At 54.2% G+C, this 269,653-nt stretch overlaps 70 non-coding genes and 11 pseudogenes across 70 annotated transcripts; all 81 read right to left on the bottom strand.

Moving 5' to 3' along the window:
- Nucleotides 1–2,212: 2,212 nt before the first annotated feature.
- Nucleotides 2,213–2,331, bottom strand: LOC138558862 (5S ribosomal RNA). Its single transcript, XR_011298980.1, has one exon. It is a non-coding gene; the product is annotated as a 5S ribosomal RNA (ribosomal RNA).
- A 3,450-nt stretch (nucleotides 2,332–5,781) lies between these two features.
- Nucleotides 5,782–5,900, bottom strand: LOC138558861 (5S ribosomal RNA). The gene has a single exon (XR_011298979.1). It is a non-coding gene; the product is annotated as a 5S ribosomal RNA (ribosomal RNA).
- Nucleotides 5,901–9,025: 3,125 nt separating this feature from the next.
- LOC138558859 (5S ribosomal RNA) lies at nucleotides 9,026–9,144 on the bottom strand. The gene has a single exon (XR_011298977.1). It is a non-coding gene; the product is annotated as a 5S ribosomal RNA (ribosomal RNA).
- A 2,142-nt stretch (nucleotides 9,145–11,286) lies between these two features.
- On the bottom strand, nucleotides 11,287–11,405 carry LOC138559079 (5S ribosomal RNA; annotated as a pseudogene).
- Nucleotides 11,406–14,530: 3,125 nt separating this feature from the next.
- LOC138558858 (5S ribosomal RNA) lies at nucleotides 14,531–14,649 on the bottom strand. The gene has a single exon (XR_011298976.1). It is a non-coding gene; the product is annotated as a 5S ribosomal RNA (ribosomal RNA).
- Nucleotides 14,650–17,774: 3,125 nt separating this feature from the next.
- On the bottom strand, nucleotides 17,775–17,893 carry LOC138558857 (5S ribosomal RNA). The gene has a single exon (XR_011298975.1). It is a non-coding gene; the product is annotated as a 5S ribosomal RNA (ribosomal RNA).
- Nucleotides 17,894–21,019: 3,126 nt separating this feature from the next.
- Nucleotides 21,020–21,138, bottom strand: LOC138558856 (5S ribosomal RNA). Its single transcript, XR_011298974.1, has one exon. It is a non-coding gene; the product is annotated as a 5S ribosomal RNA (ribosomal RNA).
- A 4,116-nt stretch (nucleotides 21,139–25,254) lies between these two features.
- On the bottom strand, nucleotides 25,255–25,373 carry LOC138558855 (5S ribosomal RNA). The gene has a single exon (XR_011298973.1). It is a non-coding gene; the product is annotated as a 5S ribosomal RNA (ribosomal RNA).
- A 3,126-nt stretch (nucleotides 25,374–28,499) lies between these two features.
- Nucleotides 28,500–28,618, bottom strand: LOC138558854 (5S ribosomal RNA). Its single transcript, XR_011298972.1, has one exon. It is a non-coding gene; the product is annotated as a 5S ribosomal RNA (ribosomal RNA).
- A 4,116-nt stretch (nucleotides 28,619–32,734) lies between these two features.
- Nucleotides 32,735–32,853, bottom strand: LOC138558853 (5S ribosomal RNA). Its single transcript, XR_011298971.1, has one exon. It is a non-coding gene; the product is annotated as a 5S ribosomal RNA (ribosomal RNA).
- A 3,120-nt stretch (nucleotides 32,854–35,973) lies between these two features.
- LOC138558852 (5S ribosomal RNA) lies at nucleotides 35,974–36,092 on the bottom strand. Its single transcript, XR_011298970.1, has one exon. It is a non-coding gene; the product is annotated as a 5S ribosomal RNA (ribosomal RNA).
- A 3,136-nt stretch (nucleotides 36,093–39,228) lies between these two features.
- Nucleotides 39,229–39,347, bottom strand: LOC138558851 (5S ribosomal RNA). The gene has a single exon (XR_011298969.1). It is a non-coding gene; the product is annotated as a 5S ribosomal RNA (ribosomal RNA).
- A 4,115-nt stretch (nucleotides 39,348–43,462) lies between these two features.
- On the bottom strand, nucleotides 43,463–43,581 carry LOC138558850 (5S ribosomal RNA). The gene has a single exon (XR_011298968.1). It is a non-coding gene; the product is annotated as a 5S ribosomal RNA (ribosomal RNA).
- Nucleotides 43,582–46,707: 3,126 nt separating this feature from the next.
- On the bottom strand, nucleotides 46,708–46,826 carry LOC138558848 (5S ribosomal RNA). The gene has a single exon (XR_011298966.1). It is a non-coding gene; the product is annotated as a 5S ribosomal RNA (ribosomal RNA).
- A 3,120-nt stretch (nucleotides 46,827–49,946) lies between these two features.
- LOC138558847 (5S ribosomal RNA) lies at nucleotides 49,947–50,065 on the bottom strand. Its single transcript, XR_011298965.1, has one exon. It is a non-coding gene; the product is annotated as a 5S ribosomal RNA (ribosomal RNA).
- A 3,136-nt stretch (nucleotides 50,066–53,201) lies between these two features.
- LOC138558846 (5S ribosomal RNA) lies at nucleotides 53,202–53,320 on the bottom strand. Its single transcript, XR_011298964.1, has one exon. It is a non-coding gene; the product is annotated as a 5S ribosomal RNA (ribosomal RNA).
- A 4,106-nt stretch (nucleotides 53,321–57,426) lies between these two features.
- On the bottom strand, nucleotides 57,427–57,535 carry LOC138559057 (5S ribosomal RNA; annotated as a pseudogene).
- A 3,136-nt stretch (nucleotides 57,536–60,671) lies between these two features.
- On the bottom strand, nucleotides 60,672–60,790 carry LOC138558845 (5S ribosomal RNA). Its single transcript, XR_011298963.1, has one exon. It is a non-coding gene; the product is annotated as a 5S ribosomal RNA (ribosomal RNA).
- Nucleotides 60,791–62,942: 2,152 nt separating this feature from the next.
- LOC138558908 (5S ribosomal RNA) lies at nucleotides 62,943–63,061 on the bottom strand. Its single transcript, XR_011299026.1, has one exon. It is a non-coding gene; the product is annotated as a 5S ribosomal RNA (ribosomal RNA).
- A 4,114-nt stretch (nucleotides 63,062–67,175) lies between these two features.
- On the bottom strand, nucleotides 67,176–67,294 carry LOC138558844 (5S ribosomal RNA). Its single transcript, XR_011298962.1, has one exon. It is a non-coding gene; the product is annotated as a 5S ribosomal RNA (ribosomal RNA).
- Nucleotides 67,295–70,419: 3,125 nt separating this feature from the next.
- On the bottom strand, nucleotides 70,420–70,538 carry LOC138558843 (5S ribosomal RNA). Its single transcript, XR_011298961.1, has one exon. It is a non-coding gene; the product is annotated as a 5S ribosomal RNA (ribosomal RNA).
- Nucleotides 70,539–73,988: 3,450 nt separating this feature from the next.
- LOC138558842 (5S ribosomal RNA) lies at nucleotides 73,989–74,107 on the bottom strand. Its single transcript, XR_011298960.1, has one exon. It is a non-coding gene; the product is annotated as a 5S ribosomal RNA (ribosomal RNA).
- A 3,125-nt stretch (nucleotides 74,108–77,232) lies between these two features.
- On the bottom strand, nucleotides 77,233–77,351 carry LOC138558841 (5S ribosomal RNA). The gene has a single exon (XR_011298959.1). It is a non-coding gene; the product is annotated as a 5S ribosomal RNA (ribosomal RNA).
- A 3,450-nt stretch (nucleotides 77,352–80,801) lies between these two features.
- On the bottom strand, nucleotides 80,802–80,920 carry LOC138558840 (5S ribosomal RNA). The gene has a single exon (XR_011298958.1). It is a non-coding gene; the product is annotated as a 5S ribosomal RNA (ribosomal RNA).
- A 3,125-nt stretch (nucleotides 80,921–84,045) lies between these two features.
- On the bottom strand, nucleotides 84,046–84,164 carry LOC138558838 (5S ribosomal RNA). The gene has a single exon (XR_011298957.1). It is a non-coding gene; the product is annotated as a 5S ribosomal RNA (ribosomal RNA).
- Nucleotides 84,165–87,609: 3,445 nt separating this feature from the next.
- Nucleotides 87,610–87,728, bottom strand: LOC138558836 (5S ribosomal RNA). The gene has a single exon (XR_011298955.1). It is a non-coding gene; the product is annotated as a 5S ribosomal RNA (ribosomal RNA).
- A 3,136-nt stretch (nucleotides 87,729–90,864) lies between these two features.
- LOC138558835 (5S ribosomal RNA) lies at nucleotides 90,865–90,983 on the bottom strand. Its single transcript, XR_011298954.1, has one exon. It is a non-coding gene; the product is annotated as a 5S ribosomal RNA (ribosomal RNA).
- A 4,115-nt stretch (nucleotides 90,984–95,098) lies between these two features.
- Nucleotides 95,099–95,217, bottom strand: LOC138558834 (5S ribosomal RNA). The gene has a single exon (XR_011298953.1). It is a non-coding gene; the product is annotated as a 5S ribosomal RNA (ribosomal RNA).
- A 3,126-nt stretch (nucleotides 95,218–98,343) lies between these two features.
- On the bottom strand, nucleotides 98,344–98,462 carry LOC138558833 (5S ribosomal RNA). The gene has a single exon (XR_011298952.1). It is a non-coding gene; the product is annotated as a 5S ribosomal RNA (ribosomal RNA).
- A 3,120-nt stretch (nucleotides 98,463–101,582) lies between these two features.
- LOC138558832 (5S ribosomal RNA) lies at nucleotides 101,583–101,701 on the bottom strand. Its single transcript, XR_011298951.1, has one exon. It is a non-coding gene; the product is annotated as a 5S ribosomal RNA (ribosomal RNA).
- A 3,136-nt stretch (nucleotides 101,702–104,837) lies between these two features.
- Nucleotides 104,838–104,956, bottom strand: LOC138558830 (5S ribosomal RNA). Its single transcript, XR_011298949.1, has one exon. It is a non-coding gene; the product is annotated as a 5S ribosomal RNA (ribosomal RNA).
- A 4,106-nt stretch (nucleotides 104,957–109,062) lies between these two features.
- Nucleotides 109,063–109,171, bottom strand: LOC138559056 (5S ribosomal RNA; annotated as a pseudogene).
- A 3,136-nt stretch (nucleotides 109,172–112,307) lies between these two features.
- LOC138558829 (5S ribosomal RNA) lies at nucleotides 112,308–112,426 on the bottom strand. The gene has a single exon (XR_011298948.1). It is a non-coding gene; the product is annotated as a 5S ribosomal RNA (ribosomal RNA).
- A 2,152-nt stretch (nucleotides 112,427–114,578) lies between these two features.
- LOC138558828 (5S ribosomal RNA) lies at nucleotides 114,579–114,697 on the bottom strand. Its single transcript, XR_011298947.1, has one exon. It is a non-coding gene; the product is annotated as a 5S ribosomal RNA (ribosomal RNA).
- A 4,112-nt stretch (nucleotides 114,698–118,809) lies between these two features.
- On the bottom strand, nucleotides 118,810–118,928 carry LOC138558827 (5S ribosomal RNA). Its single transcript, XR_011298946.1, has one exon. It is a non-coding gene; the product is annotated as a 5S ribosomal RNA (ribosomal RNA).
- A 3,125-nt stretch (nucleotides 118,929–122,053) lies between these two features.
- Nucleotides 122,054–122,172, bottom strand: LOC138558826 (5S ribosomal RNA). The gene has a single exon (XR_011298945.1). It is a non-coding gene; the product is annotated as a 5S ribosomal RNA (ribosomal RNA).
- Nucleotides 122,173–125,297: 3,125 nt separating this feature from the next.
- Nucleotides 125,298–125,416, bottom strand: LOC138558824 (5S ribosomal RNA). Its single transcript, XR_011298943.1, has one exon. It is a non-coding gene; the product is annotated as a 5S ribosomal RNA (ribosomal RNA).
- A 3,450-nt stretch (nucleotides 125,417–128,866) lies between these two features.
- LOC138558823 (5S ribosomal RNA) lies at nucleotides 128,867–128,985 on the bottom strand. The gene has a single exon (XR_011298942.1). It is a non-coding gene; the product is annotated as a 5S ribosomal RNA (ribosomal RNA).
- Nucleotides 128,986–132,110: 3,125 nt separating this feature from the next.
- LOC138558822 (5S ribosomal RNA) lies at nucleotides 132,111–132,229 on the bottom strand. The gene has a single exon (XR_011298941.1). It is a non-coding gene; the product is annotated as a 5S ribosomal RNA (ribosomal RNA).
- A 3,450-nt stretch (nucleotides 132,230–135,679) lies between these two features.
- LOC138558821 (5S ribosomal RNA) lies at nucleotides 135,680–135,798 on the bottom strand. Its single transcript, XR_011298940.1, has one exon. It is a non-coding gene; the product is annotated as a 5S ribosomal RNA (ribosomal RNA).
- Nucleotides 135,799–138,923: 3,125 nt separating this feature from the next.
- LOC138558820 (5S ribosomal RNA) lies at nucleotides 138,924–139,042 on the bottom strand. The gene has a single exon (XR_011298939.1). It is a non-coding gene; the product is annotated as a 5S ribosomal RNA (ribosomal RNA).
- Nucleotides 139,043–141,184: 2,142 nt separating this feature from the next.
- On the bottom strand, nucleotides 141,185–141,303 carry LOC138559078 (5S ribosomal RNA; annotated as a pseudogene).
- Nucleotides 141,304–144,428: 3,125 nt separating this feature from the next.
- Nucleotides 144,429–144,547, bottom strand: LOC138558819 (5S ribosomal RNA). Its single transcript, XR_011298938.1, has one exon. It is a non-coding gene; the product is annotated as a 5S ribosomal RNA (ribosomal RNA).
- A 3,126-nt stretch (nucleotides 144,548–147,673) lies between these two features.
- LOC138558818 (5S ribosomal RNA) lies at nucleotides 147,674–147,792 on the bottom strand. Its single transcript, XR_011298937.1, has one exon. It is a non-coding gene; the product is annotated as a 5S ribosomal RNA (ribosomal RNA).
- A 3,126-nt stretch (nucleotides 147,793–150,918) lies between these two features.
- LOC138558817 (5S ribosomal RNA) lies at nucleotides 150,919–151,037 on the bottom strand. Its single transcript, XR_011298936.1, has one exon. It is a non-coding gene; the product is annotated as a 5S ribosomal RNA (ribosomal RNA).
- A 3,125-nt stretch (nucleotides 151,038–154,162) lies between these two features.
- On the bottom strand, nucleotides 154,163–154,271 carry LOC138559054 (5S ribosomal RNA; annotated as a pseudogene).
- A 3,125-nt stretch (nucleotides 154,272–157,396) lies between these two features.
- LOC138558816 (5S ribosomal RNA) lies at nucleotides 157,397–157,515 on the bottom strand. Its single transcript, XR_011298935.1, has one exon. It is a non-coding gene; the product is annotated as a 5S ribosomal RNA (ribosomal RNA).
- Nucleotides 157,516–160,641: 3,126 nt separating this feature from the next.
- On the bottom strand, nucleotides 160,642–160,750 carry LOC138559053 (5S ribosomal RNA; annotated as a pseudogene).
- Nucleotides 160,751–163,875: 3,125 nt separating this feature from the next.
- Nucleotides 163,876–163,994, bottom strand: LOC138558815 (5S ribosomal RNA). The gene has a single exon (XR_011298934.1). It is a non-coding gene; the product is annotated as a 5S ribosomal RNA (ribosomal RNA).
- A 2,146-nt stretch (nucleotides 163,995–166,140) lies between these two features.
- Nucleotides 166,141–166,259, bottom strand: LOC138558813 (5S ribosomal RNA). Its single transcript, XR_011298932.1, has one exon. It is a non-coding gene; the product is annotated as a 5S ribosomal RNA (ribosomal RNA).
- Nucleotides 166,260–169,395: 3,136 nt separating this feature from the next.
- Nucleotides 169,396–169,514, bottom strand: LOC138558812 (5S ribosomal RNA). Its single transcript, XR_011298931.1, has one exon. It is a non-coding gene; the product is annotated as a 5S ribosomal RNA (ribosomal RNA).
- A 2,146-nt stretch (nucleotides 169,515–171,660) lies between these two features.
- LOC138558811 (5S ribosomal RNA) lies at nucleotides 171,661–171,779 on the bottom strand. Its single transcript, XR_011298930.1, has one exon. It is a non-coding gene; the product is annotated as a 5S ribosomal RNA (ribosomal RNA).
- Nucleotides 171,780–174,915: 3,136 nt separating this feature from the next.
- On the bottom strand, nucleotides 174,916–175,034 carry LOC138558810 (5S ribosomal RNA). The gene has a single exon (XR_011298929.1). It is a non-coding gene; the product is annotated as a 5S ribosomal RNA (ribosomal RNA).
- Nucleotides 175,035–179,150: 4,116 nt separating this feature from the next.
- On the bottom strand, nucleotides 179,151–179,269 carry LOC138558809 (5S ribosomal RNA). Its single transcript, XR_011298928.1, has one exon. It is a non-coding gene; the product is annotated as a 5S ribosomal RNA (ribosomal RNA).
- Nucleotides 179,270–181,415: 2,146 nt separating this feature from the next.
- Nucleotides 181,416–181,534, bottom strand: LOC138558808 (5S ribosomal RNA). Its single transcript, XR_011298927.1, has one exon. It is a non-coding gene; the product is annotated as a 5S ribosomal RNA (ribosomal RNA).
- Nucleotides 181,535–184,670: 3,136 nt separating this feature from the next.
- On the bottom strand, nucleotides 184,671–184,789 carry LOC138558807 (5S ribosomal RNA). Its single transcript, XR_011298926.1, has one exon. It is a non-coding gene; the product is annotated as a 5S ribosomal RNA (ribosomal RNA).
- A 4,116-nt stretch (nucleotides 184,790–188,905) lies between these two features.
- On the bottom strand, nucleotides 188,906–189,024 carry LOC138558806 (5S ribosomal RNA). Its single transcript, XR_011298925.1, has one exon. It is a non-coding gene; the product is annotated as a 5S ribosomal RNA (ribosomal RNA).
- Nucleotides 189,025–192,149: 3,125 nt separating this feature from the next.
- On the bottom strand, nucleotides 192,150–192,268 carry LOC138558805 (5S ribosomal RNA). The gene has a single exon (XR_011298924.1). It is a non-coding gene; the product is annotated as a 5S ribosomal RNA (ribosomal RNA).
- A 2,153-nt stretch (nucleotides 192,269–194,421) lies between these two features.
- LOC138558804 (5S ribosomal RNA) lies at nucleotides 194,422–194,540 on the bottom strand. The gene has a single exon (XR_011298923.1). It is a non-coding gene; the product is annotated as a 5S ribosomal RNA (ribosomal RNA).
- A 4,116-nt stretch (nucleotides 194,541–198,656) lies between these two features.
- On the bottom strand, nucleotides 198,657–198,775 carry LOC138558802 (5S ribosomal RNA). The gene has a single exon (XR_011298921.1). It is a non-coding gene; the product is annotated as a 5S ribosomal RNA (ribosomal RNA).
- A 3,125-nt stretch (nucleotides 198,776–201,900) lies between these two features.
- Nucleotides 201,901–202,019, bottom strand: LOC138558801 (5S ribosomal RNA). The gene has a single exon (XR_011298920.1). It is a non-coding gene; the product is annotated as a 5S ribosomal RNA (ribosomal RNA).
- A 2,142-nt stretch (nucleotides 202,020–204,161) lies between these two features.
- LOC138559077 (5S ribosomal RNA) lies at nucleotides 204,162–204,280 on the bottom strand (annotated as a pseudogene).
- Nucleotides 204,281–207,405: 3,125 nt separating this feature from the next.
- On the bottom strand, nucleotides 207,406–207,524 carry LOC138558800 (5S ribosomal RNA). The gene has a single exon (XR_011298919.1). It is a non-coding gene; the product is annotated as a 5S ribosomal RNA (ribosomal RNA).
- A 3,126-nt stretch (nucleotides 207,525–210,650) lies between these two features.
- LOC138558799 (5S ribosomal RNA) lies at nucleotides 210,651–210,769 on the bottom strand. The gene has a single exon (XR_011298918.1). It is a non-coding gene; the product is annotated as a 5S ribosomal RNA (ribosomal RNA).
- Nucleotides 210,770–213,895: 3,126 nt separating this feature from the next.
- On the bottom strand, nucleotides 213,896–214,014 carry LOC138558798 (5S ribosomal RNA). The gene has a single exon (XR_011298917.1). It is a non-coding gene; the product is annotated as a 5S ribosomal RNA (ribosomal RNA).
- Nucleotides 214,015–217,789: 3,775 nt separating this feature from the next.
- On the bottom strand, nucleotides 217,790–217,908 carry LOC138558797 (5S ribosomal RNA). The gene has a single exon (XR_011298916.1). It is a non-coding gene; the product is annotated as a 5S ribosomal RNA (ribosomal RNA).
- Nucleotides 217,909–221,032: 3,124 nt separating this feature from the next.
- Nucleotides 221,033–221,141, bottom strand: LOC138559059 (5S ribosomal RNA; annotated as a pseudogene).
- Nucleotides 221,142–223,941: 2,800 nt separating this feature from the next.
- Nucleotides 223,942–224,060, bottom strand: LOC138558796 (5S ribosomal RNA). The gene has a single exon (XR_011298915.1). It is a non-coding gene; the product is annotated as a 5S ribosomal RNA (ribosomal RNA).
- Nucleotides 224,061–227,186: 3,126 nt separating this feature from the next.
- LOC138558795 (5S ribosomal RNA) lies at nucleotides 227,187–227,305 on the bottom strand. Its single transcript, XR_011298914.1, has one exon. It is a non-coding gene; the product is annotated as a 5S ribosomal RNA (ribosomal RNA).
- A 3,126-nt stretch (nucleotides 227,306–230,431) lies between these two features.
- On the bottom strand, nucleotides 230,432–230,550 carry LOC138558794 (5S ribosomal RNA). Its single transcript, XR_011298913.1, has one exon. It is a non-coding gene; the product is annotated as a 5S ribosomal RNA (ribosomal RNA).
- A 3,125-nt stretch (nucleotides 230,551–233,675) lies between these two features.
- LOC138558793 (5S ribosomal RNA) lies at nucleotides 233,676–233,794 on the bottom strand. The gene has a single exon (XR_011298912.1). It is a non-coding gene; the product is annotated as a 5S ribosomal RNA (ribosomal RNA).
- A 3,125-nt stretch (nucleotides 233,795–236,919) lies between these two features.
- Nucleotides 236,920–237,038, bottom strand: LOC138558791 (5S ribosomal RNA). Its single transcript, XR_011298910.1, has one exon. It is a non-coding gene; the product is annotated as a 5S ribosomal RNA (ribosomal RNA).
- A 3,126-nt stretch (nucleotides 237,039–240,164) lies between these two features.
- Nucleotides 240,165–240,273, bottom strand: LOC138559052 (5S ribosomal RNA; annotated as a pseudogene).
- A 3,125-nt stretch (nucleotides 240,274–243,398) lies between these two features.
- LOC138558790 (5S ribosomal RNA) lies at nucleotides 243,399–243,517 on the bottom strand. Its single transcript, XR_011298909.1, has one exon. It is a non-coding gene; the product is annotated as a 5S ribosomal RNA (ribosomal RNA).
- Nucleotides 243,518–247,941: 4,424 nt separating this feature from the next.
- LOC138558789 (5S ribosomal RNA) lies at nucleotides 247,942–248,060 on the bottom strand. The gene has a single exon (XR_011298908.1). It is a non-coding gene; the product is annotated as a 5S ribosomal RNA (ribosomal RNA).
- A 2,151-nt stretch (nucleotides 248,061–250,211) lies between these two features.
- On the bottom strand, nucleotides 250,212–250,330 carry LOC138558788 (5S ribosomal RNA). The gene has a single exon (XR_011298907.1). It is a non-coding gene; the product is annotated as a 5S ribosomal RNA (ribosomal RNA).
- A 4,424-nt stretch (nucleotides 250,331–254,754) lies between these two features.
- Nucleotides 254,755–254,873, bottom strand: LOC138558787 (5S ribosomal RNA). Its single transcript, XR_011298906.1, has one exon. It is a non-coding gene; the product is annotated as a 5S ribosomal RNA (ribosomal RNA).
- Nucleotides 254,874–259,297: 4,424 nt separating this feature from the next.
- LOC138559018 (5S ribosomal RNA) lies at nucleotides 259,298–259,426 on the bottom strand (annotated as a pseudogene).
- Nucleotides 259,427–262,551: 3,125 nt separating this feature from the next.
- LOC138558786 (5S ribosomal RNA) lies at nucleotides 262,552–262,670 on the bottom strand. The gene has a single exon (XR_011298905.1). It is a non-coding gene; the product is annotated as a 5S ribosomal RNA (ribosomal RNA).
- Nucleotides 262,671–265,790: 3,120 nt separating this feature from the next.
- LOC138559076 (5S ribosomal RNA) lies at nucleotides 265,791–265,899 on the bottom strand (annotated as a pseudogene).
- A 2,801-nt stretch (nucleotides 265,900–268,700) lies between these two features.
- On the bottom strand, nucleotides 268,701–268,819 carry LOC138558785 (5S ribosomal RNA). The gene has a single exon (XR_011298904.1). It is a non-coding gene; the product is annotated as a 5S ribosomal RNA (ribosomal RNA).
- Nucleotides 268,820–269,653: the final 834 nt, after the last annotated feature.

Here is a 269,653-nt window from a genome sequence, read left to right as displayed (position 1 = left end):
AGGCGTCGGTTCCTTACAAAAATAGAAAGCATCTCTAAAAAAGAAGAAATAAACACACACACAATTTTCCTGCTGGGGACTCCTCGACTCTTTGGAAGGCAGAGGGCGATGTTGGTTGAGGCCCTTACTTTCTCCGGCTGGTGGCCTACAAGTCCAGGAAAGAAGCAGGCCCAGTAACAGCAGCTGAGGCCCCCAGCCCAGCCACGCCTAGGCAGGCATCAGCAGAAGGCTGACTCTCTACCCCACTGCTGCCCCAAGTTGGTTTGGCAAAAGTTTGCAAAGAAGATGCCTGTAAATTTAACTCACGCCACACTAGCACTCACCCAGGCGTCAGTTCCTTACAAAAATAGAAAGCACCTCTAAAAAAAGAAGAAATAAACACACACACAATTTTCCTGCTGCGGTCTCCTCGACTCTTTGGAAGGCAGAGGGCGATGTTGGTTGAGGCCTTACCTTCTCAGGCTGGCGGCCTACAAGTCCAGGAAAGAAGCAGGCCCAGTAACAGCAACTGAGGCCCCCAGCCCAGCCACGCCTAGGCAGGCATCAGCGGAAGGCTGACTCTCTACCCCAGTGCTGCCCCAAGTTGGTTTGGCAAAAGTTTGCAAAGAAGCTGCCCGTAAATTTACCTCAAGCCACACTAGCACTCACCCAGGCGTCGGTTCCTTACAAAAATAGAAAGCATCTCTAAAAAAAGAAGAAATACACACACACAATTTTCCTGCTGGGGACACCTCGACTCTTTGGAAGGCAGAGGGCGATGTTGGTTGAGGCCCTTACCTTCTCGGGCTGGTGGCCTACAAGTCCAGGAAAGAAGCAGGCCCAGTAACAGCAGCTGAGGCCCCCAGACCAGCCCAGCCCAGGCAGGCATCAGCAGAAGGCTGACTCTCTACCCCACTGCTGCTCCAAGTTGGTTTGGCAAAAGTTTGCAAAGAAGATGCCTGTAAATTTAGCTCACGCCACACTAGCACTCACCCAGGCGTCGTTTCCTTACAAAAATAGAAAGCATCTCTAAAAAAGAAGAAATAAACACACACACAATTTTCCTGCTGGGGACTCCTCGACTCTTTGGAAGGCAGAGGGCGATGTTGGTTGAGGCCCTTACTTTCTCCGGCTGGTGGCCTACAAGTCCAGGAAAGAAGCAGGCCCAGTAACAGCAGCTGAGGCCCCCAGCCCAGCCACGCCTAGGCAGGCATCAGCAGAAGGCTGACTCTCTACCCCACTGCTGCCCCAAGTTGGTTTGGCAAAAGTTTGCAAAGAAGCTGCCCGTGAATTTACCTCAAGCCACACTAGCACTCACCCAGGCGTCAGTTCCTTACAAAAATAGAAAGAATCTCTAAAAAAGAAGAAATAAACACACACACAATTTTCCTGCTTCTATCCCCTCGACTCCTTGGAAGGCGGAGGGCAACCTTCGCCGCTGGTGGCCTTCACATGCAGGAAAGAAGCACACCCAGGAACAGCAGCTGAGGCTCCCAGCCCAGGCAGGCTTCAGCTGAAGGCCGACTTGGGAAGCACTGAGGCCAGACCCTGGGCTCCTGGGTCCCTCGGTTGAAGGCTCGAGGCCAGACCCCTTGGCTCCTGTGTCCCTTGGCTGAAGGCTCGACCAGTGCTCGACCAGGCTCGATCAGGCGAGATATTAGGTAGCATGGGGCCCAGCTGGGACTTCTAGGAAGCTTAGGGTGACGGCCGCTTCTGCCCCATCATCCAGAGGCCTGGCTATGGAGAGGCATGATGTGGCCTCCCTCCCTTCCTGCCTCTTGTAGGCACTTCTCCCCCGTGAGCACTTCCCGCTCCAGGTGTCCCCTTGTCTCCCAGGGTGCACTCTTCCTCTAGAGCCCACATATGCAGATGAGGCCCATCCACTTGCCTCCCCTAGCTGTAGGGGGCCTTGCGCGTCCACTGGAGAGAAAACGGGGAGACGCTGGAGGTGCTTTGCCAGGGACACGAGTGGCCCTTTCTGGCTGCATCCACCCACCCGAGGCGGCAAGCTGCTGCCCTGGCTTCAGTCTCCTGCTGCTGCTGCTGCTGCTCCAAGTTAGTTTGGCGACAACGTGTCCGCCTCTGACGGGGCTCTGCATTGGAGCGAGGGCTGCTGTCTGCCCCTGTGCCTTTTTCACGCGCCGTGTTTGTTAAAATTAAAAGCGGAATGGAGGAAAAATGTAGTTCAAGACGGAGAAGACGAACTCCGCCTATCGGGCACAGAGTAGCAAAATGCCTACAGCACCTGGTATTCCCAGGCGGTCTCCCATCCAAGTACTAACCAGGCCCGACCCTGCTTAGCTTCCGAGATCGGACGAGATCGGGCGCATTCAGGGTGGTATGGCCGTAGGCGAAGAGTGCGCCGATTCCGAGCCTCTTGTGCTGTGTCGGCTCCTCCGACGTCCACTGCCCTCTTGCAAGGCTGAACGCTGTCCTCTGCAGTGTGCTTCTGCCCTTCTTTTTGCCTCAAGCTCAGGAGCCACAGCTGCCAGCTTGGAAAAGCAACGAGCAGCTCCATGCACCCACTTTTGAAATACCCACTTGCCTACTCATGTTTGCAAAGAAAGTGTCTGTAAATTCAGGCCAAGCCACACTTGCACTCACTCACCCAAGCATCCGTTCCTTACAAAACTTTAAAAAAAAACTCGGAAAGAAAGATGGAAATAAACACACACACAATTTTCCTGCTGGGGGCTCCTCGACGCTTTGGAAGGCAGAGGGTGATGTTGGTTGAGGCCCTTACCATATCGGGCTGGTGACCTACAAGTCCAGGAAAGAAGCAGGCCCAGTAACAGCAGCTGAGGCCCCCAGCCCAGCCCAGCCCAGGCAGGCATCAGCTTAAGGCTGACTCTCTACCCCACTGCTGCCCCAAGTTGGTTTGGCAAAAGTTTGCAAAGAAGCTGCCCGTGAATTTACCTCAAGCCACACTAGCACTCACCCAGGCGTCAGTTCCTTACAAAAATAGAAAGCACCTCTAAAAAAAGAAGAAATAAACACACACACAATTTTCCTGCTGCGGTCTCCTCGACTCTTTGGAAGGCAGAGGGCGATGTTGGTTGAGGCCTTACCTTCTCAGGCTGGCGGCCTACAAGTCCAGGAAAGAAGCAGGCCCAGTAACAGCAACTGAGGCCCCCAGCCCAGCCACGCCTAGGCAGGCATCAGCGGAAGGCTGACTCTCTACCCCAGTGCTGCCCCAAGTTGTTTTGGCAAAAGTTTGCAAAGAAGCTGCCCGTAAATTTACCTCAAGCCACACTAGCACTCACCCAGGCGTCGGTTCCTTACAAAAATAGAAAGCATCTCTAAAAAAGAAGAAATAAACACACACACAATTTTCCTGCTGGGGACTCCTCGACTCTTTGGAAGGCAGAGGGCGATGTTGGTTGAGGCCCTTACTTTCTCCGGCTGGTGGCCTACAAGTCCAGGAAAGAAGCAGGCCCAGTAACAGCAGCTGAGGCCCCCAGCCCAGCCACGCCTAGGCAGGCATCAGCAGAAGGCTGACTCTCTACCCCACTGCTGCCCCAAGTTGGTTTGGCAAAAGTTTGCAAAGAAGATGCCTGTAAATTTAACTCACGCCACACTAGCACTCACCCAGGCGTCAGTTCCTTACAAAAATAGAAAGCACCTCTAAAAAAAGAAGAAATAAACACACACACAATTTTCCTGCTGCGGTCTCCTCGACTCTTTGGAAGGCAGAGGGCGATGTTGGTTGAGGCCTTACCTTCTCAGGCTGGCGGCCTACAAGTCCAGGAAAGAAGCAGGCCCAGTAACAGCAACTGAGGCCCCCAGCCCAGCCACGCCTAGGCAGGCATCAGCGGAAGGCTGACTCTCTACCCCAGTGCTGCCCCAAGTTGGTTTGGCAAAAGTTTGCAAAGAAGCTGCCCGTGAATTTACCTCAAGCCACACTAGCACTCACCCAGGCGTCAGTTCCTTACAAAAATAGAAAGCACCTCTAAAAAAAGAAGAAATAAACACACACACAATTTTCCTGCTGCGGTCTCCTCGACTCTTTGGAAGGCAGAGGGCGATGTTGGTTGAGGCCTTACCTTCTCAGGCTGGCGGCCTACAAGTCCAGGAAAGAAGCAGGCCCAGTAACAGCAACTGAGGCCCCCAGCCCAGCCACGCCTAGGCAGGCATCAGCGGAAGGCTGACTCTCTACCCCAGTGCTGCCCCAAGTTGGTTTGGCAAAAGTTTGCAAAGAAGCTGCCCGTAAATTTACCTCAAGCCACACTAGCACTCACCCAGGCGTCGGTTCCTTACAAAAATAGAAAGCATCTCTAAAAAAAGAAGAAATACACACACACAATTTTCCTGCTGGGGACACCTCGACTCTTTGGAAGGCAGAGGGCGATGTTGGTTGAGGCCCTTACCTTCTCGGGCTGGTGGCCTACAAGTCCAGGAAAGAAGCAGGCCCAGTAACAGCAGCTGAGGCCCCCAGACCAGCCCAGCCCAGGCAGGCATCAGCAGAAGGCTGACTCTCTACCCCACTGCTGCTCCAAGTTGGTTTGGCAAAAGTTTGCAAAGAAGATGCCTGTAAATTTAGCTCACGCCACACTAGCACTCACCCAGGCGTCGTTTCCTTACAAAAATAGAAAGCATCTCTAAAAAAGAAGAAATAAACACACACACAATTTTCCTGCTGGGGACTCCTCGACTCTTTGGAAGGCAGAGGGCGATGTTGGTTGAGGCCCTTACTTTCTCCGGCTGGTGGCCTACAAGTCCAGGAAAGAAGCAGGCCCAGTAACAGCAGCTGAGGCCCCCAGCCCAGCCACGCCTAGGCAGGCATCAGCAGAAGGCTGACTCTCTACCCCACTGCTGCCCCAAGTTGGTTTGGCAAAAGTTTGCAAAGAAGCTGCCCGTGAATTTACCTCAAGCCACACTAGCACTCACCCAGGCGTCAGTTCCTTACAAAAATAGAAAGAATCTCTAAAAAAGAAGAAATAAACACACACACAATTTTCCTGCTTCTATCCCCTCGACTCCTTGGAAGGCGGAGGGCAACCTTCGCCGCTGGTGGCCTTCACATGCAGGAAAGAAGCACACCCAGGAACAGCAGCTGAGGCTCCCAGCCCAGGCAGGCTTCAGCTGAAGGCCGACTTGGGAAGCACTGAGGCCAGACCCTGGGCTCCTGGGTCCCTCGGTTGAAGGCTCGAGGCCAGACCCCTTGGCTCCTGTGTCCCTTGGCTGAAGGCTCGACCAGTGCTCGACCAGGCTCGATCAGGCGAGATATTAGGTAGCATGGGGCCCAGCTGGGACTTCTAGGAAGCTTAGGGTGACGGCCGCTTCTGCCCCATCATCCAGAGGCCTGGCTATGGAGAGGCATGATGTGGCCTCCCTCCCTTCCTGCCTCTTGTAGGCACTTCTCCCCCGTGAGCACTTCCCGCTCCAGGTGTCCCCTTGTCTCCCAGGGTGCACTCTTCCTCTAGAGCCCACATATGCAGATGAGGCCCATCCACTTGCCTCCCCTAGCTGTAGGGGGCCTTGCGCGTCCACTGGAGAGAAAACGGGGAGACGCTGGAGGTGCTTTGCCAGGGACACGAGTGGCCCTTTCTGGCTGCATCCACCCACCCGAGGCGGCAAGCTGCTGCCCTGGCTTCAGTCTCCTGCTGCTGCTGCTGCTGCTCCAAGTTAGTTTGGCGACAACGTGTCCGCCTCTGACGGGGCTCTGCATTGGAGCGAGGGCTGCTGTCTGCCCCTGTGCCTTTTTCACGCGCCGTGTTTGTTAAAATTAAAAGCGGAATGGAGGAAAAATGTAGTTCAAGACGGAGAAGACGAACTCCGCCTATCGGGCACAGAGTAGCAAAATGCCTACAGCACCTGGTATTCCCAGGCGGTCTCCCATCCAAGTACTAACCAGGCCCGACCCTGCTTAGCTTCCGAGATCGGACGAGATCGGGCGCATTCAGGGTGGTATGGCCGTAGGCGAAGAGTGCGCCGATTCCGAGCCTCTTGTGCTGTGTCGGCTCCTCCGACGTCCACTGCCCTCTTGCAAGGCTGAACGCTGTCCTCTGCAGTGTGCTTCTGCCCTTCTTTTTGCCTCAAGCTCAGGAGCCACAGCTGCCAGCTTGGAAAAGCAACGAGCAGCTCCATGCACCCACTTTTGAAATACCCACTTGCCTACTCATGTTTGCAAAGAAAGTGTCTGTAAATTCAGGCCAAGCCACACTTGCACTCACTCACCCAAGCATCTGTTCCTTACAAAACTTTAAAAAAAAACTCGGAAAGAAAGATGGAAATAAACACACACACAATTTTCCTGCTGGGGGCTCCTCGACGCTTTGGAAGGCAGAGGGTGATGTTGGTTGAGGCCCTTACCATATCGGGCTGGTGACCTACAAGTCCAGGAAAGAAGCAGGCCCAGTAACAGCAGCTGAGGCCCCCAGCCCAGCCCAGCCCAGGCAGGCATCAGCTTAAGGCTGACTCTCTACCCCACTGCTGCCCCAAGTTGGTTTGGCAAAAGTTTGCAAAGAAGCTGCCCGTGAATTTACCTCAAGCCACACTAGCACTCACCCAGGCGTCAGTTCCTTACAAAAATAGAAAGCACCTCTAAAAAAAGAAGAAATAAACACACACACAATTTTCCTGCTGCGGTCTCCTCGACTCTTTGGAAGGCAGAGGGCGATGTTGGTTGAGGCCTTACCTTCTCAGGCTGGCGGCCTACAAGTCCAGGAAAGAAGCAGGCCCAGTAACAGCAACTGAGGCCCCCAGCCCAGCCACGCCTAGGCAGGCATCAGCGGAAGGCTGACTCTCTACCCCAGTGCTGCCCCAAGTTGTTTTGGCAAAAGTTTGCAAAGAAGCTGCCCGTAAATTTACCTCAAGCCACACTAGCACTCACCCAGGCGTCGGTTCCTTACAAAAATAGAAAGCATCTCTAAAAAAGAAGAAATAAACACACACACAATTTTCCTGCTGGGGACTCCTCGACTCTTTGGAAGGCAGAGGGCGATGTTGGTTGAGGCCCTTACTTTCTCCGGCTGGTGGCCTACAAGTCCAGGAAAGAAGCAGGCCCAGTAACAGCAGCTGAGGCCCCCAGCCCAGCCACGCCTAGGCAGGCATCAGCAGAAGGCTGACTCTCTACCCCACTGCTGCCCCAAGTTGGTTTGGCAAAAGTTTGCAAAGAAGATGCCTGTAAATTTAACTCACGCCACACTAGCACTCACCCAGGCGTCAGTTCCTTACAAAAATAGAAAGCACCTCTAAAAAAAGAAGAAATAAACACACACACAATTTTCCTGCTGCGGTCTCCTCGACTCTTTGGAAGGCAGAGGGCGATGTTGGTTGAGGCCTTACCTTCTCAGGCTGGCGGCCTACAAGTCCAGGAAAGAAGCAGGCCCAGTAACAGCAACTGAGGCCCCCAGCCCAGCCACGCCTAGGCAGGCATCAGCGGAAGGCTGACTCTCTACCCCAGTGCTGCCCCAAGTTGGTTTGGCAAAAGTTTGCAAAGAAGCTGCCCGTAAATTTACCTCAAGCCACACTAGCACTCACCCAGGCGTCGGTTCCTTACAAAAATAGAAAGCATCTCTAAAAAAAGAAGAAATACACACACACAATTTTCCTGCTGGGGACACCTCGACTCTTTGGAAGGCAGAGGGCGATGTTGGTTGAGGCCCTTACCTTCTCGGGCTGGTGGCCTACAAGTCCAGGAAAGAAGCAGGCCCAGTAACAGCAGCTGAGGCCCCCAGACCAGCCCAGCCCAGGCAGGCATCAGCAGAAGGCTGACTCTCTACCCCACTGCTGCTCCAAGTTGGTTTGGCAAAAGTTTGCAAAGAAGATGCCTGTAAATTTAGCTCACGCCACACTAGCACTCACCCAGGCGTCGTTTCCTTACAAAAATAGAAAGCATCTCTAAAAAAGAAGAAATAAACACACACACAATTTTCCTGCTGGGGACTCCTCGACTCTTTGGAAGGCAGAGGGCGATGTTGGTTGAGGCCCTTACTTTCTCCGGCTGGTGGCCTACAAGTCCAGGAAAGAAGCAGGCCCAGTAACAGCAGCTGAGGCCCCCAGCCCAGCCACGCCTAGGCAGGCATCAGCAGAAGGCTGACTCTCTACCCCACTGCTGCCCCAAGTTGGTTTGGCAAAAGTTTGCAAAGAAGCTGCCCGTGAATTTACCTCAAGCCACACTAGCACTCACCCAGGCGTCAGTTCCTTACAAAAATAGAAAGAATCTCTAAAAAAGAAGAAATAAACACACACACAATTTTCCTGCTTCTATCCCCTCGACTCCTTGGAAGGCGGAGGGCAACCTTCGCCGCTGGTGGCCTTCACATGCAGGAAAGAAGCACACCCAGGAACAGCAGCTGAGGCTCCCAGCCCAGGCAGGCTTCAGCTGAAGGCCGACTTGGGAAGCACTGAGGCCAGACCCTGGGCTCCTGGGTCCCTCGGTTGAAGGCTCGAGGCCAGACCCCTTGGCTCCTGTGTCCCTTGGCTGAAGGCTCGACCAGTGCTCGACCAGGCTCGATCAGGCGAGATATTAGGTAGCATGGGGCCCAGCTGGGACTTCTAGGAAGCTTAGGGTGACGGCCGCTTCTGCCCCATCATCCAGAGGCCTGGCTATGGAGAGGCATGATGTGGCCTCCCTCCCTTCCTGCCTCTTGTAGGCACTTCTCCCCCGTGAGCACTTCCCGCTCCAGGTGTCCCCTTGTCTCCCAGGGTGCACTCTTCCTCTAGAGCCCACATATGCAGATGAGGCCCATCCACTTGCCTCCCCTAGCTGTAGGGGGCCTTGCGCGTCCACTGGAGAGAAAACGGGGAGACGCTGGAGGTGCTTTGCCAGGGACACGAGTGGCCCTTTCTGGCTGCATCCACCCACCCGAGGCGGCAAGCTGCTGCCCTGGCTTCAGTCTCCTGCTGCTGCTGCTGCTGCTCCAAGTTAGTTTGGCGACAACGTGTCCGCCTCTGACGGGGCTCTGCATTGGAGCGAGGGCTGCTGTCTGCCCCTGTGCCTTTTTCACGCGCCGTGTTTGTTAAAATTAAAAGCGGAATGGAGGAAAAATGTAGTTCAAGACGGAGAAGACGAACTCCGCCTATCGGGCACAGAGTAGCAAAATGCCTACAGCACCTGGTATTCCCAGGCGGTCTCCCATCCAAGTACTAACCAGGCCCGACCCTGCTTAGCTTCCGAGATCGGACGAGATCGGGCGCATTCAGGGTGGTATGGCCGTAGGCGAAGAGTGCGCCGATTCCGAGCCTCTTGTGCTGTGTCGGCTCCTCCGACGTCCACTGCCCTCTTGCAAGGCTGAACGCTGTCCTCTGCAGTGTGCTTCTGCCCTTCTTTTTGCCTCAAGCTCAGGAGCCACAGCTGCCAGCTTGGAAAAGCAACGAGCAGCTCCATGCACCCACTTTTGAAATACCCACTTGCCTACTCATGTTTGCAAAGAAAGTGTCTGTAAATTCAGGCCAAGCCACACTTGCACTCACTCACCCAAGCATCCGTTCCTTACAAAACTTTAAAAAAAAACTCGGAAAGAAAGATGGAAATAAACACACACACAATTTTCCTGCTGGGGGCTCCTCGACGCTTTGGAAGGCAGAGGGTGATGTTGGTTGAGGCCCTTACCATATCGGGCTGGTGACCTACAAGTCCAGGAAAGAAGCAGGCCCAGTAACAGCAGCTGAGGCCCCCAGCCCAGCCCAGCCCAGGCAGGCATCAGCTTAAGGCTGACTCTCTACCCCACTGCTGCCCCAAGTTGGTTTGGCAAAAGTTTGCAAAGAAGCTGCCCGTGAATTTACCTCAAGCCACACTAGCACTCACCCAGGCGTCAGTTCCTTACAAAAATAGAAAGCACCTCTAAAAAAAGAAGAAATAAACACACACACAATTTTCCTGCTGCGGTCTCCTCGACTCTTTGGAAGGCAGAGGGCGATGTTGGTTGAGGCCTTACCTTCTCAGGCTGGCGGCCTACAAGTCCAGGAAAGAAGCAGGCCCAGTAACAGCAACTGAGGCCCCCAGCCCAGCCACGCCTAGGCAGGCATCAGCGGAAGGCTGACTCTCTACCCCAGTGCTGCCCCAAGTTGTTTTGGCAAAAGTTTGCAAAGAAGCTGCCCGTAAATTTACCTCAAGCCACACTAGCACTCACCCAGGCGTCGGTTCCTTACAAAAATAGAAAGCATCTCTAAAAAAAAAAGAAATAAACACACACACAATTTTCCTGCTGGGGACTCCTCGACTCTTTGGAAGGCAGAGGGCGATGTTGGTTGAGGCCCTTACTTTCTCCGGCTGGTGGCCTACAAGTCCAGGAAAGAAGCAGGCCCAGTAACAGCAGCTGAGGCCCCCAGCCCAGCCACGCCTAGGCAGGCATCAGCAGAAGGCTGACTCTCTACCCCACTGCTGCCCCAAGTTGGTTTGGCAAAAGTTTGCAAAGAAGCTGCCCGTGAATTTACCTCAAGCCACACTAGCACTCATCCAGGCGTCAGTTCCTTGCAAAAATAGAAAGCACCTCTAAAAAAAGAAGAAATAAACACACACACAATTTTCCTGCTGCGGTCTCCTCGACTCCTTAGAAGGCGGAGGGCAACCTTCGCCGCTGGTGGCCTTCACATGCAGGAAAGAAGCACACCCAGGAACAGCAGCTGAGGCTCCCAGCCCAGGCAGGCTTCAGCTGAAGGCCGACTTGGGAAGCACTGAGGCCAGACCCTGGGCTCCTGGGTCCCTCGGCTGAAGGCTCGAGGCCAGACCCCTTGGCTCCTGTGTCCCTTGGCTGAAGGCTCGACCAGTGCTCGACCAGGCTCGATCAGGCGAGATATTAGGTAGCATGGGGCCCAGCTGGGACTTCTAGGAAGCTTAGGGTGACGGCCGCTTCTGCCCCATCATCCAGAGGCCTGGCTATGGAGAGGCATGATGTGGCCTCCCTCCCTTCCTGCCTCTTGTAGGCACTTCTCCCCCGTGAGCACTTCCCGCTCCAGGTGTCCCCTTGTCTCCCAGGGTGCACTCTTCCTCTAGAGCCCACATATGCAGATGAGGCCCATCCACTTGCCTCCCCTAGCTGTAGGGGGCCTTGCGCGTCCACTGGAGAGAAAACGGGGAGATGCTGGAGGTGCTTTGCCAGGGACACGAGTGGCCCTTTCTGGCTGCATCCACCCACCCGAGGCGGCAAGCTGCTGCCCTGGCTTCAGTCTCCTGCTGCTGCTGCTGCTGCTCCAAGTTAGTTTGGCGACAACGTGTCCGCCTCTGACGGGGCTCTGCATTGGAGCGAGGGCTGCTGTCTGCCCCTGTGCCTTTTTCACGCGCCGTGTTTGTTAAAATTAAAAGCGGAATGGAGGAAAAATGTAGTTCAAGACGGAGAAGACGAACGCCGCCTATCGGGCACAGAGTAGCAAAATTAAGTATTCCCAGGCGGTCTCCCATCCAAGTACTAACCAGGCCCGACCCTGCTTAGCTTCCGAGATCGGACGAGATCGGGCGCATTCAGGGTGGTATGGCCGTAGGTGAAGAGTGCGCCGATTCCGAGCCTCTTGTGCTGTGTCGGCTCCTCCGACGTCCACTGCCCTCTTGCAAGGCTGAACGCTGTCCTCTGCAGTGTGCTTCTGCCCTTCTTTTTGCCTCAAGCTCAGGAGCCACAGCTGCCAGCTTGGAAAAGCAACGAGCAGCTCCATGCACCCACTTTTGAAATACCCACTTGCCTACTCATGTTTGCAAAGAAAGTGTCTGTAAATTCAGGCCAAGCCACACTTGCACTCACTCACCCAAGCATCCGTTCCTTACAAAACTTTAAAAAAAACTCGGAAAGAAAGATGGAAATAAACACACACACAATTTTCCTGCTGGGGGCTCCTCGACGCTTTGGAAGGCAGAGGGTGATGTTGGTTGAGGCCCTTACCATATCGGGCTGGTGGCCTACAAGTCCAGGAAAGAAGCAGGCCCAGTAACAGCAGCTGAGGCCCCCAGCCCAGCCCAGCCCAGGCAGGCATCAGCTTAAGGCTGACTCTCTACCCTACTGCTGCCCCAAGTTGGTTTGGCAAAAGTTTGCAAAGAAGCTGCCCGTGAATTTACCTCAAGCCACACTAGCACTCACCCAGGCGTCAGTTCCTTACAAAAATAGAAAGCACCTCTAAAAAAAGAAGAAATAAACACACACACAATTTTCCTGCTGCGGTCTCCTCGACTCTTTGGAAGGCAGAGGGCGATGTTGGTTGAGGCCTTACCTTCTCAGGCTGGCGGCCTACAAGTCCAGGAAAGAAGCAGGCCCAGTAACAGCAACTGAGGCCCCCAGCCCAGCCACGCCTAGGCAGGCATCAGCGGAAGGCTGACTCTCTACCCCAGTGCTGCCCCAAGTTGTTTTGGCAAAAGTTTGCAAAGAAGCTGCCCGTAAATTTACCTCAAGCCACACTAGCACTCACCCAGGCGTCGGTTCCTTACAAAAATAGAAAGCATCTCTAAAAAAGAAGAAATAAACACACACACAATTTTCCTGCTGGGGACTCCTCGACTCTTTGGAAGGCAGAGGGCGATGTTGGTTGAGGCCCTTACTTTCTCCGGCTGGTGGCCTACAAGTCCAGGAAAGAAGCAGGCCCAGTAACAGCAGCTGAGGCCCCCAGCCCAGCCACGCCTAGGCAGGCATCAGCAGAAGGCTGACTCTCTACCCCAGTGCTGCCCCAAGTTGTTTTGGCAAAAGTTTGCAAAGAAGCTGCCCGTAAATTTACCTCAAGCCACACTAGCACTCACCCAGGCGTCGGTTCCTTACAAAAATAGAAAGCACCTCTAAAAAAAGAAGAAATAAACACACACACAATTTTCCTGCTGCGGTCTCCTCGACTCTTTGGAAGGCAGAGGGCGATGTTGGTTGAGGCTTTACCTTCTCAGGCTGGCGGCCTACAAGTCCAGGAAAGAAGCAGGCCCAGTAACAGCAACTGAGGCCCCCAGCCCAGCCACGCCTAGGCAGGCATCAGCGGAAGGCTGACTCTCTACCCCAGTGCTGCCCCAAGTTGGTTTGGCAAAAGTTTGCAAAGAAGCTGCCCGTAAATTTACCTCAAGCCACACTAGCACTCACCCAGGCGTCGGTTCCTTACAAAAATAGAAAGCATCTCTAAAAAAAGAAGAAATACACACACACAATTTTCCTGCTGGGGACACCTCGACTCTTTGGAAGGCAGAGGGCGATGTTGGTTGAGGCCCTTACCTTCTCGGGCTGGTGGCCTACAAGTCCAGGAAAGAAGCAGGCCCAGTAACAGCAGCTGAGGCCCCCAGACCAGCCCAGCCCAGGCAGGCATCAGCAGAAGGCTGACTCTCTACCCCACTGCTGCTCCAAGTTGGTTTGGCAAAAGTTTGCAAAGAAGATGCCTGTAAATTTAGCTCACGCCACACTAGCACTCACCCAGGCGTCGTTTCCTTACAAAAATAGAAAGCATCTCTAAAAAAGAAGAAATAAACACACACACAATTTTCCTGCTGGGGACTCCTCGACTCTTTGGAAGGCAGAGGGCGATGTTGGTTGAGGCCCTTACTTTCTCCGGCTGGTGGCCTACAAGTCCATGAAAGAAGCAGGCCCAGTAACAGCAGCTGAGGCCCCCAGCCCAGCCACGCCTAGGCAGGCATCAGCAGAAGGCTGACTCTCTACCCCACTGCTGCCCCAAGTTGGTTTGGCAAAAGTTTGCAAAGAAGCTGCCCGTGAATTTACCTCAAGCCACACTAGCACTCATCCAGGCGTCAGTTCCTTGCAAAAATAGAAAGCACCTCTAAAAAAAGAAGAAATAAACACACACACAATTTTCCTGCTGCGGTCTCCTCGACTCCTTAGAAGGCGGAGGGCAACCTTCGCCGCTGGTGGCCTTCACATGCAGGAAAGAAGCACACCCAGGAACAGCAGCTGAGGCTCCCAGCCCAGGCAGGCTTCAGCTGAAGGCCGACTTGGGAAGCACTGAGGCCAGACCCTGGGCTCCTGGGTCCCTCGGCTGAAGGCTCGAGGCCAGACCCCTTGGCTCCTGTGTCCCTTGGCTGAAGGCTCGACCAGTGCTCGACCAGGCTCGATCAGGCGAGATATTAGGTAGCATGGGGCCCAGCTGGGACTTCTAGGAAGCTTAGGGTGACGGCCGCTTCTGCCCCATCATCCAGAGGCCTGGCTATGGAGAGGCATGATGTGGCCTCCCTCCCTTCCTGCCTCTTGTAGGCACTTCTCCCCCGTGAGCACTTCCCGCTCCAGGTGTCCCCTTGTCTCCCAGGGTGCACTCTTCCTCTAGAGCCCACATATGCAGATGAGGCCCATCCACTTGCCTCCCCTAGCTGTAGGGGGCCTTGCGCGTCCACTGGAGAGAAAACGGGGAGACGCTGGAGGTGCTTTGCCAGGGACACGAGTGGCCCTTTCTGGCTGCATCCACCCACCCGAGGCGGCAAGCTGCTGCCCTGGCTTCAGTCTCCTGCTGCTGCTGCTGCTGCTCCAAGTTAGTTTGGCGACAACGTGTCCGCCTCTGACGGGGCTCTGCATTGGAGCGAGGGCTGCTGTCTGCCCCTGTGCCTTTTTCACGCGCCGTGTTTGTTAAAATTAAAAGCGGAATGGAGGAAAAATGTAGTTCAAGACGGAGAAGACGAACGCCGCCTATCGGGCACAGAGTAGCAAAATGCCTACAGCACCTGGTATTCCCAGGCGGTCTCCCATCCAAGTACTAACCAGGCCCGACCCTGCTTAGCTTCCGAGATCGGACGAGATCGGGCGCATTCAGGGTGGTATGGCCGTAGGCGAAGAGTGCGCCGATTCCGAGCCTCTTGTGCTGTGTCGGCTCCTCCGACGTCCACTGCCCTCTTGCAAGGCTGAACGCTGTCCTCTGCAGTGTGCTTCTGCCCTTCTTTTTGCCTCAAGCTCAGGAGCCACAGCTGCCAGCTTGGAAAAGCAACGAGCAGCTCCATGCACCCACTTTTGAAATACCCACTTGCCTACTCATGTTTGCAAAGAAAGTGTCTGTAAATTCAGGCCAAGCCACACTTGCACTCACTCACCCAAGCATCCGTTCCTTACAAAACTTTAAAAAAAAACTCGGAAAGAAAGATGGAAATAAACACACACACAATTTTCCTGCTGGGGGCTCCTCGACGCTTTGGAAGGCAGAGGGTGATGTTGGTTGAGGCCCTTACCATATCGGGCTGGTGACCTACAAGTCCAGGAAAGAAGCAGGCCCAGTAACAGCAGCTGAGGCCCCCAGCCCAGCCCAGCCCAGGCAGGCATCAGCTTAAGGCTGACTCTCTACCCCACTGCTGCCCCAAGTTGGTTTGGCAAAAGTTTGCAAAGAAGCTGCCCGTGAATTTACCTCAAGCCACACTAGCACTCACCCAGGCGTCAGTTCCTTACAAAAATAGAAAGCCCCTCTAAAAAAGAAGAAATAAACACACACACAATTTTCCTGCTGGGGACTCCTCGACTCTTTGGAAGGCAGAGGGCGATGTTGGTTGAGGCCTTACCTTCTCAGGCTGGCGGCCTACAAGTCCAGGAAAGAAGCAGGCCCAGTAACAGCAACTGAGGCCCCCAGCCCAGCCACGCCTAGGCAGGCATCAGCGGAAGGCTGACTCTCTACCCCAGTGCTGCCCCAAGTTGTTTTGGCAAAAGTTTGCAAAGAAGCTGCCCGTAAATTTACCTCAAGCCACACTAGCACTCACCCAGGCGTCGGTTCCTTACAAAAATAGAAAGCATCTCTAAAAAAGAAGAAATAAACACACACACAATTTTCCTGCTGGGGACTCCTCGACTCTTTGGAAGGCAGAGGGCGATGTTGGTTGAGGCCCTTACTTTCTCCGGCTGGTGGCCTACAAGTCCAGGAAAGAAGCAGGCCCAGTAACAGCAGCTGAGGCCCCCAGCCCAGCCACGCCTAGGCAGGCATCAGCAGAAGGCTGACTCTCTACCCCACTGCTGCCCCAAGTTGGTTTGGCAAAAGTTTGCAAAGAAGATGCCTGTAAATTTAACTCACGCCACACTAGCACTCACCCAGGCGTCAGTTCCTTACAAAAATAGAAAGCACCTCTAAAAAAAGAAGAAATAAACACACACACAATTTTCCTGCTGCGGTCTCCTCGACTCTTTGGAAGGCAGAGGGCGATGTTGGTTGAGGCCTTACCTTCTCAGGCTGGCGGCCTACAAGTCCAGGAAAGAAGCAGGCCCAGTAACAGCAACTGAGGCCCCCAGCCCAGCCACGCCTAGGCAGGCATCAGCGGAAGGCTGACTCTCTACCCCAGTGCTGCCCCAAGTTGGTTTGGCAAAAGTTTGCAAAGAAGCTGCCCGTAAATTTACCTCAAGCCACACTAGCACTCACCCAGGCGTCGGTTCCTTACAAAAATAGAAAGCATCTCTAAAAAAAGAAGAAATACACACACACAATTTTCCTGCTGGGGACACCTCGACTCTTTGGAAGGCAGAGGGCGATGTTGGTTGAGGCCCTTACCTTCTCGGGCTGGTGGCCTACAAGTCCAGGAAAGAAGCAGGCCCAGTAACAGCAGCTGAGGCCCCCAGACCAGCCCAGCCCAGGCAGGCATCAGCAGAAGGCTGACTCTCTACCCCACTGCTGCTCCAAGTTGGTTTGGCAAAAGTTTGCAAAGAAGATGCCTGTAAATTTAGCTCACGCCACACTAGCACTCACCCAGGCGTCGTTTCCTTACAAAAATAGAAAGCATCTCTAAAAAAGAAGAAATAAACACACACACAATTTTCCTGCTGGGGACTCCTCGACTCTTTGGAAGGCAGAGGGCGATGTTGGTTGAGGCCCTTACTTTCTCCGGCTGGTGGCCTACAAGTCCAGGAAAGAAGCAGGCCCAGTAACAGCAGCTGAGGCCCCCAGCCCAGCCACGCCTAGGCAGGCATCAGCAGAAGGCTGACTCTCTACCCCACTGCTGCCCCAAGTTGGTTTGGCAAAAGTTTGCAAAGAAGCTGCCCGTGAATTTACCTCAAGCCACACTAGCACTCATCCAGGCGTCAGTTCCTTGCAAAAATAGAAAGCACCTCTAAAAAAAGAAGAAATAAACACACACACAATTTTCCTGCTGCGGTCTCCTCGACTCCTTAGAAGGCGGAGGGCAACCTTCGCCGCTGGTGGCCTTCACATGCAGGAAAGAAGCACACCCAGGAACAGCAGCTGAGGCTCCCAGCCCAGGCAGGCTTCAGCTGAAGGCCGACTTGGGAAGCACTGAGGCCAGACCCTGGGCTCCTGGGTCCCTCGGCTGAAGGCTCGAGGCCAGACCCCTTGGCTCCTGTGTCCCTTGGCTGAAGGCTCGACCAGTGCTCGACCAGGCTCGATCAGGCGAGATATTAGGTAGCATGGGGCCCAGCTGGGACTTCTAGGAAGCTTAGGGTGACGGCCGCTTCTGCCCCATCATCCAGAGGCCTGGCTATGGAGAGGCATGATGTGGCCTCCCTCCCTTCCTGCCTCTTGTAGGCACTTCTCCCCCGTGAGCACTTCCCGCTCCAGGTGTCCCCTTGTCTCCCAGGGTGCACTCTTCCTCTAGAGCCCACATATGCAGATGAGGCCCATCCACTTGCCTCCCCTAGCTGTAGGGGGCCTTGCGCGTCCACTGGAGAGAAAACGGGGAGACGCTGGAGGTGCTTTGCCAGGGACACGAGTGGCCCTTTCTGGCTGCATCCACCCACCCGAGGCGGCAAGCTGCTGCCCTGGCTTCAGTCTCCTGCTGCTGCTGCTGCTGCTCCAAGTTAGTTTGGCGACAACGTGTCCGCCTCTGACGGGGCTCTGCATTGGAGCGAGGGCTGCTGTCTGCCCCTGTGCCTTTTTCACGCGCCGTGTTTGTTAAAATTAAAAGCGGAATGGAGGAAAAATGTAGTTCAAGACGGAGAAGACGAACGCCGCCTATCGGGCACAGAGTAGCAAAATGCCTACAGCACCTGGTATTCCCAGGCGGTCTCCCATCCAAGTACTAACCAGGCCCGACCCTGCTTAGCTTCCGAGATCGGACGAGATCGGGCGCATTCAGGGTGGTATGGCCGTAGGCGAAGAGTGCACCGATTCCGAGCCTCTTGTGCTGTGTCGGCTCCTCCGACGTCCACTGCCCTCTTGCAAGGCTGAACGCTGTCCTCTGCAGTGTGCTTCTGCCCTTCTTTTTGCCTCAAGCTCAGGAGCCACAGCTGCCAGCTTGGAAAAGCAACGAGCAGCTCCATGCACCCACTTTTGAAATACCCACTTGCCTACTCATGTTTGCAAAGAAAGTGTCTGTAAATTCAGGCCAAGCCACACTTGCACTCACTCACCCAAGCATCCGTTCCTTACAAAACTTTAAAAAAAAACTCGGAAAGAAAGATGGAAATAAACACACACACAATTTTCCTGCTGGGGGCTCCTCGACGCTTTGGAAGGCAGAGGGTGATGTTGGTTGAGGCCCTTACCATATCGGGCTGGTGACCTACAAGTCCAGGAAAGAAGCAGGCCCAGTAACAGCAGCTGAGGCCCCCAGCCCAGCCCAGCCCAGGCAGGCATCAGCTTAAGGCTGACTCTCTACCCCACTGCTGCCCCAAGTTGGTTTGGCAAAAGTTTGCAAAGAAGCTGCCCGTGAATTTACCTCAAGCCACACTAGCACTCACCCAGGCGTCAGTTCCTTACAAAAATAGAAAGCACCTCTAAAAAAAGAAGAAATAAACACACACACAATTTTCCTGCTGCGGTCTCCTCGACTCTTTGGAAGGCAGAGGGCGATGTTGGTTGAGGCCTTACCTTCTCAGGCTGGCGGCCTACAAGTCCAGGAAAGAAGCAGGCCCAGTAACAGCAACTGAGGCCCCCAGCCCAGCCACGCCTAGGCAGGCATCAGCGGAAGGCTGACTCTCTACCCCAGTGCTGCCCCAAGTTGTTTTGGCAAAAGTTTGCAAAGAAGCTGCCCGTAAATTTACCTCAAGCCACATTAGCACTCACCCAGGCGTCGGTTCCTTACAAAAATAGAAAGCATCTCTAAAAAAGAAGAAATAAACACACACACAATTTTCCTGCTGGGGACTCCTCGACTCTTTGGAAGGCAGAGGGCGATGTTGGTTGAGGCCCTTACTTTCTCCGGCTGGTGGCCTACAAGTCCAGGAAAGAAGCAGGCCCAGTAACAGCAGCTGAGGCCCCCAGCCCAGCCACGCCTAGGCAGGCATCAGCAGAAGGCTGACTCTCTACCCCACTGCTGCCCCAAGTTGGTTTGGCAAAAGTTTGCAAAGAAGATGCCTGTAAATTTAACTCACGCCACACTAGCACTCACCCAGGCGTCAGTTCCTTACAAAAATAGAAAGCACCTCTAAAAAAAGAAGAAATAAACACACACACAATTTTCCTGCTGCGGTCTCCTCGACTCTTTGGAAGGCAGAGGGCGATGTTGGTTGAGGCCTTACCTTCTCAGGCTGGCGGCCTACAAGTCCAGGAAAGAAGCAGGCCCAGTAACAGCAACTGAGGCCCCCAGCCCAGCCACGCCTAGGCAGGCATCAGCGGAAGGCTGACTCTCTACCCCAGTGCTGCCCCAAGTTGGTTTGGCAAAAGTTTGCAAAGAAGCTGCCCGTAAATTTACCTCAAGCCACACTAGCACTCACCCAGGCGTCGGTTCCTTACAAAAATAGAAAGCATCTCTAAAAAAAGAAGAAATACACACACACAATTTTCCTGCTGGGGACACCTCGACTCTTTGGAAGGCAGAGGGCGATGTTGGTTGAGGCCCTTACCTTCTCGGGCTGGTGGCCTACAAGTCCAGGAAAGAAGCAGGCCCAGTAACAGCAGCTGAGGCCCCCAGACCAGCCCAGCCCAGGCAGGCATCAGCAGAAGGCTGACTCTCTACCCCACTGCTGCTCCAAGTTGGTTTGGCAAAAGTTTGCAAAGAAGATGCCTGTAAATTTAGCTCACGCCACACTAGCACTCACCCAGGCGTCGTTTCCTTACAAAAATAGAAAGCATCTCTAAAAAAGAAGAAATAAACACACACACAATTTTCCTGCTGGGGACTCCTCGACTCTTTGGAAGGCAGAGGGCGATGTTGGTTGAGGCCCTTACTTTCTCCGGCTGGTGGCCTACAAGTCCAGGAAAGAAGCAGGCCCAGTAACAGCAGCTGAGGCCCCCAGCCCAGCCACGCCTAGGCAGGCATCAGCAGAAGGCTGACTCTCTACCCCACTGCTGCCCCAAGTTGGTTTGGCAAAAGTTTGCAAAGAAGCTGCCCGTGAATTTACCTCAAGCCACACTAGCACTCATCCAGGCGTCAGTTCCTTGCAAAAATAGAAAGCACCTCTAAAAAAAGAAGAAATAAACACACACACAATTTTCCTGCTGCGGTCTCCTCGACTCCTTAGAAGGCGGAGGGCAACCTTCGCCGCTGGTGGCCTTCACATGCAGGAAAGAAGCACACCCAGGAACAGCAGCTGAGGCTCCCAGCCCAGGCAGGCTTCAGCTGAAGGCCGACTTGGGAAGCACTGAGGCCAGACCCTGGGCTCCTGGGTCCCTCGGCTGAAGGCTCGAGGCCAGACCCCTTGGCTCCTGTGTCCCTTGGCTGAAGGCTCGACCAGTGCTCGACCAGGCTCGATCAGGCGAGATATTAGGTAGCATGGGGCCCAGCTGGGACTTCTAGGAAGCTTAGGGTGACGGCCGCTTCTGCCCCATCATCCAGAGGCCTGGCTATGGAGAGGCATGATGTGGCCTCCCTCCCTTCCTGCCTCTTGTAGGCACTTCTCCCCCGTGAGCACTTCCCGCTCCAGGTGTCCCCTTGTCTCCCAGGGTGCACTCTTCCTCTAGAGCCCACATATGCAGATGAGGCCCATCCACTTGCCTCCCCTAGCTGTAGGGGGCCTTGCGCGTCCACTGGAGAGAAAACGGGGAGACGCTGGAGGTGCTTTGCCAGGGACACGAGTGGCCCTTTCTGGCTGCATCCACCCACCCGAGGCGGCAAGCTGCTGCCCTGGCTTCAGTCTCCTGCTGCTGCTGCTGCTGCTCCAAGTTAGTTTGGCGACAACGTGTCCGCCTCTGACGGGGCTCTGCATTGGAGCGAGGGCTGCTGTCTGCCCCTGTGCCTTTTTCACGCGCCGTGTTTGTTAAAATTAAAAGCGGAATGGAGGAAAAATGTAGTTCAAGACGGAGAAGACGAACTCCGCCTATCGGGCACAGAGTAGCAAAATGCCTACAGCACCTGGTATTCCCAGGCGGTCTCCCATCCAAGTACTAACCAGGCCCGACCCTGCTTAGCTTCCGAGATCGGACGAGATCGGGCGCATTCAGGGTGGTATGGCCGTAGGCGAAGAGTGCGCCGATTCCGAGCCTCTTGTGCTGTGTCGGCTCCTCCGACGTCCACTGCCCTCTTGCAAGGCTGAACGCTGTCCTCTGCAGTGTGCTTCTGCCCTTCTTTTTGCCTCAAGCTCAGGAGCCACAGCTGCCAGCTTGGAAAAGCAACGAGCAGCTCCATGCACCCACTTTTGAAATACCCACTTGCCTACTCATGTTTGCAAAGAAAGTGTCTGTAAATTCAGGCCAAGCCACACTTGCACTCACTCACCCAAGCATCCGTTCCTTACAAAACTTTAAAAAAAAACTCGGAAAGAAAGATGGAAATAAACACACACACAATTTTCCTGCTGGGGGCTCCTCGACGCTTTGGAAGGCAGAGGGTGATGTTGGTTGAGGCCCTTACCATATCGGGCTGGTGACCTACAAGTCCAGGAAAGAAGCAGGCCCAGTAACAGCAGCTGAGGCCCCCAGCCCAGCCCAGCCCAGGCAGGCATCTGCTTAAGGCTGACTCTCTACCCCACTGCTGCCCCAAGTTGGTTTGGCAAAAGTTTGCAAAGAAGCTGCCCGTGAATTTACCTCAAGCCACACTAGCACTCACCCAGGCGTCAGTTCCTTACAAAAATAGAAAGCACCTCTAAAAAAAGAAGAAATAAACACACACACAATTTTCCTGCTGCGGTCTCCTCGACTCTTTGGAAGGCAGAGGGCGATGTTGGTTGAGGCCTTACCTTCTCAGGCTGGCGGCCTACAAGTCCAGGAAAGAAGCAGGCCCAGTAACAGCAACTGAGGCCCCCAGCCCAGCCACGCCTAGGCAGGCATCAGCGGAAGGCTGACTCTCTACCCCAGTGCTGCCCCAAGTTGTTTTGGCAAAAGTTTGCAAAGAAGCTGCCCGTAAATTTACCTCAAGCCACACTAGCACTCACCCAGGCGTCGGTTCCTTACAAAAATAGAAAGCATCTCTAAAAAAGAAGAAATAAACACACACACAATTTTCCTGCTGGGGACTCCTCGACTCTTTGGAAGGCAGAGGGCGATGTTGGTTGAGGCCCTTACTTTCTCCGGCTGGTGGCCTACAAGTCCAGGAAAGAAGCAGGCCCAGTAACAGCAGCTGAGGCCCCCAGCCCAGCCACGCCTAGGCAGGCATCAGCAGAAGGCTGACTCTCTACCCCACTGCTGCCCCAAGTTGGTTTGGCAAAAGTTTGCAAAGAAGATGCCTGTAAATTTAACTCACGCCACACTAGCACTCACCCAGGCGTCAGTTCCTTACAAAAATAGAAAGCACCTCTAAAAAAAGAAGAAATAAACACACACACAATTTTCCTGCTGCGGTCTCCTCGACTCTTTGGAAGGCAGAGGGCGATGTTGGTTGAGGCCTTACCTTCTCAGGCTGGCGGCCTACAAGTCCAGGAAAGAAGCAGGCCCAGTAACAGCAACTGAGGCCCCCAGCCCAGCCACGCCTAGGCAGGCATCAGCGGAAGGCTGACTCTCTACCCCAGTGCTGCCCCAAGTTGGTTTGGCAAAAGTTTGCAAAGAAGCTGCCCGTGAATTTACCTCAAGCCACACTAGCACTCACCCAGGCGTCAGTTCCTTACAAAAATAGAAAGCACCTCTAAAAAAAGAAGAAATAAACACACACACAATTTTCCTGCTGCGGTCTCCTCGACTCTTTGGAAGGCAGAGGGCGATGTTGGTTGAGGCCTTACCTTCTCAGGCTGGCGGCCTACAAGTCCAGGAAAGAAGCAGGCCCAGTAACAGCAACTGAGGCCCCCAGCCCAGCCACGCCTAGGCAGGCATCAGCGGAAGGCTGACTCTCTACCCCAGTGCTGCCCCAAGTTGTTTTGGCAAAAGTTTGCAAAGAAGCTGCCCGTAAATTTACCTCAAGCCACATTTACCTCAAGCCACACTAGCACTCACCCAGGCGTCGGTTCCTTACAAAAATAGAAAGCATCTCTAAAAAAGAAGAAATAAACACACACACAATTTTCCTGCTGGGGACTCCTCGACTCTTTGGAAGGCAGAGGGCGATGTTGGTTGAGGCCCTTACTTTCTCCGGCTGGTGGCCTACAAGTCCAGGAAAGAAGCAGGCCCAGTAACAGCAGCTGAGGCCCCCAGCCCAGCCACGCCTAGGCAGGCATCAGCAGAAGGCTGACTCTCTACCCCACTGCTGCCCCAAGTTGGTTTGGCAAAAGTTTGCAAAGAAGATGCCTGTAAATTTAACTCACGCCACACTAGCACTCACCCAGGCGTCAGTTCCTTACAAAAATAGAAAGCACCTCTAAAAAAAGAAGAAATAAACACACACACAATTTTCCTGCTGCGGTCTCCTCGACTCTTTGGAAGGCAGAGGGCGATGTTGGTTGAGGCCTTACCTTCTCAGGCTGGCGGCCTACAAGTCCAGGAAAGAAGCAGGCCCAGTAACAGCAACTGAGGCCCCCAGCCCAGCCACGCCTAGGCAGGCATCAGCGGAAGGCTGACTCTCTACCCCAGTGCTGCCCCAAGTTGGTTTGGCAAAAGTTTGCAAAGAAGCTGCCCGTAAATTTACCTCAAGCCACACTAGCACTCACCCAGGCGTCGGTTCCTTACAAAAATAGAAAGCATCTCTAAAAAAAGAAGAAATACACACACACAATTTTCCTGCTGGGGACACCTCGACTCTTTGGAAGGCAGAGGGCGATGTTGGTTGAGGCCCTTACCTTCTCGGGCTGGTGGCCTACAAGTCCAGGAAAGAAGCAGGCCCAGTAACAGCAGCTGAGGCCCCCAGACCAGCCCAGCCCAGGCAGGCATCAGCAGAAGGCTGACTCTCTACCCCACTGCTGCTCCAAGTTGGTTTGGCAAAAGTTTGCAAAGAAGATGCCTGTAAATTTAGCTCACGCCACACTAGCACTCACCCAGGCGTCGTTTCCTTACAAAAATAGAAAGCATCTCTAAAAAAGAAGAAATAAACACACACACAATTTTCCTGCTGGGGACTCCTCGACTCTTTGGAAGGCAGAGGGCGATGTTGGTTGAGGCCCTTACTTTCTCCGGCTGGTGGCCTACAAGTCCAGGAAAGAAGCAGGCCCAGTAACAGCAGCTGAGGCCCCCAGCCCAGCCACGCCTAGGCAGGCATCAGCAGAAGGCTGACTCTCTACCCCACTGCTGCCCCAAGTTGGTTTGGCAAAAGTTTGCAAAGAAGCTGCCCGTGAATTTACCTCAAGCCACACTAGCACTCACCCAAGCGTCAGTTCCTTACAAAAATAGAAAGAATCTCTAAAAAAGAAGAAATAAACACACACACAATTTTCCTGCTTCTATCCCCTCGACTCCTTGGAAGGCGGAGGGCAACCTTCGCCGCTGGTGGCCTTCACATGCAGGAAAGAAGCACACCCAGGAACAGCAGCTGAGGCTCCCAGCCCAGGCAGGCTTCAGCTGAAGGCCGACTTGGGAAGCACTGAGGCCAGACCCTGGGCTCCTGGGTCCCTCGGTTGAAGGCTCGAGGCCAGACCCCTTGGCTCCTGTGTCCCTTGGCTGAAGGCTCGACCAGTGCTCGACCAGGCTCGATCAGGCGAGATATTAGGTAGCATGGGGCCCAGCTGGGACTTCTAGGAAGCTTAGGGTGACGGCCGCTTCTGCCCCATCATCCAGAGGCCTGGCTATGGAGAGGCATGATGTGGCCTCCCTCCCTTCCTGCCTCTTGTAGGCACTTCTCCCCCGTGAGCACTTCCCGCTCCAGGTGTCCCCTTGTCTCCCAGGGTGCACTCTTCCTCTAGAGCCCACATATGCAGATGAGGCCCATCCACTTGCCTCCCCTAGCTGTAGGGGGCCTTGCGCGTCCACTGGAGAGAAAACGGGGAGACGCTGGAGGTGCTTTGCCAGGGACACGAGTGGCCCTTTCTGGCTGCATCCACCCACCCGAGGCGGCAAGCTGCTGCCCTGGCTTCAGTCTCCTGCTGCTGCTGCTGCTGCTCCAAGTTAGTTTGGCGACAACGTGTCCGCCTCTGACGGGGCTCTGCATTGGAGCGAGGGCTGCTGTCTGCCCCTGTGCCTTTTTCACGCGCCGTGTTTGTTAAAATTAAAAGCGGAATGGAGGAAAAATGTAGTTCAAGACGGAGAAGACGAACTCCGCCTATCGGGCACAGAGTAGCAAAATGCCTACAGCACCTGGTATTCCCAGGCGGTCTCCCATCCAAGTACTAACCAGGCCCGACCCTGCTTAGCTTCCGAGATCGGACGAGATCGGGCGCATTCAGGGTGGTATGGCCGTAGGCGAAGAGTGCGCCGATTCCGAGCCTCTTGTGCTGTGTCGGCTCCTCCGACGTCCACTGCCCTCTTGCAAGGCTGAACGCTGTCCTCTGCAGTGTGCTTCTGCCCTTCTTTTTGCCTCAAGCTCAGGAGCCACAGCTGCCAGCTTGGAAAAGCAACGAGCAGCTCCATGCACCCACTTTTGAAATACCCACTTGCCTACTCATGTTTGCAAAGAAAGTGTCTGTAAATTCAGGCCAAGCCACACTTGCACTCACTCACCCAAGCATCCGTTCCTTACAAAACTTTAAAAAAAAACTCGGAAAGAAAGATGGAAATAAACACACACACAATTTTCCTGCTGGGGGCTCCTCGACGCTTTGGAAGGCAGAGGGTGATGTTGGTTGAGGCCCTTACCATATCGGGCTGGTGACCTACAAGTCCAGGAAAGAAGCAGGCCCAGTAACAGCAGCTGAGGCCCCCAGCCCAGCCCAGCCCAGGCAGGCATCAGCTTAAGGCTGACTCTCTACCCCACTGCTGCCCCAAGTTGGTTTGGCAAAAGTTTGCAAAGAAGCTGCCCGTGAATTTACCTCAAGCCACACTAGCACTCACCCAGGCGTCAGTTCCTTACAAAAATAGAAAGCACCTCTAAAAAAAGAAGAAATAAACACACACACAATTTTCCTGCTGCGGTCTCCTCGACTCTTTGGAAGGCAGAGGGCGATGTTGGTTGAGGCCTTACCTTCTCAGGCTGGCGGCCTACAAGTCCAGGAAAGAAGCAGGCCCAGTAACAGCAACTGAGGCCCCCAGCCCAGCCACGCCTAGGCAGGCATCAGCGGAAGGCTGACTCTCTACCCCAGTGCTGCCCCAAGTTGTTTTGGCAAAAGTTTGCAAAGAAGCTGCCCGTAAATTTACCTCAAGCCACACTAGCACTCACCCAGGCGTCGGTTCCTTACAAAAATAGAAAGCATCTCTAAAAAAGAAGAAATAAACACACACACAATTTTCCTGCTGGGGACTCCTCGACTCTTTGGAAGGCAGAGGGCGATGTTGGTTGAGGCCCTTACTTTCTCCGGCTGGTGGCCTACAAGTCCAGGAAAGAAGCAGGCCCAGTAACAGCAGCTGAGGCCCCCAGCCCAGCCACGCCTAGGCAGGCATCAGCAGAAGGCTGACTCTCTACCCCACTGCTGCCCCAAGTTGGTTTGGCAAAAGTTTGCAAAGAAGATGCCTGTAAATTTAACTCACGCCACACTAGCACTCACCCAGGCGTCAGTTCCTTACAAAAATAGAAAGCACCTCTAAAAAAAGAAGAAATAAACACACACACAATTTTCCTGCTGCGGTCTCCTCGACTCTTTGGAAGGCAGAGGGCGATGTTGGTTGAGGCCTTACCTTCTCAGGCTGGCGGCCTACAAGTCCAGGAAAGAAGCAGGCCCAGTAACAGCAACTGAGGCCCCCAGCCCAGCCACGCCTAGGCAGGCATCAGCGGAAGGCTGACTCTCTACCCCAGTGCTGCCCCAAGTTGGTTTGGCAAAAGTTTGCAAAGAAGCTGCCCGTAAATTTACCTCAAGCCACACTAGCACTCACCCAGGCGTCGGTTCCTTACAAAAATAGAAAGCATCTCTAAAAAAAGAAGAAATACACACACACAATTTTCCTGCTGGGGACACCTCGACTCTTTGGAAGGCAGAGGGCGATGTTGGTTGAGGCCCTTACCTTCTCGGGCTGGTGGCCTACAAGTCCAGGAAAGAAGCAGGCCCAGTAACAGCAGCTGAGGCCCCCAGACCAGCCCAGCCCAGGCAGGCATCAGCAGAAGGCTGACTCTCTACCCCACTGCTGCTCCAAGTTGGTTTGGCAAAAGTTTGCAAAGAAGATGCCTGTAAATTTAGCTCACGCCACACTAGCACTCACCCAGGCGTCGTTTCCTTACAAAAATAGAAAGCATCTCTAAAAAAGAAGAAATAAACACACACACAATTTTCCTGCTGGGGACTCCTCGACTCTTTGGAAGGCAGAGGGCGATGTTGGTTGAGGCCCTTACTTTCTCCGGCTGGTGGCCTACAAGTCCAGGAAAGAAGCAGGCCCAGTAACAGCAGCTGAGGCCCCCAGCCCAGCCACGCCTAGGCAGGCATCAGCAGAAGGCTGACTCTCTACCCCACTGCTGCCCCAAGTTGGTTTGGCAAAAGTTTGCAAAGAAGCTGCCCGTGAATTTACCTCAAGCCACACTAGCACTCATCCAGGCGTCAGTTCCTTGCAAAAATAGAAAGCACCTCTAAAAAAAGAAGAAATAAACACACACACAATTTTCCTGCTGCGGTCTCCTCGACTCCTTAGAAGGCGGAGGGCAACCTTCGCCGCTGGTGGCCTTCACATGCAGGAAAGAAGCACACCCAGGAACAGCAGCTGAGGCTCCCAGCCCAGGCAGGCTTCAGCTGAAGGCCGACTTGGGAAGCACTGAGGCCAGACCCTGGGCTCCTGGGTCCCTCGGCTGAAGGCTCGAGGCCAGACCCCTTGGCTCCTGTGTCCCTTGGCTGAAGGCTCGACCAGTGCTCGACCAGGCTCGATCAGGCGAGATATTAGGTAGCATGGGGCCCAGCTGGGACTTCTAGGAAGCTTAGGGTGACGGCCGCTTCTGCCCCATCATCCAGAGGCCTGGCTATGGAGAGGCATGATGTGGCCTCCCTCCCTTCCTGCCTCTTGTAGGCACTTCTCCCCCGTGAGCACTTCCCGCTCCAGGTGTCCCCTTGTCTCCCAGGGTGCACTCTTCCTCTAGAGCCCACATATGCAGATGAGGCCCATCCACTTGCCTCCCCTAGCTGTAGGGGGCCTTGCGCGTCCACTGGAGAGAAAACGGGGAGACGCTGGAGGTGCTTTGCCAGGGACACGAGTGGCCCTTTCTGGCTGCATCCACCCACCCGAGGCGGCAAGCTGCTGCCCTGGCTTCAGTCTCCTGCTGCTGCTGCTGCTGCTCCAAGTTAGTTTGGCGACAACGTGTCCGCCTCTGACGGGGCTCTGCATTGGAGCGAGGGCTGCTGTCTGCCCCTGTGCCTTTTTCACGCGCCGTGTTTGTTAAAATTAAAAGCGGAATGGAGGAAAAATGTAGTTCAAGACGGAGAAGACGAACTCCGCCTATCGGGCACAGAGTAGCAAAATGCCTACAGCACCTGGTATTCCCAGGCGGTCTCCCATCCAAGTACTAACCAGGCCCGACCCTGCTTAGCTTCCGAGATCGGACGAGATCGGGCGCATTCAGGGTGGTATGGCCGTAGGCGAAGAGTGCGCCGATTCCGAGCCTCTTGTGCTGTGTCGGCTCCTCCGACGTCCACTGCCCTCTTGCAAGGCTGAACGCTGTCCTCTGCAGTGTGCTTCTGCCCTTCTTTTTGCCTCAAGCTCAGGAGCCACAGCTGCCAGCTTGGAAAAGCAACGAGCAGCTCCATGCACCCACTTTTGAAATACCCACTTGCCTACTCATGTTTGCAAAGAAAGTGTCTGTAAATTCAGGCCAAGCCACACTTGCACTCACTCACCCAAGCATCCGTTCCTTACAAAACTTTAAAAAAAAACTCGGAAAGAAAGATGGAAATAAACACACACACAATTTTCCTGCTGGGGGCTCCTCGACGCTTTGGAAGGCAGAGGGTGATGTTGGTTGAGGCCCTTACCATATCGGGCTGGTGACCTACAAGTCCAGGAAAGAAGCAGGCCCAGTAACAGCAGCTGAGGCCCCCAGCCCAGCCCAGCCCAGGCAGGCATCTGCTTAAGGCTGACTCTCTACCCCACTGCTGCCCCAAGTTGGTTTGGCAAAAGTTTGCAAAGAAGCTGCCCGTGAATTTACCTCAAGCCACACTAGCACTCACCCAGGCGTCAGTTCCTTACAAAAATAGAAAGCACCTCTAAAAAAAGAAGAAATAAACACACACACAATTTTCCTGCTGCGGTCTCCTCGACTCTTTGGAAGGCAGAGGGCGATGTTGGTTGAGGCCTTACCTTCTCAGGCTGGCGGCCTACAAGTCCAGGAAAGAAGCAGGCCCAGTAACAGCAACTGAGGCCCCCAGCCCAGCCACGCCTAGGCAGGCATCAGCGGAAGGCTGACTCTCTACCCCAGTGCTGCCCCAAGTTGTTTTGGCAAAAGTTTGCAAAGAAGCTGCCCGTAAATTTACCTCAAGCCACACTAGCACTCACCCAGGCGTCGGTTCCTTACAAAAATAGAAAGCATCTCTAAAAAAGAAGAAATAAACACACACACAATTTTCCTGCTGGGGACTCCTCGACTCTTTGGAAGGCAGAGGGCGATGTTGGTTGAGGCCCTTACTTTCTCCGGCTGGTGGCCTACAAGTCCAGGAAAGAAGCAGGCCCAGTAACAGCAGCTGAGGCCCCCAGCCCAGCCACGCCTAGGCAGGCATCAGCAGAAGGCTGACTCTCTACCCCACTGCTGCCCCAAGTTGGTTTGGCAAAAGTTTGCAAAGAAGATGCCTGTAAATTTAACTCACGCCACACTAGCACTCACCCAGGCGTCAGTTCCTTACAAAAATAGAAAGCACCTCTAAAAAAAGAAGAAATAAACACACACACAATTTTCCTGCTGCGGTCTCCTCGACTCTTTGGAAGGCAGAGGGCGATGTTGGTTGAGGCCTTACCTTCTCAGGCTGGCGGCCTACAAGTCCAGGAAAGAAGCAGGCCCAGTAACAGCAACTGAGGCCCCCAGCCCAGCCACGCCTAGGCAGGCATCAGCGGAAGGCTGACTCTCTACCCCAGTGCTGCCCCAAGTTGGTTTGGCAAAAGTTTGCAAAGAAGCTGCCCGTGAATTTACCTCAAGCCACACTAGCACTCACCCAGGCGTCAGTTCCTTACAAAAATAGAAAGCACCTCTAAAAAAAGAAGAAATAAACACACACACAATTTTCCTGCTGCGGTCTCCTCGACTCTTTGGAAGGCAGAGGGCGATGTTGGTTGAGGCCTTACCTTCTCAGGCTGGCGGCCTACAAGTCCAGGAAAGAAGCAGGCCCAGTAACAGCAACTGAGGCCCCCAGCCCAGCCACGCCTAGGCAGGCATCAGCGGAAGGCTGACTCTCTACCCCAGTGCTGCCCCAAGTTGTTTTGGCAAAAGTTTGCAAAGAAGCTGCCCGTAAATTTACCTCAAGCCACATTTACCTCAAGCCACACTAGCACTCACCCAGGCGTCGGTTCCTTACAAAAATAGAAAGCATCTCTAAAAAAGAAGAAATAAACACACACACAATTTTCCTGCTGGGGACTCCTCGACTCTTTGGAAGGCAGAGGGCGATGTTGGTTGAGGCCCTTACTTTCTCCGGCTGGTGGCCTACAAGTCCAGGAAAGAAGCAGGCCCAGTAACAGCAGCTGAGGCCCCCAGCCCAGCCACGCCTAGGCAGGCATCAGCAGAAGGCTGACTCTCTACCCCACTGCTGCCCCAAGTTGGTTTGGCAAAAGTTTGCAAAGAAGATGCCTGTAAATTTAACTCACGCCACACTAGCACTCACCCAGGCGTCAGTTCCTTACAAAAATAGAAAGCACCTCTAAAAAAAGAAGAAATAAACACACACACAATTTTCCTGCTGCGGTCTCCTCGACTCTTTGGAAGGCAGAGGGCGATGTTGGTTGAGGCCTTACCTTCTCAGGCTGGCGGCCTACAAGTCCAGGAAAGAAGCAGGCCCAGTAACAGCAACTGAGGCCCCCAGCCCAGCCACGCCTAGGCAGGCATCAGCGGAAGGCTGACTCTCTACCCCAGTGCTGCCCCAAGTTGGTTTGGCAAAAGTTTGCAAAGAAGCTGCCCGTAAATTTACCTCAAGCCACACTAGCACTCACCCAGGCGTCGGTTCCTTACAAAAATAGAAAGCATCTCTAAAAAAAGAAGAAATACACACACACAATTTTCCTGCTGGGGACACCTCGACTCTTTGGAAGGCAGAGGGCGATGTTGGTTGAGGCCCTTACCTTCTCGGGCTGGTGGCCTACAAGTCCAGGAAAGAAGCAGGCCCAGTAACAGCAGCTGAGGCCCCCAGACCAGCCCAGCCCAGGCAGGCATCAGCAGAAGGCTGACTCTCTACCCCACTGCTGCTCCAAGTTGGTTTGGCAAAAGTTTGCAAAGAAGATGCCTGTAAATTTAGCTCACGCCACACTAGCACTCACCCAGGCGTCGTTTCCTTACAAAAATAGAAAGCATCTCTAAAAAAGAAGAAATAAACACACACACAATTTTCCTGCTGGGGACTCCTCGACTCTTTGGAAGGCAGAGGGCGATGTTGGTTGAGGCCCTTACTTTCTCCGGCTGGTGGCCTACAAGTCCAGGAAAGAAGCAGGCCCAGTAACAGCAGCTGAGGCCCCCAGCCCAGCCACGCCTAGGCAGGCATCAGCAGAAGGCTGACTCTCTACCCCACTGCTGCCCCAAGTTGGTTTGGCAAAAGTTTGCAAAGAAGCTGCCCGTGAATTTACCTCAAGCCACACTAGCACTCACCCAAGCGTCAGTTCCTTACAAAAATAGAAAGAATCTCTAAAAAAGAAGAAATAAACACACACACAATTTTCCTGCTTCTATCCCCTCGACTCCTTGGAAGGCGGAGGGCAACCTTCGCCGCTGGTGGCCTTCACATGCAGGAAAGAAGCACACCCAGGAACAGCAGCTGAGGCTCCCAGCCCAGGCAGGCTTCAGCTGAAGGCCGACTTGGGAAGCACTGAGGCCAGACCCTGGGCTCCTGGGTCCCTCGGTTGAAGGCTCGAGGCCAGACCCCTTGGCTCCTGTGTCCCTTGGCTGAAGGCTCGACCAGTGCTCGACCAGGCTCGATCAGGCGAGATATTAGGTAGCATGGGGCCCAGCTGGGACTTCTAGGAAGCTTAGGGTGACGGCCGCTTCTGCCCCATCATCCAGAGGCCTGGCTATGGAGAGGCATGATGTGGCCTCCCTCCCTTCCTGCCTCTTGTAGGCACTTCTCCCCCGTGAGCACTTCCCGCTCCAGGTGTCCCCTTGTCTCCCAGGGTGCACTCTTCCTCTAGAGCCCACATATGCAGATGAGGCCCATCCACTTGCCTCCCCTAGCTGTAGGGGGCCTTGCGCGTCCACTGGAGAGAAAACGGGGAGACGCTGGAGGTGCTTTGCCAGGGACACGAGTGGCCCTTTCTGGCTGCATCCACCCACCCGAGGCGGCAAGCTGCTGCCCTGGCTTCAGTCTCCTGCTGCTGCTGCTGCTGCTCCAAGTTAGTTTGGCGACAACGTGTCCGCCTCTGACGGGGCTCTGCATTGGAGCGAGGGCTGCTGTCTGCCCCTGTGCCTTTTTCACGCGCCGTGTTTGTTAAAATTAAAAGCGGAATGGAGGAAAAATGTAGTTCAAGACGGAGAAGACGAACTCCGCCTATCGGGCACAGAGTAGCAAAATGCCTACAGCACCTGGTATTCCCAGGCGGTCTCCCATCCAAGTACTAACCAGGCCCGACCCTGCTTAGCTTCCGAGATCGGACGAGATCGGGCGCATTCAGGGTGGTATGGCCGTAGGCGAAGAGTGCGCCGATTCCGAGCCTCTTGTGCTGTGTCGGCTCCTCCGACGTCCACTGCCCTCTTGCAAGGCTGAACGCTGTCCTCTGCAGTGTGCTTCTGCCCTTCTTTTTGCCTCAAGCTCAGGAGCCACAGCTGCCAGCTTGGAAAAGCAACGAGCAGCTCCATGCACCCGCTTTTGAAATACCCACTTGCCTACTCATGTTTGCAAAGAAAGTGTCTGTAAATTCAGGCCAAGCCACACTTGCACTCACTCACCCAAGCATCCGTTCCTTACAAAACTTTAAAAAAAAACTCGGAAAGAAAGATGGAAATAAACACACACACAATTTTCCTGCTGGGGGCTCCTCGACGCTTTGGAAGGCAGAGGGTGATGTTGGTTGAGGCCCTTACCATATCGGGCTGGTGACCTACAAGTCCAGGAAAGAAGCAGGCCCAGTAACAGCAGCTGAGGCCCCCAGCCCAGCCCAGCCCAGGCAGGCATCAGCTTAAGGCTGACTCTCTACCCCACTGCTGCCCCAAGTTGGTTTGGCAAAAGTTTGCAAAGAAGCTGCCCGTGAATTTACCTCAAGCCACACTAGCACTCACCCAGGCGTCAGTTCCTTACAAAAATAGAAAGCACCTCTAAAAAAAGAAGAAATAAACACACACACAATTTTCCTGCTGCGGTCTCCTCGACTCTTTGGAAGGCAGAGGGCGATGTTGGTTGAGGCCTTACCTTCTCAGGCTGGCGGCCTACAAGTCCAGGAAAGAAGCAGGCCCAGTAACAGCAACTGAGGCCCCCAGCCCAGCCACGCCTAGGCAGGCATCAGCGGAAGGCTGACTCTCTACCCCAGTGCTGCCCCAAGTTGTTTTGGCAAAAGTTTGCAAAGAAGCTGCCCGTAAATTTACCTCAAGCCACACTAGCACTCACCCAGGCGTCGGTTCCTTACAAAAATAGAAAGCATCTCTAAAAAAGAAGAAATAAACACACACACAATTTTCCTGCTGGGGACTCCTCGACTCTTTGGAAGGCAGAGGGCGATGTTGGTTGAGGCCCTTACTTTCTCCGGCTGGTGGCCTACAAGTCCAGGAAAGAAGCAGGCCCAGTAACAGCAGCTGAGGCCCCCAGCCCAGCCACGCCTAGGCAGGCATCAGCAGAAGGCTGACTCTCTACCCCACTGCTGCCCCAAGTTGGTTTGGCAAAAGTTTGCAAAGAAGATGCCTGTAAATTTAACTCACGCCACACTAGCACTCACCCAGGCGTCAGTTCCTTACAAAAATAGAAAGCACCTCTAAAAAAAGAAGAAATAAACACACACACAATTTTCCTGCTGCGGTCTCCTCGACTCTTTGGAAGGCAGAGGGCGATGTTGGTTGAGGCCTTACCTTCTCAGGCTGGCGGCCTACAAGTCCAGGAAAGAAGCAGGCCCAGTAACAGCAACTGAGGCCCCCAGCCCAGCCACGCCTAGGCAGGCATCAGCGGAAGGCTGACTCTCTACCCCAGTGCTGCCCCAAGTTGGTTTGGCAAAAGTTTGCAAAGAAGCTGCCCGTAAATTTACCTCAAGCCACACTAGCACTCACCCAGGCGTCGGTTCCTTACAAAAATAGAAAGCATCTCTAAAAAAAGAAGAAATACACACACACAATTTTCCTGCTGGGGACACCTCGACTCTTTGGAAGGCAGAGGGCGATGTTGGTTGAGGCCCTTACCTTCTCGGGCTGGTGGCCTACAAGTCCAGGAAAGAAGCAGGCCCAGTAACAGCAGCTGAGGCCCCCAGACCAGCCCAGCCCAGGCAGGCATCAGCAGAAGGCTGACTCTCTACCCCACTGCTGCTCCAAGTTGGTTTGGCAAAAGTTTGCAAAGAAGATGCCTGTAAATTTAGCTCACGCCACACTAGCACTCACCCAGGCGTCGTTTCCTTACAAAAATAGAAAGCATCTCTAAAAAAGAAGAAATAAACACACACACAATTTTCCTGCTGGGGACTCCTCGACTCTTTGGAAGGCAGAGGGCGATGTTGGTTGAGGCCCTTACTTTCTCCGGCTGGTGGCCTACAAGTCCAGGAAAGAAGCAGGCCCAGTAACAGCAGCTGAGGCCCCCAGCCCAGCCACGCCTAGGCAGGCATCAGCAGAAGGCTGACTCTCTACCCCACTGCTGCCCCAAGTTGGTTTGGCAAAAGTTTGCAAAGAAGCTGCCCGTGAATTTACCTCAAGCCACACTAGCACTCATCCAGGCGTCAGTTCCTTGCAAAAATAGAAAGCACCTCTAAAAAAAGAAGAAATAAACACACACACAATTTTCCTGCTGCGGTCTCCTCGACTCCTTAGAAGGCGGAGGGCAACCTTCGCCGCTGGTGGCCTTCACATGCAGGAAAGAAGCACACCCAGGAACAGCAGCTGAGGCTCCCAGCCCAGGCAGGCTTCAGCTGAAGGCCGACTTGGGAAGCACTGAGGCCAGACCCTGGGCTCCTGGGTCCCTCGGCTGAAGGCTCGAGGCCAGACCCCTTGGCTCCTGTGTCCCTTGGCTGAAGGCTCGACCAGTGCTCGACCAGGCTCGATCAGGCGAGATATTAGGTAGCATGGGGCCCAGCTGGGACTTCTAGGAAGCTTAGGGTGACGGCCGCTTCTGCCCCATCATCCAGAGGCCTGGCTATGGAGAGGCATGATGTGGCCTCCCTCCCTTCCTGCCTCTTGTAGGCACTTCTCCCCCGTGAGCACTTCCCGCTCCAGGTGTCCCCTTGTCTCCCAGGGTGCACTCTTCCTCTAGAGCCCACATATGCAGATGAGGCCCATCCACTTGCCTCCCCTAGCTGTAGGGGGCCTTGCGCGTCCACTGGAGAGAAAACGGGGAGACGCTGGAGGTGCTTTGCCAGGGACACGAGTGGCCCTTTCTGGCTGCATCCACCCACCCGAGGCGGCAAGCTGCTGCCCTGGCTTCAGTCTCCTGCTGCTGCTGCTCCAAGTTAGTTTGGCGACAACGTGTCCGCCTCTGACGGGGCTCTGCATTGGAGCGAGGGCTGCTGTCTGCCCCTGTGCCTTTTTCACGCGCCGTGTTTGTTAAAATTAAAAGCGGAATGGAGGAAAAATGTAGTTCAAGACGGAGAAGACGAACGCCGCCTATCGGGCACAGAGTAGCAAAATGCCTACAGCACCTGGTATTCCCAGGCGGTCTCCCATCCAAGTACTAACCAGGCCCGACCCTGCTTAGCTTCCGAGATCGGACGAGATCGGGCGCATTCAGGGTGGTATGGCCGTAGGCGAAGAGTGCGCAGATTCCGAGCCTCTTGTGCTGTGTCGGCTCCTCCGACGTCCACTGCCCTCTTGCAAGGCTGAACGCTGTCCTCTGCAGTGTGCTTCTGCCCTTCTTTTTGCCTCAAGCTCAGGAGCCACAGCTGCCAGCTTGGAAAAGCAACGAGCAGCTCCATGCACCCACTTTTGAAATACCCACTTGCCTACTCATGTTTGCAAAGAAAGTGTCTGTAAATTCAGGCCAAGCCACACTTGCACTCACTCACCCAAGCATCCGTTCCTTACAAAACTTTAAAAAAAAACTCGGAAAGAAAGATGGAAATAAACACACACACAATTTTCCTGCTGGGGGCTCCTCGACGCTTTGGAAGGCAGAGGGTGATGTTGGTTGAGGCCCTTACCATATCGGGCTGGTGGCCTACAAGTCCAGGAAAGAAGCAGGCCCAGTAACAGCAGCTGAGGCCCCCAGCCCAGCCCAGGCAGGCATCAGCTTAAGGCTGACTCTCTACCCCACTGCTGCCCCAAGTTGGTTTGGCAAAAGTTTGCAAAGAAGCTGCCCGTGAATTTACCTCAAGCCACACTAGCACTCACCCAGGCGTCAGTTCCTTACAAAAATAGAAAGCACCTCTAAAAAAAGAAGAAATAAACACACACACAATTTTCCTGCTGCGGTCTCCTCGACTCTTTGGAAGGCAGAGGGCGATGTTGGTTGAGGCCTTACCTTCTCAGGCTGGCGGCCTACAAGTCCAGGAAAGAAGCAGGCCCAGTAACAGCAACTGAGGCCCCCAGCCCAGCCACGCCTAGGCAGGCATCAGCGGAAGGCTGACTCTCTACCCCAGTGCTGCCCCAAGTTGTTTTGGCAAAAGTTTGCAAAGAAGCTGCCCGTAAATTTACCTCAAGCCACATTTACCTCAAGCCACACTAGCACTCACCCAGGCGTCGGTTCCTTACAAAAATAGAAAGCATCTCTAAAAAAGAAGAAATAAACACACACACAATTTTCCTGCTGGGGACTCCTCGACTCTTTGGAAGGCAGAGGGCGATGTTGGTTGAGGCCCTTACTTTCTCCGGCTGGTGGCCTACAAGTCCAGGAAAGAAGCAGGCCCAGTAACAGCAGCTGAGGCCCCCAGCCCAGCCACGCCTAGGCAGGCATCAGCAGAAGGCTGACTCTCTACCCCACTGCTGCCCCAAGTTGGTTTGGCAAAAGTTTGCAAAGAAGATGCCTGTAAATTTAACTCACGCCACACTAGCACTCACCCAGGCGTCAGTTCCTTACAAAAATAGAAAGCACCTCTAAAAAAAGAAGAAATAAACACACACACAATTTTCCTGCTGCGGTCTCCTCGACTCTTTGGAAGGCAGAGGGCGATGTTGGTTGAGGCCTTACCTTCTCAGGCTGGCGGCCTACAAGTCCAGGAAAGAAGCAGGCCCAGTAACAGCAACTGAGGCCCCCAGCCCAGCCACGCCTAGGCAGGCATCAGCGGAAGGCTGACTCTCTACCCCAGTGCTGCCCCAAGTTGGTTTGGCAAAAGTTTGCAAAGAAGCTGCCCGTAAATTTACCTCAAGCCACACTAGCACTCACCCAGGCGTCGGTTCCTTACAAAAATAGAAAGCATCTCTAAAAAAAGAAGAAATACACACACACAATTTTCCTGCTGGGGACACCTCGACTCTTTGGAAGGCAGAGGGCGATGTTGGTTGAGGCCCTTACCTTCTCGGGCTGGTGGCCTACAAGTCCAGGAAAGAAGCAGGCCCAGTAACAGCAGCTGAGGCCCCCAGACCAGCCCAGCCCAGGCAGGCATCAGCAGAAGGCTGACTCTCTACCCCACTGCTGCTCCAAGTTGGTTTGGCAAAAGTTTGCAAAGAAGATGCCTGTAAATTTAGCTCACGCCACACTAGCACTCACCCAGGCGTCGTTTCCTTACAAAAATAGAAAGCATCTCTAAAAAAGAAGAAATAAACACACACACAATTTTCCTGCTGGGGACTCCTCGACTCTTTGGAAGGCAGAGGGCGATGTTGGTTGAGGCCCTTACTTTCTCCGGCTGGTGGCCTACAAGTCCAGGAAAGAAGCAGGCCCAGTAACAGCAGCTGAGGCCCCCAGCCCAGCCACGCCTAGGCAGGCATCAGCAGAAGGCTGACTCTCTACCCCACTGCTGCCCCAAGTTGGTTTGGCAAAAGTTTGCAAAGAAGCTGCCGGTGAATTTACCTCAAGCCACACTAGCACTCACCCAGGCGTCAGTTCCTTACAAAAATAGAAAGAATCTCTAAAAAAGAAGAAATAAACACACACACAATTTTCCTGCTTCTATCCCCTCGACTCCTTGGAAGGCGGAGGGCAACCTTCGCCGCTGGTGGCCTTCACATGCAGGAAAGAAGCACACCCAGGAACAGCAGCTGAGGCTCCCAGCCCAGGCAGGCTTCAGCTGAAGGCCGACTTGGGAAGCACTGAGGCCAGACCCTGGGCTCCTGGGTCCCTCGGTTGAAGGCTCGAGGCCAGACCCCTTGGCTCCTGTGTCCCTTGGCTGAAGGCTCGACCAGTGCTCGACCAGGCTCGATCAGGCGAGATATTAGGTAGCATGGGGCCCAGCTGGGACTTCTAGGAAGCTTAGGGTGACGGCCGCTTCTGCCCCATCATCCAGAGGCCTGGCTATGGAGAGGCATGATGTGGCCTCCCTCCCTTCCTGCCTCTTGTAGGCACTTCTCCCCCGTGAGCACTTCCCGCTCCAGGTGTCCCCTTGTCTCCCAGGGTGCACTCTTCCTCTAGAGCCCACATATGCAGATGAGGCCCATCCACTTGCCTCCCCTAGCTGTAGGGGGCCTTGCGCGTCCACTGGAGAGAAAACGGGGAGACGCTGGAGGTGCTTTGCCAGGGACACGAGTGGCCCTTTCTGGCTGCATCCACCCACCCGAGGCGGCAAGCTGCTGCCCTGGCTTCAGTCTCCTGCTGCTGCTGCTGCTGCTCCAAGTTAGTTTGGCGACAACGTGTCCGCCTCTGACGGGGCTCTGCATTGGAGCGAGGGCTGCTGTCTGCCCCTGTGCCTTTTTCACGCGCCGTGTTTGTTAAAATTAAAAGCGGAATGGAGGAAAAATGTAGTTCAAGACGGAGAAGACGAACTCCGCCTATCGGGCACAGAGTAGCAAAATGCCTACAGCACCTGGTATTCCCAGGCGGTCTCCCATCCAAGTACTAACCAGGCCCGACCCTGCTTAGCTTCCGAGATCGGACGAGATCGGGCGCATTCAGGGTGGTATGGCCGTAGGCGAAGAGTGCGCCGATTCCGAGCCTCTTGTGCTGTGTCGGCTCCTCCGACGTCCACTGCCCTCTTGCAAGGCTGAACGCTGTCCTCTGCAGTGTGCTTCTGCCCTTCTTTTTGCCTCAAGCTCAGGAGCCACAGCTGCCAGCTTGGAAAAGCAACGAGCAGCTCCATGCACCCACTTTTGAAATACCCACTTGCCTACTCATGTTTGCAAAGAAAGTGTCTGTAAATTCAGGCCAAGCCACACTTGCACTCACTCACCCAAGCATCCGTTCCTTACAAAACTTTAAAAAAAAACTCGGAAAGAAAGATGGAAATAAACACACACACAATTTTCCTGCTGGGGGCTCCTCGACGCTTTGGAAGGCAGAGGGTGATGTTGGTTGAGGCCCTTACCATATCGGGCTGGTGACCTACAAGTCCAGGAAAGAAGCAGGCCCAGTAACAGCAGCTGAGGCCCCCAGCCCAGCCCAGCCCAGGCAGGCATCAGCTTAAGGCTGACTCTCTACCCCACTGCTGCCCCAAGTTGGTTTGGCAAAAGTTTGCAAAGAAGCTGCCCGTGAATTTACCTCAAGCCACACTAGCACTCACCCAGGCGTCAGTTCCTTACAAAAATAGAAAGCACCTCTAAAAAAAGAAGAAATAAACACACACACAATTTTCCTGCTGCGGTCTCCTCGACTCTTTGGAAGGCAGAGGGCGATGTTGGTTGAGGCCTTACCTTCTCAGGCTGGCGGCCTACAAGTCCAGGAAAGAAGCAGGCCCAGTAACAGCAACTGAGGCCCCCAGCCCAGCCACGCCTAGGCAGGCATCAGCGGAAGGCTGACTCTCTACCCCAGTGCTGCCCCAAGTTGTTTTGGCAAAAGTTTGCAAAGAAGCTGCCCGTAAATTTACCTCAAGCCACACTAGCACTCACCCAGGCGTCGGTTCCTTACAAAAATAGAAAGCATCTCTAAAAAAGAAGAAATAAACACACACACAATTTTCCTGCTGGGGACTCCTCGACTCTTTGGAAGGCAGAGGGCGATGTTGGTTGAGGCCCTTACTTTCTCCGGCTGGTGGCCTACAAGTCCAGGAAAGAAGCAGGCCCAGTAACAGCAGCTGAGGCCCCCAGCCCAGCCACGCCTAGGCAGGCATCAGCAGAAGGCTGACTCTCTACCCCACTGCTGCCCCAAGTTGGTTTGGCAAAAGTTTGCAAAGAAGATGCCTGTAAATTTAACTCACGCCACACTAGCACTCACCCAGGCGTCAGTTCCTTACAAAAATAGAAAGCACCTCTAAAAAAAGAAGAAATAAACACACACACAATTTTCCTGCTGCGGTCTCCTCGACTCTTTGGAAGGCAGAGGGCGATGTTGGTTGAGGCCTTACCTTCTCAGGCTGGCGGCCTACAAGTCCAGGAAAGAAGCAGGCCCAGTAACAGCAACTGAGGCCCCCAGCCCAGCCACGCCTAGGCAGGCATCAGCGGAAGGCTGACTCTCTACCCCAGTGCTGCCCCAAGTTGGTTTGGCAAAAGTTTGCAAAGAAGCTGCCCGTGAATTTACCTCAAGCCACACTAGCACTCACCCAGGCGTCAGTTCCTTACAAAAATAGAAAGCACCTCTAAAAAAAGAAGAAATAAACACACACACAATTTTCCTGCTGCGGTCTCCTCGACTCTTTGGAAGGCAGAGGGCGATGTTGGTTGAGGCCTTACCTTCTCAGGCTGGCGGCCTACAAGTCCAGGAAAGAAGCAGGCCCAGTAACAGCAACTGAGGCCCCCAGCCCAGCCACGCCTAGGCAGGCATCAGCGGAAGGCTGACTCTCTACCCCAGTGCTGCCCCAAGTTGTTTTGGCAAAAGTTTGCAAAGAAGCTGCCCGTAAATTTACCTCAAGCCACATTTACCTCAAGCCACACTAGCACTCACCCAGGCGTCGGTTCCTTACAAAAATAGAAAGCATCTCTAAAAAAGAAGAAATAAACACACACACAATTTTCCTGCTGGGGACTCCTCGACTCTTTGGAAGGCAGAGGGCGATGTTGGTTGAGGCCCTTACTTTCTCCGGCTGGTGGCCTACAAGTCCAGGAAAGAAGCAGGCCCAGTAACAGCAGCTGAGGCCCCCAGCCCAGCCACGCCTAGGCAGGCATCAGCAGAAGGCTGACTCTCTACCCCACTGCTGCCCCAAGTTGGTTTGGCAAAAGTTTGCAAAGAAGATGCCTGTAAATTTAACTCACGCCACACTAGCACTCACCCAGGCGTCAGTTCCTTACAAAAATAGAAAGCACCTCTAAAAAAAGAAGAAATAAACACACACACAATTTTCCTGCTGCGGTCTCCTCGACTCTTTGGAAGGCAGAGGGCGATGTTGGTTGAGGCCTTACCTTCTCAGGCTGGCGGCCTACAAGTCCAGGAAAGAAGCAGGCCCAGTAACAGCAACTGAGGCCCCCAGCCCAGCCACGCCTAGGCAGGCATCAGCGGAAGGCTGACTCTCTACCCCAGTGCTGCCCCAAGTTGGTTTGGCAAAAGTTTGCAAAGAAGCTGCCCGTAAATTTACCTCAAGCCACACTAGCACTCACCCAGGCGTCGGTTCCTTACAAAAATAGAAAGCATCTCTAAAAAAAGAAGAAATACACACACACAATTTTCCTGCTGGGGACACCTCGACTCTTTGGAAGGCAGAGGGCGATGTTGGTTGAGGCCCTTACCTTCTCGGGCTGGTGGCCTACAAGTCCAGGAAAGAAGCAGGCCCAGTAACAGCAGCTGAGGCCCCCAGACCAGCCCAGCCCAGGCATCAGCAGAAGGCTGACTCTCTACCCCACTGCTGCTCCAAGTTGGTTTGGCAAAAGTTTGCAAAGAAGATGCCTGTAAATTTAGCTCACGCCACACTAGCACTCACCCAGGCGTCGTTTCCTTACAAAAATAGAAAGCATCTCTAAAAAAGAAGAAATAAACACACACACAATTTTCCTGCTGGGGACTCCTCGACTCTTTGGAAGGCAGAGGGCGATGTTGGTTGAGGCCCTTACTTTCTCCGGCTGGTGGCCTACAAGTCCAGGAAAGAAGCAGGCCCAGTAACAGCAGCTGAGGCCCCCAGCCCAGCCACGCCTAGGCAGGCATCAGCAGAAGGCTGACTCTCTACCCCACTGCTGCCCCAAGTTGGTTTGGCAAAAGTTTGCAAAGAAGCTGCCCGTGAATTTACCTCAAGCCACACTAGCACTCACCCAAGCGTCAGTTCCTTACAAAAATAGAAAGAATCTCTAAAAAAGAAGAAATAAACACACACACAATTTTCCTGCTTCTATCCCCTCGACTCCTTGGAAGGCGGAGGGCAACCTTCGCCGCTGGTGGCCTTCACATGCAGGAAAGAAGCACACCCAGGAACAGCAGCTGAGGCTCCCAGCCCAGGCAGGCTTCAGCTGAAGGCCGACTTGGGAAGCACTGAGGCCAGACCCTGGGCTCCTGGGTCCCTCGGTTGAAGGCTCGAGGCCAGACCCCTTGGCTCCTGTGTCCCTTGGCTGAAGGCTCGACCAGTGCTCGACCAGGCTCGATCAGGCGAGATATTAGGTAGCATGGGGCCCAGCTGGGACTTCTAGGAAGCTTAGGGTGACGGCCGCTTCTGCCCCATCATCCAGAGGCCTGGCTATGGAGAGGCATGATGTGGCCTCCCTCCCTTCCTGCCTCTTGTAGGCACTTCTCCCCCGTGAGCACTTCCCGCTCCAGGTGTCCCCTTGTCTCCCATGGTGCACTCTTCCTCTAGAGCCCACATATGCAGATGAGGCCCATCCACTTGCCTCCCCTAGCTGTAGGGGGCCTTGCGCGTCCACTGGAGAGAAAACGGGGAGACGCTGGAGGTGCTTTGCCAGGGACACGAGTGGCCCTTTCTGGCTGCATCCACCCACCCGAGGCGGCAAGCTGCTGCCCTGGCTTCAGTCTCCTGCTGCTGCTGCTGCTGCTGCTCCAAGTTAGTTTGGCGACAACGTGTCCGCCTCTGACGGGGCTCTGCATTGGAGCGAGGGCTGCTGTCTGCCCCTGTGCCTTTTTCACGCGCCGTGTTTGTTAAAATTAAAAGCGGAATGGAGGAAAAATGTAGTTCAAGACGGAGAAGACGAACGCCGCCTATCGGGCACAGAGTAGCAAAATGCCTACAGCACCTGGTATTCCCAGGCGGTCTCCCATCCAAGTACTAACCAGGCCCGACCCTGCTTAGCTTCCGAGATCGGACGAGATCGGGCGCATTCAGGGTGGTATGGCCGTAGGCGAAGAGTGCGCCGATTCCGAGCCTCTTGTGCTGTGTCGGCTCCTCCGACGTCCACTGCCCTCTTGCAAGGCTGAACGCTGTCCTCTGCAGTGTGCTTCTGCCCTTCTTTTTGCCTCAAGCTCAGGAGCCACAGCTGCCAGCTTGGAAAAGCAACGAGCAGCTCCATGCACCCACTTTTGAAATACCCACTTGCCTACTCATGTTTGCAAAGAAAGTGTCTGTAAATTCAGGCCAAGCCACACTTGCACTCACTCACCCAAGCATCCGTTCCTTACAAAACTTTAAAAAAAAACTCGGAAAGAAAGATGGAAATAAACACACACACAATTTTCCTGCTGGGGGCTCCTCGACGCTTTGGAAGGCAGAGGGTGATGTTGGTTGAGGCCCTTACCATATCGGGCTGGTGACCTACAAGTCCAGGAAAGAAGCAGGCCCAGTAACAGCAGCTGAGGCCCCCAGCCCAGCCCAGCCCAGGCAGGCATCAGCTTAAGGCTGACTCTCTACCCCACTGCTGCCCCAAGTTGGTTTGGCAAAAGTTTGCAAAGAAGCTGCCCGTGAATTTACCTCAAGCCACACTAGCACTCACCCAGGCGTCAGTTCCTTACAAAAATAGAAAGCACCTCTAAAAAAAGAAGAAATAAACACACACACAATTTTCCTGCTGCGGTCTCCTCGACTCTTTGGAAGGCAGAGGGCGATGTTGGTTGAGGCCTTACCTTCTCAGGCTGGCGGCCTACAAGTCCAGGAAAGAAGCAGGCCCAGTAACAGCAACTGAGGCCCCCAGCCCAGCCACGCCTAGGCAGGCATCAGCGGAAGGCTGACTCTCTACCCCAGTGCTGCCCCAAGTTGTTTTGGCAAAAGTTTGCAAAGAAGCTGCCCGTAAATTTACCTCAAGCCACACTAGCACTCACCCAGGCGTCGGTTCCTTACAAAAATAGAAAGCATCTCTAAAAAAGAAGAAATAAACACACACACAATTTTCCTGCTGGGGACTCCTCGACTCTTTGGAAGGCAGAGGGCGATGTTGGTTGAGGCCCTTACTTTCTCCGGCTGGTGGCCTACAAGTCCAGGAAAGAAGCAGGCCCAGTAACAGCAGCTGAGGCCCCCAGCCCAGCCACGCCTAGGCAGGCATCAGCAGAAGGCTGACTCTCTACCCCACTGCTGCCCCAAGTTGGTTTGGCAAAAGTTTGCAAAGAAGATGCCTGTAAATTTAACTCACGCCACACTAGCACTCACCCAGGCGTCAGTTCCTTACAAAAATAGAAAGCACCTCTAAAAAAAGAAGAAATAAACACACACACAATTTTCCTGCTGCGGTCTCCTCGACTCTTTGGAAGGCAGAGGGCGATGTTGGTTGAGGCCTTACCTTCTCAGGCTGGCGGCCTACAAGTCCAGGAAAGAAGCAGGCCCAGTAACAGCAACTGAGGCCCCCAGCCCAGCCACGCCTAGGCAGGCATCAGCGGAAGGCTGACTCTCTACCCCAGTGCTGCCCCAAGTTGGTTTGGCAAAAGTTTGCAAAGAAGCTGCCCGTAAATTTACCTCAAGCCACACTAGCACTCACCCAGGCGTCGGTTCCTTACAAAAATAGAAAGCATCTCTAAAAAAAGAAGAAATACACACACACAATTTTCCTGCTGGGGACACCTCGACTCTTTGGAAGGCAGAGGGCGATGTTGGTTGAGGCCCTTACCTTCTCGGGCTGGTGGCCTACAAGTCCAGGAAAGAAGCAGGCCCAGTAACAGCAGCTGAGGCCCCCAGACCAGCCCAGCCCAGGCAGGCATCAGCAGAAGGCTGACTCTCTACCCCACTGCTGCTCCAAGTTGGTTTGGCAAAAGTTTGCAAAGAAGATGCCTGTAAATTTAGCTCACGCCACACTAGCACTCACCCAGGCGTCGTTTCCTTACAAAAATAGAAAGCATCTCTAAAAAAGAAGAAATAAACACACACACAATTTTCCTGCTGGGGACTCCTCGACTCTTTGGAAGGCAGAGGGCGATGTTGGTTGAGGCCCTTACTTTCTCCGGCTGGTGGCCTACAAGTCCAGGAAAGAAGCAGGCCCAGTAACAGCAGCTGAGGCCCCCAGCCCAGCCACGCCTAGGCAGGCATCAGCAGAAGGCTGACTCTCTACCCCACTGCTGCCCCAAGTTGGTTTGGCAAAAGTTTGCAAAGAAGCTGCCCGTGAATTTACCTCAAGCCACACTAGCACTCATCCAGGCGTCAGTTCCTTGCAAAAATAGAAAGCACCTCTAAAAAAAGAAGAAATAAACACACACACAATTTTCCTGCTGCGGTCTCCTCGACTCCTTAGAAGGCGGAGGGCAACCTTCGCCGCTGGTGGCCTTCACATGCAGGAAAGAAGCACACCCAGGAACAGCAGCTGAGGCTCCCAGCCCAGGCAGGCTTCAGCTGAAGGCCGACTTGGGAAGCACTGAGGCCAGACCCTGGGCTCCTGGGTCCCTCGGCTGAAGGCTCGAGGCCAGACCCCTTGGCTCCTGTGTCCCTTGGCTGAAGGCTCGACCAGTGCTCGACCAGGCTCGATCAGGCGAGATATTAGGTAGCATGGGGCCCAGCTGGGACTTCTAGGAAGCTTAGGGTGACGGCCGCTTCTGCCCCATCATCCAGAGGCCTGGCTATGGAGAGGCATGATGTGGCCTCCCTCCCTTCCTGCCTCTTGTAGGCACTTCTCCCCCGTGAGCACTTCCCGCTCCAGGTGTCCCCTTGTCTCCCAGGGTGCACTCTTCCTCTAGAGCCCACATATGCAGATGAGGCCCATCCACTTGCCTCCCCTAGCTGTAGGGGGCCTTGCGCGTCCACTGGAGAGAAAACGGGGAGACGCTGGAGGTGCTTTGCCAGGGACACGAGTGGCCCTTTCTGGCTGCATCCACCCACCCGAGGCGGCAAGCTGCTGCCCTGGCTTCAGTCTCCTGCTGCTGCTGCTGCTGCTCCAAGTTAGTTTGGCGACAACGTGTCCGCCTCTGACGGGGCTCTGCATTGGAGCGAGGGCTGCTGTCTGCCCCTGTGCCTTTTTCACGCGCCGTGTTTGTTAAAATTAAAAGCGGAATGGAGGAAAAATGTAGTTCAAGACGGAGAAGACGAACTCCGCCTATCGGGCACAGAGTAGCAAAATGCCTACAGCACCTGGTATTCCCAGGCGGTCTCCCATCCAAGTACTAACCAGGCCCGACCCTGCTTAGCTTCCGAGATCGGACGAGATCGGGCGCATTCAGGGTGGTATGGCCGTAGGCGAAGAGTGCGCCGATTCCGAGCCTCTTGTGCTGTGTCGGCTCCTCCGACGTCCACTGCCCTCTTGCAAGGCTGAACGCTGTCCTCTGCAGTGTGCTTCTGCCCTTCTTTTTGCCTCAAGCTCAGGAGCCACAGCTGCCAGCTTGGAAAAGCAACGAGCAGCTCCATGCACCCACTTTTGAAATACCCACTTGCCTACTCATGTTTGCAAAGAAAGTGTCTGTAAATTCAGGCCAAGCCACACTTGCACTCACTCACCCAAGCATCCGTTCCTTACAAAACTTTAAAAAAAAACTCGGAAAGAAAGATGGAAATAAACACACACACAATTTTCCTGCTGGGGGCTCCTCGACGCTTTGGAAGGCAGAGGGTGATGTTGGTTGAGGCCCTTACCATATCGGGCTGGTGACCTACAAGTCCAGGAAAGAAGCAGGCCCAGTAACAGCAGCTGAGGCCCCCAGCCCAGCCCAGCCCAGGCAGGCATCAGCTTAAGGCTGACTCTCTACCCCACTGCTGCCCCAAGTTGGTTTGGCAAAAGTTTGCAAAGAAGCTGCCCGTGAATTTACCTCAAGCCACACTAGCACTCACCCAGGCGTCAGTTCCTTACAAAAATAGAAAGCACCTCTAAAAAAAGAAGAAATAAACACACACACAATTTTCCTGCTGCGGTCTCCTCGACTCTTTGGAAGGCAGAGGGCGATGTTGGTTGAGGCCTTACCTTCTCAGGCTGGCGGCCTACAAGTCCAGGAAAGAAGCAGGCCCAGTAACAGCAACTGAGGCCCCCAGCCCAGCCACGCCTAGGCAGGCATCAGCGGAAGGCTGACTCTCTACCCCAGTGCTGCCCCAAGTTGTTTTGGCAAAAGTTTGCAAAGAAGCTGCCCGTAAATTTACCTCAAGCCACACTAGCACTCACCCAGGCGTCGGTTCCTTACAAAAATAGAAAGCATCTCTAAAAAAGAAGAAATAAACACACACACAATTTTCCTGCTGGGGACTCCTCGACTCTTTGGAAGGCAGAGGGCGATGTTGGTTGAGGCCCTTACTTTCTCCGGCTGGTGGCCTACAAGTCCAGGAAAGAAGCAGGCCCAGTAACAGCAGCTGAGGCCCCCAGCCCAGCCACGCCTAGGCAGGCATCAGCAGAAGGCTGACTCTCTACCCCACTGCTGCCCCAAGTTGGTTTGGCAAAAGTTTGCAAAGAAGATGCCTGTAAATTTAACTCACGCCACACTAGCACTCACCCAGGCGTCAGTTCCTTACAAAAATAGAAAGCACCTCTAAAAAAAGAAGAAATAAACACACACACAATTTTCCTGCTGCGGTCTCCTCGACTCTTTGGAAGGCAGAGGGCGATGTTGGTTGAGGCCTTACCTTCTCAGGCTGGCGGCCTACAAGTTCAGGAAAGAAGCAGGCCCAGTAACAGCAACTGAGGCCCCCAGCCCAGCCACGCCTAGGCAGGCATCAGCGGAAGGCTGACTCTCTACCCCAGTGCTGCCCCAAGTTGGTTTGGCAAAAGTTTGCAAAGAAGCTGCCCGTAAATTTACCTCAAGCCACACTAGCACTCACCCAGGCGTCGGTTCCTTACAAAAATAGAAAGCATCTCTAAAAAAAGAAGAAATACACACACACAATTTTCCTGCTGGGGACACCTCGACTCTTTGGAAGGCAGAGGGCGATGTTGGTTGAGGCCCTTACCTTCTCGGGCTGGTGGCCTACAAGTCCAGGAAAGAAGCAGGCCCAGTAACAGCAGCTGAGGCCCCCAGACCAGCCCAGCCCAGGCAGGCATCAGCAGAAGGCTGACTCTCTACCCCACTGCTGCTCCAAGTTGGTTTGGCAAAAGTTTGCAAAGAAGATGCCTGTAAATTTAGCTCACGCCACACTAGCACTCACCCAGGCGTCGTTTCCTTACAAAAATAGAAAGCATCTCTAAAAAAGAAGAAATAAACACACACACAATTTTCCTGCTGGGGACTCCTCGACTCTTTGGAAGGCAGAGGGCGATGTTGGTTGAGGCCCTTACTTTCTCCGGCTGGTGGCCTACAAGTCCAGGAAAGAAGCAGGCCCAGTAACAGCAGCTGAGGCCCCCAGCCCAGCCACGCCTAGGCAGGCATCAGCAGAAGGCTGACTCTCTACCCCACTGCTGCCCCAAGTTGGTTTGGCAAAAGTTTGCAAAGAAGCTGCCCGTGAATTTACCTCAAGCCACACTAGCACTCATCCAGGCGTCAGTTCCTTGCAAAAATAGAAAGCACCTCTAAAAAAAGAAGAAATAAACACACACACAATTTTCCTGCTGCGGTCTCCTCGACTCCTTAGAAGGCGGAGGGCAACCTTCGCCGCTGGTGGCCTTCACATGCAGGAAAGAAGCACACCCAGGAACAGCAGCTGAGGCTCCCAGCCCAGGCAGGCTTCAGCTGAAGGCCGACTTGGGAAGCACTGAGGCCAGACCCTGGGCTCCTGGGTCCCTCGGCTGAAGGCTCGAGGCCAGACCCCTTGGCTCCTGTGTCCCTTGGCTGAAGGCTCGACCAGTGCTCGACCAGGCTCGATCAGGCGAGATATTAGGTAGCATGGGGCCCAGCTGGGACTTCTAGGAAGCTTAGGGTGACGGCCGCTTCTGCCCCATCATCCAGAGGCCTGGCTATGGAGAGGCATGATGTGGCCTCCCTCCCTTCCTGCCTCTTGTAGGCACTTCTCCCCCGTGAGCACTTCCCGCTCCAGGTGTCCCCTTGTCTCCCAGGGTGCACTCTTCCTCTAGAGCCCACATATGCAGATGAGGCCCATCCACTTGCCTCCCCTAGCTGTAGGGGGCCTTGCGCGTCCACTGGAGAGAAAACGGGGAGACGCTGGAGGTGCTTTGCCAGGGACACGAGTGGCCCTTTCTGGCTGCATCCACCCACCCGAGGCGGCAAGCTGCTGCCCTGGCTTCAGTCTCCTGCTGCTGCTGCTCCAAGTTAGTTTGGCGACAACGTGTCCGCCTCTGACGGGGCTCTGCATTGGAGCGAGGGCTGCTGTCTGCCCCTGTGCCTTTTTCACGCACCGTGTTTGTTAAAATTAAAAGCGGAATGGAGGAAAAATGTAGTTCAAGACGGAGAAGACGAACGCCGCCTATCGGGCACAGAGTAGCAAAATGCCTACAGCACCTGGTATTCCCAGGCGGTCTCCCATCCAAGTACTAACCAGGCCCGACCCTGCTTAGCTTCCGAGATCGGACGAGATCGGGCGCATTCAGGGTGGTATGGCCGTAGGCGAAGAGTGCGCAGATTCCGAGCCTCTTGTGCTGTGTCGGCTCCTCCGACGTCCACTGCCCTCTTGCAAGGCTGAACGCTGTCCTCTGCAGTGTGCTTCTGCCCTTCTTTTTGCCTCAAGCTCAGGAGCCACAGCTGCCAGCTTGGAAAAGCAACGAGCAGCTCCATGCACCCACTTTTGAAATACCCACTTGCCTACTCATGTTTGCAAAGAAAGTGTCTGTAAATTCAGGCCAAGCCACACTTGCACTCACTCACCCAAGCATCCGTTCCTTACAAAACTTTAAAAAAAAACTCGGAAAGAAAGATGGAAATAAACACACACACAATTTTCCTGCTGGGGGCTCCTCGACGCTTTGGAAGGCAGAGGGTGATGTTGGTTGAGGCCCTTACCATATCGGGCTGGTGGCCTACAAGTCCAGGAAAGAAGCAGGCCCAGTAACAGCAGCTGAGGCCCCCAGCCCAGCCCAGGCAGGCATCAGCTTAAGGCTGACTCTCTACCCCACTGCTGCCCCAAGTTGGTTTGGCAAAAGTTTGCAAAGAAGCTGCCCGTGAATTTACCTCAAGCCACACTAGCACTCACCCAGGCGTCAGTTCCTTACAAAAATAGAAAGCACCTCTAAAAAAAGAAGAAATAAACACACACACAATTTTCCTGCTGCGGTCTCCTCGACTCTTTGGAAGGCAGAGGGCGATGTTGGTTGAGGCCTTACCTTCTCAGGCTGGCGGCCTACAAGTCCAGGAAAGAAGCAGGCCCAGTAACAGCAACTGAGGCCCCCAGCCCAGCCACGCCTAGGCAGGCATCAGCGGAAGGCTGACTCTCTACCCCAGTGCTGCCCCAAGTTGTTTTGGCAAAAGTTTGCAAAGAAGCTGCCCGTAAATTTACCTCAAGCCACATTTACCTCAAGCCACACTAGCACTCACCCAGGCGTCGGTTCCTTACAAAAATAGAAAGCATCTCTAAAAAAGAAGAAATAAACACACACACAATTTTCCTGCTGGGGACTCCTCGACTCTTTGGAAGGCAGAGGGCGATGTTGGTTGAGGCCCTTACTTTCTCCGGCTGGTGGCCTACAAGTCCAGGAAAGAAGCAGGCCCAGTAACAGCAGCTGAGGCCCCCAGCCCAGCCACGCCTAGGCAGGCATCAGCAGAAGGCTGACTCTCTACCCCACTGCTGCCCCAAGTTGGTTTGGCAAAAGTTTGCAAAGAAGATGCCTGTAAATTTAACTCACGCCACACTAGCACTCACCCAGGCGTCAGTTCCTTACAAAAATAGAAAGCACCTCTAAAAAAAGAAGAAATAAACACACACACAATTTTCCTGCTGCGGTCTCCTCGACTCTTTGGAAGGCAGAGGGCGATGTTGGTTGAGGCCTTACCTTCTCAGGCTGGCGGCCTACAAGTCCAGGAAAGAAGCAGGCCCAGTAACAGCAACTGAGGCCCCCAGCCCAGCCACGCCTAGGCAGGCATCAGCGGAAGGCTGACTCTCTACCCCAGTGCTGCCCCAAGTTGGTTTGGCAAAAGTTTGCAAAGAAGCTGCCCGTAAATTTACCTCAAGCCACACTAGCACTCACCAAGGCGTCGGTTCCTTACAAAAATAGAAAGCATCTCTAAAAAAAGAAGAAATACACACACACAATTTTCCTGCTGGGGACACCTCGACTCTTTGGAAGGCAGAGGGCGATGTTGGTTGAGGCCCTTACCTTCTCGGGCTGGTGGCCTACAAGTCCAGGAAAGAAGCAGGCCCAGTAACAGCAGCTGAGGCCCCCAGACCAGCCCAGCCCAGGCAGGCATCAGCAGAAGGCTGACTCTCTACCCCACTGCTGCTCCAAGTTGGTTTGGCAAAAGTTTGCAAAGAAGATGCCTGTAAATTTAGCTCACGCCACACTAGCACTCACCCAGGCGTCGTTTCCTTACAAAAATAGAAAGCATCTCTAAAAAAGAAGAAATAAACACACACACAATTTTCCTGCTGGGGACTCCTCGACTCTTTGGAAGGCAGAGGGCGATGTTGGTTGAGGCCCTTACTTTCTCCGGCTGGTGGCCTACAAGTCCAGGAAAGAAGCAGGCCCAGTAACAGCAGCTGAGGCCCCCAGCCCAGCCACGCCTAGGCAGGCATCAGCAGAAGGCTGACTCTCTACCCCACTGCTGCCCCAAGTTGGTTTGGCAAAAGTTTGCAAAGAAGCTGCCCGTGAATTTACCTCAAGCCACACTAGCACTCACCCAGGCGTCAGTTCCTTACAAAAATAGAAAGAATCTCTAAAAAAGAAGAAATAAACACACACACAATTTTCCTGCTTCTATCCCCTCGACTCCTTGGAAGGCGGAGGGCAACCTTCGCCGCTGGTGGCCTTCACATGCAGGAAAGAAGCACACCCAGGAACAGCAGCTGAGGCTCCCAGCCCAGGCAGGCTTCAGCTGAAGGCCGACTTGGGAAGCACTGAGGCCAGACCCTGGGCTCCTGGGTCCCTCGGTTGAAGGCTCGAGGCCAGACCCCTTGGCTCCTGTGTCCCTTGGCTGAAGGCTCGACCAGTGCTCGACCAGGCTCGATCAGGCGAGATATTAGGTAGCATGGGGCCCAGCTGGGACTTCTAGGAAGCTTAGGGTGACGGCCGCTTCTGCCCCATCATCCAGAGGCCTGGCTATGGAGAGGCATGATGTGGCCTCCCTCCCTTCCTGCCTCTTGTAGGCACTTCTCCCCCGTGAGCACTTCCCGCTCCAGGTGTCCCCTTGTCTCCCAGGGTGCACTCTTCCTCTAGAGCCCACATATGCAGATGAGGCCCATCCACTTGCCTCCCCTAGCTGTAGGGGGCCTTGCGCGTCCACTGGAGAGAAAACGGGGAGACGCTGGAGGTGCTTTGCCAGGGACACGAGTGGCCCTTTCTGGCTGCATCCACCCACCCGAGGCGGCAAGCTGCTGCCCTGGCTTCAGTCTCCTGCTGCTGCTGCTGCTGCTCCAAGTTAGTTTGGCGACAACGTGTCCGCCTCTGACGGGGCTCTGCATTGGAGCGAGGGCTGCTGTCTGCCCCTGTGCCTTTTTCACGCGCCGTGTTTGTTAAAATTAAAAGCGGAATGGAGGAAAAATGTAGTTCAAGACGGAGAAGACGAACTCCGCCTATCGGGCACAGAGTAGCAAAATGCCTACAGCACCTGGTATTCCCAGGCGGTCTCCCATCCAAGTACTAACCAGGCCCGACCCTGCTTAGCTTCCGAGATCGGACGAGATCGGGCGCATTCAGGGTGGTATGGCCGTAGGCGAAGAGTGCGCCGATTCCGAGCCTCTTGTGCTGTGTCGGCTCCTCCGACGTCCACTGCCCTCTTGCAAGGCTGAACGCTGTCCTCTGCAGTGTGCTTCTGCCCTTCTTTTTGCCTCAAGCTCAGGAGCCACAGCTGCCAGCTTGGAAAAGCAACGAGCAGCTCCATGCACCCACTTTTGAAATACCCACTTGCCTACTCATGTTTGCAAAGAAAGTGTCTGTAAATTCAGGCCAAGCCACACTTGCACTCACTCACCCAAGCATCCGTTCCTTACAAAACTTTAAAAAAAAACTCGGAAAGAAAGATGGAAATAAACACACACACAATTTTCCTGCTGGGGGCTCCTCGACGCTTTGGAAGGCAGAGGGTGATGTTGGTTGAGGCCCTTACCATATCGGGCTGGTGACCTACAAGTCCAGGAAAGAAGCAGGCCCAGTAACAGCAGCTGAGGCCCCCAGCCCAGCCCAGCCCAGGCAGGCATCAGCTTAAGGCTGACTCTCTACCCCACTGCTGCCCCAAGTTGGTTTGGCAAAAGTTTGCAAAGAAGCTGCCCGTGAATTTACCTCAAGCCACACTAGCACTCACCCAGGCGTCAGTTCCTTACAAAAATAGAAAGCACCTCTAAAAAAAGAAGAAATAAACACACACACAATTTTCCTGCTGCGGTCTCCTCGACTCTTTGGAAGGCAGAGGGCGATGTTGGTTGAGGCCTTACCTTCTCAGGCTGGCGGCCTACAAGTCCAGGAAAGAAGCAGGCCCAGTAACAGCAACTGAGGCCCCCAGCCCAGCCACGCCTAGGCAGGCATCAGCGGAAGGCTGACTCTCTACCCCAGTGCTGCCCCAAGTTGTTTTGGCAAAAGTTTGCAAAGAAGCTGCCCGTAAATTTACCTCAAGCCACACTAGCACTCACCCAGGCGTCGGTTCCTTACAAAAATAGAAAGCATCTCTAAAAAAGAAGAAATAAACACACACACAATTTTCCTGCTGGGGACTCCTCGACTCTTTGGAAGGCAGAGGGCGATGTTGGTTGAGGCCCTTACTTTCTCCGGCTGGTGGCCTACAAGTCCAGGAAAGAAGCAGGCCCAGTAACAGCAGCTGAGGCCCCCAGCCCAGCCACGCCTAGGCAGGCATCAGCAGAAGGCTGACTCTCTACCCCACTGCTGCCCCAAGTTGGTTTGGCAAAAGTTTGCAAAGAAGATGCCTGTAAATTTAACTCACGCCACACTAGCACTCACCCAGGCGTCAGTTCCTTACAAAAATAGAAAGCACCTCTAAAAAAAGAAGAAATAAACACACACACAATTTTCCTGCTGCGGTCTCCTCGACTCTTTGGAAGGCAGAGGGCGATGTTGGTTGAGGCCTTACCTTCTCAGGCTGGCGGCCTACAAGTCCAGGAAAGAAGCAGGCCCAGTAACAGCAACTGAGGCCCCCAGCCCAGCCACGCCTAGGCAGGCATCAGCGGAAGGCTGACTCTCTACCCCAGTGCTGCCCCAAGTTGGTTTGGCAAAAGTTTGCAAAGAAGCTGCCCGTGAATTTACCTCAAGCCACACTAGCACTCACCCAGGCGTCAGTTCCTTACAAAAATAGAAAGCACCTCTAAAAAAAGAAGAAATAAACACACACACAATTTTCCTGCTGCGGTCTCCTCGACTCTTTGGAAGGCAGAGGGCGATGTTGGTTGAGGCCTTACCTTCTCAGGCTGGCGGCCTACAAGTCCAGGAAAGAAGCAGGCCCAGTAACAGCAACTGAGGCCCCCAGCCCAGCCACGCCTAGGCAGGCATCAGCGGAAGGCTGACTCTCTACCCCAGTGCTGCCCCAAGTTGTTTTGGCAAAAGTTTGCAAAGAAGCTGCCCGTAAATTTACCTCAAGCCACATTTACCTCAAGCCACACTAGCACTCACCCAGGCGTCGGTTCCTTACAAAAATAGAAAGCATCTCTAAAAAAGAAGAAATAAACACACACACAATTTTCCTGCTGGGGACTCCTCGACTCTTTGGAAGGCAGAGGGCGATGTTGGTTGAGGCCCTTACTTTCTCCGGCTGGTGGCCTACAAGTCCAGGAAAGAAGCAGGCCCAGTAACAGCAGCTGAGGCCCCCAGCCCAGCCACGCCTAGGCAGGCATCAGCAGAAGGCTGACTCTCTACCCCACTGCTGCCCCAAGTTGGTTTGGCAAAAGTTTGCAAAGAAGATGCCTGTAAATTTAACTCACGCCACACTAGCACTCACCCAGGCGTCAGTTCCTTACAAAAATAGAAAGCACCTCTAAAAAAAGAAGAAATAAACACACACACAATTTTCCTGCTGCGGTCTCCTCGACTCTTTGGAAGGCAGAGGGCGATGTTGGTTGAGGCCTTACCTTCTCAGGCTGGCGGCCTACAAGTCCAGGAAAGAAGCAGGCCCAGTAACAGCAACTGAGGCCCCCAGCCCAGCCACGCCTAGGCAGGCATCAGCGGAAGGCTGACTCTCTACCCCAGTGCTGCCCCAAGTTGGTTTGGCAAAAGTTTGCAAAGAAGCTGCCCGTAAATTTACCTCAAGCCACACTAGCACTCACCCAGGCGTCGGTTCCTTACAAAAATAGAAAGCATCTCTAAAAAAAGAAGAAATACACACACACAATTTTCCTGCTGGGGACACCTCGACTCTTTGGAAGGCAGAGGGCGATGTTGGTTGAGGCCCTTACCTTCTCGGGCTGGTGGCCTACAAGTCCAGGAAAGAAGCAGGCCCAGTAACAGCAGCTGAGGCCCCCAGACCAGCCCAGCCCAGGCATCAGCAGAAGGCTGACTCTCTACCCCACTGCTGCTCCAAGTTGGTTTGGCAAAAGTTTGCAAAGAAGATGCCTGTAAATTTAGCTCACGCCACACTAGCACTCACCCAGGCGTCGTTTCCTTACAAAAATAGAAAGCATCTCTAAAAAAGAAGAAATAAACACACACACAATTTTCCTGCTGGGGACTCCTCGACTCTTTGGAAGGCAGAGGGCGATGTTGGTTGAGGCCCTTACTTTCTCCGGCTGGTGGCCTACAAGTCCAGGAAAGAAGCAGGCCCAGTAACAGCAGCTGAGGCCCCCAGCCCAGCCACGCCTAGGCAGGCATCAGCAGAAGGCTGACTCTCTACCCCACTGCTGCCCCAAGTTGGTTTGGCAAAAGTTTGCAAAGAAGCTGCCCGTGAATTTACCTCAAGCCACACTAGCACTCACCCAAGCGTCAGTTCCTTACAAAAATAGAAAGAATCTCTAAAAAAGAAGAAATAAACACACACACAATTTTCCTGCTTCTATCCCCTCGACTCCTTGGAAGGCGGAGGGCAACCTTCGCCGCTGGTGGCCTTCACATGCAGGAAAGAAGCACACCCAGGAACAGCAGCTGAGGCTCCCAGCCCAGGCAGGCTTCAGCTGAAGGCCGACTTGGGAAGCACTGAGGCCAGACCCTGGGCTCCTGGGTCCCTCGGTTGAAGGCTCGAGGCCAGACCCCTTGGCTCCTGTGTCCCTTGGCTGAAGGCTCGACCAGTGCTCGACCAGGCTCGATCAGGCGAGATATTAGGTAGCATGGGGCCCAGCTGGGACTTCTAGGAAGCTTAGGGTGACGGCCGCTTCTGCCCCATCATCCAGAGGCCTGGCTATGGAGAGGCATGATGTGGCCTCCCTCCCTTCCTGCCTCTTGTAGGCACTTCTCCCCCGTGAGCACTTCCCGCTCCAGGTGTCCCCTTGTCTCCCAGGGTGCACTCTTCCTCTAGAGCCCACATATGCAGATGAGGCCCATCCACTTGCCTCCCCTAGCTGTAGGGGGCCTTGCGCGTCCACTGGAGAGAAAACGGGGAGACGCTGGAGGTGCTTTGCCAGGGACACGAGTGGCCCTTTCTGGCTGCATCCACCCACCCGAGGCGGCAAGCTGCTGCCCTGGCTTCAGTCTCCTGCTGCTGCTGCTCCAAGTTAGTTTGGCGACAACGTGTCCGCCTCTGACGGGGCTCTGCATTGGAGCGAGGGCTGCTGTCTGCCCCTGTGCCTTTTTCACGCGCCGTGTTTGTTAAAATTAAAAGCGGAATGGAGGAAAAATGTAGTTCAAGACGGAGAAGACGAACGCCGCCTATCGGGCACAGAGTAGCAAAATGCCTACAGCACCTGGTATTCCCAGGCGGTCTCCCATCCAAGTACTAACCAGGCCCGACCCTGCTTAGCTTCCGAGATCGGGCGCATTCAGGGTGGTATGGCCGTAGGCGAAGAGTGCGCAGATTCCGAGCCTCTTGTGCTGTGTCGGCTCCTCCGACGTCCACTGCCCTCTTGCAAGGCTGAACGCTGTCCTCTGCAGTGTGCTTCTGCCCTTCTTTTTGCCTCAAGCTCAGGAGCCACAGCTGCCAGCTTGGAAAAGCAACGAGCAGCTCCATGCACCCACTTTTGAAATACCCACTTGCCTACTCATGTTTGCAAAGAAAGTGTCTGTAAATTCAGGCCAAGCCACACTTGCACTCACTCACCCAAGCATCCGTTCCTTACAAAACTTTAAAAAAAAACTCGGAAAGAAAGATGGAAATAAACACACACACAATTTTCCTGCTGGGGGCTCCTCGACGCTTTGGAAGGCAGAGGGTGATGTTGGTTGAGGCCCTTACCATATCGGGCTGGTGGCCTACAAGTCCAGGAAAGAAGCAGGCCCAGTAACAGCAGCTGAGGCCCCCAGCCCAGCCCAGGCAGGCATCAGCTTAAGGCTGACTCTCTACCCCACTGCTGCCCCAAGTTGGTTTGGCAAAAGTTTGCAAAGAAGCTGCCCGTGAATTTACCTCAAGCCACACTAGCACTCACCCAGGCGTCAGTTCCTTACAAAAATAGAAAGCACCTCTAAAAAAAGAAGAAATAAACACACACACAATTTTCCTGCTGCGGTCTCCTCGACTCTTTGGAAGGCAGAGGGCGATGTTGGTTGAGGCCTTACCTTCTCAGGCTGGCGGCCTACAAGTCCAGGAAAGAAGCAGGCCCAGTAACAGCAACTGAGGCCCCCAGCCCAGCCACGCCTAGGCAGGCATCAGCGGAAGGCTGACTCTCTACCCCAGTGCTGCCCCAAGTTGTTTTGGCAAAAGTTTGCAAAGAAGCTGCCCGTAAATTTACCTCAAGCCACATTTACCTCAAGCCACACTAGCACTCACCCAGGCGTCGGTTCCTTACAAAAATAGAAAGCATCTCTAAAAAAGAAGAAATAAACACACACACAATTTTCCTGCTGGGGACTCCTCGACTCTTTGGAAGGCAGAGGGCGATGTTGGTTGAGGCCCTTACTTTCTCCGGCTGGTGGCCTACAAGTCCAGGAAAGAAGCAGGCCCAGTAACAGCAGCTGAGGCCCCCAGCCCAGCCACGCCTAGGCAGGCATCAGCAGAAGGCTGACTCTCTACCCCACTGCTGCCCCAAGTTGGTTTGGCAAAAGTTTGCAAAGAAGATGCCTGTAAATTTAACTCACGCCACACTAGCACTCACCCAGGCGTCAGTTCCTTACAAAAATAGAAAGCACCTCTAAAAAAAGAAGAAATAAACACACACACAATTTTCCTGCTGCGGTCTCCTCGACTCTTTGGAAGGCAGAGGGCGATGTTGGTTGAGGCCTTACCTTCTCAGGCTGGCGGCCTACAAGTCCAGGAAAGAAGCAGGCCCAGTAACAGCAACTGAGGCCCCCAGCCCAGCCACGCCTAGGCAGGCATCAGCGGAAGGCTGACTCTCTACCCCAGTGCTGCCCCAAGTTGGTTTGGCAAAAGTTTGCAAAGAAGCTGCCCGTAAATTTACCTCAAGCCACACTAGCACTCACCCAGGCGTCGGTTCCTTACAAAAATAGAAAGCATCTCTAAAAAAAGAAGAAATACACACACACAATTTTCCTGCTGGGGACACCTCGACTCTTTGGAAGGCAGAGGGCGATGTTGGTTGAGGCCCTTACCTTCTCGGGCTGGTGGCCTACAAGTCCAGGAAAGAAGCAGGCCCAGTAACAGCAGCTGAGGCCCCCAGACCAGCCCAGCCCAGGCAGGCATCAGCAGAAGGCTGACTCTCTACCCCACTGCTGCTCCAAGTTGGTTTGGCAAAAGTTTGCAAAGAAGATGCCTGTAAATTTAGCTCACGCCACACTAGCACTCACCCAGGCGTCGTTTCCTTACAAAAATAGAAAGCATCTCTAAAAAAGAAGAAATAAACACACACACAATTTTCCTGCTGGGGACTCCTCGACTCTTTGGAAGGCAGAGGGCGATGTTGGTTGAGGCCCTTACTTTCTCCGGCTGGTGGCCTACAAGTCCAGGAAAGAAGCAGGCCCAGTAACAGCAGCTGAGGCCCCCAGCCCAGCCACGCCTAGGCAGGCATCAGCAGAAGGCTGACTCTCTACCCCACTGCTGCCCCAAGTTGGTTTGGCAAAAGTTTGCAAAGAAGCTGCCCGTGAATTTACCTCAAGCCACACTAGCACTCACCCAGGCGTCAGTTCCTTACAAAAATAGAAAGAATCTCTAAAAAAGAAGAAATAAACACACACACAATTTTCCTGCTTCTATCCCCTCGACTCCTTGGAAGGCGGAGGGCAACCTTCGCCGCTGGTGGCCTTCACATGCAGGAAAGAAGCACACCCAGGAACAGCAGCTGAGGCTCCCAGCCCAGGCAGGCTTCAGCTGAAGGCCGACTTGGGAAGCACTGAGGCCAGACCCTGGGCTCCTGGGTCCCTCGGTTGAAGGCTCGAGGCCAGACCCCTTGGCTCCTGTGTCCCTTGGCTGAAGGCTCGACCAGTGCTCGACCAGGCTCGATCAGGCGAGATATTAGGTAGCATGGGGCCCAGCTGGGACTTCTAGGAAGCTTAGGGTGACGGCCGCTTCTGCCCCATCATCCAGAGGCCTGGCTATGGAGAGGCATGATGTGGCCTCCCTCCCTTCCTGCCTCTTGTAGGCACTTCTCCCCCGTGAGCACTTCCCGCTCCAGGTGTCCCCTTGTCTCCCAGGGTGCACTCTTCCTCTAGAGCCCACATATGCAGATGAGGCCCATCCACTTGCCTCCCCTAGCTGTAGGGGGCCTTGCGCGTCCACTGGAGAGAAAACGGGGAGACGCTGGAGGTGCTTTGCCAGGGACACGAGTGGCCCTTTCTGGCTGCATCCACCCACCCGAGGCGGCAAGCTGCTGCCCTGGCTTCAGTCTCCTGCTGCTGCTGCTGCTGCTCCAAGTTAGTTTGGCGACAACGTGTCCGCCTCTGACGGGGCTCTGCATTGGAGCGAGGGCTGCTGTCTGCCCCTGTGCCTTTTTCACGCGCCGTGTTTGTTAAAATTAAAAGCGGAATGGAGGAAAAATGTAGTTCAAGACGGAGAAGACGAACGCCGCCTATCGGGCACAGAGTAGCAAAATGCCTACAGCACCTGGTATTCCCAGGCGGTCTCCCATCCAAGTACTAACCAGGCCCGACCCTGCTTAGCTTCCGAGATCGGACGAGATCGGGCGCATTCAGGGTGGTATGGCCGTAGGCGAAGAGTGCGCCGATTCCGAGCCTCTTGTGCTGTGTCGGCTCCTCCGACGTCCACTGCCCTCTTGCAAGGCTGAACGCTGTCCTCTGCAGTGTGCTTCTGCCCTTCTTTTTGCCTCAAGCTCAGGAGCCACAGCTGCCAGCTTGGAAAAGCAACGAGCAGCTCCATGCACCCACTTTTGAAATACCCACTTGCCTACTCATGTTTGCAAAGAAAGTGTCTGTAAATTCAGGCCAAGCCACACTTGCACTCACTCACCCAAGCATCCGTTCCTTACAAAACTTTAAAAAAAAACTCGGAAAGAAAGATGGAAATAAACACACACACAATTTTCCTGCTGGGGGCTCCTCGACGCTTTGGAAGGCAGAGGGTGATGTTGGTTGAGGCCCTTACCATATCGGGCTGGTGACCTACAAGTCCAGGAAAGAAGCAGGCCCAGTAACAGCAGCTGAGGCCCCCAGCCCAGCCCAGCCCAGGCAGGCATCAGCTTAAGGCTGACTCTCTACCCCACTGCTGCCCCAAGTTGGTTTGGCAAAAGTTTGCAAAGAAGCTGCCCGTGAATTTACCTCAAGCCACACTAGCACTCACCCAGGCGTCAGTTCCTTACAAAAATAGAAAGCACCTCTAAAAAAAGAAGAAATAAACACACACACAATTTTCCTGCTGCGGTCTCCTCGACTCTTTGGAAGGCAGAGGGCGATGTTGGTTGAGGCCTTACCTTCTCAGGCTGGCGGCCTACAAGTCCAGGAAAGAAGCAGGCCCAGTAACAGCAACTGAGGCCCCCAGCCCAGCCACGCCTAGGCAGGCATCAGCGGAAGGCTGACTCTCTACCCCAGTGCTGCCCCAAGTTGTTTTGGCAAAAGTTTGCAAAGAAGCTGCCCGTAAATTTACCTCAAGCCACACTAGCACTCACCCAGGCGTCGGTTCCTTACAAAAATAGAAAGCATCTCTAAAAAAGAAGAAATAAACACACACACAATTTTCCTGCTGGGGACTCCTCGACTCTTTGGAAGGCAGAGGGCGATGTTGGTTGAGGCCCTTACTTTCTCCGGCTGGTGGCCTACAAGTCCAGGAAAGAAGCAGGCCCAGTAACAGCAGCTGAGGCCCCCAGCCCAGCCACGCCTAGGCAGGCATCAGCAGAAGGCTGACTCTCTACCCCACTGCTGCCCCAAGTTGGTTTGGCAAAAGTTTGCAAAGAAGCTGCCCGTGAATTTACCTCAAGCCACACTAGCACTCATCCAGGCGTCAGTTCCTTGCAAAAATAGAAAGCACCTCTAAAAAAAGAAGAAATAAACACACACACAATTTTCCTGCTGCGGTCTCCTCGACTCCTTAGAAGGCGGAGGGCAACCTTCGCCGCTGGTGGCCTTCACATGCAGGAAAGAAGCACACCCAGGAACAGCAGCTGAGGCTCCCAGCCCAGGCAGGCTTCAGCTGAAGGCCGACTTGGGAAGCACTGAGGCCAGACCCTGGGCTCCTGGGTCCCTCGGCTGAAGGCTCGAGGCCAGACCCCTTGGCTCCTGTGTCCCTTGGCTGAAGGCTCGACCAGTGCTCGACCAGGCTCGATCAGGCGAGATATTAGGTAGCATGGGGCCCAGCTGGGACTTCTAGGAAGCTTAGGGTGACGGCCGCTTCTGCCCCATCATCCAGAGGCCTGGCTATGGAGAGGCATGATGTGGCCTCCCTCCCTTCCTGCCTCTTGTAGGCACTTCTCCCCCGTGAGCACTTCCCGCTCCAGGTGTCCCCTTGTCTCCCAGGGTGCACTCTTCCTCTAGAGCCCACATATGCAGATGAGGCCCATCCACTTGCCTCCCCTAGCTGTAGGGGGCCTTGCGCGTCCACTGGAGAGAAAACGGGGAGACGCTGGAGGTGCTTTGCCAGGGACACGAGTGGCCCTTTCTGGCTGCATCCACCCACCCGAGGCGGCAAGCTGCTGCCCTGGCTTCAGTCTCCTGCTGCTGCTGCTGCTGCTCCAAGTTAGTTTGGCGACAACGTGTCCGCCTCTGACGGGGCTCTGCATTGGAGCGAGGGCTGCTGTCTGCCCCTGTGCCTTTTTCACGCGCCGTGTTTGTTAAAATTAAAAGCGGAATGGAGGAAAAATGTAGTTCAAGACGGAGAAGACGAACTCCGCCTATCGGGCACAGAGTAGCAAAATGCCTACAGCACCTGGTATTCCCAGGCGGTCTCCCATCCAAGTACTAACCAGGCCCGACCCTGCTTAGCTTCCGAGATCGGACGAGATCGGGCGCGTTCAGGGTGGTATGGCCGTAGGCGAAGAGTGCGCCGATTCCGAGCCTCTTGTGCTGTGTCGGCTCCTCCGACGTCCACTGCCCTCTTGCAAGGCTGAACGCTGTCCTCTGCAGTGTGCTTCTGCCCTTCTTTTTGCCTCAAGCTCAGGAGCCACAGCTGCCAGCTTGGAAAAGCAACGAGCAGCTCCATGCACCCACTTTTGAAATACCCACTTGCCTACTCATGTTTGCAAAGAAAGTGTCTGTAAATTCAGGCCAAGCCACACTTGCACTCACTCACCCAAGCATCCGTTCCTTACAAAACTTTAAAAAAAAACTCGGAAAGAAAGATGGAAATAAACACACACACAATTTTCCTGCTGGGGGCTCCTCGACGCTTTGGAAGGCAGAGGGTGATGTTGGTTGAGGCCCTTACCATATCGGGCTGGTGACCTACAAGTCCAGGAAAGAAGCAGGCCCAGTAACAGCAGCTGAGGCCCCCAGCCCAGCCCAGCCCAGGCAGGCATCAGCTTAAGGCTGACTCTCTACCCCACTGCTGCCCCAAGTTGGTTTGGCAAAAGTTTGCAAAGAAGCTGCCCGTGAATTTACCTCAAGCCACACTAGCACTCACCCAGGCGTCAGTTCCTTACAAAAATAGAAAGCACCTCTAAAAAAAGAAGAAATAAACACACACACAATTTTCCTGCTGCGGTCTCCTCGACTCTTTGGAAGGCAGAGGGCGATGTTGGTTGAGGCCTTACCTTCTCAGGCTGGCGGCCTACAAGTCCAGGAAAGAAGCAGGCCCAGTAACAGCAACTGAGGCCCCCAGCCCAGCCACGCCTAGGCAGGCATCAGCGGAAGGCTGACTCTCTACCCCAGTGCTGCCCCAAGTTGTTTTGGCAAAAGTTTGCAAAGAAGCTGCCCGTAAATTTACCTCAAGCCACACTAGCACTCACCCAGGCGTCGGTTCCTTACAAAAATAGAAAGCATCTCTAAAAAAGAAGAAATAAACACACACACAATTTTCCTGCTGGGGACTCCTCGACTCTTTGGAAGGCAGAGGGCGATGTTGGTTGAGGCCCTTACTTTCTCCGGCTGGTGGCCTACAAGTCCAGGAAAGAAGCAGGCCCAGTAACAGCAGCTGAGGCCCCCAGCCCAGCCACGCCTAGGCAGGCATCAGCAGAAGGCTGACTCTCTACCCCACTGCTGCCCCAAGTTGGTTTGGCAAAAGTTTGCAAAGAAGATGCCTGTAAATTTAACTCACGCCACACTAGCACTCACCCAGGCGTCAGTTCCTTACAAAAATAGAAAGCACCTCTAAAAAAAGAAGAAATAAACACACACACAATTTTCCTGCTGCGGTCTCCTCGACTCTTTGGAAGGCAGAGGGCGATGTTGGTTGAGGCCTTACCTTCTCAGGCTGGCGGCCTACAAGTCCAGGAAAGAAGCAGGCCCAGTAACAGCAACTGAGGCCCCCAGCCCAGCCACGCCTAGGCAGGCATCAGCGGAAGGCTGACTCTCTACCCCAGTGCTGCCCCAAGTTGGTTTGGCAAAAGTTTGCAAAGAAGCTGCCCGTGAATTTACCTCAAGCCACACTAGCACTCACCCAGGCGTCAGTTCCTTACAAAAATAGAAAGCACCTCTAAAAAAAGAAGAAATAAACACACACACAATTTTCCTGCTGCGGTCTCCTCGACTCTTTGGAAGGCAGAGGGCGATGTTGGTTGAGGCCTTACCTTCTCAGGCTGGCGGCCTACAAGTCCAGGAAAGAAGCAGGCCCAGTAACAGCAACTGAGGCCCCCAGCCCAGCCACGCCTAGGCAGGCATCAGCGGAAGGCTGACTCTCTACCCCAGTGCTGCCCCAAGTTGTTTTGGCAAAAGTTTGCAAAGAAGCTGCCCGTAAATTTACCTCAAGCCACATTTACCTCAAGCCACACTAGCACTCACCCAGGCGTCGGTTCCTTACAAAAATAGAAAGCATCTCTAAAAAAGAAGAAATAAACACACACACAATTTTCCTGCTGCGGTCTCCTCGACTCTTTGGAAGGCAGAGGGCGATGTTGGTTGAGGCCCTTACTTTCTCAGGCTGGCGGCCTACAAGTCCAGGAAAGAAGCAGGCCCAGTAACAGCAACTGAGGCCCCCAGCCCAGCCACGCCTAGGCAGGCATCAGCGGAAGGCTGACTCTCTACCCCAGTGCTGCCCCAAGTTGGTTTGGCAAAAGTTTGCAAAGAAGCTGCCCGTAAATTTAACTCACGCCACACTAGCACTCACCCAGGCGTCAGTTCCTTACAAAAATAGAAAGCACCTCTAAAAAAAGAAGAAATACACACACACAATTTTCCTGCTGGGGACACCTCGACTCTTTGGAAGGCAGAGGGCGATGTTGGTTGAGGCCCTTACCTTCTCGGGCTGGTGGCCTACAAGTCCAGGAAAGAAGCAGGCCCAGTAACAGCAGCTGAGGCCCCCAGACCAGCCCAGCCCAGGCAGGCATCAGCAGAAGGCTGACTCTCTACCCCAGTGCTGCCCCAAGTTGGTTTGGCAAAAGTTTGCAAAGAAGCTGCCCGTAAATTTAGCTCACGCCACACTAGCACTCACCCAGGCGTCGTTTCCTTACAAAAATAGAAAGCATCTCTAAAAAAGAAGAAATACACACACACAATTTTCCTGCTGGGGACTCCTCGACTCTTTGGAAGGCAGAGGGCGATGTTGGTTGAGGCCCTTACTTTCTCCGGCTGGTGGCCTACAAGTCCAGGAAAGAAGCAGGCCCAGTAACAGCAGCTGAGGCCCCCAGCCCAGCCACGCCTAGGCAGGCATCAGCAGAAGGCTGACTCTCTACCCCACTGCTGCCCCAAGTTGGTTTGGCAAAAGTTTGCAAAGAAGCTGCCCGTGAATTTACCTCAAGCCACACTAGCACTCACCCAGGCGTCAGTTCCTTACAAAAATAGAAAGCATCTCTAAAAAAGAAGAAATAAACACACACACAATTTTCCTGCTGGGGACTCCTCGACTCTTTGGAAGGCAGAGGGCGATGTTGGTTGAGGCCCTTACTTTCTCCGGCTGGTGGCCTACAAGTCCAGGAAAGAAGCAGGCCCAGTAACAGCAGCTGAGGCCCCCAGCCCAGCCACGCCTAGGCAGGCATCAGCAGAAGGCTGACTCTCTACCCCACTGCTGCCCCAAGTTGGTTTGGCAAAAGTTTGCAAAGAAGCTGCCCGTGAATTTACCTCAAGCCACACTAGCACTCACCCAAGCGTCAGTTCCTTACAAAAATAGAAAGAATCTCTAAAAAAGAAGAAATAAACACACACACAATTTTCCTGCTTCTATCCCCTCGACTCCTTGGAAGGCGGAGGGCAACCTTCGCCGCTGGTGGCCTTCACATGCAGGAAAGAAGCACACCCAGGAACAGCAGCTGAGGCTCCCAGCCCAGGCAGGCTTCAGCTGAAGGCCGACTTGGGAAGCACTGAGGCCAGACCCTGGGCTCCTGGGTCCCTCGGTTGAAGGCTCGAGGCCAGACCCCTTGGCTCCTGTGTCCCTTGGCTGAAGGCTCGACCAGTGCTCGACCAGGCTCGATCAGGCGAGATATTAGGTAGCATGGGGCCCAGCTGGGACTTCTAGGAAGCTTAGGGTGACGGCCGCTTCTGCCCCATCATCCAGAGGCCTGGCTATGGAGAGGCATGATGTGGCCTCCCTCCCTTCCTGCCTCTTGTAGGCACTTCTCCCCCGTGAGCACTTCCCGCTCCAGGTGTCCCCTTGTCTCCCAGGGTGCACTCTTCCTCTAGAGCCCACATATGCAGATGAGGCCCATCCACTTGCCTCCCCTAGCTGTAGGGGGCCTTGCGCGTCCACTGGAGAGAAAACGGGGAGACGCTGGAGGTGCTTTGCCAGGGACACGAGTGGCCCTTTCTGGCTGCATCCACCCACCCGAGGCGGCAAGCTGCTGCCCTGGCTTCAGTCTCCTGCTGCTGCTGCTGCTGCTCCAAGTTAGTTTGGCGACAACGTGTCCGCCTCTGACGGGGCTCTGCATTGGAGCGAGGGCTGCTGTCTGCCCCTGTGCCTTTTTCACGCGCCGTGTTTGTTAAAATTAAAAGCGGAATGGAGGAAAAATGTAGTTCAAGACGGAGAAGACGAACTCCGCCTATCGGGCACAGAGTAGCAAAATGCCTACAGCACCTGGTATTCCCAGGCGGTCTCCCATCCAAGTACTAACCAGGCCCGACCCTGCTTAGCTTCCGAGATCGGACGAGATCGGGCGCATTCAGGGTGGTATGGCCGTAGGCGAAGAGTGCGCCGATTCCGAGCCTCTTGTGCTGTGTCGGCTCCTCCGACGTCCACTGCCCTCTTGCAAGGCTGAACGCTGTCCTCTGCAGTGTGCTTCTGCCCTTCTTTTTGCCTCAAGCTCAGGAGCCACAGCTGCCAGCTTGGAAAAGCAACGAGCAGCTCCATGCACCCACTTTTGAAATACCCACTTGCCTACTCATGTTTGCAAAGAAAGTGTCTGTAAATTCAGGCCAAGCCACACTTGCACTCACTCACCCAAGCATCTGTTCCTTACAAAACTTTAAAAAAAAACTCGGAAAGAAAGATGGAAATAAACACACACACAATTTTCCTGCTGGGGGCTCCTCGACGCTTTGGAAGGCAGAGGGTGATGTTGGTTGAGGCCCTTACCATATCGGGCTGGTGACCTACAAGTCCAGGAAAGAAGCAGGCCCAGTAACAGCAGCTGAGGCCCCCAGCCCAGCCCAGCCCAGGCAGGCATCAGCTTAAGGCTGACTCTCTACCCCACTGCTGCCCCAAGTTGGTTTGGCAAAAGTTTGCAAAGAAGCTGCCCGTGAATTTACCTCAAGCCACACTAGCACTCACCCAGGCGTCAGTTCCTTACAAAAATAGAAAGCACCTCTAAAAAAAGAAGAAATAAACACACACACAATTTTCCTGCTGCGGTCTCCTCGACTCTTTGGAAGGCAGAGGGCGATGTTGGTTGAGGCCTTACCTTCTCAGGCTGGCGGCCTACAAGTCCAGGAAAGAAGCAGGCCCAGTAACAGCAACTGAGGCCCCCAGCCCAGCCACGCCTAGGCAGGCATCAGCGGAAGGCTGACTCTCTACCCCAGTGCTGCCCCAAGTTGTTTTGGCAAAAGTTTGCAAAGAAGCTGCCCGTAAATTTACCTCAAGCCACACTAGCACTCACCCAGGCGTCGGTTCCTTACAAAAATAGAAAGCATCTCTAAAAAAGAAGAAATAAACACACACACAATTTTCCTGCTGGGGACTCCTCGACTCTTTGGAAGGCAGAGGGCGATGTTGGTTGAGGCCCTTACTTTCTCCGGCTGGTGGCCTACAAGTCCAGGAAAGAAGCAGGCCCAGTAACAGCAGCTGAGGCCCCCAGCCCAGCCACGCCTAGGCAGGCATCAGCAGAAGGCTGACTCTCTACCCCACTGCTGCCCCAAGTTGGTTTGGCAAAAGTTTGCAAAGAAGATGCCTGTAAATTTAACTCACGCCACACTAGCACTCACCCAGGCGTCAGTTCCTTACAAAAATAGAAAGCACCTCTAAAAAAAGAAGAAATAAACACACACACAATTTTCCTGCTGCGGTCTCCTCGACTCTTTGGAAGGCAGAGGGCGATGTTGGTTGAGGCCTTACCTTCTCAGGCTGGCGGCCTACAAGTCCAGGAAAGAAGCAGGCCCAGTAACAGCAACTGAGGCCCCCAGCCCAGCCACGCCTAGGCAGGCATCAGCGGAAGGCTGACTCTCTACCCCAGTGCTGCCCCAAGTTGGTTTGGCAAAAGTTTGCAAAGAAGCTGCCCGTAAATTTACCTCAAGCCACACTAGCACTCACCCAGGCGTCGGTTCCTTACAAAAATAGAAAGCATCTCTAAAAAAAGAAGAAATACACACACACAATTTTCCTGCTGGGGACACCTCGACTCTTTGGAAGGCAGAGGGCGATGTTGGTTGAGGCCCTTACCTTCTCGGGCTGGTGGCCTACAAGTCCAGGAAAGAAGCAGGCCCAGTAACAGCAGCTGAGGCCCCCAGACCAGCCCAGCCCAGGCAGGCATCAGCAGAAGGCTGACTCTCTACCCCACTGCTGCTCCAAGTTGGTTTGGCAAAAGTTTGCAAAGAAGATGCCTGTAAATTTAGCTCACGCCACACTAGCACTCACCCAGGCGTCGTTTCCTTACAAAAATAGAAAGCATCTCTAAAAAAGAAGAAATAAACACACACACAATTTTCCTGCTGGGGACTCCTCGACTCTTTGGAAGGCAGAGGGCGATGTTGGTTGAGGCCCTTACTTTCTCCGGCTGGTGGCCTACAAGTCCAGGAAAGAAGCAGGCCCAGTAACAGCAGCTGAGGCCCCCAGCCCAGCCACGCCTAGGCAGGCATCAGCAGAAGGCTGACTCTCTACCCCACTGCTGCCCCAAGTTGGTTTGGCAAAAGTTTGCAAAGAAGCTGCCCGTGAATTTACCTCAAGCCACACTAGCACTCACCCAGGCGTCAGTTCCTTACAAAAATAGAAAGAATCTCTAAAAAAGAAGAAATAAACACACACACAATTTTCCTGCTTCTATCCCCTCGACTCCTTGGAAGGCGGAGGGCAACCTTCGCCGCTGGTGGCCTTCACATGCAGGAAAGAAGCACACCCAGGAACAGCAGCTGAGGCTCCCAGCCCAGGCAGGCTTCAGCTGAAGGCCGACTTGGGAAGCACTGAGGCCAGACCCTGGGCTCCTGGGTCCCTCGGTTGAAGGCTCGAGGCCAGACCCCTTGGCTCCTGTGTCCCTTGGCTGAAGGCTCGACCAGTGCTCGACCAGGCTCGATCAGGCGAGATATTAGGTAGCATGGGGCCCAGCTGGGACTTCTAGGAAGCTTAGGGTGACGGCCGCTTCTGCCCCATCATCCAGAGGCCTGGCTATGGAGAGGCATGATGTGGCCTCCCTCCCTTCCTGCCTCTTGTAGGCACTTCTCCCCCGTGAGCACTTCCCGCTCCAGGTGTCCCCTTGTCTCCCAGGGTGCACTCTTCCTCTAGAGCCCACATATGCAGATGAGGCCCATCCACTTGCCTCCCCTAGCTGTAGGGGGCCTTGCGCGTCCACTGGAGAGAAAACGGGGAGACGCTGGAGGTGCTTTGCCAGGGACACGAGTGGCCCTTTCTGGCTGCATCCACCCACCCGAGGCGGCAAGCTGCTGCCCTGGCTTCAGTCTCCTGCTGCTGCTGCTGCTGCTCCAAGTTAGTTTGGCGACAACGTGTCCGCCTCTGACGGGGCTCTGCATTGGAGCGAGGGCTGCTGTCTGCCCCTGTGCCTTTTTCACGCGCCGTGTTTGTTAAAATTAAAAGCGGAATGGAGGAAAAATGTAGTTCAAGACGGAGAAGACGAACTCCGCCTATCGGGCACAGAGTAGCAAAATGCCTACAGCACCTGGTATTCCCAGGCGGTCTCCCATCCAAGTACTAACCAGGCCCGACCCTGCTTAGCTTCCGAGATCGGACGAGATCGGGCGCATTCAGGGTGGTATGGCCGTAGGCGAAGAGTGCGCCGATTCCGAGCCTCTTGTGCTGTGTCGGCTCCTCCGACGTCCACTGCCCTCTTGCAAGGCTGAACGCTGTCCTCTGCAGTGTGCTTCTGCCCTTCTTTTTGCCTCAAGCTCAGGAGCCACAGCTGCCAGCTTGGAAAAGCAACGAGCAGCTCCATGCACCCACTTTTGAAATACCCACTTGCCTACTCATGTTTGCAAAGAAAGTGTCTGTAAATTCAGGCCAAGCCACACTTGCACTCACTCACCCAAGCATCCGTTCCTTACAAAACTTTAAAAAAAAACTCGGAAAGAAAGATGGAAATAAACACACACACAATTTTCCTGCTGGGGGCTCCTCGACGCTTTGGAAGGCAGAGGGTGATGTTGGTTGAGGCCCTTACCATATCGGGCTGGTGACCTACAAGTCCAGGAAAGAAGCAGGCCCAGTAACAGCAGCTGAGGCCCCCAGCCCAGCCCAGCCCAGGCAGGCATCAGCTTAAGGCTGACTCTCTACCCCACTGCTGCCCCAAGTTGGTTTGGCAAAAGTTTGCAAAGAAGCTGCCCGTGAATTTACCTCAAGCCACACTAGCACTCACCCAGGCGTCAGTTCCTTACAAAAATAGAAAGCACCTCTAAAAAAAGAAGAAATAAACACACACACAATTTTCCTGCTGCGGTCTCCTCGACTCTTTGGAAGGCAGAGAGCGATGTTGGTTGAGGCCTTACCTTCTCAGGCTGGCGGCCTACAAGTCCAGGAAAGAAGCAGGCCCAGTAACAGCAACTGAGGCCCCCAGCCCAGCCACGCCTAGGCAGGCATCAGCGGAAGGCTGACTCTCTACCCCAGTGCTGCCCCAAGTTGTTTTGGCAAAAGTTTGCAAAGAAGCTGCCCGTAAATTTACCTCAAGCCACACTAGCACTCACCCAGGCGTCGGTTCCTTACAAAAATAGAAAGCATCTCTAAAAAAGAAGAAATAAACACACACACAATTTTCCTGCTGGGGACTCCTCGACTCTTTGGAAGGCAGAGGGCGATGTTGGTTGAGGCCCTTACTTTCTCCGGCTGGTGGCCTACAAGTCCAGGAAAGAAGCAGGCCCAGTAACAGCAGCTGAGGCCCCCAGCCCAGCCACGCCTAGGCAGGCATCAGCAGAAGGCTGACTCTCTACCCCACTGCTGCCCCAAGTTGGTTTGGCAAAAGTTTGCAAAGAAGATGCCTGTAAATTTAACTCACGCCACACTAGCACTCACCCAGGCGTCAGTTCCTTACAAAAATAGAAAGCACCTCTAAAAAAAGAAGAAATAAACACACACACAATTTTCCTGCTGCGGTCTCCTCGACTCTTTGGAAGGCAGAGGGCGATGTTGGTTGAGGCCTTACCTTCTCAGGCTGGCGGCCTACAAGTCCAGGAAAGAAGCAGGCCCAGTAACAGCAACTGAGGCCCCCAGCCCAGCCACGCCTAGGCAGGCATCAGCGGAAGGCTGACTCTCTACCCCAGTGCTGCCCCAAGTTGGTTTGGCAAAAGTTTGCAAAGAAGCTGCCCGTGAATTTACCTCAAGCCACACTAGCACTCACCCAGGCGTCAGTTCCTTACAAAAATAGAAAGCACCTCTAAAAAAAGAAGAAATAAACACACACACAATTTTCCTGCTGCGGTCTCCTCGACTCTTTGGAAGGCAGAGGGCGATGTTGGTTGAGGCCTTACCTTCTCAGGCTGGCGGCCTACAAGTCCAGGAAAGAAGCAGGCCCAGTAACAGCAACTGAGGCCCCCAGCCCAGCCACGCCTAGGCAGGCATCAGCGGAAGGCTGACTCTCTACCCCAGTGCTGCCCCAAGTTGGTTTGGCAAAAGTTTGCAAAGAAGCTGCCCGTAAATTTACCTCAAGCCACACTAGCACTCACCCAGGCGTCGGTTCCTTACAAAAATAGAAAGCATCTCTAAAAAAAGAAGAAATACACACACACAATTTTCCTGCTGGGGACACCTCGACTCTTTGGAAGGCAGAGGGCGATGTTGGTTGAGGCCCTTACCTTCTCGGGCTGGTGGCCTACAAGTCCAGGAAAGAAGCAGGCCCAGTAACAGCAGCTGAGGCCCCCAGACCAGCCCAGCCCAGGCAGGCATCAGCAGAAGGCTGACTCTCTACCCCACTGCTGCTCCAAGTTGGTTTGGCAAAAGTTTGCAAAGAAGATGCCTGTAAATTTAGCTCACGCCACACTAGCACTCACCCAGGCGTCGTTTCCTTACAAAAATAGAAAGCATCTCTAAAAAAGAAGAAATAAACACACACACAATTTTCCTGCTGGGGACTCCTCGACTCTTTGGAAGGCAGAGGGCGATGTTGGTTGAGGCCCTTACTTTCTCCGGCTGGTGGCCTACAAGTCCAGGAAAGAAGCAGGCCCAGTAACAGCAGCTGAGGCCCCCAGCCCAGCCACGCCTAGGCAGGCATCAGCAGAAGGCTGACTCTCTACCCCACTGCTGCCCCAAGTTGGTTTGGCAAAAGTTTGCAAAGAAGCTGCCCGTGAATTTACCTCAAGCCACACTAGCACTCACCCAGGCGTCAGTTCCTTACAAAAATAGAAAGAATCTCTAAAAAAGAAGAAATAAACACACACACAATTTTCCTGCTTCTATCCCCTCGACTCCTTGGAAGGCGGAGGGCAACCTTCGCCGCTGGTGGCCTTCACATGCAGGAAAGAAGCACACCCAGGAACAGCAGCTGAGGCTCCCAGCCCAGGCAGGCTTCAGCTGAAGGCCGACTTGGGAAGCACTGAGGCCAGACCCTGGGCTCCTGGGTCCCTCGGTTGAAGGCTCGAGGCCAGACCCCTTGGCTCCTGTGTCCCTTGGCTGAAGGCTCGACCAGTGCTCGACCAGGCTCGATCAGGCGAGATATTAGGTAGCATGGGGCCCAGCTGGGACTTCTAGGAAGCTTAGGGTGACGGCCGCTTCTGCCCCATCATCCAGAGGCCTGGCTATGGAGAGGCATGATGTGGCCTCCCTCCCTTCCTGCCTCTTGTAGGCACTTCTCCCCCGTGAGCACTTCCCGCTCCAGGTGTCCCCTTGTCTCCCAGGGTGCACTCTTCCTCTAGAGCCCACATATGCAGATGAGGCCCATCCACTTGCCTCCCCTAGCTGTAGGGGGCCTTGCGCGTCCACTGGAGAGAAAACGGGGAGACGCTGGAGGTGCTTTGCCAGGGACACGAGTGGCCCTTTCTGGCTGCATCCACCCACCCGAGGCGGCAAGCTGCTGCCCTGGCTTCAGTCTCCTGCTGCTGCTGCTGCTGCTCCAAGTTAGTTTGGCGACAACGTGTCCGCCTCTGACGGGGCTCTGCATTGGAGCGAGGGCTGCTGTCTGCCCCTGTGCCTTTTTCACGCGCCGTGTTTGTTAAAATTAAAAGCGGAATGGAGGAAAAATGTAGTTCAAGACGGAGAAGACGAACTCCGCCTATCGGGCACAGAGTAGCAAAATGCCTACAGCACCTGGTATTCCCAGGCGGTCTCCCATCCAAGTACTAACCAGGCCCGACCCTGCTTAGCTTCCGAGATCGGACGAGATCGGGCGCATTCAGGGTGGTATGGCCGTAGGCGAAGAGTGCGCCGATTCCGAGCCTCTTGTGCTGTGTCGGCTCCTCCGACGTCCACTGCCCTCTTGCAAGGCTGAACGCTGTCCTCTGCAGTGTGCTTCTGCCCTTCTTTTTGCCTCAAGCTCAGGAGCCACAGCTGCCAGCTTGGAAAAGCAACGAGCAGCTCCATGCACCCACTTTTGAAATACCCACTTGCCTACTCATGTTTGCAAAGAAAGTGTCTGTAAATTCAGGCCAAGCCACACTTGCACTCACTCACCCAAGCATCTGTTCCTTACAAAACTTTAAAAAAAAACTCGGAAAGAAAGATGGAAATAAACACACACACAATTTTCCTGCTGGGGGCTCCTCGACGCTTTGGAAGGCAGAGGGTGATGTTGGTTGAGGCCCTTACCATATCGGGCTGGTGACCTACAAGTCCAGGAAAGAAGCAGGCCCAGTAACAGCAGCTGAGGCCCCCAGCCCAGCCCAGCCCAGGCAGGCATCAGCTTAAGGCTGACTCTCTACCCCACTGCTGCCCCAAGTTGGTTTGGCAAAAGTTTGCAAAGAAGCTGCCCGTGAATTTACCTCAAGCCACACTAGCACTCACCCAGGCGTCAGTTCCTTACAAAAATAGAAAGCACCTCTAAAAAAAGAAGAAATAAACACACACACAATTTTCCTGCTGCGGTCTCCTCGACTCTTTGGAAGGCAGAGGGCGATGTTGGTTGAGGCCTTACCTTCTCAGGCTGGCGGCCTACAAGTCCAGGAAAGAAGCAGGCCCAGTAACAGCAACTGAGGCCCCCAGCCCAGCCACGCCTAGGCAGGCATCAGCGGAAGGCTGACTCTCTACCCCAGTGCTGCCCCAAGTTGTTTTGGCAAAAGTTTGCAAAGAAGCTGCCCGTAAATTTACCTCAAGCCACACTAGCACTCACCCAGGCGTCGGTTCCTTACAAAAATAGAAAGCATCTCTAAAAAAGAAGAAATAAACACACACACAATTTTCCTGCTGGGGACTCCTCGACTCTTTGGAAGGCAGAGGGCGATGTTGGTTGAGGCCCTTACTTTCTCCGGCTGGTGGCCTACAAGTCCAGGAAAGAAGCAGGCCCAGTAACAGCAGCTGAGGCCCCCAGCCCAGCCACGCCTAGGCAGGCATCAGCAGAAGGCTGACTCTCTACCCCACTGCTGCCCCAAGTTGGTTTGGCAAAAGTTTGCAAAGAAGATGCCTGTAAATTTAACTCACGCCACACTAGCACTCACCCAGGCGTCAGTTCCTTACAAAAATAGAAAGCACCTCTAAAAAAAGAAGAAATAAACACACACACAATTTTCCTGCTGCGGTCTCCTCGACTCTTTGGAAGGCAGAGGGCGATGTTGGTTGAGGCCTTACCTTCTCAGGCTGGCGGCCTACAAGTCCAGGAAAGAAGCAGGCCCAGTAACAGCAACTGAGGCCCCCAGCCCAGCCACGCCTAGGCAGGCATCAGCGGAAGGCTGACTCTCTACCCCAGTGCTGCCCCAAGTTGGTTTGGCAAAAGTTTGCAAAGAAGCTGCCCGTAAATTTACCTCAAGCCACACTAGCACTCACCCAGGCGTCGGTTCCTTACAAAAATAGAAAGCATCTCTAAAAAAAGAAGAAATACACACACACAATTTTCCTGCTGGGGACACCTCGACTCTTTGGAAGGCAGAGGGCGATGTTGGTTGAGGCCCTTACCTTCTCGGGCTGGTGGCCTACAAGTCCAGGAAAGAAGCAGGCCCAGTAACAGCAGCTGAGGCCCCCAGACCAGCCCAGCCCAGGCAGGCATCAGCAGAAGGCTGACTCTCTACCCCACTGCTGCTCCAAGTTGGTTTGGCAAAAGTTTGCAAAGAAGATGCCTGTAAATTTAGCTCACGCCACACTAGCACTCACCCAGGCGTCGTTTCCTTACAAAAATAGAAAGCATCTCTAAAAAAGAAGAAATAAACACACACACAATTTTCCTGCTGGGGACTCCTCGACTCTTTGGAAGGCAGAGGGCGATGTTGGTTGAGGCCCTTACTTTCTCCGGCTGGTGGCCTACAAGTCCAGGAAAGAAGCAGGCCCAGTAACAGCAGCTGAGGCCCCCAGCCCAGCCACGCCTAGGCAGGCATCAGCAGAAGGCTGACTCTCTACCCCACTGCTGCCCCAAGTTGGTTTGGCAAAAGTTTGCAAAGAAGCTGCCCGTGAATTTACCTCAAGCCACACTAGCACTCACCCAGGCGTCAGTTCCTTACAAAAATAGAAAGAATCTCTAAAAAAGAAGAAATAAACACACACACAATTTTCCTGCTTCTATCCCCTCGACTCCTTGGAAGGCGGAGGGCAACCTTCGCCGCTGGTGGCCTTCACATGCAGGAAAGAAGCACACCCAGGAACAGCAGCTGAGGCTCCCAGCCCAGGCAGGCTTCAGCTGAAGGCCGACTTGGGAAGCACTGAGGCCAGACCCTGGGCTCCTGGGTCCCTCGGTTGAAGGCTCGAGGCCAGACCCCTTGGCTCCTGTGTCCCTTGGCTGAAGGCTCGACCAGTGCTCGACCAGGCTCGATCAGGCGAGATATTAGGTAGCATGGGGCCCAGCTGGGACTTCTAGGAAGCTTAGGGTGACGGCCGCTTCTGCCCCATCATCCAGAGGCCTGGCTATGGAGAGGCATGATGTGGCCTCCCTCCCTTCCTGCCTCTTGTAGGCACTTCTCCCCCGTGAGCACTTCCCGCTCCAGGTGTCCCCTTGTCTCCCAGGGTGCACTCTTCCTCTAGAGCCCACATATGCAGATGAGGCCCATCCACTTGCCTCCCCTAGCTGTAGGGGGCCTTGCGCGTCCACTGGAGAGAAAACGGGGAGACGCTGGAGGTGCTTTGCCAGGGACACGAGTGGCCCTTTCTGGCTGCATCCACCCACCCGAGGCGGCAAGCTGCTGCCCTGGCTTCAGTCTCCTGCTGCTGCTGCTGCTGCTCCAAGTTAGTTTGGCGACAACGTGTCCGCCTCTGACGGGGCTCTGCATTGGAGCGAGGGCTGCTGTCTGCCCCTGTGCCTTTTTCACGCGCCGTGTTTGTTAAAATTAAAAGCGGAATGGAGGAAAAATGTAGTTCAAGACGGAGAAGACGAACTCCGCCTATCGGGCACAGAGTAGCAAAATGCCTACAGCACCTGGTATTCCCAGGCGGTCTCCCATCCAAGTACTAACCAGGCCCGACCCTGCTTAGCTTCCGAGATCGGACGAGATCGGGCGCATTCAGGGTGGTATGGCCGTAGGCGAAGAGTGCGCCGATTCCGAGCCTCTTGTGCTGTGTCGGCTCCTCCGACGTCCACTGCCCTCTTGCAAGGCTGAACGCTGTCCTCTGCAGTGTGCTTCTGCCCTTCTTTTTGCCTCAAGCTCAGGAGCCACAGCTGCCAGCTTGGAAAAGCAACGAGCAGCTCCATGCACCCACTTTTGAAATACCCACTTGCCTACTCATGTTTGCAAAGAAAGTGTCTGTAAATTCAGGCCAAGCCACACTTGCACTCACTCACCCAAGCATCCGTTCCTTACAAAACTTTAAAAAAAAACTCGGAAAGAAAGATGGAAATAAACACACACACAATTTTCCTGCTGGGGGCTCCTCGACGCTTTGGAAGGCAGAGGGTGATGTTGGTTGAGGCCCTTACCATATCGGGCTGGTGACCTACAAGTCCAGGAAAGAAGCAGGCCCAGTAACAGCAGCTGAGGCCCCCAGCCCAGCCCAGCCCAGGCAGGCATCAGCTTAAGGCTGACTCTCTACCCCACTGCTGCCCCAAGTTGGTTTGGCAAAAGTTTGCAAAGAAGCTGCCCGTGAATTTACCTCAAGCCACACTAGCACTCACCCAGGCGTCAGTTCCTTACAAAAATAGAAAGCACCTCTAAAAAAAGAAGAAATAAACACACACACAATTTTCCTGCTGCGGTCTCCTCGACTCTTTGGAAGGCAGAGGGCGATGTTGGTTGAGGCCTTACCTTCTCAGGCTGGCGGCCTACAAGTCCAGGAAAGAAGCAGGCCCAGTAACAGCAACTGAGGCCCCCAGCCCAGCCACGCCTAGGCAGGCATCAGCGGAAGGCTGACTCTCTACCCCAGTGCTGCCCCAAGTTGTTTTGGCAAAAGTTTGCAAAGAAGCTGCCCGTAAATTTACCTCAAGCCACACTAGCACTCACCCAGGCGTCGGTTCCTTACAAAAATAGAAAGCATCTCTAAAAAAGAAGAAATAAACACACACACAATTTTCCTGCTGGGGACTCCTCGACTCTTTGGAAGGCAGAGGGCGATGTTGGTTGAGGCCCTTACTTTCTCCGGCTGGTGGCCTACAAGTCCAGGAAAGAAGCAGGCCCAGTAACAGCAGCTGAGGCCCCCAGCCCAGCCACGCCTAGGCAGGCATCAGCAGAAGGCTGACTCTCTACCCCACTGCTGCCCCAAGTTGGTTTGGCAAAAGTTTGCAAAGAAGATGCCTGTAAATTTAACTCACGCCACACTAGCACTCACCCAGGCGTCAGTTCCTTACAAAAATAGAAAGCACCTCTAAAAAAAGAAGAAATAAACACACACACAATTTTCCTGCTGCGGTCTCCTCGACTCTTTGGAAGGCAGAGGGCGATGTTGGTTGAGGCCTTACCTTCTCAGGCTGGCGGCCTACAAGTCCAGGAAAGAAGCAGGCCCAGTAACAGCAACTGAGGCCCCCAGCCCAGCCACGCCTAGGCAGGCATCAGCGGAAGGCTGACTCTCTACCCCAGTGCTGCCCCAAGTTGGTTTGGCAAAAGTTTGCAAAGAAGCTGCCCGTGAATTTACCTCAAGCCACACTAGCACTCACCCAGGCGTCAGTTCCTTACAAAAATAGAAAGCACCTCTAAAAAAAGAAGAAATAAACACACACACAATTTTCCTGCTGCGGTCTCCTCGACTCTTTGGAAGGCAGAGGGCGATGTTGGTTGAGGCCTTACCTTCTCAGGCTGGCGGCCTACAAGTCCAGGAAAGAAGCAGGCCCAGTAACAGCAACTGAGGCCCCCAGCCCAGCCACGCCTAGGCAGGCATCAGCGGAAGGCTGACTCTCTACCCCAGTGCTGCCCCAAGTTGGTTTGGCAAAAGTTTGCAAAGAAGCTGCCCGTAAATTTACCTCAAGCCACACTAGCACTCACCCAGGCGTCGGTTCCTTACAAAAATAGAAAGCATCTCTAAAAAAAGAAGAAATACACACACACAATTTTCCTGCTGGGGACACCTCGACTCTTTGGAAGGCAGAGGGCGATGTTGGTTGAGGCCCTTACCTTCTCGGGCTGGTGGCCTACAAGTCCAGGAAAGAAGCAGGCCCAGTAACAGCAGCTGAGGCCCCCAGACCAGCCCAGCCCAGGCAGGCATCAGCAGAAGGCTGACTCTCTACCCCACTGCTGCTCCAAGTTGGTTTGGCAAAAGTTTGCAAAGAAGATGCCTGTAAATTTAGCTCACGCCACACTAGCACTCACCCAGGCGTCGTTTCCTTACAAAAATAGAAAGCATCTCTAAAAAAGAAGAAATAAACACACACACAATTTTCCTGCTGGGGACTCCTCGACTCTTTGGAAGGCAGAGGGCGATGTTGGTTGAGGCCCTTACTTTCTCCGGCTGGTGGCCTACAAGTCCAGGAAAGAAGCAGGCCCAGTAACAGCAGCTGAGGCCCCCAGCCCAGCCACGCCTAGGCAGGCATCAGCAGAAGGCTGACTCTCTACCCCACTGCTGCCCCAAGTTGGTTTGGCAAAAGTTTGCAAAGAAGCTGCCCGTGAATTTACCTCAAGCCACACTAGCACTCACCCAGGCGTCAGTTCCTTACAAAAATAGAAAGAATCTCTAAAAAAGAAGAAATAAACACACACACAATTTTCCTGCTTCTATCCCCTCGACTCCTTGGAAGGCGGAGGGCAACCTTCGCCGCTGGTGGCCTTCACATGCAGGAAAGAAGCACACCCAGGAACAGCAGCTGAGGCTCCCAGCCCAGGCAGGCTTCAGCTGAAGGCCGACTTGGGAAGCACTGAGGCCAGACCCTGGGCTCCTGGGTCCCTCGGTTGAAGGCTCGAGGCCAGACCCCTTGGCTCCTGTGTCCCTTGGCTGAAGGCTCGACCAGTGCTCGACCAGGCTCGATCAGGCAAGATATTAGGTAGCATGGGGCCCAGCTGGGACTTCTAGGAAGCTTAGGGTGACGGCCGCTTCTGCCCCATCATCCAGAGGCCTGGCTATGGAGAGGCATGATGTGGCCTCCCTCCCTTCCTGCCTCTTGTAGGCACTTCTCCCCCGTGAGCACTTCCCGCTCCAGGTGTCCCCTTGTCTCCCAGGGTGCACTCTTCCTCTAGAGCCCACATATGCAGATGAGGCCCATCCACTTGCCTCCCCTAGCTGTAGGGGGCCTTGCGCGTCCACTGGAGAGAAAACGGGGAGACGCTGGAGGTGCTTTGCCAGGGACACGAGTGGCCCTTTCTGGCTGCATCCACCCACCCGAGGCGGCAAGCTGCTGCCCTGGCTTCAGTCTCCTGCTGCTGCTGCTGCTGCTCCAAGTTAGTTTGGCGACAACGTGTCCGCCTCTGACGGGGCTCTGCATTGGAGCGAGGGCTGCTGTCTGCCCCTGTGCCTTTTTCACGCGCCGTGTTTGTTAAAATTAAAAGCGGAATGGAGGAAAAATGTAGTTCAAGACGGAGAAGACGAACTCCGCCTATCGGGCACAGAGTAGCAAAATGCCTACAGCACCTGGTATTCCCAGGCGGTCTCCCATCCAAGTACTAACCAGGCCCGACCCTGCTTAGCTTCCGAGATCGGACGAGATCGGGCGCATTCAGGGTGGTATGGCCGTAGGCGAAGAGTGCGCCGATTCCGAGCCTCTTGTGCTGTGTCGGCTCCTCCGACGTCCACTGCCCTCTTGCAAGGCTGAACGCTGTCCTCTGCAGTGTGCTTCTGCCCTTCTTTTTGCCTCAAGCTCAGGAGCCACAGCTGCCAGCTTGGAAAAGCAACGAGCAGCTCCATGCACCCACTTTTGAAATACCCACTTGCCTACTCATGTTTGCAAAGAAAGTGTCTGTAAATTCAGGCCAAGCCACACTTGCACTCACTCACCCAAGCATCTGTTCCTTACAAAACTTTAAAAAAAAACTCGGAAAGAAAGATGGAAATAAACACACACACAATTTTCCTGCTGGGGGCTCCTCGACGCTTTGGAAGGCAGAGGGTGATGTTGGTTGAGGCCCTTACCATATCGGGCTGGTGACCTACAAGTCCAGGAAAGAAGCAGGCCCAGTAACAGCAGCTGAGGCCCCCAGCCCAGCCCAGCCCAGGCAGGCATCAGCTTAAGGCTGACTCTCTACCCCACTGCTGCCCCAAGTTGGTTTGGCAAAAGTTTGCAAAGAAGCTGCCCGTGAATTTACCTCAAGCCACACTAGCACTCACCCAGGCGTCAGTTCCTTACAAAAATAGAAAGCACCTCTAAAAAAAGAAGAAATAAACACACACACAATTTTCCTGCTGCGGTCTCCTCGACTCTTTGGAAGGCAGAGGGCGATGTTGGTTGAGGCCTTACCTTCTCAGGCTGGCGGCCTACAAGTCCAGGAAAGAAGCAGGCCCAGTAACAGCAACTGAGGCCCCCAGCCCAGCCACGCCTAGGCAGGCATCAGCGGAAGGCTGACTCTCTACCCCAGTGCTGCCCCAAGTTGTTTTGGCAAAAGTTTGCAAAGAAGCTGCCCGTAAATTTACCTCAAGCCACACTAGCACTCACCCAGGCGTCGGTTCCTTACAAAAATAGAAAGCATCTCTAAAAAAGAAGAAATAAACACACACACAATTTTCCTGCTGGGGACTCCTCGACTCTTTGGAAGGCAGAGGGCGATGTTGGTTGAGGCCCTTACTTTCTCCGGCTGGTGGCCTACAAGTCCAGGAAAGAAGCAGGCCCAGTAACAGCAGCTGAGGCCCCCAGCCCAGCCACGCCTAGGCAGGCATCAGCAGAAGGCTGACTCTCTACCCCACTGCTGCCCCAAGTTGGTTTGGCAAAAGTTTGCAAAGAAGATGCCTGTAAATTTAACTCACGCCACACTAGCACTCACCCAGGCGTCAGTTCCTTACAAAAATAGAAAGCACCTCTAAAAAAAGAAGAAATAAACACACACACAATTTTCCTGCTGCGGTCTCCTCGACTCTTTGGAAGGCAGAGGGCGATGTTGGTTGAGGCCTTACCTTCTCAGGCTGGCGGCCTACAAGTCCAGGAAAGAAGCAGGCCCAGTAACAGCAACTGAGGCCCCCAGCCCAGCCACGCCTAGGCAGGCATCAGCGGAAGGCTGACTCTCTACCCCAGTGCTGCCCCAAGTTGGTTTGGCAAAAGTTTGCAAAGAAGCTGCCCGTAAATTTACCTCAAGCCACACTAGCACTCACCCAGGCGTCGGTTCCTTACAAAAATAGAAAGCATCTCTAAAAAAAGAAGAAATACACACACACAATTTTCCTGCTGGGGACACCTCGACTCTTTGGAAGGCAGAGGGCGATGTTGGTTGAGGCCCTTACCTTCTCGGGCTGGTGGCCTACAAGTCCAGGAAAGAAGCAGGCCCAGTAACAGCAGCTGAGGCCCCCAGACCAGCCCAGCCCAGGCAGGCATGAGCAGAAGGCTGACTCTCTACCCCACTGCTGCTCCAAGTTGGTTTGGCAAAAGTTTGCAAAGAAGATGCCTGTAAATTTAGCTCACGCCACACTAGCACTCACCCAGGCGTCGTTTCCTTACAAAAATAGAAAGCATCTCTAAAAAAGAAGAAATAAACACACACACAATTTTCCTGCTGGGGACTCCTCGACTCTTTGGAAGGCAGAGGGCGATGTTGGTTGAGGCCCTTACTTTCTCCGGCTGGTGGCCTACAAGTCCAGGAAAGAAGCAGGCCCAGTAACAGCAGCTGAGGCCCCCAGCCCAGCCACGCCTAGGCAGGCATCAGCAGAAGGCTGACTCTCTACCCCACTGCTGCCCCAAGTTGGTTTGGCAAAAGTTTGCAAAGAAGCTGCCCGTGAATTTACCTCAAGCCACACTAGCACTCACCCAGGCGTCAGTTCCTTACAAAAATAGAAAGAATCTCTAAAAAAGAAGAAATAAACACACACACAATTTTCCTGCTTCTATCCCCTCGACTCCTTGGAAGGCGGAGGGCAACCTTCGCCGCTGGTGGCCTTCACATGCAGGAAAGAAGCACACCCAGGAACAGCAGCTGAGGCTCCCAGCCCAGGCAGGCTTCAGCTGAAGGCCGACTTGGGAAGCACTGAGGCCAGACCCTGGGCTCCTGGGTCCCTCGGTTGAAGGCTCGAGGCCAGACCCCTTGGCTCCTGTGTCCCTTGGCTGAAGGCTCGACCAGTGCTCGACCAGGCTCGATCAGGCGAGATATTAGGTAGCATGGGGCCCAGCTGGGACTTCTAGGAAGCTTAGGGTGACGGCCGCTTCTGCCCCATCATCCAGAGGCCTGGCTATGGAGAGGCATGATGTGGCCTCCCTCCCTTCCTGCCTCTTGTAGGCACTTCTCCCCCGTGAGCACTTCCCGCTCCAGGTGTCCCCTTGTCTCCCAGGGTGCACTCTTCCTCTAGAGCCCACATATGCAGATGAGGCCCATCCACTTGCCTCCCCTAGCTGTAGGGGGCCTTGCGCGTCCACTGGAGAGAAAACGGGGAGACGCTGGAGGTGCTTTGCCAGGGACACGAGTGGCCCTTTCTGGCTGCATCCACCCACCCGAGGCGGCAAGCTGCTGCCCTGGCTTCAGTCTCCTGCTGCTGCTGCTGCTGCTCCAAGTTAGTTTGGCGACAACGTGTCCGCCTCTGACGGGGCTCTGCATTGGAGCGAGGGCTGCTGTCTGCCCCTGTGCCTTTTTCACGCGCCGTGTTTGTTAAAATTAAAAGCGGAATGGAGGAAAAATGTAGTTCAAGACGGAGAAGACGAACTCCGCCTATCGGGCACAGAGTAGCAAAATGCCTACAGCACCTGGTATTCCCAGGCGGTCTCCCATCCAAGTACTAACCAGGCCCGACCCTGCTTAGCTTCCGAGATCGGACGAGATCGGGCGCATTCAGGGTGGTATGGCCGTAGGCGAAGAGTGCGCCGATTCCGAGCCTCTTGTGCTGTGTCGGCTCCTCCGACGTCCACTGCCCTCTTGCAAGGCTGAACGCTGTCCTCTGCAGTGTGCTTCTGCCCTTCTTTTTGCCTCAAGCTCAGGAGCCACAGCTGCCAGCTTGGAAAAGCAACGAGCAGCTCCATGCACCCACTTTTGAAATACCCACTTGCCTACTCATGTTTGCAAAGAAAGTGTCTGTAAATTCAGGCCAAGCCACACTTGCACTCACTCACCCAAGCATCCGTTCCTTACAAAACTTTAAAAAAAAACTCGGAAAGAAAGATGGAAATAAACACACACACAATTTTCCTGCTGGGGGCTCCTCGACGCTTTGGAAGGCAGAGGGTGATGTTGGTTGAGGCCCTTACCATATCGGGCTGGTGACCTACAAGTCCAGGAAAGAAGCAGGCCCAGTAACAGCAGCTGAGGCCCCCAGCCCAGCCCAGCCCAGGCAGGCATCAGCTTAAGGCTGACTCTCTACCCCACTGCTGCCCCAAGTTGGTTTGGCAAAAGTTTGCAAAGAAGCTGCCCGTGAATTTACCTCAAGCCACACTAGCACTCACCCAGGCGTCAGTTCCTTACAAAAATAGAAAGCACCTCTAAAAAAAGAAGAAATAAACACACACACAATTTTCCTGCTGCGGTCTCCTCGACTCTTTGGAAGGCAGAGGGCGATGTTGGTTGAGGCCTTACCTTCTCAGGCTGGCGGCCTACAAGTCCAGGAAAGAAGCAGGCCCAGTAACAGCAACTGAGGCCCCCAGCCCAGCCACGCCTAGGCAGGCATCAGCGGAAGGCTGACTCTCTACCCCAGTGCTGCCCCAAGTTGTTTTGGCAAAAGTTTGCAAAGAAGCTGCCCGTAAATTTACCTCAAGCCACACTAGCACTCACCCAGGCGTCGGTTCCTTACAAAAATAGAAAGCATCTCTAAAAAAGAAGAAATAAACACACACACAATTTTCCTGCTGGGGACTCCTCGACTCTTTGGAAGGCAGAGGGCGATGTTGGTTGAGGCCCTTACTTTCTCCGGCTGGTGGCCTACAAGTCCAGGAAAGAAGCAGGCCCAGTAACAGCAGCTGAGGCCCCCAGCCCAGCCACGCCTAGGCAGGCATCAGCAGAAGGCTGACTCTCTACCCCACTGCTGCCCCAAGTTGGTTTGGCAAAAGTTTGCAAAGAAGATGCCTGTAAATTTAACTCACGCCACACTAGCACTCACCCAGGCGTCAGTTCCTTACAAAAATAGAAAGCACCTCTAAAAAAAGAAGAAATAAACACACACACAATTTTCCTGCTGCGGTCTCCTCGACTCTTTGGAAGGCAGAGGGCGATGTTGGTTGAGGCCTTACCTTCTCAGGCTGGCGGCCTACAAGTCCAGGAAAGAAGCAGGCCCAGTAACAGCAACTGAGGCCCCCAGCCCAGCCACGCCTAGGCAGGCATCAGCGGAAGGCTGACTCTCTACCCCAGTGCTGCCCCAAGTTGGTTTGGCAAAAGTTTGCAAAGAAGCTGCCCGTGAATTTACCTCAAGCCACACTAGCACTCACCCAGGCGTCAGTTCCTTACAAAAATAGAAAGCACCTCTAAAAAAAGAAGAAATAAACACACACACAATTTTCCTGCTGCGGTCTCCTCGACTCTTTGGAAGGCAGAGGGCGATGTTGGTTGAGGCCTTACCTTCTCAGGCTGGCGGCCTACAAGTCCAGGAAAGAAGCAGGCCCAGTAACAGCAACTGAGGCCCCCAGCCCAGCCACGCCTAGGCAGGCATCAGCGGAAGGCTGACTCTCTACCCCAGTGCTGCCCCAAGTTGGTTTGGCAAAAGTTTGCAAAGAAGCTGCCCGTAAATTTACCTCAAGCCACACTAGCACTCACCCAGGCGTCGGTTCCTTACAAAAATAGAAAGCATCTCTAAAAAAAGAAGAAATACACACACACAATTTTCCTGCTGGGGACACCTCGACTCTTTGGAAGGCAGAGGGCGATGTTGGTTGAGGCCCTTACCTTCTCGGGCTGGTGGCCTACAAGTCCAGGAAAGAAGCAGGCCCAGTAACAGCAGCTGAGGCCCCCAGACCAGCCCAGCCCAGGCAGGCATCAGCAGAAGGCTGACTCTCTACCCCACTGCTGCTCCAAGTTGGTTTGGCAAAAGTTTGCAAAGAAGATGCCTGTAAATTTAGCTCACGCCACACTAGCACTCACCCAGGCGTCGTTTCCTTACAAAAATAGAAAGCATCTCTAAAAAAGAAGAAATAAACACACACACAATTTTCCTGCTGGGGACTCCTCGACTCTTTGGAAGGCAGAGGGCGATGTTGGTTGAGGCCCTTACTTTCTCCGGCTGGTGGCCTACAAGTCCAGGAAAGAAGCAGGCCCAGTAACAGCAGCTGAGGCCCCCAGCCCAGCCACGCCTAGGCAGGCATCAGCAGAAGGCTGACTCTCTACCCCACTGCTGCCCCAAGTTGGTTTGGCAAAAGTTTGCAAAGAAGCTGCCCGTGAATTTACCTCAAGCCACACTAGCACTCATCCAGGCGTCAGTTCCTTGCAAAAATAGAAAGCACCTCTAAAAAAAGAAGAAATAAACACACACACAATTTTCCTGCTGCGGTCTCCTCGACTCCTTAGAAGGCGGAGGGCAACCTTCGCCGCTGGTGGCCTTCACATGCAGGAAAGAAGCACACCCAGGAACAGCAGCTGAGGCTCCCAGCCCAGGCAGGCTTCAGCTGAAGGCCGACTTGGGAAGCACTGAGGCCAGACCCTGGGCTCCTGGGTCCCTCGGCTGAAGGCTCGAGGCCAGACCCCTTGGCTCCTGTGTCCCTTGGCTGAAGGCTCGACCAGTGCTCGACCAGGCTCGATCAGGCGAGATATTAGGTAGCATGGGGCCCAGCTGGGACTTCTAGGAAGCTTAGGGTGACGGCCGCTTCTGCCCCATCATCCAGAGGCCTGGCTATGGAGAGGCATGATGTGGCCTCCCTCCCTTCCTGCCTCTTGTAGGCACTTCTCCCCCGTGAGCACTTCCCGCTCCAGGTGTCCCCTTGTCTCCCAGGGTGCACTCTTCCTCTAGAGCCCACATATGCAGATGAGGCCCATCCACTTGCCTCCCCTAGCTGTAGGGGGCCTTGCGCGTCCACTGGAGAGAAAACGGGGAGACGCTGGAGGTGCTTTGCCAGGGACACGAGTGGCCCTTTCTGGCTGCATCCACCCACCCGAGGCGGCAAGCTGCTGCCCTGGCTTCAGTCTCCTGCTGCTGCTGCTCCAAGTTAGTTTGGCGACAACGTGTCCGCCTCTGACGGGGCTCTGCATTGGAGCGAGGGCTGCTGTCTGCCCCTGTGCCTTTTTCACGCGCCGTGTTTGTTAAAATTAAAAGCGGAATGGAGGAAAAATGTAGTTCAAGACGGAGAAGACGAACGCCGCCTATCGGGCACAGAGTAGCAAAATGCCTACAGCACCTGGTATTCCCAGGCGGTCTCCCATCCAAGTACTAACCAGGCCCGACCCTGCTTAGCTTCCGAGATCGGACGAGATCGGGCGCATTCAGGGTGGTATGGCCGTAGGCGAAGAGTGCGCAGATTCCGAGCCTCTTGTGCTGTGTCGGCTCCTCCGACGTCCACTGCCCTCTTGCAAGGCTGAACGCTGTCCTCTGCAGTGTGCTTCTGCCCTTCTTTTTGCCTCAAGCTCAGGAGCCACAGCTGCCAGCTTGGAAAAGCAACGAGCAGCTCCATGCACCCACTTTTGAAATACCCACTTGCCTACTCATGTTTGCAAAGAAAGTGTCTGTAAATTCAGGCCAAGCCACACTTGCACTCACTCACCCAAGCATCCGTTCCTTACAAAACTTTAAAAAAAAACTCGGAAAGAAAGATGGAAATAAACACACACACAATTTTCCTGCTGGGGGCTCCTCGACGCTTTGGAAGGCAGAGGGTGATGTTGGTTGAGGCCCTTACCATATCGGGCTGGTGGCCTACAAGTCCAGGAAAGAAGCAGGCCCAGTAACAGCAGCTGAGGCCCCCAGCCCAGCCCAGGCAGGCATCAGCTTAAGGCTGACTCTCTACCCCACTGCTGCCCCAAGTTGGTTTGGCAAAAGTTTGCAAAGAAGCTGCCCGTGAATTTACCTCAAGCCACACTAGCACTCACCCAGGCGTCAGTTCCTTACAAAAATAGAAAGCACCTCTAAAAAAAGAAGAAATAAACACACACACAATTTTCCTGCTGCGGTCTCCTCGACTCTTTGGAAGGCAGAGGGCGATGTTGGTTGAGGCCTTACCTTCTCAGGCTGGCGGCCTACAAGTCCAGGAAAGAAGCAGGCCCAGTAACAGCAACTGAGGCCCCCAGCCCAGCCACGCCTAGGCAGGCATCAGCGGAAGGCTGACTCTCTACCCCAGTGCTGCCCCAAGTTGTTTTGGCAAAAGTTTGCAAAGAAGCTGCCCGTAAATTTACCTCAAGCCACATTTACCTCAAGCCACACTAGCACTCACCCAGGCGTCGGTTCCTTACAAAAATAGAAAGCATCTCTAAAAAAGAAGAAATAAACACACACACAATTTTCCTGCTGGGGACTCCTCGACTCTTTGGAAGGCAGAGGGCGATGTTGGTTGAGGCCCTTACTTTCTCCGGCTGGTGGCCTACAAGTCCAGGAAAGAAGCAGGCCCAGTAACAGCAGCTGAGGCCCCCAGCCCAGCCACGCCTAGGCAGGCATCAGCAGAAGGCTGACTCTCTACCCCACTGCTGCCCCAAGTTGGTTTGGCAAAAGTTTGCAAAGAAGATGCCTGTAAATTTAACTCACGCCACACTAGCACTCACCCAGGCGTCAGTTCCTTACAAAAATAGAAAGCACCTCTAAAAAAAGAAGAAATAAACACACACACAATTTTCCTGCTGCGGTCTCCTCGACTCTTTGGAAGGCAGAGGGCGATGTTGGTTGAGGCCTTACCTTCTCAGGCTGGCGGCCTACAAGTCCAGGAAAGAAGCAGGCCCAGTAACAGCAACTGAGGCCCCCAGCCCAGCCACGCCTAGGCAGGCATCAGCGGAAGGCTGACTCTCTACCCCAGTGCTGCCCCAAGTTGGTTTGGCAAAAGTTTGCAAAGAAGCTGCCCGTAAATTTACCTCAAGCCACACTAGCACTCACCCAGGCGTCGGTTCCTTACAAAAATAGAAAGCATCTCTAAAAAAAGAAGAAATACACACACACAATTTTCCTGCTGGGGACACCTCGACTCTTTGGAAGGCAGAGGGCGATGTTGGTTGAGGCCCTTACCTTCTCGGGCTGGTGGCCTACAAGTCCAGGAAAGAAGCAGGCCCAGTAACAGCAGCTGAGGCCCCCAGACCAGCCCAGCCCAGGCAGGCATCAGCAGAAGGCTGACTCTCTACCCCACTGCTGCTCCAAGTTGGTTTGGCAAAAGTTTGCAAAGAAGATGCCTGTAAATTTAGCTCACGCCACACTAGCACTCACCCAGGCGTCGTTTCCTTACAAAAATAGAAAGCATCTCTAAAAAAGAAGAAATAAACACACACACAATTTTCCTGCTGGGGACTCCTCGACTCTTTGGAAGGCAGAGGGCGATGTTGGTTGAGGCCCTTACTTTCTCCGGCTGGTGGCCTACAAGTCCAGGAAAGAAGCAGGCCCAGTAACAGCAGCTGAGGCCCCCAGCCCAGCCACGCCTAGGCAGGCATCAGCAGAAGGCTGACTCTCTACCCCACTGCTGCCCCAAGTTGGTTTGGCAAAAGTTTGCAAAGAAGCTGCCGGTGAATTTACCTCAAGCCACACTAGCACTCACCCAGGCGTCAGTTCCTTACAAAAATAGAAAGAATCTCTAAAAAAGAAGAAATAAACACACACACAATTTTCCTGCTTCTATCCCCTCGACTCCTTGGAAGGCGGAGGGCAACCTTCGCCGCTGGTGGCCTTCACATGCAGGAAAGAAGCACACCCAGGAACAGCAGCTGAGGCTCCCAGCCCAGGCAGGCTTCAGCTGAAGGCCGACTTGGGAAGCACTGAGGCCAGACCCTGGGCTCCTGGGTCCCTCGGTTGAAGGCTCGAGGCCAGACCCCTTGGCTCCTGTGTCCCTTGGCTGAAGGCTCGACCAGTGCTCGACCAGGCTCGATCAGGCGAGATATTAGGTAGCATGGGGCCCAGCTGGGACTTCTAGGAAGCTTAGGGTGACGGCCGCTTCTGCCCCATCATCCAGAGGCCTGGCTATGGAGAGGCATGATGTGGCCTCCCTCCCTTCCTGCCTCTTGTAGGCACTTCTCCCCCGTGAGCACTTCCCGCTCCAGGTGTCCCCTTGTCTCCCAGGGTGCACTCTTCCTCTAGAGCCCACATATGCAGATGAGGCCCATCCACTTGCCTCCCCTAGCTGTAGGGGGCCTTGCGCGTCCACTGGAGAGAAAACGGGGAGACGCTGGAGGTGCTTTGCCAGGGACACGAGTGGCCCTTTCTGGCTGCATCCACCCACCCGAGGCGGCAAGCTGCTGCCCTGGCTTCAGTCTCCTGCTGCTGCTGCTGCTGCTCCAAGTTAGTTTGGCGACAACGTGTCCGCCTCTGACGGGGCTCTGCATTGGAGCGAGGGCTGCTGTCTGCCCCTGTGCCTTTTTCACGCGCCGTGTTTGTTAAAATTAAAAGCGGAATGGAGGAAAAATGTAGTTCAAGACGGAGAAGACGAACTCCGCCTATCGGGCACAGAGTAGCAAAATGCCTACAGCACCTGGTATTCCCAGGCGGTCTCCCATCCAAGTACTAACCAGGCCCGACCCTGCTTAGCTTCCGAGATCGGACGAGATCGGGCGCATTCAGGGTGGTATGGCCGTAGGCGAAGAGTGCGCCGATTCCGAGCCTCTTGTGCTGTGTCGGCTCCTCCGACGTCCACTGCCCTCTTGCAAGGCTGAACGCTGTCCTCTGCAGTGTGCTTCTGCCCTTCTTTTTGCCTCAAGCTCAGGAGCCACAGCTGCCAGCTTGGAAAAGCAACGAGCAGCTCCATGCACCCACTTTTGAAATACCCACTTGCCTACTCATGTTTGCAAAGAAAGTGTCTGTAAATTCAGGCCAAGCCACACTTGCACTCACTCACCCAAGCATCCGTTCCTTACAAAACTTTAAAAAAAAACTCGGAAAGAAAGATGGAAATAAACACACACACAATTTTCCTGCTGGGGGCTCCTCGACGCTTTGGAAGGCAGAGGGTGATGTTGGTTGAGGCCCTTACCATATCGGGCTGGTGACCTACAAGTCCAGGAAAGAAGCAGGCCCAGTAACAGCAGCTGAGGCCCCCAGCCCAGCCCAGCCCAGGCAGGCATCAGCTTAAGGCTGACTCTCTACCCCACTGCTGCCCCAAGTTGGTTTGGCAAAAGTTTGCAAAGAAGCTGCCCGTGAATTTACCTCAAGCCACACTAGCACTCACCCAGGCGTCAGTTCCTTACAAAAATAGAAAGCACCTCTAAAAAAAGAAGAAATAAACACACACACAATTTTCCTGCTGCGGTCTCCTCGACTCTTTGGAAGGCAGAGGGCGATGTTGGTTGAGGCCTTACCTTCTCAGGCTGGCGGCCTACAAGTCCAGGAAAGAAGCAGGCCCAGTAACAGCAACTGAGGCCCCCAGCCCAGCCACGCCTAGGCAGGCATCAGCGGAAGGCTGACTCTCTACCCCAGTGCTGCCCCAAGTTGTTTTGGCAAAAGTTTGCAAAGAAGCTGCCCGTAAATTTACCTCAAGCCACACTAGCACTCACCCAGGCGTCGGTTCCTTACAAAAATAGAAAGCATCTCTAAAAAAGAAGAAATAAACACACACACAATTTTCCTGCTGGGGACTCCTCGACTCTTTGGAAGGCAGAGGGCGATGTTGGTTGAGGCCCTTACTTTCTCCGGCTGGTGGCCTACAAGTCCAGGAAAGAAGCAGGCCCAGTAACAGCAGCTGAGGCCCCCAGCCCAGCCACGCCTAGGCAGGCATCAGCAGAAGGCTGACTCTCTACCCCACTGCTGCCCCAAGTTGGTTTGGCAAAAGTTTGCAAAGAAGATGCCTGTAAATTTAACTCACGCCACACTAGCACTCACCCAGGCGTCAGTTCCTTACAAAAATAGAAAGCACCTCTAAAAAAAGAAGAAATAAACACACACACAATTTTCCTGCTGCGGTCTCCTCGACTCTTTGGAAGGCAGAGGGCGATGTTGGTTGAGGCCTTACCTTCTCAGGCTGGCGGCCTACAAGTCCAGGAAAGAAGCAGGCCCAGTAACAGCAACTGAGGCCCCCAGCCCAGCCACGCCTAGGCAGGCATCAGCGGAAGGCTGACTCTCTACCCCAGTGCTGCCCCAAGTTGGTTTGGCAAAAGTTTGCAAAGAAGCTGCCCGTGAATTTACCTCAAGCCACACTAGCACTCACCCAGGCGTCAGTTCCTTACAAAAATAGAAAGCACCTCTAAAAAAAGAAGAAATAAACACACACACAATTTTCCTGCTGCGGTCTCCTCGACTCTTTGGAAGGCAGAGGGCGATGTTGGTTGAGGCCTTACCTTCTCAGGCTGGCGGCCTACAAGTCCAGGAAAGAAGCAGGCCCAGTAACAGCAACTGAGGCCCCCAGCCCAGCCACGCCTAGGCAGGCATCAGCGGAAGGCTGACTCTCTACCCCAGTGCTGCCCCAAGTTGTTTTGGCAAAAGTTTGCAAAGAAGCTGCCCGTAAATTTACCTCAAGCCACATTTACCTCAAGCCACACTAGCACTCACCCAGGCGTCGGTTCCTTACAAAAATAGAAAGCATCTCTAAAAAAGAAGAAATAAACACACACACAATTTTCCTGCTGGGGACTCCTCGACTCTTTGGAAGGCAGAGGGCGATGTTGGTTGAGGCCCTTACTTTCTCCGGCTGGTGGCCTACAAGTCCAGGAAAGAAGCAGGCCCAGTAACAGCAGCTGAGGCCCCCAGCCCAGCCACGCCTAGGCAGGCATCAGCAGAAGGCTGACTCTCTACCCCACTGCTGCCCCAAGTTGGTTTGGCAAAAGTTTGCAAAGAAGATGCCTGTAAATTTAACTCACGCCACACTAGCACTCACCCAGGCGTCAGTTCCTTACAAAAATAGAAAGCACCTCTAAAAAAAGAAGAAATAAACACACACACAATTTTCCTGCTGCGGTCTCCTCGACTCTTTGGAAGGCAGAGGGCGATGTTGGTTGAGGCCTTACCTTCTCAGGCTGGCGGCCTACAAGTCCAGGAAAGAAGCAGGCCCAGTAACAGCAACTGAGGCCCCCAGCCCAGCCACGCCTAGGCAGGCATCAGCGGAAGGCTGACTCTCTACCCCAGTGCTGCCCCAAGTTGGTTTGGCAAAAGTTTGCAAAGAAGCTGCCCGTAAATTTACCTCAAGCCACACTAGCACTCACCCAGGCGTCGGTTCCTTACAAAAATAGAAAGCATCTCTAAAAAAAGAAGAAATACACACACACAATTTTCCTGCTGGGGACACCTCGACTCTTTGGAAGGCAGAGGGCGATGTTGGTTGAGGCCCTTACCTTCTCGGGCTGGTGGCCTACAAGTCCAGGAAAGAAGCAGGCCCAGTAACAGCAGCTGAGGCCCCCAGACCAGCCCAGCCCAGGCATCAGCAGAAGGCTGACTCTCTACCCCACTGCTGCTCCAAGTTGGTTTGGCAAAAGTTTGCAAAGAAGATGCCTGTAAATTTAGCTCACGCCACACTAGCACTCACCCAGGCGTCGTTTCCTTACAAAAATAGAAAGCATCTCTAAAAAAGAAGAAATAAACACACACACAATTTTCCTGCTGGGGACTCCTCGACTCTTTGGAAGGCAGAGGGCGATGTTGGTTGAGGCCCTTACTTTCTCCGGCTGGTGGCCTACAAGTCCAGGAAAGAAGCAGGCCCAGTAACAGCAGCTGAGGCCCCCAGCCCAGCCACGCCTAGGCAGGCATCAGCAGAAGGCTGACTCTCTACCCCACTGCTGCCCCAAGTTGGTTTGGCAAAAGTTTGCAAAGAAGCTGCCCGTGAATTTACCTCAAGCCACACTAGCACTCACCCAAGCGTCAGTTCCTTACAAAAATAGAAAGAATCTCTAAAAAAGAAGAAATAAACACACACACAATTTTCCTGCTTCTATCCCCTCGACTCCTTGGAAGGCGGAGGGCAACCTTCGCCGCTGGTGGCCTTCACATGCAGGAAAGAAGCACACCCAGGAACAGCAGCTGAGGCTCCCAGCCCAGGCAGGCTTCAGCTGAAGGCCGACTTGGGAAGCACTGAGGCCAGACCCTGGGCTCCTGGGTCCCTCGGTTGAAGGCTCGAGGCCAGACCCCTTGGCTCCTGTGTCCCTTGGCTGAAGGCTCGACCAGTGCTCGACCAGGCTCGATCAGGCGAGATATTAGGTAGCATGGGGCCCAGCTGGGACTTCTAGGAAGCTTAGGGTGACGGCCGCTTCTGCCCCATCATCCAGAGGCCTGGCTATGGAGAGGCATGATGTGGCCTCCCTCCCTTCCTGCCTCTTGTAGGCACTTCTCCCCCGTGAGCACTTCCCGCTCCAGGTGTCCCCTTGTCTCCCATGGTGCACTCTTCCTCTAGAGCCCACATATGCAGATGAGGCCCATCCACTTGCCTCCCCTAGCTGTAGGGGGCCTTGCGCGTCCACTGGAGAGAAAACGGGGAGACGCTGGAGGTGCTTTGCCAGGGACACGAGTGGCCCTTTCTGGCTGCATCCACCCACCCGAGGCGGCAAGCTGCTGCCCTGGCTTCAGTCTCCTGCTGCTGCTGCTGCTGCTGCTCCAAGTTAGTTTGGCGACAACGTGTCCGCCTCTGACGGGGCTCTGCATTGGAGCGAGGGCTGCTGTCTGCCCCTGTGCCTTTTTCACGCGCCGTGTTTGTTAAAATTAAAAGCGGAATGGAGGAAAAATGTAGTTCAAGACGGAGAAGACGAACGCCGCCTATCGGGCACAGAGTAGCAAAATGCCTACAGCACCTGGTATTCCCAGGCGGTCTCCCATCCAAGTACTAACCAGGCCCGACCCTGCTTAGCTTCCGAGATCGGACGAGATCGGGCGCATTCAGGGTGGTATGGCCGTAGGCGAAGAGTGCGCCGATTCCGAGCCTCTTGTGCTGTGTCGGCTCCTCCGACGTCCACTGCCCTCTTGCAAGGCTGAACGCTGTCCTCTGCAGTGTGCTTCTGCCCTTCTTTTTGCCTCAAGCTCAGGAGCCACAGCTGCCAGCTTGGAAAAGCAACGAGCAGCTCCATGCACCCACTTTTGAAATACCCACTTGCCTACTCATGTTTGCAAAGAAAGTGTCTGTAAATTCAGGCCAAGCCACACTTGCACTCACTCACCCAAGCATCCGTTCCTTACAAAACTTTAAAAAAAAACTCGGAAAGAAAGATGGAAATAAACACACACACAATTTTCCTGCTGGGGGCTCCTCGACGCTTTGGAAGGCAGAGGGTGATGTTGGTTGAGGCCCTTACCATATCGGGCTGGTGACCTACAAGTCCAGGAAAGAAGCAGGCCCAGTAACAGCAGCTGAGGCCCCCAGCCCAGCCCAGCCCAGGCAGGCATCAGCTTAAGGCTGACTCTCTACCCCACTGCTGCCCCAAGTTGGTTTGGCAAAAGTTTGCAAAGAAGCTGCCCGTGAATTTACCTCAAGCCACACTAGCACTCACCCAGGCGTCAGTTCCTTACAAAAATAGAAAGCACCTCTAAAAAAAGAAGAAATAAACACACACACAATTTTCCTGCTGCGGTCTCCTCGACTCTTTGGAAGGCAGAGGGCGATGTTGGTTGAGGCCTTACCTTCTCAGGCTGGCGGCCTACAAGTCCAGGAAAGAAGCAGGCCCAGTAACAGCAACTGAGGCCCCCAGCCCAGCCACGCCTAGGCAGGCATCAGCGGAAGGCTGACTCTCTACCCCAGTGCTGCCCCAAGTTGTTTTGGCAAAAGTTTGCAAAGAAGCTGCCCGTAAATTTACCTCAAGCCACACTAGCACTCACCCAGGCGTCGGTTCCTTACAAAAATAGAAAGCATCTCTAAAAAAGAAGAAATAAACACACACACAATTTTCCTGCTGGGGACTCCTCGACTCTTTGGAAGGCAGAGGGCGATGTTGGTTGAGGCCCTTACTTTCTCCGGCTGGTGGCCTACAAGTCCAGGAAAGAAGCAGGCCCAGTAACAGCAGCTGAGGCCCCCAGCCCAGCCACGCCTAGGCAGGCATCAGCAGAAGGCTGACTCTCTACCCCACTGCTGCCCCAAGTTGGTTTGGCAAAAGTTTGCAAAGAAGATGCCTGTAAATTTAACTCACGCCACACTAGCACTCACCCAGGCGTCAGTTCCTTACAAAAATAGAAAGCACCTCTAAAAAAAGAAGAAATAAACACACACACAATTTTCCTGCTGCGGTCTCCTCGACTCTTTGGAAGGCAGAGGGCGATGTTGGTTGAGGCCTTACCTTCTCAGGCTGGCGGCCTACAAGTCCAGGAAAGAAGCAGGCCCAGTAACAGCAACTGAGGCCCCCAGCCCAGCCACGCCTAGGCAGGCATCAGCGGAAGGCTGACTCTCTACCCCAGTGCTGCCCCAAGTTGGTTTGGCAAAAGTTTGCAAAGAAGCTGCCCGTAAATTTACCTCAAGCCACACTAGCACTCACCCAGGCGTCGGTTCCTTACAAAAATAGAAAGCATCTCTAAAAAAAGAAGAAATACACACACACAATTTTCCTGCTGGGGACACCTCGACTCTTTGGAAGGCAGAGGGCGATGTTGGTTGAGGCCCTTACCTTCTCGGGCTGGTGGCCTACAAGTCCAGGAAAGAAGCAGGCCCAGTAACAGCAGCTGAGGCCCCCAGACCAGCCCAGCCCAGGCAGGCATCAGCAGAAGGCTGACTCTCTACCCCACTGCTGCTCCAAGTTGGTTTGGCAAAAGTTTGCAAAGAAGATGCCTGTAAATTTAGCTCACGCCACACTAGCACTCACCCAGGCGTCGTTTCCTTACAAAAATAGAAAGCATCTCTAAAAAAGAAGAAATAAACACACACACAATTTTCCTGCTGGGGACTCCTCGACTCTTTGGAAGGCAGAGGGCGATGTTGGTTGAGGCCCTTACTTTCTCCGGCTGGTGGCCTACAAGTCCAGGAAAGAAGCAGGCCCAGTAACAGCAGCTGAGGCCCCCAGCCCAGCCACGCCTAGGCAGGCATCAGCAGAAGGCTGACTCTCTACCCCACTGCTGCCCCAAGTTGGTTTGGCAAAAGTTTGCAAAGAAGCTGCCCGTGAATTTACCTCAAGCCACACTAGCACTCATCCAGGCGTCAGTTCCTTGCAAAAATAGAAAGCACCTCTAAAAAAAGAAGAAATAAACACACACACAATTTTCCTGCTGCGGTCTCCTCGACTCCTTAGAAGGCGGAGGGCAACCTTCGCCGCTGGTGGCCTTCACATGCAGGAAAGAAGCACACCCAGGAACAGCAGCTGAGGCTCCCAGCCCAGGCAGGCTTCAGCTGAAGGCCGACTTGGGAAGCACTGAGGCCAGACCCTGGGCTCCTGGGTCCCTCGGCTGAAGGCTCGAGGCCAGACCCCTTGGCTCCTGTGTCCCTTGGCTGAAGGCTCGACCAGTGCTCGACCAGGCTCGATCAGGCGAGATATTAGGTAGCATGGGGCCCAGCTGGGACTTCTAGGAAGCTTAGGGTGACGGCCGCTTCTGCCCCATCATCCAGAGGCCTGGCTATGGAGAGGCATGATGTGGCCTCCCTCCCTTCCTGCCTCTTGTAGGCACTTCTCCCCCGTGAGCACTTCCCGCTCCAGGTGTCCCCTTGTCTCCCAGGGTGCACTCTTCCTCTAGAGCCCACATATGCAGATGAGGCCCATCCACTTGCCTCCCCTAGCTGTAGGGGGCCTTGCGCGTCCACTGGAGAGAAAACGGGGAGACGCTGGAGGTGCTTTGCCAGGGACACGAGTGGCCCTTTCTGGCTGCATCCACCCACCCGAGGCGGCAAGCTGCTGCCCTGGCTTCAGTCTCCTGCTGCTGCTGCTGCTGCTCCAAGTTAGTTTGGCGACAACGTGTCCGCCTCTGACGGGGCTCTGCATTGGAGCGAGGGCTGCTGTCTGCCCCTGTGCCTTTTTCACGCGCCGTGTTTGTTAAAATTAAAAGCGGAATGGAGGAAAAATGTAGTTCAAGACGGAGAAGACGAACTCCGCCTATCGGGCACAGAGTAGCAAAATGCCTACAGCACCTGGTATTCCCAGGCGGTCTCCCATCCAAGTACTAACCAGGCCCGACCCTGCTTAGCTTCCGAGATCGGACGAGATCGGGCGCATTCAGGGTGGTATGGCCGTAGGCGAAGAGTGCGCCGATTCCGAGCCTCTTGTGCTGTGTCGGCTCCTCCGACGTCCACTGCCCTCTTGCAAGGCTGAACGCTGTCCTCTGCAGTGTGCTTCTGCCCTTCTTTTTGCCTCAAGCTCAGGAGCCACAGCTGCCAGCTTGGAAAAGCAACGAGCAGCTCCATGCACCCACTTTTGAAATACCCACTTGCCTACTCATGTTTGCAAAGAAAGTGTCTGTAAATTCAGGCCAAGCCACACTTGCACTCACTCACCCAAGCATCCGTTCCTTACAAAACTTTAAAAAAAAACTCGGAAAGAAAGATGGAAATAAACACACACACAATTTTCCTGCTGGGGGCTCCTCGACGCTTTGGAAGGCAGAGGGTGATGTTGGTTGAGGCCCTTACCATATCGGGCTGGTGACCTACAAGTCCAGGAAAGAAGCAGGCCCAGTAACAGCAGCTGAGGCCCCCAGCCCAGCCCAGCCCAGGCAGGCATCAGCTTAAGGCTGACTCTCTACCCCACTGCTGCCCCAAGTTGGTTTGGCAAAAGTTTGCAAAGAAGCTGCCCGTGAATTTACCTCAAGCCACACTAGCACTCACCCAGGCGTCAGTTCCTTACAAAAATAGAAAGCACCTCTAAAAAAAGAAGAAATAAACACACACACAATTTTCCTGCTGCGGTCTCCTCGACTCTTTGGAAGGCAGAGGGCGATGTTGGTTGAGGCCTTACCTTCTCAGGCTGGCGGCCTACAAGTCCAGGAAAGAAGCAGGCCCAGTAACAGCAACTGAGGCCCCCAGCCCAGCCACGCCTAGGCAGGCATCAGCGGAAGGCTGACTCTCTACCCCAGTGCTGCCCCAAGTTGTTTTGGCAAAAGTTTGCAAAGAAGCTGCCCGTAAATTTACCTCAAGCCACACTAGCACTCACCCAGGCGTCGGTTCCTTACAAAAATAGAAAGCATCTCTAAAAAAGAAGAAATAAACACACACACAATTTTCCTGCTGGGGACTCCTCGACTCTTTGGAAGGCAGAGGGCGATGTTGGTTGAGGCCCTTACTTTCTCCGGCTGGTGGCCTACAAGTCCAGGAAAGAAGCAGGCCCAGTAACAGCAGCTGAGGCCCCCAGCCCAGCCACGCCTAGGCAGGCATCAGCAGAAGGCTGACTCTCTACCCCACTGCTGCCCCAAGTTGGTTTGGCAAAAGTTTGCAAAGAAGATGCCTGTAAATTTAACTCACGCCACACTAGCACTCACCCAGGCGTCAGTTCCTTACAAAAATAGAAAGCACCTCTAAAAAAAGAAGAAATAAACACACACACAATTTTCCTGCTGCGGTCTCCTCGACTCTTTGGAAGGCAGAGGGCGATGTTGGTTGAGGCCTTACCTTCTCAGGCTGGCGGCCTACAAGTCCAGGAAAGAAGCAGGCCCAGTAACAGCAACTGAGGCCCCCAGCCCAGCCACGCCTAGGCAGGCATCAGCGGAAGGCTGACTCTCTACCCCAGTGCTGCCCCAAGTTGGTTTGGCAAAAGTTTGCAAAGAAGCTGCCCGTAAATTTACCTCAAGCCACACTAGCACTCACCCAGGCGTCGGTTCCTTACAAAAATAGAAAGCATCTCTAAAAAAAGAAGAAATACACACACACAATTTTCCTGCTGGGGACACCTCGACTCTTTGGAAGGCAGAGGGCGATGTTGGTTGAGGCCCTTACCTTCTCGGGCTGGTGGCCTACAAGTCCAGGAAAGAAGCAGGCCCAGTAACAGCAGCTGAGGCCCCCAGACCAGCCCAGCCCAGGCAGGCATCAGCAGAAGGCTGACTCTCTACCCCACTGCTGCTCCAAGTTGGTTTGGCAAAAGTTTGCAAAGAAGATGCCTGTAAATTTAGCTCACGCCACACTAGCACTCACCCAGGCGTCGTTTCCTTACAAAAATAGAAAGCATCTCTAAAAAAGAAGAAATAAACACACACACAATTTTCCTGCTGGGGACTCCTCGACTCTTTGGAAGGCAGAGGGCGATGTTGGTTGAGGCCCTTACTTTCTCCGGCTGGTGGCCTACAAGTCCAGGAAAGAAGCAGGCCCAGTAACAGCAGCTGAGGCCCCCAGCCCAGCCACGCCTAGGCAGGCATCAGCAGAAGGCTGACTCTCTACCCCACTGCTGCCCCAAGTTGGTTTGGCAAAAGTTTGCAAAGAAGCTGCCCGTGAATTTACCTCAAGCCACACTAGCACTCATCCAGGCGTCAGTTCCTTGCAAAAATAGAAAGCACCTCTAAAAAAAGAAGAAATAAACACACACACAATTTTCCTGCTGCGGTCTCCTCGACTCCTTAGAAGGCGGAGGGCAACCTTCGCCGCTGGTGGCCTTCACATGCAGGAAAGAAGCACACCCAGGAACAGCAGCTGAGGCTCCCAGCCCAGGCAGGCTTCAGCTGAAGGCCGACTTGGGAAGCACTGAGGCCAGACCCTGGGCTCCTGGGTCCCTCGGCTGAAGGCTCGAGGCCAGACCCCTTGGCTCCTGTGTCCCTTGGCTGAAGGCTCGACCAGTGCTCGACCAGGCTCGATCAGGCGAGATATTAGGTAGCATGGGGCCCAGCTGGGACTTCTAGGAAGCTTAGGGTGACGGCCGCTTCTGCCCCATCATCCAGAGGCCTGGCTATGGAGAGGCATGATGTGGCCTCCCTCCCTTCCTGCCTCTTGTAGGCACTTCTCCCCCGTGAGCACTTCCCGCTCCAGGTGTCCCCTTGTCTCCCAGGGTGCACTCTTCCTCTAGAGCCCACATATGCAGATGAGGCCCATCCACTTGCCTCCCCTAGCTGTAGGGGGCCTTGCGCGTCCACTGGAGAGAAAACGGGGAGACGCTGGAGGTGCTTTGCCAGGGACACGAGTGGCCCTTTCTGGCTGCATCCACCCACCCGAGGCGGCAAGCTGCTGCCCTGGCTTCAGTCTCCTGCTGCTGCTGCTCCAAGTTAGTTTGGCGACAACGTGTCCGCCTCTGACGGGGCTCTGCATTGGAGCGAGGGCTGCTGTCTGCCCCTGTGCCTTTTTCACGCACCGTGTTTGTTAAAATTAAAAGCGGAATGGAGGAAAAATGTAGTTCAAGACGGAGAAGACGAACGCCGCCTATCGGGCACAGAGTAGCAAAATGCCTACAGCACCTGGTATTCCCAGGCGGTCTCCCATCCAAGTACTAACCAGGCCCGACCCTGCTTAGCTTCCGAGATCGGACGAGATCGGGCGCATTCAGGGTGGTATGGCCGTAGGCGAAGAGTGCGCAGATTCCGAGCCTCTTGTGCTGTGTCGGCTCCTCCGACGTCCACTGCCCTCTTGCAAGGCTGAACGCTGTCCTCTGCAGTGTGCTTCTGCCCTTCTTTTTGCCTCAAGCTCAGGAGCCACAGCTGCCAGCTTGGAAAAGCAACGAGCAGCTCCATGCACCCACTTTTGAAATACCCACTTGCCTACTCATGTTTGCAAAGAAAGTGTCTGTAAATTCAGGCCAAGCCACACTTGCACTCACTCACCCAAGCATCCGTTCCTTACAAAACTTTAAAAAAAAACTCGGAAAGAAAGATGGAAATAAACACACACACAATTTTCCTGCTGGGGGCTCCTCGACGCTTTGGAAGGCAGAGGGTGATGTTGGTTGAGGCCCTTACCATATCGGGCTGGTGGCCTACAAGTCCAGGAAAGAAGCAGGCCCAGTAACAGCAGCTGAGGCCCCCAGCCCAGCCCAGGCAGGCATCAGCTTAAGGCTGACTCTCTACCCCACTGCTGCCCCAAGTTGGTTTGGCAAAAGTTTGCAAAGAAGCTGCCCGTGAATTTACCTCAAGCCACACTAGCACTCACCCAGGCGTCAGTTCCTTACAAAAATAGAAAGCACCTCTAAAAAAAGAAGAAATAAACACACACACAATTTTCCTGCTGCGGTCTCCTCGACTCTTTGGAAGGCAGAGGGCGATGTTGGTTGAGGCCTTACCTTCTCAGGCTGGCGGCCTACAAGTCCAGGAAAGAAGCAGGCCCAGTAACAGCAACTGAGGCCCCCAGCCCAGCCACGCCTAGGCAGGCATCAGCGGAAGGCTGACTCTCTACCCCAGTGCTGCCCCAAGTTGTTTTGGCAAAAGTTTGCAAAGAAGCTGCCCGTAAATTTACCTCAAGCCACATTTACCTCAAGCCACACTAGCACTCACCCAGGCGTCGGTTCCTTACAAAAATAGAAAGCATCTCTAAAAAAGAAGAAATAAACACACACACAATTTTCCTGCTGGGGACTCCTCGACTCTTTGGAAGGCAGAGGGCGATGTTGGTTGAGGCCCTTACTTTCTCCGGCTGGTGGCCTACAAGTCCAGGAAAGAAGCAGGCCCAGTAACAGCAGCTGAGGCCCCCAGCCCAGCCACGCCTAGGCAGGCATCAGCAGAAGGCTGACTCTCTACCCCACTGCTGCCCCAAGTTGGTTTGGCAAAAGTTTGCAAAGAAGATGCCTGTAAATTTAACTCACGCCACACTAGCACTCACCCAGGCGTCAGTTCCTTACAAAAATAGAAAGCACCTCTAAAAAAAGAAGAAATAAACACACACACAATTTTCCTGCTGCGGTCTCCTCGACTCTTTGGAAGGCAGAGGGCGATGTTGGTTGAGGCCTTACCTTCTCAGGCTGGCGGCCTACAAGTCCAGGAAAGAAGCAGGCCCAGTAACAGCAACTGAGGCCCCCAGCCCAGCCACGCCTAGGCAGGCATCAGCGGAAGGCTGACTCTCTACCCCAGTGCTGCCCCAAGTTGGTTTGGCAAAAGTTTGCAAAGAAGCTGCCCGTAAATTTACCTCAAGCCACACTAGCACTCACCAAGGCGTCGGTTCCTTACAAAAATAGAAAGCATCTCTAAAAAAAGAAGAAATACACACACACAATTTTCCTGCTGGGGACACCTCGACTCTTTGGAAGGCAGAGGGCGATGTTGGTTGAGGCCCTTACCTTCTCGGGCTGGTGGCCTACAAGTCCAGGAAAGAAGCAGGCCCAGTAACAGCAGCTGAGGCCCCCAGACCAGCCCAGCCCAGGCAGGCATCAGCAGAAGGCTGACTCTCTACCCCACTGCTGCTCCAAGTTGGTTTGGCAAAAGTTTGCAAAGAAGATGCCTGTAAATTTAGCTCACGCCACACTAGCACTCACCCAGGCGTCGTTTCCTTACAAAAATAGAAAGCATCTCTAAAAAAGAAGAAATAAACACACACACAATTTTCCTGCTGGGGACTCCTCGACTCTTTGGAAGGCAGAGGGCGATGTTGGTTGAGGCCCTTACTTTCTCCGGCTGGTGGCCTACAAGTCCAGGAAAGAAGCAGGCCCAGTAACAGCAGCTGAGGCCCCCAGCCCAGCCACGCCTAGGCAGGCATCAGCAGAAGGCTGACTCTCTACCCCACTGCTGCCCCAAGTTGGTTTGGCAAAAGTTTGCAAAGAAGCTGCCCGTGAATTTACCTCAAGCCACACTAGCACTCACCCAGGCGTCAGTTCCTTACAAAAATAGAAAGAATCTCTAAAAAAGAAGAAATAAACACACACACAATTTTCCTGCTTCTATCCCCTCGACTCCTTGGAAGGCGGAGGGCAACCTTCGCCGCTGGTGGCCTTCACATGCAGGAAAGAAGCACACCCAGGAACAGCAGCTGAGGCTCCCAGCCCAGGCAGGCTTCAGCTGAAGGCCGACTTGGGAAGCACTGAGGCCAGACCCTGGGCTCCTGGGTCCCTCGGTTGAAGGCTCGAGGCCAGACCCCTTGGCTCCTGTGTCCCTTGGCTGAAGGCTCGACCAGTGCTCGACCAGGCTCGATCAGGCGAGATATTAGGTAGCATGGGGCCCAGCTGGGACTTCTAGGAAGCTTAGGGTGACGGCCGCTTCTGCCCCATCATCCAGAGGCCTGGCTATGGAGAGGCATGATGTGGCCTCCCTCCCTTCCTGCCTCTTGTAGGCACTTCTCCCCCGTGAGCACTTCCCGCTCCAGGTGTCCCCTTGTCTCCCAGGGTGCACTCTTCCTCTAGAGCCCACATATGCAGATGAGGCCCATCCACTTGCCTCCCCTAGCTGTAGGGGGCCTTGCGCGTCCACTGGAGAGAAAACGGGGAGACGCTGGAGGTGCTTTGCCAGGGACACGAGTGGCCCTTTCTGGCTGCATCCACCCACCCGAGGCGGCAAGCTGCTGCCCTGGCTTCAGTCTCCTGCTGCTGCTGCTGCTGCTCCAAGTTAGTTTGGCGACAACGTGTCCGCCTCTGACGGGGCTCTGCATTGGAGCGAGGGCTGCTGTCTGCCCCTGTGCCTTTTTCACGCGCCGTGTTTGTTAAAATTAAAAGCGGAATGGAGGAAAAATGTAGTTCAAGACGGAGAAGACGAACTCCGCCTATCGGGCACAGAGTAGCAAAATGCCTACAGCACCTGGTATTCCCAGGCGGTCTCCCATCCAAGTACTAACCAGGCCCGACCCTGCTTAGCTTCCGAGATCGGACGAGATCGGGCGCATTCAGGGTGGTATGGCCGTAGGCGAAGAGTGCGCCGATTCCGAGCCTCTTGTGCTGTGTCGGCTCCTCCGACGTCCACTGCCCTCTTGCAAGGCTGAACGCTGTCCTCTGCAGTGTGCTTCTGCCCTTCTTTTTGCCTCAAGCTCAGGAGCCACAGCTGCCAGCTTGGAAAAGCAACGAGCAGCTCCATGCACCCACTTTTGAAATACCCACTTGCCTACTCATGTTTGCAAAGAAAGTGTCTGTAAATTCAGGCCAAGCCACACTTGCACTCACTCACCCAAGCATCCGTTCCTTACAAAACTTTAAAAAAAAACTCGGAAAGAAAGATGGAAATAAACACACACACAATTTTCCTGCTGGGGGCTCCTCGACGCTTTGGAAGGCAGAGGGTGATGTTGGTTGAGGCCCTTACCATATCGGGCTGGTGACCTACAAGTCCAGGAAAGAAGCAGGCCCAGTAACAGCAGCTGAGGCCCCCAGCCCAGCCCAGCCCAGGCAGGCATCAGCTTAAGGCTGACTCTCTACCCCACTGCTGCCCCAAGTTGGTTTGGCAAAAGTTTGCAAAGAAGCTGCCCGTGAATTTACCTCAAGCCACACTAGCACTCACCCAGGCGTCAGTTCCTTACAAAAATAGAAAGCACCTCTAAAAAAAGAAGAAATAAACACACACACAATTTTCCTGCTGCGGTCTCCTCGACTCTTTGGAAGGCAGAGGGCGATGTTGGTTGAGGCCTTACCTTCTCAGGCTGGCGGCCTACAAGTCCAGGAAAGAAGCAGGCCCAGTAACAGCAACTGAGGCCCCCAGCCCAGCCACGCCTAGGCAGGCATCAGCGGAAGGCTGACTCTCTACCCCAGTGCTGCCCCAAGTTGTTTTGGCAAAAGTTTGCAAAGAAGCTGCCCGTAAATTTACCTCAAGCCACACTAGCACTCACCCAGGCGTCGGTTCCTTACAAAAATAGAAAGCATCTCTAAAAAAGAAGAAATAAACACACACACAATTTTCCTGCTGGGGACTCCTCGACTCTTTGGAAGGCAGAGGGCGATGTTGGTTGAGGCCCTTACTTTCTCCGGCTGGTGGCCTACAAGTCCAGGAAAGAAGCAGGCCCAGTAACAGCAGCTGAGGCCCCCAGCCCAGCCACGCCTAGGCAGGCATCAGCAGAAGGCTGACTCTCTACCCCACTGCTGCCCCAAGTTGGTTTGGCAAAAGTTTGCAAAGAAGATGCCTGTAAATTTAACTCACGCCACACTAGCACTCACCCAGGCGTCAGTTCCTTACAAAAATAGAAAGCACCTCTAAAAAAAGAAGAAATAAACACACACACAATTTTCCTGCTGCGGTCTCCTCGACTCTTTGGAAGGCAGAGGGCGATGTTGGTTGAGGCCTTACCTTCTCAGGCTGGCGGCCTACAAGTCCAGGAAAGAAGCAGGCCCAGTAACAGCAACTGAGGCCCCCAGCCCAGCCACGCCTAGGCAGGCATCAGCGGAAGGCTGACTCTCTACCCCAGTGCTGCCCCAAGTTGGTTTGGCAAAAGTTTGCAAAGAAGCTGCCCGTGAATTTACCTCAAGCCACACTAGCACTCACCCAGGCGTCAGTTCCTTACAAAAATAGAAAGCACCTCTAAAAAAAGAAGAAATAAACACACACACAATTTTCCTGCTGCGGTCTCCTCGACTCTTTGGAAGGCAGAGGGCGATGTTGGTTGAGGCCTTACCTTCTCAGGCTGGCGGCCTACAAGTCCAGGAAAGAAGCAGGCCCAGTAACAGCAACTGAGGCCCCCAGCCCAGCCACGCCTAGGCAGGCATCAGCGGAAGGCTGACTCTCTACCCCAGTGCTGCCCCAAGTTGTTTTGGCAAAAGTTTGCAAAGAAGCTGCCCGTAAATTTACCTCAAGCCACATTTACCTCAAGCCACACTAGCACTCACCCAGGCGTCGGTTCCTTACAAAAATAGAAAGCATCTCTAAAAAAGAAGAAATAAACACACACACAATTTTCCTGCTGGGGACTCCTCGACTCTTTGGAAGGCAGAGGGCGATGTTGGTTGAGGCCCTTACTTTCTCCGGCTGGTGGCCTACAAGTCCAGGAAAGAAGCAGGCCCAGTAACAGCAGCTGAGGCCCCCAGCCCAGCCACGCCTAGGCAGGCATCAGCAGAAGGCTGACTCTCTACCCCACTGCTGCCCCAAGTTGGTTTGGCAAAAGTTTGCAAAGAAGATGCCTGTAAATTTAACTCACGCCACACTAGCACTCACCCAGGCGTCAGTTCCTTACAAAAATAGAAAGCACCTCTAAAAAAAGAAGAAATAAACACACACACAATTTTCCTGCTGCGGTCTCCTCGACTCTTTGGAAGGCAGAGGGCGATGTTGGTTGAGGCCTTACCTTCTCAGGCTGGCGGCCTACAAGTCCAGGAAAGAAGCAGGCCCAGTAACAGCAACTGAGGCCCCCAGCCCAGCCACGCCTAGGCAGGCATCAGCGGAAGGCTGACTCTCTACCCCAGTGCTGCCCCAAGTTGGTTTGGCAAAAGTTTGCAAAGAAGCTGCCCGTAAATTTACCTCAAGCCACACTAGCACTCACCCAGGCGTCGGTTCCTTACAAAAATAGAAAGCATCTCTAAAAAAAGAAGAAATACACACACACAATTTTCCTGCTGGGGACACCTCGACTCTTTGGAAGGCAGAGGGCGATGTTGGTTGAGGCCCTTACCTTCTCGGGCTGGTGGCCTACAAGTCCAGGAAAGAAGCAGGCCCAGTAACAGCAGCTGAGGCCCCCAGACCAGCCCAGCCCAGGCATCAGCAGAAGGCTGACTCTCTACCCCACTGCTGCTCCAAGTTGGTTTGGCAAAAGTTTGCAAAGAAGATGCCTGTAAATTTAGCTCACGCCACACTAGCACTCACCCAGGCGTCGTTTCCTTACAAAAATAGAAAGCATCTCTAAAAAAGAAGAAATAAACACACACACAATTTTCCTGCTGGGGACTCCTCGACTCTTTGGAAGGCAGAGGGCGATGTTGGTTGAGGCCCTTACTTTCTCCGGCTGGTGGCCTACAAGTCCAGGAAAGAAGCAGGCCCAGTAACAGCAGCTGAGGCCCCCAGCCCAGCCACGCCTAGGCAGGCATCAGCAGAAGGCTGACTCTCTACCCCACTGCTGCCCCAAGTTGGTTTGGCAAAAGTTTGCAAAGAAGCTGCCCGTGAATTTACCTCAAGCCACACTAGCACTCACCCAAGCGTCAGTTCCTTACAAAAATAGAAAGAATCTCTAAAAAAGAAGAAATAAACACACACACAATTTTCCTGCTTCTATCCCCTCGACTCCTTGGAAGGCGGAGGGCAACCTTCGCCGCTGGTGGCCTTCACATGCAGGAAAGAAGCACACCCAGGAACAGCAGCTGAGGCTCCCAGCCCAGGCAGGCTTCAGCTGAAGGCCGACTTGGGAAGCACTGAGGCCAGACCCTGGGCTCCTGGGTCCCTCGGTTGAAGGCTCGAGGCCAGACCCCTTGGCTCCTGTGTCCCTTGGCTGAAGGCTCGACCAGTGCTCGACCAGGCTCGATCAGGCGAGATATTAGGTAGCATGGGGCCCAGCTGGGACTTCTAGGAAGCTTAGGGTGACGGCCGCTTCTGCCCCATCATCCAGAGGCCTGGCTATGGAGAGGCATGATGTGGCCTCCCTCCCTTCCTGCCTCTTGTAGGCACTTCTCCCCCGTGAGCACTTCCCGCTCCAGGTGTCCCCTTGTCTCCCAGGGTGCACTCTTCCTCTAGAGCCCACATATGCAGATGAGGCCCATCCACTTGCCTCCCCTAGCTGTAGGGGGCCTTGCGCGTCCACTGGAGAGAAAACGGGGAGACGCTGGAGGTGCTTTGCCAGGGACACGAGTGGCCCTTTCTGGCTGCATCCACCCACCCGAGGCGGCAAGCTGCTGCCCTGGCTTCAGTCTCCTGCTGCTGCTGCTCCAAGTTAGTTTGGCGACAACGTGTCCGCCTCTGACGGGGCTCTGCATTGGAGCGAGGGCTGCTGTCTGCCCCTGTGCCTTTTTCACGCGCCGTGTTTGTTAAAATTAAAAGCGGAATGGAGGAAAAATGTAGTTCAAGACGGAGAAGACGAACGCCGCCTATCGGGCACAGAGTAGCAAAATGCCTACAGCACCTGGTATTCCCAGGCGGTCTCCCATCCAAGTACTAACCAGGCCCGACCCTGCTTAGCTTCCGAGATCGGGCGCATTCAGGGTGGTATGGCCGTAGGCGAAGAGTGCGCAGATTCCGAGCCTCTTGTGCTGTGTCGGCTCCTCCGACGTCCACTGCCCTCTTGCAAGGCTGAACGCTGTCCTCTGCAGTGTGCTTCTGCCCTTCTTTTTGCCTCAAGCTCAGGAGCCACAGCTGCCAGCTTGGAAAAGCAACGAGCAGCTCCATGCACCCACTTTTGAAATACCCACTTGCCTACTCATGTTTGCAAAGAAAGTGTCTGTAAATTCAGGCCAAGCCACACTTGCACTCACTCACCCAAGCATCCGTTCCTTACAAAACTTTAAAAAAAAACTCGGAAAGAAAGATGGAAATAAACACACACACAATTTTCCTGCTGGGGGCTCCTCGACGCTTTGGAAGGCAGAGGGTGATGTTGGTTGAGGCCCTTACCATATCGGGCTGGTGGCCTACAAGTCCAGGAAAGAAGCAGGCCCAGTAACAGCAGCTGAGGCCCCCAGCCCAGCCCAGGCAGGCATCAGCTTAAGGCTGACTCTCTACCCCACTGCTGCCCCAAGTTGGTTTGGCAAAAGTTTGCAAAGAAGCTGCCCGTGAATTTACCTCAAGCCACACTAGCACTCACCCAGGCGTCAGTTCCTTACAAAAATAGAAAGCACCTCTAAAAAAAGAAGAAATAAACACACACACAATTTTCCTGCTGCGGTCTCCTCGACTCTTTGGAAGGCAGAGGGCGATGTTGGTTGAGGCCTTACCTTCTCAGGCTGGCGGCCTACAAGTCCAGGAAAGAAGCAGGCCCAGTAACAGCAACTGAGGCCCCCAGCCCAGCCACGCCTAGGCAGGCATCAGCGGAAGGCTGACTCTCTACCCCAGTGCTGCCCCAAGTTGTTTTGGCAAAAGTTTGCAAAGAAGCTGCCCGTAAATTTACCTCAAGCCACATTTACCTCAAGCCACACTAGCACTCACCCAGGCGTCGGTTCCTTACAAAAATAGAAAGCATCTCTAAAAAAGAAGAAATAAACACACACACAATTTTCCTGCTGGGGACTCCTCGACTCTTTGGAAGGCAGAGGGCGATGTTGGTTGAGGCCCTTACTTTCTCCGGCTGGTGGCCTACAAGTCCAGGAAAGAAGCAGGCCCAGTAACAGCAGCTGAGGCCCCCAGCCCAGCCACGCCTAGGCAGGCATCAGCAGAAGGCTGACTCTCTACCCCACTGCTGCCCCAAGTTGGTTTGGCAAAAGTTTGCAAAGAAGATGCCTGTAAATTTAACTCACGCCACACTAGCACTCACCCAGGCGTCAGTTCCTTACAAAAATAGAAAGCACCTCTAAAAAAAGAAGAAATAAACACACACACAATTTTCCTGCTGCGGTCTCCTCGACTCTTTGGAAGGCAGAGGGCGATGTTGGTTGAGGCCTTACCTTCTCAGGCTGGCGGCCTACAAGTCCAGGAAAGAAGCAGGCCCAGTAACAGCAACTGAGGCCCCCAGCCCAGCCACGCCTAGGCAGGCATCAGCGGAAGGCTGACTCTCTACCCCAGTGCTGCCCCAAGTTGGTTTGGCAAAAGTTTGCAAAGAAGCTGCCCGTAAATTTACCTCAAGCCACACTAGCACTCACCCAGGCGTCGGTTCCTTACAAAAATAGAAAGCATCTCTAAAAAAAGAAGAAATACACACACACAATTTTCCTGCTGGGGACACCTCGACTCTTTGGAAGGCAGAGGGCGATGTTGGTTGAGGCCCTTACCTTCTCGGGCTGGTGGCCTACAAGTCCAGGAAAGAAGCAGGCCCAGTAACAGCAGCTGAGGCCCCCAGACCAGCCCAGCCCAGGCAGGCATCAGCAGAAGGCTGACTCTCTACCCCACTGCTGCTCCAAGTTGGTTTGGCAAAAGTTTGCAAAGAAGATGCCTGTAAATTTAGCTCACGCCACACTAGCACTCACCCAGGCGTCGTTTCCTTACAAAAATAGAAAGCATCTCTAAAAAAGAAGAAATAAACACACACACAATTTTCCTGCTGGGGACTCCTCGACTCTTTGGAAGGCAGAGGGCGATGTTGGTTGAGGCCCTTACTTTCTCCGGCTGGTGGCCTACAAGTCCAGGAAAGAAGCAGGCCCAGTAACAGCAGCTGAGGCCCCCAGCCCAGCCACGCCTAGGCAGGCATCAGCAGAAGGCTGACTCTCTACCCCACTGCTGCCCCAAGTTGGTTTGGCAAAAGTTTGCAAAGAAGCTGCCCGTGAATTTACCTCAAGCCACACTAGCACTCACCCAGGCGTCAGTTCCTTACAAAAATAGAAAGAATCTCTAAAAAAGAAGAAATAAACACACACACAATTTTCCTGCTTCTATCCCCTCGACTCCTTGGAAGGCGGAGGGCAACCTTCGCCGCTGGTGGCCTTCACATGCAGGAAAGAAGCACACCCAGGAACAGCAGCTGAGGCTCCCAGCCCAGGCAGGCTTCAGCTGAAGGCCGACTTGGGAAGCACTGAGGCCAGACCCTGGGCTCCTGGGTCCCTCGGTTGAAGGCTCGAGGCCAGACCCCTTGGCTCCTGTGTCCCTTGGCTGAAGGCTCGACCAGTGCTCGACCAGGCTCGATCAGGCGAGATATTAGGTAGCATGGGGCCCAGCTGGGACTTCTAGGAAGCTTAGGGTGACGGCCGCTTCTGCCCCATCATCCAGAGGCCTGGCTATGGAGAGGCATGATGTGGCCTCCCTCCCTTCCTGCCTCTTGTAGGCACTTCTCCCCCGTGAGCACTTCCCGCTCCAGGTGTCCCCTTGTCTCCCAGGGTGCACTCTTCCTCTAGAGCCCACATATGCAGATGAGGCCCATCCACTTGCCTCCCCTAGCTGTAGGGGGCCTTGCGCGTCCACTGGAGAGAAAACGGGGAGACGCTGGAGGTGCTTTGCCAGGGACACGAGTGGCCCTTTCTGGCTGCATCCACCCACCCGAGGCGGCAAGCTGCTGCCCTGGCTTCAGTCTCCTGCTGCTGCTGCTGCTGCTCCAAGTTAGTTTGGCGACAACGTGTCCGCCTCTGACGGGGCTCTGCATTGGAGCGAGGGCTGCTGTCTGCCCCTGTGCCTTTTTCACGCGCCGTGTTTGTTAAAATTAAAAGCGGAATGGAGGAAAAATGTAGTTCAAGACGGAGAAGACGAACGCCGCCTATCGGGCACAGAGTAGCAAAATGCCTACAGCACCTGGTATTCCCAGGCGGTCTCCCATCCAAGTACTAACCAGGCCCGACCCTGCTTAGCTTCCGAGATCGGACGAGATCGGGCGCATTCAGGGTGGTATGGCCGTAGGCGAAGAGTGCGCCGATTCCGAGCCTCTTGTGCTGTGTCGGCTCCTCCGACGTCCACTGCCCTCTTGCAAGGCTGAACGCTGTCCTCTGCAGTGTGCTTCTGCCCTTCTTTTTGCCTCAAGCTCAGGAGCCACAGCTGCCAGCTTGGAAAAGCAACGAGCAGCTCCATGCACCCACTTTTGAAATACCCACTTGCCTACTCATGTTTGCAAAGAAAGTGTCTGTAAATTCAGGCCAAGCCACACTTGCACTCACTCACCCAAGCATCCGTTCCTTACAAAACTTTAAAAAAAAACTCGGAAAGAAAGATGGAAATAAACACACACACAATTTTCCTGCTGGGGGCTCCTCGACGCTTTGGAAGGCAGAGGGTGATGTTGGTTGAGGCCCTTACCATATCGGGCTGGTGACCTACAAGTCCAGGAAAGAAGCAGGCCCAGTAACAGCAGCTGAGGCCCCCAGCCCAGCCCAGCCCAGGCAGGCATCAGCTTAAGGCTGACTCTCTACCCCACTGCTGCCCCAAGTTGGTTTGGCAAAAGTTTGCAAAGAAGCTGCCCGTGAATTTACCTCAAGCCACACTAGCACTCACCCAGGCGTCAGTTCCTTACAAAAATAGAAAGCACCTCTAAAAAAAGAAGAAATAAACACACACACAATTTTCCTGCTGCGGTCTCCTCGACTCTTTGGAAGGCAGAGGGCGATGTTGGTTGAGGCCTTACCTTCTCAGGCTGGCGGCCTACAAGTCCAGGAAAGAAGCAGGCCCAGTAACAGCAACTGAGGCCCCCAGCCCAGCCACGCCTAGGCAGGCATCAGCGGAAGGCTGACTCTCTACCCCAGTGCTGCCCCAAGTTGTTTTGGCAAAAGTTTGCAAAGAAGCTGCCCGTAAATTTACCTCAAGCCACACTAGCACTCACCCAGGCGTCGGTTCCTTACAAAAATAGAAAGCATCTCTAAAAAAGAAGAAATAAACACACACACAATTTTCCTGCTGGGGACTCCTCGACTCTTTGGAAGGCAGAGGGCGATGTTGGTTGAGGCCCTTACTTTCTCCGGCTGGTGGCCTACAAGTCCAGGAAAGAAGCAGGCCCAGTAACAGCAGCTGAGGCCCCCAGCCCAGCCACGCCTAGGCAGGCATCAGCAGAAGGCTGACTCTCTACCCCACTGCTGCCCCAAGTTGGTTTGGCAAAAGTTTGCAAAGAAGCTGCCCGTGAATTTACCTCAAGCCACACTAGCACTCATCCAGGCGTCAGTTCCTTGCAAAAATAGAAAGCACCTCTAAAAAAAGAAGAAATAAACACACACACAATTTTCCTGCTGCGGTCTCCTCGACTCCTTAGAAGGCGGAGGGCAACCTTCGCCGCTGGTGGCCTTCACATGCAGGAAAGAAGCACACCCAGGAACAGCAGCTGAGGCTCCCAGCCCAGGCAGGCTTCAGCTGAAGGCCGACTTGGGAAGCACTGAGGCCAGACCCTGGGCTCCTGGGTCCCTCGGCTGAAGGCTCGAGGCCAGACCCCTTGGCTCCTGTGTCCCTTGGCTGAAGGCTCGACCAGTGCTCGACCAGGCTCGATCAGGCGAGATATTAGGTAGCATGGGGCCCAGCTGGGTCTTCTAGGAAGCTTAGGGTGACGGCCGCTTCTGCCCCATCATCCAGAGGCCTGGCTATGGAGAGGCATGATGTGGCCTCCCTCCCTTCCTGCCTCTTGTAGGCACTTCTCCCCCGTGAGCACTTCCCGCTCCAGGTGTCCCCTTGTCTCCCAGGGTGCACTCTTCCTCTAGAGCCCACATATGCAGATGAGGCCCATCCACTTGCCTCCCCTAGCTGTAGGGGGCCTTGCGCGTCCACTGGAGAGAAAACGGGGAGACGCTGGAGGTGCTTTGCCAGGGACACGAGTGGCCCTTTCTGGCTGCATCCACCCACCCGAGGCGGCAAGCTGCTGCCCTGGCTTCAGTCTCCTGCTGCTGCTGCTGCTGCTCCAAGTTAGTTTGGCGACAACGTGTCCGCCTCTGACGGGGCTCTGCATTGGAGCGAGGGCTGCTGTCTGCCCCTGTGCCTTTTTCACGCGCCGTGTTTGTTAAAATTAAAAGCGGAATGGAGGAAAAATGTAGTTCAAGACGGAGAAGACGAACTCCGCCTATCGGGCACAGAGTAGCAAAATGCCTACAGCACCTGGTATTCCCAGGCGGTCTCCCATCCAAGTACTAACCAGGCCCGACCCTGCTTAGCTTCCGAGATCGGACGAGATCGGGCGCATTCAGGGTGGTATGGCCGTAGGCGAAGAGTGCGCCGATTCCGAGCCTCTTGTGCTGTGTCGGCTCCTCCGACGTCCACTGCCCTCTTGCAAGGCTGAACGCTGTCCTCTGCAGTGTGCTTCTGCCCTTCTTTTTGCCTCAAGCTCAGGAGCCACAGCTGCCAGCTTGGAAAAGCAACGAGCAGCTCCATGCACCCACTTTTGAAATACCCACTTGCCTACTCATGTTTGCAAAGAAAGTGTCTGTAAATTCAGGCCAAGCCACACTTGCACTCACTCACCCAAGCATCCGTTCCTTACAAAACTTTAAAAAAAAACTCGGAAAGAAAGATGGAAATAAACACACACACAATTTTCCTGCTGGGGGCTCCTCGACGCTTTGGAAGGCAGAGGGTGATGTTGGTTGAGGCCCTTACCATATCGGGCTGGTGACCTACAAGTCCAGGAAAGAAGCAGGCCCAGTAACAGCAGCTGAGGCCCCCAGCCCAGCCCAGCCCAGGCAGGCATCAGCTTAAGGCTGACTCTCTACCCCACTGCTGCCCCAAGTTGGTTTGGCAAAAGTTTGCAAAGAAGCTGCCCGTGAATTTACCTCAAGCCACACTAGCACTCACCCAGGCGTCAGTTCCTTACAAAAATAGAAAGCACCTCTAAAAAAAGAAGAAATAAACACACACACAATTTTCCTGCTGCGGTCTCCTCGACTCTTTGGAAGGCAGAGGGCGATGTTGGTTGAGGCCTTACCTTCTCAGGCTGGCGGCCTACAAGTCCAGGAAAGAAGCAGGCCCAGTAACAGCAACTGAGGCCCCCAGCCCAGCCACGCCTAGGCAGGCATCAGCGGAAGGCTGACTCTCTACCCCAGTGCTGCCCCAAGTTGTTTTGGCAAAAGTTTGCAAAGAAGCTGCCCGTAAATTTACCTCAAGCCACACTAGCACTCACCCAGGCGTCGGTTCCTTACAAAAATAGAAAGCATCTCTAAAAAAGAAGAAATAAACACACACACAATTTTCCTGCTGGGGACTCCTCGACTCTTTGGAAGGCAGAGGGCGATGTTGGTTGAGGCCCTTACTTTCTCCGGCTGGTGGCCTACAAGTCCAGGAAAGAAGCAGGCCCAGTAACAGCAGCTGAGGCCCCCAGCCCAGCCACGCCTAGGCAGGCATCAGCAGAAGGCTGACTCTCTACCCCACTGCTGCCCCAAGTTGGTTTGGCAAAAGTTTGCAAAGAAGATGCCTGTAAATTTAACTCACGCCACACTAGCACTCACCCAGGCGTCAGTTCCTTACAAAAATAGAAAGCACCTCTAAAAAAAGAAGAAATAAACACACACACAATTTTCCTGCTGCGGTCTCCTCGACTCTTTGGAAGGCAGAGGGCGATGTTGGTTGAGGCCTTACCTTCTCAGGCTGGCGGCCTACAAGTCCAGGAAAGAAGCAGGCCCAGTAACAGCAACTGAGGCCCCCAGCCCAGCCACGCCTAGGCAGGCATCAGCGGAAGGCTGACTCTCTACCCCAGTGCTGCCCCAAGTTGGTTTGGCAAAAGTTTGCAAAGAAGCTGCCCGTGAATTTACCTCAAGCCACACTAGCACTCACCCAGGCGTCAGTTCCTTACAAAAATAGAAAGCACCTCTAAAAAAAGAAGAAATAAACACACACACAATTTTCCTGCTGCGGTCTCCTCGACTCTTTGGAAGGCAGAGGGCGATGTTGGTTGAGGCCTTACCTTCTCAGGCTGGCGGCCTACAAGTCCAGGAAAGAAGCAGGCCCAGTAACAGCAACTGAGGCCCCCAGCCCAGCCACGCCTAGGCAGGCATCAGCGGAAGGCTGACTCTCTACCCCAGTGCTGCCCCAAGTTGTTTTGGCAAAAGTTTGCAAAGAAGCTGCCCGTAAATTTACCTCAAGCCACATTTACCTCAAGCCACACTAGCACTCACCCAGGCGTCGGTTCCTTACAAAAATAGAAAGCATCTCTAAAAAAGAAGAAATAAACACACACACAATTTTCCTGCTGGGGACTCCTCGACTCTTTGGAAGGCAGAGGGCGATGTTGGTTGAGGCCCTTACTTTCTCCGGCTGGTGGCCTACAAGTCCAGGAAAGAAGCAGGCCCAGTAACAGCAGCTGAGGCCCCCAGCCCAGCCACGCCTAGGCAGGCATCAGCAGAAGGCTGACTCTCTACCCCACTGCTGCCCCAAGTTGGTTTGGCAAAAGTTTGCAAAGAAGATGCCTGTAAATTTAACTCACGCCACACTAGCACTCACCCAGGCGTCAGTTCCTTACAAAAATAGAAAGCACCTCTAAAAAAAGAAGAAATAAACACACACACAATTTTCCTGCTGCGGTCTCCTCGACTCTTTGGAAGGCAGAGGGCGATGTTGGTTGAGGCCTTACCTTCTCAGGCTGGCGGCCTACAAGTCCAGGAAAGAAGCAGGCCCAGTAACAGCAACTGAGGCCCCCAGCCCAGCCACGCCTAGGCAGGCATCAGCGGAAGGCTGACTCTCTACCCCAGTGCTGCCCCAAGTTGGTTTGGCAAAAGTTTGCAAAGAAGCTGCCCGTAAATTTACCTCAAGCCACACTAGCACTCACCCAGGCGTCGGTTCCTTACAAAAATAGAAAGCATCTCTAAAAAAAGAAGAAATACACACACACAATTTTCCTGCTGGGGACACCTCGACTCTTTGGAAGGCAGAGGGCGATGTTGGTTGAGGCCCTTACCTTCTCGGGCTGGTGGCCTACAAGTCCAGGAAAGAAGCAGGCCCAGTAACAGCAGCTGAGGCCCCCAGACCAGCCCAGCCCAGGCATCAGCAGAAGGCTGACTCTCTACCCCACTGCTGCTCCAAGTTGGTTTGGCAAAAGTTTGCAAAGAAGATGCCTGTAAATTTAGCTCACGCCACACTAGCACTCACCCAGGCGTCGTTTCCTTACAAAAATAGAAAGCATCTCTAAAAAAGAAGAAATAAACACACACACAATTTTCCTGCTGGGGACTCCTCGACTCTTTGGAAGGCAGAGGGCGATGTTGGTTGAGGCCCTTACTTTCTCCGGCTGGTGGCCTACAAGTCCAGGAAAGAAGCAGGCCCAGTAACAGCAGCTGAGGCCCCCAGCCCAGCCACGCCTAGGCAGGCATCAGCAGAAGGCTGACTCTCTACCCCACTGCTGCCCCAAGTTGGTTTGGCAAAAGTTTGCAAAGAAGCTGCCCGTGAATTTACCTCAAGCCACACTAGCACTCACCCAAGCGTCAGTTCCTTACAAAAATAGAAAGAATCTCTAAAAAAGAAGAAATAAACACACACACAATTTTCCTGCTTCTATCCCCTCGACTCCTTGGAAGGCGGAGGGCAACCTTCGCCGCTGGTGGCCTTCACATGCAGGAAAGAAGCACACCCAGGAACAGCAGCTGAGGCTCCCAGCCCAGGCAGGCTTCAGCTGAAGGCCGACTTGGGAAGCACTGAGGCCAGACCCTGGGCTCCTGGGTCCCTCGGTTGAAGGCTCGAGGCCAGACCCCTTGGCTCCTGTGTCCCTTGGCTGAAGGCTCGACCAGTGCTCGACCAGGCTCGATCAGGCGAGATATTAGGTAGCATGGGGCCCAGCTGGGACTTCTAGGAAGCTTAGGGTGACGGCCGCTTCTGCCCCATCATCCAGAGGCCTGGCTATGGAGAGGCATGATGTGGCCTCCCTCCCTTCCTGCCTCTTGTAGGCACTTCTCCCCCGTGAGCACTTCCCGCTCCAGGTGTCCCCTTGTCTCCCAGGGTGCACTCTTCCTCTAGAGCCCACATATGCAGATGAGGCCCATCCACTTGCCTCCCCTAGCTGTAGGGGGCCTTGCGCGTCCACTGGAGAGAAAACGGGGAGACGCTGGAGGTGCTTTGCCAGGGACACGAGTGGCCCTTTCTGGCTGCATCCACCCACCCGAGGCGGCAAGCTGCTGCCCTGGCTTCAGTCTCCTGCTGCTGCTGCTGCTGCTCCAAGTTAGTTTGGCGACAACGTGTCCGCCTCTGACGGGGCTCTGCATTGGAGCGAGGGCTGCTGTCTGCCCCTGTGCCTTTTTCACGCGCCGTGTTTGTTAAAATTAAAAGCGGAATGGAGGAAAAATGTAGTTCAAGACGGAGAAGACGAACTCCGCCTATCGGGCACAGAGTAGCAAAATGCCTACAGCACCTGGTATTCCCAGGCGGTCTCCCATCCAAGTACTAACCAGGCCCGACCCTGCTTAGCTTCCGAGATCGGACGAGATCGGGCGCATTCAGGGTGGTATGGCCGTAGGCGAAGAGTGCGCCGATTCCGAGCCTCTTGTGCTGTGTCGGCTCCTCCGACGTCCACTGCCCTCTTGCAAGGCTGAACGCTGTCCTCTGCAGTGTGCTTCTGCCCTTCTTTTTGCCTCAAGCTCAGGAGCCACAGCTGCCAGCTTGGAAAAGCAACGAGCAGCTCCATGCACCCACTTTTGAAATACCCACTTGCCTACTCATGTTTGCAAAGAAAGTGTCTGTAAATTCAGGCCAAGCCACACTTGCACTCACTCACCCAAGCATCTGTTCCTTACAAAACTTTAAAAAAAAACTCGGAAAGAAAGATGGAAATAAACACACACACAATTTTCCTGCTGGGGGCTCCTCGACGCTTTGGAAGGCAGAGGGTGATGTTGGTTGAGGCCCTTACCATATCGGGCTGGTGACCTACAAGTCCAGGAAAGAAGCAGGCCCAGTAACAGCAGCTGAGGCCCCCAGCCCAGCCCAGCCCAGGCAGGCATCAGCTTAAGGCTGACTCTCTACCCCACTGCTGCCCCAAGTTGGTTTGGCAAAAGTTTGCAAAGAAGCTGCCCGTGAATTTACCTCAAGCCACACTAGCACTCACCCAGGCGTCAGTTCCTTACAAAAATAGAAAGCACCTCTAAAAAAAGAAGAAATAAACACACACACAATTTTCCTGCTGCGGTCTCCTCGACTCTTTGGAAGGCAGAGGGCGATGTTGGTTGAGGCCTTACCTTCTCAGGCTGGCGGCCTACAAGTCCAGGAAAGAAGCAGGCCCAGTAACAGCAACTGAGGCCCCCAGCCCAGCCACGCCTAGGCAGGCATCAGCGGAAGGCTGACTCTCTACCCCAGTGCTGCCCCAAGTTGTTTTGGCAAAAGTTTGCAAAGAAGCTGCCCGTAAATTTACCTCAAGCCACACTAGCACTCACCCAGGCGTCGGTTCCTTACAAAAATAGAAAGCATCTCTAAAAAAGAAGAAATAAACACACACACAATTTTCCTGCTGGGGACTCCTCGACTCTTTGGAAGGCAGAGGGCGATGTTGGTTGAGGCCCTTACTTTCTCCGGCTGGTGGCCTACAAGTCCAGGAAAGAAGCAGGCCCAGTAACAGCAGCTGAGGCCCCCAGCCCAGCCACGCCTAGGCAGGCATCAGCAGAAGGCTGACTCTCTACCCCACTGCTGCCCCAAGTTGGTTTGGCAAAAGTTTGCAAAGAAGATGCCTGTAAATTTAACTCACGCCACACTAGCACTCACCCAGGCGTCAGTTCCTTACAAAAATAGAAAGCACCTCTAAAAAAAGAAGAAATAAACACACACACAATTTTCCTGCTGCGGTCTCCTCGACTCTTTGGAAGGCAGAGGGCGATGTTGGTTGAGGCCTTACCTTCTCAGGCTGGCGGCCTACAAGTCCAGGAAAGAAGCAGGCCCAGTAACAGCAACTGAGGCCCCCAGCCCAGCCACGCCTAGGCAGGCATCAGCGGAAGGCTGACTCTCTACCCCAGTGCTGCCCCAAGTTGGTTTGGCAAAAGTTTGCAAAGAAGCTGCCCGTAAATTTACCTCAAGCCACACTAGCACTCACCCAGGCGTCGGTTCCTTACAAAAATAGAAAGCATCTCTAAAAAAAGAAGAAATACACACACACAATTTTCCTGCTGGGGACACCTCGACTCTTTGGAAGGCAGAGGGCGATGTTGGTTGAGGCCCTTACCTTCTCGGGCTGGTGGCCTACAAGTCCAGGAAAGAAGCAGGCCCAGTAACAGCAGCTGAGGCCCCCAGACCAGCCCAGCCCAGGCAGGCATCAGCAGAAGGCTGACTCTCTACCCCACTGCTGCTCCAAGTTGGTTTGGCAAAAGTTTGCAAAGAAGATGCCTGTAAATTTAGCTCACGCCACACTAGCACTCACCCAGGCGTCGTTTCCTTACAAAAATAGAAAGCATCTCTAAAAAAGAAGAAATAAACACACACACAATTTTCCTGCTGGGGACTCCTCGACTCTTTGGAAGGCAGAGGGCGATGTTGGTTGAGGCCCTTACTTTCTCCGGCTGGTGGCCTACAAGTCCAGGAAAGAAGCAGGCCCAGTAACAGCAGCTGAGGCCCCCAGCCCAGCCACGCCTAGGCAGGCATCAGCAGAAGGCTGACTCTCTACCCCACTGCTGCCCCAAGTTGGTTTGGCAAAAGTTTGCAAAGAAGCTGCCCGTGAATTTACCTCAAGCCACACTAGCACTCACCCAGGCGTCAGTTCCTTACAAAAATAGAAAGAATCTCTAAAAAAGAAGAAATAAACACACACACAATTTTCCTGCTTCTATCCCCTCGACTCCTTGGAAGGCGGAGGGCAACCTTCGCCGCTGGTGGCCTTCACATGCAGGAAAGAAGCACACCCAGGAACAGCAGCTGAGGCTCCCAGCCCAGGCAGGCTTCAGCTGAAGGCCGACTTGGGAAGCACTGAGGCCAGACCCTGGGCTCCTGGGTCCCTCGGTTGAAGGCTCGAGGCCAGACCCCTTGGCTCCTGTGTCCCTTGGCTGAAGGCTCGACCAGTGCTCGACCAGGCTCGATCAGGCGAGATATTAGGTAGCATGGGGCCCAGCTGGGACTTCTAGGAAGCTTAGGGTGACGGCCGCTTCTGCCCCATCATCCAGAGGCCTGGCTATGGAGAGGCATGATGTGGCCTCCCTCCCTTCCTGCCTCTTGTAGGCACTTCTCCCCCGTGAGCACTTCCCGCTCCAGGTGTCCCCTTGTCTCCCAGGGTGCACTCTTCCTCTAGAGCCCACATATGCAGATGAGGCCCATCCACTTGCCTCCCCTAGCTGTAGGGGGCCTTGCGCGTCCACTGGAGAGAAAACGGGGAGACGCTGGAGGTGCTTTGCCAGGGACACGAGTGGCCCTTTCTGGCTGCATCCACCCACCCGAGGCGGCAAGCTGCTGCCCTGGCTTCAGTCTCCTGCTGCTGCTGCTGCTGCTCCAAGTTAGTTTGGCGACAACGTGTCCGCCTCTGACGGGGCTCTGCATTGGAGCGAGGGCTGCTGTCTGCCCCTGTGCCTTTTTCACGCGCCGTGTTTGTTAAAATTAAAAGCGGAATGGAGGAAAAATGTAGTTCAAGACGGAGAAGACGAACTCCGCCTATCGGGCACAGAGTAGCAAAATGCCTACAGCACCTGGTATTCCCAGGCGGTCTCCCATCCAAGTACTAACCAGGCCCGACCCTGCTTAGCTTCCGAGATCGGACGAGATCGGGCGCATTCAGGGTGGTATGGCCGTAGGCGAAGAGTGCGCCGATTCCGAGCCTCTTGTGCTGTGTCGGCTCCTCCGACGTCCACTGCCCTCTTGCAAGGCTGAACGCTGTCCTCTGCAGTGTGCTTCTGCCCTTCTTTTTGCCTCAAGCTCAGGAGCCACAGCTGCCAGCTTGGAAAAGCAACGAGCAGCTCCATGCACCCACTTTTGAAATACCCACTTGCCTACTCATGTTTGCAAAGAAAGTGTCTGTAAATTCAGGCCAAGCCACACTTGCACTCACTCACCCAAGCATCTGTTCCTTACAAAACTTTAAAAAAAAACTCGGAAAGAAAGATGGAAATAAACACACACACAATTTTCCTGCTGGGGGCTCCTCGACGCTTTGGAAGGCAGAGGGTGATGTTGGTTGAGGCCCTTACCATATCGGGCTGGTGACCTACAAGTCCAGGAAAGAAGCAGGCCCAGTAACAGCAGCTGAGGCCCCCAGCCCAGCCCAGCCCAGGCAGGCATCAGCTTAAGGCTGACTCTCTACCCCACTGCTGCCCCAAGTTGGTTTGGCAAAAGTTTGCAAAGAAGCTGCCCGTGAATTTACCTCAAGCCACACTAGCACTCACCCAGGCGTCAGTTCCTTACAAAAATAGAAAGCACCTCTAAAAAAAGAAGAAATAAACACACACACAATTTTCCTGCTGCGGTCTCCTCGACTCTTTGGAAGGCAGAGGGCGATGTTGGTTGAGGCCTTACCTTCTCAGGCTGGCGGCCTACAAGTCCAGGAAAGAAGCAGGCCCAGTAACAGCAACTGAGGCCCCCAGCCCAGCCACGCCTAGGCAGGCATCAGCGGAAGGCTGACTCTCTACCCCAGTGCTGCCCCAAGTTGTTTTGGCAAAAGTTTGCAAAGAAGCTGCCCGTAAATTTACCTCAAGCCACACTAGCACTCACCCAGGCGTCGGTTCCTTACAAAAATAGAAAGCATCTCTAAAAAAGAAGAAATAAACACACACACAATTTTCCTGCTGGGGACTCCTCGACTCTTTGGAAGGCAGAGGGCGATGTTGGTTGAGGCCCTTACTTTCTCCGGCTGGTGGCCTACAAGTCCAGGAAAGAAGCAGGCCCAGTAACAGCAGCTGAGGCCCCCAGCCCAGCCACGCCTAGGCAGGCATCAGCAGAAGGCTGACTCTCTACCCCACTGCTGCCCCAAGTTGGTTTGGCAAAAGTTTGCAAAGAAGATGCCTGTAAATTTAACTCACGCCACACTAGCACTCACCCAGGCGTCAGTTCCTTACAAAAATAGAAAGCACCTCTAAAAAAAGAAGAAATAAACACACACACAATTTTCCTGCTGCGGTCTCCTCGACTCTTTGGAAGGCAGAGGGCGATGTTGGTTGAGGCCTTACCTTCTCAGGCTGGCGGCCTACAAGTCCAGGAAAGAAGCAGGCCCAGTAACAGCAACTGAGGCCCCCAGCCCAGCCACGCCTAGGCAGGCATCAGCGGAAGGCTGACTCTCTACCCCAGTGCTGCCCCAAGTTGGTTTGGCAAAAGTTTGCAAAGAAGCTGCCCGTAAATTTACCTCAAGCCACACTAGCACTCACCCAGGCGTCGGTTCCTTACAAAAATAGAAAGCATCTCTAAAAAAAGAAGAAATACACACACACAATTTTCCTGCTGGGGACACCTCGACTCTTTGGAAGGCAGAGGGCGATGTTGGTTGAGGCCCTTACCTTCTCGGGCTGGTGGCCTACAAGTCCAGGAAAGAAGCAGGCCCAGTAACAGCAGCTGAGGCCCCCAGACCAGCCCAGCCCAGGCAGGCATCAGCAGAAGGCTGACTCTCTACCCCACTGCTGCTCCAAGTTGGTTTGGCAAAAGTTTGCAAAGAAGATGCCTGTAAATTTAGCTCACGCCACACTAGCACTCACCCAGGCGTCGTTTCCTTACAAAAATAGAAAGCATCTCTAAAAAAGAAGAAATAAACACACACACAATTTTCCTGCTGGGGACTCCTCGACTCTTTGGAAGGCAGAGGGCGATGTTGGTTGAGGCCCTTACTTTCTCCGGCTGGTGGCCTACAAGTCCAGGAAAGAAGCAGGCCCAGTAACAGCAGCTGAGGCCCCCAGCCCAGCCACGCCTAGGCAGGCATCAGCAGAAGGCTGACTCTCTACCCCACTGCTGCCCCAAGTTGGTTTGGCAAAAGTTTGCAAAGAAGCTGCCCGTGAATTTACCTCAAGCCACACTAGCACTCACCCAGGCGTCAGTTCCTTACAAAAATAGAAAGAATCTCTAAAAAAGAAGAAATAAACACACACACAATTTTCCTGCTTCTATCCCCTCGACTCCTTGGAAGGCGGAGGGCAACCTTCGCCGCTGGTGGCCTTCACATGCAGGAAAGAAGCACACCCAGGAACAGCAGCTGAGGCTCCCAGCCCAGGCAGGCTTCAGCTGAAGGCCGACTTGGGAAGCACTGAGGCCAGACCCTGGGCTCCTGGGTCCCTCGGTTGAAGGCTCGAGGCCAGACCCCTTGGCTCCTGTGTCCCTTGGCTGAAGGCTCGACCAGTGCTCGACCAGGCTCGATCAGGCGAGATATTAGGTAGCATGGGGCCCAGCTGGGACTTCTAGGAAGCTTAGGGTGACGGCCGCTTCTGCCCCATCATCCAGAGGCCTGGCTATGGAGAGGCATGATGTGGCCTCCCTCCCTTCCTGCCTCTTGTAGGCACTTCTCCCCCGTGAGCACTTCCCGCTCCAGGTGTCCCCTTGTCTCCCAGGGTGCACTCTTCCTCTAGAGCCCACATATGCAGATGAGGCCCATCCACTTGCCTCCCCTAGCTGTAGGGGGCCTTGCGCGTCCACTGGAGAGAAAACGGGGAGACGCTGGAGGTGCTTTGCCAGGGACACGAGTGGCCCTTTCTGGCTGCATCCACCCACCCGAGGCGGCAAGCTGCTGCCCTGGCTTCAGTCTCCTGCTGCTGCTGCTGCTGCTCCAAGTTAGTTTGGCGACAACGTGTCCGCCTCTGACGGGGCTCTGCATTGGAGCGAGGGCTGCTGTCTGCCCCTGTGCCTTTTTCACGCGCCGTGTTTGTTAAAATTAAAAGCGGAATGGAGGAAAAATGTAGTTCAAGACGGAGAAGACGAACTCCGCCTATCGGGCACAGAGTAGCAAAATGCCTACAGCACCTGGTATTCCCAGGCGGTCTCCCATCCAAGTACTAACCAGGCCCGACCCTGCTTAGCTTCCGAGATCGGACGAGATCGGGCGCATTCAGGGTGGTATGGCCGTAGGCGAAGAGTGCGCCGATTCCGAGCCTCTTGTGCTGTGTCGGCTCCTCCGACGTCCACTGCCCTCTTGCAAGGCTGAACGCTGTCCTCTGCAGTGTGCTTCTGCCCTTCTTTTTGCCTCAAGCTCAGGAGCCACAGCTGCCAGCTTGGAAAAGCAACGAGCAGCTCCATGCACCCACTTTTGAAATACCCACTTGCCTACTCATGTTTGCAAAGAAAGTGTCTGTAAATTCAGGCCAAGCCACACTTGCACTCACTCACCCAAGCATCCGTTCCTTACAAAACTTTAAAAAAAAACTCGGAAAGAAAGATGGAAATAAACACACACACAATTTTCCTGCTGGGGGCTCCTCGACGCTTTGGAAGGCAGAGGGTGATGTTGGTTGAGGCCCTTACCATATCGGGCTGGTGACCTACAAGTCCAGGAAAGAAGCAGGCCCAGTAACAGCAGCTGAGGCCCCCAGCCCAGCCCAGCCCAGGCAGGCATCAGCTTAAGGCTGACTCTCTACCCCACTGCTGCCCCAAGTTGGTTTGGCAAAAGTTTGCAAAGAAGCTGCCCGTGAATTTACCTCAAGCCACACTAGCACTCACCCAGGCGTCAGTTCCTTACAAAAATAGAAAGCACCTCTAAAAAAAGAAGAAATAAACACACACACAATTTTCCTGCTGCGGTCTCCTCGACTCTTTGGAAGGCAGAGGGCGATGTTGGTTGAGGCCTTACCTTCTCAGGCTGGCGGCCTACAAGTCCAGGAAAGAAGCAGGCCCAGTAACAGCAACTGAGGCCCCCAGCCCAGCCACGCCTAGGCAGGCATCAGCGGAAGGCTGACTCTCTACCCCAGTGCTGCCCCAAGTTGTTTTGGCAAAAGTTTGCAAAGAAGCTGCCCGTAAATTTACCTCAAGCCACACTAGCACTCACCCAGGCGTCGGTTCCTTACAAAAATAGAAAGCATCTCTAAAAAAGAAGAAATAAACACACACACAATTTTCCTGCTGGGGACTCCTCGACTCTTTGGAAGGCAGAGGGCGATGTTGGTTGAGGCCCTTACTTTCTCCGGCTGGTGGCCTACAAGTCCAGGAAAGAAGCAGGCCCAGTAACAGCAGCTGAGGCCCCCAGCCCAGCCACGCCTAGGCAGGCATCAGCAGAAGGCTGACTCTCTACCCCACTGCTGCCCCAAGTTGGTTTGGCAAAAGTTTGCAAAGAAGATGCCTGTAAATTTAACTCACGCCACACTAGCACTCACCCAGGCGTCAGTTCCTTACAAAAATAGAAAGCACCTCTAAAAAAAGAAGAAATAAACACACACACAATTTTCCTGCTGCGGTCTCCTCGACTCTTTGGAAGGCAGAGGGCGATGTTGGTTGAGGCCTTACCTTCTCAGGCTGGCGGCCTACAAGTCCAGGAAAGAAGCAGGCCCAGTAACAGCAACTGAGGCCCCCAGCCCAGCCACGCCTAGGCAGGCATCAGCGGAAGGCTGACTCTCTACCCCAGTGCTGCCCCAAGTTGGTTTGGCAAAAGTTTGCAAAGAAGCTGCCCGTGAATTTACCTCAAGCCACACTAGCACTCACCCAGGCGTCAGTTCCTTACAAAAATAGAAAGCACCTCTAAAAAAAGAAGAAATAAACACACACACAATTTTCCTGCTGCGGTCTCCTCGACTCTTTGGAAGGCAGAGGGCGATGTTGGTTGAGGCCTTACCTTCTCAGGCTGGCGGCCTACAAGTCCAGGAAAGAAGCAGGCCCAGTAACAGCAACTGAGGCCCCCAGCCCAGCCACGCCTAGGCAGGCATCAGCGGAAGGCTGACTCTCTACCCCAGTGCTGCCCCAAGTTGGTTTGGCAAAAGTTTGCAAAGAAGCTGCCCGTAAATTTACCTCAAGCCACACTAGCACTCACCCAGGCGTCGGTTCCTTACAAAAATAGAAAGCATCTCTAAAAAAAGAAGAAATACACACACACAATTTTCCTGCTGGGGACACCTCGACTCTTTGGAAGGCAGAGGGCGATGTTGGTTGAGGCCCTTACCTTCTCGGGCTGGTGGCCTACAAGTCCAGGAAAGAAGCAGGCCCAGTAACAGCAGCTGAGGCCCCCAGACCAGCCCAGCCCAGGCAGGCATCAGCAGAAGGCTGACTCTCTACCCCACTGCTGCTCCAAGTTGGTTTGGCAAAAGTTTGCAAAGAAGATGCCTGTAAATTTAGCTCACGCCACACTAGCACTCACCCAGGCGTCGTTTCCTTACAAAAATAGAAAGCATCTCTAAAAAAGAAGAAATAAACACACACACAATTTTCCTGCTGGGGACTCCTCGACTCTTTGGAAGGCAGAGGGCGATGTTGGTTGAGGCCCTTACTTTCTCCGGCTGGTGGCCTACAAGTCCAGGAAAGAAGCAGGCCCAGTAACAGCAGCTGAGGCCCCCAGCCCAGCCACGCCTAGGCAGGCATCAGCAGAAGGCTGACTCTCTACCCCACTGCTGCCCCAAGTTGGTTTGGCAAAAGTTTGCAAAGAAGCTGCCCGTGAATTTACCTCAAGCCACACTAGCACTCACCCAGGCGTCAGTTCCTTACAAAAATAGAAAGAATCTCTAAAAAAGAAGAAATAAACACACACACAATTTTCCTGCTTCTATCCCCTCGACTCCTTGGAAGGCGGAGGGCAACCTTCGCCGCTGGTGGCCTTCACATGCAGGAAAGAAGCACACCCAGGAACAGCAGCTGAGGCTCCCAGCCCAGGCAGGCTTCAGCTGAAGGCCGACTTGGGAAGCACTGAGGCCAGACCCTGGGCTCCTGGGTCCCTCGGTTGAAGGCTCGAGGCCAGACCCCTTGGCTCCTGTGTCCCTTGGCTGAAGGCTCGACCAGTGCTCGACCAGGCTCGATCAGGCGAGATATTAGGTAGCATGGGGCCCAGCTGGGACTTCTAGGAAGCTTAGGGTGACGGCCGCTTCTGCCCCATCATCCAGAGGCCTGGCTATGGAGAGGCATGATGTGGCCTCCCTCCCTTCCTGCCTCTTGTAGGCACTTCTCCCCCGTGAGCACTTCCCGCTCCAGGTGTCCCCTTGTCTCCCAGGGTGCACTCTTCCTCTAGAGCCCACATATGCAGATGAGGCCCATCCACTTGCCTCCCCTAGCTGTAGGGGGCCTTGCGCGTCCACTGGAGAGAAAACGGGGAGACGCTGGAGGTGCTTTGCCAGGGACACGAGTGGCCCTTTCTGGCTGCATCCACCCACCCGAGGCGGCAAGCTGCTGCCCTGGCTTCAGTCTCCTGCTGCTGCTGCTGCTGCTCCAAGTTAGTTTGGCGACAACGTGTCCGCCTCTGACGGGGCTCTGCATTGGAGCGAGGGCTGCTGTCTGCCCCTGTGCCTTTTTCACGCGCCGTGTTTGTTAAAATTAAAAGCGGAATGGAGGAAAAATGTAGTTCAAGACGGAGAAGACGAACTCCGCCTATCGGGCACAGAGTAGCAAAATGCCTACAGCACCTGGTATTCCCAGGCGGTCTCCCATCCAAGTACTAACCAGGCCCGACCCTGCTTAGCTTCCGAGATCGGACGAGATCGGGCGCATTCAGGGTGGTATGGCCGTAGGCGAAGAGTGCGCCGATTCCGAGCCTCTTGTGCTGTGTCGGCTCCTCCGACGTCCACTGCCCTCTTGCAAGGCTGAACGCTGTCCTCTGCAGTGTGCTTCTGCCCTTCTTTTTGCCTCAAGCTCAGGAGCCACAGCTGCCAGCTTGGAAAAGCAACGAGCAGCTCCATGCACCCACTTTTGAAATACCCACTTGCCTACTCATGTTTGCAAAGAAAGTGTCTGTAAATTCAGGCCAAGCCACACTTGCACTCACTCACCCAAGCATCTGTTCCTTACAAAACTTTAAAAAAAAACTCGGAAAGAAAGATGGAAATAAACACACACACAATTTTCCTGCTGGGGGCTCCTCGACGCTTTGGAAGGCAGAGGGTGATGTTGGTTGAGGCCCTTACCATATCGGGCTGGTGACCTACAAGTCCAGGAAAGAAGCAGGCCCAGTAACAGCAGCTGAGGCCCCCAGCCCAGCCCAGCCCAGGCAGGCATCAGCTTAAGGCTGACTCTCTACCCCACTGCTGCCCCAAGTTGGTTTGGCAAAAGTTTGCAAAGAAGCTGCCCGTGAATTTACCTCAAGCCACACTAGCACTCACCCAGGCGTCAGTTCCTTACAAAAATAGAAAGCACCTCTAAAAAAAGAAGAAATAAACACACACACAATTTTCCTGCTGCGGTCTCCTCGACTCTTTGGAAGGCAGAGGGCGATGTTGGTTGAGGCCTTACCTTCTCAGGCTGGCGGCCTACAAGTCCAGGAAAGAAGCAGGCCCAGTAACAGCAACTGAGGCCCCCAGCCCAGCCACGCCTAGGCAGGCATCAGCGGAAGGCTGACTCTCTACCCCAGTGCTGCCCCAAGTTGTTTTGGCAAAAGTTTGCAAAGAAGCTGCCCGTAAATTTACCTCAAGCCACACTAGCACTCACCCAGGCGTCGGTTCCTTACAAAAATAGAAAGCATCTCTAAAAAAGAAGAAATAAACACACACACAATTTTCCTGCTGGGGACTCCTCGACTCTTTGGAAGGCAGAGGGCGATGTTGGTTGAGGCCCTTACTTTCTCCGGCTGGTGGCCTACAAGTCCAGGAAAGAAGCAGGCCCAGTAACAGCAGCTGAGGCCCCCAGCCCAGCCACGCCTAGGCAGGCATCAGCAGAAGGCTGACTCTCTACCCCACTGCTGCCCCAAGTTGGTTTGGCAAAAGTTTGCAAAGAAGATGCCTGTAAATTTAACTCACGCCACACTAGCACTCACCCAGGCGTCAGTTCCTTACAAAAATAGAAAGCACCTCTAAAAAAAGAAGAAATAAACACACACACAATTTTCCTGCTGCGGTCTCCTCGACTCTTTGGAAGGCAGAGGGCGATGTTGGTTGAGGCCTTACCTTCTCAGGCTGGCGGCCTACAAGTCCAGGAAAGAAGCAGGCCCAGTAACAGCAACTGAGGCCCCCAGCCCAGCCACGCCTAGGCAGGCATCAGCGGAAGGCTGACTCTCTACCCCAGTGCTGCCCCAAGTTGGTTTGGCAAAAGTTTGCAAAGAAGCTGCCCGTAAATTTACCTCAAGCCACACTAGCACTCACCCAGGCGTCGGTTCCTTACAAAAATAGAAAGCATCTCTAAAAAAAGAAGAAATACACACACACAATTTTCCTGCTGGGGACACCTCGACTCTTTGGAAGGCAGAGGGCGATGTTGGTTGAGGCCCTTACCTTCTCGGGCTGGTGGCCTACAAGTCCAGGAAAGAAGCAGGCCCAGTAACAGCAGCTGAGGCCCCCAGACCAGCCCAGCCCAGGCAGGCATCAGCAGAAGGCTGACTCTCTACCCCACTGCTGCTCCAAGTTGGTTTGGCAAAAGTTTGCAAAGAAGATGCCTGTAAATTTAGCTCACGCCACACTAGCACTCACCCAGGCGTCGTTTCCTTACAAAAATAGAAAGCATCTCTAAAAAAGAAGAAATAAACACACACACAATTTTCCTGCTGGGGACTCCTCGACTCTTTGGAAGGCAGAGGGCGATGTTGGTTGAGGCCCTTACTTTCTCCGGCTGGTGGCCTACAAGTCCAGGAAAGAAGCAGGCCCAGTAACAGCAGCTGAGGCCCCCAGCCCAGCCACGCCTAGGCAGGCATCAGCAGAAGGCTGACTCTCTACCCCACTGCTGCCCCAAGTTGGTTTGGCAAAAGTTTGCAAAGAAGCTGCCCGTGAATTTACCTCAAGCCACACTAGCACTCACCCAGGCGTCAGTTCCTTACAAAAATAGAAAGAATCTCTAAAAAAGAAGAAATAAACACACACACAATTTTCCTGCTTCTATCCCCTCGACTCCTTGGAAGGCGGAGGGCAACCTTCGCCGCTGGTGGCCTTCACATGCAGGAAAGAAGCACACCCAGGAACAGCAGCTGAGGCTCCCAGCCCAGGCAGGCTTCAGCTGAAGGCCGACTTGGGAAGCACTGAGGCCAGACCCTGGGCTCCTGGGTCCCTCGGTTGAAGGCTCGAGGCCAGACCCCTTGGCTCCTGTGTCCCTTGGCTGAAGGCTCGACCAGTGCTCGACCAGGCTCGATCAGGCGAGATATTAGGTAGCATGGGGCCCAGCTGGGACTTCTAGGAAGCTTAGGGTGACGGCCGCTTCTGCCCCATCATCCAGAGGCCTGGCTATGGAGAGGCATGATGTGGCCTCCCTCCCTTCCTGCCTCTTGTAGGCACTTCTCCCCCGTGAGCACTTCCCGCTCCAGGTGTCCCCTTGTCTCCCAGGGTGCACTCTTCCTCTAGAGCCCACATATGCAGATGAGGCCCATCCACTTGCCTCCCCTAGCTGTAGGGGGCCTTGCGCGTCCACTGGAGAGAAAACGGGGAGACGCTGGAGGTGCTTTGCCAGGGACACGAGTGGCCCTTTCTGGCTGCATCCACCCACCCGAGGCGGCAAGCTGCTGCCCTGGCTTCAGTCTCCTGCTGCTGCTGCTGCTGCTCCAAGTTAGTTTGGCGACAACGTGTCCGCCTCTGACGGGGCTCTGCATTGGAGCGAGGGCTGCTGTCTGCCCCTGTGCCTTTTTCACGCGCCGTGTTTGTTAAAATTAAAAGCGGAATGGAGGAAAAATGTAGTTCAAGACGGAGAAGACGAACTCCGCCTATCGGGCACAGAGTAGCAAAATGCCTACAGCACCTGGTATTCCCAGGCGGTCTCCCATCCAAGTACTAACCAGGCCCGACCCTGCTTAGCTTCCGAGATCGGACGAGATCGGGCGCATTCAGGGTGGTATGGCCGTAGGCGAAGAGTGCGCCGATTCCGAGCCTCTTGTGCTGTGTCGGCTCCTCCGACGTCCACTGCCCTCTTGCAAGGCTGAACGCTGTCCTCTGCAGTGTGCTTCTGCCCTTCTTTTTGCCTCAAGCTCAGGAGCCACAGCTGCCAGCTTGGAAAAGCAACGAGCAGCTCCATGCACCCACTTTTGAAATACCCACTTGCCTACTCATGTTTGCAAAGAAAGTGTCTGTAAATTCAGGCCAAGCCACACTTGCACTCACTCACCCAAGCATCCGTTCCTTACAAAACTTTAAAAAAAAACTCGGAAAGAAAGATGGAAATAAACACACACACAATTTTCCTGCTGGGGGCTCCTCGACGCTTTGGAAGGCAGAGGGTGATGTTGGTTGAGGCCCTTACCATATCGGGCTGGTGACCTACAAGTCCAGGAAAGAAGCAGGCCCAGTAACAGCAGCTGAGGCCCCCAGCCCAGCCCAGCCCAGGCAGGCATCAGCTTAAGGCTGACTCTCTACCCCACTGCTGCCCCAAGTTGGTTTGGCAAAAGTTTGCAAAGAAGCTGCCCGTGAATTTACCTCAAGCCACACTAGCACTCACCCAGGCGTCAGTTCCTTACAAAAATAGAAAGCACCTCTAAAAAAAGAAGAAATAAACACACACACAATTTTCCTGCTGCGGTCTCCTCGACTCTTTGGAAGGCAGAGGGCGATGTTGGTTGAGGCCTTACCTTCTCAGGCTGGCGGCCTACAAGTCCAGGAAAGAAGCAGGCCCAGTAACAGCAACTGAGGCCCCCAGCCCAGCCACGCCTAGGCAGGCATCAGCGGAAGGCTGACTCTCTACCCCAGTGCTGCCCCAAGTTGTTTTGGCAAAAGTTTGCAAAGAAGCTGCCCGTAAATTTACCTCAAGCCACACTAGCACTCACCCAGGCGTCGGTTCCTTACAAAAATAGAAAGCATCTCTAAAAAAGAAGAAATAAACACACACACAATTTTCCTGCTGGGGACTCCTCGACTCTTTGGAAGGCAGAGGGCGATGTTGGTTGAGGCCCTTACTTTCTCCGGCTGGTGGCCTACAAGTCCAGGAAAGAAGCAGGCCCAGTAACAGCAGCTGAGGCCCCCAGCCCAGCCACGCCTAGGCAGGCATCAGCAGAAGGCTGACTCTCTACCCCACTGCTGCCCCAAGTTGGTTTGGCAAAAGTTTGCAAAGAAGATGCCTGTAAATTTAACTCACGCCACACTAGCACTCACCCAGGCGTCAGTTCCTTACAAAAATAGAAAGCACCTCTAAAAAAAGAAGAAATAAACACACACACAATTTTCCTGCTGCGGTCTCCTCGACTCTTTGGAAGGCAGAGGGCGATGTTGGTTGAGGCCTTACCTTCTCAGGCTGGCGGCCTACAAGTCCAGGAAAGAAGCAGGCCCAGTAACAGCAACTGAGGCCCCCAGCCCAGCCACGCCTAGGCAGGCATCAGCGGAAGGCTGACTCTCTACCCCAGTGCTGCCCCAAGTTGGTTTGGCAAAAGTTTGCAAAGAAGCTGCCCGTGAATTTACCTCAAGCCACACTAGCACTCACCCAGGCGTCAGTTCCTTACAAAAATAGAAAGCACCTCTAAAAAAAGAAGAAATAAACACACACACAATTTTCCTGCTGCGGTCTCCTCGACTCTTTGGAAGGCAGAGGGCGATGTTGGTTGAGGCCTTACCTTCTCAGGCTGGCGGCCTACAAGTCCAGGAAAGAAGCAGGCCCAGTAACAGCAACTGAGGCCCCCAGCCCAGCCACGCCTAGGCAGGCATCAGCGGAAGGCTGACTCTCTACCCCAGTGCTGCCCCAAGTTGGTTTGGCAAAAGTTTGCAAAGAAGCTGCCCGTAAATTTACCTCAAGCCACACTAGCACTCACCCAGGCGTCGGTTCCTTACAAAAATAGAAAGCATCTCTAAAAAAAGAAGAAATACACACACACAATTTTCCTGCTGGGGACACCTCGACTCTTTGGAAGGCAGAGGGCGATGTTGGTTGAGGCCCTTACCTTCTCGGGCTGGTGGCCTACAAGTCCAGGAAAGAAGCAGGCCCAGTAACAGCAGCTGAGGCCCCCAGACCAGCCCAGCCCAGGCAGGCATCAGCAGAAGGCTGACTCTCTACCCCACTGCTGCTCCAAGTTGGTTTGGCAAAAGTTTGCAAAGAAGATGCCTGTAAATTTAGCTCACGCCACACTAGCACTCACCCAGGCGTCGTTTCCTTACAAAAATAGAAAGCATCTCTAAAAAAGAAGAAATAAACACACACACAATTTTCCTGCTGGGGACTCCTCGACTCTTTGGAAGGCAGAGGGCGATGTTGGTTGAGGCCCTTACTTTCTCCGGCTGGTGGCCTACAAGTCCAGGAAAGAAGCAGGCCCAGTAACAGCAGCTGAGGCCCCCAGCCCAGCCACGCCTAGGCAGGCATCAGCAGAAGGCTGACTCTCTACCCCACTGCTGCCCCAAGTTGGTTTGGCAAAAGTTTGCAAAGAAGCTGCCCGTGAATTTACCTCAAGCCAAACTAGCACTCACCCAGGCGTCAGTTCCTTACAAAAATAGAAAGAATCTCTAAAAAAGAAGAAATAAACACACACACAATTTTCCTGCTTCTATCCCCTCGACTCCTTGGAAGGCGGAGGGCAACCTTCGCCGCTGGTGGCCTTCACATGCAGGAAAGAAGCACACCCAGGAACAGCAGCTGAGGCTCCCAGCCCAGGCAGGCTTCAGCTGAAGGCCGACTTGGGAAGCACTGAGGCCAGACCCTGGGCTCCTGGGTCCCTCGGTTGAAGGCTCGAGGCCAGACCCCTTGGCTCCTGTGTCCCTTGGCTGAAGGCTCGACCAGTGCTCGACCAGGCTCGATCAGGCGAGATATTAGGTAGCATGGGGCCCAGCTGGGACTTCTAGGAAGCTTAGGGTGACGGCCGCTTCTGCCCCATCATCCAGAGGCCTGGCTATGGAGAGGCATGATGTGGCCTCCCTCCCTTCCTGCCTCTTGTAGGCACTTCTCCCCCGTGAGCACTTCCCGCTCCAGGTGTCCCCTTGTCTCCCAGGGTGCACTCTTCCTCTAGAGCCCACATATGCAGATGAGGCCCATCCACTTGCCTCCCCTAGCTGTAGGGGGCCTTGCGCGTCCACTGGAGAGAAAACGGGGAGACGCTGGAGGTGCTTTGCCAGGGACACGAGTGGCCCTTTCTGGCTGCATCCACCCACCCGAGGCGGCAAGCTGCTGCCCTGGCTTCAGTCTCCTGCTGCTGCTGCTGCTGCTCCAAGTTAGTTTGGCGACAACGTGTCCGCCTCTGACGGGGCTCTGCATTGGAGCGAGGGCTGCTGTCTGCCCCTGTGCCTTTTTCACGCGCCGTGTTTGTTAAAATTAAAAGCGGAATGGAGGAAAAATGTAGTTCAAGACGGAGAAGACGAACTCCGCCTATCGGGCACAGAGTAGCAAAATGCCTACAGCACCTGGTATTCCCAGGCGGTCTCCCATCCAAGTACTAACCAGGCCCGACCCTGCTTAGCTTCCGAGATCGGACGAGATCGGGCGCATTCAGGGTGGTATGGCCGTAGGCGAAGAGTGCGCCGATTCCGAGCCTCTTGTGCTGTGTCGGCTCCTCCGACGTCCACTGCCCTCTTGCAAGGCTGAACGCTGTCCTCTGCAGTGTGCTTCTGCCCTTCTTTTTGCCTCAAGCTCAGGAGCCACAGCTGCCAGCTTGGAAAAGCAACGAGCAGCTCCATGCACCCACTTTTGAAATACCCACTTGCCTACTCATGTTTGCAAAGAAAGTGTCTGTAAATTCAGGCCAAGCCACACTTGCACTCACTCACCCAAGCATCTGTTCCTTACAAAACTTTAAAAAAAAACTCGGAAAGAAAGATGGAAATAAACACACACACAATTTTCCTGCTGGGGGCTCCTCGACGCTTTGGAAGGCAGAGGGTGATGTTGGTTGAGGCCCTTACCATATCGGGCTGGTGACCTACAAGTCCAGGAAAGAAGCAGGCCCAGTAACAGCAGCTGAGGCCCCCAGCCCAGCCCAGCCCAGGCAGGCATCAGCTTAAGGCTGACTCTCTACCCCACTGCTGCCCCAAGTTGGTTTGGCAAAAGTTTGCAAAGAAGCTGCCCGTGAATTTACCTCAAGCCACACTAGCACTCACCCAGGCGTCAGTTCCTTACAAAAATAGAAAGCACCTCTAAAAAAAGAAGAAATAAACACACACACAATTTTCCTGCTGCGGTCTCCTCGACTCTTTGGAAGGCAGAGGGCGATGTTGGTTGAGGCCTTACCTTCTCAGGCTGGCGGCCTACAAGTCCAGGAAAGAAGCAGGCCCAGTAACAGCAACTGAGGCCCCCAGCCCAGCCACGCCTAGGCAGGCATCAGCGGAAGGCTGACTCTCTACCCCAGTGCTGCCCCAAGTTGTTTTGGCAAAAGTTTGCAAAGAAGCTGCCCGTAAATTTACCTCAAGCCACACTAGCACTCACCCAGGCGTCGGTTCCTTACAAAAATAGAAAGCATCTCTAAAAAAGAAGAAATAAACACACACACAATTTTCCTGCTGGGGACTCCTCGACTCTTTGGAAGGCAGAGGGCGATGTTGGTTGAGGCCCTTACTTTCTCCGGCTGGTGGCCTACAAGTCCAGGAAAGAAGCAGGCCCAGTAACAGCAGCTGAGGCCCCCAGCCCAGCCACGCCTAGGCAGGCATCAGCAGAAGGCTGACTCTCTACCCCACTGCTGCCCCAAGTTGGTTTGGCAAAAGTTTGCAAAGAAGATGCCTGTAAATTTAACTCACGCCACACTAGCACTCACCCAGGCGTCAGTTCCTTACAAAAATAGAAAGCACCTCTAAAAAAAGAAGAAATAAACACACACACAATTTTCCTGCTGCGGTCTCCTCGACTCTTTGGAAGGCAGAGGGCGATGTTGGTTGAGGCCTTACCTTCTCAGGCTGGCGGCCTACAAGTCCAGGAAAGAAGCAGGCCCAGTAACAGCAACTGAGGCCCCCAGCCCAGCCACGCCTAGGCAGGCATCAGCGGAAGGCTGACTCTCTACCCCAGTGCTGCCCCAAGTTGGTTTGGCAAAAGTTTGCAAAGAAGCTGCCCGTAAATTTACCTCAAGCCACACTAGCACTCACCCAGGCGTCGGTTCCTTACAAAAATAGAAAGCATCTCTAAAAAAAGAAGAAATACACACACACAATTTTCCTGCTGGGGACACCTCGACTCTTTGGAAGGCAGAGGGCGATGTTGGTTGAGGCCCTTACCTTCTCGGGCTGGTGGCCTACAAGTCCAGGAAAGAAGCAGGCCCAGTAACAGCAGCTGAGGCCCCCAGACCAGCCCAGCCCAGGCAGGCATCAGCAGAAGGCTGACTCTCTACCCCACTGCTGCTCCAAGTTGGTTTGGCAAAAGTTTGCAAAGAAGATGCCTGTAAATTTAGCTCACGCCACACTAGCACTCACCCAGGCGTCGTTTCCTTACAAAAATAGAAAGCATCTCTAAAAAAGAAGAAATAAACACACACACAATTTTCCTGCTGGGGACTCCTCGACTCTTTGGAAGGCAGAGGGCGATGTTGGTTGAGGCCCTTACTTTCTCCGGCTGGTGGCCTACAAGTCCAGGAAAGAAGCAGGCCCAGTAACAGCAGCTGAGGCCCCCAGCCCAGCCACGCCTAGGCAGGCATCAGCAGAAGGCTGACTCTCTACCCCACTGCTGCCCCAAGTTGGTTTGGCAAAAGTTTGCAAAGAAGCTGCCCGTGAATTTACCTCAAGCCACACTAGCACTCACCCAGGCGTCAGTTCCTTACAAAAATAGAAAGAATCTCTAAAAAAGAAGAAATAAACACACACACAATTTTCCTGCTTCTATCCCCTCGACTCCTTGGAAGGCGGAGGGCAACCTTCGCCGCTGGTGGCCTTCACATGCAGGAAAGAAGCACACCCAGGAACAGCAGCTGAGGCTCCCAGCCCAGGCAGGCTTCAGCTGAAGGCCGACTTGGGAAGCACTGAGGCCAGACCCTGGGCTCCTGGGTCCCTCGGTTGAAGGCTCGAGGCCAGACCCCTTGGCTCCTGTGTCCCTTGGCTGAAGGCTCGACCAGTGCTCGACCAGGCTCGATCAGGCGAGATATTAGGTAGCATGGGGCCCAGCTGGGACTTCTAGGAAGCTTAGGGTGACGGCCGCTTCTGCCCCATCATCCAGAGGCCTGGCTATGGAGAGGCATGATGTGGCCTCCCTCCCTTCCTGCCTCTTGTAGGCACTTCTCCCCCGTGAGCACTTCCCGCTCCAGGTGTCCCCTTGTCTCCCAGGGTGCACTCTTCCTCTAGAGCCCACATATGCAGATGAGGCCCATCCACTTGCCTCCCCTAGCTGTAGGGGGCCTTGCGCGTCCACTGGAGAGAAAACGGGGAGACGCTGGAGGTGCTTTGCCAGGGACACGAGTGGCCCTTTCTGGCTGCATCCACCCACCCGAGGCGGCAAGCTGCTGCCCTGGCTTCAGTCTCCTGCTGCTGCTGCTGCTGCTCCAAGTTAGTTTGGCGACAACGTGTCCGCCTCTGACGGGGCTCTGCATTGGAGCGAGGGCTGCTGTCTGCCCCTGTGCCTTTTTCACGCGCCGTGTTTGTTAAAATTAAAAGCGGAATGGAGGAAAAATGTAGTTCAAGACGGAGAAGACGAACTCCGCCTATCGGGCACAGAGTAGCAAAATGCCTACAGCACCTGGTATTCCCAGGCGGTCTCCCATCCAAGTACTAACCAGGCCCGACCCTGCTTAGCTTCCGAGATCGGACGAGATCGGGCGCATTCAGGGTGGTATGGCCGTAGGCGAAGAGTGCGCCGATTCCGAGCCTCTTGTGCTGTGTCGGCTCCTCCGACGTCCACTGCCCTCTTGCAAGGCTGAACGCTGTCCTCTGCAGTGTGCTTCTGCCCTTCTTTTTGCCTCAAGCTCAGGAGCCACAGCTGCCAGCTTGGAAAAGCAACGAGCAGCTCCATGCACCCACTTTTGAAATACCCACTTGCCTACTCATGTTTGCAAAGAAAGTGTCTGTAAATTCAGGCCAAGCCACACTTGCACTCACTCACCCAAGCATCCGTTCCTTACAAAACTTTAAAAAAAAACTCGGAAAGAAAGATGGAAATAAACACACACACAATTTTCCTGCTGGGGGCTCCTCGACGCTTTGGAAGGCAGAGGGTGATGTTGGTTGAGGCCCTTACCATATCGGGCTGGTGACCTACAAGTCCAGGAAAGAAGCAGGCCCAGTAACAGCAGCTGAGGCCCCCAGCCCAGCCCAGCCCAGGCAGGCATCAGCTTAAGGCTGACTCTCTACCCCACTGCTGCCCCAAGTTGGTTTGGCAAAAGTTTGCAAAGAAGCTGCCCGTGAATTTACCTCAAGCCACACTAGCACTCACCCAGGCGTCAGTTCCTTACAAAAATAGAAAGCACCTCTAAAAAAAGAAGAAATAAACACACACACAATTTTCCTGCTGCGGTCTCCTCGACTCTTTGGAAGGCAGAGGGCGATGTTGGTTGAGGCCTTACCTTCTCAGGCTGGCGGCCTACAAGTCCAGGAAAGAAGCAGGCCCAGTAACAGCAACTGAGGCCCCCAGCCCAGCCACGCCTAGGCAGGCATCAGCGGAAGGCTGACTCTCTACCCCAGTGCTGCCCCAAGTTGTTTTGGCAAAAGTTTGCAAAGAAGCTGCCCGTAAATTTACCTCAAGCCACACTAGCACTCACCCAGGCGTCGGTTCCTTACAAAAATAGAAAGCATCTCTAAAAAAAAAAGAAATAAACACACACACAATTTTCCTGCTGGGGACTCCTCGACTCTTTGGAAGGCAGAGGGCGATGTTGGTTGAGGCCCTTACTTTCTCCGGCTGGTGGCCTACAAGTCCAGGAAAGAAGCAGGCCCAGTAACAGCAGCTGAGGCCCCCAGCCCAGCCACGCCTAGGCAGGCATCAGCAGAAGGCTGACTCTCTACCCCACTGCTGCCCCAAGTTGGTTTGGCAAAAGTTTGCAAAGAAGCTGCCCGTGAATTTACCTCAAGCCACACTAGCACTCATCCAGGCGTCAGTTCCTTGCAAAAATAGAAAGCACCTCTAAAAAAAGAAGAAATAAACACACACACAATTTTCCTGCTGCGGTCTCCTCGACTCCTTAGAAGGCGGAGGGCAACCTTCGCCGCTGGTGGCCTTCACATGCAGGAAAGAAGCACACCCAGGAACAGCAGCTGAGGCTCCCAGCCCAGGCAGGCTTCAGCTGAAGGCCGACTTGGGAAGCACTGAGGCCAGACCCTGGGCTCCTGGGTCCCTCGGCTGAAGGCTCGAGGCCAGACCCCTTGGCTCCTGTGTCCCTTGGCTGAAGGCTCGACCAGTGCTCGACCAGGCTCGATCAGGCGAGATATTAGGTAGCATGGGGCCCAGCTGGGACTTCTAGGAAGCTTAGGGTGACGGCCGCTTCTGCCCCATCATCCAGAGGCCTGGCTATGGAGAGGCATGATGTGGCCTCCCTCCCTTCCTGCCTCTTGTAGGCACTTCTCCCCCGTGAGCACTTCCCGCTCCAGGTGTCCCCTTGTCTCCCAGGGTGCACTCTTCCTCTAGAGCCCACATATGCAGATGAGGCCCATCCACTTGCCTCCCCTAGCTGTAGGGGGCCTTGCGCGTCCACTGGAGAGAAAACGGGGAGATGCTGGAGGTGCTTTGCCAGGGACACGAGTGGCCCTTTCTGGCTGCATCCACCCACCCGAGGCGGCAAGCTGCTGCCCTGGCTTCAGTCTCCTGCTGCTGCTGCTGCTGCTCCAAGTTAGTTTGGCGACAACGTGTCCGCCTCTGACGGGGCTCTGCATTGGAGCGAGGGCTGCTGTCTGCCCCTGTGCCTTTTTCACGCGCCGTGTTTGTTAAAATTAAAAGCGGAATGGAGGAAAAATGTAGTTCAAGACGGAGAAGACGAACGCCGCCTATCGGGCACAGAGTAGCAAAATTAAGTATTCCCAGGCGGTCTCCCATCCAAGTACTAACCAGGCCCGACCCTGCTTAGCTTCCGAGATCGGACGAGATCGGGCGCATTCAGGGTGGTATGGCCGTAGGTGAAGAGTGCGCCGATTCCGAGCCTCTTGTGCTGTGTCGGCTCCTCCGACGTCCACTGCCCTCTTGCAAGGCTGAACGCTGTCCTCTGCAGTGTGCTTCTGCCCTTCTTTTTGCCTCAAGCTCAGGAGCCACAGCTGCCAGCTTGGAAAAGCAACGAGCAGCTCCATGCACCCACTTTTGAAATACCCACTTGCCTACTCATGTTTGCAAAGAAAGTGTCTGTAAATTCAGGCCAAGCCACACTTGCACTCACTCACCCAAGCATCCGTTCCTTACAAAACTTTAAAAAAAACTCGGAAAGAAAGATGGAAATAAACACACACACAATTTTCCTGCTGGGGGCTCCTCGACGCTTTGGAAGGCAGAGGGTGATGTTGGTTGAGGCCCTTACCATATCGGGCTGGTGGCCTACAAGTCCAGGAAAGAAGCAGGCCCAGTAACAGCAGCTGAGGCCCCCAGCCCAGCCCAGCCCAGGCAGGCATCAGCTTAAGGCTGACTCTCTACCCCACTGCTGCCCCAAGTTGGTTTGGCAAAAGTTTGCAAAGAAGCTGCCCGTGAATTTACCTCAAGCCACACTAGCACTCACCCAGGCGTCAGTTCCTTACAAAAATAGAAAGCACCTCTAAAAAAAGAAGAAATAAACACACACACAATTTTCCTGCTGCGGTCTCCTCGACTCTTTGGAAGGCAGAGGGCGATGTTGGTTGAGGCCTTACCTTCTCAGGCTGGCGGCCTACAAGTCCAGGAAAGAAGCAGGCCCAGTAACAGCAACTGAGGCCCCCAGCCCAGCCACGCCTAGGCAGGCATCAGCGGAAGGCTGACTCTCTACCCCAGTGCTGCCCCAAGTTGTTTTGGCAAAAGTTTGCAAAGAAGCTGCCCGTAAATTTACCTCAAGCCACACTAGCACTCACCCAGGCGTCGGTTCCTTACAAAAATAGAAAGCATCTCTAAAAAAGAAGAAATAAACACACACACAATTTTCCTGCTGGGGACTCCTCGACTCTTTGGAAGGCAGAGGGCGATGTTGGTTGAGGCCCTTACTTTCTCCGGCTGGTGGCCTACAAGTCCAGGAAAGAAGCAGGCCCAGTAACAGCAGCTGAGGCCCCCAGCCCAGCCACGCCTAGGCAGGCATCAGCAGAAGGCTGACTCTCTACCCCAGTGCTGCCATAAGTTGTTTTGGCAAAAGTTTGCAAAGAAGCTGCCCGTAAATTTACCTCAAGCCACACTAGCACTCACCCAGGCGTCGGTTCCTTACAAAAATAGAAAGCACCTCTAAAAAAAGAAGAAATAAACACACACACAATTTTCCTGCTGCGGTCTCCTCGACTCTTTGGAAGGCAGAGGGCGATGTTGGTTGAGGCTTTACCTTCTCAGGCTGGCGGCCTACAAGTCCAGGAAAGAAGCAGGCCCAGTAACAGCAACTGAGGCCCCCAGCCCAGCCACGCCTAGGCAGGCATCAGCGGAAGGCTGACTCTCTACCCCAGTGCTGCCCCAAGTTGGTTTGGCAAAAGTTTGCAAAGAAGCTGCCCGTAAATTTACCTCAAGCCACACTAGCACTCACCCAGGCGTCGGTTCCTTACAAAAATAGAAAGCATCTCTAAAAAAAGAAGAAATACACACACACAATTTTCCTGCTGGGGACACCTCGACTCTTTGGAAGGCAGAGGGCGATGTTGGTTGAGGCCCTTACCTTCTCGGGCTGGTGGCCTACAAGTCCAGGAAAGAAGCAGGCCCAGTAACAGCAGCTGAGGCCCCCAGACCAGCCCAGCCCAGGCAGGCATCAGCAGAAGGCTGACTCTCTACCCCACTGCTGCTCCAAGTTGGTTTGGCAAAAGTTTGCAAAGAAGATGCCTGTAAATTTAGCTCACGCCACACTAGCACTCACCCAGGCGTCGTTTCCTTACAAAAATAGAAAGCATCTCTAAAAAAGAAGAAATAAACACACACACAATTTTCCTGCTGGGGACTCCTCGACTCTTTGGAAGGCAGAGGGCGATGTTGGTTGAGGCCCTTACTTTCTCCGGCTGGTGGCCTACAAGTCCAGGAAAGAAGCAGGCCCAGTAACAGCAGCTGAGGCCCCCAGCCCAGCCACGCCTAGGCAGGCATCAGCAGAAGGCTGACTCTCTACCCCACTGCTGCCCCAAGTTGGTTTGGCAAAAGTTTGCAAAGAAGCTGCCCGTGAATTTACCTCAAGCCACACTAGCACTCATCCAGGCGTCAGTTCCTTGCAAAAATAGAAAGCACCTCTAAAAAAAGAAGAAATAAACACACACACAATTTTCCTGCTGCGGTCTCCTCGACTCCTTAGAAGGCGGAGGGCAACCTTCGCCGCTGGTGGCCTTCACATGCAGGAAAGAAGCACACCCAGGAACAGCAGCTGAGGCTCCCAGCCCAGGCAGGCTTCAGCTGAAGGCCGACTTGGGAAGCACTGAGGCCAGACCCTGGGCTCCTGGGTCCCTCGGCTGAAGGCTCGAGGCCAGACCCCTTGGCTCCTGTGTCCCTTGGCTGAAGGCTCGACCAGTGCTCGACCAGGCTCGATCAGGCGAGATATTAGGTAGCATGGGGCCCAGCTGGGACTTCTAGGAAGCTTAGGGTGACGGCCGCTTCTGCCCCATCATCCAGAGGCCTGGCTATGGAGAGGCATGATGTGGCCTCCCTCCCTTCCTGCCTCTTGTAGGCACTTCTCCCCCGTGAGCACTTCCCGCTCCAGGTGTCCCCTTGTCTCCCAGGGTGCACTCTTCCTCTAGAGCCCACATATGCAGATGAGGCCCATCCACTTGCCTCCCCTAGCTGTAGGGGGCCTTGCGCGTCCACTGGAGAGAAAACGGGGAGACGCTGGAGGTGCTTTGCCAGGGACACGAGTGGCCCTTTCTGGCTGCATCCACCCACCCGAGGCGGCAAGCTGCTGCCCTGGCTTCAGTCTCCTGCTGCTGCTGCTGCTGCTCCAAGTTAGTTTGGCGACAACGTGTCCGCCTCTGACGGGGCTCTGCATTGGAGCGAGGGCTGCTGTCTGCCCCTGTGCCTTTTTCACGCGCCGTGTTTGTTAAAATTAAAAGCGGAATGGAGGAAAAATGTAGTTCAAGACGGAGAAGACGAACGCCGCCTATCGGGCACAGAGTAGCAAAATGCCTACAGCACCTGGTATTCCCAGGCGGTCTCCCATCCAAGTACTAACCAGGCCCGACCCTGCTTAGCTTCCGAGATCGGACGAGATCGGGCGCATTCAGGGTGGTATGGCCGTAGGCGAAGAGTGCGCCGATTCCGAGCCTCTTGTGCTGTGTCGGCTCCTCCGACGTCCACTGCCCTCTTGCAAGGCTGAACGCTGTCCTCTGCAGTGTGCTTCTGCCCTTCTTTTTGCCTCAAGCTCAGGAGCCACAGCTGCCAGCTTGGAAAAGCAACGAGCAGCTCCATGCACCCACTTTTGAAATACCCACTTGCCTACTCATGTTTGCAAAGAAAGTGTCTGTAAATTCAGGCCAAGCCACACTTGCACTCACTCACCCAAGCATCCGTTCCTTACAAAACTTTAAAAAAAAACTCGGAAAGAAAGATGGAAATAAACACACACACAATTTTCCTGCTGGGGGCTCCTCGACGCTTTGGAAGGCAGAGGGTGATGTTGGTTGAGGCCCTTACCATATCGGGCTGGTGACCTACAAGTCCAGGAAAGAAGCAGGCCCAGTAACAGCAGCTGAGGCCCCCAGCCCAGCCCAGCCCAGGCAGGCATCAGCTTAAGGCTGACTCTCTACCCCACTGCTGCCCCAAGTTGGTTTGGCAAAAGTTTGCAAAGAAGCTGCCCGTGAATTTACCTCAAGCCACACTAGCACTCACCCAGGCGTCAGTTCCTTACAAAAATAGAAAGCACCTCTAAAAAAAGAAGAAATAAACACACACACAATTTTCCTGCTGCGGTCTCCTCGACTCTTTGGAAGGCAGAGGGCGATGTTGGTTGAGGCCTTACCTTCTCAGGCTGGCGGCCTACAAGTCCAGGAAAGAAGCAGGCCCAGTAACAGCAACTGAGGCCCCCAGCCCAGCCACGCCTAGGCAGGCATCAGCGGAAGGCTGACTCTCTACCCCAGTGCTGCCCCAAGTTGTTTTGGCAAAAGTTTGCAAAGAAGCTGCCCGTAAATTTACCTCAAGCCACACTAGCACTCACCCAGGCGTCGGTTCCTTACAAAAATAGAAAGCATCTCTAAAAAAGAAGAAATAAACACACACACAATTTTCCTGCTGGGGACTCCTCGACTCTTTGGAAGGCAGAGGGCGATGTTGGTTGAGGCCCTTACTTTCTCCGGCTGGTGGCCTACAAGTCCAGGAAAGAAGCAGGCCCAGTAACAGCAGCTGAGGCCCCCAGCCCAGCCACGCCTAGGCAGGCATCAGCAGAAGGCTGACTCTCTACCCCACTGCTGCCCCAAGTTGGTTTGGCAAAAGTTTGCAAAGAAGATGCCTGTAAATTTAACTCACGCCACACTAGCACTCACCCAGGCGTCAGTTCCTTACAAAAATAGAAAGCACCTCTAAAAAAAGAAGAAATAAACACACACACAATTTTCCTGCTGCGGTCTCCTCGACTCTTTGGAAGGCAGAGGGCGATGTTGGTTGAGGCCTTACCTTCTCAGGCTGGCGGCCTACAAGTCCAGGAAAGAAGCAGGCCCAGTAACAGCAACTGAGGCCCCCAGCCCAGCCACGCCTAGGCAGGCATCAGCGGAAGGCTGACTCTCTACCCCAGTGCTGCCCCAAGTTGGTTTGGCAAAAGTTTGCAAAGAAGCTGCCCGTAAATTTACCTCAAGCCACACTAGCACTCACCCAGGCGTCGGTTCCTTACAAAAATAGAAAGCATCTCTAAAAAAAGAAGAAATACACACACACAATTTTCCTGCTGGGGACACCTCGACTCTTTGGAAGGCAGAGGGCGATGTTGGTTGAGGCCCTTACCTTCTCGGGCTGGTGGCCTACAAGTCCAGGAAAGAAGCAGGCCCAGTAACAGCAGCTGAGGCCCCCAGACCAGCCCAGCCCAGGCAGGCATCAGCAGAAGGCTGACTCTCTACCCCACTGCTGCTCCAAGTTGGTTTGGCAAAAGTTTGCAAAGAAGATGCCTGTAAATTTAGCTCACGCCACACTAGCACTCACCCAGGCGTCGTTTCCTTACAAAAATAGAAAGCATCTCTAAAAAAGAAGAAATAAACACACACACAATTTTCCTGCTGGGGACTCCTCGACTCTTTGGAAGGCAGAGGGCGATGTTGGTTGAGGCCCTTACTTTCTCCGGCTGGTGGCCTACAAGTCCAGGAAAGAAGCAGGCCCAGTAACAGCAGCTGAGGCCCCCAGCCCAGCCACGCCTAGGCAGGCATCAGCAGAAGGCTGACTCTCTACCCCACTGCTGCCCCAAGTTGGTTTGGCAAAAGTTTGCAAAGAAGCTGCCCGTGAATTTACCTCAAGCCACACTAGCACTCATCCAGGCGTCAGTTCCTTGCAAAAATAGAAAGCACCTCTAAAAAAAGAAGAAATAAACACACACACAATTTTCCTGCTGCGGTCTCCTCGACTCCTTAGAAGGCGGAGGGCAACCTTCGCCGCTGGTGGCCTTCACATGCAGGAAAGAAGCACACCCAGGAACAGCAGCTGAGGCTCCCAGCCCAGGCAGGCTTCAGCTGAAGGCCGACTTGGGAAGCACTGAGGCCAGACCCTGGGCTCCTGGGTCCCTCGGCTGAAGGCTCGAGGCCAGACCCCTTGGCTCCTGTGTCCCTTGGCTGAAGGCTCGACCAGTGCTCGACCAGGCTCGATCAGGCGAGATATTAGGTAGCATGGGGCCCAGTTGGGACTTCTAGGAAGCTTAGGGTGACGGCCGCTTCTGCCCCATCATCCAGAGGCCTGGCTATGGAGAGGCATGATGTGGCCTCCCTCCCTTCCTGCCTCTTGTAGGCACTTCTCCCCCGTGAGCACTTCCCGCTCCAGGTGTCCCCTTGTCTCCCAGGGTGCACTCTTCCTCTAGAGCCCACATATGCAGATGAGGCCCATCCACTTGCCTCCCCTAGCTGTAGGGGGCCTTGCGCGTCCACTGGAGAGAAAACGGGGAGACGCTGGAGGTGCTTTGCCAGGGACACGAGTGGCCCTTTCTGGCTGCATCCACCCACCCGAGGCGGCAAGCTGCTGCCCTGGCTTCAGTCTCCTGCTGCTGCTGCTGCTGCTCCAAGTTAGTTTGGCGACAACGTGTCCGCCTCTGACGGGGCTCTGCATTGGAGCGAGGGCTGCTGTCTGCCCCTGTGCCTTTTTCACGCGCCGTGTTTGTTAAAATTAAAAGCGGAATGGAGGAAAAATGTAGTTCAAGACGGAGAAGACGAACGCCGCCTATCGGGCACAGAGTAGCAAAATGCCTACAGCACCTGGTATTCCCAGGCGGTCTCCCATCCAAGTACTAACCAGGCCCGACCCTGCTTAGCTTCCGAGATCGGACGAGATCGGGCGCATTCAGGGTGGTATGGCCGTAGGCGAAGAGTGCGCCGATTCCGAGCCTCTTGTGCTGTGTCGGCTCCTCCGACGTCCACTGCCCTCTTGCAAGGCTGAACGCTGTCCTCTGCAGTGTGCTTCTGCCCTTCTTTTTGCCTCAAGCTCAGGAGCCACAGCTGCCAGCTTGGAAAAGCAACGAGCAGCTCCATGCACCCACTTTTGAAATACCCACTTGCCTACTCATGTTTGCAAAGAAAGTGTCTGTAAATTCAGGCCAAGCCACACTTGCACTCACTCACCCAAGCATCCGTTCCTTACAAAACTTTAAAAAAAAACTCGGAAAGAAAGATGGAAATAAACACACACACAATTTTCCTGCTGGGGGCTCCTCGACGCTTTGGAAGGCAGAGGGTGATGTTGGTTGAGGCCCTTACCATATCGGGCTGGTGACCTACAAGTCCAGGAAAGAAGCAGGCCCAGTAACAGCAGCTGAGGCCCCCAGCCCAGCCCAGCCCAGGCAGGCATCAGCTTAAGGCTGACTCTCTACCCCACTGCTGCCCCAAGTTGGTTTGGCAAAAGTTTGCAAAGAAGCTGCCCGTGAATTTACCTCAAGCCACACTAGCACTCACCCAGGCGTCAGTTCCTTACAAAAATAGAAAGCACCTCTAAAAAAAGAAGAAATAAACACACACACAATTTTCCTGCTGCGGTCTCCTCGACTCTTTGGAAGGCAGAGGGCGATGTTGGTTGAGGCCTTACCTTCTCAGGCTGGCGGCCTACAAGTCCAGGAAAGAAGCAGGCCCAGTAACAGCAACTGAGGCCCCCAGCCCAGCCACGCCTAGGCAGGCATCAGCGGAAGGCTGACTCTCTACCCCAGTGCTGCCCCAAGTTGTTTTGGCAAAAGTTTGCAAAGAAGCTGCCCGTAAATTTACCTCAAGCCACACTAGCACTCACCCAGGCGTCGGTTCCTTACAAAAATAGAAAGCATCTCTAAAAAAGAAGAAATAAACACACACACAATTTTCCTGCTGGGGACTCCTCGACTCTTTGGAAGGCAGAGGGCGATGTTGGTTGAGGCCCTTACTTTCTCCGGCTGGTGGCCTACAAGTCCAGGAAAGAAGCAGGCCCAGTAACAGCAGCTGAGGCCCCCAGCCCAGCCACGCCTAGGCAGGCATCAGCAGAAGGCTGACTCTCTACCCCACTGCTGCCCCAAGTTGGTTTGGCAAAAGTTTGCAAAGAAGATGCCTGTAAATTTAACTCACGCCACACTAGCACTCACCCAGGCGTCAGTTCCTTACAAAAATAGAAAGCACCTCTAAAAAAAGAAGAAATAAACACACACACAATTTTCCTGCTGCGGTCTCCTCGACTCTTTGGAAGGCAGAGGGCGATGTTGGTTGAGGCCTTACCTTCTCAGGCTGGCGGCCTACAAGTCCAGGAAAGAAGCAGGCCCAGTAACAGCAACTGAGGCCCCCAGCCCAGCCACGCCTAGGCAGGCATCAGCGGAAGGCTGACTCTCTACCCCAGTGCTGCCCCAAGTTGGTTTGGCAAAAGTTTGCAAAGAAGCTGCCCGTAAATTTACCTCAAGCCACACTAGCACTCACCCAGGCGTCGGTTCCTTACAAAAATAGAAAGCATCTCTAAAAAAAGAAGAAATACACACACACAATTTTCCTGCTGGGGACACCTCGACTCTTTGGAAGGCAGAGGGCGATGTTGGTTGAGGCCCTTACCTTCTCGGGCTGGTGGCCTACAAGTCCAGGAAAGAAGCAGGCCCAGTAACAGCAGCTGAGGCCCCCAGACCAGCCCAGCCCAGGCAGGCATCAGCAGAAGGCTGACTCTCTACCCCACTGCTGCTCCAAGTTGGTTTGGCAAAAGTTTGCAAAGAAGATGCCTGTAAATTTAGCTCACGCCACACTAGCACTCACCCAGGCGTCGTTTCCTTACAAAAATAGAAAGCATCTCTAAAAAAGAAGAAATAAACACACACACAATTTTCCTGCTGGGGACTCCTCGACTCTTTGGAAGGCAGAGGGCGATGTTGGTTGAGGCCCTTACTTTCTCCGGCTGGTGGCCTACAAGTCCAGGAAAGAAGCAGGCCCAGTAACAGCAGCTGAGGCCCCCAGCCCAGCCACGCCTAGGCAGGCATCAGCAGAAGGCTGACTCTCTACCCCACTGCTGCCCCAAGTTGGTTTGGCAAAAGTTTGCAAAGAAGCTGCCCGTGAATTTACCTCAAGCCACACTAGCACTCATCCAGGCGTCAGTTCCTTGCAAAAATAGAAAGCACCTCTAAAAAAAGAAGAAATAAACACACACACAATTTTCCTGCTGCGGTCTCCTCGACTCCTTAGAAGGCGGAGGGCAACCTTCGCCGCTGGTGGCCTTCACATGCAGGAAAGAAGCACACCCAGGAACAGCAGCTGAGGCTCCCAGCCCAGGCAGGCTTCAGCTGAAGGCCGACTTGGGAAGCACTGAGGCCAGACCCTGGGCTCCTGGGTCCCTCGGCTGAAGGCTCGAGGCCAGACCCCTTGGCTCCTGTGTCCCTTGGCTGAAGGCTCGACCAGTGCTCGACCAGGCTCGATCAGGCGAGATATTAGGTAGCATGGGGCCCAGCTGGGACTTCTAGGAAGCTTAGGGTGACGGCCGCTTCTGCCCCATCATCCAGAGGCCTGGCTATGGAGAGGCATGATGTGGCCTCCCTCCCTTCCTGCCTCTTGTAGGCACTTCTCCCCCGTGAGCACTTCCCGCTCCAGGTGTCCCCTTGTCTCCCAGGGTGCACTCTTCCTCTAGAGCCCACATATGCAGATGAGGCCCATCCACTTGCCTCCCCTAGCTGTAGGGGGCCTTGCGCGTCCACTGGAGAGAAAACGGGGAGACGCTGGAGGTGCTTTGCCAGGGACACGAGTGGCCCTTTCTGGCTGCATCCACCCACCCGAGGCGGCAAGCTGCTGCCCTGGCTTCAGTCTCCTGCTGCTGCTGCTGCTGCTCCAAGTTAGTTTGGCGACAACGTGTCCGCCTCTGACGGGGCTCTGCATTGGAGCGAGGGCTGCTGTCTGCCCCTGTGCCTTTTTCACGCGCCGTGTTTGTTAAAATTAAAAGCGGAATGGAGGAAAAATGTAGTTCAAGACGGAGAAGACGAACGCCGCCTATCGGGCACAGAGTAGCAAAATGCCTACAGCACCTGGTATTCCCAGGCGGTCTCCCATCCAAGTACTAACCAGGCCCGACCCTGCTTAGCTTCCGAGATCGGACGAGATCGGGCGCATTCAGGGTGGTATGGCCGTAGGCGAAGAGTGCGCCGATTCCGAGCCTCTTGTGCTGTGTCGGCTCCTCCGACGTCCACTGCCCTCTTGCAAGGCTGAACGCTGACCTCTGCAGTGTGCTTCTGCCCTTCTTTTTGCCTCAAGCTCAGGAGCCACAGCTGCCAGCTTGGAAAAGCAACGAGCAGCTCCATGCACCCACTTTTGAAATACCCACTTGCCTACTCATGTTTGCAAAGAAAGTGTCTGTAAATTCAGGCCAAGCCACACTTGCACTCACTCACCCAAGCATCCGTTCCTTACAAAACTTTAAAAAAAAACTCGGAAAGAAAGATGGAAATAAACACACACACAATTTTCCTGCTGGGGGCTCCTCGACGCTTTGGAAGGCAGAGGGTGATGTTGGTTGAGGCCCTTACCATATCGGGCTGGTGACCTACAAGTCCAGGAAAGAAGCAGGCCCAGTAACAGCAGCTGAGGCCCCCAGCCCAGCCCAGCCCAGGCAGGCATCAGCTTAAGGCTGACTCTCTACCCCACTGCTGCCCCAAGTTGGTTTGGCAAAAGTTTGCAAAGAAGCTGCCCGTGAATTTACCTCAAGCCACACTAGCACTCACCCAGGCGTCAGTTCCTTACAAAAATAGAAAGCACCTCTAAAAAAAGAAGAAATAAACACACACACAATTTTCCTGCTGCGGTCTCCTCGACTCTTTGGAAGGCAGAGGGCGATGTTGGTTGAGGCCTTACCTTCTCAGGCTGGCGGCCTACAAGTCCAGGAAAGAAGCAGGCCCAGTAACAGCAACTGAGGCCCCCAGCCCAGCCACGCCTAGGCAGGCATCAGCGGAAGGCTGACTCTCTACCCCAGTGCTGCCCCAAGTTGTTTTGGCAAAAGTTTGCAAAGAAGCTGCCCGTAAATTTACCTCAAGCCACACTAGCACTCACCCAGGCGTCGGTTCCTTACAAAAATAGAAAGCATCTCTAAAAAAGAAGAAATAAACACACACACAATTTTCCTGCTGGGGACTCCTCGACTCTTTGGAAGGCAGAGGGCGATGTTGGTTGAGGCCCTTACTTTCTCCGGCTGGTGGCCTACAAGTCCAGGAAAGAAGCAGGCCCAGTAACAGCAGCTGAGGCCCCCAGCCCAGCCACGCCTAGGCAGGCATCAGCAGAAGGCTGACTCTCTACCCCACTGCTGCCCCAAGTTGGTTTGGCAAAAGTTTGCAAAGAAGATGCCTGTAAATTTAACTCACGCCACACTAGCACTCACCCAGGCGTCAGTTCCTTACAAAAATAGAAAGCACCTCTAAAAAAAGAAGAAATAAACACACACACAATTTTCCTGCTGCGGTCTCCTCGACTCTTTGGAAGGCAGAGGGCGATGTTGGTTGAGGCCTTACCTTCTCAGGCTGGCGGCCTACAAGTCCAGGAAAGAAGCAGGCCCAGTAACAGCAACTGAGGCCCCCAGCCCAGCCACGCCTAGGCAGGCATCAGCGGAAGGCTGACTCTCTACCCCAGTGCTGCCCCAAGTTGGTTTGGCAAAAGTTTGCAAAGAAGCTGCCCGTAAATTTACCTCAAGCCACACTAGCACTCACCCAGGCGTCGGTTCCTTACAAAAATAGAAAGCATCTCTAAAAAAAGAAGAAATACACACACACAATTTTCCTGCTGGGGACACCTCGACTCTTTGGAAGGCAGAGGGCGATGTTGGTTGAGGCCCTTACCTTCTCGGGCTGGTGGCCTACAAGTCCAGGAAAGAAGCAGGCCCAGTAACAGCAGCTGAGGCCCCCAGACCAGCCCAGCCCAGGCAGGCATCAGCAGAAGGCTGACTCTCTACCCCACTGCTGCTCCAAGTTGGTTTGGCAAAAGTTTGCAAAGAAGATGCCTGTAAATTTAGCTCACGCCACACTAGCACTCACCCAGGCGTCGTTTCCTTACAAAAATAGAAAGCATCTCTAAAAAAGAAGAAATAAACACACACACAATTTTCCTGCTGGGGACTCCTCGACTCTTTGGAAGGCAGAGGGCGATGTTGGTTGAGGCCCTTACTTTCTCCGGCTGGTGGCCTACAAGTCCAGGAAAGAAGCAGGCCCAGTAACAGCAGCTGAGGCCCCCAGCCCAGCCACGCCTAGGCAGGCATCAGCAGAAGGCTGACTCTCTACCCCACTGCTGCCCCAAGTTGGTTTGGCAAAAGTTTGCAAAGAAGCTGCCCGTGAATTTACCTCAAGCCACACTAGCACTCACCCAGGCGTCAGTTCCTTACAAAAATAGAAAGAATCTCTAAAAAAGAAGAAATAAACACACACACAATTTTCCTGCTTCTATCCCCTCGACTCCTTGGAAGGCGGAGGGCAACCTTCGCCGCTGGTGGCCTTCACATGCAGGAAAGAAGCACACCCAGGAACAGCAGCTGAGGCTCCCAGCCCAGGCAGGCTTCAGCTGAAGGCCGACTTGGGAAGCACTGAGGCCAGACCCTGGGCTCCTGGGTCCCTCGGTTGAAGGCTCGAGGCCAGACCCCTTGGCTCCTGTGTCCCTTGGCTGAAGGCTCGACCAGTGCTCGACCAGGCTCGATCAGGCGAGATATTAGGTAGCATGGGGCCCAGCTGGGACTTCTAGGAAGCTTAGGGTGACGGCCGCTTCTGCCCCATCATCCAGAGGCCTGGCTATGGAGAGGCATGATGTGGCCTCCCTCCCTTCCTGCCTCTTGTAGGCACTTCTCCCCCGTGAGCACTTCCCGCTCCAGGTGTCCCCTTGTCTCCCAGGGTGCACTCTTCCTCTAGAGCCCACATATGCAGATGAGGCCCATCCACTTGCCTCCCCTAGCTGTAGAGGGCCTTGCGCGTCCACTGGAGAGAAAACGGGGAGACGCTGGAGGTGCTTTGCCAGGGACACGAGTGGCCCTTTCTGGCTGCATCCACCCACCCGAGGCGGCAAGCTGCTGCCCTGGCTTCAGTCTCCTGCTGCTGCTGCTGCTGCTCCAAGTTAGTTTGGCGACAACGTGTCCGCCTCTGACGGGGCTCTGCATTGGAGCGAGGGCTGCTGTCTGCCCCTGTGCCTTTTTCACGCGCCGTGTTTGTTAAAATTAAAAGCGGAATGGAGGAAAAATGTAGTTCAAGACGGAGAAGACGAACGCCGCCTATCGGGCACAGAGTAGCAAAATGCCTACAGCACCTGGTATTCCCAGGCGGTCTCCCATCCAAGTACTAACCAGGCCCGACCCTGCTTAGCTTCCGAGATCGGGCGCATTCAGGGTGGTATGGCCGTAGGCGAAGAGTGCGCCGATTCCGAGCCTCTTGTGCTGTGTCGGCTCCTCCGACGTCCACTGCCCTCTTGCAAGGCTGAACGCTGTCCTCTGCAGTGTGCTTCTGCCCTTCTTTTTGCCTCAAGCTCAGGAGCCACAGCTGCCAGCTTGGAAAAGCAACGAGCAGCTCCATGCACCCACTTTTGAAATACCCACTTGCCTACTCATGTTTGCAAAGAAAGTGTCTGTAAATTCAGGCCAAGCCACACTTGCACTCACTCACCCAAGCATCCGTTCCTTACAAAACTTTAAAAAAAAACTCGGAAAGAAAGATGGAAATAAACACACACACAATTTTCCTGCTGGGGGCTCCTCGACGCTTTGGAAGGCAGAGGGTGATGTTGGTTGAGGCCCTTACCATATCGGGCTGGTGACCTACAAGTCCAGGAAAGAAGCAGGCCCAGTAACAGCAGCTGAGGCCCCCAGCCCAGCCCAGCCCAGGCAGGCATCAGCTTAAGGCTGACTCTCTACCCCACTGCTGCCCCAAGTTGGTTTGGCAAAAGTTTGCAAAGAAGCTGCCCGTGAATTTACCTCAAGCCACACTAGCACTCACCCAGGCGTCAGTTCCTTACAAAAATAGAAAGCACCTCTAAAAAAAGAAGAAATAAACACACACACAATTTTCCTGCTGCGGTCTCCTCGACTCTTTGGAAGGCAGAGGGCGATGTTGGTTGAGGCCTTACCTTCTCAGGCTGGCGGCCTACAAGTCCAGGAAAGAAGCAGGCCCAGTAACAGCAACTGAGGCCCCCAGCCCAGCCACGCCTAGGCAGGCATCAGCGGAAGGCTGACTCTCTACCCCAGTGCTGCCCCAAGTTGTTTTGGCAAAAGTTTGCAAAGAAGCTGCCCGTAAATTTACCTCAAGCCACACTAGCACTCACCCAGGCGTCGGTTCCTTACAAAAATAGAAAGCATCTCTAAAAAAGAAGAAATAAACACACACACAATTTTCCTGCTGGGGACTCCTCGACTCTTTGGAAGGCAGAGGGCGATGTTGGTTGAGGCCCTTACTTTCTCCGGCTGGTGGCCTACAAGTCCAGGAAAGAAGCAGGCCCAGTAACAGCAGCTGAGGCCCCCAGCCCAGCCACGCCTAGGCAGGCATCAGCAGAAGGCTGACTCTCTACCCCACTGCTGCCCCAAGTTGGTTTGGCAAAAGTTTGCAAAGAAGATGCCTGTAAATTTAACTCACGCCACACTAGCACTCACCCAGGCGTCAGTTCCTTACAAAAATAGAAAGCACCTCTAAAAAAAGAAGAAATAAACACACACACAATTTTCCTGCTGCGGTCTCCTCGACTCTTTGGAAGGCAGAGGGCGATGTTGGTTGAGGCCTTACCTTCTCAGGCTGGCGGCCTACAAGTCCAGGAAAGAAGCAGGCCCAGTAACAGCAACTGAGGCCCCCAGCCCAGCCACGCCTAGGCAGGCATCAGCGGAAGGCTGACTCTCTACCCCAGTGCTGCCCCAAGTTGGTTTGGCAAAAGTTTGCAAAGAAGCTGCCCGTAAATTTACCTCAAGCCACACTAGCACTCACCCAGGCGTCGGTTCCTTACAAAAATAGAAAGCATCTCTAAAAAAAGAAGAAATACACACACACAATTTTCCTGCTGGGGACACCTCGACTCTTTGGAAGGCAGAGGGCGATGTTGGTTGAGGCCCTTACCTTCTCGGGCTGGTGGCCTACAAGTCCAGGAAAGAAGCAGGCCCAGTAACAGCAGCTGAGGCCCCCAGACCAGCCCAGCCCAGGCAGGCATCAGCAGAAGGCTGACTCTCTACCCCACTGCTGCTCCAAGTTGGTTTGGCAAAAGTTTGCAAAGAAGATGCCTGTAAATTTAGCTCACGCCACACTAGCACTCACCCAGGCGTCGTTTCCTTACAAAAATAGAAAGCATCTCTAAAAAAGAAGAAATAAACACACACACAATTTTCCTGCTGGGGACTCCTCGACTCTTTGGAAGGCAGAGGGCGATGTTGGTTGAGGCCCTTACTTTCTCCGGCTGGTGGCCTACAAGTCCAGGAAAGAAGCAGGCCCAGTAACAGCAGCTGAGGCCCCCAGCCCAGCCACGCCTAGGCAGGCATCAGCAGAAGGCTGACTCTCTACCCCACTGCTGCCCCAAGTTGGTTTGGCAAAAGTTTGCAAAGAAGCTGCCCGTGAATTTACCTCAAGCCACACTAGCACTCACCCAGGCGTCAGTTCCTTACAAAAATAGAAAGAATCTCTAAAAAAGAAGAAATAAACACACACACAATTTTCCTGCTTCTATCCCCTCGACTCCTTGGAAGGCGGAGGGCAACCTTCGCCGCTGGTGGCCTTCACATGCAGGAAAGAAGCACACCCAGGAACAGCAGCTGAGGCTCCCAGCCCAGGCAGGCTTCAGCTGAAGGCCGACTTGGGAAGCACTGAGGCCAGACCCTGGGCTCCTGGGTCGCTCGGTTGAAGGCTCGAGGCCAGACCCCTTGGCTCCTGTGTCCCTTGGCTGAAGGCTCGACCAGTGCTCGACCAGGCTCGATCAGGCGAGATATTAGGTAGCATGGGGCCCAGCTGGGACTTCTAGGAAGCTTAGGGTGACGGCCGCTTCTGCCCCATCATCCAGAGGCCTGGCTATGGAGAGGCATGATGTGGCCTCCCTCCCTTCCTGCCTCTTGTAGGCACTTCTCCCCCGTGAGCACTTCCCGCTCCAGGTGTCCCCTTGTCTCCCAGGGTGCACTCTTCCTCTAGAGCCCACATATGCAGATGAGGCACATCCACTTGCCTCCCCTAGCTGTAGGGGGCCTTGCGCGTCCACTGGAGAGAAAACGGGGAGACGCTGGAGGTGCTTTGCCAGGGACACGAGTGGCCCTTTCTGGCTGCATCCACCCACCCGAGGCGGCAAGCTGCTGCCCTGGCTTCAGTCTCCTGCTGCTGCTGCTGCTGCTCCAAGTTAGTTTGGCGACAACGTGTCCGCCTCTGACGGGGCTCTGCATTGGAGCGAGGGCTGCTGTCTGCCCCTGTGCCTTTTTCACGCGCCGTGTTTGTTAAAATTAAAAGCGGAATGGAGGAAAAATGTAGTTCAAGACGGAGAAGACGAACGCCGCCTATCGGGCACAGAGTAGCAAAATGCCTACAGCACCTGGTATTCCCAGGCGGTCTCCCATCCAAGTACTAACCAGGCCCGACCCTGCTTAGCTTCCGAGATCGGACGAGATCGGGCGCATTCAGGGTGGTATGGCCGTAGGCGAAGAGTGCGCCGATTCCGAGCCTCTTGTGCTGTGTCGGCTCCTCCGACGTCCACTGCCCTCTTGCAAGGCTGAACGCTGTCCTCTGCAGTGTGCTTCTGCCCTTCTTTTTGCCTCAAGCTCAGGAGCCACAGCTGCCAGCTTGGAAAAGCAACGAGCAGCTCCATGCACCCACTTTTGAAATACCCACTTGCCTACTCATGTTTGCAAAGAAAGTGTCTGTAAATTCAGGCCAAGCCACACTTGCACTCACTCACCCAAGCATCCGTTCCTTACAAAACTTTAAAAAAAAACTCGGAAAGAAAGATGGAAATAAACACACACACAATTTTCCTGCTGGGGGCTCCTCGACGCTTTGGAAGGCAGAGGGTGATGTTGGTTGAGGCCCTTACCATATCGGGCTGGTGACCTACAAGTCCAGGAAAGAAGCAGGCCCAGTAACAGCAGCTGAGGCCCCCAGCCCAGCCCAGCCCAGGCAGACATCAGCTTAAGGCTGACTCTCTACCCCACTGCTGCCCCAAGTTGGTTTGGCAAAAGTTTGCAAAGAAGCTGCCCGTGAATTTACCTCAAGCCACACTAGCACTCACCCAGGCGTCAGTTCCTTACAAAAATAGAAAGCACCTCTAAAAAAAGAAGAAATAAACACACACACAATTTTCCTGCTGCGGTCTCCTCGACTCTTTGGAAGGCAGAGGGCGATGTTGGTTGAGGCCTTACCTTCTCAGGCTGGCGGCCTACAAGTCCAGGAAAGAAGCAGGCCCAGTAACAGCAACTGAGGCCCCCAGCCCAGCCACGCCTAGGCAGGCATCAGCGGAAGGCTGACTCTCTACCCCAGTGCTGCCCCAAGTTGTTTTGGCAAAAGTTTGCAAAGAAGCTGCCCGTAAATTTACCTCAAGCCACACTAGCACTCACCCAGGCGTCGGTTCCTTACAAAAATAGAAAGCATCTCTAAAAAAGAAGAAATAAACACACACACAATTTTCCTGCTGGGGACTCCTCGACTCTTTGGAAGGCAGAGGGCGATGTTGGTTGAGGCCCTTACTTTCTCCGGCTGGTGGCCTACAAGTCCAGGAAAGAAGCAGGCCCAGTAACAGCAGCTGAGGCCCCCAGCCCAGCCACGCCTAGGCAGGCATCAGCAGAAGGCTGACTCTCTACCCCACTGCTGCCCCAAGTTGGTTTGGCAAAAGTTTGCAAAGAAGATGCCTGTAAATTTAACTCACGCCACACTAGCACTCACCCAGGCGTCAGTTCCTTACAAAAATAGAAAGCACCTCTAAAAAAAGAAGAAATAAACACACACACAATTTTCCTGCTGCGGTCTCCTCGACTCTTTGGAAGGCAGAGGGCGATGTTGGTTGAGGCCTTACCTTCTCAGGCTGGCGGCCTACAAGTCCAGGAAAGAAGCAGGCCCAGTAACAGCAACTGAGGCCCCCAGCCCAGCCACGCCTAGGCAGGCATCAGCGGAAGGCTGACTCTCTACCCCAGTGCTGCCCCAAGTTGGTTTGGCAAAAGTTTGCAAAGAAGCTGCCCGTAAATTTACCTCAAGCCACACTAGCACTCACCCAGGCGTCGGTTCCTTACAAAAATAGAAAGCATCTCTAAAAAAAGAAGAAATACACACACACAATTTTCCTGCTGGGGACACCTCGACTCTTTGGAAGGCAGAGGGCGATGTTGGTTGAGGCCCTTACCTTCTCGGGCTGGTGGCCTACAAGTCCAGGAAAGAAGCAGGCCCAGTAACAGCAGCTGAGGCCCCCAGACCAGCCCAGCCCAGGCAGGCATCAGCAGAAGGCTGACTCTCTACCCCACTGCTGCTCCAAGTTGGTTTGGCAAAAGTTTGCAAAGAAGATGCCTGTAAATTTAGCTCACGCCACACTAGCACTCACCCAGGCGTCGTTTCCTTACAAAAATAGAAAGCATCTCTAAAAAAGAAGAAATAAACACACACACAATTTTCCTGCTGGGGACTCCTCGACTCTTTGGAAGGCAGAGGGCGATGTTGGTTGAGGCCCTTACTTTCTCCGGCTGGTGGCCTACAAGTCCAGGAAAGAAGCAGGCCCAGTAACAGCAGCTGAGGCCCCCAGCCCAGCCACGCCTAGGCAGGCATCAGCAGAAGGCTGACTCTCTACCCCACTGCTGCCCCAAGTTGGTTTGGCAAAAGTTTGCAAAGAAGCTGCCCGTGAATTTACCTCAAGCCACACTAGCACTCATCCAGGCGTCAGTTCCTTGCAAAAATAGAAAGCACCTCTAAAAAAAGAAGAAATAAACACACACACAATTTTCCTGCTGCGGTCTCCTCGACTCCTTAGAAGGCGGAGGGCAACCTTCGCCGCTGGTGGCCTTCACATGCAGGAAAGAAGCACACCCAGGAACAGCAGCTGAGGCTCCCAGCCCAGGCAGGCTTCAGCTGAAGGCCGACTTGGGAAGCACTGAGGCCAGACCCTGGGCTCCTGGGTCCCTCGGTTGAAGGCTCGAGGCCAGACCCCTTGGCTCCTGTGTCCCTTGGCTGAAGGATCGACCAGTGCTCGACCAGGCTCGATCAGGCGAGATATTAGGTAGCATGGGGCCCAGCTGGGACTTCTAGGAAGCTTAGGGTGACGGCCGCTTCTGCCCCATCATCCAGAGGCCTGGCTATGGAGAGGCATGATGTGGCCTCCCTCCCTTCCTGCCTCTTGTAGGCACTTCTCCCCCGTGAGCACTTCCCGCTCCAGGTGTCCCCTTGTCTCCCAGGGTGCACTCTTCCTCTAGAGCCCACATATGCAGATGAGGCCCATCCACTTGCCTCCCCTAGCTGTAGGGGGCCTTGCGCGTCCACTGGAGAGAAAACGGGGAGACGCTGGAGGTGCTTTGCCAGGGACACGAGTGGCCCTTTCTGGCTGCATCCACCCACCCGAGGCGGCAAGCTGCTGCCCTGGCTTCAGTCTCCTGCTGCTGCTGCTGCTGCTCCAAGTTAGTTTGGCGACAACGTGTCCGCCTCTGACGGGGCTCTGCATTGGAGCGAGGGCTGCTGTCTGCCCCTGTGCCTTTTTCACGCGCCGTGTTTGTTAAAATTAAAAGCGGAATGGAGGAAAAATGTAGTTCAAGACGGAGAAGACGAACGCCGCCTATCGGGCACAGAGTAGCAAAATGCCTACAGCACCTGGTATTCCCAGGCGGTCTCCCATCCAAGTACTAACCAGGCCCGACCCTGCTTAGCTTCCGAGATCGGGCGCATTCAGGGTGGTATGGCCGTAGGCGAAGAGTGCGCCGATTCCGAGCCTCTTGTGCTGTGTCGGCTCCTCCGACGTCCACTGCCCTCTTGCAAGGCTGAACGCTGTCCTCTGCAGTGTGCTTCTGCCCTTCTTTTTGCCTCAAGCTCAGGAGCCACAGCTGCCAGCTTGGAAAAGCAACGAGCAGCTCCATGCACCCACTTTTGAAATACCCACTTGCCTACTCATGTTTGCAAAGAAAGTGTCTGTAAATTCAGGCCAAGCCACACTTGCACTCACTCACCCAAGCATCCGTTCCTTACAAAACTTTAAAAAAAAACTCGGAAAGAAAGATGGAAATAAACACACACACAATTTTCCTGCTGGGGGCTCCTCGACGCTTTGGAAGGCAGAGGGTGATGTTGGTTGAGGCCCTTACCATATCGGGCTGGTGACCTACAAGTCCAGGAAAGAAGCAGGCCCAGTAACAGCAGCTGAGGCCCCCAGCCCAGCCCAGCCGAGGCAGACATCAGCTTACGGCTGACTCTCTACCCCACTGCTGCCCCAAGTTGGTTTGGCAAAAGTTTGCAAAGAAGCTGCCCGTGAATTTACCTCAAGCCACACTAGCACTCACCCAGGCGTCAGTTCCTTACAAAAATAGAAAGCACCTCTAAAAAAAGAAGAAATAAACACACACACAATTTTCCTGCTGCGGTCTCCTCGACTCTTTGGAAGGCAGAGGGCGATGTTGGTTGAGGCCTTACCTTCTCAGGCTGGCGGCCTACAAGTCCAGGAAAGAAGCAGGCCCAGTAACAGCAACTGAGGCCCCCAGCCCAGCCACGCCTAGGCAGGCATCAGCGGAAGGCTGACTCTCTACCCCAGTGCTGCCCCAAGTTGTTTTGGCAAAAGTTTGCAAAGAAGCTGCCCGTAAATTTACCTCAAGCCACACTAGCACTCACCCAGGCGTCGGTTCCTTACAAAAATAGAAAGCATCTCTAAAAAAGAAGAAATAAACACACACACAATTTTCCTGCTGGGGACTCCTCGACTCTTTGGAAGGCAGAGGGCGATGTTGGTTGAGGCCCTTACTTTCTCCGGCTGGTGGCCTACAAGTCCAGGAAAGAAGCAGGCCCAGTAACAGCAGCTGAGGCCCCCAGCCCAGCCACGCCTAGGCAGGCATCAGCAGAAGGCTGACTCTCTACCCCACTGCTGCCCCAAGTTGGTTTGGCAAAAGTTTGCAAAGAAGATGCCTGTAAATTTAACTCACGCCACACTAGCACTCACCCAGGCGTCAGTTCCTTACAAAAATAGAAAGCACCTCTAAAAAAAGAAGAAATAAACACACACACAATTTTCCTGCTGCGGTCTCCTCGACTCTTTGGAAGGCAGAGGGCGATGTTGGTTGAGGCCTTACCTTCTCAGGCTGGCGGCCTACAAGTCCAGGAAAGAAGCAGGCCCAGTAACAGCAACTGAGGCCCCCAGCCCAGCCACGCCTAGGCAGGCATCAGCAGAAGGCTGACTCTCTACCCCAGTGCTGCCCCAAGTTGGTTTGGCAAAAGTTTGCAAAGAAGCTGCCCGTAAATTTACCTCAAGCCACACTAGCACTCACCCAGGCGTCGGTTCCTTACAAAAATAGAAAGCATCTCTAAAAAAAGAAGAAATACACACACACAATTTTCCTGCTGGGGACACCTCGACTCTTTGGAAGGCAGAGGGCGATGTTGGTTGAGGCCCTTACCTTCTCGGGCTGGTGGCCTACAAGTCCAGGAAAGAAGCAGGCCCAGTAACAGCAGCTGAGGCCCTCAGACCAGCCCAGCCCAGGCAGGCATCAGCAGAAGGCTGACTCTCTACCCCACTGCTGCTCCAAGTTGGTTTGGCAAAAGTTTGCAAAGAAGATGCCTGTAAATTTAGCTCACGCCACACTAGCACTCACCCAGGCGTCGTTTCCTTACAAAAATAGAAAGCATCTCTAAAAAAGAAGAAATAAACACACACACAATTTTCCTGCTGGGGACTCCTCGACTCTTTGGAAGGCAGAGGGCGATGTTGGTTGAGGCCCTTACTTTCTCCGGCTGGTGGCCTACAAGTCCAGGAAAGAAGCAGGCCCAGTAACAGCAGCTGAGGCCCCCAGCCCAGCCACGCCTAGGCAGGCATCAGCAGAAGGCTGACTCTCTACCCCACTGCTGCCCCAAGTTGGTTTGGCAAAAGTTTGCAAAGAAGCTGCCCGTGAATTTACCTCAAGCCACACTAGCACTCACCCAGGCGTCAGTTCCTTACAAAAATAGAAAGAATCTCTAAAAAAGAAGAAATAAACACACACACAATTTTCCTGCTTCTATCCCCTCGACTCCTTGGAAGGCGGAGGGCAACCTTCGCCGCTGGTGGCCTTCACATGCAGGAAAGAAGCACACCCAGGAACAGCAGCTGAGGCTCCCAGCCCAGGCAGGCTTCAGCTGAAGGCCGACTTGGGAAGCACTGAGGCCAGACCCTGGGCTCCTGGGTCCCTCGGTTGAAGGCTCGAGGCCAGACCCCTTGGCTCCTGTGTCCCTTGGCTGAAGGCTCGACCAGTGCTCGACCAGGCTCGATCAGGCGAGATATTAGGTAGCATGGGGCCCAGCTGGGACTTCTAGGAAGCTTAGGGTGACGGCCGCTTCTGCCCCATCATCCAGAGGCCTGGCTATGGAGAGGCATGATGTGGCCTCCCTCCCTTCCTGCCTCTTGTAGGCACTTCTCCCCCGTGAGCACTTCCCGCTCCAGGTGTCCCCTTGTCTCCCAGGGTGCACTCTTCCTCTAGAGCCCACATATGCAGATGAGGCCCATCCACTTGCCTCCCCTAGCTGTAGGGGGCCTTGCGCGTCCACTGGAGAGAAAACGGGGAGACGCTGGAGGTGCTTTGCCAGGGACACGAGTGGCCCTTTCTGGCTGCATCCACCCACCCGAGGCGGCAAGCTGCTGCCCTGGCTTCAGTCTCCTGCTGCTGCTGCTGCTGCTCCAAGTTAGTTTGGCGACAACGTGTCCGCCTCTGACGGGGCTCTGCATTGGAGCGAGGGCTGCTGTCTGCCCCTGTGCCTTTTTCACGCGCCGTGTTTGTTAAAATTAAAAGCGGAATGGAGGAAAAATGTAGTTCAAGACGGAGAAGACGAACGCCGCCTATCGGGCACAGAGTAGCAAAATGCCTACAGCACCTGGTATTCCCAGGCGGTCTCCCATCCAAGTACTAACCAGGCCCGACCCTGCTTAGCTTCCGAGATCGGACGAGATCGGGCGCATTCAGGGTGGTATGGCCGTAGGCGAAGAGTGCGCCGATTCCGAGCCTCTTGTGCTGTGTCGGCTCCTCCGACGTCCACTGCCCTCTTGCAAGGCTGAACGCTGTCCTCTGCAGTGTGCTTCTGCCCTTCTTTTTGCCTCAAGCTCAGGAGCCACAGCTGCCAGCTTGGAAAAGCAACGAGCAGCTCCATGCACCCACTTTTGAAATACCCACTTGCCTACTCATGTTTGCAAAGAAAGTGTCTGTAAATTCAGGCCAAGCCACACTTGCACTCACTCACCCAAGCATCCGTTCCTTACAAAACTTTAAAAAAAAACTCGGAAAGAAAGATGGAAATAAACACACACACAATTTTCCTGCTGGGGGCTCCTCGACGCTTTGGAAGGCAGAGGGTGATGTTGGTTGAGGCCCTTACCATATCGGGCTGGTGACCTACAAGTCCAGGAAAGAAGCAGGCCCAGTAACAGCAGCTGAGGCCCCCAGCCCAGCCCAGCCCAGGCAGGCATCAGCTTAAGGCTGACTCTCTACCCCACTGCTGCCCCAAGTTGGTTTGGCAAAAGTTTGCAAAGAAGCTGCCCGTGAATTTACCTCAAGCCACACTAGCACTCACCCAGGCGTCAGTTCCTTACAAAAATAGAAAGCACCTCTAAAAAAAGAAGAAATAAACACACACACAATTTTCCTGCTGCGGTCTCCTCGACTCTTTGGAAGGCAGAGGGCGATGTTGGTTGAGGCCTTACCTTCTCAGGCTGGCGGCCTACAAGTCCAGGAAAGAAGCAGGCCCAGTAACAGCAACTGAGGCCCCCAGCCCAGCCACGCCTAGGCAGGCATCAGCGGAAGGCTGACTCTCTACCCCAGTGCTGCCCCAAGTTGTTTTGGCAAAAGTTTGCAAAGAAGCTGCCCGTAAATTTACCTCAAGCCACACTAGCACTCACCCAGGCGTCGGTTCCTTACAAAAATAGAAAGCATCTCTAAAAAAGAAGAAATAAACACACACACAATTTTCCTGCTGGGGACTCCTCGACTCTTTGGAAGGCAGAGGGCGATGTTGGTTGAGGCCCTTACTTTCTCCGGCTGGTGGCCTACAAGTCCAGGAAAGAAGCAGGCCCAGTAACAGCAGCTGAGGCCCCCAGCCCAGCCACGCCTAGGCAGGCATCAGCAGAAGGCTGACTCTCTACCCCACTGCTGCCCCAAGTTGGTTTGGCAAAAGTTTGCAAAGAAGCTGCCCGTGAATTTACCTCAAGCCACACTAGCACTCATCCAGGCGTCAGTTCCTTGCAAAAATAGAAAGCACCTCTAAAAAAAGAAGAAATAAACACACACACAATTTTCCTGCTGCGGTCTCCTCGACTCCTTAGAAGGCGGAGGGCAACCTTCGCCGCTGGTGGCCTTCACATGCAGGAAAGAAGCACACCCAGGAACAGCAGCTGAGGCTCCCAGCCCAGGCAGGCTTCAGCTGAAGGCCGACTTGGGAAGCACTGAGGCCAGACCCTGGGCTCCTGGGTCCCTCGGCTGAAGGCTCGAGGCCAGACCCCTTGGCTCCTGTGTCCCTTGGCTGAAGGCTCGACCAGTGCTCGACCAGGCTCGATCAGGCGAGATATTAGGTAGCATGGGGCCCAGCTGGGACTTCTAGGAAGCTTAGGGTGACGGCCGCTTCTGCCCCATCATCCAGAGGCCTGGCTATGGAGAGGCATGATGTGGCCTCCCTCCCTTCCTGCCTCTTGTAGGCACTTCTCCCCCGTGAGCACTTCCCGCTCCAGGTGTCCCCTTGTCTCCCAGGGTGCACTCTTCCTCTAGAGCCCACATATGCAGATGAGGCCCATCCACTTGCCTCCCCTAGCTGTAGGGGGCCTTGCGCGTCCACTGGAGAGAAAACGGGGAGACGCTGGAGGTGCTTTGCCAGGGACACGAGTGGCCCTTTCTGGCTGCATCCACCCACCCGAGGCGGCAAGCTGCTGCCCTGGCTTCAGTCTCCTGCTGCTGCTGCTCCAAGTTAGTTTGGCGACAACGTGTCCGCCTCTGACGGGGCTCTGCATTGGAGCGAGGGCTGCTGTCTGCCCCTGTGCCTTTTTCACGCGCCGTGTTTGTTAAAATTAAAAGCGGAATGGAGGAAAAATGTAGTTCAAGACGGAGAAGACGAACGCCGCCTATCGGGCACAGAGTAGCAAAATGCCTACAGCACCTGGTATTCCCAGGCGGTCTCCCATCCAAGTACTAACCAGGCCCGACCCTGCTTAGCTTCCGAGATCGGACGAGATCGGGCGCATTCAGGGTGGTATGGCCGTAGGCTAAGAGTGCGCAGATTCCGAGCCTCTTGTGCTGTGTCGGCTCCTCCGACGTCCACTGCCCTCTTGCAAGGCTGAACGCTGTCCTCTGCAGTGTGCTTCTGCCCTTCTTTTTGCCTCAAGCTCAGGAGCCACAGCTGCCAGCTTGGAAAAGCAACGAGCAGCTCCATGCACCCACTTTTGAAATACCCACTTGCCTACTCATGTTTGCAAAGAAAGTGTCTGTAAATTCAGGCCAAGCCACACTTGCACTCACTCACCCAAGCATCCGTTCCTTACAAAACTTTAAAAAAAAACTCGGAAAGAAAGATGGAAATAAACACACACACAATTTTCCTGCTGGGGGCTCCTCGACGCTTTGGAAGGCAGAGGGTGATGTTGGTTGAGGCCCTTACCATATCGGGCTGGTGGCCTACAAGTCCAGGAAAGAAGCAGGCCCAGTAACAGCAGCTGAGGCCCCCAGCCCAGCCCAGGCAGGCATCAGCTTAAGGCTGACTCTCTACCCCACTGCTGCCCCAAGTTGGTTTGGCAAAAGTTTGCAAAGAAGCTGCCCGTGAATTTACCTCAAGCCACACTAGCACTCACCCAGGCGTCAGTTCCTTACAAAAATAGAAAGCACCTCTAAAAAAAGAAGAAATAAACACACACACAATTTTCCTGCTGCGGTCTCCTCGACTCTTTGGAAGGCAGAGGGCGATGTTGGTTGAGGCCTTACCTTCTCAGGCTGGCGGCCTACAAGTCCAGGAAAGAAGCAGGCCCAGTAACAGCAACTGAGGCCCCCAGCCCAGCCACGCCTAGGCAGGCATCAGCGGAAGGCTGACTCTCTACCCCAGTGCTGCCCCAAGTTGTTTTGGCAAAAGTTTGCAAAGAAGCTGCCCGTAAATTTACCTCAAGCCACATTTACCTCAAGCCACACTAGCACTCACCCAGGCGTCGGTTCCTTACAAAAATAGAAAGCATCTCTAAAAAAGAAGAAATAAACACACACACAATTTTCCTGCTGGGGACTCCTCGACTCTTTGGAAGGCAGAGGGCGATGTTGGTTGAGGCCCTTACTTTCTCCGGCTGGTGGCCTACAAGTCCAGGAAAGAAGCAGGCCCAGTAACAGCAGCTGAGGCCCCCAGCCCAGCCACGCCTAGGCAGGCATCAGCAGAAGGCTGACTCTCTACCCCACTGCTGCCCCAAGTTGGTTTGGCAAAAGTTTGCAAAGAAGATGCCTGTAAATTTAACTCACGCCACACTAGCACTCACCCAGGCGTCAGTTCCTTACAAAAATAGAAAGCACCTCTAAAAAAAGAAGAAATAAACACACACACAATTTTCCTGCTGCGGTCTCCTCGACTCTTTGGAAGGCAGAGGGCGATGTTGGTTGAGGCCTTACCTTCTCAGGCTGGCGGCCTACAAGTCCAGGAAAGAAGCAGGCCCAGTAACAGCAACTGAGGCCCCCAGCCCAGCCACGCCTAGGCAGGCATCAGCGGAAGGCTGACTCTCTACCCCAGTGCTGCCCCAAGTTGGTTTGGCAAAAGTTTGCAAAGAAGCTGCCCGTAAATTTACCTCAAGCCACACTAGCACTCACCCAGGCGTCGGTTCCTTACAAAAATAGAAAGCATCTCTAAAAAAAGAAGAAATACACACACACAATTTTCCTGCTGGGGACACCTCGACTCTTTGGAAGGCAGAGGGCGATGTTGGTTGAGGCCCTTACCTTCTCGGGCTGGTGGCCTACAAGTCCAGGAAAGAAGCAGGCCCAGTAACAGCAGCTGAGGCCCCCAGACCAGCCCAGCCCAGGCAGGCATCAGCAGAAGGCTGACTCTCTACCCCACTGCTGCTCCAAGTTGGTTTGGCAAAAGTTTGCAAAGAAGATGCCTGTAAATTTAGCTCACGCCACACTAGCACTCACCCAGGCGTCGTTTCCTTACAAAAATAGAAAGCATCTCTAAAAAAGAAGAAATAAACACACACACAATTTTCCTGCTGGGGACTCCTCGACTCTTTGGAAGGCAGAGGGCGATGTTGGTTGAGGCCCTTACTTTCTCCGGCTGGTGGCCTACAAGTCCAGGAAAGAAGCAGGCCCAGTAACAGCAGCTGAGGCCCCCAGCCCAGCCACGCCTAGGCAGGCATCAGCAGAAGGCTGACTCTCTACCCCACTGCTGCCCCAAGTTGGTTTGGCAAAAGTTTGCAAAGAAGCTGCCCGTGAATTTACCTCAAGCCACACTAGCACTCACCCAGGCGTCAGTTCCTTACAAAAATAGAAAGAATCTCTAAAAAAGAAGAAATAAACACACACACAATTTTCCTGCTTCTATCCCCTCGACTCCTTGGAAGGCGGAGGGCAACCTTCGCCGCTGGTGGCCTTCACATGCAGGAAAGAAGCACACCCAGGAACAGCAGCTGAGGCTCCCAGCCCAGGCAGGCTTCAGCTGAAGGCCGACTTGGGAAGCACTGAGGCCAGACCCTGGGCTCCTGGGTCCCTCGGTTGAAGGCTCGAGGCCAGACCCCTTGGCTCCTGTGTCCCTTGGCTGAAGGCTCGACCAGTGCTCGACCAGGCTCGATCAGGCGAGATATTAGGTAGCATGGGGCCCAGCTGGGACTTCTAGGAAGCTTAGGGTGACGGCCGCTTCTGCCCCATCATCCAGAGGCCTGGCTATGGAGAGGCATGATGTGGCCTCCCTCCCTTCCTGCCTCTTGTAGGCACTTCTCCCCCGTGAGCACTTCCCGCTCCAGGTGTCCCCTTGTCTCCCAGGGTGCACTCTTCCTCTAGAGCCCACATATGCAGATGAGGCCCATCCACTTGCCTCCCCTAGCTGTAGGGGGCCTTGCGCGTCCACTGGAGAGAAAACGGGGAGACGCTGGAGGTGCTTTGCCAGGGACACGAGTGGCCCTTTCTGGCTGCATCCACCCACCCGAGGCGGCAAGCTGCTGCCCTGGCTTCAGTCTCCTGCTGCTGCTGCTGCTGCTCCAAGTTAGTTTGGCGACAACGTGTCCGCCTCTGACGGGGCTCTGCATTGGAGCGAGGGCTGCTGTCTGCCCCTGTGCCTTTTTCACGCGCCGTGTTTGTTAAAATTAAAAGCGGAATGGAGGAAAAATGTAGTTCAAGACGGAGAAGACGAACTCCGCCTATCGGGCACAGAGTAGCAAAATGCCTACAGCACCTGGTATTCCCAGGCGGTCTCCCATCCAAGTACTAACCAGGCCCGACCCTGCTTAGCTTCCGAGATCGGACGAGATCGGGCGCATTCAGGGTGGTATGGCCGTAGGCGAAGAGTGCGCCGATTCCGAGCCTCTTGTGCTGTGTCGGCTCCTCCGACGTCCACTGCCCTCTTGCAAGGCTGAACGCTGTCCTCTGCAGTGTGCTTCTGCCCTTCTTTTTGCCTCAAGCTCAGGAGCCACAGCTGCCAGCTTGGAAAAGCAACGAGCAGCTCCATGCACCCACTTTTGAAATACCCACTTGCCTACTCATGTTTGCAAAGAAAGTGTCTGTAAATTCAGGCCAAGCCACACTTGCACTCACTCACCCAAGCATCCGTTCCTTACAAAACTTTAAAAAAAAACTCGGAAAGAAAGATGGAAATAAACACACACACAATTTTCCTGCTGGGGGCTCCTCGACGCTTTGGAAGGCAGAGGGTGATGTTGGTTGAGGCCCTTACCATATCGGGCTGGTGACCTACAAGTCCAGGAAAGAAGCAGGCCCAGTAACAGCAGCTGAGGCCCCCAGCCCAGCCCAGCCCAGGCAGGCATCAGCTTAAGGCTGACTCTCTACCCCACTGCTGCCCCAAGTTGGTTTGGCAAAAGTTTGCAAAGAAGCTGCCCGTGAATTTACCTCAAGCCACACTAGCACTCACCCAGGCGTCAGTTCCTTACAAAAATAGAAAGCACCTCTAAAAAAAGAAGAAATAAACACACACACAATTTTCCTGCTGCGGTCTCCTCGACTCTTTGGAAGGCAGAGGGCGATGTTGGTTGAGGCCTTACCTTCTCAGGCTGGCGGCCTACAAGTCCAGGAAAGAAGCAGGCCCAGTAACAGCAACTGAGGCCCCCAGCCCAGCCACGCCTAGGCAGGCATCAGCGGAAGGCTGACTCTCTACCCCAGTGCTGCCCCAAGTTGTTTTGGCAAAAGTTTGCAAAGAAGCTGCCCGTAAATTTACCTCAAGCCACACTAGCACTCACCCAGGCGTCGGTTCCTTACAAAAATAGAAAGCATCTCTAAAAAAGAAGAAATAAACACACACACAATTTTCCTGCTGGGGACTCCTCGACTCTTTGGAAGGCAGAGGGCGATGTTGGTTGAGGCCCTTACTTTCTCCGGCTGGTGGCCTACAAGTCCAGGAAAGAAGCAGGCCCAGTAACAGCAGCTGAGGCCCCCAGCCCAGCCACGCCTAGGCAGGCATCAGCAGAAGGCTGACTCTCTACCCCACTGCTGCCCCAAGTTGGTTTGGCAAAAGTTTGCAAAGAAGCTGCCCGTGAATTTACCTCAAGCCACACTAGCACTCATCCAGGCGTCAGTTCCTTGCAAAAATAGAAAGCACCTCTAAAAAAAGAAGAAATAAACACACACACAATTTTCCTGCTGCGGTCTCCTCGACTCCTTAGAAGGCGGAGGGCAACCTTCGCCGCTGGTGGCCTTCACATGCAGGAAAGAAGCACACCCAGGAACAGCAGCTGAGGCTCCCAGCCCAGGCAGGCTTCAGCTGAAGGCCGACTTGGGAAGCACTGAGGCCAGACCCTGGGCTCCTGGGTCCCTCGGCTGAAGGCTCGAGGCCAGACCCCTTGGCTCCTGTGTCCCTTGGCTGAAGGCTCGACCAGTGCTCGACCAGGCTCGATCAGGCGAGATATTAGGTAGCATGGGGCCCAGCTGGGACTTCTAGGAAGCTTAGGGTGACGGCCGCTTCTGCCCCATCATCCAGAGGCCTGGCTATGGAGAGGCATGATGTGGCCTCCCTCCCTTCCTGCCTCTTGTAGGCACTTCTCCCCCGTGAGCACTTCCCGCTCCAGGTGTCCCCTTGTCTCCCAGGGTGCACTCTTCCTCTAGAGCCCACATATGCAGATGAGGCCCATCCACTTGCCTCCCCTAGCTGTAGGGGGCCTTGCGCGTCCACTGGAGAGAAAACGGGGAGACGCTGGAGGTGCTTTGCCAGGGACACGAGTGGCCCTTTCTGGCTGCATCCACCCACCCGAGGCGGCAAGCTGCTGCCCTGGCTTCAGTCTCCTGCTGCTGCTGCTCCAAGTTAGTTTGGCGACAACGTGTCCGCCTCTGACGGGGCTCTGCATTGGAGCGAGGGCTGCTGTCTGCCCCTGTGCCTTTTTCACGCGCCGTGTTTGTTAAAATTAAAAGCGGAATGGAGGAAAAATGTAGTTCAAGACGGAGAAGACGAACGCCGCCTATCGGGCACAGAGTAGCAAAATGCCTACAGCACCTGGTATTCCCAGGCGGTCTCCCATCCAAGTACTAACCAGGCCCGACCCTGCTTAGCTTCCGAGATCGGACGAGATCGGGCGCATTCAGGGTGGTATGGCCGTAGGCGAAGAGTGCGCAGATTCCGAGCCTCTTGTGCTGTGTCGGCTCCTCCGACGTCCACTGCCCTCTTGCAAGGCTGAACGCTGTCCTCTGCAGTGTGCTTCTGCCCTTCTTTTTGCCTCAAGCTCAGGAGCCACAGCTGCCAGCTTGGAAAAGCAACGAGCAGCTCCATGCACCCACTTTTGAAATACCCACTTGCCTACTCATGTTTGCAAAGAAAGTGTCTGTAAATTCAGGCCAAGCCACACTTGCACTCACTCACCCAAGCATCCGTTCCTTACAAAACTTTAAAAAAAAACTCGGAAAGAAAGATGGAAATAAACACACACACAATTTTCCTGCTGGGGGCTCCTCGACGCTTTGGAAGGCAGAGGGTGATGTTGGTTGAGGCCCTTACCATATCGGGCTGGTGGCCTACAAGTCCAGGAAAGAAGCAGGCCCAGTAACAGCAGCTGAGGCCCCCAGCCCAGCCCAGGCAGGCATCAGCTTAAGGCTGACTCTCTACCCCACTGCTGCCCCAAGTTGGTTTGGCAAAAGTTTGCAAAGAAGCTGCCCGTGAATTTACCTCAAGCCACACTAGCACTCACCCAGGCGTCAGTTCCTTACAAAAATAGAAAGCACCTCTAAAAAAAGAAGAAATAAACACACACACAATTTTCCTGCTGCGGTCTCCTCGACTCTTTGGAAGGCAGAGGGCGATGTTGGTTGAGGCCTTACCTTCTCAGGCTGGCGGCCTACAAGTCCAGGAAAGAAGCAGGCCCAGTAACAGCAACTGAGGCCCCCAGCCCAGCCACGCCTAGGCAGGCATCAGCGGAAGGCTGACTCTCTACCCCAGTGCTGCCCCAAGTTGTTTTGGCAAAAGTTTGCAAAGAAGCTGCCCGTAAATTTACCTCAAGCCACATTTACCTCAAGCCACACTAGCACTCACCCAGGCGTCGGTTCCTTACAAAAATAGAAAGCATCTCTAAAAAAGAAGAAATAAACACACACACAATTTTCCTGCTGGGGACTCCTCGACTCTTTGGAAGGCAGAGGGCGATGTTGGTTGAGGCCCTTACTTTCTCCGGCTGGTGGCCTACAAGTCCAGGAAAGAAGCAGGCCCAGTAACAGCAGCTGAGGCCCCCAGCCCAGCCACGCCTAGGCAGGCATCAGCAGAAGGCTGACTCTCTACCCCACTGCTGCCCCAAGTTGGTTTGGCAAAAGTTTGCAAAGAAGATGCCTGTAAATTTAACTCACGCCACACTAGCACTCACCCAGGCGTCAGTTCCTTACAAAAATAGAAAGCACCTCTAAAAAAAGAAGAAATAAACACACACACAATTTTCCTGCTGCGGTCTCCTCGACTCTTTGGAAGGCAGAGGGCGATGTTGGTTGAGGCCTTACCTTCTCAGGCTGGCGGCCTACAAGTCCAGGAAAGAAGCAGGCCCAGTAACAGCAACTGAGGCCCCCAGCCCAGCCACGCCTAGGCAGGCATCAGCGGAAGGCTGACTCTCTACCCCAGTGCTGCCCCAAGTTGGTTTGGCAAAAGTTTGCAAAGAAGCTGCCCGTAAATTTACCTCAAGCCACACTAGCACTCACCCAGGCGTCGGTTCCTTACAAAAATAGAAAGCATCTCTAAAAAAAGAAGAAATACACACACACAATTTTCCTGCTGGGGACACCTCGACTCTTTGGAAGGCAGAGGGCGATGTTGGTTGAGGCCCTTACCTTCTCGGGCTGGTGGCCTACAAGTCCAGGAAAGAAGCAGGCCCAGTAACAGCAGCTGAGGCCCCCAGACCAGCCCAGCCCAGGCAGGCATCAGCAGAAGGCTGACTCTCTACCCCACTGCTGCTCCAAGTTGGTTTGGCAAAAGTTTGCAAAGAAGATGCCTGTAAATTTAGCTCACGCCACACTAGCACTCACCCAGGCGTCGTTTCCTTACAAAAATAGAAAGCATCTCTAAAAAAGAAGAAATAAACACACACACAATTTTCCTGCTGGGGACTCCTCGACTCTTTGGAAGGCAGAGGGCGATGTTGGTTGAGGCCCTTACTTTCTCCGGCTGGTGGCCTACAAGTCCAGGAAAGAAGCAGGCCCAGTAACAGCAGCTGAGGCCCCCAGCCCAGCCACGCCTAGGCAGGCATCAGCAGAAGGCTGACTCTCTACCCCACTGCTGCCCCAAGTTGGTTTGGCAAAAGTTTGCAAAGAAGCTGCCCGTGAATTTACCTCAAGCCACACTAGCACTCACCCAGGCGTCAGTTCCTTACAAAAATAGAAAGAATCTCTAAAAAAGAAGAAATAAACACACACACAATTTTCCTGCTTCTATCCCCTCGACTCCTTGGAAGGCGGAGGGCAACCTTCGCCGCTGGTGGCCTTCACATGCAGGAAAGAAGCACACCCAGGAACAGCAGCTGAGGCTCCCAGCCCAGGCAGGCTTCAGCTGAAGGCCGACTTGGGAAGCACTGAGGCCAGACCCTGGGCTCCTGGGTCCCTCGGTTGAAGGCTCGAGGCCAGACCCCTTGGCTCCTGTGTCCCTTGGCTGAAGGCTCGACCAGTGCTCGACCAGGCTCGATCAGGCGAGATATTAGGTAGCATGGGGCCCAGCTGGGACTTCTAGGAAGCTTAGGGTGACGGCCGCTTCTGCCCCATCATCCAGAGGCCTGGCTATGGAGAGGCATGATGTGGCCTCCCTCCCTTCCTGCCTCTTGTAGGCACTTCTCCCCCGTGAGCACTTCCCGCTCCAGGTGTCCCCTTGTCTCCCAGGGTGCACTCTTCCTCTAGAGCCCACATATGCAGATGAGGCCCATCCACTTGCCTCCCCTAGCTGTAGGGGGCCTTGCGCGTCCACTGGAGAGAAAACGGGGAGACGCTGGAGGTGCTTTGCCAGGGACACGAGTGGCCCTTTCTGGCTGCATCCACCCACCCGAGGCGGCAAGCTGCTGCCCTGGCTTCAGTCTCCTGCTGCTGCTGCTGCTGCTCCAAGTTAGTTTGGCGACAACGTGTCCGCCTCTGACGGGGCTCTGCATTGGAGCGAGGGCTGCTGTCTGCCCCTGTGCCTTTTTCACGCGCCGTGTTTGTTAAAATTAAAAGCGGAATGGAGGAAAAATGTAGTTCAAGACGGAGAAGACGAACTCCGCCTATCGGGCACAGAGTAGCAAAATGCCTACAGCACCTGGTATTCCCAGGCGGTCTCCCATCCAAGTACTAACCAGGCCCGACCCTGCTTAGCTTCCGAGATCGGACGAGATCGGGCGCATTCAGGGTGGTATGGCCGTAGGCGAAGAGTGCGCCGATTCCGAGCCTCTTGTGCTGTGTCGGCTCCTCCGACGTCCACTGCCCTCTTGCAAGGCTGAACGCTGTCCTCTGCAGTGTGCTTCTGCCCTTCTTTTTGCCTCAAGCTCAGGAGCCACAGCTGCCAGCTTGGAAAAGCAACGAGCAGCTCCATGCACCCACTTTTGAAATACCCACTTGCCTACTCATGTTTGCAAAGAAAGTGTCTGTAAATTCAGGCCAAGCCACACTTGCACTCACTCACCCAAGCATCCGTTCCTTACAAAACTTTAAAAAAAAACTCGGAAAGAAAGATGGAAATAAACACACACACAATTTTCCTGCTGGGGGCTCCTCGACGCTTTGGAAGGCAGAGGGTGATGTTGGTTGAGGCCCTTACCATATCGGGCTGGTGACCTACAAGTCCAGGAAAGAAGCAGGCCCAGTAACAGCAGCTGAGGCCCCCAGCCCAGCCCAGCCCAGGCAGGCATCAGCTTAAGGCTGACTCTCTACCCCACTGCTGCCCCAAGTTGGTTTGGCAAAAGTTTGCAAAGAAGCTGCCCGTGAATTTACCTCAAGCCACACTAGCACTCACCCAGGCGTCAGTTCCTTACAAAAATAGAAAGCACCTCTAAAAAAAGAAGAAATAAACACACACACAATTTTCCTGCTGCGGTCTCCTCGACTCTTTGGAAGGCAGAGGGCGATGTTGGTTGAGGCCTTACCTTCTCAGGCTGGCGGCCTACAAGTCCAGGAAAGAAGCAGGCCCAGTAACAGCAACTGAGGCCCCCAGCCCAGCCACGCCTAGGCAGGCATCAGCGGAAGGCTGACTCTCTACCCCAGTGCTGCCCCAAGTTGTTTTGGCAAAAGTTTGCAAAGAAGCTGCCCGTAAATTTACCTCAAGCCACACTAGCACTCACCCAGGCGTCGGTTCCTTACAAAAATAGAAAGCATCTCTAAAAAAGAAGAAATAAACACACACACAATTTTCCTGCTGGGGACTCCTCGACTCTTTGGAAGGCAGAGGGCGATGTTGGTTGAGGCCCTTACTTTCTCCGGCTGGTGGCCTACAAGTCCAGGAAAGAAGCAGGCCCAGTAACAGCAGCTGAGGCCCCCAGCCCAGCCACGCCTAGGCAGGCATCAGCAGAAGGCTGACTCTCTACCCCACTGCTGCCCCAAGTTGGTTTGGCAAAAGTTTGCAAAGAAGATGCCTGTAAATTTAACTCACGCCACACTAGCACTCACCCAGGCGTCAGTTCCTTACAAAAATAGAAAGCACCTCTAAAAAAAGAAGAAATAAACACACACACAATTTTCCTGCTGCGGTCTCCTCGACTCTTTGGAAGGCAGAGGGCGATGTTGGTTGAGGCCTTACCTTCTCAGGCTGGCGGCCTACAAGTCCAGGAAAGAAGCAGGCCCAGTAACAGCAACTGAGGCCCCCAGCCCAGCCACGCCTAGGCAGGCATCAGCGGAAGGCTGACTCTCTACCCCAGTGCTGCCCCAAGTTGGTTTGGCAAAAGTTTGCAAAGAAGCTGCCCGTGAATTTACCTCAAGCCACACTAGCACTCACCCAGGCGTCAGTTCCTTACAAAAATAGAAAGCACCTCTAAAAAAAGAAGAAATAAACACACACACAATTTTCCTGCTGCGGTCTCCTCGACTCTTTGGAAGGCAGAGGGCGATGTTGGTTGAGGCCTTACCTTCTCAGGCTGGCGGCCTACAAGTCCAGGAAAGAAGCAGGCCCAGTAACAGCAACTGAGGCCCCCAGCCCAGCCACGCCTAGGCAGGCATCAGCGGAAGGCTGACTCTCTACCCCAGTGCTGCCCCAAGTTGTTTTGGCAAAAGTTTGCAAAGAAGCTGCCCGTAAATTTACCTCAAGCCACATTTACCTCAAGCCACACTAGCACTCACCCAGGCGTCGGTTCCTTACAAAAATAGAAAGCATCTCTAAAAAAGAAGAAATAAACACACACACAATTTTCCTGCTGGGGACTCCTCGACTCTTTGGAAGGCAGAGGGCGATGTTGGTTGAGGCCCTTACTTTCTCCGGCTGGTGGCCTACAAGTCCAGGAAAGAAGCAGGCCCAGTAACAGCAGCTGAGGCCCCCAGCCCAGCCACGCCTAGGCAGGCATCAGCAGAAGGCTGACTCTCTACCCCACTGCTGCCCCAAGTTGGTTTGGCAAAAGTTTGCAAAGAAGATGCCTGTAAATTTAACTCACGCCACACTAGCACTCACCCAGGCGTCAGTTCCTTACAAAAATAGAAAGCACCTCTAAAAAAAGAAGAAATAAACACACACACAATTTTCCTGCTGCGGTCTCCTCGACTCTTTGGAAGGCAGAGGGCGATGTTGGTTGAGGCCTTACCTTCTCAGGCTGGCGGCCTACAAGTCCAGGAAAGAAGCAGGCCCAGTAACAGCAACTGAGGCCCCCAGCCCAGCCACGCCTAGGCAGGCATCAGCGGAAGGCTGACTCTCTACCCCAGTGCTGCCCCAAGTTGGTTTGGCAAAAGTTTGCAAAGAAGCTGCCCGTAAATTTACCTCAAGCCACACTAGCACTCACCCAGGCGTCGGTTCCTTACAAAAATAGAAAGCATCTCTAAAAAAAGAAGAAATACACACACACAATTTTCCTGCTGGGGACACCTCGACTCTTTGGAAGGCAGAGGGCGATGTTGGTTGAGGCCCTTACCTTCTCGGGCTGGTGGCCTACAAGTCCAGGAAAGAAGCAGGCCCAGTAACAGCAGCTGAGGCCCCCAGACCAGCCCAGCCCAGGCAGGCATCAGCAGAAGGCTGACTCTCTACCCCACTGCTGCTCCAAGTTGGTTTGGCAAAAGTTTGCAAAGAAGATGCCTGTAAATTTAGCTCACGCCACACTAGCACTCACCCAGGCGTCGTTTCCTTACAAAAATAGAAAGCATCTCTAAAAAAGAAGAAATAAACACACACACAATTTTCCTGCTGGGGACTCCTCGACTCTTTGGAAGGCAGAGGGCGATGTTGGTTGAGGCCCTTACTTTCTCCGGCTGGTGGCCTACAAGTCCAGGAAAGAAGCAGGCCCAGTAACAGCAGCTGAGGCCCCCAGCCCAGCCACGCCTAGGCAGGCATCAGCAGAAGGCTGACTCTCTACCCCACTGCTGCCCCAAGTTGGTTTGGCAAAAGTTTGCAAAGAAGCTGCCCGTGAATTTACCTCAAGCCACACTAGCACTCACCCAGGCGTCAGTTCCTTACAAAAATAGAAAGAATCTCTAAAAAAGAAGAAATAAACACACACACAATTTTCCTGCTTCTATCCCCTCGACTCCTTGGAAGGCGGAGGGCAACCTTCGCCGCTGGTGGCCTTCACATGCAGGAAAGAAGCACACCCAGGAACAGCAGCTGAGGCTCCCAGCCCAGGCAGGCTTCAGCTGAAGGCCGACTTGGGAAGCACTGAGGCCAGACCCTGGGCTCCTGGGTCCCTCGGTTGAAGGCTCGAGGCCAGACCCCTTGGCTCCTGTGTCCCTTGGCTGAAGGCTCGACCAGTGCTCGACCAGGCTCGATCAGGCGAGATATTAGGTAGCATGGGGCCCAGCTGGGACTTCTAGGAAGCTTAGGGTGACGGCCGCTTCTGCCCCATCATCCAGAGGCCTGGCTATGGAGAGGCATGATGTGGCCTCCCTCCCTTCCTGCCTCTTGTAGGCACTTCTCCCCCGTGAGCACTTCCCGCTCCAGGTGTCCCCTTGTCTCCCAGGGTGCACTCTTCCTCTAGAGCCCACATATGCAGATGAGGCCCATCCACTTGCCTCCCCTAGCTGTAGGGGGCCTTGCGCGTCCACTGGAGAGAAAACGGGGAGACGCTGGAGGTGCTTTGCCAGGGACACGAGTGGCCCTTTCTGGCTGCATCCACCCACCCGAGGCGGCAAGCTGCTGCCCTGGCTTCAGTCTCCTGCTGCTGCTGCTGCTGCTCCAAGTTAGTTTGGCGACAACGTGTCCGCCTCTGACGGGGCTCTGCATTGGAGCGAGGGCTGCTGTCTGCCCCTGTGCCTTTTTCACGCGCCGTGTTTGTTAAAATTAAAAGCGGAATGGAGGAAAAATGTAGTTCAAGACGGAGAAGACGAACTCCGCCTATCGGGCACAGAGTAGCAAAATGCCTACAGCACCTGGTATTCCCAGGCGGTCTCCCATCCAAGTACTAACCAGGCCCGACCCTGCTTAGCTTCCGAGATCGGACGAGATCGGGCGCATTCAGGGTGGTATGGCCGTAGGCGAAGAGTGCGCCGATTCCGAGCCTCTTGTGCTGTGTCGGCTCCTCCGACGTCCACTGCCCTCTTGCAAGGCTGAACGCTGTCCTCTGCAGTGTGCTTCTGCCCTTCTTTTTGCCTCAAGCTCAGGAGCCACAGCTGCCAGCTTGGAAAAGCAACGAGCAGCTCCATGCACCCACTTTTGAAATACCCACTTGCCTACTCATGTTTGCAAAGAAAGTGTCTGTAAATTCAGGCCAAGCCACACTTGCACTCACTCACCCAAGCATCCGTTCCTTACAAAACTTTAAAAAAAAACTCGGAAAGAAAGATGGAAATAAACACACACACAATTTTCCTGCTGGGGGCTCCTCGACGCTTTGGAAGGCAGAGGGTGATGTTGGTTGAGGCCCTTACCATATCGGGCTGGTGACCTACAAGTCCAGGAAAGAAGCAGGCCCAGTAACAGCAGCTGAGGCCCCCAGCCCAGCCCAGCCCAGGCAGGCATCAGCTTAAGGCTGACTCTCTACCCCACTGCTGCCCCAAGTTGGTTTGGCAAAAGTTTGCAAAGAAGCTGCCCGTGAATTTACCTCAAGCCACACTAGCACTCACCCAGGCGTCAGTTCCTTACAAAAATAGAAAGCACCTCTAAAAAAAGAAGAAATAAACACACACACAATTTTCCTGCTGCGGTCTCCTCGACTCTTTGGAAGGCAGAGGGCGATGTTGGTTGAGGCCTTACCTTCTCAGGCTGGCGGCCTACAAGTCCAGGAAAGAAGCAGGCCCAGTAACAGCAACTGAGGCCCCCAGCCCAGCCACGCCTAGGCAGGCATCAGCGGAAGGCTGACTCTCTACCCCAGTGCTGCCCCAAGTTGTTTTGGCAAAAGTTTGCAAAGAAGCTGCCCGTAAATTTACCTCAAGCCACACTAGCACTCACCCAGGCGTCGGTTCCTTACAAAAATAGAAAGCATCTCTAAAAAAGAAGAAATAAACACACACACAATTTTCCTGCTGGGGACTCCTCGACTCTTTGGAAGGCAGAGGGCGATGTTGGTTGAGGCCCTTACTTTCTCCGGCTGGTGGCCTACAAGTCCAGGAAAGAAGCAGGCCCAGTAACAGCAGCTGAGGCCCCCAGCCCAGCCACGCCTAGGCAGGCATCAGCAGAAGGCTGACTCTCTACCCCACTGCTGCCCCAAGTTGGTTTGGCAAAAGTTTGCAAAGAAGCTGCCCGTGAATTTACCTCAAGCCACACTAGCACTCATCCAGGCGTCAGTTCCTTGCAAAAATAGAAAGCACCTCTAAAAAAAGAAGAAATAAACACACACACAATTTTCCTGCTGCGGTCTCCTCGACTCCTTAGAAGGCGGAGGGCAACCTTCGCCGCTGGTGGCCTTCACATGCAGGAAAGAAGCACACCCAGGAACAGCAGCTGAGGCTCCCAGCCCAGGCAGGCTTCAGCTGAAGGCCGACTTGGGAAGCACTGAGGCCAGACCCTGGGCTCCTGGGTCCCTCGGCTGAAGGCTCGAGGCCAGACCCCTTGGCTCCTGTGTCCCTTGGCTGAAGGCTCGACCAGTGCTCGACCAGGCTCGATCAGGCGAGATATTAGGTAGCATGGGGCCCAGCTGGGACTTCTAGGAAGCTTAGGGTGACGGCCGCTTCTGCCCCATCATCCAGAGGCCTGGCTATGGAGAGGCATGATGTGGCCTCCCTCCCTTCCTGCCTCTTGTAGGCACTTCTCCCCCGTGAGCACTTCCCGCTCCAGGTGTCCCCTTGTCTCCCAGGGTGCACTCTTCCTCTAGAGCCCACATATGCAGATGAGGCCCATCCACTTGCCTCCCCTAGCTGTAGGGGGCCTTGCGCGTCCACTGGAGAGAAAACGGGGAGACGCTGGAGGTGCTTTGCCAGGGACACGAGTGGCCCTTTCTGGCTGCATCCACCCACCCGAGGCGGCAAGCTGCTGCCCTGGCTTCAGTCTCCTGCTGCTGCTGCTCCAAGTTAGTTTGGCGACAACGTGTCCGCCTCTGACGGGGCTCTGCATTGGAGCGAGGGCTGCTGTCTGCCCCTGTGCCTTTTTCACGCGCCGTGTTTGTTAAAATTAAAAGCGGAATGGAGGAAAAATGTAGTTCAAGACGGAGAAGACGAACGCCGCCTATCGGGCACAGAGTAGCAAAATGCCTACAGCACCTGGTATTCCCAGGCGGTCTCCCATCCAAGTACTAACCAGGCCCGACCCTGCTTAGCTTCCGAGATCGGACGAGATCGGGCGCATTCAGGGTGGTATGGCCGTAGGCGAAGAGTGCGCAGATTCCGAGCCTCTTGTGCTGTGTCGGCTCCTCCGACGTCCACTGCCCTCTTGCAAGGCTGAACGCTGTCCTCTGCAGTGTGCTTCTGCCCTTCTTTTTGCCTCAAGCTCAGGAGCCACAGCTGCCAGCTTGGAAAAGCAACGAGCAGCTCCATGCACCCACTTTTGAAATACCCACTTGCCTACTCATGTTTGCAAAGAAAGTGTCTGTAAATTCAGGCCAAGCCACACTTGCACTCACTCACCCAAGCATCCGTTCCTTACAAAACTTTAAAAAAAAACTCGGAAAGAAAGATGGAAATAAACACACACACAATTTTCCTGCTGGGGGCTCCTCGACGCTTTGGAAGGCAGAGGGTGATGTTGGTTGAGGCCCTTACCATATCGGGCTGGTGGCCTACAAGTCCAGGAAAGAAGCAGGCCCAGTAACAGCAGCTGAGGCCCCCAGCCCAGCCCAGGCAGGCATCAGCTTAAGGCTGACTCTCTACCCCACTGCTGCCCCAAGTTGGTTTGGCAAAAGTTTGCAAAGAAGCTGCCCGTGAATTTACCTCAAGCCACACTAGCACTCACCCAGGCGTCAGTTCCTTACAAAAATAGAAAGCACCTCTAAAAAAAGAAGAAATAAACACACACACAATTTTCCTGCTGCGGTCTCCTCGACTCTTTGGAAGGCAGAGGGCGATGTTGGTTGAGGCCTTACCTTCTCAGGCTGGCGGCCTACAAGTCCAGGAAAGAAGCAGGCCCAGTAACAGCAACTGAGGCCCCCAGCCCAGCCACGCCTAGGCAGGCATCAGCGGAAGGCTGACTCTCTACCCCAGTGCTGCCCCAAGTTGTTTTGGCAAAAGTTTGCAAAGAAGCTGCCCGTAAATTTACCTCAAGCCACATTTACCTCAAGCCACACTAGCACTCACCCAGGCGTCGGTTCCTTACAAAAATAGAAAGCATCTCTAAAAAAGAAGAAATAAACACACACACAATTTTCCTGCTGGGGACTCCTCGACTCTTTGGAAGGCAGAGGGCGATGTTGGTTGAGGCCCTTACTTTCTCCGGCTGGTGGCCTACAAGTCCAGGAAAGAAGCAGGCCCAGTAACAGCAGCTGAGGCCCCCAGCCCAGCCACGCCTAGGCAGGCATCAGCAGAAGGCTGACTCTCTACCCCACTGCTGCCCCAAGTTGGTTTGGCAAAAGTTTGCAAAGAAGATGCCTGTAAATTTAACTCACGCCACACTAGCACTCACCCAGGCGTCAGTTCCTTACAAAAATAGAAAGCACCTCTAAAAAAAGAAGAAATAAACACACACACAATTTTCCTGCTGCGGTCTCCTCGACTCTTTGGAAGGCAGAGGGCGATGTTGGTTGAGGCCTTACCTTCTCAGGCTGGCGGCCTACAAGTCCAGGAAAGAAGCAGGCCCAGTAACAGCAACTGAGGCCCCCAGCCCAGCCACGCCTAGGCAGGCATCAGCGGAAGGCTGACTCTCTACCCCAGTGCTGCCCCAAGTTGGTTTGGCAAAAGTTTGCAAAGAAGCTGCCCGTAAATTTACCTCAAGCCACACTAGCACTCACCCAGGCGTCGGTTCCTTACAAAAATAGAAAGCATCTCTAAAAAAAGAAGAAATACACACACACAATTTTCCTGCTGGGGACACCTCGACTCTTTGGAAGGCAGAGGGCGATGTTGGTTGAGGCCCTTACCTTCTCGGGCTGGTGGCCTACAAGTCCAGGAAAGAAGCAGGCCCAGTAACAGCAGCTGAGGCCCCCAGACCAGCCCAGCCCAGGCAGGCATCAGCAGAAGGCTGACTCTCTACCCCACTGCTGCTCCAAGTTGGTTTGGCAAAAGTTTGCAAAGAAGATGCCTGTAAATTTAGCTCACGCCACACTAGCACTCACCCAGGCGTCGTTTCCTTACAAAAATAGAAAGCATCTCTAAAAAAGAAGAAATAAACACACACACAATTTTCCTGCTGGGGACTCCTCGACTCTTTGGAAGGCAGAGGGCGATGTTGGTTGAGGCCCTTACTTTCTCCGGCTGGTGGCCTACAAGTCCAGGAAAGAAGCAGGCCCAGTAACAGCAGCTGAGGCCCCCAGCCCAGCCACGCCTAGGCAGGCATCAGCAGAAGGCTGACTCTCTACCCCACTGCTGCCCCAAGTTGGTTTGGCAAAAGTTTGCAAAGAAGCTGCCCGTGAATTTACCTCAAGCCACACTAGCACTCACCCAGGCGTCAGTTCCTTACAAAAATAGAAAGAATCTCTAAAAAAGAAGAAATAAACACACACACAATTTTCCTGCTTCTATCCCCTCGACTCCTTGGAAGGCGGAGGGCAACCTTTGCCGCTGGTGGCCTTCACATGCAGGAAAGAAGCACACCCAGGAACAGCAGCTGAGGCTCCCAGCCCAGGCAGGCTTCAGCTGAAGGCCGACTTGGGAAGCACTGAGGCCAGACCCTGGGCTCCTGGGTCCCTCGGTTGAAGGCTCGAGGCCAGACCCCTTGGCTCCTGTGTCCCTTGGCTGAAGGCTCGACCAGTGCTCGACCAGGCTCGATCAGGCGAGATATTAGGTAGCATGGGGCCCAGCTGGGACTTCTAGGAAGCTTAGGGTGACGGCCGCTTCTGCCCCATCATCCAGAGGCCTGGCTATGGAGAGGCATGATGTGGCCTCCCTCCCTTCCTGCCTCTTGTAGGCACTTCTCCCCCGTGAGCACTTCCCGCTCCAGGTGTCCCCTTGTCTCCCAGGGTGCACTCTTCCTCTAGAGCCCACATATGCAGATGAGGCCCATCCACTTGCCTCCCCTAGCTGTAGGGGGCCTTGCGCGTCCACTGGAGAGAAAACGGGGAGACGCTGGAGGTGCTTTGCCAGGGACACGAGTGGCCCTTTCTGGCTGCATCCACCCACCCGAGGCGGCAAGCTGCTGCCCTGGCTTCAGTCTCCTGCTGCTGCTGCTGCTGCTCCAAGTTAGTTTGGCGACAACGTGTCCGCCTCTGACGGGGCTCTGCATTGGAGCGAGGGCTGCTGTCTGCCCCTGTGCCTTTTTCACGCGCCGTGTTTGTTAAAATTAAAAGCGGAATGGAGGAAAAATGTAGTTCAAGACGGAGAAGACGAACTCCGCCTATCGGGCACAGAGTAGCAAAATGCCTACAGCACCTGGTATTCCCAGGCGGTCTCCCATCCAAGTACTAACCAGGCCCGACCCTGCTTAGCTTCCGAGATCGGACGAGATCGGGCGCATTCAGGGTGGTATGGCCGTAGGCGAAGAGTGCGCCGATTCCGAGCCTCTTGTGCTGTGTCGGCTCCTCCGACGTCCACTGCCCTCTTGCAAGGCTGAACGCTGTCCTCTGCAGTGTGCTTCTGCCCTTCTTTTTGCCTCAAGCTCAGGAGCCACAGCTGCCAGCTTGGAAAAGCAACGAGCAGCTCCATGCACCCACTTTTGAAATACCCACTTGCCTACTCATGTTTGCAAAGAAAGTGTCTGTAAATTCAGGCCAAGCCACACTTGCACTCACTCACCCAAGCATCCGTTCCTTACAAAACTTTAAAAAAAAACTCGGAAAGAAAGATGGAAATAAACACACACACAATTTTCCTGCTGGGGGCTCCTCGACGCTTTGGAAGGCAGAGGGTGATGTTGGTTGAGGCCCTTACCATATCGGGCTGGTGACCTACAAGTCCAGGAAAGAAGCAGGCCCAGTAACAGCAGCTGAGGCCCCCAGCCCAGCCCAGCCCAGGCAGGCATCAGCTTAAGGCTGACTCTCTACCCCACTGCTGCCCCAAGTTGGTTTGGCAAAAGTTTGCAAAGAAGCTGCCCGTGAATTTACCTCAAGCCACACTAGCACTCACCCAGGCGTCAGTTCCTTACAAAAATAGAAAGCACCTCTAAAAAAAGAAGAAATAAACACACACACAATTTTCCTGCTGCGGTCTCCTCGACTCTTTGGAAGGCAGAGGGCGATGTTGGTTGAGGCCTTACCTTCTCAGGCTGGCGGCCTACAAGTCCAGGAAAGAAGCAGGCCCAGTAACAGCAACTGAGGCCCCCAGCCCAGCCACGCCTAGGCAGGCATCAGCGGAAGGCTGACTCTCTACCCCAGTGCTGCCCCAAGTTGTTTTGGCAAAAGTTTGCAAAGAAGCTGCCCGTAAATTTACCTCAAGCCACACTAGCACTCACCCAGGCGTCGGTTCCTTACAAAAATAGAAAGCATCTCTAAAAAAGAAGAAATAAACACACAAACAATTTTCCTGCTGGGGACTCCTCGACTCTTTGGAAGGCAGAGGGCGATGTTGGTTGAGGCCCTTACTTTCTCCGGCTGGTGGCCTACAAGTCCAGGAAAGAAGCAGGCCCAGTAACAGCAGCTGAGGCCCCCAGCCCAGCCACGCCTAGGCAGGCATCAGCAGAAGGCTGACTCTCTACCCCACTGCTGCCCCAAGTTGGTTTGGCAAAAGTTTGCAAAGAAGATGCCTGTAAATTTAACTCACGCCACACTAGCACTCACCCAGGCGTCAGTTCCTTACAAAAATAGAAAGCACCTCTAAAAAAAGAAGAAATAAACACACACACAATTTTCCTGCTGCGGTCTCCTCGACTCTTTGGAAGGCAGAGGGCGATGTTGGTTGAGGCCTTACCTTCTCAGGCTGGCGGCCTACAAGTCCAGGAAAGAAGCAGGCCCAGTAACAGCAACTGAGGCCCCCAGCCCAGCCACGCCTAGGCAGGCATCAGCGGAAGGCTGACTCTCTACCCCAGTGCTGCCCCAAGTTGGTTTGGCAAAAGTTTGCAAAGAAGCTGCCCGTGAATTTACCTCAAGCCACACTAGCACTCACCCAGGCGTCAGTTCCTTACAAAAATAGAAAGCACCTCTAAAAAAAGAAGAAATAAACACACACACAATTTTCCTGCTGCGGTCTCCTCGACTCTTTGGAAGGCAGAGGGCGATGTTGGTTGAGGCCTTACCTTCTCAGGCTGGCGGCCTACAAGTCCAGGAAAGAAGCAGGCCCAGTAACAGCAACTGAGGCCCCCAGCCCAGCCACGCCTAGGCAGGCATCAGCGGAAGGCTGACTCTCTACCCCAGTGCTGCCCCAAGTTGTTTTGGCAAAAGTTTGCAAAGAAGCTGCCCGTAAATTTACCTCAAGCCACATTTACCTCAAGCCACACTAGCACTCACCCAGGCGTCGGTTCCTTACAAAAATAGAAAGCATCTCTAAAAAAGAAGAAATAAACACACACACAATTTTCCTGCTGGGGACTCCTCGACTCTTTGGAAGGCAGAGGGCGATGTTGGTTGAGGCCCTTACTTTCTCCGGCTGGTGGCCTACAAGTCCAGGAAAGAAGCAGGCCCAGTAACAGCAGCTGAGGCCCCCAGCCCAGCCACGCCTAGGCAGGCATCAGCAGAAGGCTGACTCTCTACCCCACTGCTGCCCCAAGTTGGTTTGGCAAAAGTTTGCAAAGAAGATGCCTGTAAATTTAACTCACGCCACACTAGCACTCACCCAGGCGTCAGTTCCTTACAAAAATAGAAAGCACCTCTAAAAAAAGAAGAAATAAACACACACACAATTTTCCTGCTGCGGTCTCCTCGACTCTTTGGAAGGCAGAGGGCGATGTTGGTTGAGGCCTTACCTTCTCAGGCTGGCGGCCTACAAGTCCAGGAAAGAAGCAGGCCCAGTAACAGCAACTGAGGCCCCCAGCCCAGCCACGCCTAGGCAGGCATCAGCGGAAGGCTGACTCTCTACCCCAGTGCTGCCCCAAGTTGGTTTGGCAAAAGTTTGCAAAGAAGCTGCCCGTAAATTTACCTCAAGCCACACTAGCACTCACCCAGGCGTCGGTTCCTTACAAAAATAGAAAGCATCTCTAAAAAAAGAAGAAATACACACACACAATTTTCCTGCTGGGGACACCTCGACTCTTTGGAAGGCAGAGGGCGATGTTGGTTGAGGCCCTTACCTTCTCGGGCTGGTGGCCTACAAGTCCAGGAAAGAAGCAGGCCCAGTAACAGCAGCTGAGGCCCCCAGACCAGCCCAGCCCAGGCAGGCATCAGCAGAAGGCTGACTCTCTACCCCACTGCTGCTCCAAGTTGGTTTGGCAAAAGTTTGCAAAGAAGATGCCTGTAAATTTAGCTCACGCCACACTAGCACTCACCCAGGCGTCGTTTCCTTACAAAAATAGAAAGCATCTCTAAAAAAGAAGAAATAAACACACACACAATTTTCCTGCTGGGGACTCCTCGACTCTTTGGAAGGCAGAGGGCGATGTTGGTTGAGGCCCTTACTTTCTCCGGCTGGTGGCCTACAAGTCCAGGAAAGAAGCAGGCCCAGTAACAGCAGCTGAGGCCCCCAGCCCAGCCACGCCTAGGCAGGCATCAGCAGAAGGCTGACTCTCTACCCCACTGCTGCCCCAAGTTGGTTTGGCAAAAGTTTGCAAAGAAGCTGCCCGTGAATTTACCTCAAGCCACACTAGCACTCACCCAAGCGTCAGTTCCTTACAAAAATAGAAAGAATCTCTAAAAAAGAAGAAATAAACACACACACAATTTTCCTGCTTCTATCCCCTCGACTCCTTGGAAGGCGGAGGGCAACCTTCGCCGCTGGTGGCCTTCACATGCAGGAAAGAAGCACACCCAGGAACAGCAGCTGAGGCTCCCAGCCCAGGCAGGCTTCAGCTGAAGGCCGACTTGGGAAGCACTGAGGCCAGACCCTGGGCTCCTGGGTCCCTCGGTTGAAGGCTCGAGGCCAGACCCCTTGGCTCCTGTGTCCCTTGGCTGAAGGCTCGACCAGTGCTCGACCAGGCTCGATCAGGCGAGATATTAGGTAGCATGGGGCCCAGCTGGGACTTCTAGGAAGCTTAGGGTGACGGCCGCTTCTGCCCCATCATCCAGAGGCCTGGCTATGGAGAGGCATGATGTGGCCTCCCTCCCTTCCTGCCTCTTGTAGGCACTTCTCCCCCGTGAGCACTTCCCGCTCCAGGTGTCCCCTTGTCTCCCAGGGTGCACTCTTCCTCTAGAGCCCACATATGCAGATGAGGCCCATCCACTTGCCTCCCCTAGCTGTAGGGGGCCTTGCGCGTCCACTGGAGAGAAAACGGGGAGACGCTGGAGGTGCTTTGCCAGGGACACGAGTGGCCCTTTCTGGCTGCATCCACCCACCCGAGGCGGCAAGCTGCTGCCCTGGCTTCAGTCTCCTGCTGCTGCTGCTGCTGCTCCAAGTTAGTTTGGCGACAACGTGTCCGCCTCTGACGGGGCTCTGCATTGGAGCGAGGGCTGCTGTCTGCCCCTGTGCCTTTTTCACGCGCCGTGTTTGTTAAAATTAAAAGCGGAATGGAGGAAAAATGTAGTTCAAGACGGAGAAGACGAACTCCGCCTATCGGGCACAGAGTAGCAAAATGCCTACAGCACCTGGTATTCCCAGGCGGTCTCCCATCCAAGTACTAACCAGGCCCGACCCTGCTTAGCTTCCGAGATCGGACGAGATCGGGCGCATTCAGGGTGGTATGGCCGTAGGCGAAGAGTGCGCCGATTCCGAGCCTCTTGTGCTGTGTCGGCTCCTCCGACGTCCACTGCCCTCTTGCAAGGCTGAACGCTGTCCTCTGCAGTGTGCTTCTGCCCTTCTTTTTGCCTCAAGCTCAGGAGCCACAGCTGCCAGCTTGGAAAAGCAACGAGCAGCTCCATGCACCCACTTTTGAAATACCCACTTGCCTACTCATGTTTGCAAAGAAAGTGTCTGTAAATTCAGGCCAAGCCACACTTGCACTCACTCACCCAAGCATCCGTTCCTTACAAAACTTTAAAAAAAAACTCGGAAAGAAAGATGGAAATAAACACACACACAATTTTCCTGCTGGGGGCTCCTCGACGCTTTGGAAGGCAGAGGGTGATGTTGGTTGAGGCCCTTACCATATCGGGCTGGTGACCTACAAGTCCAGGAAAGAAGCAGGCCCAGTAACAGCAGCTGAGGCCCCCAGCCCAGCCCAGCCCAGGCAGGCATCAGCTTAAGGCTGACTCTCTACCCCACTGCTGCCCCAAGTTGGTTTGGCAAAAGTTTGCAAAGAAGCTGCCCGTGAATTTACCTCAAGCCACACTAGCACTCACCCAGGCGTCAGTTCCTTACAAAAATAGAAAGCACCTCTAAAAAAAGAAGAAATAAACACACACACAATTTTCCTGCTGCGGTCTCCTCGACTCTTTGGAAGGCAGAGGGCGATGTTGGTTGAGGCCTTACCTTCTCAGGCTGGCGGCCTACAAGTCCAGGAAAGAAGCAGGCCCAGTAACAGCAACTGAGGCCCCCAGCCCAGCCACGCCTAGGCAGGCATCAGCGGAAGGCTGACTCTCTACCCCAGTGCTGCCCCAAGTTGTTTTGGCAAAAGTTTGCAAAGAAGCTGCCCGTAAATTTACCTCAAGCCACACTAGCACTCACCCAGGCGTCGGTTCCTTACAAAAATAGAAAGCATCTCTAAAAAAGAAGAAATAAACACACACACAATTTTCCTGCTGGGGACTCCTCGACTCTTTGGAAGGCAGAGGGCGATGTTGGTTGAGGCCCTTACTTTCTCCGGCTGGTGGCCTACAAGTCCAGGAAAGAAGCAGGCCCAGTAACAGCAGCTGAGGCCCCCAGCCCAGCCACGCCTAGGCAGGCATCAGCAGAAGGCTGACTCTCTACCCCACTGCTGCCCCAAGTTGGTTTGGCAAAAGTTTGCAAAGAAGATGCCTGTAAATTTAACTCACGCCACACTAGCACTCACCCAGGCGTCAGTTCCTTACAAAAATAGAAAGCACCTCTAAAAAAAGAAGAAATAAACACACACACAATTTTCCTGCTGCGGTCTCCTCGACTCTTTGGAAGGCAGAGGGCGATGTTGGTTGAGGCCTTACCTTCTCAGGCTGGCGGCCTACAAGTCCAGGAAAGAAGCAGGCCCAGTAACAGCAACTGAGGCCCCCAGCCCAGCCACGCCTAGGCAGGCATCAGCGGAAGGCTGACTCTCTACCCCAGTGCTGCCCCAAGTTGGTTTGGCAAAAGTTTGCAAAGAAGCTGCCCGTAAATTTACCTCAAGCCACACTAGCACTCACCCAGGCGTCGGTTCCTTACAAAAATAGAAAGCATCTCTAAAAAAAGAAGAAATACACACACACAATTTTCCTGCTGGGGACACCTCGACTCTTTGGAAGGCAGAGGGCGATGTTGGTTGAGGCCCTTACCTTCTCGGGCTGGTGGCCTACAAGTCCAGGAAAGAAGCAGGCCCAGTAACAGCAGCTGAGGCCCCCAGACCAGCCCAGCCCAGGCAGGCATCAGCAGAAGGCTGACTCTCTACCCCACTGCTGCTCCAAGTTGGTTTGGCAAAAGTTTGCAAAGAAGATGCCTGTAAATTTAGCTCACGCCACACTAGCACTCACCCAGGCGTCGTTTCCTTACAAAAATAGAAAGCATCTCTAAAAAAGAAGAAATAAACACACACACAATTTTCCTGCTGGGGACTCCTCGACTCTTTGGAAGGCAGAGGGCGATGTTGGTTGAGGCCCTTACTTTCTCCGGCTGGTGGCCTACAAGTCCAGGAAAGAAGCAGGCCCAGTAACAGCAGCTGAGGCCCCCAGCCCAGCCACGCCTAGGCAGGCATCAGCAGAAGGCTGACTCTCTACCCCACTGCTGCCCCAAGTTGGTTTGGCAAAAGTTTGCAAAGAAGCTGCCCGTGAATTTACCTCAAGCCACACTAGCACTCACCCAGGCGTCAGTTCCTTACAAAAATAGAAAGAATCTCTAAAAAAGAAGAAATAAACACACACACAATTTTCCTGCTTCTATCCCCTCGACTCCTTGGAAGGCGGAGGGCAACCTTCGCCGCTGGTGGCCTTCACATGCAGGAAAGAAGCACACCCAGGAACAGCAGCTGAGGCTCCCAGCCCAGGCAGGCTTCAGCTGAAGGCCGACTTGGGAAGCACTGAGGCCAGACCCTGGGCTCCTGGGTCCCTCGGTTGAAGGCTCGAGGCCAGACCCCTTGGCTCCTGTGTCCCTTGGCTGAAGGCTCGACCAGTGCTCGACCAGGCTCGATCAGGCGAGATATTAGGTAGCATGGGGCCCAGCTGGGACTTCTAGGAAGCTTAGGGTGACGGCCGCTTCTGCCCCATCATCCAGAGGCCTGGCTATGGAGAGGCATGATGTGGCCTCCCTCCCTTCCTGCCTCTTGTAGGCACTTCTCCCCCGTGAGCACTTCCCGCTCCAGGTGTCCCCTTGTCTCCCAGGGTGCACTCTTCCTCTAGAGCCCACATATGCAGATGAGGCCCATCCACTTGCCTCCCCTAGCTGTAGGGGGCCTTGCGCGTCCACTGGAGAGAAAACGGGGAGACGCTGGAGGTGCTTTGCCAGGGACACGAGTGGCCCTTTCTGGCTGCATCCACCCACCCGAGGCGGCAAGCTGCTGCCCTGGCTTCAGTCTCCTGCTGCTGCTGCTGCTGCTCCAAGTTAGTTTGGCGACAACGTGTCCGCCTCTGACGGGGCTCTGCATTGGAGCGAGGGCTGCTGTCTGCCCCTGTGCCTTTTTCACGCGCCGTGTTTGTTAAAATTAAAAGCGGAATGGAGGAAAAATGTAGTTCAAGACGGAGAAGACGAACTCCGCCTATCGGGCACTGAGTAGCAAAATGCCTACAGCACCTGGTATTCCCAGGCGGTCTCCCATCCAAGTACTAACCAGGCCCGACCCTGCTTAGCTTCCGAGATCGGACGAGATCGGGCGCATTCAGGGTGGTATGGCCGTAGGCGAAGAGTGCGCCGATTCCGAGCCTCTTGTGCTGTGTCGGCTCCTCCGACGTCCACTGCCCTCTTGCAAGGCTGAACGCTGTCCTCTGCAGTGTGCTTCTGCCCTTCTTTTTGCCTCAAGCTCAGGAGCCACAGCTGCCAGCTTGGAAAAGCAACGAGCAGCTCCATGCACCCACTTTTGAAATACCCACTTGCCTACTCATGTTTGCAAAGAAAGTGTCTGTAAATTCAGGCCAAGCCACACTTGCACTCACTCACCCAAGCATCCGTTCCTTACAAAACTTTAAAAAAAAACTCGGAAAGAAAGATGGAAATAAACACACACACAATTTTCCTGCTGGGGGCTCCTCGACGCTTTGGAAGGCAGAGGGTGATGTTGGTTGAGGCCCTTACCATATCGGGCTGGTGACCTACAAGTCCAGGAAAGAAGCAGGCCCAGTAACAGCAGCTGAGGCCCCCAGCCCAGCCCAGCCCAGGCAGGCATCAGCTTAAGGCTGACTCTCTACCCCACTGCTGCCCCAAGTTGGTTTGGCAAAAGTTTGCAAAGAAGCTGCCCGTGAATTTACCTCAAGCCACACTAGCACTCACCCAGGCGTCAGTTCCTTACAAAAATAGAAAGCACCTCTAAAAAAAGAAGAAATAAACACACACACAATTTTCCTGCTGCGGTCTCCTCGACTCTTTGGAAGGCAGAGGGCGATGTTGGTTGAGGCCTTACCTTCTCAGGCTGGCGGCCTACAAGTCCAGGAAAGAAGCAGGCCCAGTAACAGCAACTGAGGCCCCCAGCCCAGCCACGCCTAGGCAGGCATCAGCGGAAGGCTGACTCTCTACCCCAGTGCTGCCCCAAGTTGTTTTGGCAAAAGTTTGCAAAGAAGCTGCCCGTAAATTTACCTCAAGCCACACTAGCACTCACCCAGGCGTCGGTTCCTTACAAAAATAGAAAGCATCTCTAAAAAAAAAAGAAATAAACACACACACAATTTTCCTGCTGGGGACTCCTCGACTCTTTGGAAGGCAGAGGGCGATGTTGGTTGAGGCCCTTACTTTCTCCGGCTGGTGGCCTACAAGTCCAGGAAAGAAGCAGGCCCAGTAACAGCAGCTGAGGCCCCCAGCCCAGCCACGCCTAGGCAGGCATCAGCAGAAGGCTGACTCTCTACCCCACTGCTGCCCCAAGTTGGTTTGGCAAAAGTTTGCAAAGAAGCTGCCCGTGAATTTACCTCAAGCCACACTAGCACTCATCCAGGCGTCAGTTCCTTGCAAAAATAGAAAGCACCTCTAAAAAAAGAAGAAATAAACACACACACAATTTTCCTGCTGCGGTCTCCTCGACTCCTTAGAAGGCGGAGGGCAACCTTCGCCGCTGGTGGCCTTCACATGCAGGAAAGAAGCACACCCAGGAACAGCAGCTGAGGCTCCCAGCCCAGGCAGGCTTCAGCTGAAGGCCGACTTGGGAAGCACTGAGGCCAGACCCTGGGCTCCTGGGTCCCTCGGCTGAAGGCTCGAGGCCAGACCCCTTGGCTCCTGTGTCCCTTGGCTGAAGGCTCGACCAGTGCTCGACCAGGCTCGATCAGGCGAGATATTAGGTAGCATGGGGCCCAGCTGGGACTTCTAGGAAGCTTAGGGTGACGGCCGCTTCTGCCCCATCATCCAGAGGCCTGGCTATGGAGAGGCATGATGTGGCCTCCCTCCCTTCCTGCCTCTTGTAGGCACTTCTCCCCCGTGAGCACTTCCCGCTCCAGGTGTCCCCTTGTCTCCCAGGGTGCACTCTTCCTCTAGAGCCCACATATGCAGATGAGGCCCATCCACTTGCCTCCCCTAGCTGTAGGGGGCCTTGCGCGTCCACTGGAGAGAAAACGGGGAGACGCTGGAGGTGCTTTGCCAGGGACACGAGTGGCCCTTTCTGGCTGCATCCACCCACCCGAGGCGGCAAGCTGCTGCCCTGGCTTCAGTCTCCTGCTGCTGCTGCTGCTGCTCCAAGTTAGTTTGGCGACAACGTGTCCGCCTCTGACGGGGCTCTGCATTGGAGCGAGGGCTGCTGTCTGCCCCTGTGCCTTTTTCACGCGCCGTGTTTGTTAAAATTAAAAGCGGAATGGAGGAAAAATGTAGTTCAAGACGGAGAAGACGAACTCCGCCTATCGGGCACAGAGTAGCAAAATGCCTACAGCACCTGGTATTCCCAGGCGGTCTCCCATCCAAGTACTAACCAGGCCCGACCCTGCTTAGCTTCCGAGATCGGACGAGATCGGGCGCATTCAGGGTGGTATGGCCGTAGGCGAAGAGTGCGCCGATTCCGAGCCTCTTGTGCTGTGTCGGCTCCTCCGACGTCCACTGCCCTCTTGCAAGGCTGAACGCTGTCCTCTGCAGTGTGCTTCTGCCCTTCTTTTTGCCTCAAGCTCAGGAGCCACAGCTGCCAGCTTGGAAAAGCAACGAGCAGCTCCATGCACCCACTTTTGAAATACCCACTTGCCTACTCATGTTTGCAAAGAAAGTGTCTGTAAATTCAGGCCAAGCCACACTTGCACTCACTCACCCAAGCATCCGTTCCTTACAAAACTTTAAAAAAAAACTCGGAAAGAAAGATGGAAATAAACACACACACAATTTTCCTGCTGGGGGCTCCTCGACGCTTTGGAAGGCAGAGGGTGATGTTGGTTGAGGCCCTTACCATATCGGGCTGGTGACCTACAAGTCCAGGAAAGAAGCAGGCCCAGTAACAGCAGCTGAGGCCCCCAGCCCAGCCCAGCCCAGGCAGGCATCAGCTTAAGGCTGACTCTCTACCCCACTGCTGCCCCAAGTTGGTTTGGCAAAAGTTTGCAAAGAAGCTGCCCGTGAATTTACCTCAAGCCACACTAGCACTCACCCAGGCGTCAGTTCCTTACAAAAATAGAAAGCACCTCTAAAAAAAGAAGAAATAAACACACACACAATTTTCCTGCTGCGGTCTCCTCGACTCTTTGGAAGGCAGAGGGCGATGTTGGTTGAGGCCTTACCTTCTCAGGCTGGCGGCCTACAAGTCCAGGAAAGAAGCAGGCCCAGTAACAGCAACTGAGGCCCCCAGCCCAGCCACGCCTAGGCAGGCATCAGCGGAAGGCTGACTCTCTACCCCAGTGCTGCCCCAAGTTGTTTTGGCAAAAGTTTGCAAAGAAGCTGCCCGTAAATTTACCTCAAGCCACACTAGCACTCACCCAGGCGTCGGTTCCTTACAAAAATAGAAAGCATCTCTAAAAAAGAAGAAATAAACACACACACAATTTTCCTGCTGGGGACTCCTCGACTCTTTGGAAGGCAGAGGGCGATGTTGGTTGAGGCCCTTACTTTCTCCGGCTGGTGGCCTACAAGTCCAGGAAAGAAGCAGGCCCAGTAACAGCAGCTGAGGCCCCCAGCCCAGCCACGCCTAGGCAGGCATCAGCAGAAGGCTGACTCTCTACCCCACTGCTGCCCCAAGTTGGTTTGGCAAAAGTTTGCAAAGAAGATGCCTGTAAATTTAACTCACGCCACACTAGCACTCACCCAGGCGTCAGTTCCTTACAAAAATAGAAAGCACCTCTAAAAAAAGAAGAAATAAACACACACACAATTTTCCTGCTGCGGTCTCCTCGACTCTTTGGAAGGCAGAGGGCGATGTTGGTTGAGGCCTTACCTTCTCAGGCTGGCGGCCTACAAGTCCAGGAAAGAAGCAGGCCCAGTAACAGCAACTGAGGCCCCCAGCCCAGCCACGCCTAGGCAGGCATCAGCGGAAGGCTGACTCTCTACCCCAGTGCTGCCCCAAGTTGGTTTGGCAAAAGTTTGCAAAGAAGCTGCCCGTGAATTTACCTCAAGCCACACTAGCACTCACCCAGGCGTCAGTTCCTTACAAAAATAGAAAGCACCTCTAAAAAAAGAAGAAATAAACACACACACAATTTTCCTGCTGCGGTCTCCTCGACTCTTTGGAAGGCAGAGGGCGATGTTGGTTGAGGCCTTACCTTCTCAGGCTGGCGGCCTACAAGTCCAGGAAAGAAGCAGGCCCAGTAACAGCAACTGAGGCCCCCAGCCCAGCCACGCCTAGGCAGGCATCAGCGGAAGGCTGACTCTCTACCCCAGTGCTGCCCCAAGTTGTTTTGGCAAAAGTTTGCAAAGAAGCTGCCCGTAAATTTACCTCAAGCCACATTTACCTCAAGCCACACTAGCACTCACCCAGGCGTCGGTTCCTTACAAAAATAGAAAGCATCTCTAAAAAAGAAGAAATAAACACACACACAATTTTCCTGCTGGGGACTCCTCGACTCTTTGGAAGGCAGAGGGCGATGTTGGTTGAGGCCCTTACTTTCTCCGGCTGGTGGCCTACAAGTCCAGGAAAGAAGCAGGCCCAGTAACAGCAGCTGAGGCCCCCAGCCCAGCCACGCCTAGGCAGGCATCAGCAGAAGGCTGACTCTCTACCCCACTGCTGCCCCAAGTTGGTTTGGCAAAAGTTTGCAAAGAAGATGCCTGTAAATTTAACTCACGCCACACTAGCACTCACCCAGGCGTCAGTTCCTTACAAAAATAGAAAGCACCTCTAAAAAAAGAAGAAATAAACACACACACAATTTTCCTGCTGCGGTCTCCTCGACTCTTTGGAAGGCAGAGGGCGATGTTGGTTGAGGCCTTACCTTCTCAGGCTGGCGGCCTACAAGTCCAGGAAAGAAGCAGGCCCAGTAACAGCAACTGAGGCCCCCAGCCCAGCCACGCCTAGGCAGGCATCAGCGGAAGGCTGACTCTCTACCCCAGTGCTGCCCCAAGTTGGTTTGGCAAAAGTTTGCAAAGAAGCTGCCCGTAAATTTACCTCAAGCCACACTAGCACTCACCCAGGCGTCGGTTCCTTACAAAAATAGAAAGCATCTCTAAAAAAAGAAGAAATACACACACACAATTTTCCTGCTGGGGACACCTCGACTCTTTGGAAGGCAGAGGGCGATGTTGGTTGAGGCCCTTACCTTCTCGGGCTGGTGGCCTACAAGTCCAGGAAAGAAGCAGGCCCAGTAACAGCAGCTGAGGCCCCCAGACCAGCCCAGCCCAGGCAGGCATCAGCAGAAGGCTGACTCTCTACCCCACTGCTGCTCCAAGTTGGTTTGGCAAAAGTTTGCAAAGAAGATGCCTGTAAATTTAGCTCACGCCACACTAGCACTCACCCAGGCGTCGTTTCCTTACAAAAATAGAAAGCATCTCTAAAAAAGAAGAAATAAACACACACACAATTTTCCTGCTGGGGACTCCTCGACTCTTTGGAAGGCAGAGGGCGATGTTGGTTGAGGCCCTTACTTTCTCCGGCTGGTGGCCTACAAGTCCAGGAAAGAAGCAGGCCCAGTAACAGCAGCTGAGGCCCCCAGCCCAGCCACGCCTAGGCAGGCATCAGCAGAAGGCTGACTCTCTACCCCACTGCTGCCCCAAGTTGGTTTGGCAAAAGTTTGCAAAGAAGCTGCCCGTGAATTTACCTCAAGCCACACTAGCACTCACCCAAGCGTCAGTTCCTTACAAAAATAGAAAGAATCTCTAAAAAAGAAGAAATAAACACACACACAATTTTCCTGCTTCTATCCCCTCGACTCCTTGGAAGGCGGAGGGCAACCTTCGCCGCTGGTGGCCTTCACATGCAGGAAAGAAGCACACCCAGGAACAGCAGCTGAGGCTCCCAGCCCAGGCAGGCTTCAGCTGAAGGCCGACTTGGGAAGCACTGAGGCCAGACCCTGGGCTCCTGGGTCCCTCGGTTGAAGGCTCGAGGCCAGACCCCTTGGCTCCTGTGTCCCTTGGCTGAAGGCTCGACCAGTGCTCGACCAGGCTCGATCAGGCGAGATATTAGGTAGCATGGGGCCCAGCTGGGACTTCTAGGAAGCTTAGGGTGACGGCCGCTTCTGCCCCATCATCCAGAGGCCTGGCTATGGAGAGGCATGATGTGGCCTCCCTCCCTTCCTGCCTCTTGTAGGCACTTCTCCCCCGTGAGCACTTCCCGCTCCAGGTGTCCCCTTGTCTCCCAGGGTGCACTCTTCCTCTAGAGCCCACATATGCAGATGAGGCCCATCCACTTGCCTCCCCTAGCTGTAGGGGGCCTTGCGCGTCCACTGGAGAGAAAACGGGGAGACGCTGGAGGTGCTTTGCCAGGGACACGAGTGGCCCTTTCTGGCTGCATCCACCCACCCGAGGCGGCAAGCTGCTGCCCTGGCTTCAGTCTCCTGCTGCTGCTGCTGCTGCTCCAAGTTAGTTTGGCGACAACGTGTCCGCCTCTGACGGGGCTCTGCATTGGAGCGAGGGCTGCTGTCTGCCCCTGTGCCTTTTTCACGCGCCGTGTTTGTTAAAATTAAAAGCGGAATGGAGGAAAAATGTAGTTCAAGACGGAGAAGACGAACTCCGCCTATCGGGCACAGAGTAGCAAAATGCCTACAGCACCTGGTATTCCCAGGCGGTCTCCCATCCAAGTACTAACCAGGCCCGACCCTGCTTAGCTTCCGAGATCGGACGAGATCGGGCGCATTCAGGGTGGTATGGCCGTAGGCGAAGAGTGCGCCGATTCCGAGCCTCTTGTGCTGTGTCGGCTCCTCCGACGTCCACTGCCCTCTTGCAAGGCTGAACGCTGTCCTCTGCAGTGTGCTTCTGCCCTTCTTTTTGCCTCAAGCTCAGGAGCCACAGCTGCCAGCTTGGAAAAGCAACGAGCAGCTCCATGCACCCACTTTTGAAATACCCACTTGCCTACTCATGTTTGCAAAGAAAGTGTCTGTAAATTCAGGCCAAGCCACACTTGCACTCACTCACCCAAGCATCCGTTCCTTACAAAACTTTAAAAAAAAACTCGGAAAGAAAGATGGAAATAAACACACACACAATTTTCCTGCTGGGGGCTCCTCGACGCTTTGGAAGGCAGAGGGTGATGTTGGTTGAGGCCCTTACCATATCGGGCTGGTGACCTACAAGTCCAGGAAAGAAGCAGGCCCAGTAACAGCAGCTGAGGCCCCCAGCCCAGCCCAGCCCAGGCAGGCATCAGCTTAAGGCTGACTCTCTACCCCACTGCTGCCCCAAGTTGGTTTGGCAAAAGTTTGCAAAGAAGCTGCCCGTGAATTTACCTCAAGCCACACTAGCACTCACCCAGGCGTCAGTTCCTTACAAAAATAGAAAGCACCTCTAAAAAAAGAAGAAATAAACACACACACAATTTTCCTGCTGCGGTCTCCTCGACTCTTTGGAAGGCAGAGGGCGATGTTGGTTGAGGCCTTACCTTCTCAGGCTGGCGGCCTACAAGTCCAGGAAAGAAGCAGGCCCAGTAACAGCAACTGAGGCCCCCAGCCCAGCCACGCCTAGGCAGGCATCAGCGGAAGGCTGACTCTCTACCCCAGTGCTGCCCCAAGTTGTTTTGGCAAAAGTTTGCAAAGAAGCTGCCCGTAAATTTACCTCAAGCCACACTAGCACTCACCCAGGCGTCGGTTCCTTACAAAAATAGAAAGCATCTCTAAAAAAGAAGAAATAAACACACACACAATTTTCCTGCTGGGGACTCCTCGACTCTTTGGAAGGCAGAGGGCGATGTTGGTTGAGGCCCTTACTTTCTCCGGCTGGTGGCCTACAAGTCCAGGAAAGAAGCAGGCCCAGTAACAGCAGCTGAGGCCCCCAGCCCAGCCACGCCTAGGCAGGCATCAGCAGAAGGCTGACTCTCTACCCCACTGCTGCCCCAAGTTGGTTTGGCAAAAGTTTGCAAAGAAGATGCCTGTAAATTTAACTCACGCCACACTAGCACTCACCCAGGCGTCAGTTCCTTACAAAAATAGAAAGCACCTCTAAAAAAAGAAGAAATAAACACACACACAATTTTCCTGCTGCGGTCTCCTCGACTCTTTGGAAGGCAGAGGGCGATGTTGGTTGAGGCCTTACCTTCTCAGGCTGGCGGCCTACAAGTCCAGGAAAGAAGCAGGCCCAGTAACAGCAACTGAGGCCCCCAGCCCAGCCACGCCTAGGCAGGCATCAGCGGAAGGCTGACTCTCTACCCCAGTGCTGCCCCAAGTTGGTTTGGCAAAAGTTTGCAAAGAAGCTGCCCGTAAATTTACCTCAAGCCACACTAGCACTCACCCAGGCGTCGGTTCCTTACAAAAATAGAAAGCATCTCTAAAAAAAGAAGAAATACACACACACAATTTTCCTGCTGGGGACACCTCGACTCTTTGGAAGGCAGAGGGCGATGTTGGTTGAGGCCCTTACCTTCTCGGGCTGGTGGCCTACAAGTCCAGGAAAGAAGCAGGCCCAGTAACAGCAGCTGAGGCCCCCAGACCAGCCCAGCCCAGGCAGGCATCAGCAGAAGGCTGACTCTCTACCCCACTGCTGCTCCAAGTTGGTTTGGCAAAAGTTTGCAAAGAAGATGCCTGTAAATTTAGCTCACGCCACACTAGCACTCACCCAGGCGTCGTTTCCTTACAAAAATAGAAAGCATCTCTAAAAAAGAAGAAATAAACACACACACAATTTTCCTGCTGGGGACTCCTCGACTCTTTGGAAGGCAGAGGGCGATGTTGGTTGAGGCCCTTACTTTCTCCGGCTGGTGGCCTACAAGTCCAGGAAAGAAGCAGGCCCAGTAACAGCAGCTGAGGCCCCCAGCCCAGCCACGCCTAGGCAGGCATCAGCAGAAGGCTGACTCTCTACCCCACTGCTGCCCCAAGTTGGTTTGGCAAAAGTTTGCAAAGAAGCTGCCCGTGAATTTACCTCAAGCCACACTAGCACTCACCCAGGCGTCAGTTCCTTACAAAAATAGAAAGAATCTCTAAAAAAGAAGAAATAAACACACACACAATTTTCCTGCTTCTATCCCCTCGACTCCTTGGAAGGCGGAGGGCAACCTTCGCCGCTGGTGGCCTTCACATGCAGGAAAGAAGCACACCCAGGAACAGCAGCTGAGGCTCCCAGCCCAGGCAGGCTTCAGCTGAAGGCCGACTTGGGAAGCACTGAGGCCAGACCCTGGGCTCCTGGGTCCCTCGGTTGAAGGCTCGAGGCCAGACCCCTTGGCTCCTGTGTCCCTTGGCTGAAGGCTCGACCAGTGCTCGACCAGGCTCGATCAGGCGAGATATTAGGTAGCATGGGGCCCAGCTGGGACTTCTAGGAAGCTTAGGGTGACGGCCGCTTCTGCCCCATCATCCAGAGGCCTGGCTATGGAGAGGCATGATGTGGCCTCCCTCCCTTCCTGCCTCTTGTAGGCACTTCTCCCCCGTGAGCACTTCCCGCTCCAGGTGTCCCCTTGTCTCCCAGGGTGCACTCTTCCTCTAGAGCCCACATATGCAGATGAGGCCCATCCACTTGCCTCCCCTAGCTGTAGGGGGCCTTGCGCGTCCACTGGAGAGAAAACGGGGAGACGCTGGAGGTGCTTTGCCAGGGACACGAGTGGCCCTTTCTGGCTGCATCCACCCACCCGAGGCGGCAAGCTGCTGCCCTGGCTTCAGTCTCCTGCTGCTGCTGCTGCTGCTCCAAGTTAGTTTGGCGACAACGTGTCCGCCTCTGACGGGGCTCTGCATTGGAGCGAGGGCTGCTGTCTGCCCCTGTGCCTTTTTCACGCGCCGTGTTTGTTAAAATTAAAAGCGGAATGGAGGAAAAATGTAGTTCAAGACGGAGAAGACGAACTCCGCCTATCGGGCACTGAGTAGCAAAATGCCTACAGCACCTGGTATTCCCAGGCGGTCTCCCATCCAAGTACTAACCAGGCCCGACCCTGCTTAGCTTCCGAGATCGGACGAGATCGGGCGCATTCAGGGTGGTATGGCCGTAGGCGAAGAGTGCGCCGATTCCGAGCCTCTTGTGCTGTGTCGGCTCCTCCGACGTCCACTGCCCTCTTGCAAGGCTGAACGCTGTCCTCTGCAGTGTGCTTCTGCCCTTCTTTTTGCCTCAAGCTCAGGAGCCACAGCTGCCAGCTTGGAAAAGCAACGAGCAGCTCCATGCACCCACTTTTGAAATACCCACTTGCCTACTCATGTTTGCAAAGAAAGTGTCTGTAAATTCAGGCCAAGCCACACTTGCACTCACTCACCCAAGCATCCGTTCCTTACAAAACTTTAAAAAAAAACTCGGAAAGAAAGATGGAAATAAACACACACACAATTTTCCTGCTGGGGGCTCCTCGACGCTTTGGAAGGCAGAGGGTGATGTTGGTTGAGGCCCTTACCATATCGGGCTGGTGACCTACAAGTCCAGGAAAGAAGCAGGCCCAGTAACAGCAGCTGAGGCCCCCAGCCCAGCCCAGCCCAGGCAGGCATCAGCTTAAGGCTGACTCTCTACCCCACTGCTGCCCCAAGTTGGTTTGGCAAAAGTTTGCAAAGAAGCTGCCCGTGAATTTACCTCAAGCCACACTAGCACTCACCCAGGCGTCAGTTCCTTACAAAAATAGAAAGCACCTCTAAAAAAAGAAGAAATAAACACACACACAATTTTCCTGCTGCGGTCTCCTCGACTCTTTGGAAGGCAGAGGGCGATGTTGGTTGAGGCCTTACCTTCTCAGGCTGGCGGCCTACAAGTCCAGGAAAGAAGCAGGCCCAGTAACAGCAACTGAGGCCCCCAGCCCAGCCACGCCTAGGCAGGCATCAGCGGAAGGCTGACTCTCTACCCCAGTGCTGCCCCAAGTTGTTTTGGCAAAAGTTTGCAAAGAAGCTGCCCGTAAATTTACCTCAAGCCACACTAGCACTCACCCAGGCGTCGGTTCCTTACAAAAATAGAAAGCATCTCTAAAAAAAAAAGAAATAAACACACACACAATTTTCCTGCTGGGGACTCCTCGACTCTTTGGAAGGCAGAGGGCGATGTTGGTTGAGGCCCTTACTTTCTCCGGCTGGTGGCCTACAAGTCCAGGAAAGAAGCAGGCCCAGTAACAGCAGCTGAGGCCCCCAGCCCAGCCACGCCTAGGCAGGCATCAGCAGAAGGCTGACTCTCTACCCCACTGCTGCCCCAAGTTGGTTTGGCAAAAGTTTGCAAAGAAGCTGCCCGTGAATTTACCTCAAGCCACACTAGCACTCATCCAGGCGTCAGTTCCTTGCAAAAATAGAAAGCACCTCTAAAAAAAGAAGAAATAAACACACACACAATTTTCCTGCTGCGGTCTCCTCGACTCCTTAGAAGGCGGAGGGCAACCTTCGCCGCTGGTGGCCTTCACATGCAGGAAAGAAGCACACCCAGGAACAGCAGCTGAGGCTCCCAGCCCAGGCAGGCTTCAGCTGAAGGCCGACTTGGGAAGCACTGAGGCCAGACCCTGGGCTCCTGGGTCCCTCGGCTGAAGGCTCGAGGCCAGACCCCTTGGCTCCTGTGTCCCTTGGCTGAAGGCTCGACCAGTGCTCGACCAGGCTCGATCAGGCGAGATATTAGGTAGCATGGGGCCCAGCTGGGACTTCTAGGAAGCTTAGGGTGACGGCCGCTTCTGCCCCATCATCCAGAGGCCTGGCTATGGAGAGGCATGATGTGGCCTCCCTCCCTTCCTGCCTCTTGTAGGCACTTCTCCCCCGTGAGCACTTCCCGCTCCAGGTGTCCCCTTGTCTCCCAGGGTGCACTCTTCCTCTAGAGCCCACATATGCAGATGAGGCCCATCCACTTGCCTCCCCTAGCTGTAGGGGGCCTTGCGCGTCCACTGGAGAGAAAACGGGGAGATGCTGGAGGTGCTTTGCCAGGGACACGAGTGGCCCTTTCTGGCTGCATCCACCCACCCGAGGCGGCAAGCTGCTGCCCTGGCTTCAGTCTCCTGCTGCTGCTGCTGCTGCTCCAAGTTAGTTTGGCGACAACGTGTCCGCCTCTGACGGGGCTCTGCATTGGAGCGAGGGCTGCTGTCTGCCCCTGTGCCTTTTTCACGCGCCGTGTTTGTTAAAATTAAAAGCGGAATGGAGGAAAAATGTAGTTCAAGACGGAGAAGACGAACGCCGCCTATCGGGCACAGAGTAGCAAAATTAAGTATTCCCAGGCGGTCTCCCATCCAAGTACTAACCAGGCCCGACCCTGCTTAGCTTCCGAGATCGGACGAGATCGGGCGCATTCAGGGTGGTATGGCCGTAGGTGAAGAGTGCGCCGATTCCGAGCCTCTTGTGCTGTGTCGGCTCCTCCGACGTCCACTGCCCTCTTGCAAGGCTGAACGCTGTCCTCTGCAGTGTGCTTCTGCCCTTCTTTTTGCCTCAAGCTCAGGAGCCACAGCTGCCAGCTTGGAAAAGCAACGAGCAGCTCCATGCACCCACTTTTGAAATACCCACTTGCCTACTCATGTTTGCAAAGAAAGTGTCTGTAAATTCAGGCCAAGCCACACTTGCACTCACTCACCCAAGCATCCGTTCCTTACAAAACTTTAAAAAAAACTCGGAAAGAAAGATGGAAATAAACACACACACAATTTTCCTGCTGGGGGCTCCTCGACGCTTTGGAAGGCAGAGGGTGATGTTGGTTGAGGCCCTTACCATATCGGGCTGGTGGCCTACAAGTCCAGGAAAGAAGCAGGCCCAGTAACAGCAGCTGAGGCCCCCAGCCCAGCCCAGCCCAGGCAGGCATCAGCTTAAGGCTGACTCTCTACCCCACTGCTGCCCCAAGTTGGTTTGGCAAAAGTTTGCAAAGAAGCTGCCCGTGAATTTACCTCAAGCCACACTAGCACTCACCCAGGCGTCAGTTCCTTACAAAAATAGAAAGCACCTCTAAAAAAAGAAGAAATAAACACACACACAATTTTCCTGCTGCGGTCTCCTCGACTCTTTGGAAGGCAGAGGGCGATGTTGGTTGAGGCCTTACCTTCTCAGGCTGGCGGCCTACAAGTCCAGGAAAGAAGCAGGCCCAGTAACAGCAACTGAGGCCCCCAGCCCAGCCACGCCTAGGCAGGCATCAGCGGAAGGCTGACTCTCTACCCCAGTGCTGCCCCAAGTTGTTTTGGCAAAAGTTTGCAAAGAAGCTGCCCGTAAATTTACCTCAAGCCACACTAGCACTCACCCAGGCGTCGGTTCCTTACAAAAATAGAAAGCATCTCTAAAAAAGAAGAAATAAACACACACACAATTTTCCTGCTGGGGACTCCTCGACTCTTTGGAAGGCAGAGGGCGATGTTGGTTGAGGCCCTTACTTTCTCCGGCTGGTGGCCTACAAGTCCAGGAAAGAAGCAGGCCCAGTAACAGCAGCTGAGGCCCCCAGCCCAGCCACGCCTAGGCAGGCATCAGCAGAAGGCTGACTCTCTACCCCACTGCTGCCCCAAGTTGGTTTGGCAAAAGTTTGCAAAGAAGATGCCTGTAAATTTAACTCACGCCACACTAGCACTCACCCAGGCGTCAGTTCCTTACAAAAATAGAAAGCACCTCTAAAAAAAGAAGAAATAAACACACACACAATTTTCCTGCTGCGGTCTCCTCGACTCTTTGGAAGGCAGAGGGCGATGTTGGTTGAGGCTTTACCTTCTCAGGCTGGCGGCCTACAAGTCCAGGAAAGAAGCAGGCCCAGTAACAGCAACTGAGGCCCCCAGCCCAGCCACGCCTAGGCAGGCATCAGCGGAAGGCTGACTCTCTACCCCAGTGCTGCCCCAAGTTGGTTTGGCAAAAGTTTGCAAAGAAGCTGCCCGTAAATTTACCTCAAGCCACACTAGCACTCACCCAGGCGTCGGTTCCTTACAAAAATAGAAAGCATCTCTAAAAAAAGAAGAAATACACACACACAATTTTCCTGCTGGGGACACCTCGACTCTTTGGAAGGCAGAGGGCGATGTTGGTTGAGGCCCTTACCTTCTCGGGCTGGTGGCCTACAAGTCCAGGAAAGAAGCAGGCCCAGTAACAGCAGCTGAGGCCCCCAGACCAGCCCAGCCCAGGCAGGCATCAGCAGAAGGCTGACTCTCTACCCCACTGCTGCTCCAAGTTGGTTTGGCAAAAGTTTGCAAAGAAGATGCCTGTAAATTTAGCTCACGCCACACTAGCACTCACCCAGGCGTCGTTTCCTTACAAAAATAGAAAGCATCTCTAAAAAAGAAGAAATAAACACACACACAATTTTCCTGCTGGGGACTCCTCGACTCTTTGGAAGGCAGAGGGCGATGTTGGTTGAGGCCCTTACTTTCTCCGGCTGGTGGCCTACAAGTCCAGGAAAGAAGCAGGCCCAGTAACAGCAGCTGAGGCCCCCAGCCCAGCCACGCCTAGGCAGGCATCAGCAGAAGGCTGACTCTCTACCCCACTGCTGCCCCAAGTTGGTTTGGCAAAAGTTTGCAAAGAAGCTGCCCGTGAATTTACCTCAAGCCACACTAGCACTCATCCAGGCGTCAGTTCCTTGCAAAAATAGAAAGCACCTCTAAAAAAAGAAGAAATAAACACACACACAATTTTCCTGCTGCGGTCTCCTCGACTCCTTAGAAGGCGGAGGGCAACCTTCGCCGCTGGTGGCCTTCACATGCAGGAAAGAAGCACACCCAGGAACAGCAGCTGAGGCTCCCAGCCCAGGCAGGCTTCAGCTGAAGGCCGACTTGGGAAGCACTGAGGCCAGACCCTGGGCTCCTGGGTCCCTCGGCTGAAGGCTCGAGGCCAGACCCCTTGGCTCCTGTGTCCCTTGGCTGAAGGCTCGACCAGTGCTCGACCAGGCTCGATCAGGCGAGATATTAGGTAGCATGGGGCCCAGCTGGGACTTCTAGGAAGCTTAGGGTGACGGCCGCTTCTGCCCCATCATCCAGAGGCCTGGCTATGGAGAGGCATGATGTGGCCTCCCTCCCTTCCTGCCTCTTGTAGGCACTTCTCCCCCGTGAGCACTTCCCGCTCCAGGTGTCCCCTTGTCTCCCAGGGTGCACTCTTCCTCTAGAGCCCACATATGCAGATGAGGCCCATCCACTTGCCTCCCCTAGCTGTAGGGGGCCTTGCGCGTCCACTGGAGAGAAAACGGGGAGACGCTGGAGGTGCTTTGCCAGGGACACGAGTGGCCCTTTCTGGCTGCATCCACCCACCCGAGGCGGCAAGCTGCTGCCCTGGCTTCAGTCTCCTGCTGCTGCTGCTGCTGCTCCAAGTTAGTTTGGCGACAACGTGTCCGCCTCTGACGGGGCTCTGCATTGGAGCGAGGGCTGCTGTCTGCCCCTGTGCCTTTTTCACGCGCCGTGTTTGTTAAAATTAAAAGCGGAATGGAGGAAAAATGTAGTTCAAGACGGAGAAGACGAACGCCGCCTATCGGGCACAGAGTAGCAAAATGCCTACAGCACCTGGTATTCCCAGGCGGTCTCCCATCCAAGTACTAACCAGGCCCGACCCTGCTTAGCTTCCGAGATCGGACGAGATCGGGCGCATTCAGGGTGGTATGGCCGTAGGCGAAGAGTGCGCCGATTCCGAGCCTCTTGTGCTGTGTCGGCTCCTCCGACGTCCACTGCCCTCTTGCAAGGCTGAACGCTGTCCTCTGCAGTGTGCTTCTGCCCTTCTTTTTGCCTCAAGCTCAGGAGCCACAGCTGCCAGCTTGGAAAAGCAACGAGCAGCTCCATGCACCCACTTTTGAAATACCCACTTGCCTACTCATGTTTGCAAAGAAAGTGTCTGTAAATTCAGGCCAAGCCACACTTGCACTCACTCACCCAAGCATCCGTTCCTTACAAAACTTTAAAAAAAAACTCGGAAAGAAAGATGGAAATAAACACACACACAATTTTCCTGCTGGGGGCTCCTCGACGCTTTGGAAGGCAGAGGGTGATGTTGGTTGAGGCCCTTACCATATCGGGCTGGTGACCTACAAGTCCAGGAAAGAAGCAGGCCCAGTAACAGCAGCTGAGGCCCCCAGCCCAGCCCAGCCCAGGCAGGCATCAGCTTAAGGCTGACTCTCTACCCCACTGCTGCCCCAAGTTGGTTTGGCAAAAGTTTGCAAAGAAGCTGCCCGTGAATTTACCTCAAGCCACACTAGCACTCACCCAGGCGTCAGTTCCTTACAAAAATAGAAAGCACCTCTAAAAAAAGAAGAAATAAACACACACACAATTTTCCTGCTGCGGTCTCCTCGACTCTTTGGAAGGCAGAGGGCGATGTTGGTTGAGGCCTTACCTTCTCAGGCTGGCGGCCTACAAGTCCAGGAAAGAAGCAGGCCCAGTAACAGCAACTGAGGCCCCCAGCCCAGCCACGCCTAGGCAGGCATCAGCGGAAGGCTGACTCTCTACCCCAGTGCTGCCCCAAGTTGTTTTGGCAAAAGTTTGCAAAGAAGCTGCCCGTAAATTTACCTCAAGCCACACTAGCACTCACCCAGGCGTCGGTTCCTTACAAAAATAGAAAGCATCTCTAAAAAAGAAGAAATAAACACACACACAATTTTCCTGCTGGGGACTCCTCGACTCTTTGGAAGGCAGAGGGCGATGTTGGTTGAGGCCCTTACTTTCTCCGGCTGGTGGCCTACAAGTCCAGGAAAGAAGCAGGCCCAGTAACAGCAGCTGAGGCCCCCAGCCCAGCCACGCCTAGGCAGGCATCAGCAGAAGGCTGACTCTCTACCCCACTGCTGCCCCAAGTTGGTTTGGCAAAAGTTTGCAAAGAAGATGCCTGTAAATTTAACTCACGCCACACTAGCACTCACCCAGGCGTCAGTTCCTTACAAAAATAGAAAGCACCTCTAAAAAAAGAAGAAATAAACACACACACAATTTTCCTGCTGCGGTCTCCTCGACTCTTTGGAAGGCAGAGGGCGATGTTGGTTGAGGCCTTACCTTCTCAGGCTGGCGGCCTACAAGTCCAGGAAAGAAGCAGGCCCAGTAACAGCAACTGAGGCCCCCAGCCCAGCCACGCCTAGGCAGGCATCAGCGGAAGGCTGACTCTCTACCCCAGTGCTGCCCCAAGTTGGTTTGGCAAAAGTTTGCAAAGAAGCTGCCCGTAAATTTACCTCAAGCCACACTAGCACTCACCCAGGCGTCGGTTCCTTACAAAAATAGAAAGCATCTCTAAAAAAAGAAGAAATACACACACACAATTTTCCTGCTGGGGACACCTCGACTCTTTGGAAGGCAGAGGGCGATGTTGGTTGAGGCCCTTACCTTCTCGGGCTGGTGGCCTACAAGTCCAGGAAAGAAGCAGGCCCAGTAACAGCAGCTGAGGCCCCCAGACCAGCCCAGCCCAGGCAGGCATCAGCAGAAGGCTGACTCTCTACCCCACTGCTGCTCCAAGTTGGTTTGGCAAAAGTTTGCAAAGAAGATGCCTGTAAATTTAGCTCACGCCACACTAGCACTCACCCAGGCGTCGTTTCCTTACAAAAATAGAAAGCATCTCTAAAAAAGAAGAAATAAACACACACACAATTTTCCTGCTGGGGACTCCTCGACTCTTTGGAAGGCAGAGGGCGATGTTGGTTGAGGCCCTTACTTTCTCCGGCTGGTGGCCTACAAGTCCAGGAAAGAAGCAGGCCCAGTAACAGCAGCTGAGGCCCCCAGCCCAGCCACGCCTAGGCAGGCATCAGCAGAAGGCTGACTCTCTACCCCACTGCTGCCCCAAGTTGGTTTGGCAAAAGTTTGCAAAGAAGCTGCCCGTGAATTTACCTCAAGCCACACTAGCACTCATCCAGGCGTCAGTTCCTTGCAAAAATAGAAAGCACCTCTAAAAAAAGAAGAAATAAACACACACACAATTTTCCTGCTGCGGTCTCCTCGACTCCTTAGAAGGCGGAGGGCAACCTTCGCCGCTGGTGGCCTTCACATGCAGGAAAGAAGCACACCCAGGAACAGCAGCTGAGGCTCCCAGCCCAGGCAGGCTTCAGCTGAAGGCCGACTTGGGAAGCACTGAGGCCAGACCCTGGGCTCCTGGGTCCCTCGGCTGAAGGCTCGAGGCCAGACCCCTTGGCTCCTGTGTCCCTTGGCTGAAGGCTCGACCAGTGCTCGACCAGGCTCGATCAGGCGAGATATTAGGTAGCATGGGGCCCAGCTGGGACTTCTAGGAAGCTTAGGGTGACGGCCGCTTCTGCCCCATCATCCAGAGGCCTGGCTATGGAGAGGCATGATGTGGCCTCCCTCCCTTCCTGCCTCTTGTAGGCACTTCTCCCCCGTGAGCACTTCCCGCTCCAGGTGTCCCCTTGTCTCCCAGGGTGCACTCTTCCTCTAGAGCCCACATATGCAGATGAGGCCCATCCACTTGCCTCCCCTAGCTGTAGGGGGCCTTGCGCGTCCACTGGAGAGAAAACGGGGAGACGCTGGAGGTGCTTTGCCAGGGACACGAGTGGCCCTTTCTGGCTGCATCCACCCACCCGAGGCGGCAAGCTGCTGCCCTGGCTTCAGTCTCCTGCTGCTGCTGCTGCTGCTCCAAGTTAGTTTGGCGACAACGTGTCCGCCTCTGACGGGGCTCTGCATTGGAGCGAGGGCTGCTGTCTGCCCCTGTGCCTTTTTCACGCGCCGTGTTTGTTAAAATTAAAAGCGGAATGGAGGAAAAATGTAGTTCAAGACGGAGAAGACGAACGCCGCCTATCGGGCACAGAGTAGCAAAATGCCTACAGCACCTGGTATTCCCAGGCGGTCTCCCATCCAAGTACTAACCAGGCCCGACCCTGCTTAGCTTCCGAGATCGGACGAGATCGGGCGCATTCAGGGTGGTATGGCCGTAGGCGAAGAGTGCGCCGATTCCGAGCCTCTTGTGCTGTGTCGGCTCCTCCGACGTCCACTGCCCTCTTGCAAGGCTGAACGCTGTCCTCTGCAGTGTGCTTCTGCCCTTCTTTTTGCCTCAAGCTCAGGAGCCACAGCTGCCAGCTTGGAAAAGCAACGAGCAGCTCCATGCACCCACTTTTGAAATACCCACTTGCCTACTCATGTTTGCAAAGAAAGTGTCTGTAAATTCAGGCCAAGCCACACTTGCACTCACTCACCCAAGCATCCGTTCCTTACAAAACTTTAAAAAAAAACTCGGAAAGAAAGATGGAAATAAACACACACACAATTTTCCTGCTGGGGGCTCCTCGACGCTTTGGAAGGCAGAGGGTGATGTTGGTTGAGGCCCTTACCATATCGGGCTGGTGACCTACAAGTCCAGGAAAGAAGCAGGCCCAGTAACAGCAGCTGAGGCCCCCAGCCCAGCCCAGCCCAGGCAGGCATCAGCTTAAGGCTGACTCTCTACCCCACTGCTGCCCCAAGTTGGTTTGGCAAAAGTTTGCAAAGAAGCTGCCCGTGAATTTACCTCAAGCCACACTAGCACTCACCCAGGCGTCAGTTCCTTACAAAAATAGAAAGCACCTCTAAAAAAAGAAGAAATAAACACACACACAATTTTCCTGCTGCGGTCTCCTCGACTCTTTGGAAGGCAGAGGGCGATGTAGGTTGAGGCCTTACCTTCTCAGGCTGGCGGCCTACAAGTCCAGGAAAGAAGCAGGCCCAGTAACAGCAACTGAGGCCCCCAGCCCAGCCACGCCTAGGCAGGCATCAGCGGAAGGCTGACTCTCTACCCCAGTGCTGCCCCAAGTTGTTTTGGCAAAAGTTTGCAAAGAAGCTGCCCGTAAATTTACCTCAAGCCACACTAGCACTCACCCAGGCGTCGGTTCCTTACAAAAATAGAAAGCATCTCTAAAAAAGAAGAAATAAACACACACACAATTTTCCTGCTGGGGACTCCTCGACTCTTTGGAAGGCAGAGGGCGATGTTGGTTGAGGCCCTTACTTTCTCCGGCTGGTGGCCTACAAGTCCAGGAAAGAAGCAGGCCCAGTAACAGCAGCTGAGGCCCCCAGCCCAGCCACGCCTAGGCAGGCATCAGCAGAAGGCTGACTCTCTACCCCACTGCTGCCCCAAGTTGGTTTGGCAAAAGTTTGCAAAGAAGATGCCTGTAAATTTAACTCACGCCACACTAGCACTCACCCAGGCGTCAGTTCCTTACAAAAATAGAAAGCACCTCTAAAAAAAGAAGAAATAAACACACACACAATTTTCCTGCTGCGGTCTCCTCGACTCTTTGGAAGGCAGAGGGCGATGTTGGTTGAGGCCTTACCTTCTCAGGCTGGCGGCCTACAAGTCCAGGAAAGAAGCAGGCCCAGTAACAGCAACTGAGGCCCCCAGCCCAGCCACGCCTAGGCAGGCATCAGCGGAAGGCTGACTCTCTACCCCAGTGCTGCCCCAAGTTGGTTTGGCAAAAGTTTGCAAAGAAGCTGCCCGTAAATTTACCTCAAGCCACACTAGCACTCACCCAGGCGTCGGTTCCTTACAAAAATAGAAAGCATCTCTAAAAAAAGAAGAAATACACACACACAATTTTCCTGCTGGGGACACCTCGACTCTTTGGAAGGCAGAGGGCGATGTTGGTTGAGGCCCTTACCTTCTCGGGCTGGTGGCCTACAAGTCCAGGAAAGAAGCAGGCCCAGTAACAGCAGCTGAGGCCCCCAGACCAGCCCAGCCCAGGCAGGCATCAGCAGAAGGCTGACTCTCTACCCCACTGCTGCTCCAAGTTGGTTTGGCAAAAGTTTGCAAAGAAGATGCCTGTAAATTTAGCTCACGCCACACTAGCACTCACCCAGGCGTCGTTTCCTTACAAAAATAGAAAGCATCTCTAAAAAAGAAGAAATAAACACACACACAATTTTCCTGCTGGGGACTCCTCGACTCTTTGGAAGGCAGAGGGCGATGTTGGTTGAGGCCCTTACTTTCTCCGGCTGGTGGCCTACAAGTCCAGGAAAGAAGCAGGCCCAGTAACAGCAGCTGAGGCCCCCAGCCCAGCCACGCCTAGGCAGGCATCAGCAGAAGGCTGACTCTCTACCCCACTGCTGCCCCAAGTTGGTTTGGCAAAAGTTTGCAAAGAAGCTGCCCGTGAATTTACCTCAAGCCACACTAGCACTCATCCAGGCGTCAGTTCCTTGCAAAAATAGAAAGCACCTCTAAAAAAAGAAGAAATAAACACACACACAATTTTCCTGCTGCGGTCTCCTCGACTCCTTAGAAGGCGGAGGGCAACCTTCGCCGCTGGTGGCCTTCACATGCAGGAAAGAAGCACACCCAGGAACAGCAGCTGAGGCTCCCAGCCCAGGCAGGCTTCAGCTGAAGGCCGACTTGGGAAGCACTGAGGCCAGACCCTGGGCTCCTGGGTCCCTCGGCTGAAGGCTCGAGGCCAGACCCCTTGGCTCCTGTGTCCCTTGGCTGAAGGCTCGACCAGTGCTCGACCAGGCTCGATCAGGCGAGATATTAGGTAGCATGGGGCCCAGCTGGGACTTCTAGGAAGCTTAGGGTGACGGCCGCTTCTGCCCCATCATCCAGAGGCCTGGCTATGGAGAGGCATGATGTGGCCTCCCTCCCTTCCTGCCTCTTGTAGGCACTTCTCCCCCGTGAGCACTTCCCGCTCCAGGTGTCCCCTTGTCTCCCAGGGTGCACTCTTCCTCTAGAGCCCACATATGCAGATGAGGCCCATCCACTTGCCTCCCCTAGCTGTAGGGGGCCTTGCGCGTCCACTGGAGAGAAAACGGGGAGACGCTGGAGGTGCTTTGCCAGGGACACGAGTGGCCCTTTCTGGCTGCATCCACCCACCCGAGGCGGCAAGCTGCTGCCCTGGCTTCAGTCTCCTGCTGCTGCTGCTGCTGCACCAAGTTAGTTTGGCGACAACGTGTCCGCCTCTGACGGGGCTCTGCATTGGAGCGAGGGCTGCTGTCTGCCCCTGTGCCTTTTTCACGCGCCGTGTTTGTTAAAATTAAAAGCGGAATGGAGGAAAAATGTAGTTCAAGACGGAGAAGACGAACGCCGCCTATCGGGCACAGAGTAGCAAAATGCCTACAGCACCTGGTATTCCCAGGCGGTCTCCCATCCAAGTACTAACCAGGCCCGACCCTGCTTAGCTTCCGAGATCGGACGAGATCGGGCGCATTCAGGGTGGTATGGCCGTAGGCGAAGAGTGCGCCGATTCCGAGCCTCTTGTGCTGTGTCGGCTCCTCCGACGTCCACTGCCCTCTTGCAAGGCTGAACGCTGTCCTCTGCAGTGTGCTTCTGCCCTTCTTTTTGCCTCAAGCTCAGGAGCCACAGCTGCCAGCTTGGAAAAGCAACGAGCAGCTCCATGCACCCACTTTTGAAATACCCACTTGCCTACTCATGTTTGCAAAGAAAGTGTCTGTAAATTCAGGCCAAGCCACACTTGCACTCACTCACCCAAGCATCCGTTCCTTACAAAACTTTTAAAAAAAACTCGGAAAGAAAGATGGAAATAAACACACACACAATTTTCCTGCTGGGTGCTCCTCGACGCTTTGGAAGGCAGAGGGTGATGTTGGTTGAGGCCCTTACCATATCGGGCTGGTGACCTACAAGTCCAGGAAAGAAGCAGGCCCAGTAACAGCAGCTGAGGCCCCCAGCCCAGCCCAGCCCAGGCAGGCATCAGCTTAAGGCTGACTCTCTACCCCACTGCTGCCCCAAGTTGGTTTGGCAAAAGTTTGCAAAGAAGCTGCCCGTGAATTTACCTCAAGCCACACTAGCACTCACCCAGGCGTCAGTTCCTTACAAAAATAGAAAGCACCTCTAAAAAAAGAAGAAATAAACACACACACAATTTTCCTGCTGCGGTCTCCTCGACTCTTTGGAAGGCAGAGGGCGATGTTGGTTGAGGCCTTACCTTCTCAGGCTGGCGGCCTACAAGTCCAGGAAAGAAGCAGGCCCAGTAACAGCAACTGAGGCCCCCAGCCCAGCCACGCCTAGGCAGGCATCAGCGGAAGGCTGACTCTCTACCCCAGTGCTGCCCCAAGTTGTTTTGGCAAAAGTTTGCAAAGAAGCTGCCCGTAAATTTACCTCAAGCCACACTAGCACTCACCCAGGCGTCGGTTCCTTACAAAAATAGAAAGCATCTCTAAAAAAGAAGAAATAAACACACACACAATTTTCCTGCTGGGGACTCCTCGACTCTTTGGAAGGCAGAGGGCGATGTTGGTTGAGGCCCTTACTTTCTCCGGCTGGTGGCCTACAAGTCCAGGAAAGAAGCAGGCCCAGTAACAGCAGCTGAGGCCCCCAGCCCAGCCACGCCTAGGCAGGCATCAGCAGAAGGCTGACTCTCTACCCCACTGCTGCCCCAAGTTGGTTTGGCAAAAGTTTGCAAAGAAGATGCCTGTAAATTTAACTCACGCCACACTAGCACTCACCCAGGCGTCAGTTCCTTACAAAAATAGAAAGCACCTCTAAAAAAAGAAGAAATAAACACACACACAATTTTCCTGCTGCGGTCTCCTCGACTCTTTGGAAGGCAGAGGGCGATGTTGGTTGAGGCCTTACCTTCTCAGGCTGGCGGCCTACAAGTCCAGGAAAGAAGCAGGCCCAGTAACAGCAACTGAGGCCCCCAGCCCAGCCACGCCTAGGCAGGCATCAGCGGAAGGCTGACTCTCTACCCCAGTGCTGCCCCAAGTTGGTTTGGCAAAAGTTTGCAAAGAAGCTGCCCGTAAATTTACCTCAAGCCACACTAGCACTCACCCAGGCGTCGGTTCCTTACAAAAATAGAAAGCATCTCTAAAAAAAGAAGAAATACACACACATAATTTTCCTGCTGGGGGCTCCTCGACGCTTTGGAAGGCAGAGGGTGATGTTGGTTGAGGCCCTTACCATATCGGGCTGGTGACCTACAAGTCCAGGAAAGAAGCAGGCCCAGTAACAGCAGCTGAGGCCCCCAGCCCAGCCCAGCCCAGGCAGGCATCAGCTTAAGGCTGACTCTCTACCCCACTGCTGCCCCAAGTTGGTTTGGCAAAAGTTTGCAAAGAAGCTGCCCGTGAATTTACCTCAAGCCACACTAGCACTCACCCAGGCGTCAGTTCCTTACAAAAATAGAAAGCACCTCTAAAAAAAGAAGAAATAAACACACACACAATTTTCCTGCTGCGGTCTCCTCGACTCTTTGGAAGGCAGAGGGCGATGTTGGTTGAGGCCTTACCTTCTCAGGCTGGCGGCCTACAAGTCCAGGAAAGAAGCAGGCCCAGTAACAGCAACTGAGGCCCCCAGCCCAGCCACGCCTAGGCAGGCATCAGCGGAAGGCTGACTCTCTACCCCAGTGCTGCCCCAAGTTGTTTTGGCAAAAGTTTGCAAAGAAGCTGCCCGTAAATTTACCTCAAGCCACACTAGCACTCACCCAGGCGTCGGTTCCTTACAAAAATAGAAAGCATCTCTAAAAAAGAAGAAATAAACACACACACAATTTTCCTGCTGGGGACTCCTCGACTCTTTGGAAGGCAGAGGGCGATGTTGGTTGAGGCCCTTACCTTCTCGGGCTGGTGGCCTACAAGTCCAGGAAAGAAGCAGGCCCAGTAACAGCAGCTGAGGCCCCCAGACCAGCCCAGCCCAGACAGGCATCAGCAGAAGGCTGACTCTCTACCCCACTGCTGCTCCAAGTTGGTTTGGCAAAAGTTTGCAAAGAAGATGCCTGTAAATTTAGCTCACGCCACACTAGCACTCACCCAGGCGTCGTTTCCTTACAAAAATAGAAAGCATCTCTAAAAAAGAAGAAATAAACACACACACAATTTTCCTGCTGGGGACTCCTCGACTCTTTGGAAGGCAGAGGGCGATGTTGGTTGAGGCCCTTACTTTCTCCGGCTGGTGGCCTACAAGTCCAGGAAAGAAGCAGGCCCAGTAACAGCAGCTGAGGCCCCCAGCCCAGCCACGCCTAGGCAGGCATCAGCAGAAGGCTGACTCTCTACCCCACTGCTGCCCCAAGTTGGTTTGGCAAAAGTTTGCAAAGAAGCTGCCCGTGAATTTACCTCAAGCCACACTAGCACTCACCCAGGCGTCAGTTCCTTACAAAAATAGAAAGAATCTCTAAAAAAGAAGAAATAAACACACACACAATTTTCCTGCTTCTATCCCCTCGACTCCTTGGAAGGCGGAGGGCAACCTTCGCCGCTGGTGGCCTTCACATGCAGGAAAGAAGCACACCCAGGAACAGCAGCTGAGGCTCCCAGCCCAGGCAGGCTTCAGCTGAAGGCCGACTTGGGAAGCACTGAGGCCAGACCCTGGGCTCCTGGGTCCCTCGGTTGAAGGCTCGAGGCCAGACCCCTTGGCTCCTGTGTCCCTTGGCTGAAGGCTCGACCAGTGCTCGACCAGGCTCGATCAGGCGAGATATTAGGTAGCATGGGGCCCAGCTGGGACTTCTAGGAAGCTTAGGGTGACGGCCGCTTCTGCCCCATCATCCAGAGGCCTGGCTATGGAGAGGCATGATGTGGCCTCCCTCCCTTCCTGCCTCTTGTAGGCACTTCTCCCCCGTGAGCACTTCCCGCTCCAGGTGTCCCCTTGTCTCCCAGGGTGCACTCTTCCTCTAGAGCCCACATATGCAGATGAGGCCCATCCACTTGCCTCCCCTAGCTGTAGAGGGCCTTGCGCGTCCACTGGAGAGAAAACGGGGAGACGCTGGAGGTGCTTTGCCAGGGACACGAGTGGCCCTTTCTGGCTGCATCCACCCACCCGAGGCGGCAAGCTGCTGCCCTGGCTTCAGTCTCCTGCTGCTGCTGCTGCTGCTCCAAGTTAGTTTGGCGACAACGTGTCCGCCTCTGACGGGGCTCTGCATTGGAGCGAGGGCTGCTGTCTGCCCCTGTGCCTTTTTCACGCGCCGTGTTTGTTAAAATTAAAAGCGGAATGGAGGAAAAATGTAGTTCAAGACGGAGAAGACGAACGCCGCCTATCGGGCACAGAGTAGCAAAATGCCTACAGCACCTGGTATTCCCAGGCGGTCTCCCATCCAAGTACTAACCAGGCCCGACCCTGCTTAGCTTCCGAGATCGGACGAGATCGGGCGCATTCAGGGTGGTATGGCCGTAGGCGAAGAGTGCGCCGATTCCGAGCCTCTTGTGCTGTGTCGGCTCCTCCGACGTCCACTGCCCTCTTGCAAGGCTGAACGCTGTCCTCTGCAGTGTGCTTCTGCCCTTCTTTTTGCCTCAAGCTCAGGAGCCACAGCTGCCAGCTTGGAAAAGCAACGAGCAGCTCCATGCACCCACTTTTGAAATACCCACTTGCCTACTCATGTTTGCAAAGAAAGTGTCTGTAAATTCAGGCCAAGCCACACTTGCACTCACTCACCCAAGCATCCGTTCCTTACAAAACTTTAAAAAAAAACTCGGAAAGAAAGATGGAAATAAACACACACACAATTTTCCTGCTGGGGGCTCCTCGACGCTTTGGAAGGCAGAGGGTGATGTTGGTTGAGGCCCTTACCATATCGGGCTGGTGACCTACAAGTCCAGGAAAGAAGCAGGCCCAGTAACAGCAGCTGAGGCCCCCAGCCCAGCCCAGCCCAGGCAGGCATCAGCTTAAGGCTGACTCTCTACCCCACTGCTGCCCCAAGTTGGTTTGGCAAAAGTTTGCAAAGAAGCTGCCCGTGAATTTACCTCAAGCCACACTAGCACTCACCCAGGCGTCAGTTCCTTACAAAAATAGAAAGCACCTCTAAAAAAAGAAGAAATAAACACACACACAATTTTCCTGCTGCGGTCTCCTCGACTCTTTGGAAGGCAGAGGGCGATGTTGGTTGAGGCCTTACCTTCTCAGGCTGGCGGCCTACAAGTCCAGGAAAGAAGCAGGCCCAGTAACAGCAACTGAGGCCCCCAGCCCAGCCACGCCTAGGCAGGCATCAGCGGAAGGCTGACTCTCTACCCCAGTGCTGCCCCAAGTTGTTTTGGCAAAAGTTTGCAAAGAAGCTGCCCGTAAATTTACCTCAAGCCACACTAGCACTCACCCAGGCGTCGGTTCCTTACAAAAATAGAAAGCATCTCTAAAAAAGAAGAAATAAACACACACACAATTTTCCTGCTGGGGACTCCTCGACTCTTTGGAAGGCAGAGGGCGATGTTGGTTGAGGCCCTTACTTTCTCCGGCTGGTGGCCTACAAGTCCAGGAAAGAAGCAGGCCCAGTAACAGCAGCTGAGGCCCCCAGCCCAGCCACGCCTAGGCAGGCATCAGCAGAAGGCTGACTCTCTACCCCACTGCTGCCCCAAGTTGGTTTGGCAAAAGTTTGCAAAGAAGATGCCTGTAAATTTAACTCACGCCACACTAGCACTCACCCAGGCGTCAGTTCCTTACAAAAATAGAAAGCACCTCTAAAAAAAGAAGAAATAAACACACACACAATTTTCCTGCTGCGGTCTCCTCGACTCTTTGGAAGGCAGAGGGCGATGTTGGTTGAGGCCTTACCTTCTCAGGCTGGCGGCCTACAAGTCCAGGAAAGAAGCAGGCCCAGTAACAGCAACTGAGGCCCCCAGCCCAGCCACGCCTAGGCAGGCATCAGCGGAAGGCTGACTCTCTACCCCAGTGCTGCCCCAAGTTGGTTTGGCAAAAGTTTGCAAAGAAGCTGCCCGTAAATTTACCTCAAGCCACACTAGCACTCACCCAGGCGTCGGTTCCTTACAAAAATAGAAAGCATCTCTAAAAAAAGAAGAAATACACACACACAATTTTCCTGCTGGGGACACCTCGACTCTTTGGAAGGCAGAGGGCGATGTTGGTTGAGGCCCTTACCTTCTCGGGCTGGTGGCCTACAAGTCCAGGAAAGAAGCAGGCCCAGTAACAGCAGCTGAGGCCCCCAGACCAGCCCAGCCCAGGCAGGCATCAGCAGAAGGCTGACTCTCTACCCCACTGCTGCTCCAAGTTGGTTTGGCAAAAGTTTGCAAAGAAGATGCCTGTAAATTTAGCTCACGCCACACTAGCACTCACCCAGGCGTCGTTTCCTTACAAAAATAGAAAGCATCTCTAAAAAAGAAGAAATAAACACACACACAATTTTCCTGCTGGGGACTCCTCGACTCTTTGGAAGGCAGAGGGCGATGTTGGTTGAGGCCCTTACTTTCTCCGGCTGGTGGCCTACAAGTCCAGGAAAGAAGCAGGCCCAGTAACAGCAGCTGAGGCCCCCAGCCCAGCCACGCCTAGGCAGGCATCAGCAGAAGGCTGACTCTCTACCCCACTGCTGCCCCAAGTTGGTTTGGCAAAAGTTTGCAAAGAAGCTGCCCGTGAATTTACCTCAAGCCACACTAGCACTCACCCAGGCGTCAGTTCCTTACAAAAATAGAAAGAATCTCTAAAAAAGAAGAAATAAACACACACACAATTTTCCTGCTTCTATCCCCTCGACTCCTTGGAAGGCGGAGGGCAACCTTCGCCGCTGGTGGCCTTCACATGCAGGAAAGAAGCACACCCAGGAACAGCAGCTGAGGCTCCCAGCCCAGGCAGGCTTCAGCTGAAGGCCGACTTGGGAAGCACTGAGGCCAGACCCTGGGCTCCTGGGTCCCTCGGCTGAAGGCTCGAGGCCAGACCCCTTGGCTCCTGTGTCCCTTGGCTGAAGGCTCGACCAGTGCTCGACCAGGCTCGATCAGGCGAGATATTAGGTAGCATGGGTCCAGCTGGGACTTCTAGGAAGCTTAGGGTGACGGCCGCTTCTGCCCCATCATCCAGAGGCCTGGCTATGGAGAGGCATGATGTGGCCTCCCTCCCTTCCTGCCTCTTGTAGGCACTTCTCCCCCGTGAGCACTTCCCGCTCCAGGTGTCCCCTTGTCTCCCAGGGTGCACTCTTCCTCTAGAGCCCACATATGCAGATGAGGCCCATCCACTTGCCTCCCCTAGCTGTAGGGGGCCTTGCGCGTCCACTGGAGAGAAAACGGGGAGACGCTGGAGGTGCTTTGCCAGGGACACGAGTGGCCCTTTCTGGCTGCATCCACCCACCCGAGGCGGCAAGCTGCTGCCCTGGCTTCAGTCTCCTGCTGCTGCTGCTGCTGCTCCAAGTTAGTTTGGCGACAACGTGTCCGCCTCTGACGGGGCTCTGCATTGGAGCGAGGGCTGCTGTCTGCCCCTGTGCCTTTTTCACGCGCCGTGTTTGTTAAAATTAAAAGCGGAATGGAGGAAAAATGTAGTTCAAGACGGAGAAGACGAACGCCGCCTATCGGGCACAGAGTAGCAAAATGCCTACAGCACCTGGTATTCCCAGGCGGTCTCCCATACAAGTACTAACCAGGCCCGACCCTGCTTAGCTTCCGAGATCGGGCGCATTCAGGGTGGTATGGCCGTAGGCGAAGAGTGCGCCGATTCCGAGCCTCTTGTGCTGTGTCGGCTCCTCCGACGTCCACTGCCCTCTTGCAAGGCTGAACGCTGTCCTCTGCAGTGTGCTTCTGCCCTTCTTTTTGCCTCAAGCTCAGGAGCCACAGCTGCCAGCTTGGAAAAGCAACGAGCAGCTCCATGCACCCACTTTTGAAATACCCACTTGCCTACTCATGTTTGCAAAGAAAGTGTCTGTAAATTCAGGCCAAGCCACACTTGCACTCACTCACCCAAGCATCCGTTCCTTACAAAACTTTAAAAAAAAACTCGGAAAGAAAGATGGAAATAAACACACACACAATTTTCCTGCTGGGGGCTCCTCGACGCTTTGGAAGGCAGAGGGTGATGTTGGTTGAGGCCCTTACCATATCGGGCTGGTGACCTACAAGTCCAGGAAAGAAGCAGGCCCAGTAACAGCAGCTGAGGCCCCCAGCCCAGCCCAGCCCAGGCAGGCATCAGCTTAAGGCTGACTCTCTACCCCACTGCTGCCCCAAGTTGGTTTGGCAAAAGTTTGCAAAGAAGCTGCCCGTGAATTTACCTCAAGCCACACTAGCACTCACCCAGGCGTCAGTTCCTTACAAAAATAGAAAGCACCTCTAAAAAAAGAAGAAATAAACACACACACAATTTTCCTGCTGCGGTCTCCTCGACTCTTTGGAAGGCAGAGGGCGATGTTGGTTGAGGCCTTACCTTCTCAGGCTGGCGGCCTACAAGTCCAGGAAAGAAGCAGGCCCAGTAACAGCAACTGAGGCCCCCAGCCCAGCCACGCCTAGGCAGGCATCAGCGGAAGGCTGACTCTCTACCCCAGTGCTGCCCCAAGTTGTTTTGGCAAAAGTTTGCAAAGAAGCTGCCCGTAAATTTACCTCAAGCCACACTAGCACTCACCCAGGCGTCGGTTCCTTACAAAAATAGAAAGCATCTCTAAAAAAGAAGAAATAAACACACACACAATTTTCCTGCTGGGGACTCCTCGACTCTTTGGAAGGCAGAGGGCGATGTTGGTTGAGGCCCTTACTTTCTCCGGCTGGTGGCCTACAAGTCCAGGAAAGAAGCAGGCCCAGTAACAGCAGCTGAGGCCCCCAGCCCAGCCACGCCTAGGCAGGCATCAGCAGAAGGCTGACTCTCTACCCCACTGCTGCCCCAAGTTGGTTTGGCAAAAGTTTGCAAAGAAGATGCCTGTAAATTTAACTCACGCCACACTAGCACTCACCCAGGCGTCAGTTCCTTACAAAAATAGAAAGCACCTCTAAAAAAAGAAGAAATAAACACACACACAATTTTCCTGCTGCGGTCTCCTCGACTCTTTGGAAGGCAGAGGGCGATGTTGGTTGAGGCCTTACCTTCTCAGGCTGGCGGCTTACAAGTCCAGGAAAGAAGCAGGCCCAGTAACAGCAACTGAGGCCCCCAGCCCAGCCACGCCTAGGCAGGCATCAGCGGAAGGCTGACTCTCTACCCCAGTGCTGCCCCAAGTTGGTTTGGCAAAAGTTTGCAAAGAAGCTGCCCGTAAATTTACCTCAAGCCACACTAGCACTCACCCAGGCGTCGGTTCCTTACAAAAATAGAAAGCATCTCTAAAAAAAGAAGAAATACACACACACAATTTTCCTGCTGGGGACACCTCGACTCTTTGGAAGGCAGAGGGCGATGTTGGTTGAGGCCCTTACCTTCTCGGGCTGGTGGCCTACAAGTCCAGGAAAGAAGCAGGCCCAGTAACAGCAGCTGAGGCCCCCAGACCAGCCCAGCCCAGGCAGGCATCAGCAGAAGGCTGACTCTCTACCCCACTGCTGCTCCAAGTTGGTTTGGCAAAAGTTTGCAAAGAAGATGCCTGTAAATTTAGCTCACGCCACACTAGCACTCACCCAGGCGTCAGTTCCTTACAAAAATAGAAAGAATCTCTAAAAAAGAAGAAATAAACACACACACAATTTTCCTGCTTCTATCCCCTCGACTCCTTGGAAGGCGGAGGGCAACCTTCGCCGCTGGTGGCCTTCACATGCAGGAAAGAAGCACACCCAGGAACAGCAGCTGAGGCTCCCAGCCCAGGCAGGCTTCAGCTGAAGGCCGACTTGGGAAGCACTGAGGCCAGACCCTGGGCTCCTGGGTCCCTCGGTTGAAGGCTCGAGGCCAGACCCCTTGGCTCCTGTGTCCCTTGGCTGAAGGCTCGACCAGTGCTCGACCAGGCTCGATCAGGCGAGATATTAGGTAGCATGGGGCCCAGCTGGGACTTCTAGGAAGCTTAGGGTGACGGCCGCTTCTGCCCCATCATCCAGAGGCCTGGCTATGGAGAGGCATGATGTGGCCTCCCTCCCTTCCTGCCTCTTGTAGGCACTTCTCCCCCGTGAGCACTTCCCGCTCCAGGTGTCCCCTTGTCTCCCAGGGTGCACTCTTCCTCTAGAGCCCACATATGCAGATGAGGCCCATCCACTTGCCTCCCCTAGCTGTAGGGGGCCTTGCGCGTCCACTGGAGAGAAAACGGGGAGACGCTGGAGGTGCTTTGCCAGGGACACGAGTGGCCCTTTCTGGCTGCATCCACCCACCCGAGGCGGCAAGCTGCTGCCCTGGCTTCAGTCTCCTGCTGCTGCTGCTGCTGCTCCAAGTTAGTTTGGCGACAACGTGTCCGCCTCTGACGGGGCTCTGCATTGGAGCGAGGGCTGCTGTCTGCCCCTGTGCCTTTTTCACGCGCCGTGTTTGTTAAAATTAAAAGCGGAATGGAGGAAAAATGTAGTTCAAGACGGAGAAGACGAACGCCGCCTATCGGGCACAGAGTAGCAAAATGCCTACAGCACCTGGTATTCCCAGGCGGTCTCCCATCCAAGTACTAACCAGGCCCGACCCTGCTTAGCTTCCGAGATCGGACGAGATCGGGCGCATTCAGGGTGGTATGGCCGTAGGCGAAGAGTGCGCCGATTCCGAGCCTCTTGTGCTGTGTCGGCTCCTCCGACGTCCACTGCCCTCTTGCAAGGCTGAACGCTGTCCTCTGCAGTGTGCTTCTGCCCTTCTTTTTGCCTCAAGCTCAGGAGCCACAGCTGCCAGCTTGGAAAAGCAACGAGCAGCTCCATGCACCCACTTTTGAAATACCCACTTGCCTACTCATGTTTGCAAAGAAAGTGTCTGTAAATTCAGGCCAAGCCACACTTGCACTCACTCACCCAAGCATCCGTTCCTTACAAAACTTTAAAAAAAAACTCGGAAAGAAAGATGGAAATAAACACACACACAATTTTCCTGCTGGGGGCTCCTCGACGCTTTGGAAGGCAGAGGGTGATGTTGGTTGAGGCCCTTACCATATCGGGCTGGTGACCTACAAGTCCAGGAAAGAAGCAGGCCCAGTAACAGCAGCTGAGGCCCCCAGCCCAGCCCAGCCCAGGCAGGCATCAGCTTAAGGCTGACTCTCTACCCCACTGCTGCCCCAAGTTGGTTTGGCAAAAGTTTGCAAAGAAGCTGCCCGTGAATTTACCTCAAGCCACACTAGCACTCACCCAGGCGTCAGTTCCTTACAAAAATAGAAAGCACCTCTAAAAAAAGAAGAAATAAACACACACACAATTTTCCTGCTGCGGTCTCCTCGACTCTTTGGAAGGCAGAGGGCGATGTTGGTTGAGGCCTTACCTTCTCAGGCTGGCGGCCTACAAGTCCAGGAAAGAAGCAGGCCCAGTAACAGCAACTGAGGCCCCCAGCCCAGCCACGCCTAGGCAGGCATCAGCGGAAGGCTGACTCTCTACCCCAGTGCTGCCCCAAGTTGTTTTGGCAAAAGTTTGCAAAGAAGCTGCCCGTAAATTTACCTCAAGCCACACTAGCACTCACCCAGGCGTCGGTTCCTTACAAAAATAGAAAGCATCTCTAAAAAAGAAGAAATAAACACACACACAATTTTCCTGCTGGGGACTCCTCGACTCTTTGGAAGGCAGAGGGCGATGTTGGTTGAGGCCCTTACTTTCTCCGGCTGGTGGCCTACAAGTCCAGGAAAGAAGCAGGCCCAGTAACAGCAGCTGAGGCCCCCAGCCCAGCCACGCCTAGGCAGGCATCAGCAGAAGGCTGACTCTCTACCCCACTGCTGCCCCAAGTTGGTTTGGCAAAAGTTTGCAAAGAAGATGCCTGTAAATTTAACTCACGCCACACTAGCACTCACCCAGGCGTCAGTTCCTTACAAAAATAGAAAGCACCTCTAAAAAAAGAAGAAATAAACACACACACAATTTTCCTGCTGCGGTCTCCTCGACTCTTTGGAAGGCAGAGGGCGATGTTGGTTGAGGCCTTACCTTCTCAGGCTGGCGGCCTACAAGTCCAGGAAAGAAGCAGGCCCAGTAACAGCAACTGAGGCCCCCAGCCCAGCCACGCCTAGGCAGGCATCAGCGGAAGGCTGACTCTCTACCCCAGTGCTGCCCCAAGTTGGTTTGGCAAAAGTTTGCAAAGAAGCTGCCCGTAAATTTACCTCAAGCCACACTAGCACTCACCCAGGCGTCGGTTCCTTACAAAAATAGAAAGCATCTCTAAAAAAAGAAGAAATACACACACACAATTTTCCTGCTGGGGACACCTCGACTCTTTGGAAGGCAGAGGGCGATGTTGGTTGAGGCCCTTACCTTCTCGGGCTGGTGGCCTACAAGTCCAGGAAAGAAGCAGGCCCAGTAACAGCAGCTGAGGCCCCCAGACCAGCCCAGCCCAGGCAGGCATCAGCAGAAGGCTGACTCTCTACCCCACTGCTGCTCCAAGTTGGTTTGGCAAAAGTTTGCAAAGAAGATGCCTGTAAATTTAGCTCACGCCACACTAGCACTCACCCAGGCGTCGTTTCCTTACAAAAATAGAAAGCATCTCTAAAAAAGAAGAAATAAACACACACACAATTTTCCTGCTGGGGACTCCTCGACTCTTTGGAAGGCAGAGGGCGATGTTGGTTGAGGCCCTTACTTTCTCCGGCTGGTGGCCTACAAGTCCAGGAAAGAAGCAGGCCCAGTAACAGCAGCTGAGGCCCCCAGCCCAGCCACGCCTAGGCAGGCATCAGCAGAAGGCTGACTCTCTACCCCACTGCTGCCCCAAGTTGGTTTGGCAAAAGTTTGCAAAGAAGCTGCCCGTGAATTTACCTCAAGCCACACTAGCACTCATCCAGGCGTCAGTTCCTTGCAAAAATAGAAAGCACCTCTAAAAAAAGAAGAAATAAACACACACACAATTTTCCTGCTGCGGTCTCCTCGACTCCTTAGAAGGCGGAGGGCAACCTTCGCCGCTGGTGGCCTTCACATGCAGGAAAGAAGCACACCCAGGAACAGCAGCTGAGGCTCCCAGCCCAGGCAGGCTTCAGCTGAAGGCCGACTTGGGAAGCACTGAGGCCAGACCCTGGGCTCCTGGGTCCCTCGGCTGAAGGCTCGAGGCCAGACCCCTTGGCTCCTGTGTCCCTTGGCTGAAGGCTCGACCAGTGCTCGACCAGGCTCGATCAGGCGAGATATTAGGTAGCATGGGGCCCAGCTGGGACTTCTAGGAAGCTTAGGGTGACGGCCGCTTCTGCCCCATCATCCAGAGGCCTGGCTATGGAGAGGCATGATGTGGCCTCCCTCCCTTCCTGCCTCTTGTAGGCACTTCTCCCCCGTGAGCACTTCCCGCTCCAGGTGTCCCCTTGTCTCCCAGGGTGCACTCTTCCTCTAGAGCCCACATATGCAGATGAGGCCCATCCACTTGCCTCCCCTAGCTGTAGGGGGCCTTGCGCGTCCACTGGAGAGAAAACGGGGAGACGCTGGAGGTGCTTTGCCAGGGACACGAGTGGCCCTTTCTGGCTGCATCCACCCACCCGAGGCGGCAAGCTGCTGCCCTGGCTTCAGTCTCCTGCTGCTGCTGCTGCTGCTCCAAGTTAGTTTGGCGACAACGTGTCCGCCTCTGACGGGGCTCTGCATTGGAGCGAGGGCTGCTGTCTGCCCCTGTGCCTTTTTCACGCGCCGTGTTTGTTAAAATTAAAAGCGGAATGGAGGAAAAATGTAGTTCAAGACGGAGAAGACGAACGCCGCCTATCGGGCACAGAGTAGCAAAATGCCTACAGCACCTGGTATTCCCAGGCGGTCTCCCATCCAAGTACTAACCAGGCCCGACCCTGCTTAGCTTCCGAGATCGGACGAGATCGGGCGCATTCAGGGTGGTATGGCCGTAGGCGAAGAGTGCTCCGATTCCGAGCCTCTTGTGCTGTGTCGGCTCCTCCGACGTCCACTGCCCTCTTGCAAGGCTGAACGCTGTCCTCTGCAGTGTGCTTCTGCCCTTCTTTTTGCCTCAAGCTCAGGAGCCACAGCTGCCAGCTTGGAAAAGCAACGAGCAGCTCCATGCACCCACTTTTGAAATACCCACTTGCCTACTCATGTTTGCAAAGAAAGTGTCTGTAAATTCAGGCCAAGCCACACTTGCACTCACTCACCCAAGCATCCGTTCCTTACAAAACTTTAAAAAAAAACTCGGAAAGAAAGATGGAAATAAACACACACACAATTTTCCTGCTGGGGGCTCCTCGACGCTTTGGAAGGCAGAGGGTGATGTTGGTTGAGGCCCTTACCATATCGGGCTGGTGACCTACAAGTCCAGGAAAGAAGCAGGCCCAGTAACAGCAGCTGAGGCCCCCAGCCCAGCCCAGCCCAGGCAGGCATCAGCTTAAGGCTGACTCTCTACCCCACTGCTGCCCCAAGTTGGTTTGGCAAAAGTTTGCAAAGAAGCTGCCCGTGAATTTACCTCAAGCCACACTAGCACTCACCCAGGCGTCAGTTCCTTACAAAAATAGAAAGCACCTCTAAAAAAAGAAGAAATAAACACACACACAATTTTCCTGCTGCGGTCTCCTCGACTCTTTGGAAGGCAGAGGGCGATGTAGGTTGAGGCCTTACCTTCTCAGGCTGGCGGCCTACAAGTCCAGGAAAGAAGCAGGCCCAGTAACAGCAACTGAGGCCCCCAGCCCAGCCACGCCTAGGCAGGCATCAGCGGAAGGCTGACTCTCTACCCCAGTGCTGCCCCAAGTTGTTTTGGCAAAAGTTTGCAAAGAAGCTGCCCGTAAATTTACCTCAAGCCACACTAGCACTCACCCAGGCGTCGGTTCCTTACAAAAATAGAAAGCATCTCTAAAAAAGAAGAAATAAACACACACACAATTTTCCTGCTGGGGACTCCTCGACTCTTTGGAAGGCAGAGGGCGATGTTGGTTGAGGCCCTTACTTTCTCCGGCTGGTGGCCTACAAGTCCAGGAAAGAAGCAGGCCCAGTAACAGCAGCTGAGGCCCCCAGCCCAGCCACGCCTAGGCAGGCATCAGCAGAAGGCTGACTCTCTACCCCACTGCTGCCCCAAGTTGGTTTGGCAAAAGTTTGCAAAGAAGATGCCTGTAAATTTAACTCACGCCACACTAGCACTCACCCAGGCGTCAGTTCCTTACAAAAATAGAAAGCACCTCTAAAAAAAGAAGAAATAAACACACACACAATTTTCCTGCTGCGGTCTCCTCGACTCTTTGGAAGGCAGAGGGCGATGTTGGTTGAGGCCTTACCTTCTCAGGCTGGCGGCCTACAAGTCCAGGAAAGAAGCAGGCCCAGTAACAGCAACTGAGGCCCCCAGCCCAGCCACGCCTAGGCAGGCATCAGCGGAAGGCTGACTCTCTACCCCAGTGCTGCCCCAAGTTGGTTTGGCAAAAGTTTGCAAAGAAGCTGCCCGTAAATTTACCTCAAGCCACACTAGCACTCACCCAGGCGTCGGTTCCTTACAAAAATAGAAAGCATCTCTAAAAAAAGAAGAAATACACACACACAATTTTCCTGCTGGGGACACCTCGACTCTTTGGAAGGCAGAGGGCGATGTTGGTTGAGGCCCTTACCTTCTCGGGCTGGTGGCCTACAAGTCCAGGAAAGAAGCAGGCCCAGTAACAGCAGCTGAGGCCCCCAGACCAGCCCAGCCCAGGCAGGCATCAGCAGAAGGCTGACTCTCTACCCCACTGCTGCTCCAAGTTGGTTTGGCAAAAGTTTGCAAAGAAGATGCCTGTAAATTTAGCTGACGCCACACTAGCACTCACCCAGGCGTCGTTTCCTTACAAAAATAGAAAGCATCTCTAAAAAAGAAGAAATAAACACACACACAATTTTCCTGCTGGGGACTCCTCGACTCTTTGGAAGGCAGAGGGCGATGTTGGTTGAGGCCCTTACTTTCTCCGGCTGGTGGCCTACAAGTCCAGGAAAGAAGCAGGCCCAGTAACAGCAGCTGAGGCCCCCAGCCCAGCCACGCCTAGGCAGGCATCAGCAGAAGGCTGACTCTCTACCCCACTGCTGCCCCAAGTTGGTTTGGCAAAAGTTTGCAAAGAAGCTGCCCGTGAATTTACCTCAAGCCACACTAGCACTCATCCAGGCGTCAGTTCCTTGCAAAAATAGAAAGCACCTCTAAAAAAAGAAGAAATAAACACACACACAATTTTCCTGCTGCGGTCTCCTCGACTCCTTAGAAGGCGGAGGGCAACCTTCGCCGCTGGTGGCCTTCACATGCAGGAAAGAAGCACACCCAGGAACAGCAGCTGAGGCTCCCAGCCCAGGCAGGCTTCAGCTGAAGGCCGACTTGGGAAGCACTGAGGCCAGACCCTGGGCTCCTGGGTCCCTCGGCTGAAGGCTCGAGGCCAGACCCCTTGGCTCCTGTGTCCCTTGGCTGAAGGCTCGACCAGTGCTCGACCAGGCTCGATCAGGCGAGATATTAGGTAGCATGGGGCCCAGCTGGGACTTCTAGGAAGCTTAGGGTGACGGCCGCTTCTGCCCCATCATCCAGAGGCCTGGCTATGGAGAGGCATGATGTGGCCTCCCTCCCTTCCTGCCTCTTGTAGGCACTTCTCCCCCGTGAGCACTTCCCGCTCCAGGTGTCCCCTTGTCTCCCAGGGTGCACTCTTCCTCTAGAGCCCACATATGCAGATGAGGCCCATCCACTTGCCTCCCCTAGCTGTAGGGGGCCTTGCGCGTCCACTGGAGAGAAAACGGGGAGACGCTGGAGGTGCTTTGCCAGGGACACGAGTGGCCCTTTCTGGCTGCATCCACCCACCCGAGGCGGCAAGCTGCTGCCCTGGCTTCAGTCTCCTGCTGCTGCTGCTGCTGCTCCAAGTTAGTTTGGCGACAACGTGTCCGCCTCTGACGGGGCTCTGCATTGGAGCGAGGGCTGCTGTCTGCCCCTGTGCCTTTTTCACGCGCCGTGTTTGTTAAAATTAAAAGCGGAATGGAGGAAAAATGTAGTTCAAGACGGAGAAGACGAACGCCGCCTATCGGGCACAGAGTAGCAAAATGCCTACAGCACCTGGTATTCCCAGGCGGTCTCCCATCCAAGTACTAACCAGGCCCGACCCTGCTTAGCTTCCGAGATCGGACGAGATCGGGCGCATTCAGGGTGGTATGGCCGTAGGCGAAGAGTGCGCCGATTCCGAGCCTCTTGTGCTGTGTCGGCTCCTCCGACGTCCACTGCCCTCTTGCAAGGCTGAACGCTGTCCTCTGCAGTGTGCTTCTGCCCTTCTTTTTGCCTCAAGCTCAGGAGCCACAGCTGCCAGCTTGGAAAAGCAACGAGCAGCTCCATGCACCCACTTTTGAAATACCCACTTGCCTACTCATGTTTGCAAAGAAAGTGTCTGTAAATTCAGGCCAAGCCACACTTGCACTCACTCACCCAAGCATCCGTTCCTTACAAAACTTTAAAAAAAAACTCGGAAAGAAAGATGGAAATAAACACACACACAATTTTCCTGCTGGGGGCTCCTCGACGCTTTGGAAGGCAGAGGGTGATGTTGGTTGAGGCCCTTACCATATCGGGCTGGTGACCTACAAGTCCAGGAAAGAAGCAGGCCCAGTAACAGCAGCTGAGGCCCCCAGCCCAGCCCAGCCCAGGCAGGCATCAGCTTAAGGCTGACTCTCTACCCCACTGCTGCCCCAAGTTGGTTTGGCAAAAGTTTGCAAAGAAGCTGCCCGTGAATTTACCTCAAGCCACACTAGCACTCACCCAGGCGTCAGTTCCTTACAAAAATAGAAAGCACCTCTAAAAAAAGAAGAAATAAACACACACACAATTTTCCTGCTGCGGTCTCCTCGACTCTTTGGAAGGCAGAGGGCGATGTTGGTTGAGGCCTTACCTTCTCAGGCTGGCGGCCTACAAGTCCAGGAAAGAAGCAGGCCCAGTAACAGCAACTGAGGCCCCCAGCCCAGCCACGCCTAGGCAGGCATCAGCGGAAGGCTGACTCTCTACCCCAGTGCTGCCCCAAGTTGTTTTGGCAAAAGTTTGCAAAGAAGCTGCCCGTAAATTTACCTCAAGCCACACTAGCACTCACCCAGGCGTCGGTTCCTTACAAAAATAGAAAGCATCTCTAAAAAAGAAGAAATAAACACACACACAATTTTCCTGCTGGGGACTCCTCGACTCTTTGGAAGGCAGAGGGCGATGTTGGTTGAGGCCCTTACTTTCTCCGGCTGGTGGCCTACAAGTCCAGGAAAGAAGCAGGCCCAGTAACAGCAGCTGAGGCCCCCAGCCCAGCCACGCCTAGGCAGGCATCAGCAGAAGGCTGACTCTCTACCCCACTGCTGCCCCAAGTTGGTTTGGCAAAAGTTTGCAAAGAAGATGCCTGTAAATTTAACTCACGCCACACTAGCACTCACCCAGGCGTCAGTTCCTTACAAAAATAGAAAGCACCTCTAAAAAAAGAAGAAATAAACACACACACAATTTTCCTGCTGCGGTCTCCTCGACTCTTTGGAAGGCAGAGGGCGATGTTGGTTGAGGCCTTACCTTCTCAGGCTGGCGGCCTACAAGTCCAGGAAAGAAGCAGGCCCAGTAACAGCAACTGAGGCCCCCAGCCCAGCCACGCCTAGGCAGGCATCAGCGGAAGGCTGACTCTCTACCCCAGTGCTGCCCCAAGTTGGTTTGGCAAAAGTTTGCAAAGAAGCTGCCCGTAAATTTACCTCAAGCCACACTAGCACTCACCCAGGCGTCGGTTCCTTACAAAAATAGAAAGCATCTCTAAAAAAAGAAGAAATACACACACACAATTTTCCTGCTGGGGACACCTCGACTCTTTGGAAGGCAGAGGGCGATGTTGGTTGAGGCCCTTACCTTCTCGGGCTGGTGGCCTACAAGTCCAGGAAAGAAGCAGGCCCAGTAACAGCAGCTGAGGCCCCCAGACCAGCCCAGCCCAGGCAGGCATCAGCAGAAGGCTGACTCTCTACCCCACTGCTGCTCCAAGTTGGTTTGGCAAAAGTTTGCAAAGAAGATGCCTGTAAATTTAGCTCACGCCACACTAGCACTCACCCAGGCGTCGTTTCCTTACAAAAATAGAAAGCATCTCTAAAAAAGAAGAAATAAACACACACACAATTTTCCTGCTGGGGACTCCTCGACTCTTTGGAAGGCAGAGGGCGATGTTGGTTGAGGCCCTTACTTTCTCCGGCTGGTGGCCTACAAGTCCAGGAAAGAAGCAGGCCCAGTAACAGCAGCTGAGGCCCCCAGCCCAGCCACGCCTAGGCAGGCATCAGCAGAAGGCTGACTCTCTACCCCACTGCTGCCCCAAGTTGGTTTGGCAAAAGTTTGCAAAGAAGCTGCCCGTGAATTTACCTCAAGCCACACTAGCACTCACCCAGGCGTCAGTTCCTTACAAAAATAGAAAGAATCTCTAAAAAAGAAGAAATAAACACACACACAATTTTCCTGCTTCTATCCCCTCGACTCCTTGGAAGGCGGAGGGCAACCTTCGCCGCTGGTGGCCTTCACATGCAGGAAAGAAGCACACCCAGGAACAGCAGCTGAGGCTCCCAGCCCAGGCAGGCTTCAGCTGAAGGCCGACTTGGGAAGCACTGAGGCCAGACCCTGGGCTCCTGGGTCCCTCGGTTGAAGGCTCGAGGCCAGACCCCTTGGCTCCTGTGTCCCTTGGCTGAAGGCTCGACCAGTGCTCGACCAGGCTCGATCAGGCGAGATATTAGGTAGCATGGGGCCCAGCTGGGACTTCTAGGAAGCTTAGGGTGACGGCCGCTTCTGCCCCATCATCCAGAGGCCTGGCTATGGAGAGGCATGATGTGGCCTCCCTCCCTTCCTGCCTCTTGTAGGCACTTCTCCCCCGTGAGCACTTCCCGCTCCAGGTGTCCCCTTGTCTCCCAGGGTGCACTCTTCCTCTAGAGCCCACATATGCAGATGAGGCCCATCCACTTGCCTCCCCTAGCTGTAGAGGGCCTTGCGCGTCCACTGGAGAGAAAACGGGGAGACGCTGGAGGTGCTTTGCCAGGGACACGAGTGGCCCTTTCTGGCTGCATCCACCCACCCGAGGCGGCAAGCTGCTGCCCTGGCTTCAGTCTCCTGCTGCTGCTGCTGCTGCTCCAAGTTAGTTTGGCGACAACGTGTCCGCCTCTGACGGGGCTCTGCATTGGAGCGAGGGCTGCTGTCTGCCCCTGTGCCTTTTTCACGCGCCGTGTTTGTTAAAATTAAAAGCGGAATGGAGGAAAAATGTAGTTCAAGACGGAGAAGACGAACGCCGCCTATCGGGCACAGAGTAGCAAAATGCCTACAGCACCTGGTATTCCCAGGCGGTCTCCCATCCAAGTACTAACCAGGCCCGACCCTGCTTAGCTTCCGAGATCGGACGAGATCGGGCGCATTCAGGGTGGTATGGCCGTAGGCGAAGAGTGCGCCGATTCCGAGCCTCTTGTGCTGTGTCGGCTCCTCCGACGTCCACTGCCCTCTTGCAAGGCTGAACGCTGTCCTCTGCAGTGTGCTTCTGCCCTTCTTTTTGCCTCAAGCTCAGGAGCCACAGCTGCCAGCTTGGAAAAGCAACGAGCAGCTCCATGCACCCACTTTTGAAATACCCACTTGCCTACTCATGTTTGCAAAGAAAGTGTCTGTAAATTCAGGCCAAGCCACACTTGCACTCACTCACCCAAGCATCCGTTCCTTACAAAACTTTAAAAAAAAACTCGGAAAGAAAGATGGAAATAAACACACACACAATTTTCCTGCTGGGGGCTCCTCGACGCTTTGGAAGGCAGAGGGTGATGTTGGTTGAGGCCCTTACCATATCGGGCTGGTGACCTACAAGTCCAGGAAAGAAGCAGGCCCAGTAACAGCAGCTGAGGCCCCCAGCCCAGCCCAGCCCAGGCAGGCATCAGCTTAAGGCTGACTCTCTACCCCACTGCTGCCCCAAGTTGGTTTGGCAAAAGTTTGCAAAGAAGCTGCCCGTGAATTTACCTCAAGCCACACTAGCACTCACCCAGGCGTCAGTTCCTTACAAAAATAGAAAGCACCTCTAAAAAAAGAAGAAATAAACACACACACAATTTTCCTGCTGCGGTCTCCTCGACTCTTTGGAAGGCAGAGGGCGATGTTGGTTGAGGCCTTACCTTCTCAGGCTGGCGGCCTACAAGTCCAGGAAAGAAGCAGGCCCAGTAACAGCAACTGAGGCCCCCAGCCCAGCCACGCCTAGGCAGGCATCAGCGGAAGGCTGACTCTCTACCCCAGTGCTGCCCCAAGTTGTTTTGGCAAAAGTTTGCAAAGAAGCTGCCCGTAAATTTACCTCAAGCCACACTAGCACTCACCCAGGCGTCGGTTCCTTACAAAAATAGAAAGCATCTCTAAAAAAGAAGAAATAAACACACACACAATTTTCCTGCTGGGGACTCCTCGACTCTTTGGAAGGCAGAGGGCGATGTTGGTTGAGGCCCTTACTTTCTCCGGCTGGTGGCCTACAAGTCCAGGAAAGAAGCAGGCCCAGTAACAGCAGCTGAGGCCCCCAGCCCAGCCACGCCTAGGCAGGCATCAGCAGAAGGCTGACTCTCTACCCCACTGCTGCCCCAAGTTGGTTTGGCAAAAGTTTGCAAAGAAGATGCCTGTAAATTTAACTCACGCCACACTAGCACTCACCCAGGCGTCAGTTCCTTACAAAAATAGAAAGCACCTCTAAAAAAAGAAGAAATAAACACACACACAATTTTCCTGCTGCGGTCTCCTCGACTCTTTGGAAGGCAGAGGGCGATGTTGGTTGAGGCCTTACCTTCTCAGGCTGGCGGCCTACAAGTCCAGGAAAGAAGCAGGCCCAGTAACAGCAACTGAGGCCCCCAGCCCAGCCACGCCTAGGCAGGCATCAGCGGAAGGCTGACTCTCTACCCCAGTGCTGCCCCAAGTTGGTTTGGCAAAAGTTTGCAAAGAAGCTGCCCGTAAATTTACCTCAAGCCACACTAGCACTCACCCAGGCGTCGGTTCCTTACAAAAATAGAAAGCATCTCTAAAAAAAGAAGAAATACACACACACAATTTTCCTGCTGGGGACACCTCGACTCTTTGGAAGGCAGAGGGCGATGTTGGTTGAGGCCCTTACCTTCTCGGGCTGGTGGCCTACAAGTCCAGGAAAGAAGCAGGCCCAGTAACAGCAGCTGAGGCCCCCAGACCAGCCCAGCCCAGGCAGGCATCAGCAGAAGGCTGACTCTCTACCCCACTGCTGCTCCAAGTTGGTTTGGCAAAAGTTTGCAAAGAAGATGCCTGTAAATTTAGCTCACGCCACACTAGCACTCACCCAGGCGTCGTTTCCTTACAAAAATAGAAAGCATCTCTAAAAAAGAAGAAATAAACACACACACAATTTTCCTGCTGGGGACTCCTCGACTCTTTGGAAGGCAGAGGGCGATGTTGGTTGAGGCCCTTACTTTCTCCGGCTGGTGGCCTACAAGTCCAGGAAAGAAGCAGGCCCAGTAACAGCAGCTGAGGCCCCCAGCCCAGCCACGCCTAGGCAGGCATCAGCAGAAGGCTGACTCTCTACCCCACTGCTGCCCCAAGTTGGTTTGGCAAAAGTTTGCAAAGAAGCTGCCCGTGAATTTACCTCAAGCCACACTAGCACTCACCCAGGCGTCAGTTCCTTACAAAAATAGAAAGAATCTCTAAAAAAGAAGAAATAAACACACACACAATTTTCCTGCTTCTATCCCCTCGACTCCTTGGAAGGCGGAGGGCAACCTTCGCCGCTGGTGGCCTTCACATGCAGGAAAGAAGCACACCCAGGAACAGCAGCTGAGGCTCCCAGCCCAGGCAGGCTTCAGCTGAAGGCCGACTTGGGAAGCACTGAGGCCAGACCCTGGGCTCCTGGGTCCCTCGGTTGAAGGCTCGAGGCCAGACCCCTTGGCTCCTGTGTCCCTTGGCTGAAGGCTCGACCAGTGCTCGACCAGGCTCGATCAGGCGAGATATTAGGTAGCATGGGGCCCAGCTGGGACTTCTAGGAAGCTTAGGGTGACGGCCGCTTCTGCCCCATCATCCAGAGGCCTGGCTATGGAGAGGCATGATGTGGCCTCCCTCCCTTCCTGCCTCTTGTAGGCACTTCTCCCCCGTGAGCACTTCCCGCTCCAGGTGTCCCCTTGTCTCCCAGGGTGCACTCTTCCTCTAGAGCCCACATATGCAGATGAGGCACATCCACTTGCCTCCCCTAGCTGTAGGGGGCCTTGCGCGTCCACTGGAGAGAAAACGGGGAGACGCTGGAGGTGCTTTGCCAGGGACACGAGTGGCCCTTTCTGGCTGCATCCACCCACCCGAGGCGGCAAGCTGCTGCCCTGGCTTCAGTCTCCTGCTGCTGCTGCTGCTGCTCCAAGTTAGTTTGGCGACAACGTGTCCGCCTCTGACGGGGCTCTGCATTGGAGCGAGGGCTGCTGTCTGCCCCTGTGCCTTTTTCACGCGCCGTGTTTGTTAAAATTAAAAGCGGAATGGAGGAAAAATGTAGTTCAAGACGGAGAAGACGAACGCCGCCTATCGGGCACAGAGTAGTAAAATGCCTACAGCACCTGGTATTCCCAGGCGGTCTCCCATCCAAGTACTAACCAGGCCCGACCCTGCTTAGCTTCCGAGATCGGACGAGATCGGGCGCATTCAGGGTGGTATGGCCGTAGGCGAAGAGTGCGCCGATTCCGAGCCTCTTGTGCTGTGTCGGCTCCTCCGACGTCCACTGCCCTCTTGCAAGGCTGAACGCTGTCCTCTGCAGTGTGCTTCTGCCCTTCTTTTTGCCTCAAGCTCAGGAGCCACAGCTGCCAGCTTGGAAAAGCAACGAGCAGCTCCATGCACCCACTTTTGAAATACCCACTTGCCTACTCATGTTTGCAAAGAAAGTGTCTGTAAATTCAGGCCAAGCCACACTTGCACTCCCTCACCCAAGCATCCGTTCCTTACAAAACTTTAAAAAAAAACTCGGAAAGAAAGATGGAAATAAACACACACACAATTTTCCTGCTGGGGGCTCCTCGACGCTTTGGAAGGCAGAGGGTGATGTTGGTTGAGGCCCTTACCATATCGGGCTGGTGACCTACAAGTCCAGGAAAGAAGCAGGCCCAGTAACAGCAGCTGAGGCCCCCAGCCCAGCCCAGCCCAGGCAGACATCAGCTTAAGGCTGACTCTCTACCCCACTGCTGCCCCAAGTTGGTTTGGCAAAAGTTTGCAAAGAAGCTGCCCGTGAATTTACCTCAAGCCACACTAGCACTCACCCATGCGTCAGTTCCTTACAAAAATAGAAAGCACCTCTAAAAAAAGAAGAAATAAACACACACACAATTTTCCTGCTGCGGTCTCCTCGACTCTTTGGAAGGCAGAGGGCGATGTTGGTTGAGGCCTTACCTTCTCAGGCTGGCGGCCTACAAGTCCAGGAAAGAAGCAGGCCCAGTAACAGCAACTGAGGCCCCCAGCCCAGCCACGCCTAGGCAGGCATCAGCGGAAGGCTGACTCTCTACCCCAGTGCTGCCCCAAGTTGTTTTGGCAAAAGTTTGCAAAGAAGCTGCCCGTAAATTTACCTCAAGCCACACTAGCACTCACCCAGGCGTCGGTTCCTTACAAAAATAGAAAGCATCTCTAAAAAAGAAGAAATAAACACACACACAATTTTCCTGCTGGGGACTCCTCGACTCTTTGGAAGGCAGAGGGCGATGTTGGTTGAGGCCCTTACTTTCTCCGGCTGGTGGCCTACAAGTCCAGGAAAGAAGCAGGCCCAGTAACAGCAGCTGAGGCCCCCAGCCCAGCCACGCCTAGGCAGGCATCAGCAGAAGGCTGACTCTCTACCCCACTGCTGCCCCAAGTTGGTTTGGCAAAAGTTTGCAAAGAAGATGCCTGTAAATTTAACTCACGCCACACTAGCACTCACCCAGGCGTCAGTTCCTTACAAAAATAGAAAGCACCTCTAAAAAAAGAAGAAATAAACACACACACAATTTTCCTGCTGCGGTCTCCTCGACTCTTTGGAAGGCAGAGGGCGATGTTGGTTGAGGCCTTACCTTCTCAGGCTGGCGGCCTACAAGTCCAGGAAAGAAGCAGGCCCAGTAACAGCAACTGAGGCCCCCAGCCCAGCCACGCCTAGGCAGGCATCAGCGGAAGGCTGACTCTCTACCCCAGTGCTGCCCCAAGTTGGTTTGGCAAAAGTTTGCAAAGAAGCTGCCCGTAAATTTACCTCAAGCCACACTAGCACTCACCCAGGCGTCGGTTCCTTACAAAAATAGAAAGCATCTCTAAAAAAAGAAGAAATACACACACACAATTTTCCTGCTGGGGACACCTCGACTCTTTGGAAGGCAGAGGGCGATGTTGGTTGAGGCCCTTACCTTCTCGGGCTGGTGGCCTACAAGTCCAGGAAAGAAGCAGGCCCAGTAACAGCAGCTGAGGCCCCCAGACCAGCCCAGCCCAGGCAGGCATCAGCAGAAGGCTGACTCTCTACCCCACTGCTGCTCCAAGTTGGTTTGGCAAAAGTTTGCAAAGAAGATGCCTGTAAATTTAGCTCACGCCACACTAGCACTCACCCAGGCGTCGTTTCCTTACAAAAATAGAAAGCATCTCTAAAAAAGAAGAAATAAACACACACACAATTTTCCTGCTGGGGACTCCTCGACTCTTTGGAAGGCAGAGGGCGATGTTGGTTGAGGCCCTTACTTTCTCCGGCTGGTGGCCTACAAGTCCAGGAAAGAAGCAGGCCCAGTAACAGCAGCTGAGGCCCCCAGCCCAGCCACGCCTAGGCAGGCATCAGCAGAAGGCTGACTCTCTACCCCACTGCTGCCCCAAGTTGGTTTGGCAAAAGTTTGCAAAGAAGCTGCCCGTGAATTTACCTCAAGCCACACTAGCACTCATCCAGGCGTCAGTTCCTTGCAAAAATAGAAAGCACCTCTAAAAAAAGAAGAAATAAACACACACACAATTTTCCTGCTGCGGTCTCCTCGACTCCTTAGAAGGCGGAGGGCAACCTTCGCCGCTGGTGGCCTTCACATGCAGGAAAGAAGCACACCCAGGAACAGCAGCTGAGGCTCCCAGCCCAGGCAGGCTTCAGCTGAAGGCCGACTTGGGAAGCACTGAGGCCAGACCCTGGGCTCCTGGGTCCCTCGGTTGAAGGCTCGAGGCCAGACCCCTTGGCTCCTGTGTCCCTTGGCTGAAGGATCGACCAGTGCTCGACCAGGCTCGATCAGGCGAGATATTAGGTAGCATGGGGCCCAGCTGGGACTTCTAGGAAGCTTAGGGTGACGGCCGCTTCTGCCCCATCATCCAGAGGCCTGGCTATGGAGAGGCATGATGTGGCCTCCCTCCCTTCCTGCCTCTTGTAGGCACTTCTCCCCCGTGAGCACTTCCCGCTCCAGGTGTCCCCTTGTCTCCCAGGGTGCACTCTTCCTCTAGAGCCCACATATGCAGATGAGGCCCATCCACTTGCCTCCCCTAGCTGTAGGGGGCCTTGCGCGTCCACTGGAGAGAAAACGGGGAGACGCTGGAGGTGCTTTGCCAGGGACACGAGTGGCCCTTTCTGGCTGCATCCACCCACCCGAGGCGGCAAGCTGCTGCCCTGGCTTCAGTCTCCTGCTGCTGCTGCTGCTGCTCCAAGTTAGTTTGGCGACAACGTGTCCGCCTCTGACGGGGCTCTGCATTGGAGCGAGGGCTGCTGTCTGCCCCTGTGCCTTTTTCACGCGCCGTGTTTGTTAAAATTAAAAGCGGAATGGAGGAAAAATGTAGTTCAAGACGGAGAAGACGAACGCCGCCTATCGGGCACAGAGTAGCAAAATGCCTACAGCACCTGGTATTCCCAGGCGGTCTCCCATCCAAGTACTAACCAGGCCCGACCCTGCTTAGCTTCCGAGATCGGGCGCATTCAGGGTGGTATGGCCGTAGGCGAAGAGTGCGCCGATTCCGAGCCTCTTGTGCTGTGTCGGCTCCTCCGACGTCCACTGCCCTCTTGCAAGGCTGAACGCTGTCCTCTGCAGTGTGCTTCTGCCCTTCTTTTTGCCTCAAGCTCAGGAGCCACAGCTGCCAGCTTGGAAAAGCAACGAGCAGCTCCATGCACCCACTTTTGAAATACCCACTTGCCTACTCATGTTTGCAAAGAAAGTGTCTGTAAATTCAGGCCAAGCCACACTTGCACTCACTCACCCAAGCATCCGTTCCTTACAAAACTTTAAAAAAAAACTCGGAAAGAAAGATGGAAATAAACACACACACAATTTTCCTGCTGGGGGCTCCTCGACGCTTTGGAAGGCAGAGGGTGATGTTGGTTGAGGCCCTTACCATATCGGGCTGGTGACCTACAAGTCCAGGAAAGAAGCAGGCCCAGTAACAGCAGCTGAGGCCCCCAGCCCAGCCCAGCCCAGGCAGACATCAGCTTAAGGCTGACTCTCTACCCCACTGCTGCCCCAAGTTGGTTTGGCAAAAGTTTGCAAAGAAGCTGCCCGTGAATTTACCTCAAGCCACACTAGCACTCACCCAGGCGTCAGTTCCTTACAAAAATAGAAAGCACCTCTAAAAAAAGAAGAAATAAACACACACACAATTTTCCTGCTGCGGTCTCCTCGACTCTTTGGAAGGCAGAGGGCGATGTTGGTTGAGGCCTTACCTTCTCAGGCTGGCGGCCTACAAGTCCAGGAAAGAAGCAGGCCCAGTAACAGCAACTGAGGCCCCCAGCCCAGCCACGCCTAGGCAGGCATCAGCGGAAGGCTGACTCTCTACCCCAGTGCTGCCCCAAGTTGTTTTGGCAAAAGTTTGCAAAGAAGCTGCCCGTAAATTTACCTCAAGCCACACTAGCACTCACCCAGGCGTCGGTTCCTTACAAAAATAGAAAGCATCTCTAAAAAAGAAGAAATAAACACACACACAATTTTCCTGCTGGGGACTCCTCGACTCTTTGGAAGGCAGAGGGCGATGTTGGTTGAGGCCCTTACTTTCTCCGGCTGGTGGCCTACAAGTCCAGGAAAGAAGCAGGCCCAGTAACAGCAGCTGAGGCCCCCAGCCCAGCCACGCCTAGGCAGGCATCAGCAGAAGGCTGACTCTCTACCCCACTGCTGCCCCAAGTTGGTTTGGCAAAAGTTTGCAAAGAAGATGCCTGTAAATTTAACTCACGCCACACTAGCACTCACCCAGGCGTCAGTTCCTTACAAAAATAGAAAGCACCTCTAAAAAAAGAAGAAATAAACACACACACAATTTTCCTGCTGCGGTCTCCTCGACTCTTTGGAAGGCAGAGGGCGATGTTGGTTGAGGCCTTACCTTCTCAGGCTGGCGGCCTACAAGTCCAGGAAAGAAGCAGGCCCAGTAACAGCAACTGAGGCCCCCAGCCCAGCCACGCCTAGGCAGGCATCAGCAGAAGGCTGACTCTCTACCCCAGTGCTGCCCCAAGTTGGTTTGGCAAAAGTTTGCAAAGAAGCTGCCCGTAAATTTACCTCAAGCCACACTAGCACTCACCCAGGCGTCGGTTCCTTACAAAAATAGAAAGCATCTCTAAAAAAAGAAGAAATACACACACACAATTTTCCTGCTGGGGACACCTCGACTCTTTGGAAGGCAGAGGGCGATGTTGGTTGAGGCCCTTACCTTCTCGGGCTGGTGGCCTACAAGTCCAGGAAAGAAGCAGGCCCAGTAACAGCAGCTGAGGCCCTCAGACCAGCCCAGCCCAGGCAGGCATCAGCAGAAGGCTGACTCTCTACCCCACTGCTGCTCCAAGTTGGTTTGGCAAAAGTTTGCAAAGAAGATGCCTGTAAATTTAGCTCACGCCACACTAGCACTCACCCAGGCGTCGTTTCCTTACAAAAATAGAAAGCATCTCTAAAAAAGAAGAAATAAACACACACACAATTTTCCTGCTGGGGACTCCTCGACTCTTTGGAAGGCAGAGGGCGATGTTGGTTGAGGCCCTTACTTTCTCCGGCTGGTGGCCTACAAGTCCAGGAAAGAAGCAGGCCCAGTAACAGCAGCTGAGGCCCCCAGCCCAGCCACGCCTAGGCAGGCATCAGCAGAAGGCTGACTCTCTACCCCACTGCTGCCCCAAGTTGGTTTGGCAAAAGTTTGCAAAGAAGCTGCCCGTGAATTTACCTCAAGCCACACTAGCACTCACCCAGGCGTCAGTTCCTTACAAAAATAGAAAGAATCTCTAAAAAAGAAGAAATAAACACACACACAATTTTCCTGCTTCTATCCCCTCGACTCCTTGGAAGGCGGAGGGCAACCTTCGCCGCTGGTGGCCTTCACATGCAGGAAAGAAGCACACCCAGGAACAGCAGCTGAGGCTCCCAGCCCAGGCAGGCTTCAGCTGAAGGCCGACTTGGGAAGCACTGAGGCCAGACCCTGGGCTCCTGGGTCCCTCGGTTGAAGGCTCGAGGCCAGACCCCTTGGCTCCTGTGTCCCTTGGCTGAAGGCTCGACCAGTGCTCGACCAGGCTCGATCAGGCGAGATATTAGGTAGCATGGGGCCCAGCTGGGACTTCTAGGAAGCTTAGGGTGACGGCCGCTTCTGCCCCATCATCCAGAGGCCTGGCTATGGAGAGGCATGATGTGGCCTCCCTCCCTTCCTGCCTCTTGTAGGCACTTCTCCCCCGTGAGCACTTCCCGCTCCAGGTGTCCCCTTGTCTCCCAGGGTGCACTCTTCCTCTAGAGCCCACATATGCAGATGAGGCCCATCCACTTGCCTCCCCTAGCTGTAGGGGGCCTTGCGCGTCCACTGGAGAGAAAACGGGGAGACGCTGGAGGTGCTTTGCCAGGGACACGAGTGGCCCTTTCTGGCTGCATCCACCCACCCGAGGCGGCAAGCTGCTGCCCTGGCTTCAGTCTCCTGCTGCTGCTGCTGCTGCTCCAAGTTAGTTTGGCGACAACGTGTCCGCCTCTGACGGGGCTCTGCATTGGAGCGAGGGCTGCTGTCTGCCCCTGTGCCTTTTTCACGCGCCGTGTTTGTTAAAATTAAAAGCGGAATGGAGGAAAAATGTAGTTCAAGACGGAGAAGACGAACGCCGCCTATCGGGCACAGAGTAGCAAAATGCCTACAGCACCTGGTATTCCCAGGCGGTCTCCCATCCAAGTACTAACCAGGCCCGACCCTGCTTAGCTTCCGAGATCGGACGAGATCGGGCGCATTCAGGGTGGTATGGCCGTAGGCGAAGAGTGCGCCGATTCCGAGCCTCTTGTGCTGTGTCGGCTCCTCCGACGTCCACTGCCCTCTTGCAAGGCTGAACGCTGTCCTCTGCAGTGTGCTTCTGCCCTTCTTTTTGCCTCAAGCTCAGGAGCCACAGCTGCCAGCTTGGAAAAGCAACGAGCAGCTCCATGCACCCACTTTTGAAATACCCACTTGCCTACTCATGTTTGCAAAGAAAGTGTCTGTAAATTCAGGCCAAGCCACACTTGCACTCACTCACCCAAGCATCCGTTCCTTACAAAACTTTAAAAAAAAACTCGGAAAGAAAGATGGAAATAAACACACACACAATTTTCCTGCTGGGGGCTCCTCGACGCTTTGGAAGGCAGAGGGTGATGTTGGTTGAGGCCCTTACCATATCGGGCTGGTGACCTACAAGTCCAGGAAAGAAGCAGGCCCAGTAACAGCAGCTGAGGCCCCCAGCCCAGCCCAGCCCAGGCAGGCATCAGCTTAAGGCTGACTCTCTACCCCACTGCTGCCCCAAGTTGGTTTGGCAAAAGTTTGCAAAGAAGCTGCCCGTGAATTTACCTCAAGCCACACTAGCACTCACCCAGGCGTCAGTTCCTTACAAAAATAGAAAGCACCTCTAAAAAAAGAAGAAATAAACACACACACAATTTTCCTGCTGCGGTCTCCTCGACTCTTTGGAAGGCAGAGGGCGATGTTGGTTGAGGCCTTACCTTCTCAGGCTGGCGGCCTACAAGTCCAGGAAAGAAGCAGGCCCAGTAACAGCAACTGAGGCCCCCAGCCCAGCCACGCCTAGGCAGGCATCAGCGGAAGGCTGACTCTCTACCCCAGTGCTGCCCCAAGTTGTTTTGGCAAAAGTTTGCAAAGAAGCTGCCCGTAAATTTACCTCAAGCCACACTAGCACTCACCCAGGCGTCGGTTCCTTACAAAAATAGAAAGCATCTCTAAAAAAGAAGAAATAAACACACACACAATTTTCCTGCTGGGGACTCCTCGACTCTTTGGAAGGCAGAGGGCGATGTTGGTTGAGGCCCTTACTTTCTCCGGCTGGTGGCCTACAAGTCCAGGAAAGAAGCAGGCCCAGTAACAGCAGCTGAGGCCCCCAGCCCAGCCACGCCTAGGCAGGCATCAGCAGAAGGCTGACTCTCTACCCCACTGCTGCCCCAAGTTGGTTTGGCAAAAGTTTGCAAAGAAGATGCCTGTAAATTTAACTCACGCCACACTAGCACTCACCCAGGCGTCAGTTCCTTACAAAAATAGAAAGCACCTCTAAAAAAAGAAGAAATAAACACACACACAATTTTCCTGCTGCGGTCTCCTCGACTCTTTGGAAGGCAGAGGGCGATGTTGGTTGAGGCCTTACCTTCTCAGGCTGGCGGCCTACAAGTCCAGGAAAGAAGCAGGCCCAGTAACAGCAACTGAGGCCCCCAGCCCAGCCACGCCTAGGCAGGCATCAGCGGAAGGCTGACTCTCTACCCCAGTGCTGCCCCAAGTTGGTTTGGCAAAAGTTTGCAAAGAAGCTGCCCGTAAATTTACCTCAAGCCACACTAGCACTCACCCAGGCGTCGGTTCCTTACAAAAATAGAAAGCATCTCTAAAAAAAGAAGAAATACACACACACAATTTTCCTGCTGGGGGCTCCTCGACGCTTTGGAAGGCAGAGGGTGATGTTGGTTGAGGCCCTTACCATATCGGGCTGGTGACCTACAAGTCCAGGAAAGAAGCAGGCCCAGTAACAGCAGCTGAGGCCCCCAGCCCAGCCCAGCCCAGGCAGGCATCAGCTTAAGGCTGACTCTCTACCCCACTGCTGCCCCAAGTTGGTTTGGCAAAAGTTTGCAAAGAAGCTGCCCGTGAATTTACCTCAAGCCACACTAGCACTCACCCAGGCGTCAGTTCCTTACAAAAATAGAAAGCACCTCTAAAAAAAGAAGAAATAAACACACACACAATTTTCCTGCTGCGGTCTCCTCGACTCTTTGGAAGGCAGAGGGCGATGTTGGTTGAGGCCTTACCTTCTCAGGCTGGCGGCCTACAAGTCCAGGAAAGAAGCAGGCCCAGTAACAGCAACTGAGGCCCCCAGCCCAGCCACGCCTAGGCAGGCATCAGCGGAAGGCTGACTCTCTACCCCAGTGCTGCCCCAAGTTGTTTTGGCAAAAGTTTGCAAAGAAGCTGCCCGTAAATTTACCTCAAGCCACACTAGCACTCACCCAGGCGTCGGTTCCTTAGAAAAATAGAAAGCATCTCTAAAAAAGAAGAAATAAACACACACACAATTTTCCTGCTGGGGACTCCTCGACTCTTTGGAAGGCAGAGGGCGATGTTGGTTGAGGCCCTTACTTTCTCCGGCTGGTGGCCTACAAGTCCAGGAAAGAAGCAGGCCCAGTAACAGCAGCTGAGGCCCCCAGCCCAGCCACGCCTAGGCAGGCATCAGCAGAAGGCTGACTCTCTACCCCACTGCTGCCCCAAGTTGGTTTGGCAAAAGTTTGCAAAGAAGATGCCTGTAAATTTAACTCACGCCACACTAGCACTCACCCAGGCGTCAGTTCCTTACAAAAATAGAAAGCACCTCTAAAAAAAGAAGAAATAAACACACACACAATTTTCCTGCTGCGGTCTCCTCGACTCTTTGGAAGGCAGAGGGCGATGTTGGTTGAGGCCTTACCTTCTCAGGCTGGCGGCCTACAAGTCCAGGAAAGAAGCAGGCCCAGTAACAGCAACTGAGGCCCCCAGCCCAGCCACGCCTAGGCAGGCATCAGCGGAAGGCTGACTCTCTACCCCAGTGCTGCCCCAAGTTGGTTTGGCAAAAGTTTGCAAAGAAGCTGCCCGTAAATTTACCTCAAGCCACACTAGCACTCACCCAGGCGTCGGTTCCTTACAAAAATAGAAAGCATCTCTAAAAAAAGAAGAAATACACACACACAATTTTCCTGCTGGGGACACCTCGACTCTTTGGAAGGCAGAGGGCGATGTTGGTTGAGGCCCTTACCTTCTCGGGCTGGTGGCCTACAAGTCCAGGAAAGAAGCAGGCCCAGTAACAGCAGCTGAGGCCCCCAGACCAGCCCAGCCCAGGCAGGCATCAGCAGAAGGCTGACTCTCTACCCCACTGCTGCTCCAAGTTGGTTTGGCAAAAGTTTGCAAAGAAGATGCCTGTAAATTTAGCTCACGCCACACTAGCACTCACCCAGGCGTCGTTTCCTTACAAAAATAGAAAGCATCTCTAAAAAAGAAGAAATAAACACACACACAATTTTCCTGCTGGGGACTCCTCGACTCTTTGGAAGGCAGAGGGCGATGTTGGTTGAGGCCCTTACTTTCTCCGGCTGGTGGCCTACAAGTCCAGGAAAGAAGCAGGCCCAGTAACAGCAGCTGAGGCCCCCAGCCCAGCCACGCCTAGGCAGGCATCAGCAGAAGGCTGACTCTCTACCCCACTGCTGCCCCAAGTTGGTTTGGCAAAAGTTTGCAAAGAAGCTGCCCGTGAATTTACCTCAAGCCACACTAGCACTCACCCAGGCGTCAGTTCCTTACAAAAATAGAAAGAATCTCTAAAAAAGAAGAAATAAACACACACACAATTTTCCTGCTTCTATCCCCTCGACTCCTTGGAAGGCGGAGGGCAACCTTCGCCGCTGGTGGCCTTCACATGCAGGAAAGAAGCACACCCAGGAACAGCAGCTGAGGCTCCCAGCCCAGGCAGGCTTCAGCTGAAGGCCGACTTGGGAAGCACTGAGGCCAGACCCTGGGCTCCTGGGTCCCTCGGTTGAAGGCTCGAGGCCAGACCCCTTGGCTCCTGTGTCCCTTGGCTGAAGGCTCGACCAGTGCTCGACCAGGCTCGATCAGGCGAGATATTAGGTAGCATGGGGCCCAGCTGGGACTTCTAGGAAGCTTAGGGTGACGGCCGCTTCTGCCCCATCATCCAGAGGCCTGGCTATGGAGAGGCATGATGTGGCCTCCCTCCCTTCCTGCCTCTTGTAGGCACTTCTCCCCCGTGAGCACTTCCCGCTCCAGGTGTCCCCTTGTCTCCCAGGGTGCACTCTTCCTCTAGAGCCCACATATGCAGATGAGGCCCATCCACTTGCCTCCCCTAGCTGTAGGGGGCCTTGCGCGTCCACTGGAGAGAAAACGGGGAGACGCTGGAGGTGCTTTGCCAGGGACACGAGTGGCCCTTTCTGGCTGCATCCACCCACCCGAGGCGGCAAGCTGCTGCCCTGGCTTCAGTCTCCTGCTGCTGCTGCTGCTGCTCCAAGTTAGTTTGGCGACAACGTGTCCGCCTCTGACGGGGCTCTGCATTGGAGCGAGGGCTGCTGTCTGCCCCTGTGCCTTTTTCACGCGCCGTGTTTGTTAAAATTAAAAGCGGAATGGAGGAAAAATGTAGTTCAAGACGGAGAAGACGAACGCCGCCTATCGGGCACAGAGTAGCAAAATGCCTACAGCACCTGGTATTCCCAGGCGGTCTCCCATCCAAGTACTAACCAGGCCCGACCCTGCTTAGCTTCCGAGATCGGACGAGATCGGGCGCATTCAGGGTGGTATGGCCGTAGGCGAAGAGTGCGCCGATTCCGAGCCTCTTGTGCTGTGTCGGCTCCTCCGACGTCCACTGCCCTCTTGCAAGGCTGAACGCTGTCCTCTGCAGTGTGCTTCTGCCCTTCTTTTTGCCTCAAGCTCAGGAGCCACAGCTGCCAGCTTGGAAAAGCAACGAGCAGCTCCATGCACCCACTTTTGAAATACCCACTTGCCTACTCATGTTTGCAAAGAAAGTGTCTGTAAATTCAGGCCAAGCCACACTTGCACTCACTCACCCAAGCATCCGTTCCTTACAAAACTTTAAAAAAAAACTCGGAAAGAAAGATGGAAATAAACACACACACAATTTTCCTGCTGGGGGCTCCTCGACGCTTTGGAAGGCAGAGGGTGATGTTGGTTGAGGCCCTTACCATATCGGGCTGGTGACCTACAAGTCCAGGAAAGAAGCAGGCCCAGTAACAGCAGCTGAGGCCCCCAGCCCAGCCCAGCCCAGGCAGGCATCAGCTTAAGGCTGACTCTCTACCCCACTGCTGCCCCAAGTTGGTTTGGCAAAAGTTTGCAAAGAAGCTGCCCGTGAATTTACCTCAAGCCACACTAGCACTCACCCAGGCGTCAGTTCCTTACAAAAATAGAAAGCACCTCTAAAAAAAGAAGAAATAAACACACACACAATTTTCCTGCTGCGGTCTCCTCGACTCTTTGGAAGGCAGAGGGCGATGTTGGTTGAGGCCTTACCTTCTCAGGCTGGCGGCCTACAAGTCCAGGAAAGAAGCAGGCCCAGTAACAGCAACTGAGGCCCCCAGCCCAGCCACGCCTAGGCAGGCATCAGCGGAAGGCTGACTCTCTACCCCAGTGCTGCCCCAAGTTGTTTTGGCAAAAGTTTGCAAAGAAGCTGCCCGTAAATTTACCTCAAGCCACACTAGCACTCACCCAGGCGTCGGTTCCTTACAAAAATAGAAAGCATCTCTAAAAAAGAAGAAATAAACACACACACAATTTTCCTGCTGGGGACTCCTCGACTCTTTGGAAGGCAGAGGGCGATGTTGGTTGAGGCCCTTACTTTCTCCGGCTGGTGGCCTACAAGTCCAGGAAAGAAGCAGGCCCAGTAACAGCAGCTGAGGCCCCCAGCCCAGCCACGCCTAGGCAGGCATCAGCAGAAGGCTGACTCTCTACCCCACTGCTGCCCCAAGTTGGTTTGGCAAAAGTTTGCAAAGAAGCTGCCCGTGAATTTACCTCAAGCCACACTAGCACTCACCCAGGCGTCAGTTCCTTACAAAAATAGAAAGAATCTCTAAAAAAGAAGAAATAAACACACACACAATTTTCCTGCTTCTATCCCCTCGACTCCTTGGAAGGCGGAGGGCAACCTTCGCCGCTGGTGGCCTTCACATGCAGGAAAGAAGCACACCCAGGAACAGCAGCTGAGGCTCCCAGCCCAGGCAGGCTTCAGCTGAAGGCCGACTTGGGAAGCACTGAGGCCAGACCCTGGGCTCCTGGGTCCCTCGGTTGAAGGCTCGAGGCCAGACCCCTTGGCTCCTGTGTCCCTTGGCTGAAGGCTCGACCAGTGCTCGACCAGGCTCGATCAGGCGAGATATTAGGTAGCATGGGGCCCAGCTGGGACTTCTAGGAAGCTTAGGGTGACGGCCGCTTCTGCCCCATCATCCAGAGGCCTGGCTATGGAGAGGCATGATGTGGCCTCCCTCCCTTCCTGCCTCTTGTAGGCACTTCTCCCCCGTGAGCACTTCCCGCTCCAGGTGTCCCCTTGTCTCCCAGGGTGCACTCTTCCTCTAGAGCCCACATATGCAGATGAGGCCCATCCACTTGCCTCCCCTAGCTGTAGGGGGCCTTGCGCGTCCACTGGAGAGAAAACGGGGAGACGCTGGAGGTGCTTTGCCAGGGACACGAGTGGCCCTTTCTGGCTGCATCCACCCACCCGAGGCGGCAAGCTGCTGCCCTGGCTTCAGTCTCCTGCTGCTGCTGCTGCTGCTCCAAGTTAGTTTGGCGACAACGTGTCCGCCTCTGACGGGGCTCTGCATTGGAGCGAGGGCTGCTGTCTGCCCCTGTGCCTTTTTCACGCGCCGTGTTTGTTAAAATTAAAAGCGGAATGGAGGAAAAATGTAGTTCAAGACGGAGAAGACGAACGCCGCCTATCGGGCACAGAGTAGCAAAATGCCTACAGCACCTGGTATTCCCAGGCGGTCTCCCATCCAAGTACTAACCAGGCCCGACCCTGCTTAGCTTCCGAGATCGGACGAGATCGGGCGCATTCAGGGTGGTATGGCCGTAGGCGAAGAGTGCGCCGATTCCGAGCCTCTTGTGCTGTGTCGGCTCCTCCGACGTCCACTGCCCTCTTGCAAGGCTGAACGCTGTCCTCTGCAGTGTGCTTCTGCCCTTCTTTTTGCCTCAAGCTCAGGAGCCACAGCTGCCAGCTTGGAAAAGCAACGAGCAGCTCCATGCACCCACTTTTGAAATACCCACTTGCCTACTCATGTTTGCAAAGAAAGTGTCTGTAAATTCAGGCCAAGCCACACTTGCACTCACTCACCCAAGCATCCGTTCCTTACAAAACTTTAAAAAAAAACTCGGAAAGAAAGATGGAAATAAACACACACACAATTTTCCTGCTGGGGGCTCCTCGACGCTTTGGAAGGCAGAGGGTGATGTTGGTTGAGGCCCTTACCATATCGGGCTGGTGACCTACAAGTCCAGGAAAGAAGCAGGCCCAGTAACAGCAGCTGAGGCCCCCAGCCCAGCCCAGCCCAGGCAGGCATCAGCTTAAGGCTGACTCTCTACCCCACTGCTGCCCCAAGTTGGTTTGGCAAAAGTTTGCAAAGAAGCTGCCCGTGAATTTACCTCAAGCCACACTAGCACTCACCCAGGCGTCAGTTCCTTACAAAAATAGAAAGCACCTCTAAAAAAAGAAGAAATAAACACACACACAATTTTCCTGCTGCGGTCTCCTCGACTCTTTGGAAGGCAGAGGGCGATGTTGGTTGAGGCCTTACCTTCTCAGGCTGGCGGCCTACAAGTCCAGGAAAGAAGCAGGCCCAGTAACAGCAACTGAGGCCCCCAGCCCAGCCACGCCTAGGCAGGCATCAGCGGAAGGCTGACTCTCTACCCCAGTGCTGCCCCAAGTTGTTTTGGCAAAAGTTTGCAAAGAAGCTGCCCGTAAATTTACCTCAAGCCACACTAGCACTCACCCAGGCGTCGGTTCCTTACAAAAATAGAAAGCATCTCTAAAAAAGAAGAAATAAACACACACACAATTTTCCTGCTGGGGACTCCTCGACTCTTTGGAAGGCAGAGGGCGATGTTGGTTGAGGCCCTTACTTTCTCCGGCTGGTGGCCTACAAGTCCAGGAAAGAAGCAGGCCCAGTAACAGCAGCTGAGGCCCCCAGCCCAGCCACGCCTAGGCAGGCATCAGCAGAAGGCTGACTCTCTACCCCACTGCTGCCCCAAGTTGGTTTGGCAAAAGTTTGCAAAGAAGATGCCTGTAAATTTAACTCACGCCACACTAGCACTCACCCAGGCGTCAGTTCCTTACAAAAATAGAAAGCACCTCTAAAAAAAGAAGAAATAAACACACACACAATTTTCCTGCTGCGGTCTCCTCGACTCTTTGGAAGGCAGAGGGCGATGTTGGTTGAGGCCTTACCTTCTCAGGCTGGCGGCCTACAAGTCCAGGAAAGAAGCAGGCCCAGTAACAGCAACTGAGGCCCCCAGCCCAGCCACGCCTAGGCAGGCATCAGCGGAAGGCTGACTCTCTACCCCAGTGCTGCCCCAAGTTGTTTTGGCAAAAGTTTGCAAAGAAGCTGCCCGTAAATTTACCTCAAGCCACACTAGCACTCACCCAGGCGTCGGTTCCTTACAAAAATAGAAAGCATCTCTAAAAAAAGAAGAAATACACACACACAATTTTCCTGCTGGGGGCTCCTCGACGCTTTGGAAGGCAGAGGGTGATGTTGGTTGAGGCCCTTACCATATCGGGCTGGTGACCTACAAGTCCAGGAAAGAAGCAGGCCCAGTAACAGCAGCTGAGGCCCCCAGCCCAGCCCAGCCCAGGCAGGCATCAGCTTAAGGCTGACTCTCTACCCCACTGCTGCCCCAAGTTGGTTTGGCAAAAGTTTGCAAAGAAGCTGCCCGTGAATTTACCTCAAGCCACACTAGCACTCACCCAGGCGTCAGTTCCTTACAAAAATAGAAAGCACCTCTAAAAAAAGAAGAAATAAACACACACACAATTTTCCTGCTGCGGTCTCCTCGACTCTTTGGAAGGCAGAGGGCGATGTTGGTTGAGGCCTTACCTTCTCAGGCTGGCGGCCTACAAGTCCAGGAAAGAAGCAGGCCCAGTAACAGCAACTGAGGCCCCCAGCCCAGCCACGCCTAGGCAGGCATCAGCGGAAGGCTGACTCTCTACCCCAGTGCTGCCCCAAGTTGTTTTGGCAAAAGTTTGCAAAGAAGCTGCCCGTAAATTTACCTCAAGCCACACTAGCACTCACCCAGGCGTCGGTTCCTTACAAAAATAGAAAGCATCTCTAAAAAAGAAGAAATAAACACACACACAATTTTCCTGCTGGGGACTCCTCGACTCTTTGGAAGGCAGAGGGCGATGTTGGTTGAGGCCCTTACTTTCTCCGGCTGGTGGCCTACAAGTCCAGGAAAGAAGCAGGCCCAGTAACAGCAGCTGAGGCCCCCAGCCCAGCCACGCCTAGGCAGGCATCAGCAGAAGGCTGACTCTCTACCCCACTGCTGCCCCAAGTTGGTTTGGCAAAAGTTTGCAAAGAAGATGCCTGTAAATTTAACTCACGCCACACTAGCACTCACCCAGGCGTCAGTTCCTTACAAAAATAGAAAGCACCTCTAAAAAAAGAAGAAATAAACACACACACAATTTTCCTGCTGCGGTCTCCTCGACTCTTTGGAAGGCAGAGGGCGATGTTGGTTGAGGCCTTACCTTCTCAGGCTGGCGGCCTACAAGTCCAGGAAAGAAGCAGGCCCAGTAACAGCAACTGAGGCCCCCAGCCCAGCCACGCCTAGGCAGGCATCAGCGGAAGGCTGACTCTCTACCCCAGTGCTGCCCCAAGTTGGTTTGGCAAAAGTTTGCAAAGAAGCTGCCCGTAAATTTACCTCAAGCCACACTAGCACTCACCCAGGCGTCGGTTCCTTACAAAAATAGAAAGCATCTCTAAAAAAAGAAGAAATACACACACACAATTTTCCTGCTGGGGACACCTCGACTCTTTGGAAGGCAGAGGGCGATGTTGGTTGAGGCCCTTACCTTCTCGGGCTGGTGGCCTACAAGTCCAGGAAAGAAGCAGGCCCAGTAACAGCAGCTGAGGCCCCCAGACCAGCCCAGCCCAGGCAGGCATCAGCAGAAGGCTGACTCTCTACCCCACTGCTGCTCCAAGTTGGTTTGGCAAAAGTTTGCAAAGAAGATGCCTGTAAATTTAGCTCACGCCACACTAGCACTCACCCAGGCGTCGTTTCCTTACAAAAATAGAAAGCATCTCTAAAAAAGAAGAAATAAACACACACACAATTTTCCTGCTGGGGACTCCTCGACTCTTTGGAAGGCAGAGGGCGATGTTGGTTGAGGCCCTTACTTTCTCCGGCTGGTGGCCTACAAGTCCAGGAAAGAAGCAGGCCCAGTAACAGCAGCTGAGGCCCCCAGCCCAGCCACGCCTAGGCAGGCATCAGCAGAAGGCTGACTCTCTACCCCACTGCTGCCCCAAGTTGGTTTGGCAAAAGTTTGCAAAGAAGCTGCCCGTGAATTTACCTCAAGCCACACTAGCACTCACCCAAGCGTCAGTTCCTTACAAAAATAGAAAGAATCTCTAAAAAAGAAGAAATAAACACACACACAATTTTCCTGCTTCTATCCCCTCGACTCCTTGGAAGGCGGAGGGCAACCTTCGCCGCTGGTGGCCTTCACATGCAGGAAAGAAGCACACCCAGGAACAGCAGCTGAGGCTCCCAGCCCAGGCAGGCTTCAGCTGAAGGCCGACTTGGGAAGCACTGAGGCCAGACCCTGGGCTCCTGGGTCCCTCGGTTGAAGGCTCGAGGCCAGACCCCTTGGCTCCTGTGTCCCTTGGCTGAAGGCTCGACCAGTGCTCGACCAGGCTCGATCAGGCGAGATATTAGGTAGCATGGGGCCCAGCTGGGACTTCTAGGAAGCTTAGGGTGACGGCCGCTTCTGCCCCATCATCCAGAGGCCTGGCTATGGAGAGGCATGATGTGGCCTCCCTCCCTTCCTGCCTCTTGTAGGCACTTCTCCCCCGTGAGCACTTCCCGCTCCAGGTGTCCCCTTGTCTCCCAGGGTGCACTCTTCCTCTAGAGCCCACATATGCAGATGAGGCCCATCCACTTGCCTCCCCTAGCTGTAGGGGGCCTTGCGCGTCCACTGGAGAGAAAACGGGGAGACGCTGGAGGTGCTTTGCCAGGGACACGAGTGGCCCTTTCTGGCTGCATCCACCCACCCGAGGCGGCAAGCTGCTGCCCTGGCTTCAGTCTCCTGCTGCTGCTGCTGCTGCTCCAAGTTAGTTTGGCGACAACGTGTCCGCCTCTGACGGGGCTCTGCATTGGAGCGAGGGCTGCTGTCTGCCCCTGTGCCTTTTTCACGCGCCGTGTTTGTTAAAATTAAAAGCGGAATGGAGGAAAAATGTAGTTCAAGACGGAGAAGACGAACGCCGCCTATCGGGCACAGAGTAGCAAAATGCCTACAGCACCTGGTATTCCCAGGCGGTCTCCCATCCAAGTACTAACCAGGCCCGACCCTGCTTAGCTTCCGAGATCGGACGAGATCGGGCGCATTCAGGGTGGTATGGCCGTAGGCGAAGAGTGCGCCGATTCCGAGCCTCTTGTGCTGTGTCGGCTCCTCCGACGTCCACTGCCCTCTTGCAAGGCTGAACGCTGTCCTCTGCAGTGTGCTTCTGCCCTTCTTTTTGCCTCAAGCTCAGGAGCCACAGCTGCCAGCTTGGAAAAGCAACGAGCAGCTCCATGCACCCACTTTTGAAATACCCACTTGCCTACTCATGTTTGCAAAGAAAGTGTCTGTAAATTCAGGCCAAGCCACACTTGCACTCACTCACCCAAGCATCCGTTCCTTACAAAACTTTAAAAAAAAACTCGGAAAGAAAGATGGAAATAAACACACACACAATTTTCCTGCTGGGGGCTCCTCGACGCTTTGGAAGGCAGAGGGTGATGTTGGTTGAGGCTCTTACCATATCGGGCTGGTGACCTACAAGTCCAGGAAAGAAGCAGGCCCAGTAACAGCAGCTGAGGCCCCCAGCCCAGCCCAGCCCAGGCAGGCATCAGCTTAAGGCTGACTCTCTACCCCACTGCTGCCCCAAGTTGGTTTGGCAAAAGTTTGCAAAGAAGCTGCCCGTGAATTTACCTCAAGCCACACTAGCACTCACCCAGGCGTCAGTTCCTTACAAAAATAGAAAGCACCTCTAAAAAAAGAAGAAATAAACACACACACAATTTTCCTGCTGCGGTCTCCTCGACTCTTTGGAAGGCAGAGGGCGATGTTGGTTGAGGCCTTACCTTCTCAGGCTGGCGGCCTACAAGTCCAGGAAAGAAGCAGGCCCAGTAACAGCAACTGAGGCCCCCAGCCCAGCCACGCCTAGGCAGGCATCAGCGGAAGGCTGACTCTCTACCCCAGTGCTGCCCCAAGTTGTTTTGGCAAAAGTTTGCAAAGAAGCTGCCCGTAAATTTACCTCAAGCCACACTAGCACTCACCCAGGCGTCGGTTCCTTACAAAAATAGAAAGCATCTCTAAAAAAGAAGAAATAAACACACACACAATTTTCCTGCTGGGGACTCCTCGACTCTTTGGAAGGCAGAGGGCGATGTTGGTTGAGGCCCTTACTTTCTCCGGCTGGTGGCCTACAAGTCCAGGAAAGAAGCAGGCCCAGTAACAGCAGCTGAGGCCCCCAGCCCAGCCACGCCTAGGCAGGCATCAGCAGAAGGCTGACTCTCTACCCCACTGCTGCCCCAAGTTGGTTTGGCAAAAGTTTGCAAAGAAGATGCCTGTAAATTTAACTCACGCCACACTAGCACTCACCCAGGCGTCAGTTCCTTACAAAAATAGAAAGCACCTCTAAAAAAAGAAGAAATAAACACACACACAATTTTCCTGCTGCGGTCTCCTCGACTCTTTGGAAGGCAGAGGGCGATGTTGGTTGAGGCCTTACCTTCTCAGGCTGGCGGCCTACAAGTCCAGGAAAGAAGCAGGCCCAGTAACAGCAACTGAGGCCCCCAGCCCAGCCACGCCTAGGCAGGCATCAGCGGAAGGCTGACTCTCTACCCCAGTGCTGCCCCAAGTTGTTTTGGCAAAAGTTTGCAAAGAAGCTGCCCGTAAATTTACCTCAAGCCACACTAGCACTCACCCAGGCGTCGGTTCCTTGCAAAAATAGAAAGCATCTCTAAAAAAAGAAGAAATACACACACACAATTTTCCTGCTGGGGGCTCCTCGACGCTTTGGAAGGCAGAGGGTGATGTTGGTTGAGGCCCTTACCATATCGGGCTGGTGACCTACAAGTCCAGGAAAGAAGCAGGCCCAGTAACAGCAGCTGAGGCCCCCAGCCCAGCCCAGCCCAGGCAGGCATCAGCTTAAGGCTGACTCTCTACCCCACTGCTGCCCCAAGTTGGTTTGGCAAAAGTTTGCAAAGAAGCTGCCCGTGAATTTACCTCAAGCCACACTAGCACTCACCCAGGCGTCAGTTCCTTACAAAAATAGAAAGCACCTCTAAAAAAAGAAGAAATAAACACACACACAATTTTCCTGCTGCGGTCTCCTCGACTCTTTGGAAGGCAGAGGGCGATGTTGGTTGAGGCCTTACCTTCTCAGGCTGGCGGCCTACAAGTCCAGGAAAGAAGCAGGCCCAGTAACAGCAACTGAGGCCCCCAGCCCAGACACGCCTAGGCAGGCATCAGCGGAAGGCTGACTCTCTACCCCAGTGCTGCCCCAAGTTGTTTTGGCAAAAGTTTGCAAAGAAGCTGCCCGTAAATTTACCTCAAGCCACACTAGCACTCACCCAGGCGTCGGTTCCTTACAAAAATAGAAAGCATCTCTAAAAAAGAAGAAATAAACACACACACAATTTTCCTGCTGGGGACTCCTCGACTCTTTGGAAGGCAGAGGGCGATGTTGGTTGAGGCCCTTACTTTCTCCGGCTGGTGGCCTACAAGTCCAGGAAAGAAGCAGGCCCAGTAACAGCAGCTGAGGCCCCCAGCCCAGCCACGCCTAGGCAGGCATCAGCAGAAGGCTGACTCTCTACCCCACTGCTGCCCCAAGTTGGTTTGGCAAAAGTTTGCAAAGAAGATGCCTGTAAATTTAACTCACGCCACACTAGCACTCACCCAGGCGTCAGTTCCTTACAAAAATAGAAAGCACCTCTAAAAAAAGAAGAAATAAACACACACACAATTTTCCTGCTGCGGTCTCCTCGACTCTTTGGAAGGCAGAGGGCGATGTTGGTTGAGGCCTTACCTTCTCAGGCTGGCGGCCTACAAGTCCAGGAAAGAAGCAGGCCCAGTAACAGCAACTGAGGCCCCCAGCCCAGCCACGCCTAGGCAGGCATCAGCGGAAGGCTGACTCTCTACCCCAGTGCTGCCCCAAGTTGGTTTGGCAAAAGTTTGCAAAGAAGCTGCCCGTAAATTTACCTCAAGCCACACTAGCACTCACCCAGGCGTCGGTTCCTTACAAAAATAGAAAGCATCTCTAAAAAAAGAAGAAATACACACACACAATTTTCCTGCTGGGGACACCTCGACTCTTTGGAAGGCAGAGGGCGATGTTGGTTGAGGCCCTTACCTTCTCGGGCTGGTGGCCTACAAGTCCAGGAAAGAAGCAGGCCCAGTAACAGCAGCTGAGGCCCCCAGACCAGCCCAGCCCAGGCAGGCATCAGCAGAAGGCTGACTCTCTACCCCACTGCTGCTCCAAGTTGGTTTGGCAAAAGTTTGCAAAGAAGATGCCTGTAAATTTAGCTCACGCCACACTAGCACTCACCCAGGCGTCGTTTCCTTACAAAAATAGAAAGCATCTCTAAAAAAGAAGAAATAAACACACACACAATTTTCCTGCTGGGGACTCCTCGACTCTTTGGAAGGCAGAGGGCGATGTTGGTTGAGGCCCTTACTTTCTCCGGCTGGTGGCCTACAAGTCCAGGAAAGAAGCAGGCCCAGTAACAGCAGCTGAGGCCCCCAGCCCAGCCACGCCTAGGCAGGCATCAGCAGAAGGCTGACTCTCTACCCCACTGCTGCCCCAAGTTGGTTTGGCAAAAGTTTGCAAAGAAGCTGCCCGTGAATTTACCTCAAGCCACACTAGCACTCACCCAAGCGTCAGTTCCTTACAAAAATAGAAAGAATCTCTAAAAAAGAAGAAATAAACACACACACAATTTTCCTGCTTCTATCCCCTCGACTCCTTGGAAGGCGGAGGGCAACCTTCGCCGCTGGTGGCCTTCACATGCAGGAAAGAAGCACACCCAGGAACAGCAGCTGAGGCTCCCAGCCCAGGCAGGCTTCAGCTGAAGGCCGACTTGGGAAGCACTGAGGCCAGACCCTGGGCTCCTGGGTCCCTCGGTTGAAGGCTCGAGGCCAGACCCCTTGGCTCCTGTGTCCCTTGGCTGAAGGCTCGACCAGTGCTCGACCAGGCTCGATCAGGCGAGATATTAGGTAGCATGGGGCCCAGCTGGGACTTCTAGGAAGCTTAGGGTGACGGCCGCTTCTGCCCCATCATCCAGAGGCCTGGCTATGGAGAGGCATGATGTGGCCTCCCTCCCTTCCTGCCTCTTGTAGGCACTTCTCCCCCGTGAGCACTTCCCGCTCCAGGTGTCCCCTTGTCTCCCAGGGTGCACTCTTCCTCTAGAGCCCACATATGCAGATGAGGCCCATCCACTTGCCTCCCCTAGCTGTAGGGGGCCTTGCGCGTCCACTGGAGAGAAAACGGGGAGACGCTGGAGGTGCTTTGCCAGGGACACGAGTGGCCCTTTCTGGCTGCATCCACCCACCCGAGGCGGCAAGCTGCTGCCCTGGCTTCAGTCTCCTGCTGCTGCTGCTGCTGCTCCAAGTTAGTTTGGCGACAACGTGTCCGCCTCTGACGGGGCTCTGCATTGGAGCGAGGGCTGCTGTCTGCCCCTGTGCCTTTTTCACGCGCCGTGTTTGTTAAAATTAAAAGCGGAATGGAGGAAAAATGTAGTTCAAGACGGAGAAGACGAACGCCGCCTATCGGGCACAGAGTAGCAAAATGCCTACAGCACCTGGTATTCCCAGGCGGTCTCCCATCCAAGTACTAACCAGGCCCGACCCTGCTTAGCTTCCGAGATCGGACGAGATCGGGCGAGATCGGGCGCATTCAGGGTGGTATGGCCGTAGGCGAAGAGTGCGCCGATTCCGAGCCTCTTGTGCTGTGTCGGCTCCTCCGACGTCCACTGCCCTCTTGCAAGGCTGAACGCTGTCCTCTGCAGTGTGCTTCTGCCCTTCTTTTTGCCTCAAGCTCAGGAGCCACAGCTGCCAGCTTGGAAAAGCAACGAGCAGCTCCATGCACCCACTTTTGAAATACCCACTTGCCTACTCATGTTTGCAAAGAAAGTGTCTGTAAATTCAGGCCAAGCCACACTTGCACTCACTCACCCAAGCATCCGTTCCTTACAAAACTTTAAAAAAAAACTCGGAAAGAAAGATGGAAATAAACACACACACAATTTTCCTGCTGGGGGCTCCTCGACGCTTTGGAAGGCAGAGGGTGATGTTGGTTGAGGCCCTTACCATATCGGGCTGGTGACCTACAAGTCCAGGAAAGAAGCAGGCCCAGTAACAGCAGCTGAGGCCCCCAGCCCAGCCCAGCCCAGGCAGGCATCAGCTTAAGGCTGACTCTCTACCCCACTGCTGCCCCAAGTTGGTTTGGCAAAAGTTTGCAAAGAAGCTGCCCGTGAATTTACCTCAAGCCACACTAGCACTCACCCAGGCGTCAGTTCCTTACAAAAATAGAAAGCACCTCTAAAAAAAGAAGAAATAAACACACACACAATTTTCCTGCTGCGGTCTCCTCGACTCTTTGGAAGGCAGAGGGCGATGTTGGTTGAGGCCTTACCTTCTCAGGCTGGCGGCCTACAAGTCCAGGAAAGAAGCAGGCCCAGTAACAGCAACTGAGGCCCCCAGCCCAGCCACGCCTAGGCAGGCATCAGCGGAAGGCTGACTCTCTACCCCAGTGCTGCCCCAAGTTGTTTTGGCAAAAGTTTGCAAAGAAGCTGCCCGTAAATTTACCTCAAGCCACACTAGCACTCACCCAGGCGTCGGTTCCTTACAAAAATAGAAAGCATCTCTAAAAAAGAAGAAATAAACACACACACAATTTTCCTGCTGGGGACTCCTCGACTCTTTGGAAGGCAGAGGGCGATGTTGGTTGAGGCCCTTACTTTCTCCGGCTGGTGGCCTACAAGTCCAGGAAAGAAGCAGGCCCAGTAACAGCAGCTGAGGCCCCCAGCCCAGCCACGCCTAGGCAGGCATCAGCAGAAGGCTGACTCTCTACCCCACTGCTGCCCCAAGTTGGTTTGGCAAAAGTTTGCAAAGAAGATGCCTGTAAATTTAACTCACGCCACACTAGCACTCACCCAGGCGTCAGTTCCTTACAAAAATAGAAAGCACCTCTAAAAAAAGAAGAAATAAACACACACACAATTTTCCTGCTGCGGTCTCCTCGACTCTTTGGAAGGCAGAGGGCGATGTTGGTTGAGGCCTTACCTTCTCAGGCTGGCGGCCTACAAGTCCAGGAAAGAAGCAGGCCCAGTAACAGCAACTGAGGCCCCCAGCCCAGCCACGCCTAGGCAGGCATCAGCGGAAGGCTGACTCTCTACCCCAGTGCTGCCCCAAGTTGGTTTGGCAAAAGTTTGCAAAGAAGCTGCCCGTAAATTTACCTCAAGCCACACTAGCACTCACCCAGGCGTCGGTTCCTTACAAAAATAGAAAGCATCTCTAAAAAAAGAAGAAATACACACACACAATTTTCCTGCTGGGGACACCTCGACTCTTTGGAAGGCAGAGGGCGATGTTGGTTGAGGCCCTTACCTTCTCGGGCTGGTGGCCTACAAGTCCAGGAAAGAAGCAGGCCCAGTAACAGCAGCTGAGGCCCCCAGACCAGCCCAGCCCAGGCAGGCATCAGCAGAAGGCTGACTCTCTACCCCACTGCTGCTCCAAGTTGGTTTGGCAAAAGTTTGCAAAGAAGATGCCTGTAAATTTAGCTCACGCCACACTAGCACTCACCCAGGCGTCGTTTCCTTACAAAAATAGAAAGCATCTCTAAAAAAGAAGAAATAAACACACACACAATTTTCCTGCTGGGGACTCCTCGACTCTTTGGAAGGCAGAGGGCGATGTTGGTTGAGGCCCTTACTTTCTCCGGCTGGTGGCCTACAAGTCCAGGAAAGAAGCAGGCCCAGTAACAGCAGCTGAGGCCCCCAGCCCAGCCACGCCTAGGCAGGCATCAGCAGAAGGCTGACTCTCTACCCCACTGCTGCCCCAAGTTGGTTTGGCAAAAGTTTGCAAAGAAGCTGCCCGTGAATTTACCTCAAGCCACACTAGCACTCACCCAAGCGTCAGTTCCTTACAAAAATAGAAAGAATCTCTAAAAAAGAAGAAATAAACACACACACAATTTTCCTGCTTCTATCCCCTCGACTCCTTGGAAGGCGGAGGGCAACCTTCGCCGCTGGTGGCCTTCACATGCAGGAAAGAAGCACACCCAGGAACAGCAGCTGAGGCTCCCAGCCCAGGCAGGCTTCAGCTGAAGGCCGACTTGGGAAGCACTGAGGCCAGACCCTGGGCTCCTGGGTCCCTCGGTTGAAGGCTCGAGGCCAGACCCCTTGGCTCCTGTGTCCCTTGGCTGAAGGCTCGACCAGTGCTCGACCAGGCTCGATCAGGCGAGATATTAGGTAGCATGGGGCCCAGCTGGGACTTCTAGGAAGCTTAGGGTGACGGCCGCTTCTGCCCCATCATCCAGAGGCCTGGCTATGGAGAGGCATGATGTGGCCTCCCTCCCTTCCTGCCTCTTGTAGGCACTTCTCCCCCGTGAGCACTTCCCGCTCCAGGTGTCCCCTTGTCTCCCAGGGTGCACTCTTCCTCTAGAGCCCACATATGCAGATGAGGCCCATCCACTTGCCTCCCCTAGCTGTAGGGGGCCTTGCGCGTCCACTGGAGAGAAAACGGGGAGACGCTGGAGGTGCTTTGCCAGGGACACGAGTGGCCCTTTCTGGCTGCATCCACCCACCCGAGGCGGCAAGCTGCTGCCCTGGCTTCAGTCTCCTGCTGCTGCTGCTGCTGCTCCAAGTTAGTTTGGCGACAACGTGTCCGCCTCTGACGGGGCTCTGCATTGGAGCGAGGGCTGCTGTCTGCCCCTGTGCCTTTTTCACGCGCCGTGTTTGTTAAAATTAAAAGCGGAATGGAGGAAAAATGTAGTTCAAGACGGAGAAGACGAACTCCGCCTATCGGGCACAGAGTAGCAAAATGCCTACAGCACCTGGTATTCCCAGGCGGTCTCCCATCCAAGTACTAACCAGGCCCGACCCTGCTTAGCTTCCGAGATCGGACGAGATCGGGCGCATTCAGGGTGGTATGGCCGTAGGCGAAGAGTGCGCCGATTCCGAGCCTCTTGTGCTGTGTCGGCTCCTCCGACGTCCACTGCCCTCTTGCAAGGCTGAACGCTGTCCTCTGCAGTGTGCTTCTGCCCTTCTTTTTGCCTCAAGCTCAGGAGCCACAGCTGCCAGCTTGGAAAAGCAACGAGCAGCTCCATGCACCCACTTTTGAAATACCCACTTGCCTACTCATGTTTGCAAAGAAAGTGTCTGTAAATTCAGGCCAAGCCACACTTGCACTCACTCACCCAAGCATCCGTTCCTTACAAAACTTTAAAAAAAAACTCGGAAAGAAAGATGGAAATAAACACACACACAATTTTCCTGCTGGGGGCTCCTCGACGCTTTGGAAGGCAGAGGGTGATGTTGGTTGAGGCCCTTACCATATCGGGCTGGTGACCTACAAGTCCAGGAAAGAAGCAGGCCCAGTAACAGCAGCTGAGGCCCCCAGCCCAGCCCAGCCCAGGCAGGCATCAGCTTAAGGCTGACTCTCTACCCCACTGCTGCCCCAAGTTGGTTTGGCAAAAGTTTGCAAAGAAGCTGCCCGTGAATTTACCTCAAGCCACACTAGCACTCACCCAGGCGTCAGTTCCTTACAAAAATAGAAAGCACCTCTAAAAAAAGAAGAAATAAACACACACACAATTTTCCTGCTGCGGTCTCCTCGACTCTTTGGAAGGCAGAGGGCGATGTTGGTTGAGGCCTTACCTTCTCAGGCTGGCGGCCTACAAGTCCAGGAAAGAAGCAGGCCCAGTAACAGCAACTGAGGCCCCCAGCCCAGCCACGCCTAGGCAGGCATCAGCGGAAGGCTGACTCTCTACCCCAGTGCTGCCCCAAGTTGTTTTGGCAAAAGTTTGCAAAGAAGCTGCCCGTAAATTTACCTCAAGCCACACTAGCACTCACCCAGGCGTCGGTTCCTTACAAAAATAGAAAGCATCTCTAAAAAAGAAGAAATAAACACACACACAATTTTCCTGCTGGGGACTCCTCGACTCTTTGGAAGGCAGAGGGCGATGTTGGTTGAGGCCCTTACTTTCTCCGGCTGGTGGCCTACAAGTCCAGGAAAGAAGCAGGCCCAGTAACAGCAGCTGAGGCCCCCAGCCCAGCCACGCCTAGGCAGGCATCAGCAGAAGGCTGACTCTCTACCCCACTGCTGCCCCAAGTTGGTTTGGCAAAAGTTTGCAAAGAAGATGCCTGTAAATTTAACTCACGCCACACTAGCACTCACCCAGGCGTCAGTTCCTTACAAAAATAGAAAGCACCTCTAAAAAAAGAAGAAATAAACACACACACAATTTTCCTGCTGCGGTCTCCTCGACTCTTTGGAAGGCAGAGGGCGATGTTGGTTGAGGCCTTACCTTCTCAGGCTGGCGGCCTACAAGTCCAGGAAAGAAGCAGGCCCAGTAACAGCAACTGAGGCCCCCAGCCCAGCCACGCCTAGGCAGGCATCAGCGGAAGGCTGACTCTCTACCCCAGTGCTGCCCCAAGTTGGTTTGGCAAAAGTTTGCAAAGAAGCTGCCCGTAAATTTACCTCAAGCCACACTAGCACTCACCCAGGCGTCGGTTCCTTACAAAAATAGAAAGCATCTCTAAAAAAAGAAGAAATACACACACACAATTTTCCTGCTGGGGACACCTCGACTCTTTGGAAGGCAGAGGGCGATGTTGGTTGAGGCCCTTACCTTCTCGGGCTGGTGGCCTACAAGTCCAGGAAAGAAGCAGGCCCAGTAACAGCAGCTGAGGCCCCCAGACCAGCCCAGCCCAGGCAGGCATCAGCAGAAGGCTGACTCTCTACCCCACTGCTGCTCCAAGTTGGTTTGGCAAAAGTTTGCAAAGAAGATGCCTGTAAATTTAGCTCACGCCACACTAGCACTCACCCAGGCGTCGTTTCCTTACAAAAATAGAAAGCATCTCTAAAAAAGAAGAAATAAACACACACACAATTTTCCTGCTGGGGACTCCTCGACTCTTTGGAAGGCAGAGGGCGATGTTGGTTGAGGCCCTTACTTTCTCCGGCTGGTGGCCTACAAGTCCAGGAAAGAAGCAGGCCCAGTAACAGCAGCTGAGGCCCCCAGCCCAGCCACGCCTAGGCAGGCATCAGCAGAAGGCTGACTCTCTACCCCACTGCTGCCCCAAGTTGGTTTGGCAAAAGTTTGCAAAGAAGCTGCCCGTGAATTTACCTCAAGCCACACTAGCACTCATCCAGGCGTCAGTTCCTTGCAAAAATAGAAAGCACCTCTAAAAAAAGAAGAAATAAACACACACACAATTTTCCTGCTGCGGTCTCCTCGACTCCTTAGAAGGCGGAGGGCAACCTTCGCCGCTGGTGGCCTTCACATGCAGGAAAGAAGCACACCCAGGAACAGCAGCTGAGGCTCCCAGCCCAGGCAGGCTTCAGCTGAAGGCCGACTTGGGAAGCACTGAGGCCAGACCCTGGGCTCCTGGGTCCCTCGGCTGAAGGCTCGAGGCCAGACCCCTTGGCTCCTGTGTCCCTTGGCTGAAGGCTCGACCAGTGCTCGACCAGGCTCGATCAGGCGAGATATTAGGTAGCATGGGGCCCAGCTGGGACTTCTAGGAAGCTTAGGGTGACGGCCGCTTCTGCCCCATCATCCAGAGGCCTGGCTATGGAGAGGCATGATGTGGCCTCCCTCCCTTCCTGCCTCTTGTAGGCACTTCTCCCCCGTGAGCACTTCCCGCTCCAGGTGTCCCCTTGTCTCCCAGGGTGCACTCTTCCTCTAGAGCCCACATATGCAGATGAGGCCCATCCACTTGCCTCCCCTAGCTGTAGGGGGCCTTGCGCGTCCACTGGAGAGAAAACGGGGAGACGCTGGAGGTGCTTTGCCAGGGACACGAGTGGCCCTTTCTGGCTGCATCCACCCACCCGAGGCGGCAAGCTGCTGCCCTGGCTTCAGTCTCCTGCTGCTGCTGCTCCAAGTTAGTTTGGCGACAACGTGTCCGCCTCTGACGGGGCTCTGCATTGGAGCGAGGGCTGCTGTCTGCCCCTGTGCCTTTTTCACGCGCCGTGTTTGTTAAAATTAAAAGCGGAATGGAGGAAAAATGTAGTTCAAGACGGAGAAGACGAACGCCGCCTATCGGGCACAGAGTAGCAAAATGCCTACAGCACCTGGTATTCCCAGGCGGTCTCCCATCCAAGTACTAACCAGGCCCGACCCTGCTTAGCTTCCGAGATCGGACGCATTCAGGGTGGTATGGCCGTAGGCGAAGAGTGCGCCGATTCCGAGCCTCTTGTGCTGTGTCGGCTCCTCCGACGTCCACTGCCCTCTTGCAAGGCTGAACGCTGTCCTCTGCAGTGTGCTTCTGCCCTTCTTTTTGCCTCAAGCTCAGGAGCCACAGCTGCCAGCTTGGAAAAGCAACGAGCAGCTCCATGCACCCACTTTTGAAATACCCACTTGCCTACTCATGTTTGCAAAGAAAGTGTCTGTAAATTCAGGCCAAGCCACACTTGCACTCACTCACCCAAGCATCCGTTCCTTACAAAACTTTAAAAAAAAACTCGGAAAGAAAGATGGAAATAAACACACACACAATTTTCCTGCTGGGGGCTCCTCGACGCTTTGGAAGGCAGAGGGTGATGTTGGTTGAGGCCCTTACCATATCGGGCTGGTGACCTACAAGTCCAGGAAAGAAGCAGGCCCAGTAACAGCAGCTGAGGCCCCCAGCCCAGCCCAGCCCAGGCAGGCATCAGCTTAAGGCTGACTCTCTACCCCACTGCTGCCCCAAGTTGGTTTGGCAAAAGTTTGCAAAGAAGCTGCCCGTGAATTTACCTCAAGCCACACTAGCACTCACCCAGGCGTCAGTTCCTTACAAAAATAGAAAGCACCTCTAAAAAAAGAAGAAATAAACACACACACAATTTTCCTGCTGCGGTCTCCTCGACTCTTTGGAAGGCAGAGGGCGATGTTGGTTGAGGCCTTACCTTCTCAGGCTGGCGGCCTACAAGTCCAGGAAAGAAGCAGGCCCAGTAACAGCAACTGAGGCCCCCAGCCCAGCCACGCCTAGGCAGGCATCAGCGGAAGGCTGACTCTCTACCCCAGTGCTGCCCCAAGTTGTTTTGGCAAAAGTTTGCAAAGAAGCTGCCCGTAAATTTACCTCAAGCCACACTAGCACTCACCCAGGCGTCGGTTCCTTACAAAAATAGAAAGCATCTCTAAAAAAGAAGAAATAAACACACACACAATTTTCCTGCTGGGGACTCCTCGACTCTTTGGAAGGCAGAGGGCGATGTTGGTTGAGGCCCTTACTTTCTCCGGCTGGTGGCCTACAAGTCCAGGAAAGAAGCAGGCCCAGTAACAGCAGCTGAGGCCCCCAGCCCAGCCACGCCTAGGCAGGCATCAGCAGAAGGCTGACTCTCTACCCCACTGCTGCCCCAAGTTGGTTTGGCAAAAGTTTGCAAAGAAGATGCCTGTAAATTTAACTCACGCCACACTAGCACTCACCCAGGCGTCAGTTCCTTACAAAAATAGAAAGCACCTCTAAAAAAAGAAGAAATAAACACACACACAATTTTCCTGCTGCGGTCTCCTCGACTCTTTGGAAGGCAGAGGGCGATGTTGGTTGAGGCCTTACCTTCTCAGGCTGGCGGCCTACAAGTCCAGGAAAGAAGCAGGCCCAGTAACAGCAACTGAGGCCCCCAGCCCAGCCACGCCTAGGCAGGCATCAGCGGAAGGCTGACTCTCTACCCCAGTGCTGCCCCAAGTTGGTTTGGCAAAAGTTTGCAAAGAAGCTGCCCGTAAATTTACCTCAAGCCACACTAGCACTCACCCAGGCGTCGGTTCCTTACAAAAATAGAAAGCATCTCTAAAAAAGAAGAAATAAACACACACACAATTTTCCTGCTGGGGACTCCTCGACTCTTTGGAAGGCAGAGGGCGATGTTGGTTGAGGCCCTTACTTTCTCCGGCTGGTGGCCTACAAGTCCAGGAAAGAAGCAGGCCCAGTAACAGCAGCTGAGGCCCCCAGCCCAGCCACGCCTAGGCAGGCATCAGCAGAAGGCTGACTCTCTACCCCACTGCTGCCCCAAGTTGGTTTGGCAAAAGTTTGCAAAGAAGCTGCCCGTGAATTTACCTCAAGCCACACTAGCACTCACCCAGGCGTCAGTTCCTTACAAAAATAGAAAGAATCTCTAAAAAAGAAGAAATAAACACACACACAATTTTCCTGCTTCTATCCCCTCGACTCCTTGGAAGGCGGAGGGCAACCTTCGCCGCTGGTGGCCTTCACATGCAGGAAAGAAGCACACCCAGGAACAGCAGCTGAGGCTCCCAGCCCAGGCAGGCTTCAGCTGAAGGCCGACTTGGGAAGCACTGAGGCCAGACCCTGGGCTCCTGGGTCCCTCGGTTGAAGGCTCGAGGCCAGACCCCTTGGCTCCTGTGTCCCTTGGCTGAAGGCTCGACCAGTGCTCGACCAGGCTCGATCAGGCGAGATATTAGGTAGCATGGGGCCCAGCTGGGACTTCTAGGAAGCTTAGGGTGACGGCCGCTTCTGCCCCATCATCCAGAGGCCTGGCTATGGAGAGGCATGATGTGGCCTCCCTCCCTTCCTGCCTCTTGTAGGCACTTCTCCCCCGTGAGCACTTCCCGCTCCAGGTGTCCCCTTGTCTCCCAGGGTGCACTCTTCCTCTAGAGCCCACATATGCAGATGAGGCCCATCCACTTGCCTCCCCTAGCTGTAGGGGGCCTTGCGCGTCCACTGGAGAGAAAACGGGGAGACGCTGGAGGTGCTTTGCCAGGGACACGAGTGGCCCTTTCTGGCTGCATCCACCCACCCGAGGCGGCAAGCTGCTGCCCTGGCTTCAGTCTCCTGCTGCTGCTGCTGCTGCTCCAAGTTAGTTTGGCGACAACGTGTCCGCCTCTGACGGGGCTCTGCATTGGAGCGAGGGCTGCTGTCTGCCCCTGTTCCTTTTTCACGCGCCGTGTTTGTTAAAATTAAAAGCGGAATGGAGGAAAAATGTAGTTCAAGACGGAGAAGACGAACGCCGCCTATCGGGCACAGAGTAGCAAAATGCCTACAGCACCTGGTATTCCCAGGCGGTCTCCCATCCAAGTACTAACCAGGCCCGACCCTGCTTAGCTTCCGAGATCGGACGAGATCGGGCGCATTCAGGGTGGTATGGCCGTAGGCGAAGAGTGCGCCGATTCCGAGCCTCTTGTGCTGTGTCGGCTCCTCCGACGTCCACTGCCCTCTTGCAAGGCTGAACGCTGTCCTCTGCAGTGTGCTTCTGCCCTTCTTTTTGCCTCAAGCTCAGGAGCCACAGCTGCCAGCTTGGAAAAGCAACGAGCAGCTCCATGCACCCACTTTTGAAATACCCACTTGCCTACTCATGTTTGCAAAGAAAGTGTCTGTAAATTCAGGCCAAGCCACACTTGCACTCACTCACCCAAGCATCCGTTCCTTACAAAACTTTAAAAAAAAACTCGGAAAGAAAGATGGAAATAAACACACACACAATTTTCCTGCTGGGGGCTCCTCGACGCTTTGGAAGGCAGAGGGTGATGTTGGTTGAGGCCCTTACCATATCGGGCTGGTGACCTACAAGTCCAGGAAAGAAGCAGGCCCAGTAACAGCAGCTGAGGCCCCCAGCCCAGCCCAGCCCAGGCAGGCATCAGCTTAAGGCTGACTCTCTACCCCACTGCTGCCCCAAGTTGGTTTGGCAAAAGTTTGCAAAGAAGCTGCCCGTGAATTTACCTCAAGCCACACTAGCACTCACCCAGGCGTCAGTTCCTTACAAAAATAGAAAGCACCTCTAAAAAAAGAAGAAATAAACACACACACAATTTTCCTGCTGCGGTCTCCTCGACTCTTTGGAAGGCAGAGGGCGATGTTGGTTGAGGCCTTACCTTCTCAGGCTGGCGGCCTACAAGTCCAGGAAAGAAGCAGGCCCAGTAACAGCAACTGAGGCCCCCAGCCCAGCCACGCCTAGGCAGGCATCAGCGGAAGGCTGACTCTCTACCCCAG

This window comes from Ambystoma mexicanum, unplaced genomic scaffold (assembly GCF_040938575.1).
Source record: "Ambystoma mexicanum isolate Mex_15411 unplaced genomic scaffold, UKY_AmexF1_1 Mex_scaf34, whole genome shotgun sequence".
Classification (NCBI taxonomy): Eukaryota; Metazoa; Chordata; class Amphibia; order Caudata; family Ambystomatidae; genus Ambystoma; species Ambystoma mexicanum.
This window is presented reverse-complemented; position numbering and strand designations above follow the sequence as displayed.